This window comes from Hirundo rustica, chromosome 4 (genome assembly GCF_015227805.2).
Source record: "Hirundo rustica isolate bHirRus1 chromosome 4, bHirRus1.pri.v3, whole genome shotgun sequence".
Taxonomy (NCBI): Eukaryota; Metazoa; Chordata; class Aves; order Passeriformes; family Hirundinidae; genus Hirundo; species Hirundo rustica.
In genome coordinates, this window is record NC_053453.1 from 68,074,658 (window position 1) to 68,363,015 (window position 288,358).

Genomic DNA, 288,358 nt, shown 5'->3' on the forward strand with positions numbered 1-288,358 from the left:
AGTGAAGTGACTGAGCACGTAAGGAAATGGAAGGACTGGGATATGTTACTTGTCCAGCGAGGTGATAAGTGGGTTTTGTCAATACCAAAAATGTTTAAAGTAATTAATAATAAAGAAGTCCGTCTCAGAGCAGCATACCATAGATACTTGGAAGTAGCCAAATAACCTCTATGTTAACTGCAGAGGGCCAGCAACTAAAGTTAAACTTGAAAATGCAGTCAGGACAGATATTAACCTTACGCAAAGGGCTTTGTTTTCTACAGGAATACAGCAATCGTAGCAGTGAATCCAGAAAATCGATCGCGCACTTTTTTAAATGAATACACCTCTGGTTTTCCTTAATGCATTGAACAAATGAGAGCGTTTAGAGCTCTTTCCCTGCTTCTGGAATTTCAGTTATTTCTGTTGGGTGGATTTTAAAGTCCGTTTTTTAATCCCGGTTTGGTTTTCTTATCTTTTCTTCATCCTTTCTTTCTGCCCGTGTCACTTAAATTCACGATATTCCTGTTTAAAGTACTGCTAGAACTGGGCTGCTGTAAATGCCGGGTTTTCTCCTAATTAGCCTCGTCATGCAGTGATTACCATGCTATACATTACCCTCCTCAGTTTGCCAGCGTGGCAGGACTCTGTTTTGTACCAGGTCAGTACGATTCTCACATCATTGACAAGGGTAAGATGCATATACCTGAATGATTTTTAGTCCCTTTAAAAAAGAAAATCTTATTTTGACCTAATGCCCACAAAATGTCAAATATTTTTATACCACGTATAATATAGACAGCATATTTATAAACTATAAATTTAACCACGGATTGTTAGTTTTACTGTAAATGAATAATATATCCTTGCAGTACTTTCAGTGTATATTGATATCACGGTATACAAATCATATATATAAATATATATATTAGTTTTTCCTAGTAAGGAAGCATTTAACTTTCAGTGGAACAACTGTCCATAAGAAAAATAGATGTTTTGATCGTTGGAAGGGGTTCCCCTGCTGTATTAACTGCTCGTGTTTTCTTTGTGTTAGGTAAAGCCAGTTTTTCACAGTATGATTTTGACATACCTCCTCTTTTGCGTGGTGTGAGTTTAATACTTAAGTATTAACCACTGTGAATGTCAAACTTTGAGATATTCTTAACCAAACCATTTTGTAATCACTTCTCTATTTTTATATATTGTCATATTTAGCCCCTTCTCCAGTCAGCCTCACCGTGGTGATTTTGACAGGAAGATTATTTAATCAAGTGAAAACAATATTTGTGTAGTTTAAGGGGCAGCCTAGGATATTGTTAACTCCTCTTGGACTCCAGTGCAGCATTTTGAATTTGTTTTGTGGCAGCAGGGCTCACAGTATGCCTGGTCTGGGATGGCACTGTGCATTTGCACCCTCTTTGGACATCACATCCACTGAAGGTGCTCAGTGCCTGCGCAGACTGGCCCTCTGAGTCTTCTCCCTCAAAACAGTGGTCCTGGGGAGCTCCTGCCTCCTCACCTTTAGGTATGGAATGGGGATAGCAACTTTCCAGAGGCACCTTTTGGGTTTTTTTGTTCTCTGTTGCTTCTTTCCCAGCCAGTTTCAACTTAAAAAGAAGTTACCTGAAAATACAGCATGGGCTTGCAATTGACACTGTTGACAAAATCGGTGACAAGTTATTCTTGCTAGCTGCCACTCATCTGGAGTGCTGGATCCTCATTTGGTTTCAGCTCCAAGGAAAACGGTGTCATTGGGATTCCATCTGTAATAAAGGGTTTGTCCCACTAGTCCAGAATACCTGAGGAAACTTTAAAAAGCCTTGGTGATCTCCAGGCTGTTGCTGTTGATCTCTGAAGATGGCGTGCTAAGGGGGTTTTTGCCCAGCTTCGTTCTAGGTTTCTAGGAATTGTGGTAGCTGTTCTTCTGGCTCTTTCCTTGCTGGTGAAGATCTTCCTTGTGCTGTCCAGCAGGATGGATGTTGAGGAGGGTGTTGTGAACTATAAGGGAACTCAAAACCATATATATGAAGGGGGGGAGGGCGGGTGTGCTGGGGTGGGGGGTGAGGCTGGCACACCGAGGAGAATTAGAATTTCTCTGTTGTTTACATTTTTTCATGTGCAGCATTCCATGTGGGGTTCACATGTGGAAACTTGCACTAATGAACTCAGAAGAATATTGTATTGTTGTATCTCAGTCCAAGTGCTTGTACTGCAATGGCAACGGTCTCTTGGTCTTCTTGCAAAATGCTTTTCTCAGTGTGCAAATTTCTTTTTGAAAAACTCCGGGATGGTTGAGCTTGAGGAGTGGTATCCTCTTTCTGGTGCAGCTGGACTGCCTCACCGAGGCGTCCCCTTGGAGGGAGCTTCCCGCAGGTAAATTTGTGTGTGAATTATAACAAGGATTTATTTAGAAGAAAGACATTCCCTGCATATGGATCGTGCTGCCTCCTGTCCTGGTTCACATCCACATAACCCAGCTGAAGTCAGTGGGGTGGACATAGAATTCCATGTAGGATTTGATCAAGTCTTTCTGATAGAGATGTTTCAATTTGTGCATCAAATATTTTGGGTGCTGTGCCTCCTCGGAGGTTCATGAGGGGACAGGCTTTTTCCACTGAAAATGCCCTGCATAGAAATCAGGCTGTTCCATGTCTGAGCAAGAAGCTATGACCTGATTTTGCAAATGCATCTATTTTCTCAGTAAATGTGGAGTAAATTTTTGGAAGAGGTGCTGATCTCTGAAGTTCCTCTCAGGCAGATCTCCAAATTACAAAAGCATTGATGTAACCAGTACCCACACTGACACATTCCCAATGGATAAATGCTGAGACTGAACATTTTCCTTGTTCTCCTTTGCCACTGAGCCTGTTGTGATTCATATTTTCCCCTTCCCTCAGTGAGGATCATCTTTTCTCCTGCTCCTCCAGCTGACTGAGGTGTTGGGACAGTAGATAACACAGACATGCCCGTTCAGGAGATCGCTGAGGTGGGTTTGTAGCATTAGCATGGAAGGGATCTCACTGATGGCAGCGAAAATTGGCCCTTGTCCTTCAAGCATAAAGCAGCATCAGGTACGGGAGGGCATTACCACAGGGACCCTTGTGTACTTTTTCCTCCCTTAGACACCTGGGCAGTGTTCTTAGCTGGCTGGCTGGCGATGGGAATAGCTGGCATGCCCAGTCTGGGGAGAAACAGCTAAAAAACCAAGACATGACAGCTGAATTTGTTGAAAACTGACTTTGCATATTTAAATGGCAGCATTAATGAGACCTAAGTCTGCCTTTTAAAGTTACACCTGGCATGTCGTGCTGCACGCAGCTCATAGGAGACGCTCCTCATTTCCCCACTGCTTTTGGATACCAAGACATTTATTAGCAAATAACTCGGATGCGATAAATGGGACACACACGTGGCATTTGCATTTGAAATAAAGAATGGTTTCTCTGAATATAAACTCATGCAACCTGTGCACATACATTAAATGAAACATTTTCAGCAGTGCAAAATACATAAGTGAGCCATTTGATATCAAAGGATGCATTTTGCTGTGAGTTGAAGCTTTCTGCATTGTAAATTGCAGATTTCTGCCACGGCGTTTCCCTCCCCACGTGCATGTACTAATGTGTGTGCAGATACCCAGATCTTTGGTAATGGGCGCTTACCCCAAGCTGATCATTTTCTCTTGTGCATAGATTCAGCTTCCCTGACTCCAAGAGTGCCAGTGCTGAGTGTTGTCCTGCTGTGTCTCACCTAGCCTGGGCTCCTTTTGGCCAGGCTGCACGACAGACAGCAGAACACCTGAATATTTAATGCTCTGTCAGGACAGGAAGCACATTTTTTTATACCGTTCCACTACTTTTGCAGTCCATTTTGCAGATGAGTTAAGCTCCTCTGTGTTTTGTAGGGACGTGTAAAGCAGTCTGCTGCAGCCCTAATGTAATTGTGAAGAAAATTGCACCCAAACTGCTTCACGTGGCAGGTGCTGCAGTCAGCTGCAAGGGAAGGTGCATGTGGAAAATCCCTGTAATTTCTGCATATTACACTAATGGGCCTTGATGGTGCTGTGGTCTCCAGCTCTGCATTGCTTCTCTATTCATCACAGCCCGTTCTCCAGAGATGGCTTCATTGGCAAGTCCTAAAAACAGTTTAATCTTTAAAGTAGTTAAACTTGTGCCAAGATCAAGAAAAGGCCACTGTTTTGAATATTATTTCCATTCCTGATTGCTTGGCAAATCTCAGATTAATTAATTAGCACCATTCTGGAGGGATCTGCTTGAACTACAGAACTCCCTGGTCACACATGCTGTTGGATCAGATGACTTCTTCAAAATATCTCTTAAGAAGAAATCAATTACTTTCTTTTCCTGACCTTTTTGCCTCGAGCATGTTTGTCACACAGTTGTTAGTGACAGAATCTGAACCTGTACTGTGCAGATTACTTATTAGTTCTGCAACAGAAAAATAACTGGCTCATTGAGTGCAAAAAAGAATTTGAGCATTGCTATTCAGAAATTGCTTTTTTAGCAACGAGATTTTTTTTTTTTAATTGCATTTTGGTGTTGATATAGCTTGAAAATTAACCTTTAACGTAATGGCAAGTGACAGATAAACTTTGCCAATAAGTTAGGAGTGAACTAATAGCTTGGAAAGGGCTACAAAGCAGTCAGTTTCTTTCTTTTACATCTTTAAAAAGAGAAGGGATTTGTAGCATTTATAGAGCCTGGGTGATTGACACCTGAACTGTGCAGGGCAGGGTTAAGTAAAGTGTCTCTGTTTTATTCAGGGTTGTCCTAGTAAGAGGGCAGGGTGGTTGTTACAAACTCTCTAGAAATGAACCAGGAGCAGCTTTAAAGTCCCGATTAAAATGGCTGTAGCCTTAAGCCATGCAGGGAAGGGTCAGCGGGAAAGGGAAGAGGGTTTTTTGTAAAGAGGATACCACCAGGCTTAAGCTGAACCAGTCTTGTTTGCAAGTGAAGGATCTGGTGCTGCTTTCAGATTTTTTAAGTCTTTCTCTTTGTTTTGTTTGTTCCTTTTTTGTAAGCTTTAATCACTGTTTGTTTGTCATTGTCTTAAAGCCGGCTGGTGTCTCCTGTTCATCAATTTCGGTACGATGGTGCTTTGCAAGGATGTATTTATATTATAATGGCCAACATTTGGCCAGCCCTATCCACTCATCCACTAACCTTTTTTTTTTTTTCTTTTTTTTTCTTTTTTTTTGTAAAATAAAGTGCTTTACTTGTACGGTGTATATAAACCTTGTACAAAAATCCTTTCCAATTATTACTATAAACCGAGTTGTAACAAATGAAATGTTGATTTTTATAATAAAACTAAGAGTGAAAAAGGAGAGGTATGTTCCACTTTGTTTCAGCATCTGGAGGACAGGTAATTAAAGCTAAATGTGCATCTTTGCTCTCTGTAGAAGTCAGAATGGGCTGAGTTTTCTAAAGCTGTAGAAGGCTGTGCAGCCACATGGATTTGCAGTGCAACTGATGGTATTTTAAAGCTTAAAGTCCCAATTATTGGTCTCACAGATCAATGTACAGGATCCAACCAGATTATTTTACCAAATGGATCTTTATCAGGTGCCAGATGACTGTTTGAACACTGCTGATTCTTGAAATCTCTATTGAAATGTTCGCCAAGAGAGAAGCATTTAACTTCAAAATGTAAAAGAAATTCCCCCAACCCCTCATCCTGTTGCTGTAACAAGTAATTGGGACAAGAACCAGTTCTGAATTTATAAGCTCAGCACAGGAATCCCCACTCCACTTGCATCCACTGGTCTTGGAAAAAATACATGGCTTTGTATTAATGTGTATCTGGCTGTACTGAGGCTCTTTTGCAGCTCCAGTTTTTCTGCATGGAGGCATGGACAAGCCACATACCACTTCCCGTGTCAGTAGGTCAGGGTCTCCATTTAGAGCTTTGTAAAAATACCTCCAGTTCACTCAGCCAGGGTGCTGTGCTTACTTCGTTTCAAGTTGTTACATTTATTTTACCTTGGAAAACAAGCCATTCGTTTGGAGCTGCCGGGTGCTGAGTTTTTCTCTAAAAAATGCCAGCTGGGAATTGCTGCTGGGCTGCAAAAGGCTCAGCAGCCCTTTTTTTTTATTTATTTAAGTGTGGCTACATTTAGTGCAGTTGTAGTATGTCAGAAGTTTGTGTACAGCATTCATGTTCTTTTGGATTACCTGAATCTTGGACTTTTCCAGGTACAGCTGTTTAGCAGAGAGTTCCTCAAAGTGCATATTGGAGAGGGGGATGGACAGACACACAAAAAGCAGGATCAGCCCTCTCCATGAACAATTTGAGTTAAACCTTGGGGAGAAAAACCAAAGCTCTTTAGAAGAAGAGTGTAGCTGAGGAAGCAGAACTTACTTCTTGTCAGTTGTTGTACCTGTGCCAGGCGAGTCCCCAGCAGAGCCCCTGGAATAGTGTTTGCCAGGCAGCAAGGGGCAGCAGGCACAGTAAGGAGCACTGGAGTACTTCCCATCGTTTGGAAACGTATTCCTTGCCCGTCCAAGGAAAGAGCACTTGGGAATCTGAAGAATTTGAGATTGGGAGCTGCTGGCCCTTCCTCCTTTTACGCCTCTGAGGCATAAAGAAATTGCCCGGTGGGGAAGGTCTGACGCTGGGGTTCTGTGGCTTGGTGTGGCACAGCAGTGACCTCACCCCAGCTCTGCTTCCACAGCAAGAGCCCTTTTTACAGGAGTGCAAGTGAGAGCCCTGCAGTCACCACCGAGCTGGCTTCCCCGAGGACATGTGAGGAACATCCTTTGGGTCTGAGGAGATGGGATTTCACCTGGTAAGTGTCTTCTACTTGTTAGTACTGCCAAGATCCTTAGCCCTGTCTCCTTCCCAAGAAACCAACAACCTCACCTTGCAGACCAGTGGGCTGGAGAGGGAACAGCTGAGGGACCCTCCACCAAGCTCTCTCAGCACTGCCCTGAGGAATGTTTCAACCACTGATGATCCCTGCTGGTGACTGAGTGAAGGGCTACAGGCTGGCTCCTCTGGAGCTGGGAGCATCCAGGGGACAAGCCTCCACCTGCAGCTCAGGTGCTCTGAGAGCTGCTCTGGTTTCCTGGGTCAGGTGTCCATGCAGATGGAGAGTAGTAGGGAAATGCTGCACATCAGAGATGTGCAGAGAGGTTGTGGTGCTGTGGGCTCCTTATCTTCAGGATGTGCATGGAGGAGAATCAGAAAAGTAATGTGTAAAGAAAGATTAATAAAATATGCAGCCCCTACCTGCAGCAGGTAGGAATGATCCTGGAAGCAAGTGGCAATAAAAAGAAAGGATAATGTTACAGGTGCCTCTTGGAAGTCACTCAGGAACGTAGCAGCTGCTCCTCAGAACATGCCTGGTTTGCAAGACAGGGATCCTAGGGGGATAACCTGACTAGGGTGGAGGAAAGGAACATGTGGGGCAGTTCAGGGTGAAGAGCCAGAGGACTCTGCTAGAGAAGCAGGGAGTGCTGTGTTCTCTGCACCCTCTGTGGTAGGAATGAAAGAATCCTCATGGGGCTTGGCTTCTGTGGGGCCAGGTAACATCAATTCAGGAGGGACCAGAGGAGATGATTTAAGAGGCCTCTCCTGCCATCCCACCTACACCTCCAGCAGGGAGACAAGCTGCTTTCTGCCCAGGTCTTCCTTGACTTGGCTCCCAAGGAGGCATCCAGGCCACTTTTGCCTGGAAGAGAAGAGCACAGGACAGAAACCAGCACTGTAGCTTGATGGGGCAGGAAATGTGTCTGCACAGAGCGCTTCCAGAGGCTTTGAGGGCTCTCCAGTGGGGACAGCCCCTCTCAAGCACAGCCCTGACTGGTTTTCAGTAGGGAGGGGCTGTTGTGCCAGCAAGAGTGACCAGCTGCCAGTGCTTGGGGCCAGCCAGAGGGGAGCAGGAAAGCTGGAAGAGGAGATGGCATCAGGAATTATCTGAGACACCTCAGCCAGCCCTTCCATCTCCCAAAATTCCCCTGTGAGCTGCACCTGTGTAGAGCCTCTTTCCTGCCTTGCACCTCCCCTTCCTCTCTAATGGACACCAGACCTTGGCCTCTGAGGGCATTCCATGAGCTTTTGTGGCTCCTTCCTTAGCAGAGACCATTGTCCTCGCTGTGGGAATGCTGCTGACACACTGATTCTGCTTCAGGTGCAGAGTGAGCAGCAGGAGAGTCCTACTGATGCTGACCCAGATTTTAGGCAAACAGGTCCTGTGCTGAAAAGTCAAGGAATAAATTACCGGAACATGACACCCACTGTGGACAGGAGGAGAGTTTGGAAATTAATTTTTTTATTTAAACAGCTCATGAGGCAATAGATGCTTTAAAAATATAAATCTGTTGGTGTATTTTTCCCAACTCTGTGGGTTTTTTGGGAATGCTCTCTTTGCTGTAGACAGAGAGATTCCTCCCTAAATGCCACTGTATTCTGTCCAACCTGCAAATGTGTTGAGAAACCCTGGGGCTGCAGCATTGCTGTGCAGGTGGCCTAATGTGGGCTGATGCTCTGAAGCACAGCTGTGAGGGATTCATTATTTGAATGGAAGAAAACCCAATTTCAGGTGCTTCTAGTAAGAAACTGTTCCACCAGCAGCACTAATAAGGGAGGTTGAAGAAATTCACTTCTCTCTCTTACCTCCCGGTGTGATGGCCACAGGTCCATTCCACTCCCTCTTGCAGCTTGAGTAGTGGAGTAGGAAAGACACATTCCCTCAAATTTTGAAAAAGGAAGGGAAGGGTTACCAATTATCTCTTTCACTGGCATCCCTCTGACTCCCAAAAAGATCCAAAAAATGCTTGGAAGTAAAAAGTGAGACAGAAGCATGGGCTTGTCATAAAGCTGGAATTGGAAGGACAGATTTTGGCAAACGGCAGCAGGTATGGAAGAGTTGCAGATCCTTCTGTCAGCACAGGGCATGTGGGAACAGGTGGGAAAGGGAGAGATGGGAGTTCTGTTCTTTAGGATACTTGGCTCCTTTGACCACATGGGTATTTTTTTCTATTCTCATTTAATGTTTGTATTGTCCTTCAGCTTTGGATGGCTCCGAAACGAGGACCAAAAAGACAAGAGATGTAACCATCATGTCCCAATTGTTAATTTCTTCAAGTTAATTTTATGTTGGCAATAAAACTTCTGCTTTTCCATGAGTGTAAAAGACAAAGGGCAGAGCACCTGTAGAGCTGGGAAGGCTTGGAAACTCAGACCCATCATTTACTGTGGGATTTCTCCAACATCTTTTCCCAATGGAGCTGGCACTTGTCATTGTGCACCATTAACTGCAGTTGCTGTCAGCAGGTACTTGGGGATTTCTTGGTGGATTTCTTGGTGGATTTTGTCTCCAGCATGCGCTGGAAGCCAGCTGTAAGTCACTAAAAAGATTGTTTCAGAGAAAAGGATTTAGGGTGAGCTTTTTTTGGTTTTGTTTTTGGCAGAGGATCTTCACTATTGCACAGTTATGTGAGACCACTTCATATTTGAAATTATCCCCGGCCAATCCTGTTCCTGTGTTATTCTGTGACACGGAAGAGCTGGTGAAAAGCAAAAAGCACTGCAAGCAAAGATTATATTAACTGTGAAGATCTCTCCCTCATGTCCAAACGTACTTCACTACTTGTAAGTCTAAAAGTCCTTAGAAGGAATTGAATTTCCCATGCAGCATCAAGAGAAGAATGTTCCTCTGAATGTTCCTTCTGCATTGCTACTGTGAGAGTTTTTATAGTTAATGATTTCTGCTTTGGTTCCTTCCAGACAGCGTAATGCAGGTAGATTTTCATTTCAGAATGTGCACAAGAAGCTGACATCCCACCCTTCTGGGAAACAGCTAGAGCAAAATACTCAGCTCTGTGATAGCTGTGAGAGCACCAATCTTCACCCATCCTTGGGCTGCTAGAAAGAGGGGCCCTGAGGCCAGAAGGTAATTAGCTGACTTACTTTAAGGCTGAGATGCTTGATAATGTCCCTACTGAATCCTCATGAATAAACTGCAAACTCACATGCATACTATTAACACCACATTTCTTCCCAGAGTTGTTTCCAGTCTCATCCTTGCTTTGCTTGAGCCACTACCTGTAGGTAAAATGATATCATCCCTTCCAACCCTTTTTTTGAAAACCCCTAGGATTTAATGCTGGCAGATAGGACGTTCTGCAGGTTTCCTGCTCCTTTTCCTTGTGTGTGAGGCCCTGGTGAGTGATTCCATGCAGGTGTGCATTTTTCTGGGCTTTGTTTTGTGCCCTATCCAAGCAGGAGAGGAGGTGGCAGCCTCAACCCACTTCTTTTCCCTAGAGTTGAGGAATAAAAGTTGCTGGGGTGCTGAGAGGAAAGGAAAGTTACCCCAAGCCCCCACATTTAGAGCAAAACATACTTTCTGAATCTTAAAACCTTTTCCAAAGGCAGAAAGTAAAAAGAAAATGTAGCCTTCAAAGTGACTGTGAGTCACACCCCTTTCAAAGCATTTCCATGGATTTCTTGAAGTTTCTTTCCAGTGTGTATTCCAAACATTTTTGTGGGGGTGATAAATCTTTCCTGTCTCACATTTTATTTTGGTCCATCAAACTGGCCCTCATTTTGGTTTTTCTTCTGGCACTAAGGGCTAATTTGTGTTCTTTAATTGAATGCAGACACTGTGTCTAACATGACAGGCCCTACCACTCAAAAATGGGATATTGTCTTTCCTGCTTGCCTTAATTGAGAGCAGAGGGGTGACCTCAGCCCTGAACTCTGCCCTTGCTAGGTCTTTGACGCTTCGCTTCACGCTAAGGCACAACAGACCACCTGAAAGTGCTGGGGGGACAGAAATCCATCATCAGGCAGAACTTAGGATCTGGAATATAATCTGTGGTATGTTAGATAGCCAGTCTGGGTTTCAGGCTCGGAGCTGGGTGTTTAAACCTTCAGGGTTTGGGGTTTTCATCTTGTGTCCTTTCATGACTAAATTTAGGACTTTGTGTACTCAGGTCCCCATCACTTAAACCAGCACAGGACCTCTGGTGTTCAGTCAGTAGTGTTCCAAATGATAATGCTTCAGAAAACACCCGAGATAGAAAAGCTGCTTGGATTTGCTGTTTTATCTGATGGCCAGCAGCAGTTATTTCAATGTAAACAGTAAAAATGAGAGAGAAAGTTCATACCCCTACCTCTGATTGGTCCTAGAACCTTCATCGACTAAACCAATTTAAATTTCACTACAGGCACCTACACTGAATACTTAGGCACTGCTGGCAGCACCAAGAACTTCCTTCAGGCCTTGCCTGACAAAGAGAGTCCACACTTGTCTGCATTTCTGCCACAGGCACAGAGCTCAGTCTGAGCAGTGATCTGCTCCATGGGGCAGACTCTCCTCTTGCCTGAGGAGCAAACAGGATCAGCCCAGCTGATGCTTCCCTGCACAGATCATTTCAGCTTGGGGGAGCAGGGAGGATAATACTGGTGGAATTCTCCAAGAGGTGGCATTACATCAGCAAGGCTAAGAACTAGCTAGCTGGCATTCTAGAAAATCCAGGTCCAGATCTCTAGGGAAGATACCACAAGCATAATCCAAAGTTTCCATTGCAGCACTGTGTGTAATTAATATATAAGGCAGGACCATTGCAGCGGCAGACAGAAAGTTCCACTTTGGGTTTTAGACTTCTAAAAATTATCTCCTCCAGCAACCAGGGATGAGTGTGGCTGGTTTCTCTTCCAGCATGCCAGCTTTGGCTGGGAAGCACCTGAGCTTCCCCTCAGAGAAAAGAGCCGTGTTTGGCATGGATCTTCCAAAAGGACTCTGAGCTGGAAAGATGAGGGACAGACTAGCTTAAAAGTCAGCATAGAGATAACATCAGTCAGTAAAGCTGCTTACTCCAGCAAGAAATTTTTGGAACCCATCACTTCCACTTCCCCAGGCAGGAAAATGCATCATCTCTGCATTTTGTACAGTGAAAAATTTTCTGCTTTGGCTGGAGCAGGTGCCCGGTGGAGCAAGACATGGGACACAGGAGAAACCTTCACTGAGGGCAGACTAGGCAGGATGGCAGTAGCTCCAAGCCCAGAATGTCTCCTAACCCCACCCCACACCCTGCTGTGTGGGATATCACGCAACAGCACCAGAATTTCCGACTCGCTGCCGGAGTTTGCACCACCCCTGGTTCAGATAACAAACAAGCACAGCATCAGCTCTAATGGTTTGTGCCTGCTTCTCACCCTTCGCTCACACTGCAACGCCCCAGCTGTGAACTTTTAACCCCGAACCTGTTCCAGATTTGGAGCCCGTGCAGCAGACAAGTCGCAGGCGGTAAATCCACTTTGAGACAAGCGCCTGAGCACGGGGGAATGGAGCTGTTCCCCTGTGCCTCACTGCAGCTCACCCCCTGCCTGCCTGCCGCCTCTCTGCCCACTCCCCCGTGTGCTGGGAGCAGCATTCTGCTCTCCCGTGGGCAGCCTGCGAAGGGGAGCGCCCTGTGATGCTATGAGAAGAGCCAAGGAGCCTTCTGTGACTCGTCAGCCTGGTTTTGGAGAAACGCTGGATTTACCGTCACTTCCTGAGAGCTGAAGCAAAGGTAAGCAAGTCAAATGTTTGGGTTTGACTGAAGGCTGTTTTCTGCTCTTTCTGCCTCCTGCTTGCTCGCTGGAGCAGGGAACGCTGTGGCCATGAGCTGGGACAGAGCTCCTTTGTGCAGCATGTGTGCAGGTGGACACTGGGAGCTTCCCAGCTCATTTCTGCTCTAGCTGCTCCAGGGAAAGGCAGGGGCACAGGTCCCACTCTGCTGGGAGCACAGGCTGCCCCAGTGGGCTGGATCCCTTGAACACAGCAGAAATCAGCTGCAGGACACAGCCAGCACCCTTTTAAAATAAAGCCCTCCGTCACCTGCACAGGGCTAAACGCTGTTGTTGCAACCCCAACACACTGAAAATCAGCAGGTTTTAAACCTAAACTTGCTGATATAACAAGTACTGATGCTGATCTGGGTGGATACACAAGAAAAATCCCAAGTGGCACTTCTTGTATTAGCAATAAACCTCTCTACCTTTTGCAGGAACACCCCAGTTAGGCACCAGAGGGTCCTACAACAGAACACAAAGATGTTTTTGAAAGATCAATGTAAAATAAAGGCATGGCAAGCCACTCTGAAATATTACTGGCACTTGTTAAATTTCACATGGCTGGTGATTGCCCATCTCTGTTTCGTCAAGATCTCTCTGTGGGATCTCTCTGTCCTCAAGGGAGTCAATAGCTCCTCCCAATTCTGTATCATCTGCAAACTTATGCGGTCTCCCTTCCAATCCTGCATCCAGGTCATTAATGAGGATGTTGAAGAGCACAGGGCTGAGGATGGAGCCCTGCAGAACCCTGCCAGTGACTGGGGCCAGCCTGGTGTCACCCCAGTCACTGTCACCCTTTGTGCCTGACCCACGAGCCAGTTCCTCACCCATCCCATGATGTGTTTATCCAGCTGGAAGCTGGACAGATTGTCCAGAAGCATCCTGGGAGAGGCAGCATCAAAAGCTTTGCTGAAGTCCAAAATCATCACATTTCCTTGGTCAAACCAAGTCTGTTACCTTGTCGTAAAAGGAAATTGAGCTTTGGCTGCGTGAATTTTCTCCCTGAAGTGACAAGCAGCATCTCTGTGTTCCTCTTACATCACCTGACCTTGCTTCCACTGGGCACACACCTTCCTTCCTTTGCCTTGTCTCCAAAGGAAGATCCCTGCTTAGCCAAGCTGGCCTGCTCTCCTGCCTGCCTGACTTGTGACATTTGGGAATTGCCTCTCCCTGTGCCCACAGGAGGTGATGTTTAACAAGTGACCAGCACTGATGGACCCCATCACCTGCACCAACACTTACCAGGGGTCTTTACTCACTGGTTCTCAGCACAGCCTGAAGTCTGCTCTCCTTACATCCAGGGCTGAGGTTTTGCTGGCACCTTTCCTCCCATCAGGAGAGATTTTAAACTCGATGGTTCCATGGTCACTGTGGCCAAGACAGCTCCAGGGCTCACTTTGCTCATGAGACCCTCTCTGGACATCTTTCCAAGTTGGGTCCCTGTTCCATAAAGTTGCCATCCAGGTTTTTTTAGGAATCTCCTGGACCTGTTTGTGCCAGCTGTACAATGCTCCCAGTTAATTTCTGGCAAGTCGAAGTCCCCCACAGGGACAAGGGCAGTTGATACAGAAGTGTCCCTTGGTTCCTCAGAGAATAATTCCTTGGCATCAAGAGTCAGAACCATACCTGAGACAGGGCACACGAGTAAGGCTGGGGCTGAAAAGAGATCTCTGTGCCCTCCTTCACCAGCTCCTGGGCCTATTTACTAATTCTGTGGTCTGCTCCAAGATGCTGGAAGAGGAGCACTTCCTTCTCACCCTGACCATGCAAACTGACCCATGCCAGGTGCGGGTCTTTCCCCTCAGCTCTGCTCTCATGGACAGAGGAGCAGATTGGGGTACATGGTGGTGGAGAATCTTCCTGTGCCAGGGGAAGAAGAGGCCAGGTTTCCTCTCCCAGCTCTTCCAACTGGATCCTTTCCTCCTGGATGACCCTGACTCACTGACAGTTCTCACGGAGAAAAGCAGAACCACCACAGCTCACTGGGGTGCATTAAGAAGCACAGCCAGTCCTTCCCATAAAACCTGACCAGATAGGTGCTGTCTGTGCAAGAGGACTGAACTGTTTTAACCTGCATAGATGGTGTGGGAAGCTGGTTTTGCTCACAAACTCACCCAGCAGGACCCCTCTGCATGGTACAGTGGATGCATTGCGATACAGTTGCAAAAAGGGAACACCAGATCTGCCTGCTGACAGTTTTAGGGCAGCCTGTCCCCTGCTGGATCACACCCACCATTCACTTGGTTGGAATAGAGCTCTAAAATCCCAGGGCAGTTCCTTCCTTTTTTGATACCACAAAATATTTGATGCCTGAAAGGACATTGTTTGCTATCTAAATTAATAATGATAAATACAGCCACTTAATCCATACACAACTAAGATCCAGAGAACCTTTTGCTGGTTCACAGACAAACATTATGCAAAAGAAACTGAGTTCAGACAAGAAAAGGTTTTTTTATTACCTTCTATGGCTGTTGCACTGGGGTTCCTGCTGATTCCATTCTTTCTTCTCCTCTTCCAGTGGCTACACTCGTCCTGCCAGAGCCAGCCTGGAAGCACAGCACTTCCCCTTAAGAACCCAGAAGTTCACTTTTATTTCATATTTTCAGTCTTTCATCAAAAAGTGTTCATAAGCTTTCACTAAGAAGAATTGCACTTGCAATAAAATTCAATGCCTGTTGTGCTGCCTTCTGAGAAGAACATTCAAACAAGTCAGTCTGCTTATAGCTGTGGTTTGGGAATGGTACCTCCCAAGGCAGTGCTCACGCTGAGACTCTTCTGTTATAAACAGCCATAAACTAATCTCTATTTTTTCATGTGGCATTGCATCATTCTCCCCAACTCATGTTAAGCATTAATTGGGTAAGATCAATATAATGACATGGTGACGCTCTTGTAACTCGTGGATCAAAATTATGATTTGGTTACCTGTATAACTAACCCCAAGCACAACTCCATTTTAAGATGGATTTTCACCACTCTGGTAATCCATTTCCAAAATAAGCTTGTACATGAAATTGCTAGGAGGGGCCTGGTGCATATGGAACAGCTGAATGGGGGAACACTTACAGAGAAATCGTTTTAGGAGATGCAGAGGGATTTCTGACTGGGAGGAGGACAAAAGCACTTGAGGCTGCACCTTCATCTTAGGCTGTTGCATGGATAAGCTCATTCTGGTGCCTTTCTTTCCCAAAGAGGAATTTACTTGTAGGAACAGAAATCTGGGCAGGGTGAACTTTGGATTCTCCAGGGAATAGCAGCTTGGAGTTCACATCTACATTGCAGGCTTATAGAAGGCTTTTTGTCCGTGTTCACTGAAGCTTCCTATTTCCTTCCTGCTTTCCTTGGGCCAGCTGACCTCAGAGCAAGAATAGCAGATGGAAAGCTTGCATATTAAGAATTATTAATGATCTGTCAAGCCTTGGACTGCAAAAACTTCAATTTTCGTTTTCTTTTCAAACATACCCCATATCCTGATGCAGAATATATTTGCTCCAACATTAAAAGAAGGGCACGGGGTGGGGAGAAAGGGAAATGGGATTTGAGGCCCAGTAAAGGGAAAGGCAGCCTGAAGGGAACAGGAAAAAAAGAACTAAAGAACCGTAGCTTTAAAGGTGAACTTTTGTATTTTATAGAAACAGTCAGAAAGAAGGCAGGCTGAGCAAAACCAAACTAATGTCAACTCTGCCCTATTGTATCTACCCTGTTCCCGCAGAAATGGTTTGTTTGTTGTGTGTCATATCACGACAAAAAAGGGAAAAATTGGCCATTTTCCTCTTGGCATTTATGGTGACCTTATAACCAGAGCTGGATTTATAGCCCTGCATAACTCTTGAAATATACTGGCAAAGAAAAACTTCCATTTGGTTTGATTTGATTTGCTTTGATTTAATTTGATTGAGGCAGCATCATGGAGCAATATCCTCCTCCTACATACAGCCACCGACCCAGCCCACGACTTCCATGATCTTTTACCACCTTCCACCTCAAAATACACCCTTGAGAAAGCCAAGCTGGCCATCATTTTAAACTGAAAATCAAAACAAAACACCTCAGTTCTTTTAAGTCCCTGGTGGTATTTAGGGAATAGCAAATTTCCAGCCCTGGCTGTGCACAGGAAAAGCCGTAGCCAGCTTTCTTCCTTGGCTGGAGCTCTGGGTCCCTAAAACCTCTGGGTGGAGGGACCTGAATTTGTCCATTATGGAACAGTATAAGAACAATGCAAGAACAGAGATATTTTGAAACGTGTTACAGCCAGCCTGGGTGGATGTGGGTGTAAGGGAAGGTGTGATCTGACTCCTTCCTTCATTTTGGCAGCAGCTTTTTCAAACAAACAGGACTGGAAACTGTCCCAGAGTAGGCAAGATGGATGTAAAGGGGAAACTCTGATAGAGACAATATAATGACAATATAATACAATTTTTAATGTGCTCTAATTATTTTTGCTTCATTGTGCTTATCTATTTTAGTCCCACTGCTTTGTCTCAGGAAAATTTATTTCAATACCTTTCCTGAAAGAGGACAGAAGATCAAACATTCTGAATAATGGCAGTATAATTCCCAGTTTCCAGGATGTTCACATTTGGTTTCTCGTTGGCTTCTCAGTCTCTTCATAAAGTTTCTCACGCTAAGACTAAAACTCGGTTCTCTATGTTGATTATTATTATGTGTATTGAGCCAAAAGTCTAAGATTCCCTTTAAAAATGGGAAGAGATTGTGAGCTCTGCTGAGAGGAAATATTTGTTTCCAAGAGGGAAACATAAATCAAAGAGGGAAAGAACTTCTTTTGAGAGATGGAAAGGCTTGGGTTCGGGTTTTTCCTCACCAGCAACAGCAGCGCCAGGGGCTTCCAAGGGCTTTCCTAAGCCGGGCACAGGCAGGTCAGCGCTGCCTCCGCGCATCATCTGCCAACAAATGCCAGCATCTCCCGCTCTGCAGAGCAGCTCCCCACGGGCCTTCGGGCTGCTCAGCGAGAGCAGGGGGGCACGGGGGTTCGGAGCAGCGAATTCGGCTGCCCCCGCCCGCAGCGCTGCCCGGGGAGCGCCGGCCGGGGCTGCGGGTCTGTGGGCCTGCCCCGACCCGGCCTCGGCCCCGACCCCAACCCGGCCTCGGCCCCGACCCGGCCTCGGCCTCAGACCCGACCCCAGCCCGGCCTCAGCACCGGCCGAGCCCCGACCCCAACCCGGCCTCGGCCCCGACCCGGCCTCGGCCTCAGACCCGACCCCAGCCCGGCCTCAGCACCGGCCGAGCCCCGACCCCAACCCCAAACCGGCCTCAGCCTGGCCCCGGCCAAGCCCCGGCCTCGGCTCCAACACTGCCGCGGCCGCGGCCCCGACCCGGCCCCGGCCCCGGCCCCGGCCCCAGCCCGGCCCCGCCCGGGGAAAAGGCGTCGGGCAGCGACACCCGGTGGGAGAAGCGGCTGCAGGGCCCGGGAGAGCCGCCCTCCCTCAGCAGTGAACCGGGCACACGCACCCCAGGACGAGCTGATGGCTCCGCTGGAGAACCACGGGACCCACCCGGCTTTGGGCCTTCTGCCCGGCCAGGGGCCGCCTGCCCGAGCTTGTGTTTGAGTGCGTGAAACACAGACTGAGCTCCAGAGAAGACTGAGGCACCGAAAAGCGCCCGAGCGTCCCCGAGTGTCGTTCGTGGCGCTTGTCGCTGCGCCAAAGCAGAAATGCACGAGGGGAGATCACGCAAAGGTACACTGCGCATTAAAATGAGTGGTGCTGTTACCCTTGCTTCCTTGGTTTAGATGGAAAATTTTAGATGGAAACTTTTTTTATTATTATTTTTTTATTTTTATTTTTCCTAAGTTACCAAATGATGGAGCTTTTCCAGAGTGTTCTGTCTCATCTTCTGCGTATTGCAATGGAGCGAGTGGTGTGGCACAGTGAGTTTGGGGGCGAAGGAGGCGCTGCTGTCCTTCTCCTCCTCTTTAAACACTCCTGCGTTCCCCATTCCTCCCCAGGGTTTGGCACTGATGCTCCAGGCCACCGGACGTGCTGTGACTGGGTGGCACCACATGGGATGCCAGGGAAAGCCACAGCAGGAGCCTTTACTGGGCAGGAGGCTTTCCCCTGCTGTTACATCTCACTCCTGTTCACTGCTGACTTGGGATGCTGTGAACACATCCGTGTGTAAATGTGCTTGGGGTTTGGGGGTTTTTCTCCGTTGTAGAACGGAAAGCTTTCAGGAACTTCAAGCAGAAAATATATACAGTGTTCTTACACAACCTGACACGGTGCAGCTGATGGCTGTGAATGCAAAAATGGTTTTGAGTGGGAAGCATGGGACTGGAAATCACGGGCTGAATGAAACCATCTGAATCAAGAGGCTCAAAGGCTGACACAGCTTCAGTCTGTGTTGGTTAGTTTTCCTCACAGGTCAGATGGAATAAATTCTTTAATCAGGTTTTCTCCAAAAAAAAAAAAGGCAGTATTTTAGCAAGATTTCCAGTCAGAGAAAAACACTATCAGAATAAAAGGCACCCTAAAGTGAGCTAAACTGCCATGATTTGCACAGCTACTAACAAGTGGAATTAGCCTTGATGGATAACACTGATGGCAGATCTATAAGCCTCAATAATTAAAATATTATGAATTTGTTATTTTGTGTGAAAGTAAGATAATAGTTCCCAAAGGAACATGTGGGATACAATCTTTGACTTCTTCAGAAAGAGACATGGTTTCTGAGTTTTGGGATATCCAGTTTAAGCAGTCCTTTGGGGACTTTCTACCTCTTTTTTAAGTTCAAAAATAAAAGCTTCTTTTTCCATCTGAGTTAAAACCAATCATCCCTGTGCATAAGGGTCTGTTCCTCTGAGACAGAGATACTGAGTTTCCAATCTTCCTACTTCTCTGGCATTTGTTACTCCATTAATCATAAGACTTAGCACTGCTGTGGTGCTGTAAATCTCCAAAACTTCCTGCTACCACGAGGGACTTCATTCTGGAAATAAATTTAAGGGGGTGGATCAGTGGGCTTGGTGGATCCCCGTGGAAAACAGCATTCCTGAGAATGTCAGTGGATGGCAAAGAAGCGTTTGGAACTTCTGGTCACTGAAGAGGGAGAAGAAATCTTTAGCAAGCATTATGACTTGCTTAATTGTCCTTTGAAACTGGATCTGAGGCTCTCTGTGAGGGTTATTTAATGATACAATTTACTTACAGAGCACTTGCAGCACCTTGCTCACCAGGAAAGCTGGCAAGGGGTTTCTCGTTGATACTATTCCAGCTTTGGTGAATACTGAAAAAATCCTTCTTCAAGGAAATATGAAATTGAAATTAAATGTCTTTCCCCCCCACGACCAAACTGTGGTATTTTATCTCTTTGGTCTAAAGTATGTTCAGACATGTGTTTTCAATAACACTGAAATCAAATTACATTACAATTGCCTTGTCTGGTGTTGCTTTGCTTCCCGGGAGTTGTAGTTTAAGCTCCATTTTGTGCCCTTGGTTTGGTTCCCTAAGGAACAACCTCTCCCTTCTGGCTGTGCTGGTTACATATAGGGAACAACGTCCAGAAGTGCAGAAATGGAGTTAGGTAAAACATTTGGTTTGTCCCAAAATATTTTATTCAAAGAAAATTGTCTACAGCAATCCATCCAAAACTGGGATCAAACAAGACACTGACATAACAGAAATTCCCACACCTTTGAAACTCAGTTTTTCAATTGTCCCCATTCCCATTCTGTGCCCAAAAGTGCTGTGCCTCATTGCTGCTTCTCTTTTGGTACAACATAAATGAAATGTTATCTTCAGGGAGCAGAGGGATACGTGCTCTGGAGATCAAGGCTGGTTTTGGGGGTTTTGAGAAATGATATTTGGTATTTACGTTCATAAGGATCCAAGGCATAAAGTCTCACTTTCAGAAGCAGCTTGCAGTCAGGAGTGCCCAAAAAACCAAAAACAGAAACTGGGGTCCTAATTAGTTATTAGGAAAAGACTATTTGATTTAATTAGTAGAATATCAGGTGTAAGTCAACTTCCGTGCCGAAGTATCTTGACAGATGTGGTGAGAACTATCTGAATTTCAAAGTGACTTTCAAGTTATTTTAACAGAAATCTGTGCACCTATATGTAAGAAGATTTTGTTGTTGTTGTTATTCTGTATCTGTATATGAGCTCCTAGGATTTTCATGTGTCACTGTTTCTGGTAGGGTTGTACAGATTTGGAGGGCTATTGTTTTCTTTTCTTAAGACATGGTAAAAAAAGAGATATGCAATAAGTTTCTATTCACTGAATTGACATAGTGAAAATGTTGAAGAGATTTTCTGAAAGCTGCCTGAGATTAGCTTTGTAATGGACTCTTATATATATATATATATAAATCTATATTTTAAATAAGCATTGCTTTTCTCTGTCTAGAATGTGCTAGTAAGAACAACAATATTAACCAAGTCAGGCTATTACCAGTTTTCATACCAATCATTTATATTCAGGCTATGTTTATCATGTGCTGAATGTCATCCACACATGGGAGGATGCTTGTCCTTTCCTGAGAATCTTACAGTCACTGGCAAAGAAAAGAACATTTTATTTGCTGAAGGCTAAACAGGCCCTTCAAACATCTGCATGCTCCTAAACAATCCAGAAAATAAAAATGGCTTTAAAAAGAAAGTAATGACCTGTAGCTTCCTCTATGCCTGGCTTTAAAGATACAGAGCCCCTTCCCCACAGTCACTGAGCATTTTGTTTTTAAAGATCAGCCTCCCCATTCTGGAGCTGGGAACTGTTTAATTTTTGCACTTGTATCACAGCAGGAAGAAAAGGGCAGTTTGTTAATAGTTCTTGGTCACTGCAGCCTGAGTAAGATCATTTACTGCATTTCTTCATCTCAGGAGGAGGAACACCTCATTTCCGTCATCCAGCCTCACTACCAGTGCTGCTTCCCTCTGTCAACAGACATTTCCATGCCAGGAAGATTGACAATGATGGTTTTCTAATGACAGCATTTGCCCTCGTGCCCTGGAGGTTCTGCCTTGTAAACTTGTTTTCAGTAATAAGATAGATTCAGCCCATTTGTGACAGAAGGAAGGATGGTATGAAGGACCTTGAGGAGTCCCTGACAGCCCCAATCACAGCTCAAGGGCTGTGTGACAAATAGCATCTTTTACCACTTTAGGAGATAAAGTGGCCAGCAATTTGACAAGTAAAAATTGATTTTCCCCTCACAAACTCCATATAAGCACCCTGAACATTCATGAACCATTCCATTTCTCATCCTTTTCTCCTCGCAAAATTCGTTGGGAATTTCCTCTTCTTCCCCTTCTGAAAAACCAGCTCTAGCACTACCAAAGATCTCTGTACCACTGCCAAGGAGGGGCAGGCAGTAAAATTCTAAATGGGACCTCACTTACTTCTTTATTTTGTCCTAGAGCCAGTGCTGTAATCTCCTGAGGGCCGTAAGGGAATGTGTTGTGATGACTCAAGGCAGGACCGGTCTCAGCTGCCTGTTGTGCCCTCTGCTCAGGAACTGGAGGAAGTCTGGGGAGGTGAGCAGCACTTTGGATGCTTGTGAGTGTCGAGTGGGTTTTTCCTCCCTCAGGGAATCTCAGGGCAGGACCTTGGGAGTCAGCCATGAAGCAGAAAGATGCTCAGGAGATCTGGCTGATTTTACAGAGTTCTGGAGAACTCAGGGACACATCATCCCATTGTCAAGGAGGACAGGGAATTTTGCAAGATGCATTTCATGCTCTGACAAAGAAGTTACTTACAAAAGCATTGCTTGGGGTCTTGGTCCCAAAAGAGCCAAAGCTTGATTTGAGATAAAGCCAGCAATGGGCATTAAGGAAATGGCTGGTTGAGGAGTGGGGCAGGAGATACCCTGATTTCAGTGAAGCTTCCCTATAGCATCTCTTACAGCACTGTCACTTGGAGAGGAGGAAGAAACAAAAGGACTGCTGGGAAAACTGGTTTAATTGCCAGAAGGACATGGAGAACCAGAAGAGCGTCCAGCAGAAAGTTCTCCAGCAGATGGTGAGGAGCCTAGAGCTCGTGTCTTACAAAGGGAGGCTGACAGAGACAGGTGAGTTTAGTCTAGAGGAGGCTGAGCAGTTGTCAGCTCCCCACAAAGTACTGGAAAGACAGAGCCCAGCTTCTGTCAGGAGTGACTGAGTGGAATGCTGAGGGCTGTAGCTGTCCCTGTCTGCCACCCTGTCTCCTGGAAAGACCTAGAGCCTGTGCTATAACCTTGCCTCTGGCCCTGTCTCCTCTCCAAGCTTTCTGGATGGACCCTGCAGCTGGTCCATTGTACCACCTGGCTGAGGCCTGTTCAGGTCCGGTGGGACTGTGCCAGAGGGCTGGGGGCATGAGGACACTGCTTGTGCAGTGCTTGGCCCTCAGCTTCTGGCTTGTCCTTCCCTGGGGAGCACTTTCTTCCCATTCCCCATGTTGATCCTTGGTGTTTCATGGACCTCTGCTTTCAAGGCCAAAATTGACCAATTATATGATATACTTAGACTTTTCTTAAGCACAAGGAATAAAACTTTATCTGGTTGAACCTTTGTCCCTCACAGCCTTTCACTGACTGACTGTATCTAAATGCTTCTGGGGATATTTTTTTTTTTTTTTTTTTAATTGCTTCAGGTATTTCCCTTGGTTAAATACAAGGTGACACTCAAATCTTATTGATTTCTACTTGGAACTTTGAAGACTTTCAGTTAGCCAATAACTATATTACAGATTACTTTGTATTTTAAATTATGTTTATTACAGGATGATGTCTGCTTGTTTTAAATATTGATAATTCATGCTATAATTTTAATTTATCTTATGGTTAAAAAGCCACACACAGTCTTGCTCAATAGCTGTTGCAGAAATTGATTTGGGTGTTGTGAACAGTCCTTATTCCTTGAAGAGAGCAAATCTGGATGCTCAGCAATTGCTTAAACGTAACATTAACCATTTCACTGCAGATCAAAGATGTTTGAAAGCAGAGGAAATCTGTAAATTTTCTAAGTAGAATCAATCTGCACTGAGCAAATTAACATTTTGGTGTCATGAAGCACTGATGCCTGAGGGAACTCCATCACTTCTCTTTCCCTTCCTATGCATCTCAGAAAGCCAGAAGAGAGCAGTGCAGAGACAACCGAAAAAACAATTGCTTCTCCAGAAAATGGTAAAAAAATACTTGTCCTGCAAGTATCTCTTACCTTATATATATACACATTATATATATATAAACACACATTATACACACACACACACACACACACATATTTTATAGATATAGATATAGATATATAGATATAGATTTTTTTTTTTTAAATTCACAGATGGAGCCCAGGACAGAAACCCAATGTTTCTCTCTCTTCATAAATTCTTGCTTTATAAGCTCTAATCTCTCTGGTTTTCCATAGAAGCTGGCAGCACAGCGTGCCAGTGTGCCAGCCTTGTGCAGATCACACGGTGATAGATCAATCCATTAATTGCTTACATGGGACTTGCAAGTGTCCTTGTCACCCTCGGATCTGGGGTGTTTATTTAGGTGTCACCATTGGCAGAAATTCACGCAGTGTTTCCTCCACTGAAGTCTTACCTGCAGCCTAGAATTCAGCTTAGGAAGCTCTGTGTGTACTGATGGTTCCAAAGACGTGCTTTGGGCACCACGGCTTTAAAATCATGTTTTAGGAGAAGGAAATTCTTAGCTGAATAATAATGTGGACAACACTTCACTGTTGAGAACACAGCTGAACAGGTAGCGCTGGATGGGTGTTCCTGAGGAAGGGATGATCTGACACAGAAGGAAACAGTGCAGTTTCCACTGTAGGGAATTAGGGATGGGAGGTAAGCCCCTTCCTTTGGGGCTTTCCTCTGTGAATTCGGGGTGTTACCCACCCTTATGTGACAGCGATGTGTTTCTTAATACGTCATGCAATTAGGAAAAGTCCTAGAAAGACTAGGATCACTTTTAAGTGCTTTAATCCTCCACTTACCCAGGTGACACGGCTGCTTTGACAGCTGGCTGATTGTCAGGAGGAGTCAGCAAAAGCCGGGACTCCGGCCAAGGATTTGTTTCGCTTTTATTATTTTTTAATGTCAAAAATCTTGTTTTAATTTTGTTTTAATTAATTTTAAAATTTTAATTGACTCCGGAGGGGAGAGAGCTCCGGCGGGGCCTCCCCTTCCCGCGGCGGCGCCAGATGGCGCCCTGGAAGCGTGATCGGGACAGCGCCGGCACATCCCGGGATACACCCGGGAGAGCCCCGGCATCCGGGCTGGATACACCCGGGACAACCCCGGCATCCGGCCTGGATACACCCGGGAGAGCCCCGGCATCCGGCCTGGATACACCCGGGACACAGCCGGCGCGGTGCCTGTGAGGGACACCCGGTGCCACGGCGCGGTTTTGGGGGTGTTGATCACCCCTGAGCGTGGGCCGGTGCTCCTCAGCTCCACACAGGCACGACTGCCCCGGGCCTCACAGGTCCTGTGCACCCCTCCTCAGTACCCCTCAAACACCCTCTTTTCTCCAGCACGATCCTGTCCTCTGTCTGGAGAACACAGACCCGTGGCATTTTCCGCTGACACTGGGTTGCATCAGATCAAAACTGGTGGAGAACCTGTGGGAGAAAATGCACGGTGGGTCTGCTTTAGGGAGACAGACTTAGATCCCATTGGTTTTTGTGAGGGGCGGGGAGAAAGGGGACAACAGGTGTTTTTATTTTTCTGCATTGGAAAGAAAACCTTGCCATGTTTCATGTGTGTGCCGACCCACAGGCAGCTTTTGCAGCCTCCCTGCTCCTGCCTCGCACACCAGAATTGTGGCTGCCATTGCCTGCTGTCTGTTCATCTGTTCAGGCCTTGTGCTTTGCTGTTTCCTTACCAATTTTTAGCTTAAAGCCTCACTCCACAGATACCCTAGGATCAAAGTCTGCCTTCCTCACACCTGTCACTCCCCAGGGGGCAGTTTCTACCCAGCTGGAGCAGCTGATCCATCACTAAAATACTGAGGACCTTCGTTGTGGGGTGGTGCAGCAGAGGAGCCTTGGAGCAGAGCAGGCCCGGAGGGGTTTGCACAGTCCCTTCACAGCCCACAGCTGTGCGTGCTCTTCCCTCCTCTCTGTCAGAGGCTCGTGGGGTGCTGCCCTGTGAGGTGTCCTCTGTCAGCCCGTTTTAAATCAGTTTGGTCTCGCTCTAAGGTGTTTATGTGATAGTTTCCTCTGCCCTACAGAACCTGATGGGTGTCCGCCTGGAGCCGGAGGTCCCTCAGCACAAGTGAACAATGAGTGATGGGTTTTCTCCTGCTCTTGAGCAGTGGTTTGTGTGTGCCTCTAGTGTCACTGTCAGTCCAGCTGCTGCCGCTGCCACCAAGAGGAGCAACCCCTTCCTTGCTTCCCACCTACTACTTGCTGTCACCACCCTTTGTGTGATTGCACAGTGATCTGATCCAGCTGAGAGCCGGGGAAAACAAAAAGTGCAGGAGGGCAGGGAGGGGGGAAGTTAGTTCTCAGTGGGATCAATTCCATGCTCCAAACACTTGCATAAGCAAAACAGAGGACTTGGCCTGGGCACAGGAACAAACAGCGTGGGCACAGAGGGAACACAGTGTCCACATCAGCTAAAACTGGTACTGATAACTTGTGTGTCAAAAGATACCCTGAGGGCTCTTGACATTAAAGTAGTTGAGACATAATCTTCCACACCTAGACATTCCTGATCCTACCCAGTAAGCTGGAAGTAGAGGAGCTGGCAGTGGTGGTATCAACACATCTTCACAAGGTGGTATTTTTTCTCAGGAAGGAAGGAAGGAAGCAAGCAAGGAAGGAAGGAGGGAAGGAAGGTCACAAACCAAAATCATCTGTTTTTAAAATATGGTTATTCTATTCCTGGATTGTTTTTTTGGTGCTGCACCATTAAATGGAGAAGCCTTTTCCACTTCCCTTTCCCCTCTCCTCTTCCTGTGGCAAAATACAGATGGACGTTAAAGAGAGGGGCGGGGGGAAAGGTGCCCTGTTGATTCTTGTGAAGATGTTGCTTTTGTTCTCTCTTTGTTACTGCATTGTGGGATGAAAACAGATGTTTCTTCTCTTCACAAGACACTGTATGGCCTGTCTAAACACAAGGAAAACAGCACTTCTGCAGACACACTAAGATCCAAGGCTGAAATCATCTTTATCGTGAGGCAGTTGCACTGTGGTGAATACTTTGATGAAATCTGCATCCAGATTCATGCCTGCATGCAAAACAAATGAATTATCATTTTTTTCAGAAAAATAATTTGCTGGAGATCTGTCTACCGGACAGTGGTTCACATTTAGGGAATACCTTTTGCAGAAGATTAAGTGCTTTGTCTCATGACTAAAAATATAAAGAGTTTTTAAAGACTGAAAGCAGACAACAGACTTTGCTTTTTATGGTGATGTTTGCTGCTGATTTTGTTACAATTGTTGGTAAGTTGGAATGCTCTGTTTGCAAGGGAAAAGCTCTCATTGGGCAGGTAAGAGTCCCAGAGTGGACAGTGGTTTTATGAATAGGAATGCTGAGGTCACCTAGATATTGGCACTTTGGAAGCACTGAGTCTTGCTTGGCCACAGTCATCAGTCACTGAGAAGGAATAATTCAAGTCTAAATTAATACGCTCATGTAAACAGTTATGCAGAAGTTAAACCTTTGAAAGCATCCACGCTACACAGTCAATCTTGTTTCTCATTCAGCAGTTGGGTTTCTCCACAGGAAGTTCCTGACAGTTTGCAGGGAAGTAGCTTTGGCTTTTTTTTTGGCGCTAATTTCTGCTAACAAAAATAACCTTTGTGCTTTTACATGTTCATACATAAGCCTGGAATATCTTGACTCCTGAGCACCTAATGTGGGTTAATGCAATAACATTTCCTACCCGAATAGGTGACAGTGGCCAGGTGCTCCTCTGAGGGTGCTTGGTGCCCGTGACCCTGTTCCCCTCACCTCAGCATTTTTGGATGGAGTCACTTGGCCTCAGAGGCCACGCCAGAGAGGCTGATTCACTGCCCAAGGCATCCACTCCTTGGCAGGCTCCCTGGACATCTGCATGGGTCGCTCTCCTTGCTGTCACATATACCTGGGGACACAGTGGGGGACCCGCTTCGCTGGGCTTTTTAATCCCTTTTGGTTTCCCGAAGCTTCCTGAGCAAACTGAGAGGCGTTTTCTTTATAAGGAATTTTCTGTACATCCCACGTGTCCCTCTATTGTTCAGGCTGAGGGAAACTACACTGCAACAGGATCTTTGTTTCCGGCACCCCCGTCCCTCTCCCTGTACACAGGCTGAAGTCATAACCCTCTCCAGGAGTCCTTAACGTTGGTTACTCTAGAATTGTAGACAGCTGTTTATAATTTCAGGTCTGTGAGGGAATGAGTGATGAATTTAGGGAAGTAAAGCTACTTGAGTGACTTTACCCTATTTGCTGGAAAGAAGTAAGGAAAGTTTGGGGAAAATAAAACAGCTGGAAGGCAGGGAGACATTGCAAGAAGTGGGTAGTTGCAAAATGAACCTTATAAGGGAATAAATGCTTGGCCTTACCAAGTTTAGACCACTAGACCTAGAAAGGCATCCCAGATAATTGCATTTTACAGCAGCTTGAGTCAGGGAGCAGGATGAAACAGTTTTTCAGCTCTTGTAATAAGCTATGAGCTATTGTTGTTTTTAGGAACAGAGAACAGAAGTTGTCCCCTGTTGTCATTCACCTTTCTTTCTCCTTCCCCAAGCTGATCTTCTGCCAGAGGTTTCTCCTCACCGATCCCAAGGTTCAACTGCCCGAGTTTTCATCACAGGTTACACAGAGTTCCTCCCAGTCTTTTCAGTGAGGGGACAGTGGCACACAGCGCTGGAGTTGAGTGCTTAATGGCTTTTATCTGCTGCTCTTTGCTTCCTAAGAAGTGTTCCTCTGGCCTTCCCAGGGTTGCTGCCCTGGGGTGGGATCTCTGCTGGAGGCAATCACTCAGGGGTATCTCTGACTCAGTGAAAATTGCCTTCTTGGAGAGTGGGTCTCCAGCCATGCCCTCAACATTTTCACTCTCCATGTCCTCCTATTGCTCTTCTACACAAGTCTTCTCTGTGTTCTTCCTGCATCTCCTCACCTGAATCCAAAAATATCTCCTCAGTTTCTCTCCAAACAGTTGCCACTCGTGCTTAAATACATTTGAGTGGGGGTGCCATGTTCTGCTTTGGTTGGACATTTGCTCACTGTGGGCCGGTCCCGTCTGTTTCAAAGCCCCAGGAGGTGGCTGTGCCTGGCTCAAGGCGTTTCATGGGCTCCACAGGTCACCCCCACAGCCCCTGACAGTGAAACCCTCCCAGTTTTGCTCAGTTTACTTCTTATTTGTGTCTGCACATCTCTTGCAGTGGACTGCTGGCTTCTGTCTCTAGATGATCTCAGGATTTACTTGCAAGCAACACTACTTTTGAGGTACTGGTGGTTATCTCATGTTAGCTACATACTGGAAAAGTACAGGGATTTGTCCACATTAAGCTGTTGTTCCTGTAATCACCCAATTAAACTATCACTTTATTTTTAATGTAAACTCATAACTCTTGTGCTTAAAGAGGAAATCTTCAAAATGTAAATTGTAGCAAGTGAATTAGAGAAAACATTGTGGGAATCATTTTTGTGTTTTAGCTTTTGGAGACAGTTCTTTTTATGTAAGCCCTAAGGGTTTGCACTATCAGGAGAGGATCTGCTTCTCTGTTGTGTCCATATCTGCAAAATTATAATAGCTTCTGTAACTCTCTTGTGTTATACAGAATCCCAGGATGGGTCACTTTGGAAGGTACCACAGTGGCTCATCTGGTCCCATCTCCCTGGTCCAGCAGGGCCATCCCAGAGCACAGGATTGTGTCCAGGGGTGTCCGGAATCTCCAGTGAGGAGACTCCGCACCCTCTCTGGTCTCTGTTCAGTCCTTGGTCACTGCCCAGGGAAGAAGTTCTGCCTCCTGTCCAGGTGGAACCTCCTGGGCTCAGCTCCTGCCCGTTCCTCTGGTGCCATTGCTGGGCCCCCCGGAGCAGAGCCTGGGCCCTGCTCTGAGCCCTCCCTGCTCACAGGGACACCCAGGGATGAGGGCCCCTCTCAGCTGGGGCTCCTCTCCAGGCTGGACAGCCCCAGCTCAGCCTATTCTCATAAGAGAGATGCTTACATCCCTACCAGATTTGATCATTTAGATTTCAGGATATTTTTGTCTGCTTAGGTCACAGCCTACAGTGCTCTACAAACATGCAGAGTGATAAGAACGGGCATGCTGCAAAGCATGATCTGCAGCAATAAAGAAGAAACTAGATTTGAAAGAAAAAATGACACTAATGTTGCCCTTTATAGAGAGTATCACAGAAAATTTAATTTCTCTGAATCTCTGAAAGTATCACCTCTTAATTTCGAGTCTCTTCTGCAAAACATTTTTCTTAAAAAAAAAAAAGAAAAAAAAAAACTTTGTGTTTTTCCCCATAATGCTATCTTCATCTCCCTTTGGCAAATTAAAAACTGTCAAGCATAACTCAGCTGCTCACTCATTTCAGCCTCTTAGTTTAATAACCTCAAGACAGCCAAACCTGTCATCTTCTAATGCTAAATCTCTATACATCAGAAACTGTTGACCAGGAAATTAATTTATATTCCAGGGGTGACCATGGCTACACTTTAGGATTCCTGGAAGTCTAGACCATGGAAATGGGTCTTTTACATCCATGTTATGCCCTCAAGGTTTTTGTCACATGTTGAAGCCTTGACCATCCAAACAGTAAAAACCAAAATTTTACACACAGTGCATAAGGTAGAAGGCAGACACCAGACTGCTTTCTATTGCTACTTTTTGCTGGATAAAAAACCACCACAGCTCACCTTGGGGCCTTGGAGGAGGACATCAACACAAGTCTTCATGAATAAACATAATGTCGGGTTTTCCCTACTTCTGCTGTGGGGATTGTTATGACTATACCTGTGGAAACAACCTCTGGACAAGGCAGGTCTGTGTTCCTTTATTCCCTGCTTAAAGCCAGCTCGAAGTGTTGTTTGCTTGTGATAGCCCCAGGGGTGTGGCAGCCTCACCTTGTGTTTCTCTTGGGTTCTTGGCCTCAGCTTTAGGATGGCAACACCACTCCTTCCTGCAGCTGTCAGGGGATATTTGGAAAGACAGATGTGAAGGCATGGAGAAGTGTGGCTGGGCCAGAATTCAGCCAAGCTGCTGCAATACAGCATACACTTGGGACAGAAGCTGAATATTCACCACTGAGATAGATCTGTGTAGTTCATTTGGATGAGCAGAGGGGGAAGCCAGGCTTGAAGCTGAAGCCTGGAGCTGTGTACTGTGTGGAAAGACCACCTTGAAAGGTTGTGTATGAAGATGTAGGTGTCGAGGGTTAAATTTGCCACTCCTGGTTCTTAAAATTGAGACATTTGATTTGATGTGGTTTAATGAATATGTGTGTCCTCAGTCTGCCATGAACTGACTCAAAATCAGTACAGTTCTGGGGTATAACCAGACCAAAAATAAAAAGAAAATAAATTTTTCACGAGATTATGTCTCTTCATAGTCTTCAGTCAGAAATTATTTCCTCTGTGCAGTAGGTGTGGTCCATTACAGAACTACAGAGAAGCAGAAAAAGCTTTTCAAATATGAAGCACGAAGGGGTGGCTGTACTGTCCTGTGTGTTACATGCTGACAAACAGATCATTAGTTCCAGCTTCTGGAGTCAATTAAATATGGAAAATAATCTGTGTAGTCATATAAAAAAAAGAAACAGTAAGCAAGGGCATGCTTTGGAAATGTTGGGAAGTTGAAGTCAGACTTGCAGTTTCTGCAGCCCTGATTCACAGTTCCTGAATGTGTGGGATTGCTGATGTGGTCAGAGATTTGACCCTTGGAGCATGACAGGCAAGTCATCTCCTGGCTCCCTGATGAGGCTTGTCTTGCTTGTGCTGCATACTGGAAGCCCAGAAACTCCATGTTCTCAATGTATGGGGAGAGGAGAGGCATCCCCATTTTGTGAATTCTTTTTTTAACACCTCACAAGCCATGCAAGCCCTGGTTTCTACCTTACTTCTTCATCACCACCCATCTTCCACAGAGACCTTGCAGCAACAGGCCAGTCTGTGCCTTGGCTGCAGATGTCACCAGCCTTTCCATGTCCTTGACAACGTCCAGGCTGTTCCCAAGCAGTAGTCATCAAAGGAAGTCTTTATTTCCAGGGGCAGTTAAGTGACTAAGCCAGGATCAAACAGTGGGTCAGTAGCAGAGGCAGGAACTGAAATCAGGTCTTCTGACTCAAGTTTCTCTTGGCTACAGCCTCTGGGTTACACAGCAGAATTCATTTGTGCTGTAAGTTTCAGCAGTTGCCGAGACAAAACTACATTTTCTCTCCCTGAGATACCGTATCTGTGTCATCCTGTTCTCTGCCCACTAGGAAGCAGCTTCTTAGCACTGGACTTTAAAAAGGGAAGGCAAGCAGGAGATGTTTCTAAGCAGTTGCGCTCTTTTGATCGATGAGAGAGGTGAGCCAGAGTGTGTTCCAGTGACCTCCTGCTATATAAAAGCTTGGCCTGCCTGACAAGACTTCTGGCTGCCGAGCTGCTGTGAGTCACAGCCTTTACTGCTTGGGTTTGATGCGGATTTTTACAGCAGGCACTGCAGAATTGAGGTGGCCTCTGGAATATTTGCATTGCTTGGCAAGCAAGGGTATAACCGGGGGTGGATTCAGGAAGTTCTGGCAAGGGCAAGCACAGCTGGTGTTAAGGTCTTTGCAGGGCTCCTTTGTGTGTGTGTCTGTGTGTGTGTGTGTGTGTATAGGAAAATAGCAAGGCCCCTGGATTTTTTTCCAGCCATGGTTCCTGGGAAAGGATGAGTAATCTGGAGATTTCCTGTTACTTTTGGAGTGAGGAATAAAAACACTTCGTCTTTTGGGGGAATCTTCTTGGATCTTCCACTATCCCGGTTTTTCCCTGAGTGGCACAGGAGCCACCTCCCTGGACTCAGCTTTGTTTGTGGCAGCAACATGAGCTGTGCTGTGCAAACACTGTGCTCTGCCCTTGTTTGCCTGGACAGTCCAGGATCCTATTGGTACAATTCCTATTGCCTCTTTGGAGTCTGCTTCAGGAACTAAGCTCCACGTAGGGCACGGGTACCTGTGGTCAAGCTGGGCCTGGCCTGGGATGCTGGGAGTGTTTCCCTTTCATGTCTGAGAGCATCAGCCCTGCCAGGGAGGCATTGTGTGGCCACAGAGTGTTTGCACAGCACCTACCATGGCTGGGGTCAGGTTCACGACTGAGTCAGCGGGGTGCTGCTGCTGTGCAAATGAGTAAATAGGAATGACAGAAGAGATGTGGGGGTTTCCTGTTGGCAGAGGTAGAAAGGAGTGAGGTACCTCAACTCCGAAGTTATTACTATTTATTATTTCAATTGCAATACTCCCTGCAGGCTGCCTTGGGGGCAAGGGCTGTGTCGTACAAGGTACGTGCACACAGCAAAGGCAGAGCCATTCCCCACCCTGAAGAAAGGTGTTCTCCAACTGAGGCAAGTTGTTGGAGCCCTTTGAGAGCAGGGATTCAGGGGCTGGAGTGTAAAGCAAGGGGTGCTGCTGCAGCCAGGAGCCATACACAGGCAGTTTGGACATCAGGTGTATGTCCAAACACCTGCTGCTATTATTTCTATAGTCTTGTCCACCACTATTTGGCCACGACTTTCTCTAACTGGTATTTCTTGATGTGTGCTTAGCCATTTCATGTTCTAAGTGCTTTACAAATATTATGTAATTAGGAAAATAACCCTCTGTTTGCACAGGCAATTGCACAACCACATGTTCAAAATTCAGCCTTCAGAAATGCAGCCTCAACTGAAATTTCTTTATCTGTTCCTAACTCTCCCAGCTGCTCTTCCCAAAATGATTTTCCTCCATGCAACCCCAAAACTGACTGTGATGATGTAATAAAATGAATACAGCTGGGGCAGATAAACTGCTCTCCCCTGCAATGTAAAATGTAAGGCTGGTAAAAGAAAGTGAGGGCTGGCAGGGAGTACATGTTTTAGATTCCAGTGTCGGTCTGTTTGCTAAATATGACGGCTTTTAGTGGAGGAAAATCAGTGCAAAACAAACAGCCGCATCCCCCACTGCCTGATCTCCAGCTGCTGCAATTGAACCAGGGGCTCAGTTGCTTCCCTTTCTCACAAGCTTTGGTGTTGGGGCTGGGGAAGAATTTATCCCTATGACTCCCTGTATGAAGTGTGAGCCATTGACACCAAGCTCAAGAATTTTCTCCCCACCAAAATCCAGGGTATTTTTGTTTTGTTTTCCCATTATGGTTTTTCTCTTCTCCTCTCTCTCAAAGGTTAAATGGTTCCCACAGGGTGCAAGAAAGGGTTATTGAAAGCAGCAGGTCCACTTTTGAATATTGCACTTCTGGTAAATCTCTGATCCAGCATCTAGTGGTTAACCACTGATACAGGAAATGACATTTAACGTTTTATCACTCAGCCAGAAATGGAAGAACAAGGCACGTCTGTATGTAGTGAAGATGGATCATTGCCTACTACCTACCCCTTAAAGGCATATCATGCCATTTAAAAGGAAATTTTTTTCAAGCAGGGACTTTTTCCCTCTCTTTATGTACCCTTCTGCTTAAGGCAGACCAAAAACCTGGAAAACAAATCCCCTTCTTCCTCCTCCCGCCCTCCCCTCTCCCCCCACCCCCCGGTTTTGCCTGCTAAAATAGGGGTTATGGCCTTATAAACAACTTAAATCCTCTTTCCTGCTCTTTTGTGTCTTTTGGAAGTGTATCCCAGGCCCTGGAGGAAGCTAGGGGGGGAAAGCGGGGTGGGCAGTAACCAGTGATGGAAAATCCGTGTTTCAGTAGGTGGCACTCGCTGCCCTGAGTCACGGCTCAGCTCTGCCGGGCACGATGTGCTGCTGCCTTTACTCCAGGCAGTCCTGAGCAAACGTGCTAAAGCGGCAAAGGAAGAAAACAGTTAAAAAAAAAAAATAAAAAATCAAAAGACGTGGCCGGAACTTCAGCAATGATAAATTGTTGTGGGTTATTGATTTCCGTGTCGCTGCATTGGTTTCTGGTTTACAGCAGCGAGCACCTGCCTGTTGTCACCACGGCAGCCGTGCTTTCTGTGGGAGCCTCTAAAACTTGGTCTGATTGCCGAGTGCGTATTCAGGAAGCAAGCAAGCAAGCCCAGAAATTCAATGGTTGTGTACAGTTCAACTAAAATTCAAAAGGCTGTCAGATCTGCCTGTATAAATTCTAACAGTTTCAGATGCCTTCCTCATAGATGCTGGAGTGAAAAAACAAACAAACAAACAAACAAAAACAAAAAACCCAACAACAACAACAACAACAAAACACCCCAACATGGCACTTTCCTCCTGCAAATAGGATATGTGGGCAAGCACTTTGATTTTTCAGCTGTTCCAGAGGCCATTTTCACCTAATGACATAGTGTGAGATGTTTTCCAAAGAATGAACTTCACAGATTGCCAAGAGTTTCCTGGAAGTGAGCACAAAAATGTGTTAGAAAGCAGCATATTAAAGGTAGACCGGCTCTCCTGATCTGTGGGGCTGCATAACATGATTTTCATGAGCCCAAGAGCCACAAGAATCGAATTCTTCAGAGACCCAGTGAGTGGCGGCAGCAGCAGAGTTCAAAGGCTATGGATGAGGGCAGCTCTCCAGAAGTCCTGCTGTTCTCTGGCTTGGCTGGAAGTGAAGCTGGATGATGGGATGAGCACTTGGATGCTGGAAATCTGGCTTGCTCAGTCCTGCAGCAAGGATCTTGGATTCCATCAGCCAGAATCTACCAGCAGAGCTCTCCCGTAGCTGAAACACTGGCTCACTCAAAGTGTTTGAAAGCCATTCTTGCAGCACCACACTGGTAGCTCAGGCAGAGAAAATCAAAATGTGTAGGACATAGAGACAAGCTCACATTTGTGTTCAGGTGGGTTTGATGTGTACTGGAAGTGGGGAGTAAGGATCTGCAGTTAGACCATCAGTCGGCATCAAAAATGAGGGAAGCATAGCTGTAGTTCTCAGCACACTCACTGTTCACTTAGAGTGTCCATTCTTCAGCATCCTGCTTATTTTTTCAGTTGTGGAAACCTCCTTAATACAGAATGCAAAGTGAGAAAGCTGTGGAAACTGCTTGAAGCATGTGGATAAGGGCTCTGCAGAAGCACACATGCACAGTCCACAGAGTGAAGACGCACATGCATGAAACCAGGTTCTCAGCCCTTAAGGCTGCGTATTTTTGAAACTGTTATGATGCATTTTGTGCCGCCGAAATCCCACCATGCTCAGGTATCCTGTAGAATACTCTCCTCTCCAGCCTTGCAAAGCACTGGGACACTGGTCCTGCCAGAAAGTCTGCGGAGACTTGAGCAGGTCTTTGACCCTTCTGAATGTTTGCCAGCAAACAGTGACTGTCAGGATCAGAGCCTTGAGCTACACCTTGGGAAGTGCTAGTGTTTATCTCTGCACTTGATTGCACCCAATTACTTGCTAGGAACATGTTCTTTGAAGAAAGATCTGGAGCTGGATCCTTCTCGCATTGTGACTCTGCCAGCTGCCGTCCCCAAAGCTATTTTTAATCAGACAAGCTTCTCCGTCCCTGCCAAAAAACCCTCGTAACAATTAATAACAATAAAATGAAGGCAGCCTGGATAAATGAATTGTGCTGGCTCGGTAAATCAGTGGCAACGGCAGCTCAGGAAGATCAGTGCTGCATTGTTAATGTGCTGTCTTCCATTTTGGCGCAGCCTTGGTCTCCTGGTTCACACTTGGTTGTGCTGCTGGTCTCCACGCTGCCTGTGGCTGGTAGGCTGGCAGATGGGCACCAGCACCTCCGCACAGCAGGCTGCTTTGATTTGCCTTTGCCTTGCTGTGGATGTGAGGAGGGCGTGAACGATCCCCTTTACGTGCCAGCCGTCTCGCATGACAGTTCATTAGTTCTGATGACACGGAGCTGCACCCAAGGCAGGCCCGGCGCTTGGGTTAACTCCCGGCCCTGTCATGTCGCAGCCTCTGGTGTGATAATTTGCCTGCAGGCACGTGTGTCCCTGTGCTGTGATCCTGTCAGAAGCTGGGCCGTGTTGGGCTGGATCAGAGTGTGGACAGGAGGCCTCCAAGGACAGGCTGCCACCAAAGCCACTGCAGGATGCCATTAAGCAGGAGGTGGTACTGTGTGCTCTGCCCCGTGCCATGCTGCACTGCTGCTGGAGGCCTGCTGGCCTGGGTACAAGATGTTGTTTCTTTAACCACGTGTTAACAAAACATTTCCTGGCAGTTTTCTTTAGGGGAAAAAGAAAACAAAACCAAAAACCAAATAACAACAAAACCCAAGACAACAACAAAAAAACCCCCACCAAAATTGAAACAAAACAAACCACACCAAACAGAGGGGCACAATTCCAAAGGTACGGTCCCACCCAAGTCCCAGGCTGGGTGTCTGTACTTAGTTTGCTTCTTCCTGCTGGACAACCTACTTCTTCTCAACCCTGGCTCCAAACTGTTGATAATATTGCTCTTCAGGTGTTATTTCCTCCTCCATAGTTGGAGGCCTTTTCTGGTGAGGAGCTGCACTGTTTTAAGGGTTATGCAAGGAAAGAAAAATAGGAAATGGAAGAAGAAGAGGAAAAGATAGAGAAAAAGTAAATAAGCAAACAACCCCCACCACCTGCAGCATAAAAGCTGTGCCCCTGAAGAGCGTGACTGCTTCACAAACAGCAAGGATAGCTTTCCCAGGCCCTGCGGGATGGCACATTCATCTCCTCGGCAGAAAACACTGAAGCTGCTCCATCGACTCCTCAGCCAGCAAGGGCATTGCAGAGATCACTGAGAAGAAAAGAATGTGAAAGCAGGGACAACAGGACAGGACAGCAGCCTGAGGAGGGCCCTGTTAGCCGTGGGGGAAGAGGAGGAGAAAGTTGTATCCTGTTTCTCTTGCCTCTTAATCTCACATCCTTAGGATCCATTTCTAACATGTGCCTCTGGAACTGAACTGAAAGTGGAGTCATTTCTAAAACTGCTGCTGGCAGTAGTCATCTCCCTTTACAAACCTGTTGGGCTCACGTGGAGAGAGCCTCCTGCAAGCCCAGCCTCCCCAGCTCTGAGACTTGCACAACAGAAGGGAATACACATTTCTCACAGATACTTTCTTTTCCACAAAAAACCCTCAACCAAACAAAATCCCCAAAACCCCTCAGCAAAATTTTGTGCTTCTTTCTGAAGAATGATTGCCAAGGTGATGTTCACAGGATCCTGGGAGATGATAAAGGTGAGGTGAGTGGCCAGCTGCAAGTAACAGTACTCATCAAATAGGCTACTGCAAGGCAAAGCAACAAAAATTCCTCTGTGTCTGCCAGCCACGGAAGCAGCCAACTCTGAAACTGCATATTCAGAAAACTCTTACTTTTCTCACCCACCCAGGGTTTCTTATTGTCACCTATGACACAAGTACAGATCTATTTCAGGCTGTGGTTTTATTGTAAGGGGTGAATATCTAGATATTTCCTATTGGAAGTGTATTGCTGTGAACAGTAAAATTGAGCTGCTTCTCCTGAAGCACTGGGCCACTCTGAAACTATCCATGGACCTTTCCCACCCTCTGCCAGACAGCAGCCACTGAGGTTTTATGGCCAGAGATCTAGTGTCTAGAGAATTATCCTGAAGCATGGTCTCTACAGGTTAAGGTGCTGAGCATAGACATGCCAAACCAGCTGGGGTGTCAGTTTACAGGTGCCAAATGGGTTTGTACTGGTAAGCTGGTGCTCCAGAAAGGCAGAAATGGATATGCAATTTCCTTCCCTGATATGCAGCTCCTTCCCTGGATATGCCGTCTCCTTCACTGAACACTTTGATAATTGGTGTCATCCCTCGGCAGAGGTGCTGGGAAGACCTCAAGATACTGATCCCAAAAGGAAGGTGACATGGCTAAGGTTGTCTATAGGTTTTAAGAGATGGAAACAGGGGGTTATTTTGTGAGAGTGGTGGAAGGCAAGCTGCTCTCATTTGGCCTCAAGTGCTTTGTACAAGTGGTGCTGCAGCGAGTTCTGCACACACACAGATTCTGTTGAAGTCACTGTGCAGGCTCTGTGCAGCCACACGTCACCTCTCCTTTGGAAAGGCTCAGCTCTGGCCATCAGGTGAAGAATTCACACCATCTCCATTCAAATTAGCCCCAGATGGTCATCTCAGCCCTGAAGTCAAGGCCAGCCTGCAACACCAGGCCTGGGAGTGTGGTGGTGGTGTGGCAACAGGCCGGTGTGGAACGAGTGTATGAGCACAGAGGTGTGTAAGCACAGGGTTCAGGGCCAAAGTCAGGCTGACTTGCCATGTTCTGCAGGGAACACCCAAGCTTTATTCCTAAACTCAGTACTGTAAAGTTTTGGGAGTGAGCTCTACCAATATGAGTGTCCTTATGCTGTTGGAACTAGCGATGGTGGTGGCTTTCCACTGTGAAACAGAGTAAGCAGCACTCCAGTGGAATCCACGGGTGATCTTGTGGTCGTAGTGTATTCACTTAAACACTGCATGAGCCCTTTCGTGGTGGATTGAATTTTAGAAAACAAGTAGAGCAGTAGGGGAAGACTAGAGGTAGATCTTAGAGCTGGGCATTGTGTGTTGTGCAGATGTAGTCTTCCACTGCAGAAATCTAAGTGTTCTGATTGTTTGTGTAATTACACTTTTAATTTTTTTTAAAATTTATTTATTTTAAGCAGTGAAAAACACATCAATGCTGCTCTGGGAAAGACTGTGAACACCCTTATAAACAGGAAAGTGATATGAAGCAATTTAAGAGAGATTAAAGAATGTCTGGAAAACAACAATACAAGTTCCAACTTGGAAAAATGCAAACTGGAGAAAAACAACTTGAAACTCAAATATGCAGTAGGAATAAATTGTGTTGAGGAGATCTAGGAATGATAGCAGTTAGCTGATTGGAAGTGGTATTTTTTAAGCTGCAGAAGTGGGCAATGCGTGGGAAGGCACCCTCTTACATGTGGGAAGGCAGAGCATGTGGGATATTGCCCTGAGTCCTGTGTATTGCACTTCTAGACAGACAGAGGCATGCTGGAGGGGATTCAAGAACAACAACTGAAAAACAGGGGGGAGGTTGTCTGTGAATATGCCATCCCTAAATTTTTCTCTGTGCAGTAGTCAGAAGATGACAAAGAGGCAATGTGGTAACTGTCGCCAGTGTTAGAGAAAAGTAAATGCTAAACAGATTTACTGAAGGATGTATGCAGGGGGATAATCAGGGGTAACGGGAATGCTTCTATAAAAGGAACATTGAACTGAATCTCAGGAATCTCTTCGGTGGGGAGATGTGCAATGCCTTGCAAGGAAGTGGTGGAAACTTCATTCCTTGGGGACATCTAACACTTGACCACACAAAGCGCTAGGAAGTTTATTAGGGGAAATGACTGCATTGGATAGGCGGGGGAAGTATGATACAAAAGATCACTTTCAATTTATCTGAATGTATGATATGAATGGGAAAATATGTACCAGGATGTTTGTGATTTCCACATTCAACTGTCTTAAGCTGCCTTTCATTCACAGCAATGAGAGACCAATTTATTCCCAAAAGGTTCCTCTTTTTCCTACTCTACCAACTGTACCTTTCCTAAGTTGTGCTGTGAAGAAAGAACCTTAGAGCACAGAGGACTGGGAGGCTTTTTCTCAGAATAAACAATTGTTTTGTGAGAAAATCTCATTTTCTTGGTGGATAATGCTTAAACATAGGGTAGAAGGTTGAATTTGTGGGTGTCACCTCATTATGATGTTCCTTTACTGGGAAGCAGCTTGGTGTTCTTCGTGAAGGCACCTGGCTTTTCTAAGTTCCCTCGTGGGTTGTAGGAGCCACTTGCATTTGCCATTAAAATTGGCCACCAGAATGAATTGCCCTGGTTGTTTGATTGGAATGCTTAAAAGCCGTGCCATCCCTACAAAAAGACAAACAGAAAGTTATACACGCAACGAAAAAGTTTACGGCAATAACATTTTGCAAAGCGCACCCCTCCCACCTGTGGCAGCGCTTCCCCATCCCATCGGGCACAGTAAGCACGGCGCTCCTCTGGGCTCCGAAGGCTTTCAGTGGTGCCCAGGTATTCAGAGATCAGGTGCTCAAGCCGCAGCTTCAGAGGAATAGGAGCTAAAAGAAAAGGATAGCAGTGTGCATCTGGCTGTGCTGCAAACCCAGCCTCAGGCAGCCGCTCCAGAAGTGTCCCTTTGCTGCAGCACTGGGTTAACCCTGTGCTCATTAGCCTTGACAGTCTCTCTTGACAGCGTGCCCTCTCTATAATCTAAAGCTGTGCTTGGGAGATAAGGGCTTTGTGTACTGGTTATAAACAGCGAGGCTGGAGTGGAAATTCACAGGGATGGAAGTCAGAGAGCAGCTTTGCAGCTACATTGAGAAAGCCTCAGAAAGGGTGAGAGTTCCTTTTCTCTGCACATTCAAAGTAGCTTCTCTTCTAGTCTCTCACAGGGCATTTGTTTGTGCTTTGTGTTCTGTCCCCACCTACACAAGTCCTTGTGCTGAAAGGTTTTTCTTGTTTTATTCCAGAGTCACTGGATGCATTGTCCTCTCCCAAGTGCTTTGTACTTTTGACAAAGCAAGGTGCTTGTATAACATTGCTGAGGGGGAGCGAAAATAGAGGGATTGGAGGAAAAACACTTACCTTGGGAAACTTCAGAATCTAGTTTTATTTTGTGTCTCAGATCAAAGGCTAATTTTCTCTTGAAATGTCCATAGTTCCATGGTATTTGTCTTCTTGAACCTCTTTGGCTCTTAACTGGTTTGGAAAATTCCCATGTTTATTCACTATGAGAGTACTGAGAGCCATCCCACCACCATTCCTGCCCGGCATATTATCAGATTTCAGGGAAAAGCTGGACTTGGCAAGTTCTTCTTCATTAAAAGAAAAAGGAAAATCTCACACTTCTATGTGGGTGAAATGAATAGAGCTGCAAGTGTTTGTCAATAAAGGATAGATAGGGGTTTGTTAAGAAAATATTGTCTAATAGCCTTGGAAGTCATCTAAAGATATAGCAGTAAGAATAAAGACATCAGCTGTGAAAGGGTGCACAGCCTTTGAGCTTCCTACCCTCCTGTCCTCCAGCTTTGGTGTTGTCCCAGACTAATATTCCTTTTCACTCACCTACCTGCTTGGTGGTTTTCAGGGGGCTTATTAAAGCAAACAATGTGAAAAAAAAAAAAAATGGGAAGCTAAAGAAAATGTTTCTAACTGTTATCCTGTTTAGAGCAATATTTTATAACTCTGAAGCGGATGGAGGATCTTACTCCGTCCTCAGTGAGCACATACAAAGTGTTACAAGAGCAGCTGTAACCCAAGACCTGGTGGGGACATGGGAAATGAAGCAGAGGAAATATCAGAGGTGTACCCAGGTCTACAGATGGTCTGTGGAGGTCCCCAGTGTGAGGAATTGAAACAGCAAGGTCTTAATTTTTGATTCAGTGTTCTTGCTGGACTCCAGCGTCCAAACTATTTTCCATTCCTGAGGTTACTGTGCATCATCTCTCAAATCCAGCCTCTCCTGTCAGTCTGCCAACACAATAAAAACCTAGACCTTGGGCCCTTGGTATGGCCACCCTTCCTTCCTTTTACTGAAGCATCCTGGGTGCCAGCAGCGTCGATCCTCTCAAGTCTTCTAAATAACAACCTCTCTTTTGGCTCCTTGCTCTGACCACTACATTGCTCATCTCTTCGCTTCCTTTTGCTGGATGACTCCTCCCCACTTTTGCTGGCCCCACCTTTCTTGTCAAACAAATCTATCTCCCAGGGCCTTTTGCAAAGGTGACCTGGCTGTCACACCCCAAAACCCCATTCTGGCTGGGACACATTCCTCCCAGATGTCTGCAAAAACATTTTCCTTTCCTTTGGATCTCTGAAAAGCTGCCACTCCCTACACTCCATCGGCACCTACCAGGTATGTCAGGAGCTGAGGCTGCCTGGTCAGTGCCAAATATTGTCCCTGTGTTATTGATATCTTGTCCTTCCCTCTGTCCTTCACATAAACCTAAACAAAAGTGAGATTGTGCAGAGGATATTAATATGACTTCATTAATTTCAGGCCACTAAATCAGGTGGAGTCAGTTTGGTCCCCTATAGAGTCAATAAAGGAGGACAATACCTAATAAACCTCCCAAGTTGTCCTACCCTTCACCGATTGCATAAGGAGATTATTTATCTAACTTAGGTAACAAATATATCCCCCTGAGGATAATAATAAAAATATCACCCTTCCTCTCTATGCTCAGCTTCTTCTCTGAGAAAGAAAGTGTCGGGGAATTACGTGTGTAGAAAAGAAAGGCAGGCACAGGGAGCAAGGAGGGGAGATGAGATGAGAGACTGGAGTAATGTGAAAGGAAGAACAGGAGATGAGATGAGGTAGTTGAAAGGATCCTCAGGAACAACCAAAGGTGGAAGTGGAGGAAAGATAACTGCAGAAGAGACACTGAAGGACAAGAGAAGAGAGCAGCAGGAGGCAATATGATGTTTATCAGAGAAGTGTTTGTGAGTGGGCAGGCAGGAAGCAGCCACCAGGAAGGAAAGACACATTTAGAGTTATACCAAATGTGAGTCAAGGGTAGAAGGGGCAGTTGTGATGCTAAAAAGCTTGAGAAGGGAAGGAAAGGGGAAGAGGAAAGGGAAGAGGGGAAGGGGAATAGGAAGGGGAAAGGCAATGAAAGATAATGAGTTCAGGAAACAAATTCTTACAAACTTTTAAGGAATGACACTGTGCCAGAGGAAGGTTTTGGTTGGACCCAATGACAGAAATGTTCAGACAGGGGGAAAAAAAACAAAACACAAAACCCAAAAAACCAGCTGTAAGTGGAGGACAAATGAACAGAGGAAAGGCACTAAAAGGAGAGTAGGCACAGAAACCAAAGATCTTGGCTTGCTGTCTTGGACTCTCTCCAGGGGCTTTAGTGGGAGCAGATTTGGGCCTGAAGCATTTGAAATGACTGTTACATGGCCTTTAGCCAGAACTCATTCTCATAACTCCTATGTAAAAATTATGTATCTTCGAAACTTTTGTGGATCTGTATGTATGCAACCCCAACCCTGCCAATCCCCATACTGTAAAATCCCAGATGATTGCTTCGTCCTCTGGGGACTGAATAGGATTTGACCTCTCCAAAGTATGCAAACACTCGCTGTTTGGGTTGCACCTTGCCACTGCAAATAGAACCACTGACCTACAAAGTACAGCAGCTTAACTCTCTGTAAAATAGATACAGATCCAAGGTGTCACCGAGGTGAACCCAAGACTGCTCGGTGTCCATGCAAAGCAGCGGTTTCCAGCTGGAATGGTCCCTGTACTTTCTTACGGAATTTCTCATCTGTGATTTTGGAAGGCTGTTCTCTGCCAGACTGTTTTTGCCCTTTTTTCCTTCATCCCCTTTCCTCGTAAGGAATGACCACAGTGCCTCTGAAAGTAAACAAAGCACAGGACAGGTTTGGCAGGACCTTTCAAAAGGAAAATATTCCCTCTCCATCTGAGTGGTTATGAATAATGATCTCCATAGCGCATTTAGTTCAGACTTCAAAGCCGTTGTCACTGAGGTTGTGTCAAAGTTGATTTGAAACACAGACTGACAAAATGAAAGCACTCACAGGAAATACAATTCTTGCCCAGAACAGATTGTCAGAGTACCTGTGACCACCTGGGTTAAGATGGTTTTATAAATTATTAGATTTTTCTGCTCAACACCCCCTACTGGCTTTCCGTCCATCATTGCTCTTCCACAGGGAAGTGTGGTTTTTAATGCTGCCTGCCAGAAAGACAAAGGGTGCAAATCTGCCGAGCATCTTCAGAAATGGTCCCTCTGCAGCACCATCAGCACCTGGCACTGCTGCCCCAGGCACTGCGGTCTCAGTGTGATGATTTTTCCCTGGGCTGCAGTAATTTGCCTGCTATCAAGCTGTGTTTGATGAAGATCAGAGCTGAAAACAAGGCTAGATGAAATCTGCTTGGCAAATTTGCGTACCTCACCCTCTCTAAGCAGCGCTCACCCTCTCGCCCTTTGCCCTCCTTCTAAGAGAGCCCTTGCTGAACCGAGATGCATCACCCTGCTCTGATGCCAGGGTGGTGAACATGAAACAAAAAGCACGTGAATGCAGGCACCCAGCAGCCCTGTCACAGCTGGATGGAACCCAGCCACTGTTAGGCTGTTAGCATGTTGTGCTCCCTGGGCATGACATTGCCCTTTCCAGCCTCTGGCAATGCGTGCTCCTTCCCCAAGCCAAATAGAGATGGCTTCATCCACTTGAAACAACCCCTCCAAAAGGCAAAACTCCACAGGTAGACACTGCAGACAGTTCATGTGGAACGTTCTGGAGTCCATCTTGCTGTCAGAAAAGCAGAAAATGCTTTTTTCCCCCCACTTCTTTTGGCCACTGATTGATGGTACATTGTCTGCGTTTACCTCCTTTTGCTGCAGCTTTCTGGCAGTGATAACCCCAGGGCTGCAAAGCATGGATGGTCAGTACCCACCCATGGACAGAAGGGTTCCTGTTCAACTTCTGTGTGTGCCTGCTCTTTGGTGAGACCTCCAGGTATCTCCTATATACTGACTGCTTTTGTGTTTGGATATGTGTATGCACATGTAAGTGGCCTGTAATGGGTGTGGAGCAATTTTAGTAGCTCTAGGCTCGAGAAGAAATGGCCCAAATCAGGATGATTAAAAAAAAAAAAGAGCCCAAAACAAAGAGAGAGGACAGCAGATTTTTTTTTTGATTTTTTTTTTTTTTTTTTTTCCTCTACAATTCTAAGAGGGGTTTTGTAGGATTTTTGTAGAGGTAGAAATCGGGTTGAATTCTGCCAGGAGCTGCTGAGGCTGAAATCTGCTTTTGGCTCAGTGGCCACCTCAGATGAGAGGTGCAGACCCAGATTTTGGAAAAATGCACGTGCCTCTGCTTTTGGATGCCAGCAACCTGTTTTTGCAGAGGCACTGAGTTGTTTTTTTGATCTCAGTAGGAGTTCTGGGTGCGTTAATGCTCATGCAAATCAGGCTGCAGGTATCTAAAGTCGAGCAGCCAAAAGCACAGGCGCCCCAAATTTTCAGGCTGCTTATTACATAATCACAGCTCAAAAACCTCTCTGCATTTAATTTTCCCATGTTAATTTTCCCATGATAATACTGTGACTCTAAAATGTTCCTCAGATGGATCCTGTGATGAGAGTTAAGCCTTTATTTAGCTGGAGAAAAAGGATCCCTGCCAGTGACAGCCATACTTACTGTATTACAGGAAAATGTGCATCAAAAGATTTAAAGTGTTCTTATTCTCCTTGCCCACCCTATGTCTCTGGATATATTGAGTAAATTCTCTGTGGTCCTGGTTGTGCACACCAAAAATAGTAGTCTTGAAAAAGTGCTATGAGCTGCTCTTAGCATTTGCAACACCCAGTAGGGAGCGGTCACAGTTTTGCTCAGTGGATAAGGTGAATGTTTTTGGGAGAAGTGCTGGTTCAAGGCAAAAAAAATCAAAGGATTTTTTTCCCCTTGAAAAATAAGAAAGCTATGCATTTCTTATTATCTTGAAATGCTATACATGATCCAGAGTGACACAGGCTCCTTCTTATTCTTGTTAATTAATATCTTCCTTACAGAAATTTAGGTCAATCTTTAAATGAAAATTTCCATCCTGAAGTGAAAAAGCAAAAAGTTTCCATTTGACATTTCTGGAACAAATAATTTTCAGACTAAACTTTTTCAATGCTACAATTTCTTTTTCCTGCTTGTTTTCACCTGGAACTCTTTGCTTCACTTGACCTGAACTTGCAATTCTTGACAGTCCATGTGAAATGGCTTTTTCCCAGAAAATACACTCTTCACAAAAATAGCTCATCCAGCTGAACCCAGGCAGAGGATTTTAGTCTCATCTGGTTGGTTACTGATTTGTAAACTGGCCAGCAGCCTGTAGCCTGGTAGCCAAGTTGTCAATTTGCTCTTTATTTCTGCTGAATGAACTTCTAGGAACTCCAGTGAGTAAGCAGGGCCCTGTTTCATTAGGCAGTACGCATCCATGTAAAGCCAAGCTCACCCGAGCTGCAAAGAGCATGTTTCTACCAGGTAATGAGATCAGCTGGAACAAAAAGGTATTTGAGGGCTGCAAATAAACTAGAAGCTTCTGCCGAAAAGAATTGGGAGAGCATGTGCCTTGTCCAAAGGCTTTGAAAGCAACAAGAGCCTAAGGGTGAGAGACTGGGAGGTAACATGAGATATGTTTGGATGCTGGCTTGGGGTTTTGTTCAAGGATAACATGCAGTAAGTGCTGGGGAGGTCCTGTGCAGCAGGAATCTCCCACCTGACTTCAAGCCGGTGTTATCATTCTCCTCAACTTCCTCACCGGACACTCGGTGTCGGTGATAGAAAAGATTTGATGTCAAAATGCAGCCAATTAGATGACTTAAACTTTTAGTTTCTTTTCTGTTGTGTGCCTGAGGCAGAAAATAAAAGTGGGTGCTGGTGGTAATGACGAGGAATTTCCAAGCAGATTTTTTTTTTTTTTTTTTTTTACGGGTTCAAGGAGTTAGGGTTGGAAAGTTTGTGCGCTGGACAGCCCAGCTGCTCCCTCAGGCCAGCCACACTGCACTTGCAGGTAGCACAAGCAGCAGGGACCCAGACAGCTCACCTGGGCGGCCCAAGGGGCTGGGGAAAACCCACCTCTCACCCTCCGAGATGCCACCAAGCCGAGGCACTGCTGCAGAGCAGTCGTGTTGTGACAAAAACTCAGTTTTTTCCTGATGGAATAGAGATGCACGAGAAGCCTTCCGTGGGGGTGCCGTTGGCCCCCAGGCAGGTTGGTGGGGAGAGCCCGGCTCTGAATGCACACGGGCAAGGAGGGAGCAGGCGGGCCTGTTCCGGCAGGCTGCGAGGGGAGAGCGCTGCAAGCGCCTCAGCTGCGCCGCTCTCCTCGCCCGCCCGCCCGCCGTGGATCCCTGCCCGGCCTCCTGCAGCCACAGCTCCGCAGCAGGGAGAGGAGCATGGCAGGGCACGGCTCCCTGAAAGCACCACGTCCTGGGGGGAACCAGGCACAGCCGGGCCAGGGAGGGGCTGTCCCGCCCTGCTCTGGGCTGGGGTGGCCTCACCTGGAATATTGTGGGAAGTTTTGTTTGCCACAATAGTAGAGAGACGTGAATCTATTAGAGAGTGTCCAAAGGAGGGCACGAGGATGGTGAGGGGCCTTGAGGAGAAGCCGTGTGAGGAGCAGCTGAGGACACTTGGTGTGTTCAGCTGGAGGAGACTGAGGGGAGACACGGCAGCCACGGCTTCTCCTGAGGGGAAGAGGAGGGGCAGGCACCGAGCTCTGCCCTCTGGGACCAGGGACAGACCCTGGACAGAGGGAACGGCTGGAGCTGTGGCACAGGAAGGTCAGGCTGGATATCAGGGAAAGGTTCTTCCCCCAGAGGGTGTCGGGCTCTGAACAGGCTCCCCAGGGAATGGGCACGGCCCCAAGGCTGCCAGAGCTGCGAGAGAGTTTGGACAACGCTGTCAGGGATGCAGGGGGTGGGATTGAGGGGTGTCTGTGCAGGGCCAAGGGTTGCACTCAATGATCCTTGTGGGTCCCTCCCAACTCAGGATATTCCATGATTCTATGATTCTGCTAGCCACGAGAACGGGGCTGTTCCCCTTCCTCAGCCCTGCTCAGCTCCTGCTCTGCCCCATCTCCACGCTGGCTGCTAAAGGTGGGCGCTGGAGAGGCAGCCCTGGGCACTGCAGTCCCTCACGGGCACATGGATTGTCCTCCAAAGACAGGGAGCCCCCTGTACAGCGAGGACAAGGCTCCTGGGACAAGGCCTACCACAAAGGGTGGTGTCAGAGGTTGCAACACGGATCTGGGCTTTGAGGAAGCCGAGATTACCACGGCATGTCCTCCTCTGCCCTGCTGTGCTGTCGGTTTCCCCCCAGGCACTGTGTGAGAAAGTGAGCATGGATTTAATTGCCATGGTGGCAACAACATCCAGATGTTTTGAATACTTCTGTAGATTCCTCCTTGTTTGTGATGTGGTTAAGGCTGCTGGCAGCAAGGTGGGGAGCGTTTAATTTTTGTGTCAGAGGAGAGAAAGTGATAACCCACTGTGATAGATTGGTGCCTGCTTCTTGCTGGGGCCATCACTGCTGCCAGCAGTGCTGGGTGGGAGGGTGGGGGCTGGAGATGCAGGGGACCCCAGAGAAGCCTTGGTGAGGGGAACACAGCCTGGGAGGCAGAGCAGCTTGGTGGTGAAGGCTGCTGGACTCAGCCCTTGGCAGGGGGCTGAAGGTGCACATGAACAGCCAGCAAGGGCTTCTGCCCTGTTCTGCTCCACTTCATCACAGTCGTAGCTCTGGAATACAGATCTCAGACATATTTGATCCTGAACAAAACCTCACCTGGGGGATCCTGGGTAAAGTGCTGGGAGTAAGTGTTGCCTCTCTGGCCTCACCCCCAGCTGGACACAGCCAGTGCAGCCCTTTCACTTGTGGTCCCTGGCAGCCCACACCCAGCCCACAGCCCCATGCACTGGGGTTATTTACTCCAGTTGGGCCTTTCAGGAATTAAATTCAGTCCTGCAGTTCACCTGCTGGTAACTGGAACTTCTGTGATGTCGTGCTGTGTTGTGGACATGGAGATAGTCAGATCAGGAGTGCAGGACAGGTTTGAGCACTAACCAGCATTAAAAAGTGACTGCATGAAACAAAATGAAGCTGCTGTTTGAAATATTTGCTGCAACTGCTTGCGGAAGATTCTGTGTTGTGCATTTCTTTGTCTGGACTGGACATCCCAAGACTCAGATGAGGCTGAAGCACCTCTTCTAGATGAGGATGTTGCTTTGGACAGGCACTGCCTGCACCTGCCTAATTGTCTAAATATGAACCATCACTTACTGCTCTCAGTGTGTCTGGTAAGTGCCAAGCACTGATCCTAGCTGGGCTCTCATGCTGCTGATGGCTGCTGAGTTGGGGCTTCTACCTGCACTGCTGGTAATGATGTTCCAATTCCCATCTGGGGTCAGGTGTTTAATGTCCATCTGGTGTCAGTCATGCTGTGCCAGTTTATCACACTGAGTTACAGACCCCTGCTTCCTGGGAAGGTCCTTTGGGGAGCAACACACCATCGCTGGCAGCAGCAGAAGCAGTTGCAGATCTAAGCTGTATTTTCTGCCATCCTTCCGCAGCGAGTGTGTGCAGCTGTAACTTTCAGAAAGCTCTTTCTCCTTTTATCTTTGTCTCCTTGATGGGATGAACAGCCCCTGAGCATCCTTTTCTTCCTTCCTAAAGTTGGGAGATCAGCTCTGCCTCTGTGGCTGTAGCTAATCCCATTGAGTTCCTCACTTTATCAGCTGAACTGGCTCCCTGAACGTGAGTCCATATAGGAGGTGGGATTTTCTTTTGCTTGGTTTTAAAGAAGAAAAATGTTTATGCATTTTATATATGGGCTGAGGGCCCACACAAGGAAAAAGTTTCTAATTGTTCCTGATGCAATGTGTTTGGCAGTGAGAAAAAAATGTGGGAGGGGAATACAACGCCTACTGCAATTATCCTTCTTACCTCCTTGCAGGGGGAGGCAAGAGAACGAAAGCAATTTGTCTTTGGCAGGCATTTGTGCTTTTCTTTAGGGCTCTGAAGTTGTTGACTATCAATGCAAGCAAAGGTCTGCACACCTAGTGTCATACTTGTGTAAAGAGGTAAAAAAAAAATCAAAGCAGCTTTCAGAGTTAAATTAAATTAATTAATGACTCCTCAGATGATGCTGAATGACAAAACAGAGCCCTCAAAATCCCCTCGGTGTCTTTTTTTGGAGTTTACCAGGCAGGAAAGGACCAGAAGGGTTCAAGGTGAGGGGAAGTGTCTCAGGGGCAATCAGGGACATTAGGAAAGTACCTCTGCCTCTGTGAATAGAGCAACACCCACCCATCTTGCAACACCCATCGTCTTTCCCCAGCTCATCTTCACTGACTCTGCGAAGATCAAAATACTGGTGGGAGCTGGCAAGTGAATATCCCGGGGATTTCAGAGCCTGGGAATCTCAGCAATCTTGTGTGGAGGTGGTTACTCCTATGGCCAGCTCCTCATGGAAGATGAGAGGGTGCTGGAAGTGTGTGTCACATTGCCAAGGAAGCAGCCAGGAGACTATGCAGCGTTTTGGATAATCAGATATAGTGTGTACTGAAGTGAACTTTGTCTCCAGTGGATTTTTATCTTGGAAAGGAAGGAGCTTCTCTCTAAAGCCTACGAACAGGGTGGTCTTGACATGGGAGGCCACCAGTGGCAGGCAGCAGTATTGTTTGAAGATACATGGGTGAAAAGGGGCAGCACCAGTGAAAGACAGCAGGGTCTGGCTCTGGGAACTCCGGCGTCCCGTATGGACCGTGGAAGTGCTCCTTGTCTTCCATGTTCCTCTACCCTACTCTCATTCCTCTGCCCAGCCATGAAGCCCCCAACAAAGGAGCTACAGACTCTTGAAACAAAACTGTTGGGTTATTCTCAGGTGGCTGCACAGAGCAGTTGGGGAGGTCATAATTGAAAGGTAGAAAGTAAGTGGTGGGGGCTGCACCTGAAAGCCTCAGAGAGCTGTGCACAAATGAGCTCTTCAGAAGCACAGATAGCAGAACAGCCATGCTGTCTGACAGTGTGCAAAGACTGTGCCGTGCCCCAGGAATTCAGTTTTCCAGCCTGGTTTGCTCGAAAGTGAAAATACTTGTGTGTGTGTTGGGTTGGGTTAGATGTCAGAAAGCAAAAAGGGAATGGCAGCGTGGAGCACCATGGGATGCAGATGGCCATGGAGAGATGGCCCAAGGGGGATCCAGCTGGGCTGTGGTTTCCCACTCCTCTCCCCACTTTGGGATGCTTTTTCCCACTATCCATCTTACAGCCGCACTGCTGCTTGTGTGGTTGGGCGGTGAGTCAGACCGAGGAGCTGAAAAGCAGCCGCTTCCCTCTGTGCAGGTTATTTTCACCAGGTCAGTGTGTGTGGCCGCTGCCAAAGGGATGGAGCTGGCACCAGGAGGGGTGTGGGAGTACGTGGGAGGACCTGGGTGTACCAGACTAACATCTGAGGCTGCAGGGAGAGACTCCCTGTTGTCAGTTAGGGTGAGCCAGGTTGTGTTGGCTGCTCTGGAGGACGTGTTACAGGTACAGAAAGAGCTGGGGAGCTGGTTCTTTACTACATTTTAATCCTTTTTTTCCCCTTGATAGTGTCAGGTGGTGCTGTGTGTTCCTCTGCTTTCTGCAGGTGTTCTTGAGAGCAGTGTATTGTCTCCTGCTGTTTTGTAACAACTACTTACAATTGCCCTGGGCTGACACCTCTTCTTTCCCATACATCCATTCCTGTAATTGGATGGATTTACCAATATGTTCTCAATTTGGTTACACATTAAGATACTGTCGATTTTCACAGAGGCAAAAGGCAGCCAACACACTGAGAGATAGTTCCTGTGGCCATGGCCTGTGATTTTTATTCAATTTCGTTTTGTTTCAGCATCCATAAGATTTAAATTACAAGCAATTTGTTTGCTTGATTGGCCACATTATTACCACAGCTCTTAGTTTGGTGGAGGACAGGAGCAGATGTTACCTCTGAGATGTCCCCACTCCTGGCAAAGCTGGGCTTAGGGAGAGACTCAGTTATAGCACAAAGCCTGTGAATTTTCCATGTGGCTTCCTAGGGATGCTGGCAACACTGCAGTGAAACAGGAGATCAAAAAAGCAAAAGACAACAGGGCATTTTTTTTGTGGATTGAAATTGCTCATTCATTGCGTACAGACCACATGTGGCTGCGACACACAGGAGGCATCTGTCTTACATAAAAAGAATCAAGGTGGAAGAAGTAGAAGTGAACTAGATGCTTGTTTTCTGATTAGGACTGCCTAAATGGCTCTTGGAGAGGTGAATGAATTGATTTTCCCCTTTGCTTTTCTGGCACTAAGCCTTGGGCTCTAATGAGCTCATTACAAATAGCCTTGTGCCCATAGCTAACAGGTGAAGAAGAGCAGAATTTCTTGTCCTTCCCCTTCCCCTTCCCCTTCCCCTTCCCCTTCCCCTTCCCCTTCCCCTTCCCCTTCCCCTTCCCCTTCCCCTTCCCCTTCCCCTTCCCCTTCCCCTTCCCCTCTGCAGCAGCAGCTACAACTGTTCAGCAAAGCCTCACAACACTTCTTTTTTTTTTTTTCTTTTTTTTTTCCAAAAAAATTACTTCCCAACCCAAGACACAAGGCTTGGTTGACATTTTGTGGAGGAAGGATGAAAAAGGACAGAGCTGAAACACTTCCCTCTTTTGTAAACAAAAGCTGGGAGAAAAACAGTTGTTTTGGATTTAAAGAAAATGTTTCCATTTGGAAAATGAATAATTTCCTGAAAGACTTCTGGCTGAATGAAAAATGTTTCCTTCTTTGTGAAATTCCCTTGGACAACCATTTACCCTTTCGCAATCGCCTCTCACACCCGTAGTCGTGTTCTGTTGCTGGTTTTTCAGCAGGGACTGAGCTGCCCTCAGTCTTTCTCTCTCCCTCTGCCCTTTTCCATGCAAAATCCATGGGTTTTGTTACTTCAGTGAAAACTGTAGGTTAATCAGTCTTTTAGGAAGTTGGACCACAGGTTCCTAAGTCTTGAGATGGACTTGGCTTGTTTTTTCGAAGTGGGTCATTTGTTTTGTACAACAGCCTTTTGCTGTGAAATGATTGCTATTGAAACTCTTACAGTTGGGAAATACATGACTTGACACCCCTGGATGCTTCAGTCCTTGAGAGGCCTTAGGTCTGAGGCTGATTTTTAATGTCAATTCACCTGTGTTGGGATTTGATAGATGTCAGCACTGAATACAGGTCTCTGCAAAGTACCATCAAAACAAATAGTTGTGTTTTTCACTCCAGGGTAGGGATTGACTTGGTTGAGAAGGTTGCTGTGAGGGTTAAGTTTTACTTCTGTAGTGACCCCCAATTTTTCCTTGGTAGGACATTTTTTGTGGGTACTGCTCAGATCTCCATGTTGCACAGATTTTATACGGCTCTAATTTCCATTGGCTTTAGCAGAGCAAAGGTGTCACTTTGTGCATGAAACTGTTATTGTGGGATGGAAGATCTTTCTGGCCTATTTTCCTCCTGCTGTGTAAGATTGAGGAAATTTCAGTGGTGGGTCAGATTATGTGAATTAACTATTTTGTGAAGTCCTGGCCATGTGAAATTTGTCTGCCCATTAATTATTCTTGCTTGCTGATTCCATGGAAATTTTAGGAGTGATCTAGGATATGATTAAAGCCTGTTGTCCTTAAACACCACTCCAAGCAAGTGTTCAAATACAAAACTTGCTGCTTTTATTGAAAGTATGTATAGTTTTCCCCACGAGATAAGACGGCCGCTGATGGCAAAAGTAAGAGTCTGCTCTCTGGCACGGGGTTGGATATTACAGCTTTTATTCTCAAGTCCTGCTCTGCTGGCTGGAGACTTTTCCAAATGACTCGCCGATGCCAGAGAGACCTGGCCCCTCCCCGCCGTGGCTTTTTCCCCAGGGGCAGGGCCCAGAGGCAGGGCCCAGAGGCAGGGCCCAGAGGCGCCACCCAGTCGGGGAGAAGCAGGAGGGGAACGGAGTTAGGTTACATTTCAGTGTGGGGGATGGGCACTGCTGGGCAAGGACGGATAGAAAAGAACACTACAAATCCAATGAAATACAAACCCAATTGATGCATTACTATGTCCGGTTGTGTCCCCGCTCCGGGTGGGAGCTGACCCCCAGCTAGCTCGGGTCAACACAGACACAAAGTTTCCAGTTCGTTTTGGCTTCTCGGCTTGGCAGCTGGACCCAAAGGTGACAGTCAACAGCAGCAGAAGAGAAAAGGCTGGCTCTCAGCTTAGCAGGTTAAAGGATGTTTATTAGCAGAGATCTCCAAGCTCCGAGGCGAGCGGCTCGGAGCTTCCAGGCTGAGAACCCCGCGGCTGAGAGATTCTAGGTGGAGAACCCAGCGGCTGAGAGAGTTTGCTCCTCCCTCCCACCCCCTATAAGCGGGGGAGGGTCCCAGGGAGGATACAAAAAAGACCACAAATCAGGGGTTTCAGGGGGTAACAAGGTGTGCCCACCCCCAAGCTTCAGACCACTAAAATCCAGAGCTAAAGGAATTTCCCCCAGGCTACCTATCACCTGAAGCCCTCTGCCGGAGATTTCACAATCTGGGAGGGACCCCGGGAGTGATAGGCAAGCTGCCCCAGAGAGGGGGGTTGGGGCAGAAGGGATGTTACATGTCATGTGAGGTATGGGATGATTGACACAAAACACCTTATTATACAGACAACACAAAAGGGATACAGAATTGGGGATACAGTGAAACGAACCATAACATAAACTTCTTACAAAAATCTAATAAAACAGTTCTGCACCACCACACATTACAACATTTCTCCTTTTCTTATTAAATTAAGAAGGAGGAAGGCTCAGTTCGTGGGAGATGCTCAGAGTTCGGACCTTGAAAAATGAAAAATGAAAATGAAAAATGAAAAATTCCAGTGTTCCTTTCCTTTCTTTCCCAATCATTCTTTTTGCCTGAGACTGACCCTTTTTGGTGCAAAAAGAGCTTCCAGTCTCAGTTCCCAGGGTCGTATTTCCACGAGCATGTGGTCAATTTCCTTGGAACAGCTTGCCAGTCATGGGGCTTCTTTTCAGCACTCCAATGGGATTTTTGAGTCCAAGGGAGAAAACTGCAGCCCTGGCCTGTAGAGTCCTGTGTTTCGGAGACTCCACAGCGAACGCCAAGCCTGATGGGTCTGTGTCTCTGCGTGGGTGGGCTACGTTTCGTGACTCACGTACCTGCGTGAGATTCCTTGGCCACGTGCTCCCCGAGTGGTTCTTCCAGCTTTTTGGGAACCTTTTGTGGCTTTGAGCCCCACGTTGGGCACCAGTTGTAGTTTTCCCCATGAGATAAGACAGCCGTTGATGGCAAAAGTAAGAGTCTGCTCTCTGGCACGGGGTTGGATATTACAGCTTTTATTCTCAAGTCCTGCTCTGCTGGCTGGAGACCTTTCCCAATGACTCGCCGATGCCAGAGAGACCTGGCCCCTCCCCTGCCAGGCTTTTTCCCCAGGGGGCAGGGCCCAGAGGCAGGGCCCAGAGGCACCACCCAGTCGGGGAGAAGCAGGAGGGGAATGGAGTTAGGTTACATTTCAGTGTGGGGGACGGGCACTGCTGGGCAAGGACAGATAGAAAAGAGCATTACAAGTCTGATGAAATACAAACCCAATTAATGTATTACAACAAGTATGGAAGGCATTATGCTTTCCCCTTAAGCTCAGTTAGTTGGTTCATTCATTCGGCTTAGACACTTCAATTGGTAAAGAAATTAAACTGCTTTCTATAGCCTCATGAATCGCCTTGGGTTTTTTTACCTCTGCTCTCTGTCTTCTTGGTAAAACTGAATGGCCAGCAGGTTAGACTTGCACCTAAGAGGAGCGTCATTCACTTTTCTTGCTAAAGATACCAAAGGCCTCTGAGCAGCAGGCACATCTCAGGACCCAGAGGTAAGAGGGAATGCATCCAGTCCTTCCAAACCCATCATCTTCTGCCAGGTAACACAAAGAGATTGCAATCTATCCCGCCATCCCTGCACTTATATTCGTCCAGCTGCTCAAAGGTGACCAAGGGTAAGTCTCTGGACAAATGCCCTCAATGGCATTAGATATCATAACCTAAAAATGTGTGTTCTGTTTCATCTGTGGAAAGCAGTTTATTGGGACGTTTTATCCTTCTCTTACCCTTCCAGGGGAGAGAGAGTCTAATGCCTTCTGGTAATGGCCCAGCCATTAAAACCCGGTGAGGCAGTCAATCCTCCAGGGGGGCATTTTAAGGATGGCCTAGAGCTGTTGGATCTGCCCTGGACAGCAGGCAAGCATGGACTCTCTGCTGCTGCTGGGCTCTGGACCCCCACCTAGAACCGCGGTTCCAGATTGATCTAGAACCGCGGTTCCAGACTGATCTAGAACCGCGGTTCTAGACCTACCTAGAACCGCGGTTCCAGAGCGACCTAGAACCGCGGTTCTAGACTGACCCAGAACCGCGGTTCTAGACCTCCCCCCACCCTGAACCCCCCAAGGACCGGCATTCCTGTTAAGGCTAGGTTGCCAATGGTGAGGCAGGAGGTAGTTGTTGGTAACATTTTTTTGGTAATCTTCCTATTTTTCGGATGTCTTGTTCTCCATTAAGGTTGTGGATGATGGAGCCTGAGCACAGGAATAGTATGGCTTTGAAGAATGTGTGAGTTGAAATATGGAGGAAGGCTGGCTGTGGGAGGTTGAGTCCGATGGTGACTATTATGAGGCCTAGTTGGCTTGAGGTGGAAAAGGCAATTTTTTTGATGTCGTTTTGGGTGAGGGCGCATGTAGCAGCAAATACTGTGGAAAGAACTCCTAGGCACAGGCATAGAGTGAGGGCGATTTGGTTAGTGTTAAATATAGGGTGGGTTTGGATAAGGAGGAAGATTCTGGCCACTGCTATCGTGCTGGAGTGGAGTAGAGCGGAGATGGGGGTTGGGCCTTCTATGGCGGCTGGGAGTCATGGGTGGGGGCCAAATTGGGCGGATTTGCCTGTTGCTGGGAGAAGGAGTCCCAGGAGGGGGAGCATGGGTGTTTGGGAAGGGGAGGAGAGTTGTTGGATTTCTCAGGGGTTTGAGGTGTAGGCTAGTCATGCTATGCAGAGAATAAGTCCAATGTCGCCAACTCGGTTGTAGAGGACGGCTTGGAGGGCGGTGGCATTAGCTTCTGCTTGGCCATGTCATCAGCTGATCAGAAGGAAGGGTATAATGCTCATTCCTTCTCAGCCGATGAATAGCACGAAGAGGTTGTTGGCAACAATTGGGATTAGTATAGCGCTAAGGAATAGGATGAGGTAGGAGAATTTTGTGATGTATGGATCTGAGGCTATGTATGTCCACTAATTGCCCATCCCAATTTCTGCAGTCTGTGGGTCCTTCAAGCTGAGATACTTGCTCTCAAAGCCTCTGAGATTTTTTAGTATTTCAGTCAGAATATTTTGTGTATCTCCTCATCTCTGCTTTAAATTCCTATAAAGTAAGTGGCTTTTGACTATAAACCCATTCTTAGCCCTCACTAACACTTAGAATATTTTGAAAATAAATAAAGACACAGTTAAGTCTCTTGCTGAGGTGTTTGCTACTGTATTTGCAGGCAATCTCCCCAGGGTCATTCCCAAGAGGAGAGAGAACCTCCCACCCTCGCTGTAGGGTTGGAAGAAGCATGATTGTTGGGTTACCTGGGCTCTCATGGGACCAGAAAGACACCTCATTGTGTGTTCCTCCCTTTCCCCATTCTGTTTCACATCAGCCAGTTCCCAAGGGACTGATGTGCTCTCTGGAGCCTTTCCTGCAGGAAAGCAATCAGCACCCCAAGAAATAAGTGTGGATGTGTCCTGCAGCTCTCTGGGCCAGGAGCAGTCCCTCCAGGAAGCCACTAAGGAGCTTCAGTTCCTCCCTTGCTTACTTAGCTGGAAAAAAGAGTAAGAGTTGCACTGATTGCAGTCAGTAAGGATCTCCATGTACAAGTGGGAATACAGTCGTTCACAGAAATTAAAGAGAAGCATAATGAAAGCTAATGGTTGGAAGCAGAATTAAGAGGGAGTTAAATGGAAAGAAAGGGACACATTTTAATGCAGGAGATTTGTACTAACCTTTGGTACAGAGGGGATGGAGTCCTCATTCTGCAGGGCTTTGGGTAGACACTTGCTCAGATCCTGCAAGCTCAGAGTGGCCAAGTAAAAGTTACTGACCTTGGCCCTTCCCTTGGTGAACACTCCCAGCTTTCCTTGTCGAGATCATCCAAACTGACTCTTTGCTTGCCTCAGCTTTCATGCCACCCCTGCTTCTTTTCCTCACTTTTCTTCTGACGGGTCATGCACTCAGATCTTTCTGGAGCCTACTGGAAACAATACCTGCTTTGTTTGAGCTGTCTTCAGTTCCTTCCCTTCACCTTGTCAAACACCAGGAAGGGTTGACTTGGAAACTTTGTCCATTTAGCAGAACTTGGCTTCAAGTCAACAACCCCAGGCTAACAAGTGTTTATCAGGCAGTAGGAGATCAATTCTAATTCCTGAACAGTTATCATTCTTCCTGTTGTGGCTGTTCTCCAGAACTTTGAGATGCTGGGAAACTTTATGCAGAGGTGTTTGCAGGAGGCAAAGAGATTGATGTGTCCCTGAGGGTTTTACAACTGTTCATTTCAGCCATAACGACCTCTGCTGTCTTATGGGAGGGTGCTGTGTTTTCCCTTTTCCCCCCTAAATGTCAGTTGTCGTTTGTGACAGCCAACTTGGAGCAGTCACACAAAGAGGGTCTGCCTGATTTTAAATTGGTATCTCAGCCTGGTTCCTCTGCTGGCACTGAGGATGGCAGAGATGCACACACTTGCTTTTGTTAACAAATGGACAGCACTGAAGTAAACAGGTGTACTGCTCCAATTCTCTGTAGCAACTGCCAGATTATTTCTTTCCCATTTGTACGTTTAGCCTGCTCCAGTCTGCCAGTGTTCACAAGAAATGGGTGTCCTGCAAAGTGACAACCTAAGCCTTACCAAACTTTTCTTTAAGGTGATTAATGAAGAATGATTGGGTTTGGGCTTCATGCTGTGCCAGCACATCCTTTCTCTCCTCACATCTTTCCTAAGTGTCTCTTTCTGCATTGCTTGGAAGCTGCTTGGGTTTCAAAAACTGAGGTCAGCATGTTCTTGTTGGCTTGTGCCTCAGAGGTGGCGTCACATCTGGTAGAACTGAAAACCTTTCTTCCTACATAATTAAAAAAATGCTGCTGTCTGCAGCCTCTGTAAGTCCTCGGGGTGTGTGGACAGTCCCTGAGGTCTTTTTTGACACCCTTGCAAAATCTCTCCTGGTCAGTGCTGGGGAGCCAGATGGAGGAACTGTGCACCACCATGCTTGTGGCAGCTGTGGTCTGCAAACCTCTGCATTGTCCATGCTCCCTGTGCTGGTGTTGGCCTAGGAGTTTTCCTTTGCAGCTCAGTCAGTTTTGAAAATGGGAAGGAAGATACACTGGACATGCACTGCTGTGCCTCTCTGTCCCAGAGCCTCCAAAGGATGTTCTCTGGACTCAAGACTAATTCTTAAGATGAGACTAATCCTCACTGAAGTGATAGCCAAAACCACTGAGAACTTCCTCCACGATGCCTTCAACCTACAGCATTTGCTATTGTTCAGAGTGCAAAAGAAAGCTGTGCCAAGGTGTAGGATACGTTTCCTCTCCTAAAATTAAAGGAAAATGGCCTTAAGGGACTGAATTATGGAGGAGCACACCTTGTTTCCTTCTTGCTTGATATCTTGGCTCAGAAAAGGGTTTGCTTATTGCTTACTCTTTGTGTTTTAAAAACACCAGTGAAAGGATACAGAAAATAAATATTGAGCAAGGAGCAGCTGAGTGCTCCTAGCTCACATATCAGCCAGATTGTCGTGGGATATCCTGACCTGTAGATGGGATCCAAACATTTAACCTGCCCTGAAGACATGGATCTGTTGAACAAGACCAGAGGAGGGCCACGAAGATGATCAGAGTGCTGGAGAATCTCTCTTAAGACGATAGGATGAGAGAGTGGGGCTGTTCAGCCTGGAGGAGGCTTCAGGAAGACCTTAAAAATACTTAATGTATCTGAAGGAAGCCTACATGAAAGTCAAAGAGGGGCTTTTTACAAGGGCATGGAGGTGATAGGACAAGATAGAATTACAAGACAGAATTACTTTAGGCAGAAGGAGCATAGGTTTTTATGAGATGTTAGGAAGAAATTCACTCCTGTGAGGATGGTGAGACCCTGGCACATTATGCCCAGAGAAGCTGTGGCTGTCGCGTCCCTGGAAGTGTCCAAGGCCGGGGTGGACAGAGCTTGGAGCAACCTGGGATAGTGGAAGATGTTCCTGTCAATGGCAGGGGTGGAATGAAATGAGCTTTAAGGTCCCTTCCAACCCAAACCATTCTGTGATTCTTAGACCTCCTACCAGAGAGCACTGGCTGTGGGCTGTGTGCTGCTGACAGGATGTGTTTGTTTGCTGTGGCATTTGGTGGCACCTCTCTGGAGCAGGGATGTGTTTGTTTGTTTGCTGTGGCATTGGTGGCACCTCTCTGGAGCCGGGATGTTCAGAAATCCTCCAGAGGCCTCACGTGGTCAAAAACAGCAGGAACTCCCCATGCAGGCGACAGAAACAGCAGGGAGCAGTTTGTGCCACCTCATCTTGCTCTCTCCTCACCTCCTGGTTGGGGATGACCACTTGAAAATACAATCCTGCTGTGCTGGAAGAGAGGGGCTGGGTTTCTAGACTGGTTTGCAAAGATGAATATTCTTCAAAACCTCTTGCTCGCAAAGTCTTTGATCTGGCCTGTTTAGCAGGCTAAAAAAGATGCATCAGTCATCACAGCAACTCATTTTTGGTTTTTCTTTTTTCTTCTATGTCCACTCCAAGAGAAGGAAGGAGAACCAGGTACACGCATCCAGTCATTAGAGGAGTCCTTGGCTCATCTCTCAGAACAGACAGCAAAGTAAATATTTCAAGGGACAGCCTTAACTTTTCTGAACCGCACTTCCCAGGGAAGATCAAGGCAGTGCTCATATGTATTTGGTCAGGGGGAGCTCGCAGGTTTCATTTCCTGACTGAAAACAGCTGCTATGTGCTATACTCTTAGGTACCATGGCTCTTAAAAAGAAATAACCTTGCAGCAATGATTGCACCAACAAATTTGGCATTCCTGCTTTTATATTAAATTTTTTTATTGAGATGATGTAATTACAAGCATTTTAAAAATTATTTGCAACTCACTGGCCCTGAGAATAGGCTTGTTTGTTTTTGTTTTGTTACATTCATTTGATTCAGTCCCTTAGCCCCACACCTTAAAAAAACAAAAGCCATCATCAATAAAAACACTAGAATTTTATTAAAAAAAAAGACCTCAAACTCTGGATTCGCGTACAGTTGCAGTCTGACAAAAAAAATCTGGAGAATGCATGTGTGGAGTTTGAAATCTGGGAGGATGGCAGCAACTTAGTGTTCACAGAAAGGGCCCCAGTAGTGTTCTGTGGATGGAGAGGCAGTCAACAGGTTTCAAACTTTAATCAAGGAAATCTTCTGCTGTGGAACTGCAGCATATCCTACCTGCCTGGCCTGTGGCTTGTCGAGGCTTGTGGCAAGCTGATGACAATGAAGGTCCCACTTAACCTTTGCTTAACCACTCAGAACCTTGCTGGGTGCTGAGGTTGGCCAGGATCTCTGGAGGTCATCTGCTCAAACCCACTCTGGGCAAGCAGGGCCAGCCAGGCCCAGCTGCCCAGGACCGTGTCCAGGTGACTTTTGTGTGTCTCCAAGGATGGAAACACTTTCTCCCTTTCCCCACTTGCTCTGGTGGCAAAGGCAGAAAGTTTAGCTGTTTTGCTGCTGGCAAATTCTACACTGGGAAATTAGAAACTGGGGGAGGGGGGAAGGCAGGTGTCAGTGGTGGTGGAAAGACAGTGTTACCTTTGCTAGCCCTGGCAGGCAGCGACGCATTCCTACAGCTCAGGATGTTAATGCTGTCTTTGCACTCCCATGGATCTGCCAGTGGATGTGAGGTCAATGGGAATCTCCCTCCTGCAGCTGCCCTAGCCCACCACTACGTTTTTATTTTACTCATACCTGATAAACTCACTTCAAGGCCCCTAGAACAGTTCAAATCCTGCAGTTCCCACAAGAGGCCCCAAGGCCCTGCAGTTCTGGCAGCTCCTGTGTCACCCACACCATTCCCTCTGGAGACCTGGCTGGAGACCAGGAAGGGCCTCTATGGGACTGTTCCAAGGTCAAAGGCTACTTTCATTCCAACGAGCATCAGCCTTGAGAGAACTCCTCTGTGGTTCTGATGATGTTGTCTTAAGATGTCCTTTATGTGTGAACTGGGAAGAGTTTCCAACAGCCACAAACGTTTTTTTTTCCCCTTTGACTTAAGATTCTGCAAGTGAAGTGATTGCATTTCTTTGTAAAAGTGAACAATTCCACTATAAACCTTCCCTACAGGACAACATGCATGATTTTCCTGTCTTACCCAGTGCTGAGGATGGACTTAAGTTTGGTAGATAATGGTGAGGAAATGGGTGGATTGTCTCTGGTTTTCTGTATTTTGCATTGTGCACCTTGGCCATAACAAAAAGCTGTTACTCATCAGAGCACATTATACAGAAAGTCCCTATAGTCATTTTTTTTGTCCCTCATCATCTTTTAACAGCAGGCAAAAGAAAAAATGCAGTTATGCAGTTGTCTAGACCACAGCAATAAAGAGGATTAATCATCCTCTGCAAAAACTTGGTTTCTTTCTACCACTGGACACTCAAGGATCCAGCTAGAGCCTTTCTTTACATTGGCACTTCTGATAACACTCCATCTGCCAAATTCACCACTCCTGCTCCCGAGACCTGGCTGCAACTTGGGGGCCCTTGAGCAACATGACAGAGCCCTTGATCTCAAGAGACCCTTGGTTTCAGATCTGTGAATGCTGAAGTCCCACAGTGTCTCCCAATCTCACACCTCATGAGCTTCAAGGACTTAAGAGTCACAACAGAGACAGGTGACACATTGCTGTGACACTCCCCTGTCCATTATTTTGAGACAGAACAGATCAAGTACAAGGTATGCTGGGACTTGTAACTTACTGACTGATTTTATAGAAGAATGTGGCTGGGAAAAGCTCAGGGAGAAATGTACACCCTGTCATTCCTCATCAGATACTGGCTCAGAAAAATCTCTCCTTGTTGTATGATGCTTATCTACACCCTTAACAAAGCTGTTCCTTCTATGACCTGTGACTCAATATTTAAGTCTTTGGTGAGATTGGCCTATCTGTGTTTAAACACAGGGGACACTGTTCATTGCCCAGTGCCATTTTTTCCTGCATAGATTAACCCTCGTGTTAAATACGTAGAAAGATCAAATGTTGTGTTGTTTTAATAGCTGATAAAAGCTCTATCATGGGAATGTACCTTGTTTTTTGGTTGAAATGGATTAGATTAGCCTCTTGATTTTTTTTTCCAGATCTAGTTTCTTTTATGTTTCCATTAAAGAGGCTTTCTGCTTTTAATGCACTGCTGTGGACGTGCTTTCTTTCAGGCACCATGTGATTCCTGCAGTTTCCCTATACACCTCCTCCCTCTGCAAGCATCATTTCTGCTGCTAGATCTTCCTTCCATGCAAAGGACCACCGCTGATGGATTGCTGGACACCACAGACATTCCTGTCCTGGTGGTCCAAGCTGTGACATGAAACAGGCCAGCAGTTTCTCTTGTTTGGGCATCACGGACTGCTGAGCTTTCTGTGACCAAACTAGGCATATAGCTCTTTGCCTCATGCCAAGCACCCTCAGTGCAGCACACCGAACGGAGGCACCTTGCAACCAGAACAAAACCCCAAACCAAGAAAGCAACACAGCTGTAGGGTTTGTTTTCCTCTTGTCTTAAATCATGTTAAAAACAGGCAAGCTGGGACAAGCTTCCTTGATGGCAGTGCTGTAGGATGGGGGAGGGGAGTGGGAGGCATTAAAAAAAAAAAAAAAACCAAAAAAACAAATCCCAAAACAAAGCCAAAATCAATTATAAGATATAAGTATAGCTATTTGGTCTCTAGTTCTCTAACATCAGCTTTTAGAGTGGTGAATCATCTACCTCTCCAGCAGCACAAAATGATCCTGGAGAGGCTTCTGAGTAATACAAACCATGTGATGAGTCCCTTTGCTTTCTCCCTATGATGTAAGAAAGAGTCCTTCACCTTTCACCCCAAAATTGCTTGTAGGTATGAGAAACACCCTTTTCTTCTGTAATTACAGATGCTTCAGTCTTCCCTTTTTATAGAAAACTCTGAACTGAAATTCACAACTGTGAATATACTGGGGGGATTACATATATATTTATATATATATATATGTGGAACTTTTAGATATATATACACACATATATATGTATTTGTCCCCACCCTCCCTTCCCCCTGCTCCATTCTATCACTTCTTCGCTAGAAGGAGGGAAAATGTTAACTGATAGTCACTTGCAGAGGTTTGTCACGTTTATTTTTCTCCTCTCTGGAGCACTTAGGTGATTGGTTTTGGTCCATATTCCAGCAGTTAACAGCCACTCGGAGTACTCTGTGAGCCCAAGCTATGCTGGGATGACAGCCCAGCCTACATGTGAAGGGTGTCTCCTCTTCATTTGACAGGTATGTGTGAGAAATTCTTGTGGTAGCTTCAACACTTTTCCCAGTGGCAGCACATATAAATTGATCCAAGCAAACTGGAAGCCTTGAGCAAATCCCTTCTGTGTTGCTATTGTTTATGCGGTGTTGTGTTGTCATGAGACTTGCACAGAAAATAAGAGCACTCTATTTCCATGGGAAAGCCTTCCAAAAACAAACAAACAAACAAACAAAAAAAAAAAACCCCAAAAGAAGAAGCATAATTTGATGTCTTGTCCTATGTGAGATAAGAAAAGTCAAACTGCATGTTTATTAGGGAAAAAAAAATGACAAAAAACCCCCAAAACTGAAACAAACCAAAAAGAAAGAAAAAACTCAAGGGAGACTTTGTAGGAACAGTGAAGTAGTGCATAAGTCCAGGCTTTCTCCCCTTTGCTTTCCTGCCAGCACCACTTCTGCCTGTTAGTTTGTTTTGTTAAGGTGCTTCAGGTCCTGCATGTTCTTCAAGCTAAGCGGCGACCTCAAGTACAGCTCCTGTGTTGTTGCTTCCCCTCCCAAACCGTGCCGACCGTCGGGCAGATGTTTCTCCCCTGGACCCACAGAGGTGGTGCACCTGTTTCCTTCAGCACTCATCTTCTTGGTATATTTGTTCATCCAGTTCCTGGGATTCAAGGTGCTCGAGGCGGTCTGTCCGGCCACTCATGATCTCGTCTGGGGTCTTCATGAACCTGCAAAACAGAGAAGCGAGCGCATTTCTCAGGGGTCTCAGCTTTTATCTTCATCAAGTTGTTGAGACCCCTGAGCTCTGCAGTTCCCAAGATAACCTTTGCTGTACCCTCCCAAAGCTTTAGTATTTCCCAGCTTCTCCCCAGGTGTCTTCCCTCCTCCAGACCTTGAAAGGAAACAAAAAAATTCACTGGCATTTACCCCAGCTTTTTGAAAGCCCAAATCTGAACCAAACCCCACAGTTTTTTCCGAAGACTGATGTTTATTTCTTCTCCCTCATATTGTTTGGGGTTGTCATGTCAGCTGACAGCTTGGCCCAGGTACACTCATATGTGGTGTCTGGTGACAGAGACATGAAAGGTTTTTATGATCAGCACATTTCAAAGCACAAGCCCTTGCAAGGTGTGGGGAGGCTACTGCTTTGTGGAGGCCTGCGTGTAGGTGAGTGAGAAGAACATGAAACACCAAAGGAACAGAAGGGGAAAAAGCCAAGGTCCAAGTCAGAACAAGTTCCAGGAAATTGAAAAAGACCTGAAGGAAAAACATTCTGGGCTAGGGAACTTATGTAAGCAAAGATGTTCTCTTCCTGTGTGATTGTAGCAAGTGTGACTGCAGTGAGGCAGCATCCTCTGCAAGGAATGCCATGGCTCCCAGCACCAGTGTCTCCAGGCAGTAAGTCTGCAGGGTGCTGGAGACAGAAACTGCCTCTGGGGAGGCATGGCAGCAGCAGGAAATGAGAAGGGACATCCACCAGCCTGCAGTTTAATTCTGCAGTCTTGGTTTTTGCCAGGATGATTTTGTGTATTACTGTACAGAGGTAGCACAGAAAGGCTCTGCTTTTTCCTTTTCAATTTAATGGTGTAGGAAGAGAGAGGGGCATAGGAAGGATGAAATCCTGCTTTCAACACAAATCAGTTTCCCAGATCCCAAGCACTTCTGGAGAAATTAGGATGAAAGATGTTTATGCTGGAAGTGGTACAAAATTTCAGTCTTTCATTAACAACGTACTGGTTAACATGCAGCTTTAAGAAATGTGTTAATTGTAAGAGCTGATTTTATTTCAGGTTGATGATATGCTCCGTGTCCTTGCCCCAGTGAAAACAAAAACCACCAACAGGAGCCTCATTAGTATCCCTGACTCAGAATGCTCACTGCTGGAGCCTCTCGGCAAACACACAGCATAGCCTGGAACTAACCTTTTGCCATCCCTTCTAATTTTGGAAATCATGTGCATATATGCATTTAGGGGAAAAAAAAAAAAAAAAGGCCTATGACTCACTGCTGTGTCACTGCTGGAAAAACGCTGCTGCTACAAACGGCGTTACAGTGGTGAAAAACTCGAATGCAGGAGCAGTGAATCAGTGCCTGGTTACACACTGAAAATGCACCAAAGCCCACGGCCAGACTGCCCTGATTTAAACCCTGTGTCTTGTTGATCTTGCATGAGACTGAAATCAAACCACAGAGTGGTCCCAATGCCCTCCTCCTCTCCATGTAGGGCATGGGCTGATGTGAGCTGCACTGCAGGATTTTGGGTATTCCTTCTGTGCTTTAAGTCACATCAAGGAAACCACAGCATGGGTATTTCTAATAGCATTTGATTACATTAAAAAAAACAAAAAAAAAACCCCAAAACACAACCAACCCAAAAAACAACCCAACCCACAACTGCATGAAAATTAGGAAATACTATCTGTGCCCTATTTTGTTGCAGAAGACACCCAGCCAACCTATTAGAAATCCTTTTCCAGACTCCATCTTGCTTAAAGCTCCATACAGATATCTGCAGATGACAACTGCCTGCACGTTAAGTCACATTTCCTATTATTTCTGTGCTTGTGAGGAATAGCCAAGAAAGGCACATTATTGACTTGATTTTTTGCAGCTGTTCTTTTTCTCTCCAGATATAAATAGGTCTAAGAAAACAACATCAAAAAGTTTTTATTGGGAATTGTGCAAAGAAATGTTTTGCTGGGGTTTGTTTCCCAGTTTCCAAAGGAAATGAAGTTTATATAGCTCAAGTTTTGTGCTCTCTGGCGACCTTTTAATCTGTTGGTCAATTTGGCCAAGTCTTACAGAGGAACTGAGGTCTCCAAGGGCATTAAGTTACAATGGTCTTGAGAAAATAAGGAGCCTGGTTGAGAAGAGATGGACTCCTGTTTAGTGTATGTCCCCACTGAAGGGAAGGCTCCAAGAGAGGCACATTGAGTGGTCAGCATCAGGAATTCCCCCAGGGCAATGCAGTCTTGTGTACCACAAGAGATACAGGTACTTTGATACTGATGGAGCAGCCTTGTTTTAACTTTCCACCAGGAAAAAAAGTTATTATCGAGCACTTGACTTTGCCCATGACTGCTTCTTTCCTCCACTCTCCTTCCGCCATCTAAGTTCCCTTCTAAGAGCTGACATAAACAAGCCATCCCACAGAACCCTTTTCAGCTGAAGGCAGTTGGAGTGCTAATGCAGTTCTGTTAGTTATTTAAGAAAACAAATTCCAAGATTGCCTTCCTATTGCTATCATTTCCAAGCACACTGCTAGATCCAGGCCACTGACAGCAAAGCAGTCCTTGTTGGTCTGAGTTCAGTGCTCCGAGGGTCAGACGTGCACTCAGATTTGCTGGTGTTGTCTGAAGAGAACTGGAGTGCTCTCACTCTGTGCCATCTGCAGTCAAATTTGTACAAGCTTTAATGCTGTTTCAGGCTCTAGTTCCTAAATTCTTGGTTGTGTCACTCAGTCCAATGTGTGGGTTTATGAACAGCTCTTGCAGCTCGCTCTCTCCCTTGAAGGCAGCACCAAAGACATGGTCATCCAGTGCTTCTCTTCTGTGATGCCCTTGAGGAAATGCCTCATCCCTGCTCAGCTTTCACTGGCAGCTGTGTTTGAGAAGTCCATTTGGAGCAGGTTTTCCAGCAGTTTGGCTGAATCATTTATCTAAGGTCTTAAACAATGGCACAGCCTGCACGAAGCAGTGAAAAGACTTCTGTTGTCTCCACTGATCATTGAGACAGGCCTGTGCTTTAGTAAATTGGTGCAGCTGCCTTGAAAGCTGGGAAGCACTGCTCCAGACAGCTCTTACAAATGTATGGCCATCTTCACTTGTGTTATAACTGTGGCAATGAGGTATCCCACACAAAATTCCATCCTCCATCCTCAAAAACTAATTGTCCATAGAAAGAAATGGCAAAGAAAGAAAATTACCTGAACAAAAGCCTTTGTCCTGGCTCCTTCCGGATAATATTTAGTTTGTAGTAGTGGCGTAGGGCTCTGGACATTTTCTCATAGGTCATATTTGTTCTGTTCTGGTTTTTTTCAAAAGAAAAAAAGGAAAACAAGTGGTGAGATGATTCATTAACACCTTCCTAAGCCCCAAAATGAGCTGTGGAACTATCACAGCTACCTGAAGTAACCAAGACAGTTCAAGATATCATATGAACCATTTTTTCCTGTTTGCAGGCTTGTTCTGCCCCCACAGCTCTCATCACCAAAGTTTTGTGGGTCTCTTTCCACTCAGGGCAATTTAAGCAAGGAGTCAAGCAAAAAATCCAAGCAAGGTTTTTCTACAGTTTCTTGGAACACAGATAACAAAAGACTTAATTAACTACAAGAGGAGACATTAGGTGGAGGGAGTGGCCTCTCCTTAACGCAAACACCTTTTGTATAAGCCTGGGAGTAGTGGCTAACAAGCTGAATCTGTCAGCAATCCCTGCTTGGAGCACTGTTCCTCCGGGAGTCCCCTGCATTAACCAGTTAATGCTCACAGAGCACTGTGGGGACTGACAGCCTGTTTCTCCTCTTGTTACACAGGTGTAAATCAAGAAGCCAGTTGGGTTGTACATCTTCTGTGACAGATCCTCCCTTTCATTCTGGGAGCTGTTGGCCCCAAAGGCCATGGCCAGAGCACTGAGGTATATTGAAGTGTGAGATGATTCATTAAAACCTTCCTAAGGCCCCAAAGGAGATGGCCCTGCTGAAACTGAGTGTCACAAGGCAGAAGTGATGGGCACTGGAAGGGCTGTAAGTGGGCAGCCCCCAAATTAGTGCCTTGGAAGAGCAGGATCAGCCCCTTAGGTTATGTCTACACCAAGAGTATTTTTCTGCTCCGAGGAGCAGTGCTTTCTGCCTGGCAGAGACTCCCAACAGGAGACAACTCTGCTGGCAAAGCTGCGTGTGCACAAGTAAACAGCCACGTGCCATGGGCAAAATACGCCGAACCAGTAGAAGCATGTTTTTGTTCTGGGAGCCTCCATGTCAGGAGTTTGGCTTCATCAAAGGACACTGATCCACCTGTCTAAAACAGCCAGTAAGAGCAGACCCCCTCTGCTTCCCCTGACTGCAATAACTCTGCTAAGGGAGGCCACATCAAGAGCTCCAGTGGCAATGAAACACTAACAGGGACAAAGCTTTCCCTGCAAAATCTAGACTCCTCATTGGGAACCTCCCTGAAATACCATGTGCGCTTCTTCCATTTCTTAGATGCTGAAAGGCCACTGTGTTTCCCAAGTGGCCAATGGTCTGAAGGAGCTTCAGTTTTAGACACCCAGCATGAGACATCATGGCATGGCCCAATTATTAACGTGCAGGTTGGGTAAGTTGGTAAGTTTCATAAAATTCCCATTAGCCCATATCTCCAGCAGGTTCAGAACCTAACAGATGACAGCACAACCCTCTGGTGTGTCAGCTACTTCTCCCGGTTTGGTGTTGTCTGAGAATCTGCCCCATCATCCAGGTCATTAACAGGCATACAGTACTGCCCCCAGAATCAATCCCTGGGGTAAAATGACTAGTGACTGGATTTTGGGCCATTGATCATCATCTTTTCAGCCCAGCAAATCAGCCAGTTTTCAATCTACCTTGCTGTATTCTTGTCTAGCTCATACTTTATTAGTCTGTCTTTGAAGCTGTTACGAGACAGTCTCAAAAGCCTTTCTAAAATCAAGATAAGCTACATCCACCTTTCTCCCTGAATCCAGAGCCAATCATTTTGTTGTAGATGGATATCAGAGTGCTCATGATTTCCCTTTTGTAAATCCATGCTATTCATACATTCATATGAACATACTCATATACATATATGGAAATATCTATAAAATAATTCAGCCCCAAACTGCAAAAATCAGTAATGGCTTTGCAGAGAATAAAGCAGGAACTGCCCTCTTAGAAGTACATAATCCTGCAGCATTTGTTGTCTGTCACAGGGCAGCGTGTGGAATCTGGGAGCAGCTGCAGACAGGAACACAGAAAGCTCCTGCTCTGTAGTACAGAGTAACTTGTAAACTGCATCTCATCAGAATATCCTCAGCATCAGGTTTTGAGAAGAAATAAGATGCCTTGAGAGAGAAGGACTGTTAATTCTTGCACTCCTTGTAATTTTATAATTACATGCATTCATAACTAAAGGCCTTTAAACCAAACCAAGAAGTTCTCTGTTTGAAGAATACGCTTTAGTGCCTCAGGATGGATGCTTTGTATTTTTAGTGCACATAGAATAAAAGATTACAGTTTTCCAGCAGTAATTTATAAGCCATCCTTTCTTCTTTCCCTGAATCCTGTGATGCTACAGAAGGTGAAGCGCTGCAGGAGGAAAATTGCATTGCTTCCTTACCTTGTGGTTTCCCCACAGACGGGCCAGCCCGTTGGGATCCACTATCCGAAATATTTTGGATTCCTTATCTTCCCATCGGATGAAATTTTCGTACCGGCTGTCAGAAAGCAGCTGATAAACATAATCCCAAAGCAACCTACAGTCTGTGAAGAGAGAAGCAAGAAAAAAATTACTTTTCCTTGTTTTTCTTGGGATTAATTCTGGAAACTTTTTGGGTGAATGTGTAGTGAAAGGACAGCTGGGATCAGGGCTGAAACAGCTGCTGTGACCTGAAATGAAAATGGCTTGGCTGGTATCGAGTAATGTTTGCCAAATGGACTGGAATATACAGCCTCTCCTGATGCATCCCAGTTCTCCTGACACTGACAGAGCATCTCCATCTCATCAAAAGCTGTGTGAGGTGACCTGCTGCTCTTAATTGTGTGTTTATGGTTGCACTGAAGCACATAAAGCTCACACTGTTGGCCCTGATGCTGTTGCTAGCTGTTTTAGTGGAGAAATCAAGAATCCTGCAACCTGCTCTCCCTGCTTGAGGCTGCCCCTTTCTGTGCTAACGTGAGTCTAAAGCATGGGCAATATTACAGCTTTCCTTTGTAGACTCCATGTGATATAAAACTGACAGCTTCTCCCATTTTCAATTTGATTTTCTGTTTTACGTTTTAAGGTTCCTGAAAAGAAACAACACCTAAGTATTATAATTACTTGAGTGCTATTGAGAGGTTAAATACTTTCTATTTGGATAATTGAATTCAAATTTCCTCTTGGCAAACACTCCTTAGGTCGCTAATTAAAGGTCTAACAGACACTTAAGTTTTAGTTTAGTGTTTTTCAGTTTCATGGCAGTCTCTTGAGACTGAGGAAGCCAAGAGCTGAGCTGCTCCTGCTTCCTGTTTGCAATGTGTGTGTGCAGCACAGAATAACTGGGAATATGGAATATGGAATGTGAATTGTACAGAGCTGGGGGTACTGCTGCTGTCAGAAACAACAGGGTTTTTTCACAGCTCAGCTATCCAGGCTGTGGGGTTGCATTTTACTTTGAAAGCAATGCCAGCCTCTGAGAAATGACTTGTTAGAGTTGTTGAAAGGCTGGCAACCAAAGAAATCCAGCTTCTAAGTGCTAAAATGGATTCTTGTCAGCCTGTCTTTCTATTTCTGTCTGTCTGTCTGGGGCTGGCACGTGTTACAATGGGGTTGATGACATGAGAATATAAAATACTTTTTGGGAAAGGATATGAATAACATATTTAGTGAGCACACCTGAAATGGACAGAGATTTTGAAGTTATTTTCCCACTTTCAAACTGCAAAGAGCATCTCTGATATCAGTACTGTCTCTAAAACCAGAGCTTAGTTTGCCAGTGCCCTTGCTTTAGTCTCTCCCTGTCAGTCCTACAAAGAATGAGGCAGTTTGTTTTGAAGAGATGACATCTGGCAAAAATTGCAGGTTCCCAGCTGAAACCTAACCCTGATGGTCACCTCATCCATGCCATCTCCAAGAGGAGGAATGTGAAAGGCAAGAGACAAGACTTTTTGGTGGGAAAAACCTTTTTTCATTAACATTTTTCACAGAAAAACATTTTCCGCAGAAAAATGTCCATCCCCATTTGAGACTTTTCTAGGTTTTAATTAAAAAAAAAAATGAAACCTGGGCACAAATTTCCCTGGGTCAAGTGAGAGGTCTGAAGACTAAGGTTGAAGGCTGCCACTTGAATTACTATCTTCCCCCCTCTCACAAATTCACAAAACACAATTCTTATATTGCCCTTCTGTCAATGTTTTTGCATACACACACACACACACACACACATATTAGTAAAAAGTTTCTTTTCCAGACTTCATTTATGATTCAAGGAAGATTATATTGCTCTTCGGGTTTGTCCTTTTTAATATTGTGCGAGGTATTCAGATAAAAGGGTAGTTAGCCCCCTCTTAAATGGTTCGTTGACACACATGCAATTCATTCTAGAACTCTTTCAATGCAAGAAATGTATAGAAAATGTCTTTTTTAGTGCAAGAACCCTTGGGGTCAGCTGGAGGGATGATGCTCCTGCGGAGGCCAGTCAATGTCAGGCTTTGTCACGTTCTTGAATGTTCAACCCAGGGCAGACAACCTCCAATTACAGCACCTTACAGCTCATATTTTACAGTTCTGCAGAGATACGATTTACACCCCCCTTAACTTTCACCTCCTTATTTGCAATAGGCAAAGTTATTTTTAATCTCTCTCACATTCAGACACACACCCTGGGACCCCCTTCTGCACAAAACCAAAGAAGCACACAAAAAAAAAAATCAATCTGAGATGTCTAGGTCTAAACAAAGAGAGCTTCAGATACTAAGAAGGGGTAGGATTCAAGCACAGATTTGTTTTTTTATGTTCACTTAGTTTTTAGGATGGATTCAGGCTAAGCTTGAATATAAATACACCTCAAATGAGAAGAACTCAGATCTGCATCTTGAGATCTTCACAAGGAGAATCATAAGTGATGAAGGGCCCCATCCCATATTCTCAACTGACTGAGCTGCTCAGACTTGCAGAGGTATTAAGTAGGCTGGTGGAATTTGCAAAAAACCCCAACCACCCAAGTATCTGAGACTGTTGTTTGCTTCAACAAAACAAAAAATCCTTGAAAACTCTGCTTGGTTCCTACAACCACTTAAAAACTTGATTTCAAACCATATGGCTGTCTATCAGCAAATTTAAATATATGACTCAGTTGCGGTAATTTACTGAGCATCAGGGCAACTGTGTCTCAAGCCACTGCTAATAGGAAATAAAAAAGCATTAAGCACCAGTAGAAAAGATTCAGGCTCACTGCATTTCTTCTCCCCAGAGTTGAGAGCTCTGAGCACACAGTTAGTTATCCTGGAGCAGCTGATGCTTTGCAGCACACTTTGGTTATGTATGAGCTCTTCTTACACAGGACCGAAAGCAGCTTGCCTTCATTCTAGTTTCACTTGGGATCCTTTTAGGAATTTGAGCACAGGAACTCAAGGGTTTTTTTGTTTGTTTTTAACCAGAAATGGTTGCCCTACATATCTTTTTCAACAGATTGCACAGTAAAAAAAAATATGAGGTCCTGGAGCATTCTCCCTGACTGAGAGAGGATCAGCAATTGAATAATCTACCAGTAGAGACCATCTTTAACAGGACATCAGAGACAATGAGTCCAGGCTACCTGGTAACTCTTAGAGACTGTCATGAACTCGGACTATAGTAGAGCCCATTCGCAGGCCTGTGAAACTGGTCAAAACCCAAGAAGAAGCAATGCTAGAAAACACTTTTAAAAGGAGCTTCTCTGCTAAAAAGAGGCACCTCCACAAAAGGCTGCTGGAGATGATGGACAACGTGCTCAGGCACAGGGTGGCATCCTTGGGGTTGCCTTGTGCTGGGCTGGCAGCTGGACTTTGGTGATCCTTGATGATGTGGGTGCCTTCGATCTCACGATGCTCTATGATTCTACGATACAGAAAGCGGCATTCTCCAGGAAGGTCAAAAGTGTGATGTGTATTTTTAGGAAGGACAGAGGAAATGGAGAGAAGGACTTGTACGTGGATGGTTGTTTTGTAAATGTCAATCACTTGTATCAGGAAAGTCTGGATGGTGGGAATTACTCCGTGGAGACTCAATCTCTTCCTTGGCTGTCAGAAGGCCTCCAAAGGAGCTGTTGCGTGAGGGGACTCTCCACAGGGTGTGTGTTGGCTAGTGAATAATAGCAAGAAAGCACATGGATGTTGCTGAGGCCAAGCAAGTTTAAAAGTGTGGGAGATTCAATTGGAGAGTTGAGTCAGGGCTGGTACCTAAATTGTTTGGGCATGCTGCGATTTCCTGCCTTTTGGCTAAAATAAGCTTACTTAGAAAGCAACTATGCCTCCCTAGCACAGGGAAACATCATTTCCCCTTAGCACACACAAAGGGGTTTTTTTTTAAGTGAACTTAGATGGTTGAACTTTGTATAGTCTGCAGCTACAGAGATTCAGTTGCGGCTAGAGCTGGGACTGAGAGGCTTTAAGGTGATGTAGCCGGAGTGGGAAGGTGGTGAATGCAACGTGGAAAGCCTTCTAAACACTGGCACTTCCATGCCCTACTATTTTCTCAGCTGTAATAGTAAGCAAGTCTGAACTATGCAATTAGCTGGGAATTAGGGCAAACTGCAGCTTCAAATGGAGAGGTATGGCTACAACTTTCCTCCTGCAGCTAATGCTTCTAGAGGGACTTTTATCATTACGCACAAGGTAGTGATAAGGTGTAGAGTACTTAGCTGGTTCTCAAATTGTCTGCCATAAGCACTGCCCTACATGTGCAAGAGGCAGCAGTTTCCCACTCCTGCTAAAAAAACCATGTTATTATTAACTGATTAGGCACAGTCTTCTGAATACAAACCTAAAGAATACTGGCATATAAATACTTCCTAATCATAGTAATAAATATCCCTTAGACTTGAAATACCATCTCAGAATGATCTGTAAATGAAACATTATGGATCTTAGGTTCCTAGTATTTTGATATTTGTCCAGCCATTACAAATGACTTCTCCAGTATCATTTGGCCAAGGTCATCTTCATGTTGCAGAAGTGAGAGTTCTCACATCTGTACTCCCTAGGACTAAATAACGCTGTTAACAGTATAGGCATATGCATGCTTAAAGACCTCTTTTGTTCAGGATATAACATTCCCCTGCACTGAAATATTACTTAAAGCACAAGCTGCATCTGAGCTCTCTATTGTTTAAATGGGGCCCATGGTGCAGAGCTGGCCCTCTTCATGTAGCAACTACCAAAACCCTCCCGTAACCACAGAAATGTTTTGCGAGACCCACCCACATCTTGCACTGAAGAACATTATATAAAAAGTGTTTGATCTGACTGATGACTGCCTTGGAACCCAACATGGCTCCACACAGGGAGAGATGCCAAAGGAACATTGTCATACTCCCTCTGACTTCAGCTGAGGCCTTACCCCTTGCTGTGTAGGTTAGCCTAAAATCTCTCCAGCATGATATCATTTGACTTAAATGGTTCTGTGATTTCTACCAGCTGAAGAGTTCTCCCAAGCTTGGCCCCCTTTATTTTACAAGGTGATTTGTGCTTCAGCTACATTTGTTCAGAGTGAAGCAAACAATGATGCTCACAACTGAAACTAATGAAAAGAAGCCTGGAAGTTCCTTGGCACTCTGGTTTCTCTAAGTACACCTGAAGCGTGGGTGAAGACAACATGGTGATGCTCACGGTGTCAAAATGATGAACTGATATAATTTGCAGTCACTGGAGCTGGGGAAGGCCCTTCGGTCCCAAAAAGTCTCTGACCTTGGGAATGCCACTTTCAGAGTCCTGGGAATGGTCTGACTGGGAAGTTTCCTTAACAGACATGCTGCAGGAGCACTATGTTGTGTTGAGATAAAATCCAGCCTCAGGATCTATCTATGACATATTCATTTTAGCTGACAAAACCAAAAGAAAAAAGTAACCAAGTCTCATGGTTAAGGGTTCAAATGGCTCTGAGGCCTGGAGGAGCACTGACCAGTCCTGAGATGGAGCATCCTGGTCATCAGTGTTTGTTAATCCATGTCCAGGTCACTGAGGGAAAATAGTTTTCTTTCTGTGAACGTTGCTGCTGAAAGCAGGATGGTAAGCTGCTATGGTAAAGCCAATGTTTTTTTGTGGAGAAACCTCTTGACAGACAACTGTTTGTTCAGCTCAGTAAATGCAAGCTGGGGCTGAGTAAAGAGGTTGCCAGATCACACAATACAACAGTTGCATGTTGTTTCTGTCTTGTACCCAAACGCTGAGTGGGAGATGATGCAGAAGGAGAGCAGAAACCTGAGACTGTCATGCTGCTAACAGTTGTGCTGTGAGGTTGTAAAAATAACACAGCAAGATGAGGCCAAACTCTGTCTTTGGCAATAAAAAATTGTACAGGGAAGGAGGATCCAAAATATACCTCCTGTGGTTGTAGAAAAGAGCACTGAAATCACAACGAATACGTAATGGATCAGTCACAGACCATTTGATAGACAAAGACTTTGAAAGCTAAAGACTGTTGTATTAAAAATGGTCTTTTTTCTTCCTGCCCTCTTCTTCTGCTCCATCCCCTCATCCCCACCAAAGAGATGGGCATTTTCAGTATTATCTTCAAGTGTTGTTCTTTTCCTGCTCCACCACATGGGTAGAAAAGTGTCCTGCTAAAGAAACCTGTCTCTGATTCTTCTCTGGCTTTTCCTCAGCTTTACTGCTCATGAAAGACTGAAAAAGAAATTCAGCTTCTGCCTGTTCACATGCACTTCTTACAAACACGTCACAACCTCTCTGACATCAGCTTCCCTTCCCTTCCCTTCCCTTCCCTTCCCTTCCCTTCCCTTCCCTTCCCTTCCCTTCCCTTCCCTTCCCTTCCCTTCCCTTCCCTTCCCTTCCCTTCCCTTCCCTTCCCTTCCCTTCCCTTCCCTTCCCTTCCCTTCCCGAAGACAGCCCTACCAGTTTAATGGTTTGCATTTGAATTAACGTAAACTGATGTGTGCTGTTTGTAAGTGATTGGTATTAAAGCCAGACTTAAATAGGCCTGTCTCTGGAGACAGTGTAGTGTCAACACTGTAAACAAACTGTGCTCTCCTGGTTTAACTAAGAGAATTCAAAGTGATCCAAATTTGCATTGTAGAAGAAAATCTGAATTAATGAAAACAACTCTAGCCTGAAGGAAGCGTGCAGTATCCAGGGAAAATAAGGCACTTTTTCACATTAAAATGCGTGTTTCCTAAAAGAGAGTGTAACATCCTGCTAACCCCAGTGCATGCTTAGGGAACTCTGAACTCATGTGTCTAGCCATGGGATGTAAATGGGTGCTGCAGTACAATAATGAGAAGAATGAAATTTCAGTGACTGAGCTTTCCTCTGGCTTGGTCAGTCCTGGCTTCTGAGTAGACCTGAACAAGCCCTGCCTGCAATTTCTGCTCCTGTAACTGCGCAGTAAGGATGGAGACAGCTGTGAAGCAAGACACTACACACAAAATCTACAACCACCTATCAAAGCTATTGCTATTCAGCCCCTGTTTGAGCTTGAGTGTCATTAGTTAAATTGGCAGGGAAGGCCCACTTTCATGCTGAATTTAATTGTTAATGCCATGTTAAGAAGACTCTCAAGGTTATAATGAAAACTCCTATGAATACGAGCTCTATGAGCTTGAATCTCATCCACACTGCAGTCTCTCCAGCAATCTGGCTTTCCATAGGGGCTCCAAGAGACGTGGCGTGGAGTGGAAATGTGAAAGTGTACGTGACTGCAAGAGCAAGTGATGAAACACAGCCAGTGACATTATCACTGTCACATCCAAATGGGAGTGACAGGCCAGCATTACACCAGGATTTTCATGTTCTTGCAAGGCTCCTTTTTGCATGAGCTACTGCCCTACGGGAAGGAAGGTCAGTTCCCTGGAAAACAGTTACTGAACCCCTACCACTTACAACTTAGAATTGCCAAAGTGAACCACAGTTTTGGCTTTCTCTAGGTTGCCAGTCTGTAACTTGAAATTGCCCAGCTGCTGCGACCATCCTGTCAAAGCTTCCCCCCAAAGTCCGTGTGAGCCCTGTGGAACAGCCCTGTGGAACGCTGCCAGTAGATGTGGCCCCATGCCCTACAACCCTCTGAGCCCTGCCCTTAGACAGCTCCTTACCCAGTGCACTGGGAACCTGCTCATCCCACAGCCATGCAACTTGACCCTGCTGTGAGGGGCAGTACGAAAAGCCACCCTAAAATGTGGGACAACTATACCCACCACCTTCCCTCAATCCACTAGGTGGGTGATCTTATCATACCAAGACAGCAAATCAGTTAAATGGGATTTACCTTTGTGGCTGACTGTGCCTGATGTCTGCATTTTTCTTTAAATGCCTTTCAATAGTACCCTGTATTAACTTTTTCATCATTTTTTCCAGCCCTTCTGTGAGGGCTAACAGTATCAGTTACAAAAGCTGTAACTTCTAAGTTGTGCTTCGATGCTGGTTTTTACCCTCTGCACAATAGAGGCATAATTGTTCTTTGCCTCCTTTCCCACCCTCCCTCCCTGCCATCCAGCATATGCCACTGCATAGTAACTGTGCCTTTACAGCTGCTTTATACAGAAAGAAAAAGAAACTAATGTGTTGTAACACATTATAAATAATAAACTAATGAGGTGCTTTTGGCACAAAGGATTTTGCTGGTATATGAGTTAAAAAAACCCCAAAAGATCATCCTACAATGTGACACAGTTGTAAAGGTCCCATGGATACATCTGGGGCAGATGTGGGCACTGGGGCTCTGGTCCTAGTAGCTAAGTAGTGAGGAAGTGTAGTGGTTTGAAGTTTGGTGTCTTTTGATGTTTAAACTCTAAATGTCTATTGTTACAAATCTGACAGCTCAATCAGCGGAGTTTTTCTTATCCTAATTTAAAAGCTTTCCAGAGTATAAACAGAAAGAAGTACCAGTTGATTTGCACTTTTTTAAAGCACTGTGCTTGTGAAGGGGATATTCCACTGTCCCCTTCTGTCTTTTCCTCTCCCACACAAGTAATTTTTTCAAACAAAGGAGGAGAATCCATGATTCTGTTCCCCCTCCAAACTCTTGTCCCCACACAAAACAGTCTAACCCCTTTGGAAGACCTCCCCGTGCTCAGAGCCTACGCCCATCCCAAGTGCTGTTCTGTAGATTTTAGGAGAATGTGAGTCATTCATAGCTGATGTGCTCTTACCATGGGACTGCAGCTTTGGTTTCGGCCATCAGACTGTTTTTACTGAGATTTTATTATCACATACACATACCTTGCCACTGATCCATGGGGTTCAGGCTATGCCTCTCTACTCTCAGGATGTGTGGAACACTGAGAGGCTGAGGGAAAACCAGGAGCAAGTCAGGAGGCAGTTCCCTGTCACGACTTTGGCAGGGTAAGAATCTTGTCTATCCTCATTCCAACAGCAATGGCTTTATGGGCCTAACCAATACAGTGGTAGACAATGTGCCTCCCAACAGTTTAAACATTGTCTGGCTTTTCCTCAGACTCCTGAAGGGGAAGAAACAAATCCAGCAGCTCATAAAGTCAGATACAGCCCAGTTGCTAAGGTAACCCAGGTGATAAGAGCAGCACGCTGATAGATAACACCAGGCACAGCACTCACCTGCCTTTAGATTTCAGCATGCTGTGGATTAGTGAACAAGCCTTTCAGTCCCAGAGCTGCTACAGAAAAAGCTGTATACAGCTGGGAGCTGGAAATCTCAGGGACCTGCTCAGCATTGTATTTCCCCTCACAAAAAATATCCAGAATTGTATTAGTGAGTTTTAAGTGACCAAATCAAAGTAACCCACATAATAGAATGCCTGCTTGCTGGAGTCCAAGTTAGGACCTGGCTACCAGAAGTATTGCTGCTTGGAATTAGCAGTTCCAGTAGGGAAAACTCTCCATTACACTGCTCTGCTGAACTCCCCTTTTGAGGTATTTTTAATATTTTTACATGCTGTTAACTAGATGACTACTGATTCCTGAGATACTCAGTTTATTCCTTGCCTGGTGTCTTTACAGGGGATGCAAACCTGCTTCTTGGTCATCTCAACACGATGACCTCCAGTTCTGACAAAGTTACGCAAAAGACTTGTGCGTACTGTGTTGAAAAGATAGCTAACCATAATTTCCAAAATCAACTCCAGCCAATGATGAATAATATGTCACCTTAATGAGTAATATAAAGATCCTGTATGCCTCTGGCTTTGCTAGAAAAGTGTTAAATGGCCTTAGATGAAAAGATAATAAGACCTTCAACCTGAAATCCTTTGCTGTAAGACGGAAAGTGCTTTACCAGTAAAATTAATATTTTGAAAAATGGTATTACATAAAAAGATAGGAAAGATTAGTCAGCCAGTGAGTAGAGGTCATTATTTTGTTTGACAGGAAGTCCAGAGCTGTATTGATCGACCTCCTGAAAAGAGAGCATTTGTGTACAGCAGCAAGCAAAAACATTGTTTTCTTTCTCAGCACCAACTAATTGCATGCTGCATTTAAAAACACACTCAATCTACAAGTCAACAGATTAATGAGGCTGTGAGGTGTCTTAAGTCCAGGGAAAATTCTTTCTACACTATAAAACATCTGAGCTGGGAACAGAAGATGTTCTGGAGCACAGCCTAAGGTTTTATTCAGCAGCCCATCAGGCTTCCCCAGTAGCTCCTCATCACTGTCTCCCCTGAAAATCACCTGCATGCAAGGGGTTAAGCCTTAGGAAGTCAAGGCTCATTCCAACAGTGTGAACAGTTGAGCACTCAGCTCTGGCACTGGACTGCTGGTCAATCTTTTCACTGCCCAACCCATCAGTCATCCTCATCAAGAAAAAGGAAGTAATATCAGTGATTTTAAAAAGCCCCTTTAAAGAATATATCTGTGTTGATGTACATTTGCAGTTTAAGAGCCACATCTCATTCCTTTCATGGTCTCTCTCACACTGAAGGGGCAAGCATGGTTGGTCAAGCACCTCCATGCTAACTATGGCAGTAAAGGTAAGGACACTGAGGTGAAAAATACATTTATGATGACGTGAAATCACTTATTGGCAAGAGCTGTGAGATGGGTGGGAAGCAGGTAGAAAGGTGCTTCCTTTTAGGGGGCCTAAGTATGCTGCCATTGAATTCCACAGCTCCAGTGAAGCTGACTTCAGGCATGAAGCATGGGCTATCTAAATGCTTGGTAGTAATCCACTTTTTATCATCTTTAAATTAGCTGTGAGCTCTTTAGAGGCGTCTCTACAGTTCAGGGGCCATTACAGTCCAACCAGAGGAGCAGTAGCTTGTGCCTGTACAGCAAATGAGGCATGTGAGCTTTTACAATTAAAGCACTTGGGCACTGATGGAAGTACACTGGCCAATTTATCAGCAGAAATCTAATCAATCTAACCATGAGCTCTGTAATTCCCCAACCCTGGGCCATAAAACACTGCCCTCACCTGAACCAAATGCTTGAACACACTCCAGGTTTTTCTGGCATGAAATAATTCACCAGCTATTTCAGGTATGCCAGCCCTGCTTATGGGTCTCAGCGAAGCCATGGGCCTGCAAGTCTTCAGGTATAGCCTTTGGATAACATTTTTAATGGCTACATGTACTTGCCAAGCAACAGATTTCCAAGAGATTGGGCTCTGTTGACATGCAAACAACACAGGGATAGAAAGGACATGGGCATTAGTGGGGCTGGTGTCACCGGACACACCGAACAACGTGCAGAAACCAAAGATTCCCCAACTATGTAAGAAAACTCCTAAGTTGAAAGAAAAAAAAAATTACACCATCACATACTCTCTGTATTTTTTTCTTATATTTATGTCAGACTGGGGTTTATTCTTAAAGAATGTTTTCTTCTGGAAAATAAAGAGTAACTGCCTTGATCTCCCAACAAAACTTTGTGGGAAGGAAATCTCCAGTGATGTGACCAGTAGGGTATTTTCTCTGCCATAACTTTAAGTATATTTATTAACTTGCTGAGAATTTTGTGGGTAATAAAAATCAAAAGCAGAGAGACAAATGTCAGCCAGGCAAAAATGTCAAAGGATTAACTTCATCTTTCTGTTAGTTAGATCATGGTCCTTGCTGCGCTTGATCTTGGCTAGGTGGTAAGATATGTATCTTTGGAATTTAAAGTGGCAAATCTTAAGAAAATAGAAAATCTTCCTCATTAAAGGTGAGGGAGCACCACATCTGTAACAAATTTAAGGCATGTAAGGACAAAAATGAACAAGGTGTTTGTAGCTCTGTGGACATGTGTAATACCCCACAGGAGCTGGGGATCACATTAGGTCACTGCTGACACAACTGCATGGAATCTTTCTGGGTGTGGTGTGTATTTACATCTCCCAAAAGAAATTGGTTACTGGGGCATCCAGAGTATTTCTGAAGTGGTTGGATTCCCCTTCCCCCTCTCCCTATTTACAGTTCCCTTTGGAGTACAAGAAACATTTTCTGTAACCTCAGCTTCCTGATTCAGCTGTTGTGATGGCAGTTACTTACGATAACAAAAGTGAGACATTGCCTGTGGTTTGTGGGGGATAAAGCCAACCTCGTTTCTGTAAAAAGGGACAATCCTGATGCGAGAAGCCCAGGAAAGGCTAGGAAGTAGGTGGTATTTCATTGGTCCTGCCAGCTTCATAATGGGCTTGATACTGCATTATTTCAAGGGCTACTGACAGAGGGTTTCTTCCTTTCCATAGGATTGGACACTAATGTGAAAGGTACTCTTGGAAAACTCTCTCTTTGCAGAACAAAGCTTCAGAGATAGGTATCTTGGGAAATGAATGGATTGCTAGTGGGTGGAGAGGCAGAGAGTGTCAGGATGCAAATGTTTCAATACCAATTACACGTTCTGTGGTCATAGGCAAGTCATTCTGCACCTCTGCTTACCTATCACGAAACTCGTTTATTAATATTGCACTGTCTAAGCCACAGACATAGTGAAACTTGCAGAATGCCAGTAAACTCTTGATGTCACAGAGCAGCAAAAAGAAAGATGAAACTCTTAAAGCGTGGTTAGTTATGAATGAAGAGCATCAGCTTTGATGTAGCCTAGGGAATGCCCCTTACCTGCTATCCTGCCGATCGGCATCGCGTGGTCCTCGGGAGGGGAGACAGACACCATGATGTGGTTCATATAGGCTAACTCTTCTCGGTGGGACAGGTTGATGGGCTTCACCTCCCTGTGCAGCCCATCCTCGGACAACCTCGGTGGTTTGAAATCGGAGTGCCTGGGGTTCAGTATCAAAGGATGCATGATAGGGCTGGGCATCAGCTGGATGACCCTGGTGTTCTCCTGGCGAGGGCTGGAGGGCTTCTGCAGCACCTCGGAAGGAGGCGGGCAGTGGTTGTTTTCTATCGGGGACACTGAGAGAGGATAGGGCTCCTGCTGGTTGTTCTCGTGCTGGTGCCTCGTCCCTGGCACCCTGTCGGCCGGGGACAGGCGGCGGAGGGTGCTGTCCATGGGGGACTTCAGTGGCCGCTGGTCGGGGTCTGGCGACGGACGGTGGTTGTTGGTGATGGGTGACCGCGAGCGATGCAACAGTTCAATGGTTGGGGGGTTGTGGTGGACTGCTTCTGCGGAGGGCCTCGAAGGTCTCTGCACAAAGCTATCTGTGGAGAAAAAAAAGGCCCCAAAATACAGACTTTCTGTATTGTGATCCAGGTATAGGAGCTACTGCTGACAGCTTGCAAATGTTTTTTATTTGTGTGACCTACAGATGCCCAGAAAAGTACTGCATAAATGCAGATAGTTATTATTTCTACACAGAATGAAAACAGTGAAAACAATCTCCCTCCACCACCACGTAACAACAATTCCTTGGGAAACACACTAAGAGAAATCCCATTTGGAGGAGCTGACTGAACACTTGTGAAGAAAGTAAGATCTGATTTAGCTGTACTCTGTTTCTGCACAATTTTTTTGAAACTTATATCCGGCCATTCCTCTTACTACCATGATGAGCACTGTAAGGTAGAAGGGAAAGAAAAAAAGGGAAAATGTCTCCAGGAGAATACTGGTTATTAAGTTTTAGATGGCAGAGGCTTAGGTCAAGGTAGAGAGTTACTCTGTGTGAAATTATCAACTGGGTTGTTTAAAAAAACCCCTACTGGTAGGAAGCTCTTTATGAAACCCTACGTTTTATCCCTATCCCTGATTTTAAGAGCAGGTTACATCTTCATAAGGATATTTTCATCTTCTTTTATTTAGTCTGTGGTGTCTACTGATGGATTGTCCCATATAAGCGCTTACATCTCTTCAGCAGTCCGACTTCTAGCATCACTTTTGCATTAACACACTTTCCCAGCTGTGATGCTTAACAGCACTAGGGAGATAAATTACTAACAATCCTCTCACAAAATTAAAATTTTTGCCAATGCAAACTTTCAGGTTAGCTAAGGCCATCAATTTTGACTTGGGAAACGACTGACAAAGAGGAAAGCACCACCAGAGCTACAGTGACTAACAGGTTTTTATCAGAAAAACAAAGATCAAATTTCAGTGCTGTTTGTTGAAAGCCTTGGGTGATAACAGAAGGAAACTTCTGGGTATGTGTCAACAACTGGAACAAGTAGCTGCCTATTTGAGGCTGCCTGTTTGTTCACTCCAATTTTCTCTGAATATTAAATGAGTCTCTTGCTCTCTTGCCAAGGCAGTGATACCTGTTTGAAAACCCTGTTGAGGTATAGACTAAAGGGCTCCTGCTGCTCCAGAACTCAGGCAGGCATCAGGAGATGGATCAGCACATAGCCAGGGAAAGGCCTGAACAGGAAAAGCTCAAGTCCCAAGAAAATGTAGTGCCAGGCAGTGACGTAGTGTCTGCACAAGAACACTGAAGTCTACAGGAAAAACTGGAATTTTAGGCAGAACCGACATTGCTCTAGAATACTTACTAAACACACCTGTGGTCCCAGACAAGAAAAATGCATTTGTAGGGCTCTTCAAGATACTCCCAATGGAACAGCTGGAGGATATGAAACTCCAGAGCTATATATTGTTCTTGCTTAAACACAGTTTTAAATACAATCTGGCCAGTGAATTGGGCTAGCCCAAATGAAGATCAAAGAGGAAAAATTCACAACTGTACCTACCTCTGTGGCTGTATTTCCTCCTTTCTTTGTCACGACAGAAAGAAAATCAACTCCCAAATTTTACTCAGTGTCCTATCTTCTACAGACCATCCACCCCCATCACTGTACATTCAAATGCACTGTGCTCATTCTTGGCCTGTAAATACAGACCAGAAAACTGTGTTGTTTGTCCTAATTATTTAGTGCCTTGGCTGAAGGGACCAGCTATCTTTAAAGCAGAAAGGAATGCTCTGCTGTGCTTTTCACCAAGCTCTCTGCAAACATTAGCTGGCTCTGACAAACTCCAAACAGAGGTGTTCCTGCCTGTCTGCTTCCAAACCGTGGTGATACTGGTCCTGGACAGAGGAAAGTAGAGACCAAGGAACTCTTGAAAAAGCTGGAGGAGGAAACACCACAAACGGATACACACTAGTGGTTCACTTTCCTTCAAGATCTTTTCCTTAAAGTACTTAACGAAAGAATCCCCTCATGGCCAAAGATGCCGTTTGCCATAAAACCATTCCAACTCAGCTCCAAGGACTGCCAAAAATGACCCTGAACAGAAAAAAATCCTCATCACATTCATTCCTTGGCACATCTGGTGATTGTAAGTTGAGCACATATGGCAGATCATTTCAGGCAGCACTAGATTCACTCCGGCTCTTCATTCCAAATGAGCAACACTCTTTTCCTGAAGACAAAGCTGTGAAAGGAAATTCACCTCCCAGGAAATTTGCTGACCTATCCATATAGGGATGGGTGGGGCTGCACTTACTCTGGGAGTGAGCAATTGCTGGTCTGACAGTCCCAAAGATCAGCACTCTCTGTTTACCAATGAAAGAAGTGAGGGAATGGCAGCGTGAGCTTCCTGCGTGGCATCCCATCAAATGACTCAGAGCTCCAGCAGAAGGACCACGAGATGAAGGCAATTCACTTTCCATTGCTCATCCCTCTGCAGGGACAGAGTCCATCCCAAGCCAATATCCTGAACTGTGGTCAATTGATTTCAAACAACCAAACCCCCTCTGTTTAAGCCTAGTAAGAAACCACTAGATGGAAAGCATTTAAAAGCAGGATCATAAGTATAATCCATTAGGAAATGGGCAGAAGAGCCAGAAAATGGAAAAGATCACTGGAGTAAGGAGAGACTGTAATAAAGATCTATCACCTGTGAAGTTTAACCACTCAAAATAGTGCCAGGGTAAAACCTGTCCCCTCTGTCCCTGTTTGTGAGTTAGCCAGGGTTAAGTTCTGCTCCTCACAGTCATTCACCTTTTCTAAGTAAGTTGTATTTTGCTGAGGGAAAATAAAAAGTCAGTTGTGCTAGTTTCTCCCAAGCGACTTTGTGAAACAGGAGGAAGAAGTAATGTCAAACAAATTCACCTGCCTGTAAATTTTTGGCATAGAGATTTTTTTGATTGCTCAGTCTTGTGGCAGGTAAGCTGTGGTTTCTTTTGCTTATTTGAATGAAGTTCCTCTAACAGCAAACCAAGAACTAATTTTTGTCACTATAAAGAGAAGTTTTAAGTAATAGCACAGAGTTCTCTAAGCAAAAACAGTGTTACTATCAGCAGCCAGAGTATTGTAAGGAAGAAATCTAAGTCGTTTCTTAATCACTAGATTGTAAAAGATGCATTTTTTAAATGACACACACGAAAGGCTAACTGATCATCCCTGTGAAATCCTCTCTAGTCAAATTGCTCCATATGTTAAATGTAGGAGTGTCTGAGAGAGCAGCTAGTATTTCTGTTTGAAATTTAGAACAGGAACACTCGTCAGTGAAGGCTAAGCTTGAGGAAAAGACTGAGATTTTACTGATGCTACTGAGTAGAGTGGGCAACAGTCTCTTGCACAACTCTGCCAGCTGAAACTCATGCTGACCTGCAGCACCCTCATCTAACCTGGAATATTTACACAGCTGTGTGGAAACACTTTGGAGTGTCCTTATTCCACTGCTGCTGTCCTGCTGTTGGCTTAGGTTCAGGGTTTTGCTGGTGCCATTTGACTCTGGCTATCTCAGACTCAGCACAGGCAACTTGGAGAGCTCTGACAGCACCCCTGCATCTTCTCTTGCAATCCCATGTTGAATCTCAGAATAGATTAATTTCTCCAGTTAGCAGAGACCAGGGTGACATCCTAACTTGCTTAGATTCTCTTCTCCTGTTTGCTCAAAAAAGGAGTAGCACTACTTTTTCCTAGATTTTTGAATTGAAAATTAAATTAATTTTAATTGAAAAAAATTAATTCTGCCTTATGCTTTAATGGAAAGGACCTCTGAAAAAGCTTAAGTTTAATGTTTTCTCTTATATACCAAAGAAATCCAAGAAGTACTTCAGTTATGTGTATTTTTAAAGAAATTAAAACCTCAGTTTTCCTGTGAAAAGAAGCACGCTTCCATTTTGAAGTAGAAGCAGCCCAAATATGCAATTCCACAAACTTAACTATTCTTTTTTCATCACCTCTGAGTCACGGTATGTGTGCACACTAGCAGACCTAAGCAAGTAATTCCTATAGTAAAAAATGAGAGAAAACCTGCAGAAGCCCACTTGTCTCACCAGGAATTGCTCAACCAGCCCAACAGCTGAGCAATGTGATGGGCTCAGTGCCAGGAGCTCTGGCACGATGTTCTGACAGACTGTCAGCTGAAGTGACTGCGAGCTGGATATTCCCCTCTGAGGCTGCCCTCCCTTGCTCTGCCAACAACTGCATTCAGCTGCATCTCCAGGATACCAAAAATCCATGAAACAACTCTGTCTATCTAACTGGGTGTAAGGAAAAATGAATCAATAGGGTCAATAAAACGTTCTGCTTTATAATCTGTATCTGACATAGCTTTTAAAGATGCTTTGGAAACAGAACAAAATAATAGAAGATAAATGGAGAAGGGTTTGTTGACTCACTAGACCATTTGATTGTTCCAAAGCTATGGAGATGGAGGGAGGAGAGCAGCTTTATTTAAGTAACTTTGGAGCGAGAAAGTGTCACAATTCCTACTCTCCTCTGTAATGGCAGCTCCTGTAAGAATGAAACAGAGTTACCTTCATCATGATTCTGGTGCAATATGACCTCTGGCTGAGCATGGATAGAGTTCCCAGGGTGGAAGAAAGGTGTGAAGAGCATACGAGCTTTCCTTTGCTTCAGGATATGCTGAAGGAGTTCATACAAAACATCACCTGAAAGACAAACAGCAGGAAAAAGGAAATGAAAATGTACATAACTGATAAGAAGGCTCATTTAGCCATCTGATGCACGAATTCATGGCTCCTGGGTGCTATTTTCAGACCCAAAAATGCTAGCAGTAAAATCCTGCATCCCACTGCAATGCAAAGTTCTCCTCTGAAAGGGAAAAAAGGCACATCACACCTCTGAGAGTGACTGTGGCAAAACAGAACGGCATTCCCTGGCACCATAATTGTTATATCTTTCCTTAATGGAACATAACACTGCAATATCCAGGAGATGAGTGGACTAACTGCTTATTCTGTGCCTGTTACAAATTACATCTTGTATGGATGACCTTATTCCAACATCTACATGAAACATGTAAGGTACTAATGCATTTGGTCTGGTGTGACTGGTTGCACATTTCAGAGTGAAATTGTACCATCACAGGATAAGAAGTCTCTTGACTTTTCGTTCTGCCTGCTCTTTTGTCACTGCTCACATGACAGAGGAACGGGTGGCAACGATTACATATTATCTGAAAACGAAATTAGTGACGTTTCGCTTAGGAAACCTTAGATTTTCTGGGAGAGTTTTCTCAAACGTGGGGTTTTTTTAATGGTTGTTTTTATGAGATTGTAAGCTGTGCACTGTTTGTCCCTTGTCTCTGTAAACTGCCAATATTCTAATTTGTGAGCAACTTGAGTTTCTTGGTGTGAAACAGTTAAAGCCATACTGCTTTCCACAGTTCGGCTTCCTTTATTTTTAACATCTAGACTCTGCTTTTACTGTCTCAGCAGTGACTTTAGGGCATTTTAAAAAGGTGATTGCGATACCTGAAAACCTAATTAAAAACAAAGCCTTGAGCACCCAGTTACATGAAAGTCTAAGAAGCGATTTTACCACGTAGTTTCCATCACTGAATGCAACAGTGGCATAATCATAAATAACGAGTGCTGTAACACTCCAAGCAATAAGGCAGCAAATTTGTACCTCTTTTGATTGGCCACACAGACTAGTGAAAACACCCATAAAGCTGTCTGCTTTTTTTTTTTTTTTTTTTTTACCTAATGAAATAGCTGAGACTTCTGCATCACCCAGATGCAGCGATGTTAAGAGGGTGAAAAACATTTTGTACTCCCTCCCTTCCCTGGGCAGCCCTGAACAGAACAGCTGTGGGGCTGTGAGCCCTTTTCTTGGCAAGGCTGTGGGAGTGGATGCCCTTCTCCTGCTTTAACCATGAGGGGAAATGATACAGCTTTCGTGTGGCTTCAGTCTGGAAAAACTTAATGCCTCTGTGGCAAACATTATTTCACAGTTCTTAAATTTCGCGTACAGTTAATTCTGGGAAATGCTGAGGTAATGGCCCTTTACCTACAGTTATCTAAACTTTTTAGGGACTGACTCAGATATCCTCCACAAGGTTTACTGTCAGTGGGGAATACCTGGAGGGAAGGAAGTAACAAAATGCAAGGGAGGAGGCCTTTAGCTGGGTTATTTCATTCCAAATTCAGCTTAACCTTCTGAATAAAGTGAGATTTTGCAAGGCAGAGGCTTTTCTCTGGGAACATTCCATTTCCGGCCTAGAAACATTTTTAATCCTGCTTATTTCAAGTGCCCTCACAGCACACAAGGGGAAGAATAGGAACATAACTTGCAGGCAGGAAGGGGAGTTGCAGCCAACATACATAAAGGTGCCCCTTGCAGTCCTTGCCCACATCCTTGCTTTCAATACTCCTTTTGCTTCAAGCAGGGCTAATTTTTAAAAGTGGTGTACCAGAATTAAAAAAAAAAAAAAAAAAAAAAAAAAAAAAAAAAAAAGACATTTCTAGGCATTAATTCTCATTAATATACTACAGTGACAACAGACATTAATGTTTGGGCTCTTCTTCCATACAAAATTAGTCCTGGGTTTGAAGCACATGCTTAAAGAACTTTATATACACTAAACATAAGCAACAGTTTGTGAGGCAGAATCTGCAGGAGGATGGTTATGGAGAGTGGCCAAGCAGGTTGGAGCAGAATTAGACACACAGCTTGATTATCAGCTGGATCCCAGCAGCACCAGCTGTACTCCTGCACCTTGTGAGCCTTGCACTGGAAGCCTCCTCAGAGCAATTCTGTCACCGCTTGGTCCAAGCTCTTTGATCACCTATCGTGATTGAAGTGCAAGCCTTTATATTTAACAGGAGTACCTCGTGTGGTCACAAAAAACAAAGCTCCCAACTCATATTTAGTTAAACACCCCCGACAAAGGAGGGCAGAGGCTTTTACCCTGCCTGTAAAACTGGAGCAGACAGACCACAGGGGATACAAATACAGGCAGGCAACACAGACATTTCTAAATCTCCTTTGTGAATAAATGAAGACATCATTTGAGCAATAGGCAGACTGGTTCTCACACCTGTCTGTGCTGTGCTGAGGGCTGGACTCCAGCACATGTGAGAATACGGTAAAGCAAAGCAGAACCCACAGGGGCTGTTAAATAGAGGTAAAGTCCCCAAGGAAGGAGTTTTGCAGTCACTTTTAGCAGCACCTCAGCCAAGACAACTGGGAGGCAAAATGCTAATATGGGCTGCTTAAAGAGGCTGGAGCACTTGATTAACTTGCTGCTGTAGTTGGGTCTGTGAACAGATAAGCCTTTACAGGGAAGAGCTGGAAGTCACAAAATGCTGCCAGAGCAGCTTGCTTTCTGGGAGCTCTGCAGGGAGCGTTAACTATAAACAGGTCGGATGTTTGGGTTTGAATTTGCATTCAAATATGCCTACAACTCAGGTGTATCAGGATTTCCTTCCCTCTTTGTCCTTTCCTCATGCAAGCGTCTCTGTCCTCCCTTTATCCTCCCTTTCCCAGTCCACCCCAACAAAGGTGACCATTTCCTCCTCTGACCCTCTTCAGCTTTTGCTGCAGCTCCCTCTCTCTTTCCAGTCACCGTTTCTGTAAATAATCCTCACCTGAATGAGGGGACCTGTATCGAAAGTCCTCTTTGGTCAGGAGCAGCAGAGCTTTGCCATTCATCTCAAAGGTGTTGCTCTCAATGGGCCTCAAGGAAAACTCCTTCTCCGCCCACCGGAGCCACTGTGCCACATCTTCCCTGCTCCAGTAAACCGGCTGCAAACCTGTGCCAGAAAGAGACCACAGTTCTGTTACTGAATTGACACAAGGCACAGGAACACAGACAGGCATCACTGAATGCCCCCTTTCTCCACACTGCATAACATACAAAGTCCCAGGGGAAAGTGTGGGAGAGGAATGTCATGTTGGTGCAGGATTACTCTGAGCGCTGGACTGTGAAATACTTTGGCACTTTCGTTTATCTGTGACATATTGAGAAATGAGAACTGCTTCAGCATCCTAAAGAAAGCTCACAGGACATTATTTCATTCCGGGTTTCCACTGTGCAAAAGGATTTTCCTCCACGTGCTCCTTCTGATGTGCAGAGCAGGCAGCAGGCAAAGCCCTTGGTGCCATCCATCCTTGGTGTGTATCCTTTCATGGAAGAGAGGCGTGCTCTCTCTCTCTCTCTCTCCACACCCCTTGTACATTCATGGATCAAGAATAATGAAAAGCTGTCAAATGCAAGAGAGCCATGGCTTCTCTCCAGGTGGCTGGGGTGGGGTCTGCTTAAACACAGCCCCTGTAACTGTGATTATCAGCACATGTCTTGTTGAGAGAGGTGCATTCAGACAGGCCCACCCCTCCTCCAGGTGCCATTACATGAGCAGGTGCCATTCCCACACTGCAGAGGAGAGCCAGGGCCAAGATTGTGCCACCTTTGGCACTGCCTTAGCCTGTGTTTCCTGCACAGCAATCAAACATTACCAATGTAACTAGGTCCATGGAAGAGGGTATAGCATTTTTTAGTAAAGTAGTAGGGATGTTTGGTTTGGGGGGGTTTTCCAACGTGCCAAGGAGCATCTGGCACTTCCTTTCTGCCAGCCAGCTCGTGCAGCTTATACAGCCTAGGCTATTGTGTTTACTCACAGAGGCCCAACCACATTACTTACCATCAAAGGCATTTTGCCTGCTACCTTTATTGGGCCCAAGCAGAGAAGCTTGGGAGGTATGACAATTCAATATCTGTTCTACACACAAATTTAAAACAGCTTCCTTCCCCTGGAGAGAAGGCAGCACGGTGAAGAGCTGTTTATACCCAAGTAGAGAGATTATCTCCAATCCAATGGGCGATAAAAGCTTTATTTTCCTTTCCCCCTCATGAGATGACTCATTGTTTGACTTGCTACAAAGCTTACCCACTGTGCATAGGAACATAAAATTTGCCATATCTGATCAGATCTCTGGTACAGAGCCTCTGGCAGGAGCCAATACCTTACGCTTCAGAGGAAGACAAACCTCCCTTCCTTGTATTGCACCTGGCTGATTGTACGCTGCACATGGGAAGAAATTTCCTTCCTGGCACACCATTCTCTGAGATCTGATTACCCTCCTCCTAGCAAGCACTAAAAGAAGCCTGGGAGAGTTGTACCGCTCTTGTTTTGGTTTGGTTTTTACTTCTTTAACAGATAGGCAACCCTTTTATTTCTGTTTTAGCAAGAGGTAACATGAAGTGAATTGCATTCTGCTGCTTTGCCAGATTCCCAGACAACGGCTTTGGAAAGTCCCAGAGCCACAGCTGCATATAGAACTGAATCTCTGTCAGAAGAGGAATTGAGATTGTGCCTGAGAAAGGGTCAGAGCTGACCTAAGGAAGGAATGTCTGCATGGCTGTATCAAGAATTTCCATTGGCTTTCAGCTGTAGCATACTGTTGTACTACAGAAACAAGCAGCAGCCTTTAATTATCTATGAAGTAAATTCTCTTCCCCCTATGAATTAGGGTCTGCTTATTGAGGTCAGAGCTTTCTGTAGGACCTTTCTTTTTGAAGGGACTGGGGTGAGGTCAGAGACAAGGACACTGTCATCTAAAATGCCAGAGTGAGGTTCATCTTCTGCTGAATAAAGGGCTATTCCTGCAGAAACCACACTCCAGACCCCAGGCTGTTGCTGCAGCTAAAAGAGAAAGGTGAGACAAGATGCAGGCAGACCACAGCATATGAAAGGGTTTTACAACACCATCTGAGGAGTACTTGAAACACTCATGTGTGATTTTTTTTTTTGCCTCTCTTTGCCATGCCGTGCAAGTAACAAATTGCCCAAAGGAGAACTGTCGTGTAGAAATCTAACCGGCCTTCTGATGTGTACTCCACCTGATGAGGCATGAAACAAAAAAAAAATCACTGTGAAAATCAGGCTGACAAGGACAGAGCTGTAGGATAAAGTCCCATGAGGTATCTGCTCCCTTATAGGTAACAATGTAATAAATAAATCACTCCCTGTACAAACAGGGATCGACGCTTCCCACCTGCAGGTGACAGTACATTTTTGCCTTCTGTTCAACTAGTACAAAAGTACTGTGTCCAAAGAGAGCTTTAGATTGGTCAGTGCTAGACCCAGAACAGCCAAAGGAGTTCCACAGACTGGGACAAGCCCCGTGAGCTGTGCTGGCAGCTCTGACACAGACCCGACACTTCACACTGCAAATGAGGTCTCTGCTGGGTTTCAGCAGCGCCTCTGAAACTTGTGAGAAAAGCCCCAGAGTAACATGACCTAGGACCTCTTGGCTTGAAGTTACTGAGAATCAGCAAGCAGCCAGTCCGATTCAGCTTGGCTGTGGCTAAACTGAGTGGGTGGATGTGCCACATCACTCCACCCCTGGGGCGATCCCATAATTAAAATACTTACATTGTGTTTGGAAAACATAAGGTGCCATAAAATAAGTAAACTGCTTTTCCCTAGATGGATTGCTTATTCTCTCACTTCCCTCCCTTCCTGCCCTGCTGCTTTCCCGGGAAGTTAGTTTCTCAAAAAAAAAAAAAAAAAACCATGCCCCCACCACACGCCCATTTGTTTTGTGAGGCTGAACCAGTTCAGTCACAGGAGGCTTTTCTAGGGGTGCACAGCAGTGTTGCTGAAAGTGCTTCAGAAACTGTCATTCAAAAAATAATTCTTTCATGAGCAGTACAGCATCTACTAAACTTGAATGCCACCTTCTTTGACCCTTCTAAAGAAGAAGTAGTTGGTTTTGTGAAAACAAGGTCATGAGATGGTTGGCTTTGCAGCTGAAGGGATTTTACAGCACAGTGTATGTTGCTATCAGTAGGTCCTGAAAATGCTTTCCTGTACTGTCCATGAAAGAAAACCTAATCCCACTTATACTATTTTCCTTCTTTGGATGCTGTTTCTTATTTTCCTCTCTCCATCTTCTTTTATTATCATGCCCACGGTGGAGGAAAATGGGCTCTTTTTATCTCTCTGGTTTTATCCTCTGCAGAAGCTAACAGCACTGTCTTCACCTAACAAAGATATTTACCAAGCAGAATAAAGTGAGGAAAACAAGAGCTGTGTTGCAAAACGAGGGCAGAGTTTTGCCTGCTGAACCGACTGCTGAAATCAGTGTGAAGGTTTTGCTGCTTTCACTAAGTGCAGGTCAGACATGGGGGATGCTGCCTTTCTCCCAGCTGCCCTCTTGGTGCCGTGGATTTCCCAGGGTGAGTTTTGACCTAAGAGTCAGACCTTGCTCAGCTCCCATCTCTGCCTTTGCTCCTCTGGTTGAAATCTGGCAAGCATTCCCCATCATGGTCTCCCTATCTGTGTAGTGCAAAAATAAACAACAACAAAAACTTCTTGAACTCAATAGCTGAAAGCAGGTTAGACCAAGCCGTGCAAACCATCAAAATCTGGCTCTGTGAGATCCAGCGTATTCTCTGTCTTCTGTCAGTTTCAAAGCACCACCTCCAGCAGAGTAAAATACAATAAGTTATTGACATGTTTATAAACTGACAGCTTTATGTGCATTAAACAGGGAGCAAAATCCCTGTTCACCTTTCTAACGCTACAGGCTGATGCACTGGTGTCTTAATAGATTATCTACTTCTGCAGCACACTCCTCACCTGAAGTCCTGTTTCTAACACCTGCTACTCTGGCTACCTTCTAAATGATGAGGATGATCAATTCTCCTGCTGCAGGGCACAAGCTGGTAACCATCCCGAGTGCAGAAGAAATCCACTCTGTTCCCTTCTATTCTCAAGCAGCAAAGCAAAGTACATTGGAGAGAGACTGATGGGGTAATTTATACTCTGAAGTAGCCAGTAAACCTGTTAAACACCAACAGGCATGGGCACAAACAGGAATGGATGTCTGTTGAACAGTTTAGGCTGATGGTCTCTGAAGAGTTCACTTCTGACAGAGTGCCTCTCAGGAAACTGAAGCACGGTCAGTGTGAGGTTGGAAAACCAGAGTGCTCTGCTCAGGCAGTATAACCTCTGCACTTAGAATTACACAGCCAGCAATATTTTCACCTGACCACAGACTTCTGCTGGGCTGACAAGTTTGTTTTTTGAACAGGTGTAGCCAAGCTTGAATCTGGCAAAGCACTTGCACTCAGCAACCCCTTCTTTGGTTTGGAAGACAGAGTAAGCATTTTACAGTATGAGTTGCTACGTTCAGTGTACGCAACAGATACACCTAAAATGTGAAGTGTCACGTACCACAGGCTGTTTTCACCTTGACTCATTTTGGAACAATCTGAGGACACAAATCCAATGCAAAATGTGATGCACGGTACCACCGAGAGCTGCTGTTCTGCTTTAGTTTCGAGATGAGGGCACAGCCACAGGACACCACGCACATGGAAAACAGCATTCAGAGTAAGTTTCGTCTGACTTTTTGTTCCACTTCAGCTCCGCTCTCCATCCTCCCGCCTGGCTGCCAGGCAGGCAGGACGATGATGTGAGAAGGGGGTAAAGACAGACCTCTCATTTATCCCTGCTTTCTGCAGGGCAGACAGAATCGTTCACACTCCCACGCCAAAAACTACTTAGCATGGTTGGGCAAACAGCAAAGGGGCCAGTGCATGCAAATCAGCAGCTGGTTCCCAAACACTCAGGGACAGATGCATCATCACTGGCAGCACCAGGGAAGCCAGCTCATGTCTGTAGCTACTGGGAGCCTTTAGTGGGAAAATGATGCTGGAGAAGTTCAGAACACTTGAATGCCTCCTACCAAGTAACTCTTTAGGGACTGATGCTCTCTTTCTTTGTAACTGATTAACAAAATTTTTCCTTGTTAGCTGTAAAGCATAATATGTGTCTGCATATGATGGTGTATGTCAAGCAGGAGAGGGGCATGGGGTTGTGTTTTGGTCTAAATTTCTGCATAAAGGCAACGCAGTCTGGAAGAAAAGGATATGATTACATTTAAATTCTTCTCTCAGGCTGCCAGAGCAGCTTTTTAAAGTCCCTTCCTGTCTCACATCTTTCTTTGGAATGCTGGACTACCAAAGTGCAAAGCGGTGTCATAGGGCTTGGCCAGTCAAATGCTCTGAGGTGCAAAATGCTGCACAGCTGCTTTAAACGATGCTGGCTGAACACTGCCACGGTGCTGTGTGTGCTGCTCTCTGGTTCCCTGTTCAGTCACTGGTTGCTGCAGCACACCAGGGACCCTGTCCTGGTATCGTGCTTGGACGTGACAGAACCACCACCCCCATGCTGCTCCCCGGCAGGGCAGTGCTGAGCTCTGGGGATCACGCTGAAGGGCTGTCCAAACTGAGGCACCGAGCTTCTCCTGAGGCAGCAGTTCTGTGCTTTCTCTGCTGGGGCTGCTGCATCCATCTCTTAACCCAAGTGACTTCCCCAGAGCACCCACAGGGTGCTCGGCAGTTCTTCAGAGCTATCGCTGCTGTGGAAGGTAAAGGCAGGAAGGGTAAAGATCTTGCTTTCACAGGAAGTCTTTCCAGTTCCTCAGAGGTGACAGAAACCTGTGGCATGCCTAGATATTCCCATGCAGATGGAGAGTGTAAAGAAGTGCCCTCAGGGACTGTTCTGGGCTTGGCACACATGTGGAAGATGTAGCCCTGCCACAGGGTAAGTCCTGTAGTGCTGTTAGAGCAGGGGACAGAATTCTGTGTGCAGTGATGTCCCTGACCACTTGCTCTTCCCCGCAGGTGCCCCTTGACCCAGGCACTGGAGGAGCAGTGGTTATTCATTGCTGTTGGGTTGCAGGGACTGCCTCATCCTATAGTAGAGAGCTGGCTCTGCACTTTCCAGGCCCAGAGATAAGCAAAGGTAGAAAATGAAGAAAAGGTTAATCCTGGCTAATCCTCAGAGAGAATTATTTGGGAGGTGAGTACGAACTGGCACAAAAGGAAATGCAGGGCAGCAGATAAAAATTCCCCTTTACAGGTTTTGTTGAGGAAAAAACAACTGGATAGGGAACAGAGGAGTTGTGGCAGGAGAAGGGACCACAAGTGAGGCTTGCACATTCTCTAAGAAGGTTTGAAAGTGCCTGTAATCAGAATGACAAGGCTTTGGGGAATCTCCTACACTGCTGGGAACAGAGGGCAAAACAGCTTTTTCAGTAGTAATCTGAAATAAAAGGCACAGGCTTGTTTCTCCTGGTGTCCTGTTGAACAAGGTCTTAGAGGTAGAGCAAAAGTGCAGGTAATGCTCCGTGCACTGTGCCTGCTCTGGAGCCTCCATGTGTGCAGACATCTGCAGAAAGCAACCCAGCGAAGCTCTGCCATGGGTTTCTGCCATGCTGACTTTGCTGGTGCCCTGTGACCCAGCCCTTCTCCTTTCACTGTCTGTACAGAGACCCTGGGAAGCTGACACATCCAAGTCCCTCAGGGCTTCAGGGTCATAAAATAAATAAAATTGCTTTCCTAATGCAGCCTTTGGAAAGTCTGTAAGAAACATATTGATTGGAAAATGCTCGATTAGAACGCACTCTCATACAGGGAAATAAATCTTTTCAATTGCCCACACCCCGTGCCAAGCTCAGCTTCCTGGAAGCAACTATGGCCCTTTCTGGAACTGAGGTGAAAATCCCATGTTCCATCACCTCGCTTGACCTGCTGACATTACACATGGTTTGCATTTGCTGATCAAGTGCACAAGCAGGACTCTAAATTAGCTTGCTGGGCTGAGACAGCTCACTGATTAATGATGGCAGATGAAGTCACCGGTACAAAAACCCCACAAAATTTGAAGTCACACTACAGAATTCAAAATGAAGAATATATTCTTTCTCACTATATGCCCAACCCCTTTTCTATGCAGACACAAGTTAGTAACTTCCTCAAATAAAATTACTCAGCCATGTCTAAGACCCCCCGGCCCCAGCAAGTCAAAAAATGACTGCTGACCAATTCCTGGAGTCCTTGGAGTTGTACCTAATGTCAGACCAAAGCTTCTAGTGCAACCCCAATGGTTAAATGTGGCCACTTGTGTTGTGTTTCTTATGAGATCCATATTTGACCCACAGGAGCCACTTGTCTCCCTTCCATTTCCACTGCATCATCCAGAGTGAACCTATAGAATAAATGGATATTAGGATGTCCTCTGTGAGCTGCCCCACTCTGGGATTCATCAGAAACAGAAAATATTACAGTGCTGGAGCAGCCTACCAGCTGCTGACAGGCAGTTTGTGGCCTGAAACAGAATTCACCCAGACCGGGACAAACCAGTCTAGAAAATGGTGCTGGTGTGCGTTGAAGTCGGATTTGAGGTTCTGAAAGGGAAAAGCTACCAAAGAAGCGAGCAGGCACAGAGGTGATGAAAAGACCAGCGGGTTTTCCAGGCACTCATTCCATGAGCCATGTCCAAGAGCTTTCAAGAACTCCGCAGACAGCTCCAACTTCCTTTCATGTTGTTTGCAAAACCTTCCTAGAAGCCTGACAAGAGCCCTCTTTCCAGGGCAGGGTGAAGGCTGGCTTTTTGCAGCTGGGCAGCACGTTCAGAGAAGGCCAGAGCGTAGCGGGGGTCAGTGAGCCATGGACAGCAGGACGCTGCCTGGCCGCCAGCAGCCGCTCCCCCGGCTGCCACACCACGGCATTCCTGCCACAGCAGCCAGTACAACACCAGCAGTGGCACTGGGATGGGGAGGGGGGAAACGCTGGCTTGGATCTGCTCCCAGTTACAGTCTTAATCTACTCCTGACTTCTTCTCAACCAATTTTTGGCTGTTGTCCATGGAGCAGACATTGCTTTCCTCCTGCTCCCTCCAAAAGGAGCTGAAAGAAATGTCTTCTGTTGGTTTTTTTCCTTGTATGTGCAAAAACTATATCCTAAACAAGAGCAGCTGAGCCCTGACAATGTCACAGGGTAGCTAGCTCAAGTGACGGTGCTGCCAGAAGCAGTTTTGCCAGTAGAAGTCAAGGGATTATAAAAACTTTCCTTTTCTTCTCAGCAGCTCTTTATTGTTTCAACCCAATTTAATCTTAATCCAGGTCAAAACTGCAGGTCTAAAAAGCATTCTTTACATTTTTTCTGCACCGGCTATGGCCACTGCTGATACTTGGTAACGCTTGCACATTGACACTGCACAGTGCCTCTCCACTGCAGACAAATTAGATTGTTCTATCTGTTTTATAGATGTGAGGCACAAAGGCACTGGATGTCTGCCCATACACTGAGGGATCAAATCCAGGAATTCTATTCTGCTCCTCTTTACAACTGGACACATGCAGAGCTTCTTTACATCCTTTACACCTACTTTACCTTCCCACTTCTTGTATCAATTATTCGATGCATCCTGGCAACAATAATTTTAAGGTACACAACCCAACCCCATCTTAGAATGAACTGTCAACACTTGCTGATTCTTTCTTTTGACACAATATGGCCTTGATCTCTGGCTGAGGGTTTGAAGATTTGTAAGTAATCAGAAATAAATTGATCTTGGTACTCTTGACCTAAATATAGTTTTACTTAAGTCTTTTGCCTGCTACCTAATTGCTGTACAGTAGAGCAGAGTGCTCAGATTATTACCATGCTTAGAGTACGTAGCACTAATGCTGGTAACCAAACTGGAAGCTCCAGGTTTAGGTCCTTATCAACACTGCTGAAAGATAGGAAAAACTGAAGAAATAGTTGCTAGCTGCAATAGATACAGGTGCCTAAAATTAAGATGGTTCCTTTCAGTAATTTATCACTTTAACCTACCATCAGCTACGCCACCTTGATCTTCTGGTGGATGTAAATTTAGAGAGATCCTACAGTGTTGTAAGGGAGGGGTCAGGAAGTCCTTTTTGTACAGCTGAACCAAGTGGAAAGTTTTGAAATCTCGGTTTCACATATCAACAAAACACCACCACCAACATTATAATCCTTCATATTAAGAAACTGCCTTTTTCTCACAGGGAGATTTTGTTCTCAGAGGGTCACATCCTGAAGAAGTTGGGTCCCTTTCCCTTGAGGAATTTTGGCTGGGACTTAGTTTCCTAACTCAACTGTGACTGTGAGAGCTGGGGAGGGGGGAGTGTGTACACAAAGAGCGTGTTTTCCAGTCTGTTTCCAGGGAACATGAGGCCAGCTCCACTACAGCACAGTCCATGCCGTAACAGCAAGATGTCATCTGTTGGCTTCCTCTGCACTGGGGCTCCAAGGCTCCTGAGCTGCAGCTGCACTTGTGCTGCTACTGTAAAAGCAGATTTTGGCAGCACAGCCCAGAACCATGGCTTATTTTGCCTGTAACCATTAAGCAAATCACCGTAGGAAAAAAAAAAAAATACCACCAACATGTGGTAAAAATATGTCATACTTTTACTGTAACTGATTTTGCTTTTGGATGTCTTGCTCGTGCAGGCATTCTCTGCAGAGTCCTCATGCAGGAGGGCTATGAGAACCTGCTTCAATACCCCAGTACACGACTTCTTCTGTGCTTTATGCAAAGACCTGCCTTCAGGTGACATTAAATATTAAATTACTGGTGGATACTGTACAAATTACAACTTTGGACACTGCACAGCGTACTTCGTTGTGAACCACATCTTTGGAGGTAAAAGCCCACTCTTAGCATGCTGCAGACATCTCTCGTTCCCAAGGTGCTGCAAACTGGAGTTCTGGCATGATTAAAAACTCCAGATTTAGCTTCGTTTCTTGATGGTTCCTTAATGAACCAAATCCCTACAGCTCTTGCAAACTGTCAGTCATTTCTCCAAGAAGACACTGCTGTCCTAGAGAAAGGGGAAGTGCTTCAAAGAGCAGCTCTAGATGCCAGGGGTGCTTTCCCACATTCAGGGGACAAGGAGGCCGCTGAGACGGACTCCAAACTGCACTACAACACATCACCCATTCAGGAGAAGAAGCTGCATTACACTTCCATGGGGCCCTTTAACCTTCCAGTGCAACTTGTGCTCAGAAAGGCCTCTTGTACTGAGGTACTTGTGCTTGAAATACATTGATAATGAGAACGAATTAAGTGTGTGCTCTTTGATTATCAGATGATAAATTATCATGATTATCTTTGCTGCAGCTTGAGAATTGCTTCCTCTCCAGCATTTAACTCCTTCTTGCTCTGAAGCTAGTCAGCATGCCCACTAACTTCTCATATATTAAGGTCCCCAAAAAACTGGCTTGCATTTATTATTCCTATGGAAGTCATAAAAAGTTGAGGCATCAGTACTTCTGCTCAGGACCACTTGAAAATACTGTTACAAGGAATAAGAAATGAACTTTATCAATTGGTACAGCATGGAAGATCCTGTTTGGGATAATTTCTATCTCAGTGCTGGGGTGTCTGCAGTAATTACAGTGTCCTTCAAAGAAGCTCATCCTAGGTGACAGCTTGGACAATGTGTAGTGTTGAGTGACTCTGTTGACTTAGTCATGTTTTCTGGCCACCCCATTGATATGCCAGTGCATTTGGTGGAGAAGCTATGGTGTGTTCTTGATGAGGGAGATAATCTGTATTCATGCCTATATGTACATTGGTTTCTGCCAGCTCAGCTTTCTGAACAGATTAAGAGCACAATTGCACTAACAGTTAGGTCAACACAACAGGCAGGGAGATGGCAAATTGCAAAAAGAATAACAGCTGGAGGTGGTAACAGAAAACAGAGAAAATGTTTCAGCCAGTATTGTTACAGAACATGTCATGCCACTGGAAAATAATGCATGGGCTTGCTGTATCACTTCAGTTTAATCTGGATGATGTCACTGAGAAAGGCTTACTTCCAAGAGTGGAAAAATGATTGCAATGTCAATAGAGGCAAATGATTTACCTATGCAGTTCCAGTAAAGGCTCAAGCTTTGAATGAGAAGGAAAACAAATGGATGAGCTAAATCATAAGAAGGTTGTGTCTCATCCAGTTTTTTGGGTTTCTTGCCACTGTAAAGGTGCAGTGAGAGTGGCTGCAGACCCCTAGCAATGAAGGGTAACTGGTATCATCCCAGACTCACAGTTCCTAGAGCCACATAATCCCATTGTGCTGGTACAGACAACTTAGTGACCTTGACATCAGTGAACCTATCTCCAGGACTTCTATCCTTCCCACCCTTCCTTTCCCACAGGAAGGATGACCATCCCTGTGCTTGCTATGGTCACTGAACTACTGCAGATGTGCCAGGGGAAAGGGAACCCCTGTGCTTGGAGAGGGGCACTGTGTGCTGTGAGCCCCCAGAGCTGGGATGGGCTGTGGAGCTGTGACAGCAGGGAAGAGTGAGGAACTCACCCCTCAGTCCCACTAACAGTGCCACCTCTTTTGAAGGGTTAAATAAGTTTAAGTATTTGGAAAGAGAATCAAACCATATCACCTGTCAGAAATATTTAACATCATCTAATGTCTTCTTTACATGGCTAACAGTTGTGCCAGGTAGCATAAAACACTAAAGGAGGAGAACCACTGGCCTGGAGGACATCACAATATGGGCAGACAGGAGAGGGAAGCAAGAGTGTACAAGCAAGGCATGACGGTGTGCATACCATGCTCATGTGCCCAGGAACCAACTGAAACTATTGGAGTCCTCATACACTTCATTATGTGGATATTGAGAAAATGAAGGTGAAATGCTTTTTCACCAACCTGTCTCTAATTAAAATTGTCTTAGCTGTGCTCCCCCATATATTGGCAAATTTCAGTCAGCTCTGTGAAGGACATTTGTCTAATTATTTTATCTGTTGCAGAAATCCAGATTTGTAGGTCTGTCTGTTCACACCACTTGTACTCACAAAAACTCAGACAATCACAATGACAATGAAGTCAGGAGAGGTGTCTCCATGAAGTAATTTCTCTTCTATTTTTCCGATGCTTCAGGACTTGCTTAGTTTACAAAGTCCAAACCAGTTTTGCTTCATTGTTTTGTATCATAACCTCCAAATCATCTCAAGTTTTTGCTCTCCTGGGAAGACTGACTCACAATCAACTCGCAAAGCTTAGAACATTATTTTCAAAAAAGCCAGACTGGAGAATTAAGAAGGCAGGAATCAAACATGAACATTAGGAAAGGATGGTGAACTACATTTTGAAGAAAGAACACCTTCTAACCTAACTTTGCAAGTTGCCTTAGCTTTTCCCTTCATGCCTGCTTTTATAATTCCTACTTTACAGAAACTGCTAAGTTCATTGATAGCCCCAAGTGCAAAGCAAGTTGACATTCCCAGGTCTTTTCTCTCTTCTTAACAAGTTTCAAGTGGAAAACTACTTTTCTAAAATACTTTGCTTACTAATGTGATTCTCTCCTCCCCCATGACTGGAGTCAATCAGTTTGGCACTGACAGCATGGGGCAGAAATGCAGAGACGAGCACATTGTCAATTTGAGGAGTGGGAGAAGCCTTCTTCAGCAATTTCACACAAAATGACATTAGGGAATGCAAAGTGTCAAAAATTTCCTGTGAAGCCCTGAGAAAATCTGCAAACTAGATGTCTCACACCTCTCTGGCAGATAATAAACACAGAGCATATGGACCCAAGTACTCAATGTTCATGAAAACGGAGTCCTCCGTGTTTGAGACCATGCAGAGTTTCTGAGGACATGAATGCAGTTTCAGAAGAGATTTACACCCTTGTTATTCAGGTGTTTGGATAACCAACAAGGGAAATTCAGAAAAGGTTTATTTGTGAGCTGGCTTATTCCTTAATAAATTACAATATTTCTTTCTTGCACTTTCTTCTGGAGCTGCTGGAATGGCCATTGGTCCTGTTCAGTATTGTGTCTTCCCTGCTATGACTAAATTTGTTCATTTAGGTCCTGAAACACTACATCCCTCAAAGATTAATCCTCAAAAGAAAGCACCGTGCTTGATTTTTAACAATATGTTTTGTGATGCTTCATTTTGGGATTTTTCTGGACTTCCTCTTGCCCCCACTACCCCTGAGATGTGCACACCGTGTGAAGAGGAGATTTCTCTTGTCAATCCAATCTCAGCCTTATTCATTTAGCACTGTCACAGTCATGCTTTTGCAACTCTGCTGACGGAATCAGGTGGGAGGAGGAGGAGGCTGACTCGGCAAGAGGAACCTTTTGTTTGCACATAAATACCTTGGTGTTATCAGAAGGAAAACAAGGAGTGAGCAGCATGCATCGTACGAAAAAAATCATGGCACTGTTACTGTTTTCCTCCCTGGGTTTTTTTCAGTCTTTACCCTCTTGCTTACATAATGCTACACACATGGTTTATCTTTTAAGCCTGGGAAGCAGCAACTTGAATAAAGCAGCACTGACGCTCTGGATGCATCCTCAGTGTGTGCATCCAGCCCAGTTAACACTTCAGCCAACCCCTTCATCTGACTGTACCCTCTGGTTGAGCCCTAGCTATGAAAAACCCTCACCAACATGTCACATTGACCACAAATTCAATCCACCCAGTTGAATATTAAATGACAGATCAGTTAGTGCCAGCTTAAGGTTTTGAGAACACTGGCTTTCAAACTTGAAAAGCATGTCTGTACCTCCTGTGAAAATCAGTGGTAATGCTTCTTCTTGCCTTCTCCCTTCAAACTGGAAGTCAGGATGGATGGACATCAGTGCCTCAAGAGAAATCTGGGACTAATTCTGTACCCCTGTCAAAGCCTAGTGGTTTCTTTGCTCCTTTCACTTGCCAGAACCCATATGAAATTGAAAAAATGGTACTGGGATATCATCAGGGTGCTTGCCTTCACCAGGATTCATTTAACATCTCTGCCAACTTCTTAAAAAGACACAAAAGAGGAGGCAATTTTTAATCTCTTTTCATGGTGTGGTTGCCAACATCACAGGCTAAAGCTGCATCTCCTCGGGAAGAGGGAGCTGAGTGTGTCCATAGCTGCTATTTCCGAATTGGCAGGCATGGTGGAGAGGCCTTTTGCTTGCCCTGATAAGGTCATTTGCATAACTCTACCCAACTGGCTTTGCATACATTTTTTTTCTCTTCTTTTTCTTTCTCTCTCCACTCTGTAAGCTCTCCATGTGCCAGAGAAGCACTAGGAAAACCTTATATTAGCTAATCCCAATATTCATTCTATTAAACATTTACTGATTAATTTTCATTTCTTTTAAAAAGCTGGTGTACATTTTGGTAACTTTATTCTTACACAATGTGAAACAAAAAATTGTGCTGTTAGTGCAAAAAGAATTCTGCTTTCTCTGTACAGCTTCCTTTCACATTCAGTCAAAATGGCTTTGTTTTCTTTCTGTTTTTAAATGAAAGCCTACTAATTACTTTTGTTTTAAAATAAGCAATGACATTTGTTCAAACTAAAAGTAATTCTAAACAAAGGTGTGATATTCATACTTGCATTGTAAAAACTGAGCTAAATGCATAATTGCAAAGCAACACTCATAAATAGTGGAAAGGAAGATTAATACCAAATTGCATCAATTAAAGTCTTGTTTAAGTAACAAACACGAGCTGCATGGTTTAACTCATATTCCTGTGAGCAGTTCCAGTGATTTTAGTGGGATGTCTCACTTAGATAACTGCCATCCATAAAAAGAAAGGGCTGAAAAACCTATCCTTCTTTTAGTCAAATTCTTTTTTAAAAATACACATTTTTATCCTGGCATTTGTGTGTGTGTGTCACCTTAATTCCAAATTTTTTACTCTGGAAAGGACCATGCTGAAATTTGAACACATTTTGAAGTTCTTCCTAACAAAACAACCCCTTGCCTTATTTTCCATGGCAGCTTAAAAACATCAAGTATCTTTAAACCAGTGGGCCTTGTGCCCTGTTTGTAGAGAAAGACAGAACACAGTTATTTTCCCTATCTAGAGCAGAGCTCATACTCACATAAGGCCTTGGTCCGTGTGAAGGGCCAGGAGATGCTAATCCTAATTTAAATCAAATTACCTTCATCATTTAATTCAACAAGCCTGCATTACTACTCTATGTAATTGTAGTGTCTCAGTTGCAATCATAAACCAGGACCCTGGTGTGCCTGGCAATGCACTAACAGGGGAGAAATACTACTTTTGTCCAGAGAGTTTCCCTGGACTGTAATTTCCATGCAGAGCTATTAAAAGGATGTTATTTATTGGTATTTTTCCCAAATCCCCAGTTCACGAAAGCTGAACAAAACAGAAAGGATGGGATAACACCATAGATTTTGCTACAGAAGGCAGCATTTTGATGTCCACGGCCAGTAATTGAGGGAAAAAGGAAAACCAAGAGTTTACAATACTCAGGAGAACGGTGAGACCTCAACAAAAGTTTGTTTGAATATACCAAATCAGACCCATTGAAAAAATAAAATGGAAGAAGTTTACAATATTTCAAGGTTGGCATTAATCCAACCCTTTGCATTCCAATTGCAGTCAAGATGTAAGCTCTCTTTTGTGTTTTGATTTCGTAACACTTACTGTAAGGTCTACTTTGACTTTTGGAGTAAGAAAGATTTTGGGGTAAGCAAAAATTTCCGTAATTGTTACAAGAACCAGCTTGATAGCCAGTTCTAAAAGATCTTTATTTCAATTTAGAATATTTAGAAAAACAGCAGAAATGTTACATTGCTTACCTCTTCTAGGAAGAATTTGTTTTAAAGACACTACTTTTATAGTACTAAAAATTAATGTCAAGGAAGTTTATTGACAGATAAGATCAATTAATGACTTCACTTCTGAACTTTACTATTTATATTTACAAATTAAGGGTGTGAATTCTCAGTTTAATAATCTACCAGTTGGATCATTTGTTTCCAGCCTTGAGCTGTTTCACTTTACTTCACTGAAAATATTTAATAGCCAATCTGTAGTGAACTTGAATTTTCCCAATACTTTATTATGTTTACACACCATACCACAGATTTCCTAGTGAATTATTAGCATTACGAATTATTAAAACAAAATGACCTTTTTTTTTTTTTTTTTTTATGAACAATACAGTGCTTTCTCCTGCCATTATCCCCTCTACTGACTAAGGTTCACCACCTTTTCCTCTTTATCAGTGTTTAGTGAAGTTATCCACGCAGCCCCAGGGCCCACACTTTGCAAGATCATGTGTTGATGCATACGCAAGGCTCGTGTAATTGGAGGATCAAGGTACTCACAAGCAGTGTTAATTCTGACATTTCTTCACCTTTAAAACCTTAGGAGCTATAATGCTGAATAAATACAATAAGTGTAATTTTTTCCCTTGTTTTTAAAGTATGAGTAGCGGCGAAAATTTAAAAAAAAAAAAACCCTCAGAAATTCCATTGTGGCATCATAATGAAACCTGCACGGGTCAGCAGCAGGAGGGTTGGCCCTTTTACAGCCAACCTACAGACCTTTGCCACTTTTTGCTAAAGGGACAACCAATAGCAGCAGGAACATACTGGCATTTCTTACAGGAACCAACACTCCAGGGGGGCATCAGACATCCTGCCATAACTCTGGCTCATTTTTCCAGCAAGTTGTGCAGCAGCAGGTGTACATGACAGCAGAAGAAAGGCAGGATTAAGAAATCCATCCTCCTAGCTCGACTTCAAATCCCTCTCTCTCGAATTCTAGCTGTGCCAGTGGGCAGTGCTGATCTCCCTGACCAGCCTCCTTGCTGCAGGCTTGCCCCAAGTTTGAGCTCTTCTCACTGTTGCCTGTGCACGGGCAGACTTTTCTCCCGTCCATGTGGCCCAGCAGAGGGGTATTGAGGGTACAGGAGAGACTTCCTCTCTTTCTTCAAGCCTGTTCCAGGTCTTGGGGCACTTTTGAGAGTTCAACATCAATGTATTGTCTCAGTCCTGGCAAAGAAATACCAGCCATGACAGGTAAAAAGTAGAAAACTTATCAAACCCAAGTTCTTATACTGGCAACTGTCTGGAAACCTGAAGAACAAGGGGATCAACCACTCACCCCAGAAAATGAGCCTGAGATTTTTCCCAGGTACCTTTGGTCCTTGGCAGGTTACAAAGCATAGGGACTGATGACTACATATAACTCTGAAGCTGTCTCTTTGCTTCTTTCCCAGGAGAGCTGAGATCCAGCAGTGCCTCATTCCTGTCTGCCCCATAGCTGAGAAGCAGCACTTGCAATCTGGGGTCCCCTTTCAGCCAAGAAATGACAGCCAGCTGGCCAATGTCACCAAGCCAAGGGCTGGACCAGCTGGCCAGGCTGCACACACTTGTGAGTCAAGTCTGTTAATCAAACCACAGCAGTCACTGGTGGCTGAAAGAAGGCTGTACTGAAATTATACTATATCGAAAACTAAAAGCTTAAAACACCTGCTTTTCCTAGTCTAGGGGGAGTAGACCTAAAGAAGTTCCTTCAGGACTTCACAGTCCCATTCAATTTGCTCTTAACCTCAGTATTTAAAATAGAACACAGAGAAAAGCAAAGAAGCAAATGACGTGCCTTCACCAGATTCAAGAGGCTGAGCTCTGAAGAAAAACAGGAACATAAAGGTAAAAATGTCTGAACAATTTGGCATCTTTTGGCAAAATATTGTCATACGTGCCTGGGATAAATCAACCTACAGAAGAATTACATGCAGACAACAAACCCCGTTGTGTAGGCAATATTTAGGCAACAGATCACAAATGGAGATGAGGACTACCAACACGGAGGCTTAAAGGATGTTACCAGGATCGAGTAACTGTGTGAGGAATTGTAAAAATCATTGTATGGTACAGATGAATTCAGGAGACAGCATGGAATGCTGAGGTATGGTAGAGACAGGGGGAAAACTGGAAGAGTTGAAAGGGACACTGCAGAGAGCAGAGGGTAGACTGGTGAGAGGGAAGCTCATAGTATGGTTTATGGGGCTGGCACATCTCTGGGCTGACAGACTGACAACTCTGAAGTCCTACATTGAGCTTGACAGAGGAGACATCATCAGGAGCAGAAAGAAGCACTACCATCCCAACATTACATAGGAGCAATCTGAGGCATAGCAGGGCTGAAAGGCCAAGAACTGTGGAAGGATGAAGGTAGTTTTCAGGTACTTTTATTTGCCTTAGTGTTACTTAGTTAGTTACTTAGTGTTACTTAGTTAGTCCCACCCAACTGCAGAGGAAACAAAATGACCACCGAGACTACGTGCCTATGGAGAGCCCTCTGGCATCAGGGTGCTTTCCTCAAATTAATTTTGCACTGTCAGCCTTGGACTGATTAAACCCTGTGGCAATCACAGGGTTCCTAAGAGCTCACCAAGCTCCAGGGCTGCCCAGTGCAAAATGAGAAGAAGTCTCTGATGGAACCTGAAGTGCCAATCACAGTAAGTTGTTTGACAGCCAGACCACCCTTTCTGCACCAATGTAAGACAAAATCCCAGTAAGTGATACAAAATGGTTCTCTAGAGAGTGCTAGGGGTCAGCCATGAGCTCAAAACTGTAATGGTACCTTAAAAAGGGACCCTCCCTCTTTAGGAAAACAACTGATAGGATATAGGCAACATTATCAAAATGTGCTTTTCTCCCATCAGGCAATGACTTTTTTTTCTCAACTGGTTGCGATCCTCAGAGCCACGTCTGGTGGCCAGGCTCACAGTGGGACACTTAACTACAGGCTTTCTTCAGAGCCCCAGAAGTGCTGACCTAACTGACCCATGGGGATCCCCCCATCATAAAAGTCCATCCATAGCTTCCAGAGATCTGGGTTCAACACCACCAAGTGACAGCGCCCAGCCTCAGCGAAGGCTCCAGCAGTCAATGGCAGCTGTGGGTGTTCCAGTGAGTAGTTCCCGTGTCCCATCGGCCCAGATCGCTCAAGACAGTGGTTGGCTCTTCCTGCTGCCCAACCTCCCTCGGCACAAAGCGCCAGGTGACGGCGCTTCCCCAGCTGCTGCGGTTTGTGGCCTCCAGCGTCCCCGTTATCTGCCCCCTGCAGCCTCTCCTCTGACAGGAAGCTTCCCCAGAGTTTTCCGTCACAGGAAATTTCCTGTGGGGAAGCACTCGGTGAGCAAACAAAGAGTTCCTTGGTACTAAAAAAGAAGAGTGAACATGCCTGCAGCTGTGAGGAAAAAAACCAAACGCTGGAGCAGTAGAGGCAAGGGCACCAGGTCACAGTCCAAACTCTGTGAGGAGAATCGAGCTACCTGAGAGGTTCAGAAAATCCCAGGTGAGACCACTGTGGCCAAGTTTGGCTCACGAGGCTGAAGTTTCAATGTCATAGTCAGGTTCTATTTGACTTCTCTGAAGAGAGTCAACAGCCTTAATGCCACACCAAACACGGACCACAACGTGGGCACCGTTTCAGGGGCGTTCTCTGTGGCACCTTCACAGCGAGGTCAAGGACTGGTAGAGACAGAGGGCACACAACTGTCCCTGCAGAGGAAGTTGTGACTGCAGTCTAGGATGAAGAGCCAAGTGTCCATATCAAGCTCACTCTGCCATCACCTAATAATGGGTTTGACACCTCCTGCATCACAAATTCCCTCCTGTGTAGGTTCTAATCATGCTCTGTACACACTCTTACAAAAAATACATTTGTCTTCAGACTGGCCAGTTTCCCTTTTTATAAAATCTGTGCTCCTGGTGTCTTTTTCTTTCTGTCCCCTACTCTGCCCTTTGAACTACACTCATTTCCCTCCTATTAAGTTGTCTCTTCCCTTCTTTTTCACTACAGCATTTTATGTTAAAATCCTGTGCCTTCCCTTTTTTGTCTCCTCACTCCTCTTTCCAGAAACAGATCCCCTGCTCCCTCCAAGTGTTGTTTCAGAGGGCTGGGGAAAGAGATGCACATCTGCTACAAGCGAAAAAAAAGAGATCACTCACAAAGAAAGGTCTTCCATGCTGAAATTCAGGCAATCAGCACAAGTTTCTGGCATCACACAGATTCAATACAACACGTGGGACATGGCTTGTTTGGCCATTTGAACTCACCTGGAAGTAGCCACTGGGAAGCCTCATGCAGGGGCGTGGGACAACCCTGCTGGAGAGTACAGGCTGACTAGCAATGCCTCATAAATCCTGCAAGGTACAGTGGGGTACCACGGACATGTTCCATTGGGACAGTACCATGCACACCGAGTTAGTCTGTAAGGTGGGCAGGAAGCACGGGAGCATGAGCAGAGGTGACCTGAAATTCTGCACCATTCTTATTTTCTTTGCTTTTGGTGTTGAGAGTAACAATCCACTCTGATTTACCGTTTGCTTATGCTGTAGATTTTTAAGTGTCTAGTTCAGGCTCTCCTGAGCTATGTGACTGCAAAAGGCAGTGCCAAGTATTTTCCACCCTCTTCTGGTTAATTGCAGCTGTGGTAAAGGGACTTCTGCCAACAGACCCACAATGCTCTGTTCCTCAGGAAGTCCTAAGATCTCTTCCTGCACAGGAAATTTCCTGTGGTCCAACAGACATTCCTCTTGGCTTTTATCACTCACATACATTTGTTTTGGCAAATATCTGTTCTTAGGAACAACAAGAAACGGACACAGAAGAAGCAAACACTGCCACAAAGAAGAGAAAAAAAAGGCAGCTATGGTTAGAGTAGCAAGTATGATCAAATTGACCTCTGCCACACATGAAAAAATATGCTACTGAAGCTGACTTGGGAGGTTTGCTACCTTACACATTATTCAGAAATAAAGTCTGTTTCATATACGGAGACACAATGTTTTTGAGATTCCACACGCAAGTTTTCTTTGCCTTTTAGAACATTTTACTGATGCATTTCACTAGAAATGCGCTAGGCAGTGTGAAAGGAATTCTGAAGCTTTCCTCTCTTTGTAAGCTTCATGTAATTATGGCCCTAGCTCTGATCTCTACCACATCATTATCAGCAAAGTTAACAGAAGGAAATGCTTAAAAAGAAATGCTTTGGTTACATTTCACCAGACACACCCTCCTGCAAATCAAGGACTTTCCCAGTCCTAAATCATCCCTCATAAGCCGAAGAATGATATTATTTTAGAAAGGGAAGAGAATTCAGTTTCAATCTTGCAAATTCTTAAAGCTATGAACCCCAGGAGATATCGGGTAAGATTTTCAGACGCCTTTCCATGGTTCAAAATAAAGGTAAGGGCATAGGGGAAGTCCTAGAAGTGCTCACGAGAGTAAGATCTAGACTGCATATGCACCCCCAAAAAGCCCAAAAGGCACCTCTTGGTGACCTTCATTCACCGAAGGAAAGAAGTCTAAGAGCACAAGGTTCAGACTGGAAAATCTCTTTCACTATGAGGACAGCCAGGTGCTGGGACAGGTTCCCTGGAGATGTGAAATCTCCATCTTTGGTGGCTTCAAAGACCCAACCTGACAAAGCATCCAGGGACTTTGGCCGCAGAGCTGACCCTGCTTTTAGCAGGAGGTTGGAGTAGAGACCTCCTAAGGCCCCTTCTGACATGAATTATTCTGTGATCCTAAATCTCTCTGTAAATGCAACTCACTACCATTTAAATTCTAATTTGACACTACTTGAGAGCAGAGTTAGAGTTTACTATCCCAAATAAAAGACAGAATTTGTGAATGAACTTCACTAAAAATGAAGTTTTCAAATAGTTTAGTGAACGCTTATGATTCCAAACTCTTCTGAAACTCGTTTAGCAACTGCAGTCCCTTCAGTCCTCTTCTCCTACATCAGCTCCTTTTGCTAGGCTTATTCTACCCTGACAGCAGACTAAGGAGAACAGCCAACAGTAGCCTGACATTCCTTCCTCTAGGCTTTTCCCGGGGTTTGTCAGCCTGCACACAGCACAGAATCACAGAAAATGAGGTTGGAAGGCATCTTAAGGAATCCCCCAAGTCCAACTCCTGATCAGAGCAGGATCAACCAGAGTAGGCTGCTCTGGGCCACATCCACTTGGGTTTTGAGTATCTCCCAAGAAAGAGACTCCAGAACCATTCCAGGTAGCCTGCTGCAGTGTTTGATCATGCTTCCACTACAGAAGTTTTTCTTCAATGTAAATGGAATATTTTGTATTTCAGTTTGTGCCCATTTTCTCTGTCTTCTTCACTTTTTTCCATCACATATTTCTACATACTGACAAGACATACCCAAGGATTTTCTTCTTGAGGGTAAATAGCTGCAGCTCTCACAGCCTCTCCTTTCATGTTAGATGATCCAATCCCTAAATTTCATGGCTCTTCACTGGACTTCCTCCAGTATGTCCATTTCTTACCTGTCCTGGGGAGACCGGGACTGGACAAAGCACTGCAAATACAGACTCGCAGGGCTGAGCAGAGGGAAAGAATCCCCTCTCTCTATCTGCTGGCAAGGCTCTCCCTAATGCACTGCAGGATTGGCCTATCTGGGAGATTAAGGCAGAAAAAATGATACATTTCCATGCCACCATCAGAAGCATTATATCCTACTATCAAACATTAGATTAGGTCAACCAAGAATTCAAACATGCAGGTTCAGAGGCAAAGCTTTTTCTTTAGTTTTTAAGGAAAACAGATCACTAAGGATTCAACTCTTTTTTTGTAGAAGTGATTTGCTTTAGAGGAGTTGTTTGCAAAAAGAAAAACAAAAAAATCCCCAAGGCAATGAAAAGATGTCAGAGCTAAGCTTGGTGTGAGACAAAGCTTTGTTAGGAAGTCACCGGGGATGGAGTGATGGACTGTGCAGGTATGAGCACAGCACCCAGACTTCAGCAACCTTCCCACATCAGGGGGATGGCTGAAGCTCGCTCCTCAGACACTCAGCCAATCCAAGGCAGTAAGGAGAAGTGCCAGAGTTAATCCAGCAGGTACCACAACAGATGTTTCCCACTTCCAAGGAAGGCAGTGTGACAGAGAAGTGTCCCACAGTATAGATTAGGCCATGACACCAAGGACTGCCAGCTGGACACTTGCAGTGAGTTTAGTACTCACTTTTCTTCCGAACATCTAATAATGCCACAAAAGCTTTAGCGATCTATTTATTATACTTTGAGTATACAATTGCACCATTTCCTGGAATGTTTTGCTCTCTGGACCAGATAATTTGTTATGTTGAAAGTGCCAATGTTACACCCTGTCCAGTAAAAGTCATTACCCTCAAGCAGTTTGAAAAATCTGCTGTGGGTATTGTACAATCCATAGAGAATTTGGAAACTTATACACAGATCGTTGTACATATGGAAGTACCCAGGGATGGTTTCCATTCAGGATTCCAAGACTTTTAGGGATGTTTAGATTTGTATTGAGATTTTATTTTCCCCATTATGCCTCCCTAAAAATGTGCCTGACTTCTCACTATTTCCATTCTTTTAGCTTTCAGACACTATTTCCTCATTGGCAGTTCCCCATCTTCCTCTCCCATTCTCAGACAGTGAGACATAAAAGCACTGAAATTTAAATACATGCTTAAACACACCCATCTGCAAGTAAATACAAAGAAAGAGCAATCTAGTGCAAAGTAGCACAGGATAACTGTAATTTTTGAAGCAGGCATAGCATATAGTATAAAGAAAAAATACATCAGGTAGCCAGGACGATAAGTGGCTATTTGATTAAGATCGACTTTTTAGAACAGCAATAAATTTCTGCAAATCACCAGCAGCTGACAAAGCAGATGTAGACACACAGACACTGAATGACCTCATGAATTCCAACAGCACACACAGGTGTGAACTAAGAACATGGATGCATTAGGTGCCTGTCTGATCTCACAGACTAAAATTGGCTGACTCTGAGACCTGCCGTGATCTACATCACAGCAAAACCCTTCTCACTTATGTATCAGCTGTTGATAAATGCACGTGCCAGATAATCAATAAGCAAGAAGAATTATTGATGTGGTGACCTCGTTCAGCACCTCGCTCCTGTTTCACAAAAACAAACCTCCTCATGCTTAGAACGAAGTCCTAATGGTCAAAGCCTAAGATTAACAAACCCTAAGTATTTCTCAGCACAGCCCCTGAATTCAAAGACAGAACAGAAACTGAGACATAATTCAGTGTGCTTAGAGCTCTGAGCAGCGGTCATGTTGCAAGAAGCTCTCTGAGAGGGGAGCACAGTAAATCCTACGAGATTACAGCCTGCAACCACCAAAATGTGCCTCCTAAGGAAACCACCAGGAAGCAGAGGTGCTAGGAGGAAAATATTACAGCTTTTTCTTCTCTGTTCCCAAAAGCATTTTGCCAAGTTAAAACCATAGTGCCCATCATTTATGTGGCACAAGCCTGGATGAGGTTGACTTCCAAGAGATGAGCAGCACCAGGGATATGAACTCCTGAATTTTGGGTGAGCTTCCTTCGAGAAGCTGCAGGGGACATCCTCAGTGTTCTCCAGCTGTGGGCTATCTGCCTCTGCACTCACCTCAGAGGGATGTGACATGATTCACATGGTGCCATCAGCAGAAGTCAAAACACTGTGTCTCAATGTTCAAAGTTAATCATGTGCCCTTGCACATGCAAAGACCACTCACACATGCACCAACAGATATTTTTATAATGCAATGAAACAAGGACCTTGCCTGAATAAAGCAATGTAGCAGTGGTTTTCCTGCAGTACACTTAAAAAAAAATTAAAAGCAGATGCTGCACTATTAAATCATAAAGCAAATCACTGACACAGAGTTTATTACCACTTGACTTCTTTTGATCCCTATCAGGCTTCTTAAAAAGTGAAGTCTCATTCTTCTGAGCAATACCCTTCAGGTGCAGAGATAAGGTGGAAGGCTTTTGCAGGAGCACAGCAGCAGGTGATTGAAACACTCCTTAAGGGACCTTGTCCAGTAGTGTTTTTTCTAATTTTCTGTAGGATGATGAGAGCTTTCATGATTTTCAGATTAAAAGTATTTCAGAAACCAGAAAGGGGAAATAATGAAGACTGGGTGTTTTTGTAAGAGAGACAACACAGCCTCACTTGTTTTTCCTTTGTCCTGTGAGTATGTGGAATTTACAATTTAATACCAAGTTCCTATGAGAGGACAATGAACCACAGTCAGTGTGTTCTGGGAGACATTCAAACAAAAGCTGAAGGACCCTTGGCACACGTGAACATGTTTACAGGACTTCTCTCTGCCTCATACATCCTTTTAAAGCTGAAAACTGTGCCTTGCCAGGAAATAAACTTCAGGAAAAATTGCTTCCTTGTCCTTTTTTTTCCCCTGGCTGCTCTTACATTTGAGGAGCAGAGGCTTCACACCCAGAAATCAGCCATTATAAAAACAAAAGGGAAAAAAAAGCCACCATAACCAATTAAGTACTACTATAAGGCTGTGGGGAATATCTTTTCACTTCTTTGGAGAACAGAGATGAAGATTACTGGATTCTGCATCTTGCACTACTGGTGCCACCTCTGCACTTTCTACTCACCTGTGGCCTGGGCAGGCTGGCTGAAATTCAGATGCAGCCCCACAAGGTTATGTTTGACTGGAACCCTGTGCATGTTGGCTTAACCAGAGCAAAGCTGACTTGGGGAAGCCCTCAGGAGTGATGTGAACAAGCACTTTAAAAGGCTATTTACCTGTACCTCAGGCCAGAGTTTTATATGCACTTGGTTTATATGCAGTTGGTTTAAAGTGGCATTGTCACAATAAATTAGTCCTACCTATTCCCATCTCGTGTTCCAGTTTTCACACAGCTCCCCTGAAACTTGTTAGTGTTCAAGGTGCTGTACAAATACTCTGATCAAGGAAATTAGCCAGTTAAAAGAAGCAAAACCAAACTGTTTTCTCCCAACATTAGTTTTAACCCAGAGGAATTTCTCAGTCTGAGTATTTGAGCAACAGAAAAGGAAATTTTGCCAGCAGCCAGCATGCAGGTGAGAGTTACAGCCAGAGGAGCAGAAGGGCAGGATTGGCATTTTCAGCAGGGACATTACATGACCCTGGTTTACTGTATTTGGTGAAACCAGAACCTCCATCTTCCCTTCTCCAAAACGGATAAAAACATTAATAGCCCCTTACTCTGGGGGAACTCTAAAAGCTTTGAAAGTCCCTCAGCAAAAATGGTATTTCAGGATCTTGGTGTGAAAGCATCATCATAATATCCACTCCAATTATCAGCAGCCAAAGCAAGGGCTACATCAGCAAACGCTCCCCAGTGAATGCCACTTTGGTCAAAGGCACAGAATACAATCAAGGCTTTCATATTGCTTCTGTGGCAGGTATGGACAATCAGCATCTTGTCAAGGTCTTCCCCTCTTCAAGCCTGTGAAAATATGCCCAATACATTGCCTTCAGCATACCAAACAATTTATCCATAAAAGAGACTTAATCTCTTAATGGTTATTTGCTGAAGAGCGTCTTGCTGTGTTGAAGAGAATTATAACAGCTGATGGTTGGAATCCTTGTACGTGTTTTGTTATTATTGTTTTGCTGATGATTAAAGTCCTAACTGTGAAGGAAATGCCGGGGGGTGAAGTGACTGACAAAATGCTGAGTTTTCTCATTTTTTAATTTGTTCACTTGACAAGTGGATTTTTCTTGGCTTCCCTCCCCCTTTTGATGCTGTACCATCCAGTTAAGCTTTCTCTATCGCTTTCCATGACACTTCTGTACCAGTAGGGAAGTCAGTGTTTGGGAAAGCAGGAAGCACCAGCCACCAGCAAAGTCTCTACCGTGTAGACTAGAGAAGAGCCACTTTTCATGACTTTGCCTCAGCCCTGGGATAACCCTGAGACAACAAAGGTCATTTTGTGCTTTGAGAACATGTGTTGCTCTCTGGTTCCTCCAGGCCTGGCAGATACACCTGAGCTCACAGATACACCCACAGCTTGTTTAATGATAGGGGATGGATGTGCATTGACAGTTCTTCAATGAACAGGACAGACATCATCCATTCACTCAGCAGAAACCACTGAATCACCACCAAGTGTTTATTTATGGTCACTGCTGGCGTGATTTGGACTCAAATCTCTTCATGTTCCCTTGATCCAGCCTGTCCTCCCTTTTCACTGGCCAGTTCCTCCCATTTTTCCCCTTAGTCTATTCTGTGACTGAAATAAAAATTGAGGTTTAGTGGCTCTTTCACGTATGCTACATGGTTTTCATACTGGTGGGTTCTGGAGAAGTGAAGGTGGTGCTGTGTGAAGAAAGACAATACCAATAAGGACAAAATAAAACGTTTTAAAAACCTGTCCTAGGGTAACTTTATGATGCCTGTATCCCCAATCGTCTGTTCTGTTTGTGCTGTATATTGAGTCCTGTGCCTTTAAGACTGGTTCTAAGAGCAAGGAGAAGCGCGGAGTTTGTTTTGAGAAAACTGCCTGACTCCTCCACATTCTTCTGCGGACAGCGTGTTCGGCGGAGGCTTGGAGAGACTGCAGGACAGAGATCTTTTTTTTGCTTTTAGTTAGTTTCAGCTAGCTAGGGCAGAGAAGTTCCCTGGACTGTTTTTTTTCCTTTTTCTTGGAACTGTTTAAACCTGCTCTGGACTGAAAACCCAGGGGAGCACTGGGGGCTGCACCTGCGGCCCACCGGGGCCTGGACCTCGGCATTTTCCAGCAGCGCCGGAGGGACTGGGACTGAGGAGAGGCACTGAGAGAGAGACGAGCTACACCCACGGCAAGGACTTTCTCAATTTGCCATCTCACTCCAGAAGGAGAGGTTTTATTGTTCCATACTATTCATTCTTTATACTTGTATGCACTTCATTTGTTTAGTAAAATAGTTTTTTCCACTTTTCTCCAAAGAGGGTTTTGGGTTTTTTTTCCGGACCGGTTGGAGGGAGGGGCCACGTGGGTTTGCTTCCTTGGAGGGATCCTATACAGGGGTTTTCTCCCAAATTTGTCCCAAACCAGGACAAAACCCAAAACACAACAGACAGGAGAGACAAGACATAATGAGCCCCATCTTCAAAACATTTGAATTCTGGTGTGTTTGAGGATATGGGAAGAGAGGGAAGAGAGTTGTTGGAGCAGATTCACATATCACAACCAGACCTTACCTAGCTGAAGTTGTTCAATGTCTCTGTCTGCGGCTGCACTAGAGGCTGAGAGTCAGAGGACATGGATCACCTTGCTGGAACAATTTCTCTAGTGCAGCCTGAGATTCCCTCATCTGTCTTCTTTATTATCTCTGCAAAGATTCCTGTTCCAGTACCTTGTTTCCTCAGGACAAACATGGAATGTGATAAAGCAGAACCTGGTCCAGAACAATCACAGCCACACAAGAAGCAGACTGAGACTGAACTTCCTAATTTCCTTTAACGTTAAGAACACCAGAGAGCCTCGTGTGAAAGAACTGACTGGAAATGCTGGCTCTGAACCAACCCCAGCAGCGCTGTTCCTTTGTTTCCTAAAGCTCTCAACGATACCTGGACTATGAGGAGCTTATGTCCTCCACTTAAAATTGCTTATTTAAGATGGAAATTTTAATGCATTACTGCGCTAATTTTGTTGAGTCTCACTTGAAATAATCAGACAGCTCTCAACTAGAGACATAACAACTTTAAGTCTCTCCTAACTCACCCATCTATAGTTGCTGACACCTCTGTGGCACTGCCAAGGAGCATGTTTTTTCAAAGACAGCTACTGTCTTTTAATAGCCACCTCTTCATATTTACACATAGTTAGTAGTCATCTTTATATTTACCTGGAAAGTAAATAGTTGGAAATCTATGACTGACAGAAACCACCCAGGTCAGTAAAACACCACTAATGTGAAGTACTTCCCTTTTGTTACATAAGTTTAACATGTGCCAAGGCTTTTAAAATAAGACAAAGGTAAATATCAGAACTGGTCTCAAATAGGGAAGCTTAATTCTCTTTTCCTTTTACACGGGTTTTGCAGTTTTGCACCGCTGCAGATCTTTTTCACTGATATTCTTCTGAAATTACATCAGGAAGACTGAAACCCCCTTTAAGTCAAACAGTCAAATCAGTGCCTCTTAAAATGAATTAGGATTACACTGCCTTTCATACCACAGGAAACACCGTAGAAAATCTGCAGTTGTTTCTATGTGCTTGAAGAGGAACGTGCAGCAAAATCCCACAGAGGAAACAATGTCAGAGCAACTCTTTCTGAAGCTCCCAGCATGTGCATTCAACCACTGGAAGTGAAAAACCACGTCAACTAGTTTTTCTTAGACTAGTAGCAACAGAAACCTTTCCCTAAATGTCTGTTGGTGTTTGCAGACTCTTGGGACCATTTGGGGGATGGACTATGGAGCAGAATTAAGGTGTCAACAACACAAAGTCCTGATAACTAAAAATGAGGAAACATCTCCCAGCTCATGTTTTGCTCACTCTCTGTGCTCTTCCGAGTTGCTGCTGTGTGCTACAGACTTTCCACCCATCCAGCGCTGACTTTGGGAGTGCAGATGTGCTGGGATATGACATTGTGGGGCTCCAGCTTCTCTCAGCATTGCTCAGGGCAAAGGCACGATGCTGCATTCAGTCACCCTTCCTCAAATGGTCTTTGAAGGCAAGCCTGTTAGATAAACTTCCATCTGTCAATGCCTTTTGACCCACATTCCCTATTCTTCCATCCTCTTCAGACAGAATTATCGCTAAACCCCTGGAATAATGGAAATAAGCACCTTTCACTGGAGGATTTAAACATATTTTCTAGAAATTAATGTGTTTATCCTTGCAAAGGACCTTCTTCTAGGTAGGAAAAGTAAGGAGCATCATGCAATAAATTGTCACAGCCAGTAAAAGATTGCAGAAGGCTTGATAACCTGTAGATCATTAAATACAGCAAATGGGACAGTTTTTACCAATAATGCAAGCCTTGGGCAAACTCATGTAAGTGAAGAATGACACGTAAACTCTCTGTTTGACAGTGAGATAAAGAAACCACATCCATCATTCTGCTGAGGAGTCTCAACCAGTTGATAATCACCCAATAAAATGTAAGATTATATTGATTCATTTATATTCATTGACTAAGCCTTCAGAAAAATCAACTACTTCTGCTGGAATAATGTGTTTTGCACACATTTGCAAGTCACGTGATGCCAAATATGCCCGTTTTCTATCCCAGCGCAGGCAGCCTGTGCCTGGATCCCTTTTTTTCTTTTTTCACAGAGCAAATCAAAGGTCTCTTGTGTACCCTCCTCTCCTGGCTTCACAGAAAGCACCTCTGTAACTCCCTAACTCATCACATAATCCTTTTGCTCGTATCAACTCTTTCTCCCTCTCATCATCTCAGTCTGAACTCTAATCCCTTCCACAAATACATACACCCTCAGTCTGCACGGGACATGGGGTTTTGTGGCAAGTTATAACCATAGGATAGTCAATAAACCTCAGGTTTTGCACACATCTCAGGCACTCTCACGACCTGGAAAACTGCACTGAGAACTCCAGATTGGCATGAGCAGCACACAGGGCTTTAAGGCCACTAGGTTTAGAAGAGACCCCAAAGTGGATCTGGAGGATCTCTTGACTGGCTCAAGACTGGGTAAGTTAAAGTTCACTGAGCTGAAGTTTACAGAGTGCCTTACTCTGTCTGGATGTTTTAAAATTTACTAAGTACCTTACTCTACTTGAATGTTTTAAAGTTTGCAGTCAAAACCTGTTGCTGAGCCTCCTGAGAATCTGGCTGTCCCGTGCACTGCCCAGGATAAATCCAAGTATCTTCCCCTAACACCATCGAGCAGGCTGGGGCACTAGAGGATCACTCTTCAGAAAGCATCCCCAAATTGAATCCTCTCTACACTAATCCTATTTAAAATGGTTAAAACAGCTCCATCAGCTCCTCACACTGCTCCAGCCATTAATCCTGCTGGATGATGCTTCTAGAATCTCACTCCTCCAACAGCTACACACCTGAAATATCCCAGATCAACGTGCTCGTGGCCATTACTGGTTTTGGTTTTCACTCAGGCAAAAGCAGACGCTGGTACTGGATTTTTACTTACATTAATCACTTAATTATCTTAATTTCCGTAAGACTCATCCCTACAATAGCCAAGCACCCTTGTAATAATGGAAGCTATAGCACTGAAAGACGAAAAAGGTATTCTGCCCTTACAGGCACAACAAGGCCTGAGGTGAATTTACAGAGTGGAAACACCAGTAAAGCAGTAAGTAGTTCACTTATGGGAGACTACCTAGGATGCACTCTGGTGGGCTTAAGGTTTCTAGGTAAGAATATAAAGTTATTTAAGTACAGCACGCTGCTGAAAGCTGAAATGGTCATGGTTGCTGGGTTGGTGCCTGCAATGCACCTTTCACAAAAATATTTGTGGTGGAGTTGGAAATTCTTACTGTATCTCAGAGCAGCTGCTGTCACAGGCCATACAGGATCCTATGGAAGTACAAAGGAAAATCTTTAAAGCACTAGGAAACCCTTTAGACTTTCACTGCACGGCTTTAACACCTATAGCAGAGTTGTGAGTATCTTCCCTTAGTGCTGCTTTGCCTGAATGGTAAATCTCAGGCAGCAGCCCTCCAAACAACCCCTGTGGTTTGGCACTGCACACACACTTAACCAGGTACTATTCATACCCTCCTGTGTGTTAAGTCAATGAACAGGGAAGAAGAAAGGTGTATTTATTCTCTCCGTTCCAACAGCTACAGAGAATGCACAGACCTTCAATGCTAATGCATCAGCGCTCATGTTTATTTAATAATTCAGATTGTTTCTTGAAATTGTGCAACTCAGCCCATGGAAATTTCCTTGTTTGCATAATTCTGTCATGTTAATGTTGCTGGGGTTAAACTCAAAACAAAATGTAGCAGGATGACAATTTTAAACCTAAAAGATCTCTTATGGTATTAGTAGGAGGGGGCATGTTTTTATGCTTTTCTGGTTTTTGGTGGGGGGAGTGTTTAAGCTGACTTCCAGTAAGGCTGGGAGGTCATTTTGAGTTGAACAAATTGCAGTCACAAGTCATGCTCTTCTGAGCATAAGCAACACAATTTCCAGAGTCTTAGACATAACAGCTAAAATGGTATTTAGAAGTTCTGGCTCATCTGCTCCCAGATTTCCTGGACACTAGCTTAACACACCCTAGAAAAACCTGAATTAGTAGCAATGAAATACAGAAGTTCTATCCTACCGCTTTTCCCTTTTCTGACCAGAATTTCTCACACGTGCACAGAACTCCACCCTTAACCCCTGGACAGAGCTCTTTGCAGGCTGCTGCTCACCAGCAGATAAAGCATTATCCTGATTTTTATGGCAAAACCAGCTCATCTACTGTCATGCTTGTTGCGCCTCCTTTGTGCTTCTGTTTTTCCTGTCTTAATTTTAGGTTGTGGCATTAAGCTGCATACCCTCATTAATGGCAAATAACAGCAATCAGACTTTGGTTTTACTTATTTTGTTATATCAGAGTAGCTTAATGTTTTCCAACCAGGGCCATGAATCTGTAGCTGCTAATGATGTAAACAGGCCCGGTGATGGGTTAAAAAAGAAGGAACAAGGAAATGTCAATTACATGTGCTTTTAAAACACTCTCCTTTTCAAATAGTTAATAGAAAAGAGCTGCCTCTAACTGGCGATTTTCATTAGTCAGTGGTACGTCACCAACGGCCTTTTCCAGGAAATGTGTAATCAGGGCACTCCCTCAAGTCATACTGGATTTAAAAACAATAATAGTTATTTTATATGACTAACTTCCTTAGAAAGGAAATTTCCCTAAAAAAAATACCGTTTTGCCTCTCTTAATTCTTCACAGGTATAAGCAATCTTAGTGTCAGTGTGAAGAGAGAGAGAGCACATCCCTTCACCTGCTTCAAAAATGCTGACTGCCCACCCTCAAGAACATTTAAACCAGACAGTTATGGTCACATTAGACTAACCAGGCAGAGCTGAATCTCTGACGTGTAAAAGAGTCAAGGGAAATGCAAGTGATTATGGTTTTGAGAGTGCTGAACTGAAAATACATTCCATAAAAAGCTCAAATATTTTTATTTTCAAATTCTAGTTTGGGTATTTCTGAGAGTTTTTCAAACTATTTCCAAGGAGGCTTTGAAAGATAAATGAAAGATTAAACCTACTGTCAATACTCCTTGTTTAGTTAGATATTGCTAGCAACCTGTCCTGGAAAAAAATTCAAAGAGAAGCACTGGGGAAAAAAGATTCAAATTACTACAGACTATGAGGAGTTTGACTTTGCCTGTCCTGTCTGTGCCTTATGCTGAATTTAATTCAGGTCTCTGCTACCATGTTATCCATCCTTTAGTAAAGTAAGTTACATGGGGAGCCACATCTTTTTTCACCCTTTCCCTTCAAGTGACATTTGTTCAAATACTGAGACAAATTTCCTGGAGAAAATTACTACATCCTTCAGCAGTTAAGAAGTTAAACTCTTTCATATACAGTCAGACACAGCAATTGAAAATGCCTAAATAGGGATTGTGCAAGAGAGGAAACTCATGTCCCTAATTTTCTCTTTCAACCTCAGTGTTCTCCATGCCAATCCACTTTCTCATGGGAAGCACACGCAGCTGGTGTCAGACAGCCTCTGTCACCATGTTGAAATTCCATCACTGACTGCTTGAGCAACACACCAGCCAGCATTGCTGCACACCTCATTCTCCCGCCCTCCAGATCCTCAGGAGATGAACCTATCTCAGCTCCCAGGGCTGCCTGGAAAGCTTTATTTTATTCTTAATTTCGTAACTCTCCCAACACAAACATATAGATATTTAGAGGAAGTTGGAGTGTTTACATTTCTTTCCTGTTAACATTTCTTGCTGCAATAGATTCGTGATTGTAAATTACACTGAGGTGGAAAAGGAAGCATTTGAAATGATCAGGACAAAATCCAGCTGGATAAAACACCAGTTACTGCCCTGACAACCCACGGCTCAGAACAGGAGAAGAATCCGAATAATAACTACCTGGAAATGATCTTTGACTTTCCTATTCCTTCCCCAACTTTTCCAACACCAAACCTGCCGAGCTTTCACAAACATTGCACATATTTCATGCTGCACTGTGGGACAAGCGAACAGTTTAGCAAGAGAAATGCCAAAAAATATTTGGTAGCAGACAAACATGTAACAAAATGAACTGTTCTGGAGCAGGGACATGTACCATAGCCCAGCCTTCTAATTTCAAGCAGAAATACAAGCTACATGGAGGGACACAGCTCAAGATAAAGCCCTAAAACATCATCTGCTTACTACTGTAAATTGTGTCCTACCTTCACCCTCTCCAGTCTTTCATTTGTCCTCAAAGACCCTGCACTGGTCTTCCATAGCTATTCCTATCACAGGAGTAATTGCCTACAATTTATTTAAACTTCATCACGGCTAGTTTTTAGCTCACCAGAAGAATCCCTACAGACCCACTGTTTCCAGAAGTGAAATGTAAGATCTCCCCCTTCTGCCATCCCAGCAAGAATGTCTACCAGGAATCTGTGAGCTTTCCACGTGGAAGCAGGAACAATACCCTTGGAGATCAGTCGTGCGGTCGTGATTTTCATGTCCCCTTTCTACCTCATTTCCTTCCAGCACTCTTTTGATATCACGCCAAGAACAAGCAGTGTGTGCTTTTAAAGCAATAAAAAACCGGCACAAATTAAGTGTCCTCCCACCCACATTTTACTGGAACTCACTATTCATGAAGCTCAACAGCGATTGGAGTGGCACCTGATTAACAATGCAAACCTCCATTAAAAAAACCTCCACGAAACCTTGGTGAAACTCTTCTGCTTTATAAGCAGTTCATCACTGTGCTCTCACTCAGATTTCTTCCTGGCATGGCTGTAGCTGCCACCATCACAGGATGCCACCTGGATTTTATTTCTGAGTAGATTTGAAGTAATTCTGTGCAGTTTTTGCTCAGAGCAGGAGGGTGACAGAAACGAGTCCCAGGTTTTCGGGGGGGAAGAGGAGATAATGGGAGCTCACAGTTCGGAAAGGAGGGATGACAAACCTCACAGCTGTTTGAGGCTGTGTCAAGCACGCTAAGAGGGAAGTGCACATTACCCTAGCCTAAGGAGGAGGCAGGCAATATAGAAAGTGCAATGACATTTCTTTATGAGGAGATTAGCCGATACGTTAGCAAGGACAAAAAGAGGAGCAACTTAGGCAAACAGTATGAAGTACATTGATTTTAATCATTAATTTAATGCTATCAAGAGGTGGTGACAGCATAAAAGTTATGAGCCCAGTGTTTATCTGCTTTGGGGTGCTTTGTGTCTGACTTCTGAGCCACGTGAACCACTTTTTCTAGTTTTTCTTTACACAGGCCAAAAACTTGCTTTAAAAAACACAAATAGAACCTCAAATACTTTCACTGTCATGGAACTAACTCCATATGCATCATATGCATTTTTAAGAATAATTTCCCAAAAACTACAGCACTTATTATAAAATCATGCAGTGTTCTGCCCGTGATTTTAGTGCCTCAAAACTCCAAAGAAACTCACTAAGCAAAGGAGAAGGATAAGACCTCCTTGGAACAACAAGGCACAAAATGCACACCGATTCTGGGGAGTCCTGCAAAGATTTAGAACAGCTCTAACAGCCAGCCAAATAGGAGGCAGGGAATAAAGGCTTTCTCTCCAGGAAGAAAAGAAAATGGCGATGCCACACTTGTATCAGTGCCTGGCAGATCACTTTGTGGAACTAGGCGTTGCGGGCAGAATCGCCCATCAAGTGTAGAGACAACAGAGTTGAGACAAAGAAAGGTAACGTGGTTCTCTCACTTGTTTGTTCCCCCTACCCCCGTGCCATCTGAGATTATTCCCTCCATCTGCAGGTATGCTGTATTTGGCAGCCCCAGCAGTCTGATCAAAGCTCACCCAGCCCAGCTGAGCTCACAGCTACGGGCATCCCTTGGGGCACAGACATGCACAAGCACTCGCCTTCCCTCTTCCACAGATCCTGATGGGGCAGAGCAGGGAAATGGTTTGAGCTGGTTGGTGCCTATTGAAAACAGCTTGAGCTCTCTGGCGATGCCCTCCCTCCATTGTGTCTTGACTGGGATAGAGCAAAGGTCCTTTTTTTCCTCTTATTTAACAGGAAACAGTTATCTGCAACACTTCCTCCCAGATATTTTCATAACCGCACCAAGACATTCCTTACAGGCGCTGCCTTCGACTTTGAGGATATCCCGAATTTCTCCTTGCCACAACCACATCAGCAGCAATGGCACCCAGTTTTGAGGACAGCCCTGTGCCATTTCTGACTTCCACCCAGGGCCAGCACAGCAGGGCTTTAACCAGGACTTGCTCCGTGGAGGAAGGAACACGTTTAGCAAACATTCCCCGACCTCGTGCCCCTGTGCCTTTTGGTTAGAGGGGGCTGCAAAAGACAGATGACAGTGAAGCAAATAGCAGGGGAGGGGGAAAGGAGGAGGAAAGGGAGACCTAAGGGGAGGAAGGCTGGGGGGAAGGATATGGTCTACTATGGAGAATCCTGTCAGGATGCAATTTATTTTCATTCTGTGCAGGAGTATAATGGTGCACCGCCTGAGCTCTCTCAATAGCTGTTTTGAAGCGAAGCAGGGCTGGTATGTCTTTAATTTATCATTTCATTATGAAACGGTTTCCCTTCCAAGAAGCCTTCAAGTCAGGAAGCTCTGTCTGCCCACACAGGAAATTCCTTTGCAGCAACTTCCCCAAAAAGGAAATTTCCCTCAGAAGTGAGCCCAGCTCATGCCTTTGAGCAGAGCTGTTTGAAGAGGCTCTGGCATGCGAGCCCTGCAAACAGCCCTGCCTGCTCACAGCAGCCAGCGCTGGGATCTGCAGCTCTGCCCTTGCAGAGAGGAGCCTGCTGCACCCAGCTCCCCTCTCCCCAGGGACAGCCAGGAGTGCTCTGAGGGCACGAGGCACTGATCTTTTTACCAGAAAAAAATATCTTGAGAGAAGCACAGGACACGCAGAGCTGCGAAAGAGCAGAGGAAGAGGAGGGGGAGCTGTAGAAAAGCTTTGCAAACTATTCTAATCTCCCACTTGGAAATCAGGGGGAAAATTCTACACCCTATCTTAGATCTCTTCCGATGGTATGTTGGAGACTGCACTCTGCCCCTTACGTGTACCGAGCTCGAAAACAAAGGAGAAGGGAGGGGAGGATATACAGCGGGAAGGGGGAGAATCACATTTACAAAAATGAATCTCACAGACATCTTGTGAATCACTAAGTGGGAGAGAGCCAAGAACATCCAGGCCAGAGCGAATAACAACATACGGTACTTTACGAAGCACCTTAGGAAAGGGGATACAGATCAGAAACACTACCAGTCTTCCAGCTAGTTTTTAATTTACCTTTTTAAAACACAAATAATACTGAATAATTTTGTAATGACTACACCCAGAAACTCAAACTGTTGTTTGGGGCGAGAGAGGAAGCAGAACTGAAATTCGTGTTACACATTTACATGGATGTGTAAATATGCCAGGGCCATAAAAGGAGCATGGGTCAAACGGGATCTCGGACTGAACAACAGCAGAAAAATGAAAGCAATCCTTTGAGGGCGTATGGGAGAAAAAAATGCCAGGGATAACAGAATTGCATATGGGGATGACTACAATCCACTGGAGGCTTACATGCTATGAAGAGAGGCTCTCCACGTTTTTCCCAGCTTCAACTTCAAAATTTGTTTTTCAAGCACTTGGAGCAAACCTGGTCCCTAAAGCCGAAGCTCCAGGAGGTGGCTGCCTGCCCTTCTCTCCCATTCCCCCCCCTTAGCAGATAGCTTTGCCCTGTTCCCTTGCCAGCTAATTTACATGACTTTTTTTTTCCTCTCTTGCTGCCCTTGGCATTACATTCAGCCATCCAGTCAGCTGTTGTGTAAAGAGACTTTTGTCAGAATTGCTTAAAGGCAAATCCCCTCACTTAACTTTTTTTCTGTGGCCTCTAGCTGATGAGTTAGTTATCACCTAAAAGAGCCCTCTGGCGTAGCATATGCGTACTGAATATATATCTGCTTGGACGGCATCCACACTACTGTCACATCACTGGAGATGGTTATGACATGGGGAAAAATATAAAAACTGCCGTACTAGAAAAGATCTCCAAACATCTACAGCAGTTGATGTATAAGCAAAAAGTTTAAGGAATAAAGAAACATGAAGCAATCTCTACTGTAATATATACTACATATCTCAGCCTCTGGTGACGTGCGGTTTAAGGACATCATGAGCCGTGGTTGCACTCAGGCCACTGTTTCCATACTGACCACACAGCCTATCCCTCTCTCCACAGGTTTATCTGGCTCCTTTTAGAGGTTTACTCACACTTTCAGCCCTGCAAACATCTTCCTGCAATGATTTCTTTCGCGTGGTGATGCATCCTCATTCTTGTTTCTTTTAGACAAGTTGCCCAATGACTTATCTTGGATCTCTGGATCGCTGTTCTGTTAGGAACTGTGAATAATCATTTCCTGGTCACCTTCTCCATACCAAGTATGATTTCATAGCCACATTACAACTTTCTCCCTGCAAACCTACTCACTCACAAAACTGCCTTTTCTTTCAACTGCAGGGTCCTATTTCCCCCTCTCGTTTCCTAGGAATGGGAGGACTGGGGAAGTAGTCTGCTCTAACTAGGTTCCCTAGCACACTAAAAATAACCACATGGATGAGACCACCACACCCTGAGGGGGACAGAGGTTGAATAAATTAAAAAGCATTAAGACACTTCCCTAGGAATTCAAGAGCTTTAACAAGCCTGTGTCAGAACTTCCATTACCTAACAATTTCGGTGCAAAACTGTGGAATCTATGCACAGTTGCTATACAAATTTGAGTCTGGTCACTGATTTTTGGCAAATATCTTTGTTTAACTCTACAATTAAAGGACATTCACAGGTCTTACTGCAAAACCACATTAAAAAGTCATGAGCGACTCACATCAATAATTGTTTTCTGCTGAACAACCACAAAATCCTTCCGAATGAGACTTCCTTGTAGTGTGGTCCCATATGAAAAATCGAGAAAATTATCAAAATAAGAATAATTTACTTTCATCCCAATTGTGAACTGGGAACAGTTAATTTAGTAGACCATAATTTCAAGTTGTAATGACATGCAGGGCATTTTACTCATACTGATAACGTCCCTGCTCTTCCAGTTGTCAGGATCTATTGAAATGCGACTGTTGTGATGCTGAAATTATTTAAAGCATATGTTTAATTTACAGCTGACCAAGAGACGTGTTTTGTAAAACAAATGATAATTTTACAGCCTTTCTGCTGTTGATGTTATACAGACTTATAAAACTGTGCAGTGAAAATGCTTCAGAGTGGGGCCAAGTCATTTCAGGATAAGATTATCAGTGTGAGCTACCTTATTCACAATAGGTTAGAATACTCTGATTATTTCAGCTTCCAAATTGGTGCCGAGACTGTTTGTGGATTAGATTTCATATTAGTACTCTTCAGGAAGTGGCTTATGGAGTGCACACAGTAAGAAAGCATTAAAAACAGCTTGACTGAGCCCCATCTGCAACTTTAAGCCAACTCGGAGATTTCACACATACACTGCTGACTCTGTACACTGGAACCAGTAAAAACGAACTGAAAGACCCTTTCAAACCCAGGCCTCTGGACTCAAGCACAGCCCAACCCTCTTGTGTCTGCTTGCTGCTGCTGACTTGTGGGGAGGACAGCAATTCTGAGCCTGCTTAGCAACTCCTGTGACATAAAAGGCACCTTCCACCGTCTTCTGCACCCATTTTTTGTTTCATCATAGCCAGTAATTTTACAACTCTGCCTAAAAGAAATGGTTGTAACGCATTCTAAGTGCTAATTGGCTTCAAAAGAAAAAGGAAAAGTTACAGTCTCTCTGCATAAAACCTAAGTACTCGAGCAAGCCTTCTTTCCACAGGATCTAAATATATACATGCACATGGAGATACATGTGTCAGATTTAAAAAAAAAAAAATCAAAACTTCTCAGCTTTAAAATAAATTTTGATTGTTAACTCTTGTTAACTCCAGCGGAGTTTTTGTGCGCACATGTTCTCACTGCAAATGACGGAGCACCAGAAAGGCCACGCGTGAGAAGCTGTGTTCTGAGGGTTAATTCAGGACTAGATAGGTTCACCCAGAACTCTCACAAGAAAATCATAATTATGGAGAACTCACCCTAACACTACAGATCCAACCAATTTAAAAGACATCTGGATTTACTTCTGGGTGTTCTGTTGAACTGAATCAGCGCCAAACCTTCTGAGATTCAGCCACTGCTATTGCACACACTGATAACGGTGTGGCAGGAGGCCAGCAGCAAATACTGACTCCTTTAGCAGCCCAGCTGCTTCAGGTGTGCCCACCACAAACACAGCTCAGCTCGCTACCACTGTCACCTCCGCTGTCACTCCCAGCTCCTCTGCTTGGTTTTAAAACTGAGAGGGGGTGTAAAAATTGAAGATCTATAAATGCTCCAGCTCTTACAGACATTAAGTGCTATCCCTTGTTTCTACCTTGCTGAGCTCCAAGGCTTCAAATCCTGCACTAAACCTTCTCCTGCATGTGACCAGTTCACCACTACTCCTCAGCACACACTGCAGAGCCCTGAGAACACAAAGTGGAAGTAGAGAATGACTCCTGTAAGTTGGTTATGCTCACTTTCAACAAGCGAAAAACCACCAAGCGAGCTGTGGAGCAGTGATGAGGCAAGCCCCGTGTATTTAATAACAATATTTGTCACCACTGCCTATTAGTATTTAAAGAGCAGTAAAAAAAAACAAACCTCTAATAAAAAGATCAAGGTGCTTTGAACAATTACACAGCTGGCAACACAGTAATGACTACCCAGAGTAATGAAGCTAAAAGCCCAGAGGTAGTAAGACTACTAAGGAAGTTTCCAGGGAAGCAAGATACAAAGAAGTTTAACACAGAAAAACAACCAAAAAAAAGGAACAAAGAAGTATTTTGTACAGAGGGTTTTTCTGACAAAACGCCTTCACTGAATCGTGGAGAGGAAGCGAAAGCTAGCAAAGAAGTTAAAAATTGAAGGAGACAGATTGCTTGGAAGAAATCAGAACAAAAGAGAGAGTAGGAAGGAGGAACTTATACACATAAAGGGAGATTTCCCCTACTAGGAAATACACAAGGACCCACTCAAGTGGCAGAACTGAAATGAGTAACTGGTTTGTGGACCAGCAGGGACTGGGGCTACTTCCTTCTGCACTACCGAGAAGGAGGAAGTAGAAAGGGAGAAATTCTCAGTATTGCACAAACCAAACAGGCACAGTCATTCTTTCATCTCTCTTCCCCCAAACACCGGCCAAGTAAGTAGAAGCACAGCGCAAGCCTACAAATTTATTCACACTCACACACGTTCTGGAAAAAACTGTGGGAATTGCTGGAGACAGTGAGACAACAACTGCTCATTTCAGCAAGTCCCGTAGGTCACTTTTCACACCTCTTGAGCTGGCTCAACAAACCACTGGCTCAGCCCCAACATTTTCGCCCAGGACTTGTGCAATTTTGTTCCTGAGGGTCAAGCCCTGGTTATGGCCTCCTGAACCCTTCTCCTTTGCCACCACCACTTCTGTTGCTGGTGCCCAGGGTGGCCAAACCCCGCGCTCTGGAGCCTGTACGGAGGGAGGGTATAAATATCGCAGAATCTCTCTGCTGGCTTGAATTGATGGAAACGTTCTTTAAAGCTCAGCATCAAAGGATTCACTTTATAAGCTGCAAGCCTTGGTTCTTGTGCCAGCAGCGAGTTCTCCCCATAATGAATTAATGCCGTATTAATTGTGCACGTTCCACGGGCCTGCTGAGGAGGCGTGGCAAGGCCTGCACACGCAGATCAACCTCTCTGGGGCGGCCAAGCGAGGAGCACAGGGGACGGGAAGTAAAAAAAACCCCTCCAGGTGCCTACAAAGCAACGCCGCGTAAAGCAACGCGCTCAGGGGCTACGGAGAGGCACGTGCTGAGCCCTGCCGTGTCGTTCCAGAAACGAGGAGTGAGAGGGCCAGGGGGGATCTGCCACCAGCTGCACCCTTGTGCAACGCGCTCGGCTCCGGGCCAGCCGTGAGCGCCGTCAGCAGCCAAGAAGCCCGTGGCAGCTGAGTGCCCTCACGGGCAGGATTTGGCCACAAGTCACAAGATGCTGTGAAATGGCTGGAAAGAGAAAGGGGGAGGAGGAAAAGGGGGATTATTCCACCCCCTCTCTGCTGGCTGCCGGCACTGAGGAAGGGGCACGGTCGCCTTGCAGGGGCTTTGGCTCAACCAGCGCCGAACATCCAGCCCAGAGCGCCCACCTCACCCACCCCAGAAAACCAGGGAGAGCTCAGGACGGGAACCAGCAGGAAAAGAGCACGACCCAGCCGCCAACACCTCCAGGCATGATGCCTGTCCCCTGCTGTGCCTCAGGATCTTGCTGGAAACCCTCATCCATCACAGCTATGCAGGACATGCCAGCCTGCACAGACCCTTCCCTGCTGCAGCACAGAATCCAGGGACTAACTAAGGTCCAAGTGCTGCACAAGATGATTTACAAAGCACTCATCCTCTAGAAAACTCTCAAGGCAGTGGACACGTACGCATTTTCAACTGCAATCTGAACGACTGCTACAGCCAGCTTGGAATCTAACCTGCAAAGACATTTTCACATTAGCTCTTGCAGCAAATTCATTCAACTCTGTAAATTTTTATCGGGGTAAACAATTATTTGTTTCTCTGACGGTGCCGTGTGTTTGGTGTTCACTTTTTAGAGAATAAAAAAAAGCAGGACTGGCAAGGGAAAATGTTAACAGAAGTCCAAAGTGAAAGACATGAAATTAAAAATACATGAAACAGAACGGTAAAAAGGGGGAAGATAATGCAGAAAATTCAGAAGGTTTATAAACTAACTGCTCAGAATTGACTCAGCAAGTTACTTTTAGAAAAAATGAATTTATGTCTAACCATGCATTCACTACAGCATATCCACAGCAAATATGAAAAAAACCGCAGTTGAAGATCACGCAACTCATTCTGAGATGACAAAGCACCTTAGCAAACTACACATAGAGAAGCAATGAAATACAGCCACAAAGCAAAAGCATTAAGAATTCTGTGTAAAGCAGGTAAACTTTCCCTTCATGAGGGAGGCAAAATGCAATTTATGTTTGCCATATAAAAAGGTGTTTTGTTTTGGTTTTTTTTAACAGTGTTGTGAGAAGGACGAGCAGAAATAAAGAGACATTTAAACTTTACAAAATTAAATGTATAAATGCAGATTAAAAACTTAACGTATCTGGAAAGCAAATGGGTGCCAAACCTAAGACTTTTATTGTACACTGTCCCTTTCTTTCAGTAGTTTGAAATAAAAGCTAAACAGATCTCCCCACATTTTTTTTTAAATAAAAAGGTAGCTATTTACAGCTGCATTTAATGGAGCTGTTTCCTTTTCAGGAAGTATGTAGCTGGGAATTACTATCTGCCTGCATCGGAAATTCTTTCAGGGATACAAAAACCCAAAAAGGAAATTTCCCTTCAAAAATATTCTGTGTTTTTTTTTTTTTTTTTGCTGCTGGTGGGCATTTTAAAATAAAATGTCAGTGCTCTGACCAGCTCACAGCCCCGTTGGGATGTTTATTCTGTAAACAAGAAGCTTTAAGACACCTGAGGGAAATATTAAAAAAAAAAAAGCTCCTAGAGATCTTGAAGAGGGAGAAGGCTGAGAACATAGTAAGAAAATAACTCCCTATCAGGATATTGAGACAGTGCAAGTTCATTACCAGTGCTACAGTATCTACCTCTGAACTGAGCGTGTTTCTGCAGCTCACAGCCCCTCCCCGCTCAATTCACATGTTCTCCCTGCACCCTCAGGGCAGGAGTGGTGCACAGTCCAAAAGACAGTGAAACTCCACTCTTCCTGAGACAGGAGATGGAAGAAGCTCACAGGGGGTACCACACCCTCCTGCACCTCAGGACAGGGCAGAGGCCATGCAGGCACGGGTAGAGTAACGCTTCCCTGCAGGAGAAGTCCAAGTTCTCATAGTCCGTGGGATCCAGGTCTACGAGCAACTCTGGACTTGAGACAGTGAATCCCCAGCTAAAGAGAGCCCCTCAGTAAACTCTCAGATTGGAAAACATCCACTGTCTCCAAAGCAACCCCCATAACTGAGAATTTTGCCTTTATCCATCCTCTCCATTGACTGCAGAACACCCCATACTGTGCCTGTGGACTCTAAAGGCAGGAAGAACATGCTGGTTAATCACTGGAGACGTTAATTTCATTTTTAATTTTCATGGTATCATTTAACATTTTCATTTTCTGGTCTGTATAATTGCCATGGAGCTACCTGACCACGCTGCCAGTGCAGAGCAGACACTTTTTTTTTTTCAGTGGGATACAAAAGCATAGGGAGATCAAAACCAGACAGGCAGATGGAGTAAATAAAGCAGGGTGCTTCAGGCTATTCCTGGGGTATGACTTCCATGCATAAAAACTCATGAGGAAAGATTTGGAGTTAAGCAAGTTTCCTAATGCTTTGACTCTCAAAAGCCAATCAGTGGCGATTGTTTATTAACTCACAACATCACCAACCATATGCCTATTAAATATATAACCAACTTGTAACTTCTTGAACAAGGATCGCTGCTACATTAATAGCACCATGCTAGTGCTGCACAAAACATTTTACATGAGAGTGAGCACATTCCAATTTATTCATCCCATAAGTGAAGTGCACAAGCATTCCACAAGGCTGGATGCATTAAATGCTCCACCCTCATAAGAACCTCTGGAGAGTGATACTGAGAAGAGGCTCTTGGCTGAGGTGTTGGACTGGGCCTCCAAATCTGGATGGAATCATTTCACTAAAAATGTCTTCAAGAATCATTTAGTCCTTCTGCTCCAGCAGTAAAATGGGGAGTTCTAAAAGTGGCATAAAACCCCATTGAATGGATATGTTACCAGGCTGCATTTGTAAAGCACCAGAAGTGCCAGCACAGGAGAGGAAAGACATAGAAGTACAGCAGAAGGAGATCCAGCTTCTCCTAAAGGGCATCAAATAATTGTTTTCTTTCTGTGTGTGTATACACATGACCTACCACGTTAATTCCTGGGACCTCAAAGCTACAGCAGCTTTCTCCTTAGACACTATGTGCCCCTCTCAGTGCTGGACAGAGCTGCTCTTTTCTAACAGGCAGCAGCTCATCTCTGTCAAAAGATCATGATGCTGTGCTGCTTCTGCAGGGTTTTTTACCACACTTGTGTTTTGTTGCAAGGCTCTCACCACACAATGGTTTCTTACTGTGGAGTTGTTAGTCATGGCTTACACACAGTTTCTCTTCTGTGTTTTCTTTAGTTGTATGGCTGTTTATGAATGCCGCATTCTTTGCATTCATTTTATTTCTTATGAAAAATAGTTAAAAAAGGAGAGCATGGGAGCATTTATAATGTAATACAAGTGAAAAATTAAAGAGACATTTGGGATGGAAAGAGAAAAGCAAGCTAATTTTAGGTTCACTGATCTTGACAGCGTCCCTTTAAGACAAAGCTAAAAATGCTTCAAACCCAGCAATACCATAAATGTCCCGCTGCTTTTGCTTCTTATTCCTCTCCACACTTTCCAGGGGAATTCCACAAGGGATCAAGCTTGAATCCCATATTAAAGTGACACGGCTTCCTTTCCCCTCTGAACAGAGGTGAACGTGTATTTTGGAGCTTTAAAACCCTACAGCGAAGCTTTCCGAAAGGGTAAAACCTGCCTCAGCACCACCGGGACTCGCACACCGCCAGCTCTCCGGATCCTGAAGCACAGCTCTCTCTGACCTCCCACGCCAGGACTGCTTTGCAAGTTCCCACCGAGGCAGGAAGGATCTTCCCCCTCCACACGCTTCCACTGGGAACTGCCAGGGCAGGAAACTGCTGTTAACTCTGGGCAACAACCAGGCACGTTGGGAAAAAGAAAAACCGCTTGATTCTGTAATCTCTCAAGGAGGAGAAAGCAGCTCACAGCAAGGGAGCTCCCTTCACAGGTTTTTGCACACTTAACCTGGATGCTCCTGCCATAGCTACCAGGCAGCAGTAAGGAGTTAATAGGGTTAAACTCACCAGCTGTTTGCAAAAGTGACAATGGAAGGGGCCCTGTGGCACTGCAGTGCAAACCCAGTGACAAGGGGTTCGTTTCCTACAGGTGATGAACAAACACCAGACCAGAAACAAGCAAAGCAGGATCTTCATGATCCAAAGGCCACAGTTTTCCCGGTGGGATCAGTAAAGGGGTTTCACTCTTCCCAGCGCAACAGTCCATATAAAACGTTGGCACCTCTATTGTGCCCAGCCACGGCACAAGAATGACCCAGACTGGGCTTCCCACCCATCCAAGCTCCTTGTTTGGATGATCTCTTGGAGGCTGGCCTGAGATTCACCGTAAGGAACCCCTGGGATGCAGGGTGGAGCAGATGAGTTCAATTCAGGTGAGCACCAGAGGGTGCCTGTGGAATAGCCCACCTTGGGGTAGAGGCAGGCATGGAAAGTGCCACCCCAGCTCATGATTTCCATCCTGTTTGCCCAACAGATGGACACAGCCCAGAGTCCTGAAGGAGCTTTGCTGGGGTTAACCAAAGTAATGGGCACTGAGGCTGACAGGAAGGCTGGCTGGGATTTCCACACTCCAGTCAGCCTGTCAGTAGATTATTAACAGCTATAAACTGAAAGACCAGGAGGCACTGCTGGATGGACCCTCTCTGCAGAGCTCACAGTAAAAATGTGCAGGAATAGCCTATGATAGAAGACAAAGATGTAACATCAAGATTAAATACTGCAATAAGGTGTTAGCAAGCAGCGCCTTGGCCAGGCTTAATATTTTTTATTTTTATCTATTGGGTTGGTATTGGTTACACGTAAGGTAAAAAGCAGATTAGAGGAAAAGGTGAGGGCAGTAAGAAGGAAGAACAAGGCTTAAAGTGGCCATAATGTCAGAGAAGAGCAAAAAGAGGTCTAGGAGAAGCCAATCATTTGAGAAAGAGGCCAACTCAGGTCCCACGAAAATCAGTGGGAATTTAATCACTCATTTCAGCAGGACCAGGATTAGTCTTAGCCACTAATTTGACATTCTGGCCACCTCTCCCAGTCCCTTTGTCATATGAAGCTTTTATTTTATTTTCCCTGTATGTGCGTCAGTCAGTTTTGTTCCACACAGATCCTTCCAAAGCAAATATTTTTATTGCTTGCTGCTCTAAATGTGGCTTAGGGTAAAGGGCTTTTTTTCCCATCTCACTGCATACTTTCAGTTCAGTGCATTGAATATTCTAGTAACTAAACAACAATATGCTTAATGCTTCAAAGTGGCTTTCCAGCTGCTAGCCAAAATTGTAGAATAATTAACAGGTGCCAAAGGATTAATAAAAGGAGTAGCATAATTAATAGACACTATACAGAAAAAAATGAGTCCTTGGCAATCCCGAGTGTTGTTGTTTCCTCCTCCTTCTCTTAATTGTTTCCTGCATTCCTTTAATAAGGAAAAAAAAAAAAGAAAACTAGTGCCCTTAAAACACAAATGATACATAGAAACAACAATGCCTGGATCAGAAGAAAAAAACTGGCAACAAACTGCCTTCAGGTCTAATAAATGACTTAGTTTAAAGAAACTGCCCAACAACCTGTCCTACCTCACTACTCATGTCCACACAGAACTTTATTGCAGCTTGTGGTACAGCTAAGGTCACAAAGATGCCAAAGCAATTCAGAACCACTGGACTAATTCCCACCAAATCAGAGTAGAAAATAGTGATACAAACAGCCATGCAGAAAGATTCCTATGAAACACTCACCAAAAACTTAAGGGCCTTTAGTATAATCATTGCAGAAAACTAAACAAATTTCCTTTCTGTCCTTAATGAGGGAAGTAGAATAAGGAGTAACAACAGGGGACACAGAGATACTGAAAATAAAAAATGTCATCTCACTTGCTGGATGTGACCAGGTTTGCATTCTGTGAAGTTTATCCATATTAGCTGTGACACTGGGAAACCAAAAACCAGAACCCAAGCCTACACTGGAAACAAAAAGCACTCAATTTTACAAATAGGTCTTTAGCTTTCCCTGCCACCACAATGCCCCAAAAGTGAGTGGAGTCAAGACAACACTGCAGTCCCAAAGTTCTGCCCTATGAGGTGACGCATGTACTGTGACACTTCGAGTGTGTCACTGCACTCTGAACATCAGTGCAAACTGTTGGGGGTTCAGGAAAAAAAGGCAACAGCAAGGAAAATCAGCTGTTGCCAAGAAGAATTGCTTTGTGTGTACAGAAGAGTATATGCAGCGTGTCTTACTATGACAACGGGCTGCAGACGTGTGAAGGATGCCAACACTAAGGAGAGAAGAGCAATTAGTTCAGAGGAACAAATGAGCTCGTTTTCATGTTTGTATCAATAGAAAACTCTGAAATCTTTGCCCATGAGATCCCTCTCCCTGAACAAACACACACACGTTCCCAAGAGAAGATGCCCTTCAGAGATAAAAATCAAACTGTACAAATCAACATAAGCGTGCAAAGGGGAATGATGTTGCACTGGATCAAAGCATGCAACAAGTCCTTTCTCAGCACTGGGATTTCTTCTGTCTCTCTTGCTGAAGTAGTTTTATATTGAAGGAGACAAAAGAAAACCATGAAGCCTGTAGCACATATTTACAGTTGCTGTTTTAGCAGGCAAACCATCCTATTTTAATCTTGTGTATTACATAAAAGGAAAAAGCTGTTTTCTCCCTAATTCAGAGAATATTAATAGACACAGGGAAGGGTTCTCATATCCATCTCTTCGTGCTGTATCCTTTATCCAATTCCAAGAACTTTTTACTACAAGGCATTGGCCACAGCATAAAATAAGTAGCTAATGACATTTTACAGATGAGACAAAGAGAGAGGCTTTAATAAAACTGAAATTAAAAAAATACAGAACCCCATCACAAACCCCCACCACTAAAATGGAGTATTTCCCCAGAGATAAGGATTATGTAAATAGTTCCAGAGGATTTCCACCTACCTCTACATTTTTCATTATCACAATACCTGGGCAGTTTTTGTATTATTTTTCAAAACATTAAGAGTCTTCGCACTCATGGGTTTTTTTCATTTTACAGTGGAGGAGCTAAAACAAGGTGTCCAAGGTCCCAGAAGGCACCAAGGGCAGCACCTTATGTGTGAGCTGAACTTGCTTCTCTCCAATCCTCAGTAAAAAATGTCCATTTTCCAAACTTTCCCTCTATCTGACATTAGTGTAGTCTAGTGGAGATCATACATGCTGCAAAGCTGCCATGGCAGACACGCCAGGGACAGAGAGCAACTGTGTTCTGACTACATTCTTGAAAAGTAGGAAAGGATATTCCCCAGCTCCCCACCGATATTTTGCTGACAATGCCCCCAATACTCTGTTCCCACTGGATGTCGGGCAGACAAGTATGCTTAAAACTATGGGTCAAAAGTTCCTTACAGAGGAGTGCAGCACCAGAGAAAGGTATGTTTTATCCAGAAATGATTCTTACTAAATCCCAGAGATTTAAAGTCTGATTACACTGCATTTCTATACAACAGGCTGGCTGGGGAGAAAGCAGCTACTTAAAACATGAAAGGCTGTGTGAGAAGGGGAAAGTGCCTTCACATCAACCCCAGAAAAAGCTGTTTGTCTATATAATTTTAGCTCTGTTGTCCAAAGAGAAGGAAGCTTGTAGCAAAGACAGGTCCACATTCCACCCTTCCAAACTGCACTTCCTTTTCCAGTGTCTGGATAAAATCAGCTTAGCCTACCTGAGGCTCATTTGCTCACTAAGCAGTAAGAAATGATTTATCACACCAAAGGAAAATGCTCTATCTGATACTGTTGCTGTTGGTGCTCTCAGAGCGCTCCGAGAACAGAGAAATTTCCTATCAGGAGATATAAAACTGCCTGAATCCCGAGTGCTTCACATGTTCCATGTGAAACATTTGTCTCCAGGTCTCTCTTTGGGTCAGCTGCTCTTTTCAGCTGCACCTGCAGCACAGGTACGTGAAGATGAGTGGGTTGGGACTGAACCCTGCCTTGGTTTTGTTGAACGCCATCAGAATGTCATGGAAACAGGAGTGGAAGCCTGAACCTATCAGCTGTGTGTGTGTGAGTGGAGGAATTTACCACATCTCCCTGTTCCACTGGAATGAGTGAGGGCTGCAAGAAGTTATTATGTTCCACATAAACAGCAAAAACTACCGTCGGGATGGAACCAAACAAAATCTCAGACCTAGAAAATCCTCGGACTTTGCAGATTTGAACCCAGCCTTCACACACAGCCTGAACTACAAATTTGTTACTTTGCCTGACTTCTGAGGCAGTTTGGATTTAAGATCGAAGTCGTACCTCAGACACATCTCTAAAAATAAACAAAAAATAAATGAGAGGAGTCCATGCAGGAACTGAAAAACCCTGTATTAATACCTCTTAAAAACTCATGACACAAAATCCAAGAGGCACTGAGTTATTTCTATGCATGGTGTTAACAAGACTATTGGAACATCATCTTCATTTCTGTTGTCTTCACTTTAAGAAGGATGTCTGAAGTGGGAGACAGTTCACAGAGGTGATAAAAACAGGATTTGAAATCTGAAAGCTTACACAGGAAGACTGACAGCCTTAAGAACCTCTCTTCCTATCCAGTTTAGCCAAGAAAAGGTTAAGAAGTGACTATCTAAAAGCACCTATATCAGGAGGAGTCTTTTGACAATATTTAGCAGGAAAGGCGATAATGAGATCTAATAGTTGGAAACTGAAGCTTGACTAATTCAAACTATAAATAGGGCACTTCAGAAAAAAAGCAAATAAGGAGATAATTAAGTATTAAAAGAACATCTAGAGACCTTATATCCTCCTCATCACTTAAGTTTTTTACATGAAGAGCAGAAATCTTTCTGCACATGTTGTAGCTCAGTTACTGGACCTAAACACAGCAGTTACTGCATGAAGTTTTGTAACAAAAGTTATATCAGAGGTTGTTTTAGAAATTCAGAATGGCTGCTCCTATGTAGCTATGTACTTTGAGTGGTTTTAACAGTGTTTGGGTGGTCTCTTGGCTGCCAGCAGTGTTTTGTGTCAATACTGACTGCACACTGAGCTACAAAATACTCCACTGCCATTGACTCCAATTAGTAAGGCTATGTAAATGTGTTCCATGTTGTTTATGACCTCAGACACTAACTTTATGGAAGGCTATTTCACAGATATTTCATGATTAATCACCTGTGCTTTTACACTGCAACAAGTCAGACTGGTGTAGAAATACTAAAGGGAAAGAAGCCTTGCAAGTTTAAAAATGTGCCAGCCAAAAGAACAGAAAAACCAAAACAAGAGTCAAGGTGAAAGGTTGGATCACATTCTAAAAATACTGTGAAAAGAAGTCTTCACTGGGAGGAAGCTTTATAAATCCTGCATGCTGGCCAGCTGATGGGAAGGAAGCAGGTACAACATGTACCACCACTTTCAGTATCAAGAGTCTCTGCTTCCCTGCCTTATGCATCTGCCAGACACAGAGGGGAGGGCAATAAGTAACTGGAATCCCAGCTGTGGAGTGGACACACAGGCTCCCACAGCAGAATTAACAGTACTAACTACTGCAATGAGGAAAAACCACAAAGATCTGGGGTTATACAGCAGCAGCAGGGAGAAGGTACCTTCTGGAGAAAAACTGCTTGTGTTGGGTATTTTTGTGCCTACTTTGGGCTAAGCATAGAAATGCCCTGTAAATGAGGCAGGCAATTCCTCCCCAGGCCAGGGGAACAGCTGAGCAGCCACAGACATGTGCAAGCCAGGCCTGGGAGCTCAGGCAGGGACCAGACACGGTCAGAAACACTACAGCAGCAGCTCCCACTGCCACCAGGAAGCACAGAAAACTGGGCCAGGCAGGACATGAGACACAGCACGGGGCAGAGTAACTCAGTGGCCAGCAAGGGAGTGAGCACAGGATTACAGAAATGCTTTAAACACAGTTTGCATCCAGAAAAGGAGTGTGTGTGGAAGACAGCTGAGGACAGGAATAAGTGTCTTGTGATAAACATGGACCTCCTCCTCTTCCCCCTGCAAAATCCCAAACCTGTTTGTCAGAGGGCAAAGCACAAAGTTTTGTTTGCTCCTGGCTCTCTTGTTCATTGTTGTTTAAGTACCCCAGGAATGTAACACCTGACAAAAGTTTACTTAAAACATCTTTATTTCCATCAGAACTGCTTCCCCTCCAAAAAGGAAAATTCCACTCTTCTGGTCCCCCTCCTAACTCACCTCTCACTGGCCAACAGTCCTTGGCCTTTCCTATTTGTCAAACACTAAATCACCTCAGCAAGGAAGTACCTGGCTCCTACCTTGCCCTCAGCTCCAGTTTCCGTTCCAGCGTCAGTGATTATGTCCTTCCTCCTTTGCAGCATCCTTCTGTGCTCAGCTAAGCTCACTCCTCCTCCTTTCCCTGGCAGCACTCACGCTCTACACTGGAGAGCCTGGGCATCACAAGTATTTGAGACCCCTGAGAACCTGGAAATAGCCACAGCACAAATGCATTCCACTTGCCACAGCTGGTGAAACTCTGACCTTGCGCTGCAGAACGTAACCGAGCAATTCCAATAAAGCGGAAGGAAGCCCAGCACTTCCCGGCAAAACAAACCCTCCATATTTGTGCCTGTCACGAGAAACAGGCCAAATGCTCGACAAGGGGCGCAGGAGATGGGAGGGGAGATTCAGTGTACTGTGTTTAAGAGTCATTTTCTTCAGTTAAAAACAACAGCTAGGAAAACCAAACCAGCTAGAGCTTATTTAAAAAAAAAAAAAAAAAAAAAAAAGAAGTATAAAGCCAGGGACTTCCCTGCTCTCTTTCATAAAACCAGAAATAACTCCCCACCCTGCCCCTCCCCTCCTCAGTCCAAGAACTTCAGCAGCCTCGTGCTGACACTCACGCAGGTGTGCTGGCAGTCTGATGGTGTCTTCCTCCATCCTGATCGCTTGAGGCACTGGGACATGTAGTGGTGACGAAGCGTAATTCGGTACCGGGCTCGCTGGAGGTGTGTACGAAATTCTTTCCTGCTGTTAAAAGAAAGTGGGGGGGGGAGGGAGAGAAAGAGAGAGGACAACGTGAACTTTGGAACAGAGGTATGAAAACATGGCAGAGGAGGTGGATGTGGGTGGAAGGAAGGAAGTGTGTGCCTGGTGATGTGAGCAGCACTAGTGATGCACCAGCTGCCCAGGGAGCCCCAGAGCACACACAGAACGCTGGTGGCCAGCGCTGCCCAGTGCTGCAGGGGGGCCAGGCACCTTTCAGGGTGGCAGGATTAATTTTCAAAAGGGTCTTTTCAGAATTTGGCCAAAGGTTTTATGTCAGTGAAATTCTGACAGCAGCTCCGTGATACACACATGATGAGTACCACTGAAGTGCCAAAACCACTTAACCTTATGCTAACAAATCAGTCATGATCTGAATAAGCTAAGTGTTTAGCACTATACTCCTTCCTACCATTTTAAAGACATTAATCAATAACTTTTGTCATTGCTGCAGAAAAACATCACTAAAGACTACTTCCATTTACCATCAAGTAATTTAGTACTCTTGTTTTTGCTAAATGAGTTACTATAATCTTCTTTGAAGTAGTTTAACTTGAACCCAAATACAGTCAAATAGAGTTAAAGGGCAACTTGAGAATGTTGTGTTAGTTTCATCATTGTCACAGTTAGGTTTTTACTTATGAAAATGCCTGACGAGAAATCTAAGACTGAAAGTTCACGTTATCTGACGGGAAAATTCTTCCATGTTCTAAGCCTCCAATCACGTACTCCAAGCATAGCACAAAATATACCCTTTGTAAATAAACACAGCCACAAGTTTACAGGAACATAAAAAAAACCATTATCATATGCTTCCTGGAAGGTAAGACATATTACTCTCCAGAACCATGCTACTGCCATGTAATGGTGCCAGTGCAAAGAGTACGGATTTACATCCCTGCACACATGGAAGCAGAAGGAGCTACAGTAATTTCTGAGCATTTCCAGGACAGTACGAGTGCAGCTTCTCATCCCAACCTTGATCTCCGGCAAACGGAAAAGACAAATTTGGTGCTGGACCAAGAGAAGGTAATTGCTTCCATGACAAACCACAGCATTATCACAGCCATGAGACAGGAAAATAGACTGAGGCTGACAGAGGCACCTGCAGAATGTAATGCAAGCACCCTTGCCAACAAAAGGGAAGGGGAGGTTTGCAAAAAACTCCGCGGGCAGATTAGGTGACATCCAAAAATAAAGGGAACACCTAGAAAGCCTTGCAGCCACTGCTTCAAAGCAAGCCCAGTTCATTCTTTTGCAAGGTGCTGTTTGCTGCTCAGGAGCTCAGGCAGGACCAGAAGTTCAGCCTCAACATCAGGAGTCCCACCACAACACCCTGTAACCACATGGCAGAGAAGACTGACAGCATGTGGAGAACAAACTGTGATAGGTTTAGACAGAGTGAGAAGACAAGCCTGTTTCACTCCACCATCACTTTGTAATTTCTGCAAGTATGGCCCCTGTGGCTGTCAGCTCAGTAGTTTTTAAAAAGAAATTATTCCATCTTATGTTCCTGTCTCCCACAAACTCAGTTTCTTTCTAATCGCTGTCCAGGCAACAGCAACCCATCAGCTTGCACAAATACAGTTTTTTGCAGTTCCCAAACGGGGATATTCATTGTGATGCCATGCAAGATGCACTGTGGAGCTACAAGGCATTATTTGGTTTTCAGCTTCCCCAACTCAGACTGGCTGCCTCTGTGCTTCCCATTCCAGAGGTGTGGCTCTCCATGCCCATCTGCACCTCTCCCCCTGGGGCACAGCATCCCTGGAGGGGAGGGAGAGCAGGCACTTCCCAGCATTTCCTGCTGCGGTGCACAGCGCAGATAATTGAACCACACCGCAGCTGCTCGCTCTGTCATGGATATCTGTAAAGGAGGAACACTTCTGAAACATGGCCACACAGATGCCTGCCTCTGCTGACGGGCACTAGAGGATAGGTGGGACACACGAAGTCCTGTCCTCCCTCCTGAAGAATGCAGGATACAGTCCATGCTCAGGTCACATTTCGTGCTCACTGAAACACCACCGCAAAGACAAAGTGGCTTCAAAGGGTCTCCTCACTGCCCAAGAGCAGGTGGAAAATGAAATTTAATCCAGAACACGTCCACTTCCCTCAAGACCCAGGAGGTGCTGTGTCAAAGCAAGGCATTATGCTTCCAGTATTTGCTGCCTTTACTGATCAATCTCTTAAAGGCATACCATAACTTGATTTATACCGTGACAGTTTCATTGAGGTTTACTGTTTTAAACAAATGCATTTGATTAATTGTTTCCTAGTATTCATAAGGACAGGACAGCCAAAACCAAACAAGATATGGAACTGCAGTTACTCTTCCCACACATCTTGGATGTCCACAGTACTGTGTGAACTACTATTTGCAGAAGGCATTTTACTGGGCACCAAGGGGAGTTAACTATCCAATTCCTATTAGTGCCTTTCAAATGCCCTCCCTTGCTAATCCTGCATTTTTCTGTCAGCACCTTTAGCCTAAATACCAAAGCAATTTACAGACATTAGGTAAGTCTTTTTCTTTTTATTAGACACACAGACAACCTGAGTTACAGCAAGAGCGCAGCTCAAATGAGCTAAGCAATTTCAGAGTTAAACTGTCTTGAGAAAGGACAGCATGTGTCTCTCAAGGGCAATACATTTAACAATTGCACGCTGAAAGAGCCGCCCTTTAACTGTCCTGTTAAGATTTCCAAAAGGTGTGGAATGGTAATGGCACAGGGAGGTCAAGACACCGGGCTGGTGGAAAAAATTAGCTTCATCCCTGTTTGCAGCATGGGGCAGTGAGGTGGCTGGCAGCAGCACTGCAAACCCCGGTCCAGTTCTACAACCTGCCCCTGCTCTGTGCTCAGGCACACGCAGAGCCCAGCCTGCACAGGCAGTGCACAAAGTCACATGTGCTCCTCCAGGCTTGCTGAGGCTTTTTAGAGTCACGTTTCCAGGAGGTACCTGCTGTGCTCACACCACTGAGAACGGACTGCATTAATCTTCACAACTCCAGAACTGCCCAGCGCTTCTCTCCTGGAACCCACCAAACAAAAACATGGCTGGTGTCTCATTCTAAGGTTATGCAACCTGATACTCTGCTGCTAGGAATTTTTCTGAAAGCCTTTCCTAACCAGTCAAGTTTAATATTTCCCTTTGTATTAAGGCCAAGAATAGTAGGCTCCTTCAAGCCACAGCTTGGGAGGAAAGATAGGTAAGTGCTGGTAGAACCTGCATGAACCTTGAGTGTTCTTGAGCAAACAGCCTTGCTGCAGCTAAATCTACTGGTAAAAAAAAAAAAAAAAAAAACAAAAAACTAAATCAATACATATTTGATGTGGTCCTGTGAGAGTTTTGGTGATGAGTGCTAAGAAAAAGCTTGGTACTACCACATTCCATATTCACCACCTGCCAGGGGACTCTATAAACATCTAAACCTACAAGTGACCAAATGCTCAGCCCCAAACAATTACCAGCTAAGAAATTTCAAAATAGCAACTCCTGAGCATTTTGCCAGTAGCCACAAAGAGGTGACTAAAACAGAGGGCATATTGCTTGCTGTCATCATTTTTGATCGGTTTCTTCAGCTCACAGGGAGTCAAGAAAGTTTCACCATGAAATTTCATGTTGCTTACAGTAATTGAAGAGCTACACGAGGTCAATTTTTATGCAAGGCCCTCCCTGGGGTTTACTCTGGTGGCTGGTGCTCCAAGAGTGCCACCTGGACAATCAGCCAGGTCTGCTGAGAGCAGGACGTGCTTTCACCTGCCCAACTGAGCAGAGACAGGCTGAAACACAGGGCTAAAAATCAAGGGAACCTATGGGTTCTTTCTCTTTACTAAATATTCAGCTGCTGAGAATGCCACAGAGCAAACCATCCTGTCTAAATCCAAAGCTACACTGACAATGTCTGTGTAGTAGGTGTGTATCTAACAGCTGACTAGACTCCCAAAGGCATCAAAGCACACGCTGATTCCAGTCTGAAGAACTGGAGTACATCCTTTACTGACAAAATCTATCTGAACAGAATTTTCTCTGTCAGGAACACAGATTATTAATATTTTTATTTTAGCAACGTGAATTAAAAAATCAAAGTATCAAAATTAAATTTAAAAGAAATCTAACAGTTGAGGATGAGGGAGGCTGCAAATAAAAATAGCTTCAGGCTTTTGATATCATTTCACCCTTCTAAACTCCAAAGCAACAGCCTTGCAATCTGATAGTCTTTTTGTCCCCTTACTACGTTCACTCAGATGGCAGGCACAAAGAATATACACGTTTTTGTAGAAATGAAATAAAATATGTAAGAAAGTCTGCTAAGCAAGCTCTGATGTTGTCCCAATGACATGATTACTTCAGTAGCTGGATAGGTGGTATAGCAAAACTACCTTTTTTAATAGATAAAGCAAAAAATGCAATACCTGTGCAGCAGTTTCCAGGAAACCAAAACAGCCAGTGTGGTCTGCAAATACCTTGTGCTGGACAGAAAAAGCAGCTGACCCTAATCACTGCATAAAAATTTTCTCCTATAGTGCACATAATGATACCACATAGGGAGAAAGGAACTGAGAGGGAAAGCTGGCACACATTTGCCTCCCAGGATGCTGGTGTACCTATGCCATGAAATGAAAAAACAGGCTAAGGGACCAGGGGAGCCTGTGAGGGTCAGGTCTTCCTTCTCTGGATCCTCATAGGAGTAGGTGGCTCGAGTATAGCAGAGGGGGAAAAAGTGCCTTAGAGACAAGGGGGGGCTGGGGGGAAATGATTTGTTTGCAGGAAAAATTCAGAGTGCCCTGAACATCTGAGCACCCAGCAGGGCAATGACAGCAAAACAGCCACAGAGCAGCATAGGGGAAAACAGCAGGAGATTCAAGTAAGTCAATCCTTAGGGAAGGAAGCGAGGAGAAGAGGAAAGGGAAGGAAGACAGATGCACCATTTACCATTGTTTTACCACAGTGGATCTGAAAGTCCAGAAGACCACTATGAGATGAGCTACATGGTCTAACATAGGGAGCAGGAAGGAAATCAGAGCCCCTAATGGAGTGCATAGCACATCTGGGGACTTTGGTCACTGGTACAGTTTGCATGTTCCAACTTCTGCTAGGGACAAAGGCTCAGGCTCCAGAAAAAGCCAACAAGAGCACTGCAGTAACAGGGTATGAAATCAACTCTCCACTTTCCTCCCTTCCCCCAGCTGCTGTCGTCTTCTTAATTTCCACAGCAGACATCTCCTAATTTTTGATCCCATTAATATAGCAATTCACGTCAAATCTACAGCAGCATAATCAGCACGCTATCAGTAATTACAGAAATTAAAACAAACACAGTTCTCTGGAATGGACCTTATGCAAAGCAGCACTGGGAAAAGATTAACATCTCGTTTCCTGGGCAGAGAGCAGAGATTTTTGTCAGTAACCTTAGCAATTTTGTCAAGTTCAGTTCCACCCTGACTCCTCCCTCCAGCCTGTCCTCCCTGCTCAGGGGCAGGTGATGGCTCTCCTCTCATGTCTCAATCCCCTCTCAAGCAAATAAAAAACAAACACAGCGGTGCAATGGGAAGGGGAAAGGAGACTGTGGGGAAGTTCATGCTTCTCCCATAGTGATTACAGCCACTGTCCTAATTAAATTAAAATTGTACAGACAGCAATACCAATGCACTCAAGTGCTATGAAAAAGCAGCTTGAGGAGGTCAATGCTGTCATTGGAAATGCCATGATAGAGCTGCATTATTGTGTAAGTACACCAAAATATTTCAAACTGGCAAGTATCAAAGAAGCACAAATCTAGCTGAACCACACGCTCAAAAAGTATTTCTTTGGTGCTAATATGGGGGAATAGAGAATAGAACAGGCTATGTGAAGATAGTAGCAGGTAAAACTAAAAGATAAAACTAAGGCAAAAAGCTCAGTACAGCTCATTAAAGGATCAGTCATTTATATGTATAATAAAGAATTTTATCTGTAGATATCCCAGCTAGGCAGCAGACAATACACAAGAGGCAGATTCTGGTTCAGAATGTGGTAGTGGAATCATCACAGTCCAAACAGGAGTAAAGCCTTATCTATCCACCCACCCTGCTGCAGCGAGGCTCCAAGAAGAGGCAGTAAAGCTGGGACTTGGCCCCCCTGACCTACTGCTTCAAGGAAAAAGTCAACCACGGATTCAACTGCCTGACATTAAGAAACCATCTTCCCCCAGCCCTTTTCAACATGCAGCTCCAAAACTTGCATCCTGGGGTTGTCACTGCCATGCTCCTCTGAAGAACTTGCTACCGACCTTTGTTTAAGCAGGACGTGGAAAAAGCTGGGCCACTACTGTGACCCACAGGGTCCCTTTGGCATCTCTACCATGATTTGTTGGTACACTCACTCCACACAAAGCACCACAGATGGCTCAAGGGAGACAGTTAATAGTACAGCTAGGGAAAAAAAAAAACCCACACCAGGCTTTGAAGTACTGTGGCCAGTGAGTAAGCAGCACAGAAGCAAGGAAGACAACAGCAAAGAAATTCCCCGGCTTAGCTGCACGTCAGAGATATTTCACTGCTCTCTTTTCTAAAACAGGCAGGGCTGGGGAGCCTCATCTCTGGAACATATGGTGGTTGTACAACTCTGCCTGCGTGCGTGGGAATGAATATCCTGAACGCCCTTAGTGCAGTCACGTGCTCATTTCAGGGCAAGATTCCTGGAGGCCATGAAACTGAGATGGGAAGACTATGGAGAAACATGGTGTACAGGGAACTGCCCTCTCATGTGCTATGGGAAAGTTCCTCTCCTGCATCCCTGGGCTGGCATGGCACAAGTGCTTGTACTTGGTTGCATTACTGAGCTGTCCAAGTAGCAATGTTACATACCCAAGGACAATCATCATTTCTGATCTTCCTACCATGGACGTGCACTGCTTTCTTATCAGTGCTACTGAAGCTACAGTTACAGTGAACAGGGTCCTTCACAAAAGAGGGTATCAAATATTTACACAGCACAAATCACAGGTCAGAACTGTCACACAGACGAGGTCAACTCATACACTGTTCTGGGATATCTAATTGCCCATCAAAGTAGTGGAAAAATCATGGGAGAGTAATTCACATAAAAGTCATAGCTTCTTTTAACCCCTGGTCACTGATGGAAACAGAATTCCTGTGGAGCTGCAACATCCTGAAACACACATTTCAAAAATACCACTTACAAATATAAAAAATTACCCTTCTTGGTCCCATTGCACAGCCTGGATTCTGCTCCCATCTGTACCTCCAAAATTCTACAGTGAATTTTATTTATTTATTTTTAAACAGCGTTTCTGGTCCAAATTTACACTGCTGGAAGTAAAATCTACATATGGGCCTCAATCTTTCTCTTCTCCAGTAACTTTGGTTTACTTCTCTCCTTATCTACTATCTCCTTACTATTGGCATTTCCACCACAGCATTTCTGCACACTTCAGGCTTCTGGTAGACTTTCCATGAAAAAGGAAATGCTAAATGCCCAAAGAAACCTGGGAATGCCACGCTGAGGTCTAAGGCTGCACCTTACAGTTTGTTGTTCCTGAAGATTCAAGTGGTGCCACAGTAACCCAGCAAGGCAGGGAAGTGTGCCACATCCCCTTGCTCCAAAACACCTCTAAGTAGGTAAAAACAATTTTCCAGAGAGAATTCAGGCCAGTCTGGGAGTAGGACAGCTATAATAATGGCTGCTGGCAAAAAAATCGGCAGATCTACTTGAGTACAACTAAACAGAATCCTCAATGAGAGAAGACAGTCAAATAAAATACTCATTCTCAAAGACTGTCTTAATAAGTTAGCCCAGAAACAAGAGATCATGGATGTTTGCCACTATATAATATCACAAAAATTCAGATTATTCAACTCCCGACACATTAAATGCAGAGGGAGTTCCTAGAAAGGGCCATACTTGCACTGACCTTGACTACTGTACAGAAACTGGATATGGAAGAAACATCCAATTACAATCTTCCTCTCCCCCTATTCTTTCACCTACTCCAGCTATTTACTTCAATGTGAACAACATTAAGATCAGTGTGACTAGAAAAGGAAACTCTAGCTGACAAAGGAGAGTATATATAAAACAGCTGGTAGGATTTCACCTAGAATATTGCATCCTGCACATCTTCAGGCTCTTCATTCTGTATCATACACACACACACACCCTACGTATACAAGACAGGCAAGTTGCACAAGAGTCAAATGATGTCGCTTGTAAGGAAGGAAAAAAGAACTACTGAGGTGGACAGAAGAAAGGACAGATACAGCCCAACATCCAAAGGGAAATAAGAGAGGGAAGAGAAAGTAATCTGGAAGACATTGCAGAATGATATGCTAGTAAGAAGCTGTGATTAAAACAAAGATGCATTGGGAGACCACTGAAAGAATCTGAGTTACATAAAAAGAAACAAAATCTGCAGCAGGTTGGCCTGTACAAAAATTGGAATTTTAATTTTTTTTTTAGACAAGCTATTTGGCAGCTTTTTAAGGTGTCTTAGTTGGCAGTCTAATGGTATGAGAAGGCAAAGTAGAAGAAACTGAACTTTTTGCTGATCATCAGACACCAAAATACTACTTAGAAAAAGAAAACAAACCACCTGGAAGATAGCTAGAGGCACAGTAAAATCTTTTACTTCTTCTAAAACGTGGTCCTTCCAGCACAGAACCATCAGGACTGGCAGAATTTTGAGTTTTTAAATATATTTGTCCAGAAACAGCTGGTCATGGCACTGATCCAAAAGAAGAATAGATGTGCTTTCATATGTGCTCGAGGACAGGCTGAAGCTCCTGAGCAATACTTTCAAGAGGTGGTAGATGACAGGAAAAGAGCAGAGCCTGAATTCAACAATATTGTCTGTATTCCACGGACAATGACAGGGTCAAGTGACGGCTCTTTATTAAATGCTTTCTCCTCCATTAATGCTGAACACTCTAATGATTTGACCATTGCTATTAACAAATCTGCCATGTCCCTGCCTGGAGCTAATAAGTAATGAACTAAGCGGGTGAATATTCTGTTGCGTAAGGAGAGCTATTAGCAATCCTTTCCCAACTGCTCTGAAAACAAGAGATGCCTTCCAGGTATGACCTGTCCATGTGACAGGGATACATCCCACACAGACCTTATTCCTTCACTCTGGAAATTCCAGGGACACTCCCAGTACTCAGAAGAGGAATAAGAAGTGGATCACCTCCTGTTTAGGGGTGCTGTACAGGGTTGGGCGGCAGATGCCAGACAGCAAAGCACGGCATAAAACAAACTCCACAGAAGAGATTTGAAGAGAAATGGTGAGGACAACAAGTCTGCCTGTTCCCACACCTGCTGCGACCCTCCAAAACAACTTGTGGCACTACCACAGCCCTCACTGCCTTGGCTGTGCCAAGAGTTCAATGGGATAAATGCTGAGGCCCACAGGTGTGTCAAGCCTTGTGACAAATCTCAGTTTAGCTGCTTTCCTTCTGCCATAGCTTTTCCTGTTCGTTAAGTTCCCCAATTGTTTTAATTGTTCCTTTCAACCTCTGCATTGCTTTTTGTTCTTCCTCAAATTATTATTTTGTTTTAGCTCATAATCCTGAAGCATTGGTTATGATGTTGTTCCTGGCAGAACAGAAGTTTCACTCTGGTTATCTTTGGCTTGTTTTCACAACTGAACGTTGCTGGTTCACATCTGAATGGACGCTCCAGCGAGAGCCACTCCACCCTCACCATAAGACTGCCTCTGACCTGCAAATATTGCCTCACTACAGAAGTGAGAAGCTTGGGAACTGAGCCAGCTGAAATAGAGTAAACTTCAGACATACTTAAAAATGAGAGTAAAGTGCTAGGCTTAAACCCATCTTAACTCAGTCTGCAGGCTTCTTCATGGTCCTTATTACTACACTACTTAAATATGTCCTATGCCACCTTTAGCGCTTTCTTGCAATGAAGGGAGGTGTTATTACACTCACCTCTACAAGTGGAGGGACCAAAACACAAGCAGATTAAGTACTCATTTAGGGTATAGAGGCTGAGGAAAAACCTACATTGACACCTTAGAAAACAATATACTCTCCCAAGAACTCTGTTTGGCTGTGAACCCCGTTGTTAGGACTTGTTTATACAGTGATAGCACTCAGAAGCAAACAAACACCATGCCATTGCCCAAAGCGTTCCAGAAAGAGTGAGCAGAGGACAGCCCTGATGAGCTCAAAGCCAAAACAGTCAAGAGAGTGAAGCCAGAGGAAGGGCCTGTTTGAATCCTAGTTTACAGTTAGGAACAGAGCTGCAGGAAGAAGCAGCGACTTACCCAAATCCCATTTCAGCCCTCTACCCACACAACCATGTTTCGGGGTTATGCTGCCACTCCAGAAACAGAAGGATGAACTACCAGGAAAGCAAAATGACATGGACAACTTGCAAAAACTCTCAGAACGCATCATCTCATTTTGCATTTTAGCATTGATTTTAAACATCCTCCTCATGGGAACTTCTGATTTCTAACGCTCCTCCTTGTCAACACGTTGACTGAAATCTCTCAGCTCACAAGCAGCAGCAGACATGGCCTAAATCAGAGGAGAGCTTCAAACCCGTCCCAGAAACACATCCCTTCTTTGCCACAAGAACCGGGACAGAGGCACTCCAACCCTTCCCACGCTTATGCAACGGCACAGATCCATTTGGGAAGGCAGGTTTCCTCACCCATCCCAACTCACAGCTCCACAATCTTAAATACCAGCACAGCTCTCTCCTGCTAGGAGCGAAGCAAAACAGGGGGACATCAATCACCCCCAGTTAATCACGCAAGGGTGTGCTCAACACCAGAGCTGAGCTGTGAGACTGTCACAGGAGATGGGGGAAGGAAAAAAAAACAAATCTGCTTACAAGAACCATGCTAAAATGCTTCTTCTGTTCCTACGAGCCAAGAAGGTGACTGAGACAATATTCCCAGCATTTGAGGGAATGTTCCTTCCAGCGAGCACCCCAAAATCTTTCCACGACGTGCCCATCCTCACAGTCCACCTCACACACAGCGACAGCTGCAGTTTTCATTAGGAGAAAATTAACCCCTTTTTTTTAAGCTGGCAACAAAGACACAGGACTTTTCCTGGCGTTTCTCCTGTTTATACAGGACCTGCCAAACCGGTTGTGTGATTTTTATACTGCTTTCTTTTCCACAAAGTCCTTCGAAAGGCAGAATAACAGACAGCAACTACGGAAAAAGTTTGGTTATATAGGTCCAAAGATCAACGTTTGGTAGTACAGTTGAAAAATCAAAAATTAACCAGAATCTTCCTAAATTTATTTTCACTATCCAAAGACCATAGTTGTTCGCATTTATTATTAAGACTGTGTTAAGTAGAACGGCTGTTTTGAATAGTGGAAGGCAGTCCCATTTAAAACTGTTCAACAGCTACAGAGATAAGTTACATGGCAGATAAGATGGGAAACTGAGGCACAGAGTAGTCAAATGAACCGCTCAAGGTAAGCTGAGGCAGAGATCAGGTCTTCTGAGGAACCAGCTGGTTTCCTGCGTATTCGGTCCTGTCACTTCTACCTTACAAACGTCTAATTCCCAGCCAGTGCTGGGATATGGATGCCTGGACTCCAACAGCAAACAATTCTGAATCCCAGAAACTGATGCCACTTTATCCATATCCCATAAGGCACTAGGCAGAAAATTATTCATCATTGCCTGGCTCTAAGTCTGCTGCCAAGGGTCTGAAGACCAGAAGTGGTAACAAATGTTAGTAAATATTTCCCTCAATACATGCAATCTGACTAAAATCAAAATGTTACACCAAAAATAGCCTTTTCAATTGCTACACAGGGGTTTTTTTTTATGTTGAGGATTGTTGTTTTGGTTTGGTTTTTTTCAGAATAACAATCTTGAGCACAGCAGCACACTGTGCTGCTACTCTTTCCACTCGGCCTTTGAGTCAGAAGAAATTTCCGTTTCGATATTAATTTTGCTGTCCACTTGCACAATCCCGAAGCAAAATTAAGAGTAAAATGCAAGTTTAGCTTTCTGTTTGGAGTGCTCTCGCCTTGCTCTAATGTCAAAATAAGAACAACAAAAAAAGCTATAGACATAAAAAAATTTTAAAAAATAATACTAATTAAAAAAATATCATTGGAGCGTACCAAAGCAGTCACCCTGCCCCAGAGCCCGGGGTGCCCCAGTGTTTGCTCAGGTGTCCCTATCTCCTCGGATGGCACAGGAAGCATGGCCTTCCCCCGACACCGGCGATGGCTCCGCTCCGTCACCCGCGAGGCCACCGAGCACACACGGAGCGGCCACTCCACGGCAAATACTCATTTTCACTGGCCTGTATAATAAAGGATGAGATAAAACCTTGAGCAAATAAACGGGCAAAGTTCAAGCCTACAGCTGCTCCTCACGGGTAACTTTGAGCTGACACACCTGCCGCTTTGGCAGCCGGTTTAGCTCCCTAAGGCTTGGGCTTACACAGGATCTGCCTGTCAGCCAGAAAAATCCCAAAGTGATTTACAAACAATTTGTGAGGGATTTACAATCTCACTGCACAGCAAGTGAATGGGCAGCACTCCTTACACACCCACAACCCAAAAAAACCCCAAACCATTCACCAAATTCCAGTTACACCAGAAAGCTGTTGAGAGTCCCTAAAATCACCTTAAATGAGAATAGCCAGCCCTCCTAACCCTGGCAAGCCCCACAGAAACACCATCCCCAATGTCTGTAAACCGCCTGAGCATCCGGCTCCCTCAGTGGCCACCGTGGCAGAATTCAACAGCAATATCTGCACTCATAACCACAGAGCAGAGCAAGAAAGGATCCCTCAAAACAGACTGGATGCTTTATAACTCCTGTGCATCAGCCTTCATAGGCACGGTGAAGCCATCCCACAGACTCCTGCTCTACAGCCTGCATCCTTGAGCTGCTTTCAGGCTCAGACAGATGGACATCCCACTGATGGCAAGTGTGATTCTTCACACCAGGAGAATCCAATCAGAATTAGACACTGGGCGCGTGACGGGATGATATCCACGCAACAAACTGCAGTTGTCACGCCGTCAGCTACAGACCACTCTATTTGCCTCCTGCCTTCAATCCAGTGCTAAAATTACGTAACTTTGAGAGCCGCAACAAAAAATAAAATGTACTTTTAAATTTATTTAGCTTCTCCTCTTCCTAGCCCCATCCAGACTGGAATCGTACAATGATCCAAAGCCCCAGAGTGGAAATATTAAAGGTACTATTAAAGCAGAGTAAGCCTGGATTGGATGGAAACCTAAAATTTTTATTGGCTTAAATGATGTAGGTGAAAGAGTGGACAGGCTCCCAAGCAGAGCTCCGTTACCTTTCAACACATGCGTGCATGTATGCACAGACAATTATGCTATAGATGCATATTACTACATATCTCCACTTCAACTTAATCCTAACGCCAAAAAAACAAAACAAAATTATAGTGTTAATCAGAAGCCTGTGCTGAAACTCACCTCTACCTGCAAGTATGAGAAAATAAATACGAGATCTTAATATTTGACGTTGCATGAACTAAGCTCAAAAAACCCCTGTGAGCAAGCATGTACACCCCTGCTGACAAGAAACAGAGGTTTTGCTGAACACTGACAATTGCAAACATGGAAATAGAGATACTGGTATCTTCAGGGAGCAGAACTACCTGCTCCTATGACTTGCAGTACCTGGCTGGTGACATAGTCCATGATACCTTGCAGCATGATAATATGCCTGGGCATAGCTAAGCCTGTAATTACAGAATAGATGAAAAAAGAACAACAAACCAAAATATCAGTCCTGTTGGGAGATGCATATACCATCCTTGGCGCAACAGAAGTTATTATCAGATGTACACAGAGCTCCGAGTTTGGAGACAGAATGAGGAATCCTGTTACTAAGAGACAGGTGAAAATTTAGGGGCATAAATTCTCTAGAGCACGGGAGAAAAGAAAAATGGGGAACACTGCTATCTCACAAACATAACAGAGAACATGAAAAAGAATCAGATCTCACTGTTGAGGATGGAAAGGAAACACAAGATACCCATGAGAACAAGTGAGAGGAAACACTACAAGACTCATGGTCTGTAGAAGCAGCAAAGACTCTTACTTTCAAGAGCTGTGAATGTCAGAAGCATAAACATCTTTTTTTTTTTTGGTGAGGGTGGTGGGGCTTCTTCCACCCTCACCATGGAAATACAAATTCTAAGGGCACTAGCTGTGCAGACTTCAGAAAAAACTGCAAATCCAAATATTTCAGCAACCCCTAGAGAACAGTCTTAGAGATAGAGGGAGAAATGGAGTTTTCACTATTCAGAAAACAGGTGCTATTATTAATACAATGAAGGCAGACGTTTTTTCCTAAAAGAAAATCATTTTATTCCACCCTCACACCGTAGCAACATTAGTCCTTTCAATTAAACCAAAATTGGAAGATTTCTTTTGGTCAGCCAACACCAGCTGCATCTGAAACATTACTTAGATTAAGCCACCTCCATTCTTTTTAGAGACACAATTCAACACTAATCTTGTTACACAACTCATTGCTATGCAAGGGGTCATCTAGAAGCTCCTTTGTCCTGTATTAATTTGAACTAATTTATCTCAATCATGAGAACAGGCACTGCACCAAACATACAGCACGGCATCGATCTCAGAAGTGGTGTATCAGCCCAGGACAACCACCCAAAAAGGTCATCCTGAAGTCAGTGTTGGCTAGTAAATATTACACCTGTGTTAGCAAATGGGAGTCAGCTGTAATCGCTTCCTTTGCATTTAAACTGGACAACAAATTCCCATGTAGCCAAAGCCCTGGGTTTAATGAACAATTGCAGGTATTTAACTCTGTTCCTTACTGCTGGGTCACCAGGAGTCACAATCCCAAAGCATTTTAGGCAAAAGGGAATGCACGAGCGCTCTTTACACACCCCAGGGCAAAATCCAGGAGCCACCTGAAGCCACTGGGGGCCAAACTTAGGCGAAAGTGACCCTCAGGTTGAGCAGAGGCATTTGATTAGCTACACACAGCTGCTGAGTTAATGGAACTGGGATGCCTTACACTCTATTATTTTCCTCACTGGAGCTTTGGCAACAAGGAGTTTCAACCACTTCAGCTCGAGAAGAAAGCAGCATTCTAGTGGAAGTAAGGATGGGTAAGCAAACAGGAAAGGGAGTAGTGGGGAAACTGGAGTTACCAGGTTTATTGACAGAGCAGGGAGGACAAATCTCCAGTGGTCAGGCTCTCAAGGTGTTTGGTTTTTTCCCTACTAAATGATGCTATTCAAGGCATGCAATCTAGACCACCATTCAAAAACAACCAAAAAAAAACCTCACACCACATTTCCCTACTCCAAAAAATCTAGCACAAGTGATACAATCTGTGTTTTCATATATTATGTACACATTTGACATTATATGTATATATATTTTCCCCATATCCACAAATCATTCAACTTCTGCCAGCCAATTTGTACAACAATGAGGGTTATCCCAGGTGCAAGTGCTTTGTTCCTTGACACAGATTTACAGGGCAAATTATACCATTAAAGAACATTATTATCCACACGACAATCTTTTTCTTTGTATTTTTTTTTTTTTAACCTATACATTTCGGCCATTTGTTTCAGAGAACAAGGGAAGAGCAAACAAAAAAAGCTTTGCTCACTTGCACACACTAAATCTAGGCCAAGAGTAAATCCTCAGCATTCAGAAAGACAGGATTAATTTCTAAACATAAGGCAGAAGCTGCCCATGCTAACTATCATTGAGCCATCCCAGTATAGATAGCAAAAGCCTAAATAAGCTTTGGTGGCTGAGGAGCAGGACCTGACTGAGCCTTGAGGGCAGACAAGGAAAGGCCACAGGGATCCCCCCTGCACTGGAGGTTATGATTCTCTGATGCATTTATACAATCTTTGGCCAAAATGCCAACTCTGTCTTCAGAAAACTTCAGGTCTATATTTAAAAAAAATTAAAAATCCATATCTGATTATTTCATGTGATATATGAGCACATTAAGTATGATTATACAAACTGTAGATGTCACATGCTGTTTCATTGCTTTTGTTCAGCCAGACTGCAGCAATATAATTCTTTATTCAAAGACCTTTGAAGCCAAGAGGGGAAATCTTACAGGGAAAAAAAACCAACCAAACAAACCAGAAGTTATTTCTTCAGTTAAATTTTAATTGCACTGAGGCAAGATTTCCTTCACCACTGTAAATCCCCGAAGTCTACCTGAACCTTGACCTCATTTTCTTCAAGTTTCATGCAAAAAACAGGCTTTCAGACAACTTGGACTTTTCTTAATATCCTTACCACAGGAATGGCTGTTCACACTTTTCTTCATGGCTGCTGAAATGTGTCTCATGTCACAAGTTAAGATTTCAGGTGGGGAATTAGCAGCAAGGACAGACAGATTCTCAAGAAGTGAAAGATGCTGCTCTCATGATGACATTATAATGAAAAGCCACAGGAGAAATTTCCTGCCTCTCTCAACTATGTCAAAACAGAATTTTATCAAGTACAAATCCTGTCCAAAGTTTCTCCTCCACGGCTCTCTGAAGGTAATATTGCAACGTATTTCCTTTTAAACCAGAGTCAGCTGCTTCTGTCAAACCGCAAACACTTGATCATGGAGTCCTTAATAAATGTTCAGCATCAGGCAATTTGGGAGGTAACTAAACCATGGCACAAGAGCATGATTCCAGCACTGAAGGAAAAGCCTGTTGTTACATGACAGGTCACAGCTACCTCCCTTTGGACAGAGCTGAGAGAGAAGCAGCGTGTCTCTCCCTAGGGTCACGCCACTAACGCCCGTGCTCCTTGCTTAATCCTGCCTCACGTCCTGCACCACATCCTTCCTAGCAAAATATGAAATCAGCAGGAAACAGAGATGGTTTAGGGACTACACAGCACTGCTGCCGAGCACAAGCCTGCTCACGGCCACAACAAGCTAAATTTAGTACAAAAGAGAGGGGCTGGAAGAAGGGATGCTCTGCACCAGCCCATTAGCTCTTCTCCTCCCTCCCTTCCCCTGCCCTTTCAGGAAGCAGAGTCACTTCCATGCCAGGCAGCGAGGGGCTGAACACTGAGCTGAGCAGATGCTGCAAGCTCCTGACAGAGGGTAATGAACATTAACACACAGAGAACGTGCCGGAGCAGCAGAGGAGCCGTGGTTTGAAAGGAGCCGCGCGGTGACTCTGCCCAACCTAGCTGCCATCACAAAATGTGCCATAGCCATGAACTTCCTGATGATTAATGCTGCTGGGGGCTAATTTCAATTACCTGAACCTGAACCCAGTCTGGAGGCAGACAGAAATGGCCCCTCAGCCCTAGAGCACCCAGCCCAAGGCACGTGCCAGGGGTGTGTAAGTTCACAGCACAGTTTAGGCTATGAAAGGGATGAATCTCTTTGTCCCCACTTACTTACAGAACTAAGGGGCCCTCCAAAACAAGCCCTTTTCTACTAACAAATAAAGTAAGTCCCACTGTCAAAAATTCCTACCATCTGCTTTCCATTTTTTCCCTATAATGGAAAACTACATTCTCTGCTATTTTTAAATAGAATTTGTTTGCAGTGCTAACTTCTTTGCTTTCTAATGAACATTTTTACCTCAATATGTAGATGCCACTAAGAAAGTGGGCTTCAGATACAGGGATAATCTGGCTCAGGAAACCACAACAGACCCTAAGTTCACCAAGAGCTAAATCTCACTGAGATGGGAATCTAAACTTTCCAGTTTCACCATTTAAAGAAAATGACAACGTTCTAACTCAAAATAAATCTGCGATCCAGAATATATTAAGGGAAAAAAGTCCTTACTGATAATAACTGATAATTTTGATTGAACTGGATTAGGAAGCAACTACACAGGCAAAGCTGAACAAATAAGCCTTTTGTAGGCAGGTGGGGTGGAGGTGGAAGGAACAAATAATATGGTGATACATACTTGAGGCAGCACCTCTTCAGTTTGGATTAACTGCAGGCAGAAAATCATGTCTGACCAGGTTTCCAACCAGATTTCTCCAAGTCCAATTATGCTAAGCTTCTTTATCTGCTTTAATTGATATGAGCTTTTAGGACAGACTAATAGCAGAGATCTGAACACAGGAAGTAATACAGAGAAGTGGTGGATTTTCTGTTTGTGGGTAACAAAATATGTCCTTACTTTTATGGAAACAAAAGTGTTTCTCCTGAAATCGGATATTAAAATTTCTCTCTTCTATTATGAAGGAAAGACTATTAATTTTTCTTTCTTTTTTTTTTTAACGTTTTTCATGGGAAATGCCATGTTCTATTTCTATGTAGCAAACATGCAACAGAGAGGTAACAGCACATGTGGTTATTAAAAAAATGGCAGGGAAACACATTAACTCATCCTGTTATTTCCGTATTTGTACATGAATGTATGTATTGCAAAGAAAGGGACTGACTAAGTCTCATTTTAACCTTTTAATTTTTTTTTCTTAACTCCTTTATTGCTGAAGTACATGCTTTAAAGTTAACACATCTCCATGTGGGTGAGTGTCTAAAAACTGTCTTGTGAAATGTCTGAAATTAATATTGTATCTGTGTAGTGAATTCGACAGTACTCACATTAATAGAAAAGTTAGGATGTTAAAGGAGCAAGAGTAATATGGCAGTTTGGAAAATGAGCTTAAAATACTTAGATCTGCAGGTCTTGTTAGATCCATAAAAAAACCCAGAAACTGTAAAATCTCAGCCTTAGAGTCTGCTCCAAGTCCGTTCACAGGATCTATGCATACATATTATAAAAAGAGTTAATTCAGTGAGTGTTTTGATTCATCTGTAGTAGTAGGAAAAGGCAATGACACATGGCTTTTCCTCCAGATTACTCCAGCATCTCCATATAGGGCTCCCATTAAAATGTGAAAGTGGATAGGATTGATCCCTAAATGAAGAGCAACACTTGTCCTCCCCTACTCCTGCAGGGCCACAATCCTGTCAGCAGATGTGCACATGCAGTGTCCCACTGAAGGCACAGGCACTGAACTGCACCTACATAGACCTAAATGTGAGCTCAGGAGTGTGACCAGAGCCACAGCAAGGATTCTGCACCCCTGGGTCTGGGGAGGATGGATGTTTTAGTGCCATTTCGTAAATCAGAATAACTACAGTTCAGGAAAGATTCAAAGAAGTGAGGCTGTGCTGATGTAAAAAGGGATTCTCACCTTGCTGCCCTTCAGGTGTTTAAAACACGTTGCCTACAGAAAGCAAGCAAGGAGCACAGCTATTGCAGATGAAGGAAGCCATTGCCTGATTTTAATTCCAGAGCAGCTCCCCCCCACACAGAGACAATTCTGGAACTGAAGTATTTTTGATCCAGAATAATTATGTTGCTAATAACGTGGGCAATCTATTCCATGGTAACTGGAGTACAGCAGGCCAGCCCTTCTAGAAGAACTAAGATGGTTACAGACCCCCACAGACACTCACAGCAGCCTAGGCCACAAGGAACATGAAACAGATCTGAATGCCAGCTAAAAACCAGTGGGAGTCTTCTTAGTGACTTCAGTGGGCTTTGGCTGAGGCACCATGTAAAGGAAATTGCTTAATTCCTGTGTATTTTTAAAAAGGATTCTAAAAAAAACCCCAAATCATGTAAAACTGAGCCGCAAGCCCGCAGGCGTTCAGACACAAGGAGTCATCCCCCAACGCCAGCAGGGCCCGGCGCGTTTGTACAACTGCTCCCGGTGTGCGAGCACCACATCTCTGCACCAGGAGCTGACACAACCAGCCACTGACCCCTGCCTTTCCCACTGCCAGGCAACTCCAAAGGCATCAAAGCCTCTTGAACCACGAGCTGTGCTTTGCTTTAAGCTACCATCCTCTTTTTTAACTCGGGCAATATGAATTAACAGCGTGAATGAGAACATCAAGGTGAGAAGCACAGCAACCAATTCCTTAAAAAACAACAACAAAACAACGAAAAAAAAAACCTCCATACCACGTTTTGTATTTCCTGAGGGGTTTATTTTGTAATTGTTTAAGTTTCAGCATCAGTGATCTATTATTTTTTTTTCTTACGGATAAAATCTTTCCATCTAAAAACTCTAACCAGATGTGAATTTTAGACTTCCAAATTTGGGAATGTTCAGATCAAGAGCTGTTGTTCTAGTCTTTTAGCCACAATCATCACTGTAAACACTGAAGTTTTCAATTATTTCATCCTCAAGTCATTAAAATGCTCAACCTATATTTGGCCAAAATTAAATGCAGGTCCAGAAAATGTAGACACTTACACGACCCAGGCCTAAATCACAGAACCTTAGATCACAGAAGTTTTGTACAATTCCGGTTATGAAATTTTAACAAAAATTTTGATGCAAATCTCACGCATGGCAATTACCTGGGTGAGCTAAGAGTACGTTTCAAAACTGGTAGATTGCCTCCCTTTGATTTGCATCACAAATTGTAGGCTTCTAAGGGGAAGAGGTATCTTCCTTTCCTCACTTAGCTGGGCTCTATTACTCTGCCTTCTGACATGTTGCAGAGATGAGCAATCCCTTTCTGAACCGCCAGTTCTGTCTGCCCCGTGCATCTCCCAAAACAAAAGAGAAAAATGAGAAAATATTCCTTGTGTTGTGGCTCTAGCTTTCTACTAACCGTTTAACAAATTTAATTCAACCTTTTATTAAATCATTTAGCCATTTAAAAAATCATTATGCAGGTGTTATTTAAGTAAATCTTAAACCTTCTGGCTAAGGGATTAGATGTTAACCCAATGCCTACTAATTTGGTAGCACCTTCGTGGCAGTGACCAATTTTTGTTCTCATTCTGTACAGTTGCCCCTTTTACCCATCTTCAGACATCAGTTCACCCCCTCCAATCCTTTACAGAATTTGATTCTCTGTGCAAACAAAGTTATCTGCATGTTCCAAACATCAAAGACAGTATCAGCCTGTTGTTGCTACTGGCTTGTGCCTGGGATCTGTGGAACGAGATGTCTGTGGATTGCTGAATGCTGCACAAGACAACAGAGGAGTATTTTTTAAATTTGATTTTTTTTTCTTAAATGCAGGGATTACTGAGGCACAGGCAAGGAGCATGCAAAGAGCTAAAGGAGTCACCCATAAAAAAATCCAGCTGTCTCCAGGATTAGACAAAAAAAAATCTACTTCAGACTAACTATTCAGTCTACAGTAGTCTCTAATTTTAGAAAGTAACATTACTTAAAAGTAAATGTAGCAAGCAACAATGTATATTGCACATAAAATTATGAGATATATATATAAAATCTATATTGTGTTTAATGTAGCATATAATAATAACAATACATTTTGATCTCTAATTTATGAGCTAGAATTTACGTCACTGGCAATTAGTAATGGAAACTCCCATTGGTTCTAATCAGAGTAGATTAAGTCCTGATGCTAAGATTGCAACACTCACCAAAATCCTGGATCTATAGATGGAAAGAAACAAAAGTATATAAAATCCTGGGATGTGATCCTGAATTTTTTTCTCTCATAAACAATCTCACTGAGAAAATCCAACCCAGATGAAAGTTCTGCATCATATCCTTCCAAAGTCAGTGGCAAAGGCCCCAGAATGATCAATATGACCAGAGGGATGTAATGAACTGAGGTTGGTCTTCAGAGGAGAAAAATGAATTGTGTTTCATGTGATATATGGAGAGAACGCAGCAGCAAATGGAGTTGTAATGCTTTCTAGGCACTGTAATCCCACAACCCTGCAAACAGCTCCTGAGCTGAGATCCTGAAAAAGGTCATTTTCTTGTGATCGACAAATTGCTGATCTTCAAAGAGCGACGCTGGCTGTCAGACCTCAGGGTTCATTAAAGCAGCTTCCAGGGCTGACACAAGTCTGCCTGTTAGCACAACCATGAAACATTTTATGCCAGGATAATTGCAAAGACTGACAGACTGCCTTCTCTTTGAAGACAGACAAGCAGATGTATTGGAACAGTCATTGCTCGTTTGGTTTGGGGTTTGGTGCTGGTTTAGGTTGGTGCTCGTTTTTAAACAGAGGCACTACACTGCTCAATGCATGACTAACAGGGGTCATTACACCGCTGTATGAAAGCGTTTGCTTGGTGACCCTGTGCTGTCTCTGTGTGATTGTTCTGAGCTCATCTGGAGGTTCAGGAGTTTCTCCTCAAGTCAACTGCATCCAAGAGCCACCTGCCAAACAAGCTTGTTTCCATCTCCTGCAACCCAACTACTACCACTTCCTTACTGTTCAGATGACTCTTTGCTCCACCTTCTGCATCCCTAATGATAAGACAGGTTCTACAGGCCAGATGTTGACACCAGCTGTGTCCTGGCTGACAGCTTGGGTGATCCCAGTGGGTTGGCATGATGGGCACAGCCCTGCAGTCGGGGTTCAGCGAGAAGTGCTGTTTACGATGCTCTGAAAAGAGGAAACAGTAAGACAGCTCTTGCAGTGCGTATCATTAAGCATACACTTAAATGTCTTGTTGAACAGGTGCCCAAAGCACCAGGCTAAAGCAAAACAGGCTGCTATTTCCATTTTAGGATTGTAGGTGCAACATGAGCCGCTTCCTTCTCAACCCCTGCTCCTCTCTGCCTCAGTTTTCCCATTAGAAAAACAGGAAATTGCACTGATTTGCTTTGTAAAGCCTTTGGAAACAGTAGCTAAAACACGGAACAAAATGTTTCCTTGCTCCACCAAGGACCCAAGGCCTGGTTACCATTCAATACAATCTTTCAGGTAAAGAGATAATTGTTTTCAGGGAGGACACTGTACAAGCTGGAGGAAGGATACAAGCACCACTGCACCCGTAATGAACCACACACGTTACAGACCTGGAACAGAGCACCCAGCCATCTCCTCCCAGGGCCAGAGCATGTCACAAGACACGATCGGAGCTGCTCCTCACACCTCCTCCATAATTTTTATAAGGGTTGCACGTACACTACAGACACGTGCAGACTTATCAGCGTTCACCAGGTCTGACCAGCATTAACACAGCTGTGTGAGGGGAATGCGTGCTGAGACCCAACCATACCAGCAGAACTGCACTCACACGGGGAGAATTTGTTTCTCTAGTGGACAGCAGCGATTTTTACAGCAGTAACACTTTGCTATGCAGCAACACTTATCCTCAGACCACTCTGTCAATATGCTCTGCTTGCTATTCTTGTTCGTGTAAAGCACTGATATAGCTTCAAAAAGATTTCTCTTCCTTTCTCTGGCCTGCACTCCCACACTTTCAGGAAGCTCTTTGAGCCTACCAACCTCTCATTTTCTAATCTGCTATTCCTACACACACACAGAATCCTCAGCAACTCTGCTTCAAACCACAGGAGGCAAAAATTCCACAACCACTGCAGGACCACAAGAATCGGGAGTACACAAAAACACACAGCACCACTACTAGAGATATAAGTGGTGAGCAAGACCCAGTTCCAAGAAACGCAGAGCAAGGTGCATTTGTTCTCACCGCTAAGTGGCTACAAGTACAAGCAAAATTTCTCCAGGGTCCACCAGGGAAAGAAAACTCTTCCAGGAACTGATCCCCTTGCCCTTTCTCAATGCATTTAAGAACCCACAGCTCTTCATAGGGATACCCCGAAGGCAGGCAAAATGCTCAAAGGGAGCTCTCTCAGAGCACTTCAACAACCTTTTTGTAAAGCTTCTAAGTGAAGCTCAAATTGGCACCTAACTTCCAAAGGAAACCTTGTATCACCAGTAAAACACGCAAGAACGCTCCTTGGGAGTAAATGGGATGGGAAAGAAGTGACCAGTGAAGAGCTGGAGATTATTATTATTATTATTATTATTTACAGGACCGAAAACAACCTCCCACACACATACACACACACCTTTCTTGACTGCTGTACTGGTCCTGAGCAAAAATTGCACAATAACGTTGTTTGAGCAGATCTAATTCAAGGATGGATACAGCAAAAACAACTCTCAGAATCTTACATAAGCCCAGCAGGGGCAGCTCCAAAATGCTCTGTGCATCAGCTCAAATAACCTAAGAGGAATATTCAAACAGCTGCTGCAACTTGGAAAACTGCCTGGTCTCAGACAAGATGGCAAACATGGATAGTTTCAGGCTAGGAAACAAAAAGGAAGGGAATAATGCCTGGGAGCTGCCTGTCAGGTTAGAGCTGCTGTCCCTTAACAGAGCCGAGAGCCCACATTAGGGTGACACAGGAACACTGGCAGGACTTAGAGAAGCAGGGAGGGCAAGGTACCCACATTCAGCAGGGCGACTGTGGAAGATACATTTCTAAACCAAGGATTTCTAATCTTACATAACTTGTTTTCACCACTGCCCCTTCCTTACCCCCCACAAAAAATTAAAATCTCGCTTTCATAAATTTAGCAGTTCTATCTACCAATTACAATGTCCCAAGAACTAATGGCTATCTATTTACTGGGAAGGGTTAAGCTATGGGCGCTTTCCTTTATGAAATTAAACTCAACAAAAACATTCAGGATCCGACCTCTTCACTGTCTGATATCCACTGAGTCCACGCTGAACAAGTCTGGAGCACTTCTTGTCTGCAATCCTACCTCAGTACCTCTTTGTACTGTGTGAAGTGTTCAGCAAGGAGCAGTAGAATAAAGAGGGAATCACACCTCTAAGATGGGACAAGACACAAAACCAAGAGAGACAACCACTTTAAACAAAACTGAAAGGCATTTAACAACTGGAGATTTCTTCCAACCACAGTACCCACAAGGAGATGATAATGAAATAATAGCCAGATGAAAAGAAGACAGATGTCTTCTACAGCAGTCAACCAAACTAATGAGGTAGATCCTACACCAATTTCTTATTTGTCAGAGATATTCCAAATGTATTTTACTGGAAGGGAGGGATACGAACCTTCCCTCAGTACGTGAGATTATTTAAGTTTTCCAACTTTGCAGGCAGTGCAGACGCTCAGGAGGGGAAAAAAAAAAAAGTACCACCATTTCCTATTTCTGCTGCTGCTGCTCCAATCATCTGCTATTCAGTAATTATCATTATTAGATGACATACTGTCTGTCTATATTTGGAGGGAAAGGTGCTCTTTCAGTCAGTTTCTTCAAGCTGAGTCAGGAAAAAAAACAAACGAATTATTGGAGTTCTGAAATGCTGAATCGTTCTGCTTTGTATGAGAATACCTCAAAATAAAAGCAATAGTAATTAAACAGACAAATGGACTTTGCTGTTAATAAATCCCTAGGAATCTAAGGGTTTGTTTTCTTGAAACCAAAGGCATTCTTTTTCTCTCATGCTTGAGCTTTCAGAAAATGAATTAAAACTACTGATGTTACCTGTGTGACAACATCTGTTCCTTGTCTTTGCTCTCTTTTCAACCAGCGCCACTAATAAGGAGTTTTTCTTCATCAGTCATCCCTTGCTCAGTTATCACTCCAGCCAAACCCTCTTGAATTCAGTGAAGGCTAGAGATCAGGTCCAATAAACCATGATCATCTTACAATCTCTGTCTCATGAAGGATGACATCATTTCTCCTTTAGCTGCAGAATTTTCTTTAGCTTTTCAAGTAACTTTGGAGGGACAAGAATTTCTCAAGTCTTCACACATCATCATCTAAACTGCTATCAGCTGGAAGAAAGTATTTCATTAAAATCTACACAAATCAAAAACCTTGGGGTAATATCGAATTGGTAACTTAGTTCCACACTGAGCAGATTTCAACACAGATTTTCATTAAATTTTAAGTTCATTTTCCTAGCCATGATTCAGGCCTTCTTTTTTGCATCAACCAACACAGCAGCACAGTGGTATCTGCAGATTTTCAGGTAAGAGTTCACAACAAAAGTTTTATTAGAGGAGAAAAAAAAAAAAAAGGGGTGAACTATCCAAAATCATACCCCAGCGCTATTAAACCCTGAGTCCTACTACCAGTAACTCTGCAGCATTAATCATCCAGTAAGGGATTAAGGCAAGATCTTACTAATTACCTGTATAACAGAAGCACAAGCAGTTTCCACCACTCATCTGACTTCATTTTGCTAGGTGTTAACACTTTGTGAAGTGTCAATCACATTAAACGGCTTCAAGGTCACAGACAACAGAGTGACAGAGCAGGGGCTAGACTGAAACTTCCTGTACCTCCACAGAGGAACCTTACCCTGAGCCTATCCTCCCTGTCCTGGATCATGAGTAGACGCACCAGGCTGGTGTATTTTATAACCATGCTGCAAGGCCAGCACAGAAGATCCAAGAAATGTAAAACAAGATCTGTGAGCTGGCCTAGTTTTCTACAGAAAGGATGTCGCAGATACCTTGCACACCACACTGGGTATATACACCAAGATCCCAGGAAAGCTGTGGTAAGCACGGCTCAAGGATTGAACATATCACTTCCATGTTTGTTATGTGTTGAGGACAATTTACTTAAGAGGTAATTGAAACTCTGAAATGCCCTCTAGGTTAGGCACATGGGACAGGCTTCCTTCCCTGACCCAGAGAGACTTCACGCTTTGCTGCATGGCTGAACAGGTCCAGACTGTCAGCACCAGTGGTACGGAAATGACAAATTTACGGTGAAAGTGGAGAGGTTCGGCTTTCAGTGTTCTCAATCTACCTCAGAAAACTCAATACGTGTGAGAGCCTCTTTTTATTAAAGCAATTAAACCTAAACAGCTCAGCCACGGTGTGCTCAAACGCAGAGCAAGCCACAGTATGATTGGGAGGCTGCAGGTGACAGTGGCAGGGCCTCACACTGATACCACAAGGCTCATTCAGACCTCCAGGCAACAGCTCGACCCTTCACACTACAACAGCAAACCATGCTGCTTCGGATGCCCGGTGTATTTTTTTAAAAAAACAGCTGCGATAGTGTCTCAGCAAAAGAATCATCAAGTTTTCCTGAAGCCCTGACCACTTTTCCTGTGATCTAACTAGCCTGAAGGGACAGTTCTTGTAAAGAAAGTAGGCGTGAATCCTTAAAAGCTTCGGTTCTGATGTCACTTAACTTTGGCAGATCAGGCCAAAGGTTTATTCTGAGTTTCATCAATGCCTTAATCAGAGATATGTTGGCACCACCACCAAAAAAACCACACCCTGCCCTCCCCATGTTCCCAGCTGCTCGTTCCCACCAGGCTGTGCCTTGCGCTAACACAAGCCATCCATTTTCACCCAGACCTGCTGCCCTGCCATGCACACATCCACCCCAACACTTGTGCCAGCCCACGGGAGAAGAAAAGTGAAGGATGGAACGAGATCTTTCGGGGTGCTACCACCTTACCTTAAGAGCTTCATCAGACTTTTTCCTCAGTGAAATAACAATGGTGCACTTTTGTAGTGCCTTTAAAGAATGGTTAAAAACTTGTGGAGAAGTAACCAACTCAAAGTTGGATATAAGCAAATACTCCTTCAAAGACACTGCTGGGACAGGGAAGGATGGTGTGACACTGCCATACAGCCACACTGTATAATTCAGGGACTGGCAGAGTCAGCCTAGAACAAAGACCCAGAACCCCTGCTAAAGTCACAATTTTCACATGCCTCAACCATATTTTGAGCATGACTCTTCTTTACATCATAGTCAAAGATCCTCATCTCTTATGAGTAAGAGGCAAAACAAGAGGTGGCCTGTCACTAGTTAAACAAACACCCCAGCACAAATGACTTGTGCCTGCAAAAATACTTGGGTTTCAAGGTTTCTTAACAAGCTCACAGCCAGAATAATTAACAATGAACACCAGTGAGACCTGAGAGATGGAGGGAAGGCAGGCAATGGACCTGGCCACATGAGCCTGCTACATTTGCACACCGGTGTCTGCATACTGCCTTTTCATTTTAGACAGACACTGTGCAACCCAGCAGCAATGGGAAATCACACAGGCCAAGATCATCCTTTCATCTGAGACACAGTTAAAAAATCAAACTTAAAGTACTTTCCATTAGCAGTCTAAATCACTCCAAGTTTACAATTGTATTGCCATATAAATTATCAAATCCTCATTCCCACCCCCCCTCCCCCCCACTGGAAGGACAAGATCAGATAGAATACTTCTGCTTTCTAAAACAAGGCTTATCATTTAGCTCCCATTTCAAGTGACTTGAAGAACCAACACTTCAGTCTCCTAGGGTGGTGTTTTCCCAGTACCCTCACCACCACCACTTTTAAGGACTGTGGCTTCAAACGTTAAGGGTGAGGTAAAACGAGGTACAAACCTGAAGGAAAACTCAGCATGACTATGCAGGGCTATCCACTTGGAATGCTGAGGAAGGGGTGGGCTGAGCACTAGAAAAGGCAGGTATGGTAAAATGTAGCCCTGCTTCACCAGCCTACAGTGAGTGCTGCATTAAAGAGTGCACCATTAACTGCTCATCTGTCCACCGATGGCATTCCAGCCCCCACTCCCTCAGCACCATGAACCACACCAATGCCCAAAGCCTGAGTGGGAAATTCAGGAGTTCAGTAGTTGGGTGCAAACAGCTAGGACATCCGTGAGTTAGAAATGAAAGATTTATCTATGAAACTTGGCAAGTAATGCAGCCTTTGGGCACAAGGATCATGTTAGTGTTGAGCTTGCACAGCGGGTGGGCAAAGTGCATGTCAAGACTTTGCTTGTGATACACAGACGTACTTCCATTCACTTTTGTATGGAAGGATAAAATTAACTTCCTTCTGTTTAACACTGGGAAAACAATTTCTTCAGCTATCAGCATCCTTTGGGACTTTCTGCTTTTAATGTGTTGGTAGCAGGCGTAATGTCTTTAGACATTGAGGCTCCATAGCCAGCACCTGGGAGCAGCAAAGGAAGGTCCCCAGAGATGCCCTCCAGGCTGCTGCAGTGGGACAGGACCTCAGGAGAATTAGAGGTGACCAAGTTATGCTTCAGAGGCATCACAACTCAGTCCTACCTAAAGCCAGGCAATGATGTACCACGAGAGTAGGCTGTTACAGTGGGTATGTCTGCCTGGTGTAGGACACCATCGGGAGGGGCTTTTGTTAAGGACACACAAGCATCTGCAGGTTGAGCTTTTTCCTTTTTAACCAGCTCCCTTCTCTAGTTCTAACTGGCCACTAACTGCACTAGCACAGGACAAGCATTGTTTGAGAAATAGCTCAACTTGCACTGAAGGAAAGCATTTGGTTCATACACGGTCCCAGGAGAAGGTCCTGCCTGCTGGCTTGTTCATTTCTTAACAGGTATGTGTAGAAAAATGAAGTCCAGGCACTCAGTAAACAACACTTCATTCTCGATTTTCCCAGCTATTAGGAACTTGAAAAGAAGAGTCAGGGATTGAAAGGCAAAAAGATTGAACTATGAAATCAAGATAGTCACTCCATGCAGGTTTCAGGCATGCCAATGAAATAAATTAAAGGAAGTGCTGGAATTGTCCCTGTATTGTATAACACCTGTGCATCAACCACAGTCATGTGGTTACATGTTTGTGCCATCTAAAGAAAGTTCCTTGCAAGGAACTCCGTTCATTTATCAGATATGAGAAAAGGTGTGCCTGACACAGCGCACAGCATTTGAATTATCTAAGAATCTAATTATTTTTTCCACCCTCTGTCAGCCAAATCTTGGGAAAAACCTCGAGAAATAAAATAGGTCGAAGCACTTTATGCCAGTAAATAGCATCACAGCCCAAGAGTAGAGTCAAGGATAGTCAAAATTTGTTGGGACAAATTTTCCCAAACAAAATTCATTTCATAGTCTGAAGAACATTCCTCTCATGAATTTCAGATGGTCAGGTTACCTCTGCTAAGGAAATATCACAACAAGATCAAGAAACAGAGCAGAAGGTCTGATTCACATGAGAGGTTTTCCTGTTATTTTTCTACTTGTCAGAGGCATCTGTACAGAGTCAAGCATCAAATATGAAAGTCCTAAATTAAAATAGAAAAACACAGTAGTCCTGGTCAGCTCAAAGGTCTGTCTAAGCTAATACCACATTTCCAGCAACACCCAACAGGAAATGCTCAGGGTAAGAGCACAAGGAATAAACGATCCCTTGCACACACCCACAGAAATCCACAGGTTAGGGGACTCCTGAGCCAAGGACCACAGCTGTTCTCTTTGCACTGAATGGTCCTGGATATATCTGTGTAGTATGAACTGTCTTCTGAAAACAACTGTCTGCTCGGCCCAACTTGCTGGCAGCAAGTTTGGGAACCTCACTGCATGTTGTATGAAAACAGACTTCCTACTCTGCAAAACTGCCAGGTGCTTCCATCTGATCCTCCCATACTATGAGAAATAACCCTTTCCAATTCAGCTTCTCCCTCCCTTTGCCTCTCACAACTAAAGCAAATTTTTATGATTTCCACAGGAGTCTGCAATGAGCCTTGCTGCTCATCATAGTAAACTCTTCATCCTCATTTCCTAATTTCTCCACTTTCAAGCCCACCCTACTTCTCCGGTTCTTGTTTTCCTTCCTACAACCACCTCCAATCCCACAGCTTAGAGTAGGTGTACAGGAATACAGAGATCAGATCTTTGGTGCAAACAGCTCCCTATCTACACGTGTGGGGAACCTCCCCATGTTCTATATTGCAGCAGTGCCAAAGAACATCTTTAAATTTCTGTGTGTCTGACTGTAAGGGTGGGTGGGCTGAAAGCAGCATAGCTTGGGAACTTTGCTGGAAATCAAGACAGAAGCTCCAACCCTGAAGGGCAGGACTGCCCACCTGGGCTCTTATCACCACCAATATGTGGCTACAAAAATGTGCAGGTGAGCAGTGTGTTGGAACTTGGAAGACTATGGTAAGTTTTCTCAGAAAATCCACAGGGATAAATTCTGAACAAAAAACATCTGTTTTTCAAGTATATGTATTTATTTCCAGAAGCACAGATACCAACTAAACCACTATTTTTTTTTTTGAGCAAGTAATTTGATAAAAAGTATTTTGAGGACCAGTCAGTCAAAAGTGGCTCTGTTTCTCAGGTGTTATATAGAAAGCAACCCAAAAATAGAACTTTCTCCATTCCCAATAGCTATCATTCTAGCCAACTCTACTAATTAAATCCCTTAATTTATTTTGGGGTTTGCTGGTTTTCTCCGCTTTAGAAGATGGAAATTTAAATATGCATGGGCTCACTGTAATGCTTAAATTTAAATATGCTCTAAACCTCACTCCAGGCCAGCGTTCAGTGTCCTTTGTAGGCAAATCATGGAAGGGGCTACCTCCGTGCTTGCAATCCAAGGCTTCCACACCTTCCTCACTGCCAACAACCTGGGTCTACCTATGGTCATCTTTTAATTGAGGCTAAGAAAGTGACAGAATCTCAGTTGTTACTTGGGGAAAGGGTTTTTCCTCTTCTTCAACAAAAAGGAGGCTGAGGCCTACAGAACCGAACAAGAATTTTTCATAGGACAGGGTGCTCTGTGGATCAGTGACGGGAAACAGACAGGGAATTATGAAACCCCAGTCTAGACTGAAGGAAAACAGACATCTCTTTCATCAGTACTTATGTTCACCTTATAACTCGACTCGCTGAAGCGATGGTGACATCAGCCTTCACCTCCTAGGGACATGCAGTGGGGCCATGAGGTTCTCACCCCAAGCAGGGAGAGCCAGCAGGAGCCATGGGATGAGCACAGCATCACCTGCCAAGCCAGCAGCGACCCTGGCAGGCTGCAGGCAAAGGGCCCGAGGACACCACTTTGGGGAAGCACAGCGTTATTGTGCTGCAGCCCACGGGTACTGAGTCTCCATGAAGCCACGCTGCTCCCTATCTGTGAAGCAGGACAATCCTGGTTCCCTGCCTCACAGGGAGCTGGTAGTGACACACACACAAAAACATGGAGCTAGCAGAGACTTTTATCTTAGAAAGCACACACACCTCTACTACAGGGCATGAGCTAAAATCTGTTTCTTCTGAGCCCGTTCTTTCCAAGAACACTACTGCCATACAGGGTTTGGGTTCATTTGGAACCAACAGCCTGTTCTGCAGCTACGATGGCTCCCCTTCTTGCTTGAAAAGCCAAAACCCTGGTGCTAGACTGGAGGAATCTCTCTCACATCAGCTGATTTTCCATTGCTGAAGCACTCTGTGGCTGAAGATGGGTCTTACCACTAAAGACTCTAAAAAAACCCCACAGTATAGGGGGTAATATGCAGAAGAAAGAGATTCTGACTAGCACTGCATTCAAGGCATTATGTCTCAACATGTACAATTTCTCTAGGCCACTTCCTTTAAAAACTGAAATTTTAAGGGATTTGGTTTTTTTTTTCCCTCATTTAATACAAACTAAGAAACATGAAACTAGAGTGTATTGATATCCAGATGTAACTACAATAGCAGAAAATAATTTTAAAGATAACTCCCAAGCACAGTACTTAGTGCCAAAGCACATTCAGATGAGTGGGACCCACTATTCTACCACTAGAGCCTGAGCCTGTCAAAGAGCCAAGCCAGCTTCTGGTAACAGATACGAAGAGAAGAATTTCTTCTTTCAGTTCAGTCAATTAATTCATTACAATGACTACGTCACCCAAAGCTGGGAAATGCTTTAGGGCTGCAGAAACAGAAAGCTTGTTTCCTTCCTCCAGTCAACAAAAATTCAAGGTGAGGGTACAAAATCTAATACTAAATCAACATGGCAGAAAACAATCAGTATGATTAAAATAAAATTAAAATTCATGTGCTTAAGAAAAAAGCTGGTTATTTATTAAGTAATATTACCTCAAAAGGTACCAAATACTTCCATTTCATGTACAATTTTAAACCTTTCTTTCCTCTTTAGAACTGCTTTTAATGCTCAGGTTTTGATGCTGTACACTGCACTTGCAATTACATTTCACTGCAAAGCAAATTATCACGACATGTAAAACTATTACCAAAAAAAATCAATCATCCAGCAAATAAGATAATTTGTTATTTGCCAAAATAAAAACCTAACTAAATCTTTATGAGACTATCCAATTACTTAAATAGATATTTGTGGACATTGTATAGATTAGCAGAGAAGAAAACTAAATTTAGGTTAAAAGCCATTTTTAGCTGCACATCAATACATTTTAATGGCCATCCAACACTGTGAATCACTCTCTCTTTAGGAAAATACCTAAAAAGTACACATGCAAAATAATACCAGAATTGATTTTGTATCGCCATTCTTCCATTTGCTGGCTAAAATAAATAAATAAAAAAATCACAGTCAAAGCATGATGCAAGGTCTGTACAAATGACAGCATTTCTTAGCAAGTGACACAGCTGAGTGACTGTTTGCAACATTTGGCCAGGCAGTGAAAGCAGCAACTCTGATGCCCATTGCTACAAGCTCCAGTTGGGACCCCATTTGTCACACATGTGAAAAGGAGCTAATGCTTCAGGAACACATTTCATATGGGTGATAATGGAAACTGGGAGACCTTTGGAAAAGCATGGGTAACCCACATTTGGCTCTTAGAAGCAATCAATCATCTCTTCCCCAAAACCAGAAAACTTCTTTTTCAAATCCTGACCTGTAATTCCAATTTTGTGTATTCCCTGAAAGTTTTTCCTTCTGTCATTTGAATCTGGGTAAATACAGAAGCAAAGCCAATCCCTTGCTAGTCCAAGCAACTTTGACTTCACAAGTCTCTGAGTCACAGACTCCAACTCTTCCTTACCTCTCCTCTCACTAACAATTAACTACTCTTCTTGAAATCAAGACTGCTGGGGCTAAGACTCGGAAAATAATCCGAAGGGGAAGAGCACTTAAGACCATCCTTCCATGGTACAGAATTTTATATGGAAGCAGCTGAATCTCTACACATCATCAGAGCAAGCCTGTGATGTTATCCCCAAAAGAAGTCTCTGTTTTGGGAAAGGCTTCGCACACAGAAAAACAAACTTTCCCCAGGGTAAATATAGGGAGGTTCCCCCCGACACAGACTGTTAGTCTTAATATTTTCCTCATATTCATCTACCCTCTTTTTTTTAATTCATTTGCACTTTCAGCCTGCACACTACCCTGCAGCAGTGAGCTCCATAACTCCCAGAGATGGAAGAAGTACTTGTTTTAATCATCCTGACTAGTAATGTCATTGCCTGCTCTAGCTTTTAGCTATCAGGAGTTGCTCTCCTTACTACACTGCTGCGCAATTTTATGGTTTTCTATTATATCTCCCTCAGCAGTCTCCTTCCCAAGCCAAAATGTCCTAGGCACTGCAGCCTGTCCTCCTATAGAAACTTCGCCAGGCAACTCCACTGCACATTCCTGTATCTTTTTCAGTAGTCAGAAAGGCATACTGTAATCAGAACTTATAAACAGCACAGATTTAAACTGCAATATACAGATAATATTCTACTTTTCAACTCCCTGTTGCTTTCCCACTATGGTTTTATTTGCCTATTTCACCCCAAACTGAAAACTGAGCTCAGCTTTCTCTTTCACTCACTAACCAAGCCATTTCCTAAAATAAGATCCCAGGTGCCAGACCAGTTCTGGGAGGTCTGTCAGCAGACAGTACTGAACATCTCAAAGAGACCTCACTGTTGCTGTTAAGCAGAAAAGTTTTGAAAGTGCCCCACTCAAAACTATCAAGTAAAAAAAAAACACCCTACCCCTGCACTTTCTGCCCATTTCTCCAAGCCTGCAGCCACTGCCTGACAACACGGTTCACTTGGCTGTGCTAATTGGCTCTGCATACACTATTAATTCACTCTCTTCTTACTTTGAGGTTGTAATTTGTCCCCATTGGGAGGTAATAGAAGCCAGCACACGGTCAGTCATGGATGGCTCTGATGACTCAGCTGCTGTGAGGTAGTTTGCTAGGACACGAGCTCCAGTGTATTTGAGGCCAGTGTTTACTGTGCAATGCGTGATACGTATCTCAAGCCACGAAACGTTTTACATCCCATAACCTTCTCCTGGAAGCTGCTCCCACAATCTTCCCCGACTCCTCTTCCAGAGAACGCATTTGCTCAAGCCATAAGACAGTGACACAATCACTCAGTCTGCCAACTGAGAAGCAAATTTATACCCATCAACACTCCTGTTCCTGCAACTTGGTGCCCTTCCTGGAACCCCTGGCAGCACTGAGTGCATCCTCATCCTTCAGTGAAAGCAGTCCAGCCCTTCGTTTCCTCCCCTCCAGATGGGCATCCATGCCAGCCGGACATCCAACACCTACCCGTATCTCCACTGGGCTGCCCAACCCAGCAGTGGTGCTCTGAACTGCAGGGAGCTGTTTCCAAGGAGCTGGAGTGACAATGCTGGGACCAGAGCCTCTGCAGGAGAAGGGCAATGGCACAGGTGACAACAGCCCATCAGCACTTTGCTCTGCAGGCTTTAAGTTGCAGCCTTTTATAGTGGTACCCACTGGACACATCCAAGCAGCTTCTCACAGAAGTGGCAGGGAGGATCCATCTACTGAGGAATGTTTTTTTCCAGTAGTCTCCAGTGACAAGCAGAACCAAAAGCCTCAGCCCAGAGCCTGAAGTTCCTCACACCCTACCAGCTCAAAGCTCAGCTTCAGCCAGGTCAGAAAATGCTTGGCTTTGCCTGTGTTTTTTTAAAGCAGGTAAGAAGATGAGAACAAGCCATTCAAGAGGGAATGTGGTAAAACAACCATCTCCAGTCCTAATCCACCAGGAGAAAAAAAAAAGGATTAGTTCTGTCATGGAGAAGGGAAATCACAATATAGACCTTACAGAAAGTTAGGAAAGGGCTCCCCAGTGTTGCTGGAAATGCTGGGACCACTGCATTTGACCTCCAAGAGCATCAGCAAAGTTTCAAGGGGCTCCATCAATGATGGAAACTACCCTTATGTGAAAGCCTTTGTAAGAAAAAAAAGGAGGAAGATAAATGAGATATGTGGTTTGCAGCTACAGAATGCCTTGTTGCGGCCCTATCATCTGGATAAATCCACCTCTGAATTTTAGTACTGCTCTCTCTGGCACTGTTATTAGACATTTCATTTACCTAGTAGAGCTCCAAGCCGATAGATTTCCACAGAATCCCAGACTATGTAGAACTGTTCCTAGTTTCTGTTAATAGATGTTTTAGAGGATCCCACTGAAGACATAATGAAAAAAACACTTCTGCTATATTCAGTTGAAATTCAAACCATATAAAGAATCTCACTCTCTGCTTCATTCTATCAGTTTTAAGGATAGTCCTTAGTGGTTGCCAGTTGGCTTCCTCCAAAATAAACTCCCAAAAGAAATAATTTACAATTTCTTCATCGGACCCTACTTGAGCTGGCTGGAAAAAGCCCAAAACAAAACCTGCAATAAAAGGAAACACACAAACAAAAAACCCAATAAATCATTCATTGTTCCTGTTCATAATCATATTTAATTTTACTTTAGAATTAAACATCTCAACTCTGGATTTAATATTGGGCAGCTGTTAATAGTTAAATACGTGAAATCCAGCTGTCACATCCAAAGTGCTTTTGTGGAGTTGTATTAACGTAGCTCTTGCAGTCATACCCAATGCTATTCTTGGCAATATACACATCTGTAAAGTTATTTACAATACTATATATTTCTATGTGCATACATTCCATATAACACCAACATACACTGCAGTGAGAATCTCCTTCATACCTTTTTTCCTCTCCAGACTGTCTTAACCAAGACAGTCTTTGCAAACTGTACAAGAACAACACACCAGCAAAGACACTGCATGTGGCTTAACAAGAAATAACCTTTGGAAATTCATTTAGATGAAGAATCATTTATAGCTTTCCTTAATTGCTACACCCAGTTCACTTTGAAGTTCCATAGCATTACAGCAGATGATACCATCTATCAGTGAAAAGCTTAACCCTTTTCAAAATCCTTTATTTACCAGCGCTCCAGGACATTCCATAAACAAGTTTAACTTTGGCTGGAGTTTTGTGCATTTATTTTCCTGCCAGCAGTGGCATTTTTGAAAAGAAAAAAAAAATAAAGAGAAGAAAACAAAAGCAGTCACTATAATCTAGGCTTGAGTCCCACATGTTACTAAAGTAGATGAAGAATGTAGTTCTCCTCTGTACTTCAACAAAACGCTGCCTGAAGACAACTCAGCAACATCAGAACCAGCATGGTCTAAGTTTGGCATGGGTTGTAGACCTAAAACAACCCACATGAGCAGGAATCAATAGCCACAAGTCCACTGTTAAAAGCAGAGAAGCCTTGGTGACCTGTCTGGTCTCTGCTCAGGCTGAACCTGAGCACATACCTGGGTTTGGTTTGGCTGCTTCACGACTGCCTAGAGGAACATCCCACCCATGGGCTGCTCCAGACAGCCTCCTTCCCTTGGGAGGCACAGGGACACACTGCAACTTAAAAATTAATTCCTGTGGCAATGCTGGCAGCTCATCATCATCCACTGTCCTCACCAGGGAAAGAGTAACACCTGGAACAACTGTGCGTGCAGCCTGCTCCGCATCCAGCTTCAGGGAGCCCTGGGAAGGATGGTGCTCAGGGGAAGGCGGTGGGGAGAGCTCTGGCAGCCACATCTGGCTGCCATCCCTCCCAGGTGCTCCTGCCGTGGGCCAGGAACAGGATTGTGGCAGCAACACGTGCCAGCCTCTCCCAAAGCCGCCTTCCATGTAGGCTGTGGGCACAGAAACACCACCCTGCCCACGTGTGGCTGATCCAGACACCAGGACACACTGAAGCTGCGAGATCTTGCTCTGACTGCTTAGCAGAGGTAGGTGGCCCACACCAAAAAAGCCAACAGCCGAACAACCACCACCCACGCCCCTGCCCCCAAAACACTGTGTGAACTGAAAAGCCAGGTACAAATCAGATCCTTGTCTCCGATTTCCATAATAAACACAGCTTGTTTCCATGCTGCATTACAAGGGCTTAGCCCTGCATAGGTACATTTATTATTATTTTACGCTTGTCTCACAGGGAAAGCAAAGGCGAAGGCAATCATTTTCAAAAGCACTGGGTTTTGACTTGTTGGTACTCTGGGGATGCCCAGCTGAAGGCAATGTACTACAAAGTACTCCAAAATAAATATACACCAAAAAAAAACCCAAAAAACCCCACAAAGACAAAAATAAAACAAACAAATGAAAACAAAAAACAACAACAACAAAAAATAAAAACCACCAAAACCAAAATTTGCTGATTTTTGGACAGTAGGTCAAAACTATGTTACTGGCCAAAACCACCAAATTACCTTAGCTCTCTCCCTTTCCTGCAGTAAGCAGATTATTAGAAGAGCTTTTGCCAGAAGAATTCAGAACACAAGCACTCAAGGACCCAGGTAACTTTTCTAAAAGGCAGAAAGATTGCTTCTGTGTCACTGTACAAGACTTCATCTCCCTCTTATCATCATTTCTATCTGCAGAGCACCGTTTAGTCGCCTCCCTCCAAAAGTCACTTTGGGATGCATGCTGCAATATGCATATAAATTATCATTAAAGTATACTCTGTTTCACTGGGGCATTTCAGATTCGAGATGCTGTCTTAATGGGTTGCCTCCCAGGAAACTGACTTCACCTGTAATGACACAGTGAATGCTAATGACCAGTGTTTAATTGGGGCAGTGCTAGTAAAATTTTGCTTCAGAGGGATTCAATTTACTTGGTGCCAAGGAGTTAAGTGATTAATCAGGTGTTAAATAGTATGTACTTCCAAACACTGGTCTTCCACCATTCAATCCTACAGCACTGAATTTAATGACAGCTTTGTCATTGACACTAACAGAAGGAGGATCCTCCTCCTAGTACATAAGTAAACATTAGGGAGCATGTGTGGTGGTGTGAGAATTGTTTTATTAAGTTATGAAGTTATTTTTGTAAGATTTTTAAGTTATTTTATAATGGTTTAGTTCGCTGTATACCCCTGTGTTCTGCATTGGTTTTCCCTTCTGCATCTGTTGTTTTGTCTATTGTAAAACCCGACGTTTTCTGTCATTCATCCCTTCCCTGCACCTGTCGCTGTCAATCCCCGCCCCCCCCTCCTCGTGGTCGCCTGCCTGCCACTCAGAGACCCTTCCCTGGCTTCTAGAATCCTCCAGGAGGGGTGCTGAGTGATAGGCTGGGGCCCGGGAGACCCCCTCCCCTCATTTTGTGATTGGTCCCCAGCCCCATGGTTCACACCCCCGGTTAACCCCCCCGATCCCTGTGACTGGCTGACCGGTTGTCACCACCCCTGTTTCCACCCCACTTTAAAAGCTCGTGCACGCCTGCCCCCAGGGTCTCCTCTGGGCGGTGGGTCAGAGAGTGCTGAGCCCCGTGCTGCCTCTCCCCCTGAATAAAATCCTGTTTAACTGAGCCCAGAGGAGTCCGCCTTTTGATTAGCTGCCGTGGGTTGCATACGCCATCTGCTGGCCGTCGCTGAGAGGGGATCCAAGACCCACAGGGAGGAGGTGGCTCACCCGGTTTGCCACCCCGACCTCACCCGTTGCCGCGGTGCAGGAGACTGAGCTAGCCCGTGGCCGCGCTCATCAGCGCGAGGAACAGCACCGCGACAGCGGTTGGCGCCCAACGTGGGGCCCCCACCCTCAGGACACGAGGCGGACCCCGCGGCACGGACTGAGGCTGCAAGAGCCTGAAGAAAAGTCCTTGGACGCCCCGCTACCCTTGGTCGAGCGGCTTCGTAAGATCACGCTCCCAAGGGACGAAGAGGACAGCCTGAAGCGCCCAGCAGGTCCTCTTCAGGCAGCTAATCTCGAGACCCCAGGCTTTATCGCATCCCAGGAGGGGGTAAGCCTTCTTCGTGAGGGGGCTTACTTTCGGAGGGTGCTCCCGGTGTGGAGACCCTAATTTCGGGAGGGATCCTCCAGGAGTGGGGGGGATCCCAGGCTGCGCAGCTCGGGGGGGTGGTGGTTAGCCTCATCCCCCTGCGGATTACTCTCCTCGGGGTGCTCTTTTGTTCTTTTTCGTTTTGTAAACTTTAAGTTTCGGGCAGTTGTCTTTTGGGTGGAAGTGTCCACAGGGGTTTTAGACACTGCGATTTTATTTTTCGGTGCGGACCCCCCGGGTTTGGGTTTCAGGTTTTGCCCGGTTTTAGGGGAGTGACCTCCGCGTTCGTTTTCTGTTAAGTTTGCTTTTGTCTGGGTGTCATCGAGTGGGCAGCAGGCAAGGGGGATTTGTTCGGGTTGAGGTGTCCCCGAGCCCCTGATTTTGGTTTTTCGGTTTCGGAGAGATGGGCGCAAAACTCTCCGCTGCCCAAAAAGGTGTGTATTATAGTTTTAAGTTGGTTGTGGAGCTCGCCCAGTTAAAGGTTTCGAGGGGCGAGCTCAAGGGGTTTGTGAGGTGGCTTTTCCTGCACTTTCCTCATGTGTCCCCGGAGCAGGTGTACAGCCCCAAGTTTTGGACGGTTGTACAAACCAAAATCCATAATTTGGCACTCTCAGGGGACAAACAAGTCTCCAAATTCCTCAGTTTGGCTTTGCAGCTTACAGCTGCTGTTACACAAATGAATAGGAAAGTGCAGAAACAGCCACGTCCAAGACAACCTGCCCTTTGTTCTCCCTGTCCCTCCGTCCCTTCTCCTTGTCCCCAGAAGGGAATTCTGAAGGGAGCAGCAGGACCCCAACCTGCTGGCTCAGGCTCCCCCAGGAATTCTCAACCCCCCCGCCCGGGCAGTCCTAGCCAGACTGCTCGGGGTTTCTTGGGCATCCCTGGCTGGGATGCTCAAGAATTCCACCCTTCCCCATCTTACCCAGTTAATAAACCTCGTGTTAGATTTAGTCTAGCTGAGACTCCCCAACCACAAAATGGCTCCCCTACCCCTTATCCCCAAGATGGAGGAGACCGCATGGCACGGTTCTCCCCATCCCCCTCTTCCTCTTCTCTAAATCATTTTCTTCCCGCCCCAAACTCTTCCAACCCCTTCCTCTCCTCAGCCCCTCCTATCCCCCAAAAGACTCCACCCATGCTTCCTCCCTCTTCCAAGACCACTCCCACAGCTCCTCCCAGCTACTCCTCCCACGGGAACGCCCACATGACATCATCGGGTTCCCAAACCACGCCCCCTGCCGGAAGACCTGCCTCCTGGGCTTCCGGTTCCCACGCTCCCCCTGCTGGTTCCCACGCTCCCCCTTCCGGTTCCCACGGTCTGGGCCCGGAGGGGGTGGGGCCAGGGCCTGAGCCTGCAGGGATGCATCAGCCTTCCCCTGTTCCTTCGGTATCCCCAGTCGTTTATAAGGGCTCCCGAGGAGGGCAGCGGGTCCGAGCGATCCATCACCCGTTCCCCCAGGCCACCATCCGGGATCTGTGCAAGGCCCATCGAGATTATGGGCGGGACAGCCCCTATTTCAGGGGTTTGCTCCGTTCAGATCTCGATGCTGCTGTCGTTATTCCTGCGGACCTGAAGCAGCTGTTCTCCTGCCTGCTTGACTCAACAGAGTTCAAACTGTGGGTGGCAGCATGGAGGCAGCAACTCAGGGAGGCCTTGCCCAGTCTCCTCCGAGACCCGGAGACTGCGGTGGACGACAACGGGAACCCCCTCACTTTAGAACACCTTATGGGTGAGGGGAGATGGGCCAACCCATCGGACCAAACCTCAGATATCCCCATCAAAGCCCTCCAGATTGCCAGGGAGCATGCGGTCTCCGCATTTTTTGGAATGGTGCCAGACGGCCCGGTCGTACCCTATTACAAGATCATGCAGGGGGCCAAGGAAAGTTTCACTAAGTTCGTCGAGCGGCTCACCCGAGCAATCGAGGTGCAAGTAACGGAAGTGGCGGTAAGGGATGGGATCTTGAGGGAGATGGTGTTTGCAAATGCAAATAATATGTGCCGGAGTGCAATTTTGAGTCTCCCTCTGGACCCCCCTCCGACCCTTCCAGATATGCTCAGGGTGTGTCAGCTAAAGGTCCCCTACATGCAGGGAAACGACCGGGAAGGGAAATCAATAACACCAAGAGTTTCAGCAGTGTCTGGCACCCAAGGACCGACATGCGGACCGTATGTGCCCCAGAAGAACCGGTGTCTAATCTGCCGGGAGCCCGGGCACTGGGCGAACACCTGCCCACTGCGGGATGCCGTGGAAGCTTTGAAAAAGAAAAGGGGGGAAGGCGGGGGGAGTGGGAACAGGGGAGGGTCGGGAGATAGCTCCCGACAGTTAAACTAAGGGGGGAGCGCAGGTCCGCCCGGCGCGAAGATAGAAATAGGGCGGACCAAGCAGCGGGGGAGGGGGAAGAAACATCTAGCGCCAATGATACGCTGCCTTTCACTGAGACAGGCAATAATACCGGACGTGACACACCGAATTTGACATACAGTACTGACCATGACCTTTCAAAGCCAATTTTAGTAACATCATCAAGGCATGAACCTTATCGGCTGCGGCTCACCGAAGGGCTCTATCTGAGGACGGCGGATTGGACCTTTCTTTCCATAAACACCAAAGAACAAGGAGCCTGGCCAGTCCAAGGAAAGGAGCTTGTCATCATCGGGGACTGTAAGTACACCCCGCAAGAGGTCGAGATTCTTCCAGGGGTTCTCATCAACAACCCCGGAGATCTCGTCCTCTGGCTGCGCTGCACCCATCCACCCACATTTATTCCTAAGGGACAGGTGATCGCACAAATCATCCCTACCCGGGGACCGAACAACACCCCGGTGGCTTGCCCTGTGCAAGCCATCACTGAAGAAAGGCCCCGGGTGGACTGCGAGTTCAGGGTGGGCGGGGAAACTATTAACATCACTGGTCTTTTAGACACCGGGGCAGATGTGACTGTTGTGCCAGCCCAGGATTGGCCGTCACAGTGGGCTCTGCAGGACGTGGCTGGACACGTTCAAGGTGTCGGAGGGTTGCAATTGGCGAGACAATCCAGGAGCATAGTGCAAATTAAGGGGCCAAAAGGACAATTGGCTAACATCCGTCCTTTTGTTTTAGATTATAAGGAGCCTCTGCTTGGCAGAGATCTCATGTCACAATGGGGGGTCAAAATTGACATACCCGACCCCTCAGTGGAAATTTCCGCAGCGTCCATTGACGAGCGTCCCACCAAGAAACTTAATTGGCTGACGAACGAACCAGTTTGGGTGGAGCAATGGCCGCTTTCAAAAACGAAATTAAAAGCGCTCGAGGAGCTCGTGAAGGAGCAATTGGCCAAGGGCCACATTGTAGAAACCGACAGCCCTTGGAATTCCCCAGTTTTTGTGATTCAAAAGCCGGGGAAGGACAAGTGGCGGCTCCTTCAGGACCTCCGCCAAATTAATAATGTTATCGAAGACATGGGGTCTCTCCAACCTGGGATGCCTTCCCCGACTATGCTCCCCCAAAATTGGCAATTGGCTGTAATAGATATAAAAGATTGCTTTTTTCAAATTCCTCTGCACCCTGACGATGCCCCACGTTTTGCTTTCTCGGTTCCCACCATCAACCGGGAAGCCCCGAGGAGACGCTATCACTGGCGAGTTCTCCCGCAAGGGATGAAGAACTCACCTGTTATCTGCCAGTGGTATGTGGCCTCCTTGCTGTCCCCTGTCCGCGCAGCCGCGGGACAGGCCATCATCTACCACTACATGGATGATGTCCTGGTGTGCGCCCCGAATGATGACATGCTTTCCCATGTGCTTGGTCTGACAGTTGATGCACTGGTTGCTGCAGGGTTTGAGCTACAGGAAGAAAAGGTTCAGCGGATGCCGCCCTGGAAGTACCTCGGGCTCGAAATCGGAAGGCGGACCATTGTTCCCCAAAAATTGGCAATTCGAACAAAAGTAAGTTCCCTTGCAGATGTCCACCAGCTGTGTGGGAGTTTGAATTGGGTAAGGCCCTGGCTAGGTCTCACCACCAACGACCTAGCCCCCCTTTTTAATTTATTGAAAGGGGGAGAGGAGCTGAGTTCTCCTAGGGCGCTTACCCCTGAGGCAGAAAAGGCTTTGGAAAAGGTGCAGGACGCTATGTCCAAAAGGCAAGCTCACAGAATTGACCCAGAGCTTCCTTTCAAATTCATAATAATGGGAAAGTTGCCACACCTCCATGGGATGATCTTCCAATGGAAGAGCATCCCGAAGAAGGACCGTGAAGGGAATGATCCACTCTTGATCATAGAGTGGGTCTTCCTGAGTCATCATCGGTCCAAGAGGATGACCCGGCCACAGGAGTTGGTTGCTGAGCTGATCCGGAAGGCAAGGTTCCGGATCAGAGAATTGGCCGGTTGTGACTTCGAATGTATTCACATCCCAATTGGCTTGAGATCGGGCCAAATTTCAAAAGCTATGTTGGAGCATTTGCTTCAGGAGAATGAAGCACTGCAATTCGCTCTGGACTCCTTCACTGGGCAAATTTCTATTCATCGGCCTGCCCACAAAATTTTTAATTCAGAAACTAAATTTATACTATCACTCAAAGAGGTTCGCAGTAGGAGGCCCCTCAAGGCTCTAACCGTTTTTACAGACGCGTCTGGAAGGTCCCACAAGTCAGTTCTGACTTGGAAGGACCCTCAAACTCAGCAGTGGGAGGCTGATATTGCCGAGGTGGAAGGATCACCTCAAGTCGCTGAGTTGGCCGCTGTTGTTAGGGCATTTGAGCGGTTTCCCGAACCCTTTAATCTGGTCACAGACTCCGCCTATGTGGCGGGGGTGGTATCCAGAGCAGATCAGGCGATTTTACAGGAGGTGTCCAACATAGCACTTTATGACTTGCTCTCGAAATTAGTTAGATTGGTTTCCCACCGAGAGCAACCCTATTTTGTGATGCATACGAGATCACACACCGATTTGCCAGGGTTCATCGCAGAGGGGAACAGGAAGGCTGATGCCCTTGCTGCCCCCGCTGAGATGGCCCCCCCTGCCAAACATCTTTATGCAGGCGAAACTCAGCCACCAGCTCTTCCACCAAAACGCGCCTGGCCTTGTTCGCCGTTTCCACCTTACGCGGGAACAGGCCAGAGCGATCGTGGCCGCGTGTCCATCATGCTCCCAGCAGGCTGTTCCAACTTTACATGCAGGGGTTAATCCCCGAGGGCTGAGGAGCTGTGAGGTGTGGCAAACGGATGTCACACACTTCCCACAATTTGGACGACAAAAGTATGTTCATGTATCCGTGGATACCTTTTCTGGAGCCGTGTTCGCCTCTGCCCACACAGGGGAGAAGGCCGGGGATGCCATAAAACACCTCATCCACGCCTTCTCCTTCATGGGCATTCCGAGGGAACTGAAAACCGATAACGGCCCAGCGTATAAATCCAGGGAGCTTCGTAGCTTCCTGCAGCAATGGGGGGTGGAGCACAAGACCGGCATCCCCCACTCCCCCACAGGCCAAGCCATGGTTGAGAGGACCCATGGGACCATCAAGCGTGTACTACATCAGCAGCAGAGGGTCCTCAAGACAGAGTCACCATCAGTCAGGCTGGCCAGAGCTTTGTTTACCATTAATTTCCTGAATTGTTCTTACGAAGGTCTCAATCCGCCCATTGTCCGACACTTCGGCGCGAGCTCGCTGTTTGGGGTCAAAGAACGACCGCAGGTCGTGGTCAGAGATCCTGGGTCTGGAGGGACAGAAGGGCCACACGATCTGGTCACGTGGGGACGTGGGTACGCCTGCGTGTCCACCCCCACGGGACCAAAATGGATTCCAGCTAAGTGGGTGAGGCCCTATGTTCCCAAAAGCCCAGGGTCTGGCAAAATCAACAGTCCGCAAGTCACCGTAGCAGCGTGGAGGCGAAAAAGGAAAACATCGAACGAGGAGAGCTGAACATCAGCTCCGGGCGGAGCCATCCCTTTCCCTGCTGTTGTCAAATTTAAGTAATGTATTTGTTTAGTGTCTTTCAGTTTTCCACATGGCAGCAACCCGAGCCGGATTCCCTGCTCCGAGGAAGTTCCATCTAACCCTCGGAGCCCTGATAATGCTCAGCCTGTGTCTCCCAGTTGTCGGATGGCTGGTCCCGCAACCAAAAGCAAATGTGTGGGCGACCCTGGCGCGGGCAATGGGGCAGGACCACATTTGCCTCGCGGCCACTTCAGCAGACAACCCACTTATGACCTGCCTTGTGGGGATCCCAAATGGGCCCAAGGAGTTACCCGCCAAGCTCTTAGAGATCATGGAGCAGACCAATAGAGAGGGTGCTTCTAAGGGTCAATCCATCTCCCAGCTATCCCCACCTGATTCCTTTTTAGATGTTGAAATTACGTTCCCAATTAGAAATCCGTTTTTGTTGTGGAAAAAATATATATCCACCCTTTCCACCTTAAGTTTTCCCCTCAATGAATTAGAAATTTTAGGTTCATCAAATGCATCTTTTTGTGTTCATTTTATGTTTACCCCCCCTCAGGGTCAGGAGAGATCCTATCACTTTATTTACCAAACCAAGAATGTTTACACAGCCAAGATATGGTGCGGCCGGATCGCCCATGTAGAGATGGCCTCAACAACTGATAGGAAACCCCTGGCCCTTCCCAAAGGTGTGTTTTTAATTTGTGGGGATAGAGCATGGGCAGGCATCCCCCCTTACCTTGTAGGAGGACCATGCACTTTTGGCCGGTTGGGCTTGTTTTCCCCCAACAAGACCACTCTCATGAATTGGCAGAGAAAAAATTCCACTAGCAAAAAAGTCCAAAAAAGAGATTTGGCCTCGCTCGATGCCAACTGTGACTCGGAAATTATCCATTGGTCAAAAGTAAAGGGAGTGGCAGTCACAGTTTTTCTACCCTGAGTATCGACCGCAAAAGCTCTAGGTGAGCTGGCTCACCTAGAGTGTTGGGTAGCAAAACAAGCAAATTTAACTTCCAATGCGCTGGCCGGCCTCCTATCAGATGAGGAAGTAACAAGGCAGGCAACGCTGCAGAACAGAGCAGCTATTGACTACCTCCTCCTCCTCCATGGACACCGGTGTGAGGAGTTTGAGGGGTTGTGTTGCTTCAACCTGTCATCAAAAGCCGAGGATGTCCACACTGCCATCCGACAGATGCGGGAGATGGTGAACAACATAAAAAGAGAAACAGACGACTGGCTGAGCGGACTCTTTACCAACTGGGGAATCTCCGGCTGGGTTTCCTCCATCATAAAGACTGGGTTGCTGTGTTTGTTTGTTTTATTACTTGTTATCCTTGCTTTCGGACTTTTAAAAAAGATGTTGTATAATTTGGTTTCCGCCACCTCACACTCCCCCACAGTTAACCATGTCACCATGCCATCAGAAGAGGACCATGAGGAGGAAGGACTGGAGTTGGAAGAGGTGCTGGAGGGGACCCCAGAAGACGAAGAAAGAAATCCGGATGAAGAAGAGCATGAACTGGGGTACCCAACACAGCATCACTGACCTCCCTCCTCCGTTCCAGTCCCACTCCTCTTGAAAAAACAAAAAAGGGGGAGATGTGGTGGTGTGAGAATTGTTTTATTAAGTTATGAAGTTATTTTTGTAAGATTTTTAAGTTATTTTATAATGGTTTAGTTCGCTGTATACCCCTGTGTTCTGCATTGGTTTTCCCTTCTGCATCTGTTGTTTTGTCTATTGTAAAACCCGACGTTTTCTGTCATTCATCCCTTCCCTGCACCTGTCGCTGTCAATCCCCGCCCCCCCCCTCCTCGTGGTCGCCTGCCTGCCACTCAGAGACCCTTCCCTGGCTTCTAGAATCCTCCAGGAGGGGTGCTGAGTGATAGGCTGGGGCCCGGGAGACCCCCTCCCCTCATTTTGTGATTGGTCCCCAGCCCCATGGTTCACACCCCCGGTTAACCCCCCCCGATCCCTGTGACTGGCTGACCGGTTGTCACCACCCCTGTTTCCACCCCACTTTAAAAGCTCGTGCACGCCTGCCCCCAGGGTCTCCTCTGGGCGGTGGGTCAGAGAGTGCTGAGCCCCGTGCTGCCTCTCCCCCTGAATAAAATCCTGTTTAACTGAGCCCAGAGGAGTCCGCCTTTTGATTAGCTGCCGTGGGTTGCATACGCCATCTGCTGGCCGTCGCTGAGAGGGGATCCAAGACCCACAGGGAGGAGGTGGCTCACCCGGTTTGCCACCCCGACCTCACCCGTTGCCGCGGTGCAGGAGACTGAGCTAGCCCGTGGCCGCGCTCATCAGCGCGAGGAACAGCACCGCGACAAGCATGCTCTGCACTAACAGATACTCAGCCCTGGCTGAGGGCAGCAGGATTTTGGCCATGTGGTGCTGAACAGTCCCTCAGCATGGGAAGCCTCCAGTGAGAAGGGACTCTTTGCAGAAACAGCATGAGTGAGGTACCGGGAGACATAACCCACCATCCAAAAATTAAGTCACTCGGGGAAAGCCAGTTAAGATCGAAAACTCAAATACTACACCGCTTGCCTGTCCTTCAGCTTTTTCTTTCCTCTGCCCTTTTTTCAAACTATTACAAAGTACATCCTCCAATCCAAAATCCACTCTGTGAAATCCTTCAGCTACAGGATCCTGCAGCCGCCCCACTGAGCTCAACATAAGGCAGAGCACCTACATCCACCAGCGTGCATCTACATAAAATCTGCACTGAAACCAGTTGTGAAACCTGACTTGCAGTGAGGCTCTGTGCCTTCAGTGCTGCCCACAGAAAGCACTCTCGGCTCAAGCATCAGGCAGGTGCACACAAGAGACCCTGGGCTCAGAGAAGTCCTGGTCTGCAAGACCTGAAGCAGCTGATCTGTCCCCACAGCCCCAAGTTTTAGTTCCCACACAACTCCACGTTTGTGCCAGCACAATTGTGTGGTCGCATCGTACGTCAGACTAAGCAACTGAAAGTGTCATATTTATAAAAAATAAGCAAATTAAACTGCGCCCTTCAGGAGCCTTCCACTTGCCTGCTGTGTTTTGAATCTTGGTATAATGCCACAGCGATATTCTTGAGGTATATTCATTTCAGGCAAAAACATAAGGAGATCCTGATAATCAGAAAGCTTCAGCCGAGGTTTTAAACAGAACTTATCACCACATAGACCTTAATCAATCACAAAAATCATCATCTGTGTCTAAAGTGCTAGTCCTGTCTCCCTTTGCGCTTTTGCTCCCCTATGTCTTTGCCAAGGTGTTTACACTCCCCTGGTGCCTCAATTCTCCCATCTGTGGGAGGAGAGGTGAGGCCTTAAGGATCACTTGCCAATTCTGTAATGGGTGCCAATGTTGTGGCAGTATTTACAATAATATAATCAGCTAACTACTGTGGCTCAGGATCAGAGGAACAGGTTTACACCAACACAGATATTCCATCTATGAAAAAAAGAGTCTTACTACGACAACCACACCAGATGCCCCTTCCCAGCTGACCTCGGAGTCAAAGCCCTCTCAGACCGGAGTTCACCACAACCCCAAAGCCTCCCAGTCCAAGCAGAGTATGCTGATGCCCTAAGCTGTAGCAAACACTGAGGGCCCAACCTTCACGCTCATCTCTCACCCCCAAGGTTTTATTTTTTTAACCCCCAGGATGCAGCTTTAGACCCTATGCACACACTTAACCCCCCTGCCACAGCTGCACAGTGGGTCTGCTTGCCCTGAGCCAGGCAAGCACACACCCAAGTGCTGCCAAGCTCTGGCTATCAGCAGGGTATTTTTCATCTCTCAGAGGAGTCAGCCAGCACATATCAATACACAATCACACACACACACTGATAACTACTTAACACAAACCAAGATATTACTTCAAGCTTATACTGATTACCAGTAATAAAATATAGACCAAAACTTCACCTCCTCAAAGTTTTCCCAAATCTGATTAGAGCACTTCTCTAACACGATGAGATAGGAAGACCGTGGGCTAAGCAGCTCAGGCATAAACAAAGCACCAGCCTTCACCCTCTCTGCTGAAACTTTCCACGTTCATCACCCCAGGTGCTGCGGCATTTACTGCCTGCACCCTTGTCCCAAATTGGAGGAGGAAAGGGAAGAAAGAACACCACCAACAAACCACCAAGAGAACAAGAAAACACACCCACCAGCACCACTGCTTCCCCTTCACAGGCTCCTAGCGAAAACTTTGTGACACCCATGCAGTACCACACTTGCCTACTTTTCAGAACAAGGCAGAGAAGTTGGGGTGCTCTGTGTAGCTTTTTCCTCTGCCTCGGTATCACATTCCATATCACGAGAAAGCCTGGAATACCGAAGAAACTATCAGTTGCACTCACATAATCAACTACCATTTAAACAGCTCCCCTTCAACCCGGCTGCTGAATGCAATCACCTTTATCACCTGGTTAAAAAAAGTGTCCAAAAACCAATGACAGTTAGAAAAGCTGTAGAGAAAGCTACCCAGAGCAGTTAGACTGGTGAAGAAATGCGTTCGTTTGAAGTTCACATTTCTGTCTGAAAAGTTTTACTTTTAAAATTTGAAACTAATAAAATAGCCAGTAACAGAGAAGCCAGTAACAGAAGTTTCTACACATAAACAAACAGTGCATTAAGAAATAAGTTCAGATCACGATGTTTAGAATCGGTCACTTCTTAAAAAAAAAAAAAAAAAAAAATCAGTTTTCCAGTAACTGTTGAAATTTAATGAAAATGTCGCATTTATTCATTTCGATGCTGAAGGAAAAGTTTGTGTCTCTCCAGCTTGGGAGCTGAGTACTTACAGCACAATTTTATAACATACCTTAGCGACGCTGGGTAAGGACCAGTTTTACAGTTCCTGAAATTAACAGGATGGTTGTTGCTTTCAGTAAGAGCAGAAGCAAACCTCCTGTTTTCAAAATGACACATGTCGAAAACGAGGAAATACAGCTCATGACACCACTTTTTCATGACATTCATCTGCTCTCTTTGGTCCAGAGAGCACAACCTACCTTTCCACATGGTTTACCAGAAAAAAACAGCAGCTATATCTCACTTCATACATCTTTAGGGACCCAATGAGTTAATAGAACACATTTTGCCTGCATTAGCATTTCACCATACAGTAACACGCATACAATACCCCGTTATCCAGTTTGCCTGTCTTTGTTATGAAAAGTCAAACTAGACTCTAAGCCACGAGACTTCACGGGACACAGGCCTGATTGCACCTAACTCAGCAAGAGAAAATACACCCAGAAGTTTTCAAATTGTGTTCCCACCATACAGAACGCAAGACTCCCCCGTACACACACGGGACAAGCAAACAAAAGAGCATCGCGCTGAAGAAGTGTTTATTCCAGGCTCTTTCCCCTAGAGAGGAGCCTGGAAGTCACCTCTTTCTTCCAAGCAGGGAGGGACAGCCACTAAGAATCTCTTACTCGGGCACAGTAAGTCACGAGCAGAAGGGAGATTCCTGGCTTGCAACAAGACAAAGCGACTCCTAAATAAAACGCGAAACCGGGGAGGGAGGGAAGGAGAGAGGAAAGCAGTGGGCTGCTAGATAGGAAGGGTCTGGACAAAAAAGGAAACTCAATTTTGTTTCCATTGTCTCAGCTTCATGCCGCCTCCACTTAAAACGATAAACTTCCCGGGGTAAGCCCATCTTCAGCAGGCCATGGCACGGGAAAACGCATCCCGGAGCCCCTGCCGGAGCGGGGCCGGGCTGGCAGCCCCGGCTCCCCGACCTGCCACCGGCAAGCGATGCCAGGAATTGCAACCACTAAAATAAACAGTAGTAATACGAATAATAAGGGGGGGGAAAATAAAAATTTAAAAGAAAAAAAAAGAAATAAAAAAAAGAAAGAAAGAAAGAAAGCCCCACAATCCACTGTTGGTGCAAGCAGCAGCGGCTGCATCTCCTCGACGGCAGGAAACTTTCTACGAAGTTGCCGGCGGGGACGGCGGGCAGCCAACCCCGCGGGAGGCCGGGCCGGGCTCCGGGGCCCCCTTCAAGCTGGGCTCTTGGAGAGCCACGCCGGCAGAGCCGGGCCCGCCGCCGTGTCCCCGGGCAGCGCAGGGCGCTGACAGCCCGCAGCACCGCGGCCCGAGGAGCCCCCGCAACCAGGGGGGCACCGACCCCGCGGCCGCTCTTCGCCCGCCCGGGCCAAAAAACAGCAGAGGGAAAACCGGATATTTCCACCGAAACGACCCAGTGCAAAACACGGCGAAGCCCGGCGCCCCGAGGAGCCGGCGGGCGCGACCCGCGCTGACAGGGGCCGGACGGACCGAGGGACGGGGCTTTACCTTGATGCAACACTGAGCGGGAGCCTCGGACATCTCTCTGGAGGGACTCGGCGGAGCCCGGCGGGGCAGGCGCGGGCGGGCAGACGGGAAGTTCTCGGGCTTTCCCCACTTTCCGCTCCTCTCCCGGCGCGGCGCGGCGGCGCGGCCCGGCCCGGCCCGTCCCCTCAAGGGGAAGTGGCGGCCGGGGGCGGGCGCGGCGCGGCCGGGGTGGCGCGGGGGGGTCCGGCCGCGGGGCCGCGGGGCCGGGGCCGCTCCTCGCTGCTGCTGCCGCCGCCGCCGCCGCTCCCCGCGGGCGCGCGCGGCCGCCCGCGCCCCCCCGCCACTCTCCGCGCGCGTGCCCGGCGCGCGCTCGCGGCTCCGCGTGAGAGGCGACGCGCGCGCGCGCGCGGGAAGAAGGGAGGGGGCGCGGGCGCGGGAGTGCGCGGGAAGGGAAGTGGGGGGGTGGGGGGGCGCGGCCCCGGTCCCCGCCGGTGTTTTCCTTCCTGGAAAAGAGAGAAACCGAAAGGCGGCAGCGGGGGCCGGGCCGGGCCGGGCGCTGCGCCCCGCCCCGCGCCGCCGCTCATTGATCCGGAGTTTCGGGGCCGAAACTGACGTGGGTTCCCGGCACCCGCACCGCCCCTTAAAGGGACCGCGCCGGCAGCGAGGCCACCGCCGGCCCGGCGCCTCTGCCCCGCGGGCGGAGCGGGAGCGCGGCTCGCTCCGGCCGGCGCCCTGGGTGCCGCTGAGGGCCGCGCACGGCTGTGGGGAGGCTGGAAGGGCGCGGCCGGGCCGCGGCGATGTAGCCGAGCCGGTGCCGTTTGACGCCTGGCGGGCCCTTTAAGCGCCGAGCCGCGGTGCCGGGGCGGGCAGCGGGACGGGCGGGCCCCGGCACACAGCGAGCTTTGTTCCGCCGCCGCTCGGGCAGCCCCGGCTGCGGAGCGCGGCGCGGCCACCGCGGGCACCGAGAGTCCGCGGAGGCGCCGCCGGCCTGGCCCGGTCCCCGCGTTCAGAGCCCGGCCTGGCCCTGCGTTCGGAGCTCGGCGCCGGGTTTAGGGGTGTGTTCGTGTTACCCGCAGCGGGTGATACAAACACAAACCCCTGCCTTGTGTGCGATTTCCGACCGCGGTGCTCTCAGCGCCGCTTTCTGTCTGGCTCCTGGACGGTACAGCCCCAGCCCTCGTGATGGGAGTGAAAAGAGCAGGGGGAAAGTGCAAAACACCTCGGCCATCCCTTCGTCCCAATGTCTCTGTTACTTTACGGGCGGGTTTTGGTGTCCTGACTGGTTTTGAGATGCACCCGCTTTATTGCAAGGCCTGAAGGTGCCTGGGAGCAGAGCACTGCTTTGTGCCCGTGGGACTGCGAGGCTGAGCTGCCTCTGGAGTCTGCTGGAAGAATGCTGTGCACTGGGATAGGGCAGGCTCCTGTAAGTGATTTGTTGCTACCAAAAATGGCAAACGAGGGGGATTCCAAGCGCGGTGCTTTCAAAGCAAGGCTTAGCTCATATTTCGTGGTGCCTGCCTGGAGCGTGGTGTGCTGGCATCAAATGCAGAGCTGGTTCACCTGCGTGGCCAAGAGGCCAGACTGCTGTAGGCACCCTTTGGTCCATTTTGCAAACCAGGACCCACTCTTTGCACCCTCCTACCACTTCATTTTGGCCTTAAACTAAATGAGGGGAGGGAAGCCCTCCCTCGCAGCCTAGCAACCAATAACCCTTTTTAAATATAGGGCCAACTCAACAAAGAAGGATTCATATTTACTGTCTTCCCTCAGCATAGCTGAATTGCTGAAGTAGAGTTGTTGCTCTTCAGTCATGGAATCATCAAGGTTGGAAGAGTCTTTTGAGATCATCCGGTCCCACTGTCAACCCAGCACTACTGCATACCCGAAATCACTCAACTATGTCACTTGGTGTCAGGTCCATATGCCTTTTGAGCACATCCAGGGATGGTGACTCCACCACCTCCCTGGGCAGCCCCTTCCCATGCCTTGCGCCCCCATAGAGTGATTTTTATTTTTTTTTCCTCATATCCAATTTAAAAATCCTGTGTCTCAGCTTAAGGCCATTTCCTCTCATTTTCTCACTGCAGGCATGGCAGAAGAGACCGGCCCCCTCCTCCCTCCACCCTCCTGCCAGGGAATTGCAAGAGAGCGATGAGATCTCCCCAGAGCCTCCTCGAAACTAAACAACCCCAGTTCCCTCAGGCATTCCCCATCAGACGTTTTCTAGACCCTTCACAAGCCTTGTTGCCATTCTCTGGACATGCTGCACCTCAATGTCCTTTTTAAAGTAAGGAGTCCAAAGCTGAATGCCAAATACAGGGCACTGCCTCTTTCTCCCCTCTTATCCTCTCTGTTCCATCACCAGGACATTTTGCCTTGTTACCTACATGATTGCCACTGGCTTTCCCCAAGAGCTGGGCTATTATTCTTCTTCTCATGGCAGGTTGGAGGTTTTTGAGATTCTTCATATCAAATATAGAAATCTGAGGTGAAAAATATTTTCTAGGTCATCTACTCTGCCCCCCTGATGGTAGAGGATTTACAGCACTTGTATGATTTTCCTTTAAACGCCTCAGGTAATGGGGTTCACACCTCTTTCTTTTCAAGTCTGTTTCACAGTCCAGAAAGTCCCATGGTCAGGAAGATATTTGGCCCATATTTTCATTTGTTCATTTTCATCCTATTACTTCTGGTTACACCCATGTTGTGTACTCCCCTATACAGTTTTTCTCCTCGATGGCTGTTTGTGTTTTATGCACAGGTATCACTTATTTTCCTAGATATTACCATCCTTTCTTTTTATCTCCTTTCATTAATCAGTCCCTGCATCCACTTTATCACTTATGTCATTGGTCTTCTCAGATACCCATTCAACTGGTCATCATTTTCTCAGCCCATGGATACCCACATGGTGTCCCATCAGAGTTTCATTTGTCTCCAAGCTGCCTCAAAGGCTTGTACAGAATCTGCCACCTGACGTGGCTGTGGATCAGATCTGGTCTCATGTGTCCTCAGTGTCTTGCAGTGCTGTTCCAATCTGTTTTTCTCCACAGACATTCTGGTGAAGATGGGTGTCTCTCAAGTTTCATTTTTCTGCCTGGAGTTTCAACATCTCTTCCTTCAGGGATCACAGATAGCTGCTTTTCCTCGCACTTTGATTAATGGCCCTCACAAATACAGGCCTTGATCCATCCCCTCAAACCTCTCAAGGTGGTTTGAGGATGGTTGCAAGGATCTGCCCAAGACAACAACCTGTTTTAGAGCTATCCTCTTCCAGCTCATTCTGTTTTTTTCCAATACTCCACTAAACGCGAGTGCAATGGATGGAAACTAGAAAAGGTAAGGATAGAAATGGTGAATGTGTAGAGAAGGCCACAGGCATGATTGCATGGCCTCTTCAGCCACAAGTCAATCCCACTGAAGCTGCTGTAAGAAAGCTGGAAGGAAATGTGGCTGGACAAAACACACCCCACCCCACCCTGTGGTGTGCCCTTGCCAACAGAAGCAAGTATGCCTCAACCCTGCTGGCTCGGTGCTACACACCGTGACTGGAGAACACCTTTGAACCTTTTGAACGAGGAGGGCCAAACCCTGTGCCATGTGTTAGCTTTTCTGCTTGGTTCTGCCCTTGTTCTGCTCTGATTTCTTGCAGTTCCTTTCATTAGCTCCGTCTCTTGTGACCTCAGGCTTCAAGGTCCTGCCTGCTGCTCTGGGGAGAAGAAAAATGCTACCAAATCTCCTGGTGTGCAGGGTGGTCCATGGTTGCAGGACGGTTGTTCTGGAAAAGTAAGGAGGAAGCTGCTCCAGCTGTCAGCTCCCCTTTAGATCTGTGCCACATGGAGATTGCACAGAGAGGGAAGGAAGTCCATTAGCTCGTTTTTAACCTTCAACAGGCTCCCAGAGAGTTGCTTTCCCTCTCACCTAGAGGCTACTGCTTAGCTTATCTCTAGGGAGGACCCATTAGTTAAAAGCAGGATTTATGATCTGGTAGAGCCACTTGTCATCAATACTCTAGCCAGAATTCCCCTAAGTTTTTGTTCAGATAGATGTCAGCAACACTAATACAGGGAAAAGGTACTATGGCCTATGAAGTTAGGCCAAGCTCCTACCTTGCTTAGGCGCTTTATCCTAGAAAGGGAAGGTGGGTGGTGTGTTGGGGGAGAGCAGGAGGATGAGAAAACCAACAGACTGAAGTATGTTTTTCTCATAGTGGTCTGAAAAATCTGGCTCTAGATTGTATTTGTATTGTATTTTCTGGCCTAAAGTTTGTCCCTGAAAACAGAGCAAACCTGAAGTAAAGGAGACAAATCACCCTCTCATTGGGACTTAGAATTTTCTGTCCACAGCTGTGCATCTGCCCAGCAGCTTCCACTGATTCTCTGCCACCTGGGCCTCTTTCACAGCCACAGGACTCCCAGTGTCTTCCTACCAGCCCTTGTTCAGCACCTAAGCTAGGGGCTTTTTCATATGTCCCAAAAGCATGTTGAAGCCTTTTTCCCAAAGGAGTTAGAAACTTGGCTACCTCCATCCAGGTGAAAGCCAAGGTTTTCATTCCTTCTTTTGTGTACTGTTTTTCTGGTTTCAGCAGTGTACAGCAACGCCTCAGATGTTTGCAATAATCATTGACTTTTATTAAGGAGACTTTGTTCATTGTAGTATTTTTCCTTTCCTCTTTTTATTTTCAAACCAGTCATTACTTCCCAGTGCCCAGTTATCATTAACTCATTCTACTGCTTCTTCTCTGATATCTTTTCCTTCCCTTTATCTTTCCCCAGCATAACTTAACTGACTCATTTAGTGCTCACTTGTTTGTCTCACTTGTATTGCCAGTTTTATTTTTGTCTTCCAGTGTTCGAGCAGATTCAAATGTGACTTGAAGGGTCTGCTGACACTACTGGGCCTCAACAGAGATGGCTCTTCCAAACTGAGGCACAGAATCAAGCTCTTAAGCAACAAGGCACAGTAGGAGACAGTAAATTCACAGAACATGCAAGGACAAGTTCATGTTACAGTGCAACTGATTTTTTCAGTCTTGAGGGCTAAATGGAAATCCATGAGGGCTGGTACACAGAGGTGCTGTGGAAGTGATTCCCATCGCACATTTAACGCTGTGATTCCTTTCTCTCTTACCAGATCGGTTTCTGAAATCAAATTGTGTTTTAGAGCCCTAGTGTGCATCAGTCATGCTGCTTCTCATCATTAGCAGTAAGACTAGCTTTCACTTCATGTTATCAGGCAAGTCCTTTTTCCAAGGTTCAGACAGGTTTCTTGTGGTAGAAGTCCCAAATCCCTGACATTTTAGGAATAGTTACGAAATCCAGTCAGTGTTAGAGTGAAAAATGCTATATCTGTTTTATTTGTGTTCTTGCAAATTGGTTCATCTAAGATTTTAGTAATGAGATTCCATAATCTGGCTCTATGAATAGGATTTGCACTAGTATAATTATTTTTGGAAAAAGTTTTTGTTTTGTTTTGATTTGATTTGGTTTTAAGTCAAAATAGCCATATTTGTGCATTCCCCAAAGCTGCAGGCATTTTGAATAGTTTCTTAGGCATTCACATATCTTGTCCATTTCAGAAACCCACAACAGCCAAACTAGAAATGCAAACATCCTAGTATGACATCTATTCATCCAGCACCAAATATATGTAAAAGAAAATAATGCTGAACGTCATTCTTGATGGTCTAAGCCATGTCATCCTCACACATTGTCACATACTGTATTATTTTGAATCATCTAGTGTATTGATTCTGTAAATAGGAGGAAAAGTTTTCTATTGCTCCCAGTGTGACTGTTGTGCTCAAGAAAGGGAAAGGGAAATTGAGAATCTGTTGTTCAAAGCAGCACAGCATCTTCTGAGAGACAAGTTTATAGTTACGTTTGAGAAGTGGCCTCCATTGCACAAGTCACTGCCTAGACACGTGCTGACAATGCTACTCCTGGCACATTTGCTCAAGGTGTAGCACATAAAAACGAGGCAGTGAGTGGCCCTGACAGAACTCCTGAGAGCATTGACTGCAGTGACACTACCCTGGCAAAAGCTAAACCTGACTATCAGGTTAGTCCAAACTGTTTGGGACTGCAGGCCTCTCTCATGCCACTGTGGCACGGTCCCGTGGCAACATGAGGCAGTTACAGCCAAGTCCTTTTCTGCCTCTCCTAGTGTTTTGGTTGCAGTGTGGTGCCACGAAGCAAAACTTCCAGGGCTAAGAGTGTAAAAGATGTAAAAGTACCCCGTCCCACACTGCTGTGTTGTGCAGGTCACTGCACACCCTCCTTTGACTGTGCCAGCAGCTGCCTTTAGGACCAAGGAGTAAAATCACGCTACCTCTGCACTACCTTTGGCCAGAGATGGACAAGGCTGGGCAGGCTGTATCAGAGGCTCCTGGGAGGAGGCAGAGCAGCCCCTGAGCCCAGGATGAACAGGGAGGGGAAGGTGAGCAGGAGGAGGGAGCTGTAGAGAAGCTGGGTTAAGAGGCTGGACTGCCACCGGGCAAAATGTCCCCACTCAACCTACTTTAGCAGGGCTGGTCGTTTAGATGGAATTTAAATCTCTGCAGATATGTGTGGAACTTCCTGGCATCACCCGAAGACGTGCGGTGACAGGGGCAGGGCTGTGCTAGCCAGGGTCAGGCACGGGCACAGCCAGAGCAGGGAGCAAGGTCCTTGATGCCACAGAGAAATTGCTGTGGATGTGGGCTCGTCATTTCTGCAAAGCACTAGGAAGTAAGGGAAAGCAGAAGAGGTTACCAGACCAGAAATAGGATTTTTGGAGGACAATTCTGCAAAGCACTAGATGCCCAGCTCCCAATTTCAGGCATAAGCTATTACTTTTGTGTTTGTTTTTTTTTCACTGTTCACAGAACAGTGAAGTGTATGTCGGTATTTACCACCTCTTGAATTCAAAATAATGAGTCAGTTGCGTCTCACCTCAAAATCAGAAGATTTTGAGGAGAAAAATTACTTCGGAAAATTCCTTAAATTGTATATGTGGTGTATTTTGTTATCTGCCTCCAGATTTTGTCTTGTAAAGTACATGTTTTCAAATTTCTCCCACAAATTCTGAATGCTGAAAAATTTCTTTCTTCTCTTCCCTTCCTTCTTCTTTCTTCTCTGGTATTTTTCTCTATTCCTTTCTGCCTTTCCACCTGCCTTTTTATTTCATTTGTAATTAAAATTATGTGGATTAGGAAAATTAAGAAGCATTCAGTTGTATGATGTAACTCAAAGTAAAAGTAGAGAAATCATCAAACTATACTGCAAAACATTTTCAACAAAAATAAAGAAAAAATTGAAACTGAAGGGACAGAGTTCCAATTCTGTGTCAGGTAAGTCCAAATTGATTTACATTTTGCAGGTACTGTGGTTGATTTTCACTTCTCCATCACCTCAGCTGCAGAGGTGAAGCAAACTTTTCTAAAAACCCAATCCTCTCTATTAGTAATATTTTCCCAGTCTCACCACTCCAGCCCTCCTTTTTCAGCATCATTTTCTCCACAGGGTGACAGGATTACAGCTGTGGTGCCAGTTCTAAGTTGTGGTGTGCACTCTGTCATCTCTGTCATTGTAACTCTGTACCTTGCTGGCAGTGGAAGAGTGACACAAATTGTTTTCCAGCCAGATAAAAATTGTCTAGTAGATTTAATGCTCATAACCTAATGTTATGAGGAATAATATTTTATGAGCAACAGCAGTCAATGTGTTCATAATGGTATTGTGTCCCCTGGTATTGAGGGGAAAAATTGAGCCTGTGGAAGCTCAGCACCTTTCTGAGCAGTTCTGCAGACTCTGGGGTCAGGGCTTACAGCAGTGTGACCACACAGCTGCAAAGCCAGTGGGCTGATGTGAAAACTCAAGCTTGGAAATAGAGAAGGAAATGGAAACTCAAGGCTGAGAGTTGTGTATCCTCAGCAAATGGTACAATGAAACCCTGGTAGACGAAAAAAATAGCAACGTGAGTACAGCTTGTTGCACAGAGCTGTGATTTATCTGCTTTTATTTTCAATAGTTCCAGTGGCATCATGATGTAGGATTTTATAGCCTATTAAATCATGTCTGACATTTATGGATGTAGTTTAGAGTGCATGCATTATGGAGAGTTAGTAGCCTCTCCCTGGCTGAGCAGCAGTTTCCACTTACAGGTCTTACTCCATCCTCACGTCCTTTTATACCTTGAGCTCAGATACAGCCAAATGCACTCCAAAGAAAAAAAAAATAATTTTGTTAAGAATACAAAAGATAAACAATTTTTCTGTTCCTCTTGGTTTTGGTCTGTCCTGATCTGAAGTGGCCAAAGTGACCCGAAGGTCGGTCTGCACCCAGAAGGGTTGACTGCAGCTTCTGCAGGCACTGCACGTTCTGCCACCTCCACCCCAGCAAACAGATTCCCCTCTCCCAGGAAAGAGGTATCAATCAGCTCAGATTGCTGATGGTTTTCTTTGGTGTGCCTGTAGGGAGTGGCGTAATTAACGCCGGAAATTTGAGCTGACCCCAATATTAGCTTGGGAAGAGGTGGCTGAGGTGGGTGGACCCGCGTGCCAAGGCCTGACCTGGGTTGTTACTTAGGCAGTGGTGGGATCACCACCGCTGCCTGCCCAGCATGGGGATCACTGCCCCTTCCCAGCTCCAGGGTGGACACCAGCTCACCAGAGCTGTCCCTGCACACGCTGCCCAGCAAGGCAAAGGCTCCATCTTGGGTTGTACCCCTCAAGGCAGGCTGAGAGGGCACCCAGGCAGGAGGAGCAGGGAGGGAGCTGGAACGAGTCCTGTCAGATGTAGAGAAAGGGAAGAGCAAAGCAACCGGTGAGGTTGGAAAAGGCAGTTGCGATGAGGACCAGGATTCTTGTTCAGAAGAGGCCTCAGCAGCAACTTCAGAGAGAGGGAGAGAGTGATTAGATAGTGGCTGGATAGGCTGGACCTTGATAGGAGGGAAATTCAGCCTCCTTGCCTGTTATCCTAGCAGCCAGGGAGACTCCTCTGTGTCAGAGGACTATGGCACAGGGACCTTTGTGACCAGGAGAAAGGAAGGCTCCAGCTGCCTGTGGAAGACACTTCCATATGCCTGGGCCTGAACTAAGTGCAGCTTGCAGTGGTCACAACTACTGCAGCAAGAGATAAAGACACGTTTCACTCTTAGATACCATCTTACAAGTGGTAATTAAGCTTTTACAACCTCCATGTGAGGTAAGCACACGAGTACTGCTCCTATTTTAAAGCTAGGAGGGGAGAGAGGGTGAGTGCGGTGCCGAAGGCCGGGTGGTGACTCAGTGGCACTGCCACCATCACCAGCCAGGAGCTCCTGGCTCCCAGCCTGGCCCAGGAACCACCGCAGCCTCCCTGCCAAAAGAAAGTGAGCTGATTTTTTTCAAGTGCTTTGATGAGAGAAGGAAGGTTGGAAATAGCCTGAGGCTGTTTCTAGAGAAAGTGTCTGGGCTGAAGGAGAATTTTGGAAGAGAGGAGAACGAAAGGGGATGGTGGTGAAGGAACTGTTGATACAAACGGTTGTGAAAGAAAAGGCGGTGACAAATCAGAACCCAACAATAGGAGGAAAATGGGTCAATAGACAAAGTAGATTTTCTTGAGAGAGGCCTATGGGACAGAGGAGAGGCAGCAGCAAGAGGGGAAGAAGAGAAAAACACAGTGAGAATGTGCATGGAAGCATTTGAAAGTGTCAGGAGGCAGACAAAAAAAAAAAAAAAAAGCCACCAAACATGGGGTCTTACAGTGCCTGGGCAATTATAATCACACAATTGTCTCTTGCACAGCAGCTGGAGATCTGAGAGCCCTCCACAGAGCATCACTACCTTTGTTTCACCAATGGGAGAACTGAGGCTCAGAGCAGTGAAGCCACCTGCCTACAGTCACACAGTGAGACCAACACATTATTCTGGTTTAAACTATTACAGCAAATGCAACTGGAAATGGGAGTAAACAGACAGGGCCACACAGTTCTCAGTGGCATAGGAGAGAAAAAGAAGAGATGACTGATGTCAGCAGCCCAAATTTATTTTTTATAGCTCTAAAATACATAATGTCCCACAAAATGACATTTGGAAGCTGTGAGCTTTGGACCCTCTATGCTTTAAACTACAAACTAAGTAATACTAACAGACACACCAGTATGTGCACACTTAGCATTGGTGTGGTTTGTGCCCTTCAACAATTGATTTTCTCAGTTTTCCAACTTTCAGAAAAATTAAGGTAACCTACAACTACAACAATGGAGAGAGACATGTATACCAGAAGACTTCCACAACACCAAATATTGTTACATTCCCAAAGTCCTTAGAGCTAGAAGAGGGTAGAATGGAATAGAATATCTCAGCTGGAAAGAACCTGCAATTGCCTGGAAGTTGCATATGACCACTGTCGTGGTGGGGTCATTGGTAATGGTAGTTAAGTGCCACAGCAGAGGAACTATAAGCCTGACAGCCTGTGGCTGTTGTATCAAAAAGAACATTCTCTGAAAAAGTAGAAGCTCAGAAAATTGCCACCAGCACTAGTCTGAGCTAGCATCATGTTTTTAGGGCCTAGGAAAATGACATGTGTTTGTCAAAGTCCCTCTTCATTTAAAAATCCCCACCTTTTCTCACCTTTCTTCTTTTCCTCACAAGAAATAAAGAAATGCTATTTTTTTACCGTAGTTTGAGGAGGATAGAGTAGTAGGAGCTGTGCAGTGCTACCACCCTCTGGCCACTGTCAACAGCACCATCCTCCATGTGCAGGAGTGCTCTGAGCCCCATCATCTGCCTCGCACACCTATGGGAGATAAATGCTGCTTTGCAGTGCACCCAGTCAAGAGAGACCGTGATTTACACCTTCTGAAGCAGCTCTACACAATGGGCTGCTTGCTTTTGTAAAGAGCTCTCATCTGGGTGAAGGATGCAAAGGTCAAACACTTCCAGAGGTGTTGGTCCCCCTTGGGTCCAGCTCATGTGGCCAGTGGATCCATCTCCTACCTGGTCATTTGCAGATTCCAGGCAATTGTAGATCCCTTCCAACGAAAATATTCTAATTCTATTCTATTCTATTCTATTCTATTCTATTCTATTCTATTCTATTCTATTCTATTCTATTCATCTCAAAGAATTTTGGGAACATAAGTTCCCAGAGCTACCCTCTGGAAAAAAAAAAAAAGTCTAGTGGCATTTCTAAAATTTCTCAGAAACAAGCTGCCCCTTCTTTTCCTCTCATCTACCCTCCTGCCCAACACCAAGTGCTCATTTATTAAAAAAACAAACAAACAAACAAACAACAACAAAAAAAAAAACACCAAAAAATTAACAGGAAAAAACACATCTACTATGCCCACCATTTTGCTATTAAAAATATGCTTCCCAAAATGAAAACCAGCAGCTCTTGACAAATAAAAACTCGTTTTTCCTTTTTTTTACTTCCATCTACAAGAGAGATCCTGGCTATGTGCCCAGATGAAAGAGGAAGCCACAGCAAACTGTGGCATCTTGCATCACACTCTCCAATGGCCAAAACTGGCATGTCCCAGGCTGTGAAAGGGAACGAATTTCAATGTCAAAGGAACTTTGTACCAAGGCTGCACTTTACCTTTGCTTCCTCTCTGGACAGTAAATGTATGTCTTCAGGTGATAAAATTTGTGCAAGTAAATCTACTGCCTCTCGATGCCAAGGTTGGACTTTGGGGGTACTGCTGCTTGAGCCATTTTCTGATGCTGATGACATGATGCATTCAATAATAATGATAATTAATAATAATTAACAAAAAACCCCAACCCAAACCAAACATAACAAAAAACCCCACACGATCCCCCTGTGCCCAACTTGATTATCCAGTACTGAAAATGAAGTTCATCAGTAAAAGATTTCCCATGCTCAGCTTATTTTCTCGGATGATATGTGTTCCTTTCGGGAGATGGATGCTCTATTCCATTTATTATATTTGAAGAAAACTCTACCACCTCTTTGTAATCAAGATAAGGGATTGGATTCTCTTACTTTGTGATTCCAAATCTCTCACTAGCAGAGTGAGAGAGGCTGAATCCTTGTGCTTCACAGGTAGATGTGTCTGCCATCAAAACCTGCAGAGAGAGCAGAGGTGAAGATGTTCTAGATGTCCCTCCTTGACACATCTTCCCAAAGATGAATCTCCCAAGACACAGAGAGTCCTTTCTCAAACCTTCTTACAAGTTGAAAAACCTCAAAATATCTTTGCATCAGAAAGAGCATTAGTTGTGGGGTTTTTCTTCCCCTGGTCTAGTCTCTACAATACTTCTGTCTCCAGAGATCCCAATTGAACGCTCTGGCCTCTATATTTATTAATCCCCAAACCCTTCTAGCTGACCAGCAAATCCAACCAACACAAGATAGAGGAAAGGATGGAGGAAAAAAAAAAAATCAAGAAGTGTTATGGCTTAAAGATACCAAATCTGTAATGAGGGAAAGTGAGGAAAATCACAAGTTCAGGCTTTCTCCCTGAAAACACTTGCCACCAGCTGTCTCTATTTAAAATGCCTTGCTTGATGCCAAATGCCACATTATTTTACAAAGAAAAAAGAGAAGCTGATTGAAAAGTTGCTTCCTAGTTTGTGTAAGAGAACTCAAATCACTTAAAACTCTAGAGGTCAGTGCCGTGAATGCTTGATGAGTGACAAGACTTTCTTCAGTTTGCTTAAGAAAATGTATTTTTCTGGATATGAACGTGTGCTATGCAAGAAAGAAAAGCTTCACTCCAAATAAAAATCAGAAACTGTTTTTGATGAGATTTTTCACCTCTTTTCCCAATCAGAATCAATCCCAGAATGACAGAAGTGTGCTGATGTGGCGTGATGAAGGCAGACGGATCCATGTGTCTGACAAGTCTATAAAAATACCACAATCACTTGGATGCAGTGAGCCACCATGGGTGAAGTGCCCAGCTGGGCAATTGTCCCTCAAGCGGCAACGGGCAGCTGATAAAAGAGACAGGAACAGCTCCTCAGTCCTTTTAAACAGGCTCATGATTTTAACTGAAAGCTGCCACTTTGCCCACTGCTGATCATAAATTTGCCCAGTGTGCCCGGAGGCATTGGCCAACCCCAGAGTGCCAGACCTACAACTGTCACAGTGGCATCAGCAGTGCCATCCCTACCTCCAGAGACCAGAGAACACAAAAACCTGGGGTTTAGTGCCTTCATGGGGGAATTTGGACCAGAGTTCCCTTCTCTGTTACAGCTTTCTCAGCAAAAAAAATCAGAGTAGTGGTAAAGCAGCTGAGCAAGGGCAGATGAAAAATACAGCATGGGAAGTAGATATTATCATAAAGAGGGAGAAAAGGTTTTTATTGTCACTCAATTTACCACCCCAGAGACACAAATTCAGAATGCACATAAGCCATAATAAAACCAGGCCCCATGATTTGAAAGGTCAACAACTTTGTATGGATCTGACAGGTGTTAATGGTGATTTTCAACTGAAAAAGGAATCCTGGAAGACAAATTGCTTGTTAAACAAGTCTAACAGCATTAATGTTTCCTAGCAGCATTACTTTCTGGAGCCAAGTGTTGCAATATATAAAGTGTTGTGCTACCCTTATTTAGGAGAAGATCCTTGTGATTGTGATAATCTTTTAAGGTCCAATTTTATTGTGAAATGTGCTGCAAACCATGTTTCCTATGTATGGTTCATAATGAGATTAGTACAGTATAAATCTTTGTGCAATTTAAATAAATAGTCTCTCAAGTGTCTCCCATCAGAAACTGTTCTGTATTTGCCTACGGGCACTGATGTTGCATCCCATAATTGTTAAGTATTTATCTGTGTCATATTACAAGGCATTTGATTTAATTTTAAATGGGCGAGTTTAATCTCTTCTTTGTTTTGACCATGATATAATTTGGTGAGTTACCATTTGTTGGATTCTTTTTCCATTTGCCACAAAGCCTTTCAGTTAGTATTTCAAAAGTAGCCCCCAGAGTTGCCCTTGGCACAGTATACAGAGCAGTCACTGACTCAGTACAGAGATCACTGCTGTAATGTCAAATTTATCCACTTAATCTTGTCTTTCCAGAGTTCAATTTATAGCATTTTCCACTCACACTATCTGAATGATTAATTTCCATATTAATATTCTTACTTTTTGTTCTGATTCCTGGATACTTCCTAAGTTTCCTAACTCTGTGGATTCATGCAATAGTGGCCCGTACTTAATACGGCCAAGGAGAATTGCAGGTAGAAAAAAACTACCAAATTCAGAGACACTTTCCTTCCTCAAACAGGGTTTAATTTTGCTCTCACCTTTACTGATGGGCACCAAGAAAAAATCATTCATTGCAATCAATAGAGCTGGGACTCCAAATCAGTTGTTCCCCTGTCACTCTGCGGCACTGAAAGGGAAAGACCTCTCTTTAGTGACTGAAGTTCACCTCATCCTGTTTCGGGTGTCTGCAATGGGTCGGAGGAAGGGGTGGATTATCACCACTGACTGCAGCAGGAGTTTAGGCAATTAGCCATTGTCATGCAAACACGTATTCCAGGCTGTCCCATTGGTGCTTGCAGTGTATTTGTCTCTGCTTCACGTTGCTGTGGCAGGTCCATCAGAGCTCCAAGGCAGTGGTGCTGTCTGGCTCTCATTGGTGCAGTTACAGGATCATAGCATCTATTATAATAAGGCCAGTAGCTCAGCACTGAAGAATTTATATCAGCATAAAGCCAAAGTAAGCTCCAATAACTTCATCAAACCCTGTCTTTGTGGTGAATAACTTATCCACCTCAACATATTTCACAGGACCTATAGATTTCCCTTGGTAACTCCTGCACCAAGCTCCAACATAGCAAGGTCAGAAAACTGATATCCTGCTTGTTTCAGAGCCCCTCCCGTGTGAGTTAACTCTTTCACATCCCAGGTAAGAGTCTCCTATCCTCACCACTCTAATAGTATCCTCTTGATTCCCAGCAATATTCCGCTGGTAAAAGAAAGAGGCATAAAGTTTTTTTTTTTTTTTAATAGATGTCATTGCTAATACTGAATTTACTAGAAATAAGTAAGAGCTGCAAAGGCATTGTCTCACATTACAGAACATACTTTTGCTGAGCACTGTGATGGGTTTAACAGTGTTACAAGTCCACCAAACATGATAACAGTTGATCACTGATGAAAGGTTCGCTCCCCATGTAGACACTTACTTAAAACCAACAAGCTCTAAAACATCCGCAGCAAAATTTCATTTGTGATGTTGCTTTGCCAAAGGAGAGGCCTGTGATTAAGCTGCCCTTCTCTGCCCTTCTCTGCCCTTCTCTGCCTCCAGCTGCCTGCTCTTAGTGCTCGTAACTCTCCAGCTCAAACCCCAGCATCACCACTCAGCCTGCGTTGGAGCCAGACGAGGTGACACAGCCAAGGGAGAGGAAGAGGAAGAAGAGACCTTCCTCTTTGCATGACTGGGTCTGCTGACCTTTGGTGCAAGGCTTGGCAGAAGGGATGATGTTTCTTTTGCTCCTTGTATGACTGGGTCTGCAGGGGCCCTTGTCACATGGATTGATGCTGAGGTTGCTCCTCATCAGCTGACCTGGTGTGGGGACATGCCAGCGGGGACACGGCCCAGCCAGCTGTCATCCTTCCTCGCTGCACATCCACACACCTGCCTCTGCTGGGCTTTTTCGCCCTTTCATGTTTGGCCTGCTAGAATCAGTAATTCCGTGCCTTTGTCTGCTGCTGTTATTATAATTTACATTAAAGCAAGAACCAAGTTTCTCATGCCATTATTGGGCTGTAGAACCTGAGGCTTGAAGAAAAGTAAATAACCATGGCAACTGATTGACAGAACCATGAGCCAGCAGTGCCCTGGGGGACAAGAGGGCCAGTGGAACCCTGGGGTGCATCAGGAAGAGCAGTGCCAGCAGCTCAGGGAGATGCTCCAGGCCCAGAGGAAAGGCTGAGGGAGCTGGGGCTGTCCAGCCTGGAGAGGAGCCCCAGCTGAGAGGGGCCCTCATCCCTGGGTGTCCCTGTGAGCAGGGAGGGCTCAGAGCAGGGCCCAGGCTCTGCTCCGGGGGGCCCAGAAATGGCACCAGAGGAACGGGCAGGAGCTGAGCCCAGGAGGTTCCACGTGGACAGGAGGCAGAACTTCTTCCCTGGGCAGTGACCAAGGACTGAACAGATTGTCCAGAGAGGGTGTGGAGTCTCCTCACTGGAGATTCCAGTCCCCTCTGGACACAATCCTGTGCCCTGTGCTCTGGGATGGCCCTGCTGAAACAGGGAGATGGGACCAGATGAGCCACTGTGGTACCTTCCAAAGGGACCCATCCTGGGATTCTGTGAAGACCTTAGAGGTTTGGTTTTTTGGTTTTTTTTTATTTTCTGACTTCTCATCTGCACCTATTGCAAATCCTCTGAAGCAACACTTCTTGAGTACAGCCAGTTCATTTTCCCTAGAGAGAAAAGGCAGGGCCAGCTGGGGCCACCACAGTGGCAAAGGAGTGGGACAGTTTAGGCAGTGAACTCAGAGGGATCTGTGCCCAAATAAGATCAGATAGGCAGGGCTGAGGAGCTCCTCTGCATGTAACTCCTCCTCAGCTGGAAAAGGCAGATGCTAAAGAGACTTTGCTAATTTCCCCTGCCTGGAAACCTGTAATGAACTCAGAGCAGAACATCTGTTAGTTTCTCCTAAGCTGGAAAGGGCTGAAAGCCAAGAGACATGTCTCGGGGCCAATTTGCTGGCCTGTCTACAGTGTAGAGGAAAGTCTAAGCCCTGGAGGAAGCCTGGTGCACTCTGTCTGTGAGCAGACAAAGCTGGCAAGTGTCACCAGGGGTGACACCACCTACGGGACAGGAGAAAGGTTTCCTTCATTCATGCAAATATTCATGAAGAACAGTCGATCCTATCACACACACACATTCAGTACTGTAAAAGTCCACGTTTGTCCATGGATGAGATGCTAAAAAATACGTTATCTTGGCACGTGGCACAAGTCATGAGGGAGACTGCTGGATGCAAAGCCTTCCTGCCCACTGACAGGCAGAAACAACCTGCATCTGGACAGTGCATATCATGATGGGACATTTGGAGACGCCCAGGGCACTGCAGGTAACGGAGGGGCTGCAACCTTGTTACTGTAGTAATTTAACTGGGATTAAATCTTCCCTTTCTCAGCAAGGTTAATCATCCCATGCTGTAGAATCACAGAAGGTAAGGGGCTAATGTGTGTATCTCAAACACCGATAGCCAGATGGCTGTGGAGCCAACCAGGGATTGTTGGAAACAGCAAACAATGACATGCTGTGGGAAAGAACAAAGTGCTGGAAAAGGGGGCAATGTGGAGGCAGGGCAGTACTTCTCTGGGACAAACACCCTTGTTCTAGTTCCTGGAGGTAAGCACAACACAGCACAGAGCAAGCACAGGGATGAGGCTGAGAAGTGAGCATGGAGTCTAGGGGGGAATCAACACCACCCAAGACCTCCTTAGTCCTCCCACCCATTTCAGGAAAGGTCTGAAAGAAGGGACTGTGCCTATGAACTAATCTGCACAGAAAATAAGAACCCTCTCTTCAGGGTAGGGAAAACATATCTATAAAAAGATACCCCCACCAAGCCCAGGCAGCCTGACCCAGGACCCAGTACATCCCATAGGCTGGATCAATGCCAGAACAAGGACTGGTGTTCTCTTTTTCTCTCCTTCCTCCTTTCTTCCTTTTCATCTTACCCCTTTATCCAACCCCTGCTGACATGTGCTCACATTGTGGGTCAGGGACTAACCTACCAATTTCCATGCCAAGGGTGTCATTTACTAACGTGGGTTTTTGCAGACCCTCTGACTTCTGTTGCTCCTTTTGACCACGAGCATCTTCGAACCTTGGGTGCTCCCTTCCCCTTAAGGGTGTGACATCACAGGTGCATGCAAACTGCATCTCTTACTCCCAAATAACATCAGTAAAATCAGGCAAATGTAGAGACTGCTGGCATGGGACAGCCAACCAATAACATCCTTGTTAAGGTCACCCCTCCAAGCCAGCCTGATGGCACCCAAACCTCCTCTGAGGTTTAATGTCCCACATCAGCTCCCAAACCATGCTCAGACTTTGCTCAGGCGCATGCTGGTTGGTACAAAGGAAAAGGTGCTGCCAAGGACCACTGCAGCCAGTGGCTGAACAGGGCAGGCAGCATTCCTACAGCTGGAGATGTTCCCTGACACTTTAAATCGGTGTCACGCATGGTGCCTGGCCCTTGGCGTGCTAAGAGGTGCTGGACTGACTTTACTGCTGAACTACTCTGCACTACACATGACAAACAACAGGCAAGGACGTCTTTCCACTTAGTCATGGGATGTTCACAGCATCAGGAAAGTGCCAAAAAATCTACAAGCTCTTGAGATATTTAGATACATAAATATACATAAAAACCTTCCCAAGCGATGATAAAATCTAAAGGAAAATTGTCAGAAAAGTAAAAACTTCAAATGTTGATTCCGATTTTGTGCTGCAGGCTTAACCTGGCCTGATGATTGCCCACACGCCTGAAAAACTTCACTGCCTAGTCCAGAGTTAAATGCTGGCAGCGTGTTCCCTATCACTTCAGCTTTCCAAGAAGAGAACTCTGCTAACATTTTTCAGGTAAAATGCTGATTACTGCTACATCATCCTCAGATTGAGTTTCTGCATCTTGGAACAGTCAAGCTGTTTCCAGGAAAGGCTTGCAAACAATTATCACACGCTTGTTCTCCATCAGTCACCACAGCACAGCAATGCTTGTGGGCCACCTTTTATTTTTTGTGATATCCAATTCAGACCGAAGCTTCCGATTTTACCTTTGTTAGCCAGCAGTACTTCATATTTCATATTTGCCGTTTCCTGGAGGCAGAATTATTCCAGAATAGAAGAAACAGGATTAAAATAATGTTGAACCTCTATCACTTCTGAATGTTGCACAGCAGTAACTTGTGCCCTTCAATAAACAAATGCCTGCATATCACAGAAGATAATCAAGCCCAAAGTCTAGGAAAACCGTCTCCAGCCAAGTCCACAGGGATTTTATTATAAAGCACAAATTGTGAATGCATGTCAGTAGTATCAATCTGGAAGACATTATTTCTGCATGGTCAGTGCAAATAGTTTTATGGAAGTAAAGAAACAGAGGAATGGGCATTTATTATTTACTCCTAGGAGGATCAGCAATGAGTTGCTAAGTGTTAGTTACTGTTTTGCTACTTTATATCATATTAATAAACTTTTTCATTACAAGCACAGTCTCTTATACGCCAAGAGTGCTACAACTCTGCTACCCCCTTTCTACAAGTCAGTTGCTTCTTCATTTCATTTCTGTCCTTATTTCCAAGAACATTGCAAAGTCTTTGAGGCAAACTGCTTCTTTCCAAGAGCAGGAGGATGGATTTGTTCAGTTGTTAGCATTTGTGAAACAGAAGTGCACTGAGCAAAGCCAGGAAATTCAGAATTCACGTGCAAGGCAAGACTCTAGTTAAAGAACTCCTCATCTGCCTATTCTCAATCCAAATACCTCATTTGACTGACCTTCCTCTGTTGAGGAAAGGATTGTATCTTGCTGGACTAACACCACACAGACAGGAAGAAATGCCAAAAGTGGGAACTGCAACCTTCTTAGCTTGGGTCTGTGAATCAGGATGAGCTTTCCATATGGATAGTGCTCATCTTTTCTCTTCTGTACCTTTTTTTGTGTGACTCCACCTGGTAATGATTTCTCTGGAGCTTTACCCTTCCAGTTAAACCCCTCCAAAGGAAACTTCACTGGCCTCAGATCAAGTTCTGTAAACTGTTAAACCTCCAAGCTGAATTGGGAAGACTAAAAGCCTAAACACTGCACAAACATTTAAGCTACAGATTTGGATTGTTCTGCTATCAATTAATGTATTTCATATAATCTATCAATTAATTGATAAATTAGATTAGGAACTCACTTCCCTACCACTTCCTTGCATGCTTTGGACAATTGGCAAAATGTACTTGTAAGAAATCTGTCTTTTCTTTCTCTGAAGATCTGTATATCCGAAAGGCCATTAATCTCCTACTACCAGAGCAGGTTTTCCTGCTCCATTTTCAATATTCTGATGACTTTCACTAATTTCTTGGTGTTTATACATACAATTTAACAAAGAGTCTTTTTCTCAGAATAGTCACCATTATTACCGGGTTTTAAATTTTACTCGAATGGTAAAATAACCATTGAGAAATATTTTGGAGCCTCCCATGTGTCTTGAAAGATCAAATATGTCTGCATTGCTCTGAAGTATATTGCTACTATTAATATACTCACAGTGTCACCTCAATGCAGGTAAGGAAAAATAATCTCTATTGACTTTGAAGGTGGCTAATGCATTTGGAACAATATATTCAATTAACACACAACCTACTTATCTGATAACAGCTAAAGGTACTGTGTTTGATGAGAAAAGACAACACTTAATCATTAAGCATCAGTTAGAATATGAACTATTTTTAAAATTTGTTTGATAATAGCAAAAATTCTACTCTCCTTCCAGCTAGTAGTCCTTTAAAACAATTAATTGCAATTTTTCAGTCTCTTCTGTTTCAGATCTGAACTAGTCTTTCTCCACATTACTCTAAAATCCCAGCTGGGTTCCTACAAGCTGCGTGCAGTGATGTTTGAGCTGAGTCCTTGAGCAGCACAATCTGAGACAAGCAAGCCACCCTTCCAGGGGCTGGCCAGCGGGAAAGCAAGTGCAGGAAAACAAAACCTTGTGATCAGGATTCAGAAGATCTGGTTCAGCTCTAGGTTAGACTTTGAATCTGACATTAAGAAAGACACTTCCCCTACCTGAGGTGCATCCTCAGCCGGTATAAACTGCTGTAAACTCACAGCATCAGTGGTGCTATGCCAGCTTTACACCAGCTCCTGAGCTACTCTTTTACCTCTGAATTCCCCCATGTCAAGTGATGGCTTTTTTGCATTTACCAGGGCACTGCTAGCTTTCTTTGTCCCCAGGTACATTTTTTCCTGTGAAGACTTTAGCCTGCTTAAGGGAAGGAGTTCCTTTTCCTCTGTTTGTACAAGACACAGCACAACACAGAGCTGATCTTGCATGGGGCCTCTAGGCTTTATAATACTGGTTATTCTTTCATTAAATTAAATATTCTAAGCCTTTAAGGAATGAACAGCAGCTGTGCTTTAGTTTGTTTTACTTAATGGGCTGTAACAAAACAAGTTTGGAGTCTCAGAAACCAGAGGACAGCAGAGTGTAGGATTTGTGTTGTAGGTGACTGCATTTTTGTCTGCCACTGCAAGATGTACCCCACCAAAGAGTATTAAAAAGCTTCAAGAATAACAAACTGGATGCCCAAAAACACTTTAAGGCAGACTCACTTCAGCAAAGCGGGAGACAAGCCACAGCCATATTAAATTACTTACCCAAAACCATGTGCTGGTGGTCTGTCTGATGAAGGATGTATCCCAGTGCTCTCCATCAAATTATCAGAGGTTTTGTGCCACTCAGTAGGAACCAATAATATTACCATGGTTTGGACATAAAATACTGAGTATCCCTGCTCACTGGAATGAATGAATTATACACCCATATTTTAGGTGCTCTTGCTTTACTTCCATAAAAGCCCTTTGCTGCTGAGGGCAGGTGTTGACATTCAGCTACCAGACTCACAGCCTTACCTAAAATCAGGATGAACTCTGTGCTAAAATCGGGATGAACTCATTAATTCAAAATGTTTGAGTTCCATCTAGTGGTTACAAACTCACCAGCAGATTTGGTCAGTCTGGAGGAGACTGAGGGGAGACCTCATCACAGTCTTCAACACCCTCCTGAGGAGCAGCAGGGGCACAGGTACTGAACTCTTCACTCCTGTGACAAGACTCAAGGGAATAGCTGAAGGTCAGGGGAAGGTCAGGCTGGATATCAAGGAAAGGTTCTTCCCCCAGAAGGTGTCAGGCTCTGAACAGGCTCCCCAGGCAGTGGGCACGGCCCCAAGGCTGCCAGAGCTGCGAGAGAGTTTGGACAATGCTGTCAGGGATGCAGGGGGTGGGATTGAGGGGTGTCTGTGCAGGACCAGGAGTTAGAATCGATGATCCTGATAAGTCCCTTCCAACTCTGCATGTTCTGTGTCTCAAATGGGCAGTTCCTATCCCATGCTCCTCTCCCAGGGGCCCAGAAGCAGCTGGGCAGCCAGGACATAGTATGGTTTTTACTATGCCATTATCACCTGTTGAGTCCTTTGATTTCTGACCAGTCTTTTAGCCTTTGCCTTTCTGTGGAATTGACACCCACCAGCTCTCTTTAGCTTTGTTCCTGCTTTTGGGGCTCCTGGGCTCAGAAGCATCACAAGAGGAGAAGAGCTCCAGCCTGGTACCACAGCTCTGTGAGACACTTGGCCCTGAGGGTGGAAGAGGAGAACAGGAAGATCCAAGTGCTTTGCATTGACAGCATGACATGTGGTGGGTCTGATTTTAAGCAGAGAACAACCCAGCCTTCCATATTGCTCCTGACACTTTATTCTTCATTCAGCTCCCATCCTTCGTGACTGGAAATTTTGTGGGTTTCTAAAAAAATAATCTAAACACTTACGTTGTGTTGGAGTTTTGCTTCATTTTCATTACCTTCATTTATCCTTCTCTTTAAACTCTTACCATTTTCCTCTATTTTTAGCTTTCTCCACAAGCTTTAAATCACAGCAATCTTTCCCAAAGAGCTGCAAGCAACTCCTGCTGATTTTTAGCATCCCACTACCTCACAGCAAGGAGGATTACTGGAAAGACCAAGGGGATGAAGAGACTCACCGTGCTGTCTTCACTGTACTATTAACTCTTGGGAATTCAGGCTTATGCTAACAACTGACAAATTTTAGATAATACTTGTAAAGAGTGCCTGGGAGAATGAGCCACTGGTAAAAATGGCTGCTGGATCTCCATCCTCAGTGGGAAGAATTTTTACCCCATATCTAATTGGAAGATCTTTTGTTTGTGTCTGTTGCCTCTTGTCTTTTCCTTGTGCATCTTGAGAGTCTGGATCCTTTTTCCGTGTGTCCATTTTCTTCCGCCATGCTTTTCATAGCAGAATACACAGCAAGGTCTCGCCTTCCCCTTGTCTGTTCCAGGCTGGTCACACCGAGCTCTCTCACACACCTTCCCCAGGAATTTTCAGGTGTTTTTCGTCTGTACCCACCGAGCTCTCTCACACACCTTCCCCAGGAATTTCCAGGTATTTTTGGGCTGTACCCACCTGGGCCACCACAGTGCCGTAAAGCGCTCTACAACCTTACAGTGCCACACTGCCGTAAAAGCACCGCCACCGCCCCGCCGTGTCCGCCACGCTGCCGTAAAGCACGGCCGCTGTGTCGCCGCTCCCGTCCCGACCCCGGCGCTCTCCCTCTCCCCCGTTATTCCAAAGCCTCTGGAGAGGACTCTGCGCCTGGACAGAGTCCTCAGGAAAAGCTTCAAAACGAGGAACCCCTTCAAAATGACGCGCATCAGCTCCAAAAATATGGGAGAGGCCCCCCCCAGCATAACGGAGACCCCACCGAAATGTTAGGAACGCTCCCCAAAATTACGAGGGACCCCCCAAAATGTTGGGGAATTCCTCCAAAGTTACGGGAACCCTCCCCCCAAATGACTGCGGCGCCCCAAAAAACTATTTAAAGCCCGCCAAAAGTTATGAGGGAGCCTCCGAAATTAATGGAAACCACGTCCCGAAGTGCCGGGCGGGGCACCCCCAAACCCCAGCTCACTGAGCGGCCACTTGAGGTTTCCCCTCCATCGTCCGCATGTTCTGGATCCTGTCCGGGGGATTTCAGGGGTGAAATAGGGGAGGTTTTGGGGTGCCCCCCTCAATGTGTAATAATTAAGGGGTGTGGGATCCCTAAATGGATCCGTCAGCAGGTGGCAGCAGGGACACAGAGCCCGTCCATGTCCCAGACTTCGTCCGCAAGAGCGGGTGGAGAGAAAAATCGGGATTGACGGATGGAGGAATTCGTGACCGCTCACAGAGGCACCGGGAACAGAGAGGGACGGCGATGGCAGGGGATGGGGGTGGGTGCAGGAGTGTTACCGTCCGGTTTAAACCCAGAAGAGCAAAGAAAACTAAGTCTCTGTGTATAAACTGGAAAGAACTTTGAAGGTTCGACATATGCCCAAAAGCGAGATGAAAACTGTGATATATGTCCTAAAGTTAATTCGTGTTAAGCAATAAAATATATAATTCGTTCGCGGCAGAATATAATAATGTATCATATGGCATTAATCTACTTTAAACTAAAAGGTGTGTACAGGGTTAACTGAGACGAAAGCTGCACGGAGGGGGACGGGGGAATTTCTGCCGGGAATCGTTGCAAAGACAGCACAAAGGAACGGAAAAGAGAGATGGGTGTCCTGATGACCTCCTGATTGTATCAGATCGCTATCTTATCTGTTCCGGCCCGATGTTATCATTTCCAAAGCTTCTCCGGACGCAGCAATCAGGACATTGTTCTGCTTTTGAGGAACTATTCAGCGGACCCCGGACACGAACATGAATATCTAATGAAGCTACCGCGAGGCACGGGTCTCACGGTCTCAGTCGGTCCCCAGCGAGAGACTGTATAAAAATCCGCTGTATGAGACCCAGTTTGTGAACTGAGGGGGTAACAGGCTGGCAGAGTCACTTACCGTGTTCACCCAGGGCCGAAATCCCGGGATTCGACGCTGTGCCTTTTAATCGTGGCTACCGGAGACTGTGTTTGAATCTCATAATAAAATTCTAAATTCTGATCCACTGAATTTGGCTTATCGAGTTTATTACAAAAACCAAGCGAGGTTAGATGTTGGTGCCAAAAACTGGATGTGTTCCATTTAATAGTGAAAGAGGCACAAAGAAAGAGAATTGAAGGAAAGAAAGAAACGGAGAAAGAAGTGTGCTTGGGGAGCAGGGAGACAGAGAGTGGCAGGGTTTAGGTGGAAGCGTATCACCCACCCAAGGGTCCCAATGACGCCTCGCTTCTCCCCTCCATCTGGTTTTCTTGGTGGTGAGGCTCCCCTGCTGCCACTGCCACACACCAAAGAGTACAGATTTCTGTGACTCAATATAGGCTTTGGGTAAGTGGGGACGCCCGGGCGTTTCTCTTGCAGGGGGCCAGTTCGTGCCTTGCAGCACTGAGGGTCTGCTGCATCATGCTGCAGCGCTCGGTGCAGTGCTCGGTGCAGGGTCTGGGGACCCCTTTGGAGGGGAGGGTGGCTTTGATGGGCCGTGTCACTTTTTCGGATAATCTTTTCCCCGGGTAAAGGGCCCCTCAGCTGGGCTCTGTGCAGCGGAGGATGGGCGGTCACTGCACCTCTGACCAGAGCTTTTCCAACACGCCCAAAGCCTTTTTCCCCCCAGCCTTTGGTGCAAGGGCCTGTTGGAGCCTGGCAGCTGATAGCCCTGGGGCTGTGCTCTCCACCCTGAAGGTGTTAGGCTGGTGCTTTGTGAATGTGCCCAGCCCTCAGCTGTTACTTTATCTCACCTTCATCAGCGAAGGGACCCATTCGGGGTGTGGTGGTCTTCTCTGCAGCTTCTGTAACACAGTTTTGCTATAATAGGCAAAAGCCTTTCATGAAAATGTTTAAGTCATAAACTATAATATTGCAGTCCCTGGCAATGAGGAAGAGGGCAGAATGAGCCAATAGGGATAGGCAGCTGGACAAACAGATGGAAAAGGCTGAAAAAATAGCAGCAGGGTACAGAGCGGAGAGGAAGGAATAAAAAGTGGGCACAGCAAGATGGATGGAGAGAGATGAAAAAAGGAAAAAGCAACAGACTATGCAGCAGGAAAATACAGGGGTGGGAAGCAATAAGATGGAGGGGGTACGTGAGACTCAAAGCAAGGGACAGGGAAATGGAAAAGGAGAGGCAGAGGAGGAAACAGAATCACACAATTCACGGGGCTGAGAAGGAAGAAACTGAATCACAGGGAGCAGGACAAAGAGAGTCAGAGAAATTAAAAATACTGATGGGCTACAAGATAGAGAGGAAGGAATGAAAAAACAGGGAGTTGGAGCCAGGCAGAGAGAGATGGAGAAATTAAAAACAGCCAGGGGCAACAGGGCACAGAGAGAGGAGAAGGAAAAAATAGGGGTATGGAGCCAACCAGAGAGATGGCAAAATAATATGATAGCAGTGGCCTAACAGAGGGAGTAAGGAATGAAAAGATGGGGATAAAGACCTGACACAGCACCACCTGCTCGGGAAGAACAGCACCAGCTAGGGAATGAGGAATTAAAACAGGGATAGGGAGCTCGAGGTGGGCAGGAGAAAGAAAGATGGGCCTCAGGGAAGGAAAGGAGGAATTAAAGATTGTGATCCAGCACCAGACTGAGAGATGAAGAAAGAAGTAACTGAAAAATAGGGAGCAGGAGCTGGAAAAAGGAGAGACAGAGAAAGAACACATCCCAGTAAAGGACAGAGCAAGGATTTCAAAATGAGAGGCAGGGAGCACAGCAAATAGAGATGGAGAAAAAAAACAGACTCACTCCATGCTACAGATCTAAGCAGGAAAACCTTGAACACGGACAGGCCACCGAACAGAGAAACAGAGATGGGAAAAACACTGACAAGCTCCAGGACAGAGAGGGAAGAACTCCAAAATACTGCCTGGGGGCCAGAGACAGACAGCAAAGGAAGAAGAAACCAGGGACTGTAGGAAAAATAAGGGGACAGAGAACTGCTCAGAGCAAGATGGAAAAAGGAGATACAAGGGTGATAAGGGAAACATATATGCATATGAAAGAATTTTAGAAACATACAATGTACTTAAGCAGGTGAAGGGGAACCAGAAATATACAGCTTATTTAGCAAGCTTGTAAAATTAGAAAAACGGCTTGTAATAGAAACGTAACTTGTTAGGTAGAAACAATTTGTAACAGAACACATAGGAACTTAATTTCTAGCTAAAGGCCATAACGATAAGATGTATATTGTGAAAACTCAGTAAAGCAGGACTTAGGTATTGTGAAGACCCGATAAAGCAGAACTGGTTGATTAAGAAACCAGCAAGAACCAGGCTCCCGGTTTTGGCCAGGACAACCTAACCTGGGAGTTAGCCAACCCCCCACTGTGCCTGCCCAGAAGCGGAGGTCAGGCAGCGAACGCTGAGGAAGATGTCTTTTACTTCATCAGAGACCCCTGCCCGCCACCACCACAGAACACTAATTATAATATGAAGCAAAGGAAGCGGAGGGTGGGCGCGGAATGGGCGGGCAGGGAGGTGTGAGTTTGTGGGATCTGTGTGTATTTAAACCTGAAACCTTGTCTCGACCAGGGAGGCATGATTGGTGGAAATACCCCCTATGCATCCCAGCTGGAATAAAAACATACCGCTTTACAATTTTAATCGTAAAGTCCTTATTCCGCAACAAAAGGGAGCCAAAAAAAAAAAAAAAAAAAAAAAAAAAAAAAAGAAGAAAATTGCAGTGCTGTGGGAAAGAGGGAGGAGGGGGACAGTGGAGGGTCCTGGGACACACAAGAGGGGAGAGCCCGGAGGACTCACCACATCTCTCCCTTGGCACTGCTGGGAGAATTTGCCATTCCAGGTGCATCTTTCTCCTTCTCTCCTTCCCTCCTCTCCTGTAATTCCAGCTGCTGGTCTGTCTTCCACCTAAAAGAACAGGTGAGTGTCTCAGATCTCTTCTAAGACCAGACTTCCCAAGCACACGGCCCCACTCTCACACTGCAGCCATCCCACGCTGCTGTCACAGAGGGGGACCCACGAGGCACAGCCATGCTCCAGTTGCCAGGACAGACTGTCACACAGAGCTCACCAGGACATTCCAGGTCCCATAGCTGACCTCGCCGTGGGTTTGGCCCTAGAGACAAACAGGTCCCCTCAAATCCTGAGCTGGCCCCTGGAGATGCACTTGCCCCCAGCTCGCAGGGCTCCACCTTCACACCAGCTGATCCATCACACACACATCTGCACTCACTCCAGTCACTGACTATCCCCTTATTTTCCCACACTTGTTCCTCCCCTAAAGTTCTCGTGATAATTTCATCCTTTCTTGAATGATCCAAATTGGCTTTTTCCCATTTTGGCTCGTGCTCCTTTTCCTCCTCTCTGGACAGGTGCCTGGGAGGCATGTTCCTGCCCAGCCAGCCCCACAGCCCAACCCACTCCAGCAAGGGGCCTGAGCAGAGTCACAGTCACAATTTACAAATGAAGACTGTGTCTTCTTCCAGTGCCTGCGCTGGGGATGAGACAGTCTGAACTGACTGCAGTTATTGGGTGTGTGCGGGGGCAGGCATGGCAGGTGAGAAGAGAGCCCCCACCTCCCACCAGATGAATTTTTATCACATAGTTCAACAGCTTCCACAGAACAAAGAAACCTCGAAATGATCTGGAAGGCTTCAGGCAAGTTGTAAACGCAGCCAATTAGCCAAATAAGCAAACAGTACTGAACTGGCGGAGGGTTGTGTAAAAGTGGAGGGGGGGGGAACAAGGAAACGGCGGTGCCAGGACGTTCTGCAAAATGCTATTTGGAACACTCCGGGGAGTCCAAGGCAAGAAAAAGTGTTGAACGTGGGGCAGAGAATAACTTGTAAGGTGAGCCAAAGCTGAGACCTGAGAGGCATCTCAAGAAGTAGAATGGGGGTGACGATAAGAGAAACTGAACAGGTCACATGCCAGAAAAAAAAGAGGGGAAGCCGGTTTGACAGAATCATTCCCAGGGTGTTTCTGCACACTTTAGCCATCCCTGCAGGGAAGAGCTGCTGATGTGGTCAGAGCCACCAGGGAGGCTGGGCTGTACCAACTATTTAAAAGCAGGAATAGCCTATTTCACACGGAGCAGGGCGGCTCCACAGCATCAAGTGTAACCACATCCTGCTCTTTGACTGCAGATACAACAGACGACGCACATTTTTTTTTCCAAGTCCATCTGCACCCAGTCAAGCTGCAGAAGTTGCATTTAGATATGCATTCATTTCACTCAGTTCCCAGCTTTCATTCACATTCATTCAATTTATCCAACTCTGTTCACACTGACAAAACCCCCCGCAGCCCCTGAGGGGTGCTGGTTTTGCCAGGATCCATGTTGCCTGTAACAAAAGGGAAGATGGGCACCAACCATCACAGCCTTTTGGTACCTGTTATAAATGAGAAGACCAAATTCGATAAATCAAAATTTGGAATTTTATTGAGAGACAAAATAACAGTCTCGGACAGCCACAATTAAAAGGACAGCGTCGAGCCCGGGGTCGGCGCCGGGTGAACAACGATAACACACTCTGGCAGTCTGTTATCCCCCAAGTTCACATCTGTGGTTTGCAGCAATCTCTTTTTATACACTGGATCGCGGAGAGAGGCTCGAGATGTCCAAAGTCCTTCCTCCGAGGCAGCTTCATTAAACATGCAGGTTTCAGTTCTAAGAGTCTGAATGGATCAGCAGAGGAGGACAATGCTGTTGATGGTCGGCTCCAGGTGTGGCGTAGACATGTTAATTTTGGCCAGAGACCATCTAGATACGGATCTGAAACTATCATCGGGTTCTCCGGGCTATCATCTCTGTTTTCCGTTGCCTTTTGTTTCCTTTCAGCGATTCCTGGCAGTGACAGTCTTCTGTCCTCCTTTCTGGTAATTCCAATCAAGCTCTCTCCGTGTCCCTCCCATGCCTTTTCAGGCTAGGGACATTTTTGGATTCTATTAAACCCCCTTCTTCCCGAGTTAACCCACAAAATGCTAAAACAAAACTTAACTTCAAACATGCTAGTTTATACAGGACTTATAGTTATACATTCGGTATTACATTTTATATTCTATTAACATGAAGTAACTTCAGAGCAGATGTTACATTCTTTTTTAACGATTTGTAGCCAAAGCATGTTTGTGTCTCTCTCCTGGTAATTCTTAATCATGTTATGTCTCGTGCCTCCCCCCCGCCTTGTCTTTTCAAGCGAGAGGAATTCTTGCACTTTTACTGAGCTGCTTTCTTCTGAGTTAACTCATAGTTTATTGGATTAAAACAAAACTTACATTTATAGGGATAATATTACACTTTTATCTTTTAACACGAATTAACTTTAGGACATATATCACAGTACCTCTTGTATTATTTTCCACTGGCAGTGGAAAACTGCCTTGGAAAGCTTGTGGAACCCAGCACTGACTGTGGTGGCATCCTTGTGCTTCACAGTCCGGCTACTGCTGCCTCCACGCACTTCGTGGAACTTCTTTGCTCGTTTTCTGTGTTTCCACAGTCTATGGTCTGCTCCCAGTAGAACCAACAGGAAGTAAATGTCACCTGTGACATGATATATCTTCCTGCCACATCCAGCACGTCAGATGGTAGGATTTTCAGCTGACAAGTTGTCTATGCTACAGAATGCAGAACTTCCGGTTCGAGAAAAAAACATTTCTCGATTTTGCTGCCTTAAGCTGTGGTTTCGGTTATATTGCACAGGCCATTCCTTTAACCTTTGCTCTGCTTTGTTTATTCTGATGCTTGCACACAGCTACTTGCTTTCATACTTTGCTCATACTAATCAATATTTCAGTTTCCTATCTCTGAATGCTAATTTTGCTTACTACAGAGTCAGCTGAACATCAGAGTCAGGGTAAACAAGGAAATACTACAGCTGCCAGTGGAGGACACCAGAAGGATTTACAGGGTAGCAAGAGGTTACAGCAATCCAGCCACACTGGTTTCTAACTTTAAGCAAAGGGCTTGATACTTAAGGCTGGAATCACTATGAAAATAACACCATTCTGGGACTCTTTCATACGGAGATCCCTTTTGCCTCACCCAGTTGTGTTGTTTCACATGAATTGGTTCTGTTTAAAGTTACTAAGGAAGTCAAGTATTTTGCCATTTGCAAAACATAGTAACAAACAGGATAAATCCAGCAATATTTCTTTGTTTGCTTTTACTCAGGCCTGATCCAAAACCATTCTTGACTGTACTGGAGAATAGAACATGCTTGCCAAGACTGCATTTGTTGCTTCTTTCTGCTTGCACTGCTTCAATTTACTGCTCCGTTCTGTTAATACTGTTCCAACAAAGTATGCAGCAAAGCTCCTCAGGACAGTAAAGATTTCTGAGTGGATTAATGCATGAAATGTAGCAGAAATTTATGTCTTCACTGTAGCAGAAATGTATGTTTTCATGGGAGCTGTCTGAAAAAACGAAAGACAAATAACTATAAGCAAATTACTGTACAACTTGCCTGATGCATTATCTACTGTTTAAAGCCAGCAATATATTGCTGACTCAATGTCTGAATCATTTTCTACCTTATCAGTCACTCCTGAAACTACCTCGAGTATGGATCTGAGTTTTATTATCCTTGATGATCTGCTAACAACCTGAGAATGCCAACATCCACACCTACCGAATAAACCAACCCAGAACTTCAATTTACTTCCCTAAAGCTATGACGTGGTAAACTCCTCCTTCTACCTCGACTTTTCTACTGCTTTTTAAAAATCATTTAGTTGGTTCAATTATCATAGGAAGGGGACAAGTATGGGGAAATATGCCCAAAGAAAAAATCCTTACATAGCCTTCAACAACAAAGAAAGAGCATACCACAGGCAGTACCACCTTGGCCTTATTCCTGGAGGTGGTTCTTTCCAGTGACCGTGACTTCGTAGTTTCACATGCCGTTCAGATCAGGCATCAGCAACAGGCAACAAAGGCTGCTCACTTTATTTTCAAGGTTAACTTCCTGATCCAGAGGGAGCAGTTGAGCCCCGAGACTTGTGCTGCCAAAGGGTTTCAGTATAAAAGTTCATCTCAAATGGATTTAATCCTCAACCCTCTTTCGATTTGGTATTTGCTGTGCTTCTTCCCCATGCCACAGACCCTCCCCAGCCCTACTTCCAACACTCAGAGGAACCTGGCACCGCTGCTTCTGTAGTGGTTTAACCACAGCCAGCAGCATGGCCCAGGCAGCCACTCACTCACTCCCCACCAGTGGGACTGAGGAGAGAATCAGAAGGGTAAAAGCCGGGAAACTCCTGGATTGAGATAAACACCGTGTAATAGGGAAAGCAAAGGCTGCACACACAAGCAAAGCAAATCAAGGCATTAATTCCCTGCTTCTCAAGGGCAGGCAGGTGTTCAGCCATCTCCATGATGTAATAGACTATGAACACAAAGAAAAGTTCTAATAGGAATTTATTACATTACAGCAGGCAAAGCAAAGGCAAATACAGCGCTGGACGGCAGGGGAGTCTCGCTCCACCAACTGCCGTGAATTGGTAGATTTTTCAGTCTTGCTTTTATCTTGCTTCTTTCCTCCGATGATGTATGTGTGACGTGTTGCTGGGAGGGTCTCTTTCTGTCTCTCGGTGGTCACAGAGATGAAGGCTGTAGTTGTAAGCTGGAATTCCTGAAACTTAAAGCTGATTAAGCAAGTAGAGAAGGAATGAGCAAGGGTCTGTTTGCCTATCAGCTTAGATAGTGACATAGTAACTTCTTGTTATCTTGAGTTATTTGATCTTCAGTGAACAAAAAATAGTTAATGTTTATCACAATTCCCCCATTTCTCTTGTTCTTACTTATTTTTGTTCACTGTATCTTTGCAGTTCTTGTCTAGCTAACTCTAAAGTTTTTAAATTTTCTTCTTCAGGTATCTGATCATACTTAGTCCTAAGAAGCATAAGATGTGCCGCTTCTAGCCGGCTTTTCACTATAGTAATCAGTTTATTAAATATACATGGTCTAAAGTCTGCTTGCAAATATTTATCATGCCCTCCCCTGGGTGTCTAGTCAGAGGCGATTGTTTCACAGCTCTAATATCTACAAAAATATTCCTCAGGATAATTACAATATCCTTTACTGTGATTTGAGCTTGGGCACATGTAAAATTCCGTTAGGTTCAGTACTTTTTACAATGATTTATGTTGGTCAGATCACACAATCTTACTCTGAAACTGGGTGCTCTTACAGTAGTTACAGTTTGCAAAATCTCATTGTCATCCCATCGCCATAGTGACCATTTAAAGGGTTGGTGTGGTAGATTGTCTAAGGCATTAATCCCTCTCAAGTATATCAGCAAAAGAAAAGTAATCGGCTGGGTCACGTGGTGAGCATCATTGGGGGCATAGGAATGGGAGTATATCTGAGGATTGTTCTATTTTATAGACTGCAACCTGTCTCTCTGCCCAGGGTCCTTGCTCTTATTCCTATTCTTGAGGCAATTCCTCAAATATTGTTTTGTTGTCCCACCCCTGGGGTTTCTTTCCTCCACAGCTTTTTACCCCTCTGCCTTTCCTGTCGACTCGGTTGCTTCGAGCCACAGGGGGTACCATCTTCTCGGCAGCAGGGATATTCTTCAGGAGGTCCCCGGGGGCGACTCTGTTGCCTCTTGACATAGGAATCCCAGTTCCGCTACTTAACCGGGAATGTATCACACCGGATTCCCTTTAGGCGTGTGCGGCAGGTGCAGTCAACAATTTCAGCTATGAACGGGATGGGTTCATTAGGGTGATAACAATAATATTTTGGTTTAATCCCTAATGCAAAATTTTCCACCACTCTTCTGATTCTTCTACTAATCCCTCATATTTAACTTTATATTCTAGAATCCAATCAGTTATGTTCCGCTGCAGTACCCAACAGGGGCTGCAAATTCCTCTAGGAGGGGTTCCTCGCCTACAATGACTCTACCACCTGTCCCCGCAGATTTTACAAATATAACAAACAAAAGGATAACAATTGCACTCTGGGTCTCTACACTTTATCTTAACATCAGAGTTACAAATTAATTTTTCCTCCGTGTAGTGTGGTTCTGGTGCATATTTTACACGGTGTCTATTCATTGATGATCTCTCCTCTGGATCCGTAACTTCAGGTCTCCAGGATTGCTTGTTACCTGCTACTCAGGAGTCAGTTTGCTCACTGGCCCTTTAATTCTGCTAGCATGGGTCCTTTCCTTTTCTGCTGTTCTGACTGCAGTATCTGTAGTAAGCAATACAAGGTAAGGGCCCTCCCATTGTGGGGCCAAGGTTGCTTCTTTCCAGGACTTTATCATTACTTAATCTCCTGGTTGCACCTGGTGCAGTTTCAAATCTAGTGGGGGTCTCTGAGCTAACCTTCCCTTATTCTATAGATTTTCCTTATATTTTATTAGGCTGGTAATGTATACATTCATATTTTGATCCCTCAACTTTGGATGATCTTGCGGTTCCTCTATATTGTAGGGCATTCCATACAAAATTTTAAATGTAGATATTCCCATATCCGATCTAGGTTGTGTCTGGATATTAGCAATGCTAATGGTAGGCATTTTACCCATGACAGTTTGGTCTCAATCACAAGTTTGGTCAATTGTTTTTTAATTTCTCCATTCATTCTTTTTACTCTTCTTGAACTTTGGGGGTGCCAGGGGGTGTGATAATCCTATTGTATTCCCATTATTGCCATGGTTTCTTTAATTATTTTGGATGTAAAGTGGGGGCCTCTGTCCGAGTCAATGGTTTCTGTGACCCCATATCTGGGAATAATCTGCTCTAATAGGGTCTTGATCACTGTTTATGCCGTTGCCCTTGCCGTAGGGAATGCCTCTACATAATGGGTTAGGTGATCTACTATTACCAATAGATATTTATACCTCCCAGTCTTTGGTAACTCAGTAAAGTCTAGTTGGATGTTAGCAAATGGCCGGTATGCTGTAGGTCGTCCCCCCCATTAAGGTTTTTCTTAAATTGGCCCTATTTACCTTTAGGCAGGTAACGCACCCCCTCACTACCTGCTTTGCCAAGTTATCTGCCCCAATACACATATGTTTGGTGGCAAATTGATCTACCAATGCTTGTGCCCCCCAATGTGTTTTGCTATGTATTCTCCTCATAATATCCATAGCTATGGATTTAGGCAGTACAGTTCTATTATCTTCTGGAAGTCGCCATTCTCCTTCTGGGTCTTCTCTCAACCCCATTTTTTTTTTTTTTTTTTTTTTTTTTTTTTTTTTCATCTTTTCTTTTCTCTGCATAGTAAAACTATATATCTTTTTCAAATTCCCTCTGCTAGTCTCACGCTCTTTTTTTTTTTTAGCTTTCGGATCTTTCTGGGGAGTAGATTGTGACGTCTGCAAAGCAGCCCTTTTTGCTTCTTGATTTGCTGCATTATTTCCCCTGCTTTTAAAATCTAATCCCTTTTGATGCTCTTTCAGGTGAACAACAGCAATTTTCTTAGGTCCCCTCAAGGCCTTTCTTGATTAGATCTTGGTGAACTAGGTTTTTTCCCTGGGAGTTTATCAACCCCCGTTCTTCCCATATTTTCCCAAAAGTGTGTATAATCCCATAGGCATATTTTGAGTCAGTATAGATGGTACCTGATTTATCTTTTAACAACTGCAATGCCCGCAGTACAGTATAAAGTTCACAGGCCTGTGCTGACTAAGATCCACTTAGAGGGCCTGATTCGATAACTGCAAGTCCTTCTCCCCCAACTATTGCATAGCCAGAGACCTTTTTTTCATTAATTACTCGCGATGAGCCATCTACAAACAACCTATCCCCCTCTGGGGAGATGGGGTACTGTTTAACCCTTATCGGTGTCTCTGGATCTTTAATGATTACTGAGAAGGGGGGTATATTCAACCTTCCTACACTATCAGGAGTGTATCATACTTCTGAGTTAATTTTTTCCTCATCCTCTACCCTCAAGGGACAGAGTTTTATTTTGATTTCCTCATTTACTACTTTTATATTAATACCCATTTCTATAATTAAGTCTCTCCCTAACAAATTATAATCTGCTTCTGGTACTAGCAGAAGGTTCCTATTCCTATTTTGGACCTCGATTCCACCAGTACATTCTTAATAACAGGGACTTCAAAGGGCTCCCCCTTCGCCCCTACCACTTGAGCAGTTTCTTTTGATATCTTACATCCCTTCGGTAGTACCTGGACTGTCGATCGCTCAGCTCCAGTATCTACTAAAAACTCAAATTCCTGCTGCTGAGGACCTATTTTTAATTTTATCAAGGGCTCCTGATGTTTCCGTGTCCCCAGCAAATGAAGCCCCTGACTCCTTCAGTCCTCTTTGAAGACTCTCTCATCCCTCAGCCGCTTCCTGCAGTTTCTCCGAAAGTGTCCTTCATTCCCACAGTAGAAACATACGCCTCCATCCTTTTTCTCTACCCGGAGAACCCCTCCCCCATTTCTCTGGGCCACTTGACTTGTTTTGGGAGGGGCATCAATTCTCCTAGTCTCCCTTACTGCTGCCACTATCATTCTTACTTGTCTCTTGTGACTCTCTTCATCTCTTCTCACATATACCTTCTGTGCTTCCTTCAATAGCTCATTTAGGTCTCTATCTTGCTAATTATCTAATTTTTCTAACTTCTTTCTGATATCTTCCCACGATTTAGCTACAAATTGTGTTTTTAGTAGTGCTTGCCCTAACGGTGTCTCAGGATCTAAGCCCGAGTACATCTGCAGGTTTTTTTTCTCAAGCGTTCTAGCTAATCCGTAGGTGTCTCCTCCTTTTTCTGTCTCTCATTAAATGTTTTGTTGATGTTCTGCCCCCTAGGCACCGCTTCCCGGATCCCCTGTACTATTATCCCCCTCAGATCCTGCATATTGATTCTGTGATCCTGCTGCTGATGATTCCAATTGGGATCCTGCAAAGGCCACTTGGTGTCTGCTAAGGGTCCTTGTGCATGTTGCGAATCCCATAGCCGCATCCCCGCTCGTCTAATCATATTTCTTTCCTCGGCCGTGAAGAGAATATTCAATATGGCTTGCAACTCACCCCAAGTATAAATACTGGGTCCCAAAAATTGGTCTAGTCTCTCGGCCACCCCCAAAGGATCTTCCAGGAGGCTCCCCATCTCCCTCTTAAATTCCCGAACATCCCCAGAACTCAAAGGTACTGAAACAAACCCTATCGCTGGGTGAGGTCCCTGGCCCCCCCCCACAGGCATTTCTCTTAGGGGATATAGGTTATGCTGTCTAGCCCGACCTCGGGTTATGGGTCCCTGCACTTCCTCGGGGGGCTCGGGATTACTCCCTGCTTCATGAGGCTCCATTGGAGGTGCATCCGGAATCTGGGGGTTCTGAGGGGGTATGTAAGGAGGTGGGATTAGTAAGGCTTCTTCCTCTTTACTCCTGTCTTTCTTTCGTCCTCCCTCTTTGAGGGGAAACAGGAGCACTTCACCCCCAGGTCTTGTAACCTATACATTAGCATATTCACTTTCTTCCTGACTAAAAGGAATTTTAGTGTTTACCCACAAGTTGAGTTTTTGCCTCACCCAATCTTCCGATGATCCAAAAATAGGCAAAAAAATATTCCAGGAAATCTCCTTTCCACTCCATACTACCACACAATAATGGATCATTTTAGCTTTATCTTTACCCCCTGTGTTAGGGTAATGTTTCCAATTGTCTAATATGAACCCCAGTGGGCTATCTGTTTTATGGGAGTAGAGGGCCTGCTCTTCCCCTGTCCCATCTTCTGGAGTGCCCTCACACAAGCGTGGTGCGGAAATCACTCGCTTCCCCTTGTTCGTGGCTCACGCCCTCTCGGGCAATGAGAACCGCACTACTGAGGGTCCACAATCACTTGGAAAATCCGAGCTGCCGGTTCTCCTCTCACTCACACACACACTCGCAGCACTCCAGGATACCCGACCCAGACCGAACGGAATCTTCCACACAGATACTCACGCGTCTTGCGTCTTCGTCCGGACCTTTGTGCACAAAGTTTATAGGGTCTGCCGGCTTCCTTTGCCTAATGCTTTGAATTTAGGTTCGTCGGTCCAACCGAGACAGGAATCGGGTCTACCAGGGCCGCCGACAGATCGGCGGGGCGCCCCCCAGGCAGAACCAAAAGTCCTATCTTGCAGGTGGATCCGAGTCACGGCACCAAATTGTAATAGACTATGAACACAAAGAAAAGTTCTAATAGGAATTTATTACATTACAGCAGGCAAAGCAAAGGCAAATACAGCGCTGGACGGCAGGGGAGTCTCGCTCCACCAACTGCCGTGAATTGGTAGATTTTTCAGTCTTGCTTTTATCTTGCTTCTTTCCTCCGATGATGTATGTGTGACGTGTTGCTGGGAGGGTCTCTTTCTGTCTCTCGGTGGTCACAGAGATGAAGGCTGTAGTTGTAAGCTGGAATTCCTGAAACTTAAAGCTGATTAAGCAAGTAGAGAAGGAATGAGCAAGGGTCTGTTTGCCTATCAGCTTAGATAGTGACATAGTAACTTCTTGTTATCTTGAGTTATTTGATCTTCAGTGAACAAAAAATAGTTAATGTTTATCACAATGAGAACAGGGCCGCATCCTCCATCAATGTGTCTTGGGAAGACAAACTCCAAATGTCTCAACCTTCCTCCTCCTGCCCCCTGCCCCCTCCCTCAGCTTCCCACACATCCCAGCCCCCTCCCCAGCGCGGCAGTACAAGGAGGAGAAAAGACCTTGGCTCTGTGCAAGCCCTGCTCAGCAATAACAAAAACATCTCTATTATCATTCCTGTGTTCAGGACAAATCCAAAACACGGCCCCACCGCAGCCACTTGAAGAAAATGAACCCTACCCCAGCCAAAACCAGCACGGCTTCAGAGCCCTGCCAGGACACTCTGCTGCAACCAGCGCCGATCAGCAGCTCTCGGCCAGTCGGGAAGAAAGAAAAGTAATGGCATTGCTACATAAATACTAGGGTTATTTGTGTATGTTATGTGTTTCATCCTGCATTATATGCTCAATGCTCCTGCTAGTGTGGAGAGAGCAAAAGTTAGCAAGGTGAGGAAAGGTTAGGCGAGGCTGCCTCATCTCGGAAGTGCTCCAGGCCAGGCTGGATGCGCGTGGAGCAACCTGGTCTAGTGCAAAGTGACTCTGCCCAGCGGAGACGGCCTTTAAGACCTTTCCAACCCAAACCACCCCGCGAGAACAACGAGGAAACCTCACAGTCCCTTCAGTCACTTCTTGCATTATTTATTTCCCGCGTGATGCCCAGCCAAGGCGGCCTCCGGGCCGGGCAGACCCCTGCGCCCAGCGCGGCCCGAGCCGCCGGCCCCGCCCGCGCCTTCGGTTTCGATTCCCGTCGCGGGGCCGAGAGGCGGTGACGAGTCCCCGCCCGCTCCTGCTGCAGTTCCCGCTCCCGCCCCGCTCCTGCCACAGTCCCGCTGGCGGTGCCGTCCCGGCCGGAGGGGCAGCATGTGCGATCCGGCCGTGTGCAGCTTCCTCACCCAGACGCTGTGCGCCCATGGCGGGCGCCTCGGGCTGCAGGAGCTGGAGGAGACCATCGGGCTGTCGGCGCCGCAGCTGCACGACACGCTGCGGGCGGCGGGCCCCCGGCGGTTCCTGGTGGTGGAGGGAGGCCCGGTGGTCGTGGCCGTGACCGACGTGCGGGTCTGCGTCCTCAAGGAGTGCGACGGCTGCGAGCGGCTGCACCTCTGCAAGCAGCACCTCATGGGCAGGTGCCACCTGGGGCCCAGGTGAGTGCGGGGAGCCCGTGGGGACGGCCGGGGGGAACCCCCAAACCCCCTCATCCTCCTCACAACCCCCCAAACCCCTCACACCCCCTAAACTCCCTCACCACCCCGTTCATGCCCCCCAAACTCCCCCACAACCCCTCCCATCCCAAGCACCGCCGGAGGTGCTGCTCCCGCCCTGGTGCCCGGGCGGGCAGAAATCCCCTCGGACCAGCCGCAGGGGATCCTTGCTCCGGAAGGACTCGTGTCCTGCCCCCGCTGTGTCTGTAAAAGCCGACGATTACGGGTTTTGTTTGTTTGTTTGTTTCTTTACTTTTTTGTTTGTTTGTTTGTTTAAATACGTTCATCTCCGCACCCGTCGCTCAGCCCCCACATCTAGCATCTGTTTCCTTCTAAGAAACAGCTTACACCGATTTCTCGGAAGGAAAAAAGCAAAGTGCTGACATGCCCTCTGGTTTCGGTCTAGAGAGTTAAAAAAGTTGAGTTTTGCTGTAAGTCACTGCTTGGCTTATGGCCCTTTCTTTGAGAGGCACTGTTTGACCAGCCGGGTACATCAGTCCCAGTTTCTGGAACATGGAGGACGCGTGGGATGGGCAGGCCTGGCAGCCGCTCTAGCCACAGGTGGCCAAAGGTGGTGCCTAGTTAAAAAAAAAAAAAGTAAAGGAAACCAAAGGCAAATGCAGAAGAGCAACCCAACTTTGCCACTACAGTTTCTGATGGAAGAACTTTGTGGTTTAAACCCCCAAGCCCCAGGTCTGGTGCTGATGCAGCGTTAGGAACATGCATGATCCCACTGGATCATTCCTCTTCTGCCCCGACAAAATGGATCACTGGGCACTAAGATCTGGATAGCATGAAGGGGGAAAGCCATGTCTCTCTCTCATCATTAGGATGATAAGATTTTCTTATTTTTTGTTACAGTACAGACAATCCAGTGAGCTCCCGTGGGGTTCACTGTTGGAAATGCCTTGACGTGTGCGCAGACACACATGATGGATGACTTTGTGTGAATTAAAGTTTGCAGTGAGGCAATTCCCTCATAATGATAAACCATTCTGTCCTCTCAAGCCAAGTATTTTTTTAAAAAATCACTTCGGTATGCCTTAAAAATTAATAAAGCAAAAAGTATACCTTTCATGGGGTGGAGCTTGATTAAAATGAGAGGGCAGAAATTCTGCTAGGTGGACCACATAGATCAAGACAGAGACTGTTTTTTAACTGATAAGGTAAAATCTAGCCTGCCTTCCAGGTCTTGCATCCTTTTTGTTTTAAAACCCCTGGAAAGCAAAATGTCTGGGCAAGTTAGCAGGGTCTTCTGTTTAGTGGAATCATTATTTTAGTCCAGTTAATCCTGTTTTTAACTAATGTCTGGCAAGTGGCTTTTCACTGTTATTTTCTTTTTTCCTAAACATCTTACTAAACTCGAGTGTGTAGTTACCATTGTATTTGTAGAGTGTTTCCACCTTGGACTTGGAAACACAGACCCAAGTGACGTAGATCACTGTGTGATTGTTGGTGGAGTCTCAAGCTGACTGTGGAGGAACGCTGGTGATGGCTCCCACCTCAGGTGCTCTGTAGCTTACCTACCTTCATAGCCATTAACTGAGTGCCTGCAGCATCTAACACTCTTGGAAGGTTGTTTCTCAGGACCAAAACCAGCACTTCTGCCCTTTCTGTTTACTTGCTTACAGAGAATGTGTCCAGCAGGTAGGAAGGGTCAGGGGAGAAATGCCTACACAAGAGTCTGTACAGAAGGATTGGATCAGACACACCTCAGCTGAGGTAAAACTGTCACGAGGAGAGCTTCAGGAGTTAACTAGAGGCTGAAAGAGTAAAGGGATAGACTTGGATCCGGTAAATTAACAGGTATTTTTACTGGTTGAGTATGTCTAATCTTGAGGCTGTATCAGATCATGTGCTGAACATCAGGAAATGAGGAAGACGTATTTTACTGCGTTGAATTAATGCACAAGTTGACTATTGTGTCTCCTCTTTGTTACTGATTTTCAATACCATTTCAGATAGATGTAAAAAATCTGCAGTCTCTCTCTTTAATTCATACTCATCAGACTTTTGGCTTTGTAAGTGGCAGCACTGACTTCATCACTGTAGCTTAATTGCTTCCTTAATCAAAACCCATAAGTTAGACTTTCTTACCTGTTTTTTGATAAAGCTTCACAGGCACTGAAGATAACAAAATGTGCTATTTTCAGCTTCAGTCACTTTTGTTTCATGCAGACTCTTGCATATTTATTTACTTGCCATCCCTAGGACAACAACCTTTTATGTTCACAAATTGAAGGCTGTTGCAACTTCCGGCACTGTTGGTGCACAGCTTTAAAATTAACTTTCCCTGCAGCTGTTTAGCTCATGTTACTTGACTTGGATCTTCCTGGAGGCAGAGAATGCGTGGGGTCTGGCTGCATTGAAGTTTGAAATGAGGAAGACAGGGTCACTGCATTGACAGAGGAGTTCTGCTGTTTGGTCCATTCTCTGGCTAATTACAGACACCATCTAAATTACAGACTCCCACCAAGCCACCTTTCTCTCATGGCTTCTCCCAAATTGCACATTATCTGAGGTTCTTCTTGAAATCAACTTGACTAAAGGAGTAAACATGGACATTTCTGTGTATTTTCTTGCAGCTCTTGTAAGTACTCGCATGACATACTGAATGCGGAGAACAGAAAAGTTCTAAAGAAGTATGATTTGTCTGGCCTCAGTGAGAATGAGCTGCAAGTCCTGCTTCTCCAAAATGATCCGTTCTTCCTCCCTGATGTAAGTTGTACTGATGTCTTAAGAGAAAGTTTTTGTTCATTAGGAATGGGAGAGGGCAAGAGAGGATGTGGAGTTTGATACGAAACAGGATTAGTCAGAAGGAAGGAGGAATGGGAATGGCAGTGTGAAACAACATAAAGCCAGATCTGTGAAAGGGCTGTGTACTTAAAATAATAAAAAACCCACCTCCACAGCAGCAGAACTGTTTAATAAGTACCCAGAGACCTGCATCTGGAGAAGGCCCTGTCATCTGTGATGTGTCAGGAGCAGACCTGCCCTCTGATAGCAGGACGTGGGAAGCAAGGCTACAGCCTGTCTTGTGTGCCATTTCTGTTATCCCAACAGGATGGCCACAAAGCTGCTCAAAACAAGCAAACAAAAATGTCAGCAGCTTCACCAGAGGTTTACAAAGGGTGAGATAAGAGAGAGTGGAAAGATCACAATGACTGTACCTGCTTACAGAGTAAAAGGTATCACCAAGACCCATTTTGTTGCTTCTTCTCTATGAGATGATGAAGGCTAAGAAGTGAGTGCCTCTTTCCCTACCCAGTCCGTGTAGGCCTGCACACATTTTGGTGCTTGAGGGTATAAGAGATAAGAAGGATCTGTGAGAAAATGACCAAATGACTGCAGTCAGTTTTGTGTCAAATCTGTCTCTTCCAAAGTGCATGGAGTTTTTGTACGCTGACTTTCTAACAAAGGAACCTTTGCCCAGATTGTGTGCCCCTCATTGATTTTGTTAAATTTGGCTGAACATTCCATTCTGGTTCAGCATGTGTGTATAAGGGCAACACTGTCTTCAGGGTAAGGCTGTTTCAAAGTCAGTCATACCCTCTTCTGGTTATAGCTGCTCCTGGTTTAAGAAATTACCAAAGTACCGCCCTTGTCTTTTTCAGGTTATAATCTCCACAGGTTTGTTGATGCAACTGTTCTGTTGTTTCTTGGTTCCCTGCTGTGAAAGTGCTAGACTTTGACAAAATAGGTTTTTTAAAATTGTGTAGTGTTTTAAAGTATGTTTTACTGTCAGACTGAAGGATGGCGGTGATAAGCAAGGAAAATTACTAATTGTTCCCAGTAATGAGCAAATAGTAGCAATTATTCTTCGTTGGTATTACCCTTAAGGGCTTACTAGAAATCTGTTCAGCCTTCACCCCTTGCAGGCATCATTAATTACCTGTAATTGAGCACTTTAACTCCTATCATGCAGTAAAATAGCAACACCAAGAGAAAACTGTGATCAGGGCAGTCCATTCATAAATCTGAGGGCTTGGAGGTGGGCTGTAAAAGTCATCTTGGCTGTTTCCTGCTTAGAAATGCTGACTGGTTGTGTGTGAAGACACGGCATGTAGGGAGCTCTCAAGCAAGAGGACAGTTTGGTATTCTGTCACCTGAACTGGGGCTCAGAGTAAGAAAAACACAGCACCACAATATCAGGGCTTTTCTCTTTTCCCCCACCTTCTCTCTGGCTCTCCTGTTTTGTTTGTTTGTTGGGGCTGGGTGCTGGTGTGCTTGTTTGTTTTGGGTTGGTTTTTGGTTTTGGTCCTTGGAGGATGCAAGGGTGTTGCCATCACATTCATCTTATTCAATAAACTGTATTAAGTTAGTAGCAAATGTTAAGAATTGACAGTAGTTGACAGTAGTTGACATTAGTAGTAGTAGTCATGCTAAGGCTTGGTAGGCCGCATGTAACCTGCAGATGAACTTTATAGCAGATTTTGTAATGTAAGCAGTGTAGCTAATTATGATAAGGAGTGTATCCATTTATCTAGGGAATGTACCTTTGGCAGAAACCTAAATGTCAGAAAGATAATTGTACCAGGTGGTAAAAGTGAAGTAAGAATTTGTAATGATGAAGAAATCATGTAAAGAAACATATAAAAACCCTGTGATTTTTCAGTAAAGATGGGGTCTTGTCTTTGGACGCTAGTCCACAGACTCCCGGGCCCTCAATAAAGCACCGCATAAACGACTTCGGTTGTTTGTGTTTTCTTCGGATCGGGCAACAAGGGGACAGTGAGCTTTCTTGATGTAGCTAAATATTCCTGGTTTAAGCCCAGATAAGTACCATGCTCTCTCCCACCCTGGTGGGATGGGGAGGTGAATTGGAAAAGAGGGTAAAACTTGTAGGTTGAGATAAGGACACTAAAATAATTGAAATAGAATAAAATATAATAACTGTACTGAGAAGGAGAGAGAGATATTAATAAAACCCAAGAGAAACAAGTAATTCCCAGCAGAGTTGCTCCCCACCCACTGACTGATGCCCAACCCCTCATCCCTGAGCAGTGGTTGGTGGCTCCTGGGAAGAGGGAATTGGAGGGGACCTGTGAGAGTCCCAGTGTGATACTGGGGCTCTGTGCCAGACAGGTGTGTGTCCTCCTCAAAGAAGCTTTCTTGTTACAGGCTGCTCCTGGAGCAAAACTATTACTGTGGTGCTTAGTGGTCAATACGAAGGAGCTTTTGGTCTGTGATTTGTTCTCTGGTCTGATTCTCTGTGTACCTCTTTTTTAGTGAATAGAGGAATAAGGAAGTGTGTTGCTTTTTCCCTATGTACTCTAATCTCAAAACTCTGTCCTTACCATTTTATAAGCTCAAATCTTCAATGCAGGAAAAGCTTTACAAATAGGAAGTGCAAGTTCAGTTTCAGCTCCATGAAATGATAGCTCATTTGACACATGTTTTTATGGAGATATTTGTTCTCTGTTGCTCATTATGCTGTAGGGTTTTTGTTTTGTTTTAATAGAATAACTGTAAACCACTCTGATTTTATGCAACTGTCTTGCATCCATTTTTGGCACCCCTAAGTTTGTTGGATTGGATTCCCTTGGATACAAAACATGCTGAACTTGAAAACTGAAAATGCACGAGTCACCTTAAAATACCTGCTCCTCTATGCGAGAAATCTGTCTAGATTAAAGAAGTCACAGTAAAACCATGCCTTTTAATCACCATTTTTCTGCTGTTAAAGCTGCATGCCTGTAGGACAAAGAAAAATTCTAACCTTCTTTTCCATTTCCTGTTGTATCCTCCCCACTTTTAGCCTTGCCACTTTTACAACAAAAAAGGTCATCACTGTATGCAGCAAAACAACTGCAGCAAGCTTCATGTCTGTCGACACTTTCTCCTGGGGAAATGTAAATTTCCTCGATGCATAATGTCCCATAACCTCTTGGATGTCCATGCATTGAGATTGCTGGAAACTGGAGGCATTGATGGGAAGATAGCTTCGAACTTCCAGGCTATATGTGATTACAAGCATTTTGAATTCAACAGGGAACCGAAGAAGGGGTATGGTAAGTTGCAAGAAACTGTGGTCTTAAACATGCTTTTGAGTTTGATAGAGGTAGAAACTGTTCTTGCCTTACCTCCCAGCTAAACCCCATCGTGCTTTTGGTGTTTTCAGTACACAACTATAGACCGAGAAACGATTATGGGAAAAAAGCAGCAGTTACAAGAGTTAAAGAACTGAAGGCAGCTTCGGAAACAGGGAAATCCACGCCGCTTGTGGCACCTTCAGAGGGTAAATACCTAGACATCAGTACCAACAGTTTCCTTGTGGAATCAGCTTTTGTATTTCTCCTCTTGCAGTATATACACATTTTTTTCCCTCTCTGTGATTACGCGCTTGCAAGAGTGGAGTAAGTCACGGCACAGTCATGTGGGAGAAAGAACTGCATTTTTATTGCCTAAAGTACTGCATTCGAAACAGCAGTTGAGTGGCTGGCAATAACTGTATCCACCTAGGGTTTGTAACTGCAGTTGCACCTCTGTTGTATCAGCAGCGCCAGTGGAATTTTCTACGGGCACTCTACTGGAGTGCCAGTAGAAAATTACTCGTGTGGTGGACATAATTCTCCAGAGATTGGGATATTGCCAGCCAGATGAGCTTCTGGCCCAGCAGTGCTGTTCATTCACTCTTCTCATGCAGGTCCCAGTAGCACCACACCTGCTCAGAGCCAAGACCAGTTGCCAGCAGGAGCGGGAAATAAAGATAAAGGTATGGATTGTTACCCTCCAGTCTTGAGACTGATGGTTTTCATTGGGACTGGATTTCACACAGCCTGACAGCTTCCAGTGGTAGTTGAGAGCAGCTGATGTGCTTGCCTTACTGTGTGTTGAAATCCATGGTTACCAGCAGAGCAGTGTTGGAAAGCTTGTCAGAGTCCAGTACTCTCTGAACAGCTTCTTTTAGATGTTCCACACATGGACAGGGTAATGTTTTCTTATCAAATTACATGTGAGGTGGACATAATTCTCCACAGAGTTTGGGGATATTGCCAGCCAGCAGTGCTGTTCATTCGCTCCTCTCGTGCAGGTCCCAGTAGCACCACACCTGCTCAGATCCAAGACCAGTTGCCAGCAGGAGCAGGAAATAAAGGTATGGATTGTTTCCTACTCTGTTTTGTGACCAGTGGTTTTCACTGGGACTGGATTTCACACAGCCTGTCAGCTTCCAGTGGTAGTTGAAAGCAGCTGATGTGCTTGCCTTACTGTGTGCTGAAATCCATGGTTGCCAGCAGAGCAGCGTTGGAATTTCTGCCCAAGCATTTTGTGCAGCACTCTGTACTGTCCTGGACACATTTATCCCTTCCTAGGAAGGTGACAGAATTGTTCCTGTGCATGCAGCATCCTTCCTTGCCTTCTGTCTACAGGCAGTTAGTATAGCTTTGTCAGTAGAGGTGTTGTCTTGATAGACCTTCCAGTGAGTGAATAGCAGCTTGTAAATCTCTTGTTCTCCTGGGCAGAAGGACCTTGGCTTTAAAGCTTGTCAGAGTCCAGTACTCTCTGAACAGGTTCTTTAGATGTTCCACACATGGACAGTGTAATGTTTGCATATCAAATTACATGTGAGGTGGACATACTTCTCCACAGAGTTTGGGGATATTGCCAGCCAGCAGTGCTGTTCATTCGCTCCTCTCATGCAGGTCCCAGTAGCACCACACCTGCTCAGATCCAGGACCAGTTGCCAGCAGGAGCAGGAAATAAAGATAAAGGTATGGATTGTTTCTTACTCCCAGTCTTGAGACTGATGGTTTTCATTGGGACTGGATTTCAGACAGCTTGACAGCTTCCAGTGGTAGTTGAGAGTAGCTGATGTGCTTGCCTTACTGTGTGCTGAAATCCATGGTTACCAGCAGAGCAGTGTTGGAATTTCTGCCCAAGCATTGTGCAGCACTCTGCACTGTCCTGGACACATTTATCCCTTCCTAGGAAGGTGACAGAATTGTTCCTCTGCCTGCAGCATCCTTCCTTGCCTTCTGTCTACAGGCAGTTAGTATAGCTTTGTCAGTAGAGGTGTTGTCTTGATAGACCTTCCAGTGAGTGAATAGCAGCTTGTAAATCTCTTGTTCTCCTGGGCAGAAGGACCTTGGCTTTAAAGCTTGTCAGAGTCCAGTACTCTCTGAACAGGTTCTTTAGATGTTCCACACATGGACAATGTAATGTTTTCTTATCAAATTACTCGTGTGGTAGACATAGTTCTCCACAGAGTTTGGGGGTACTGCCAGTCAGCAGTGCTGTTCATTCACTCTTCTCATGCAGGTCCCAGTAGCACCACACCTGCTCAGATCCAGGACCAGTTGCCAGCAGGAGCAGGAAATAAAGATAAAGGTATGGATTGTTACCCTCCAGTCTTGAGACTGATGGTTTTCATTGGGACCAGATTTCACACAGCCTGACAGCTTCCAGTGGTAGTTGAGAGCAGCTGATGTGCTTGCCTTACTGTGTGCTGAAATCCATGGTTACCAGCAGAGCAGTGTTGGAATTTCTGCCCAAGCATTGTGCAGCACTCTGCACTGTCCTGGACACATTTATCCCTTCCTAGGAAGGTGACAGAATTGTTCCTGTGCCTGCAGCATCTTTCCTTGCCTTCTGTCTCTAGGCAGTGAACATGGCTTTGCCAGTAGAGCTGTTATCTCGATATACCTTCCCAGTAGCACCACACCTGCTCAGAGCCAAGACCAGTTGCCAACAGGAGTGAGAAATAAAGGTGAAGGTAGGGATTGTTTCCAACCCTCTAGCCTTGAGATGAGCTTATCTAAAGAGAGTTGATGTCACACAGATGTTGTGGCTCAGTGAGCACCACACAGCCACTTGCTCGCTGCCCCCTGATCCCCAGGGGGTAAAGAAGGAATAAAGGCAAAAGAACTTGAGGGTCAAGATGAGGGTCAAAATACCCCAAATAATGAGTGGAAGAGGAAAACCAAGCAAAAGAAGTGATATGAAGGCAGTCACTCACCGCCTCCCACAAGCAGGCTGACGCCTAGCCAGTTTCCTAGCAAAAGGTAGCTAACCCTCCTAAAACTCCCTCTTCTCCCTTTTATTACTGAGCTTTACGTTACATGGTGTGGAATATTTGGTGAGTTTGGGTCCTTTGCCTACTTGTGTCCCCTCCCAAGCTGTTGTGCACCCCGGATTCTATTCACTCTGGGGGCAGGGTGAAAAACTGGGGCCTTGATGTGTATCGCTGCTCAGCAGAAGCTGGGGCTTGAGAGTGTTAACAACATGCTTTTGGTCAAAAATCTGAAACAGCATCATATGGGTTGCTATGAAGAAAATTACATCTTATTCTAGCCATGTGCAGTACAGTGACATCTCTGATGTAGCAAAGTTATGCAAAGTCCCCTGGAAACAACATACAAACATTACCTTACAAAACATAGCAATGACAGTGCCCAGTTCAATCACAATAAGAATGGGGTTCCCATTGCAGATCTGTGTAATATACTCACTGTCTCGATATATACTCACTGGGTGCCCCCAGTCCCTGGGGAAGTTGGAACCAGCTGAAGCCTGTTGCTGTTTTCAAAATTCTTTTGTTGGTTGTTTGGGTTTAATACCTCTGCGTGGGGCTGAGCCCTGTGTTCACCCCCCCCCACGCTGGTCTGGCTGACTCAGAGATAAACATTTCTACCCTCAGTCAGCCTGCTCAGCTGACATTGCCATTTATGCACCCTCTGGTCCCCTTGGTGTGGAGGCAAAGTCAGCTTCTTTGCAAGAACCATGGGCAGTCACACCCTGTTGTGGTCTGGGCTTCCTGACACTGCCGTTGCCCTTCCTCACTGAGACTTCTTCCAGTGTCAGGGTTTATTGTTCAGTCTCAAGCCCCAACTTCTTCATTGGGCTGTATGGGAGATAGATCCTGAAACTGCTTGACTTTGCTACTGCAGTCAAATCCTTGTTATTTCTGGTACCAAAGTACCAGAAGTACCAGAAGTAGCAAATGCAGGATCTTTCTCTTGGAGCAAATATGGATTGCTGTGTTCTTTGCTGTAGGTAAAAAGGACGGTTCCTCTGATGAAGATTCAAAGGACAACAAAAAAGATAACTGTGATGAGATCTGTCTGTTCTACGTCTGGAAGTACTGCAAAAACAAGGGTAAGCTTTATGAAAAGTAATGTTGTTGTTGAAGAGCTGCCTGCAGAGGCACTCCTGCTCAGTGGCTTGGGCTAGTGGTGACAATTGTGCCTCCTTAATAGTTTCTTTTCTTTCCAAGTCATTAATAAACACTGTCAGAACTACAAACATGATTAGAGAAAAGCCAAGTGGTGTACTTAAACCCTTTCTCCTCTTGATAATCCAGCCTATTTCAGCCCTTTTGACGGGGGCAGGCTTTGGGTACGTTTCTGTGGCAAAGTGTGAAGTGTTACCCTTTCTGTAGCTAGAAGATCAGGTTATGAGTTGACTTTATGCTGTCATCATTGACAGCTCATAAATGATAAATGTATGCCACCCTTTATTCCTGCTATATCTATCCTATGTACATCAGATAATAGCCATACACTCCCTCATTAAGTCCTTTAAAAAGTGATCTGAGGTGTTCAAACATCTTAAAAAAGACAGTAGTTGTACCAGCCAAGCTAAAGATAAATCTAGTCCATTGTCTTTTTGGTAGTGGCCAGAACGGAGGTCTGAGGGAGGAATATAAGTGTTTGGGAGCTGTCCCTAAACAGCAATTTAACCCCCAGGTTTGGCTCTTCCTTTACTGTGAAGAGATACCATGACATTTTCTTTTCCTGATCTTGTCCAGTCAGTTTCTAAAGGACTGCAACCCCTCTGACCACCTGGTCTTGACAGAAGAGCCTGTATAATGTGAATGGTGTACCTGGGGGAAACTGAAGGTCAGGCTCAAAGCAGCCATATTGTGACCACCAGATAACTAAACTCAAGTAACTGCTATATAACTATATATATCTCTATATATCTTTTCTTGGTAAGACTGCAGAAACACACTCCCCTTCTGTTTTCAGCACTGTCTTCATTGTTTATAGCAAAGTCCAGGAGAGAAAGCCTCAAGGTATAAAAGATGCTGGTTCTACTTTTTTTTTTCTCTTGTCTTGCTCTCTGTATTAATGAGTGCAGAGTTCTTGACTATGTCTGATTTCTTTACAGATAAATGCAGATCTGTTCATTACCATTTGCCATATAAATGGGAGAAACATGATGGGCTGAAGTGGCATGAGCTTCCCATGATGGAGGAAATTGAAAAGGCCTATTGTGACCCAAAGAACAGCAGGTGTAGTAATGCTGGGCTTCTTGCTTGGAGTATTGTGATGGAGCTTGTGTAGGAAAACTTGTGTTTTCTTCCTAAAGATGTCTGACTTCTCAGCTTCTGGTTACCGAGCCTCTCAGAAGCTATGAGGAAGTAAAAATGAGAATTTTTCATTTAAAAAAAGCAAAATAAGAGTGATTGCATGAAAATCTCGCTCCAGTTTTGTCTCCTAAAAACAACAAAACTGTACCTTGCATTTAAACCTCTGTCCAAGGTAAAAAGCGAGTGGAACACAGTGTTTAAAATACTAGTATTTCAGATCATTAATCAGTTTATTTACAATAATGAAATTGGGCCTTTTCACATTTCAGAGCTGGTTCTTCTCTAGGGCTATTTCTTTCCTACTACAGCTAGTATCTGTAACAACAATAATAGTAGTCTATTACATGCCTAGAGACATCCTATGAAATGTACTTTGTGCAAGCAGCCCATCTGTTTTTCCTTCTTTTTTATTTCAGTTTTAAGAGTGTGTTTTCCTTTTAACTCCTTTCTGAAAAAAGGAATTAACAGAAAAAGCTCAAAGCCCACCTGGATTCATAGGGCACCCCAAGTTTGGCTTCACAAAATGGTATTATAGTTTTGGCCCATGCCTCTTAAAGGCACCAGATGATTTTGATTTGCAGTTTTCTGGAGATCACAAGCAATATTCCCAAGAATGCCATCAAAGTCTTCTTGCCTGAGAGTAAACTTTTCAAGCCTTGCAGGAGTAAGAGCCCAGGTGGCTCCAGTGATGAGTGCAGCTTGCATAACTCACAGGTGTGGTTGCTGTGATTGCATCCTTCCTAACCACAGAAAGAGAACAAAGTTCATAGGCTGCAGGTGTTTGCTGGCAGATTCAGTCACATGTGCACATTCTGCTTTTGTGCTGAGAAAGGCTGTAACCACGCTTACTTATCACAGAAATTCCTTTTGCCACGCTGTACTTGGAGCCTGACGTTGTCTGTAAAGCTGGCACTGCCACAGGTGATTGAGGTGGCATTTGGTGTCTCACAGGCCAGAGTTCACTTCTGAAGCTTGGAAATGGTTTTCAGAGCTGCTATGTGCTGTGGGAAATAAATGCTCCAACTTCACATCTAATCCACTTTGGTCACGTTATATTAAAGAAAATGGAACCAGCTTAAACTGGGGATTAGAGGATAAAATATGCACTGCTAACTGTAATAAACCTGAATTTGTCCTTACAGCTTGCCAAGTAGGAACATTGATTTCCAGACAATGACCTGCTGTTCTTCTTCGGTTCGACGCCTCTGTACACCATCATCAGTCACAAAACCCACACTCCTACTGACCACACAGTGGATTTGGTACTGGAAGAATAACGAAGGCAAGTGGATTGAATATGGAGAACAGGTGAGTTCACATCCTGTGCTTTGAGTCACTTCTGCAGGAATATGTGGAGCCACTCTGCATCATTTCCGCTTTTCTCAGCAGGATTAATTAAGTGAATCCTCGTGCTTGAGTTCTACAGCATTGGCTAAGGCAGTGAAGGTACATCTGTTCATAACAGACATGATAAAATGCTGACAGGCTGGAGGGAAGAGAGCTCCCTTTTGGAGTTGTCCGTGGCTCCTACAGAGATTTAACATATAGACACTGTCCTTAAGATACATGGGAAGTAGCTGCCTCTTTTCTAAGCACTGCGCTGCTTCCTTGGACATGCAAGAGTTCCTCTGCTCTCTCAGATCAAATGCAGTCTTTTTCCATGTATGTCCAAGTCCTCTGAAGAGAAACTAATCTATCTGAAAAATGCAGGAAAAGAAATATATATAGAATCTCATCTTCCTCCAAGGCAGATGAGTTTGCCCCATACAGTTTACAGTATAGCAGCACAAATGGTAGAACCCAAAGGTAGTCCAGGGACTTGGAAAAGTACGCAGGGAAAGGTGTTGAACAGAGCGGAGTTTAAAAGACACAGAGTAACCTTAGAGTACTCGACTTCAAGCAATCACCCTGAGAGGTGTTCCAGGTCCGGGAGAGATCACGGCTGTGTAGCTACTCCTTAGCAGGGAGAGCTTGCAAGGAGCTCACTCAGGCTTTCCTTATCTGTGGAATGAAGTGGTTGGCTCACAGCTAAATCACAAGCAAAGTAAGAGGTAAGAGTGAGACTCCTTACACCTGCAGCTTTCTTTTTTTCCTTGGCAAATTAGCCTTGGAAGAACCACCTGCTATTATGCATTAATCACATCATTAGTGTTTGTTTCCAAGCTCATGTGCATCAGTGATCACCGTGTCACCCTGTTCCTTTGTGGGTTTTCAGCTAGCAGGTTGCACCTAAAAAAGTTCTTGGCTTAGACCTTTGCTTCCTTTGGAGCCTGAATCAAGCTAACTCTGATTTGGTAAGGAGTCAGGTGTACCCCACCCCCTGCCATGGGACTGGGCAGGGAGTGAGAAAACTCATGGGATGAGATAAAGACTAAAACAGAAAGCAAAAGTGTGTGCATAAGCAAAGCAAAACCAGGGATTTTTTCCCCACTTCCCTTGGACAGGCAGGTGCTCAGCCATCCCAGGAAAGCTGGGCTCCATCACAGGTCACAGTGACTTGGGAAAACAAACTCCATCACTCCAAATGTCTCCTCCTTCCTTCTCCCACCTGCTGTGTGTACTGGAGTGACACCATCAGGATGTCTCTGTGGCCAGCTGAGGTCAGCTGTCCTGGATGTGTATTCACCCCCCAGGTGGGGTGGGAGAGGAGCAGAAGAGGCCTTGGCTCTGTGCATGCCTAAACTAAAAAATAACTAAAACATCCCTGTGTTATCAGCACTGTTCCAGCACAAATCCAAAACACAGCCACTACCAGCTACTGGGAAGAAATTTAACTCCACCCCAGCCAAATCCAGCACAACTTGTTACAGGAATTTAAATGGAATATATGTGTGTCCATCATTACCAATTACATATTTGTGTTTGTTACAAATATTCAGCCTCAAGCCACCATAGTTCTGAGTAGATTCCTTGTCATCCTACTCTTAGCCTCCTCTTTCCCTCTACCCCAGCTAGTTATCCAGGGGTTAGTCCTGTCTGTGATACTTCTCATTCTCTTTCTTTTCTTCTCTCCTCCCCACAAAGGAAGAAGGAAGCAGCATGACCTCACCATCTTCTGCTATTATCGAGAATTTGTATCAAGCAGATCCGTGTGCCATTGTACCTTTCCAGACTGACCAACATCAGTATGAACTCAATTTTAAAGGTAGTCATTTTAAAGGTTCTCATTTACAACCGTGCAGTGCTTTATAGAGTCTTGAAAAGTCTCCCAGCTTTTTTTTTTGACTTCCTTTCCTGACACTACCAGTTTCACTTGCTGGAAGTGATGGCCCAGAAGAAATTCCTTACAAAAGTAACCTTCCCTCCTTATTCCTTGACACTCTCCCGACTCACATCTGACCAGAAATATAAAAGTTCATAGTCTTCACATAAGGTCATAGTAAACCTTAAATAAAGTAAGTTAACTCTGGGAATGATAAAAAATAGAAGTTAGGCATCTTCGTGCTGCTGTAGCAATGTGTAAAGAGTATGAGTGGCTTGAGGGAGCAAGCAAGATAGGCACAGGCTCAATCACAAAGTTACAGGAAAGACAGGGAGCTTACACAGCCTTTGTGCAACTGTTCCTCAGCAGGTAGAATTGAGAGTGAATACGCAGTTTGCATTAAAGAATGACTGATGATGACAAAATGACCCCATCTTGTCGACTTACTGATGACTTTTTTTCTTCCTGTTCTTTTTTCTCCGCAAGAAATGACTCAGACAAACATTACTTTTAAAACTCGAAGACGGATTTGCAGGCGCCCAAAATTTGTGTCTTACAAAGATGTGCAGAAGATAAAGACAAGGCAAGTGCTCTTAAGGTTGTTTTTTTATCTTTTAGAAGTAATTTTAAGGCAGAATGGCTCCCAGTACCGGCAGTAGTTTTACAAAGAACACAAGTGCTGCTGGAGAAAGCCTGTCCATGGACTGAGCAACAGAAGCTGTATCACAAACTGCAGTCTTGGTGCATCACCTGCTGCCTGGGGTACACGTTACTCCAGGTCCTTCTGCCACAGCTGTTACTTCAAAAAGCAAGTGCAGGAGGCCTGTGATGGTTGAGTGGCAGCATGCAGACTGAAGCTTTTTCTCAGTTTCTTTGTGGTTTATTTTGTTAACTTTTAAATAGAGGAGTTGGCCAAAGGGGATGCTCCAATTCGGAGTGTTTGGAGCAGTACTAGAATTACTAACACTTCATTTCTGTCTGTTTGCAAGCAGCCAGAGGGATTCTTCTATTCCAAACCAGACCTGTCCTAGTCACTGGGATGCATCTGCGCTGCCTGACTTTGGATACAAGGTATCTTTTTGTTCCCTCCCTTCATCTAATTCTCATGGAAAGGCACAGTTCGGAGCTTAACTGAATCAACTAACTGCATAGATGCTAAAAAGGGACAGGAGTCATTTCTTGGGTGGGTGTGCTAAAGATCTAGGTGATCTCCCAAGGGCTCATGAAACAGGTGCCAAATTGCCTTGAACTTCAACTGCATTTTAGGCTTTTATCTACATACCAAAAACTAACTAAACCATAAACTCAAAACTCCAAACAACGCCAAACACAAAACTCACCAAATTCAAGACAGGAGGAGTAAGTCTGGATTGGAGAACCAGGAAGGGAAATCTCTACATTCCTCCAGTACTGTCACATACATCACAGATCCGAGCACAGACTTTGGCCTCAAGAAATGGCAGAAATAAAGATCTACAACCATAAAATAAAAGTAACATTGCAGTGATGCCTTCCACAAGACAAACCCAACCCGTCAGCCCAACGTCTATGTTCTTACTTGATCTACCAAGACCAAAATGTATGGGTGCTTTTTAGATTGCTAGGTTCTGCAGTTCTTCTGGAAGAGCAGCACAGTTTGTGGAAGTACTACAGGATAGGAAAAAAGGCTTTTTCAAGGCTTGCCCTTTGTGTAGTGGTTTTGACCCTGCTTGAGGAACAGAAGTGTAAGATGTTTTCCTTGTCGACTGTCACAGAATCTTGTGTGATGCTGACCAGGTTGTGTTGGCACAAATACCCTGGGGGCTGAGGAACACCAGTGTGTGGCTGTGCCAGTGTCACGGCTGGAGGAAAGCACTTCACTCACTAGAGAGAAGGAGTGCTACATTGATATTAAATCACCATTTAACAAAATTTGATAGTGAAGGTGACAGTGGTTTAACCAGCTCTGATGGCCAAGAACACTTGATTATTTACTGCACAGAGGACAGGGTCAGACAAAACTGTTAGAGAGACCCTCCTGTTGAGTCATGACTTCCATAGAGATTAAATAATGAGAGTGTGTGGGAATCTGGCAGGCAGCCCATTTGAGGATTTGCCTGTGATATTTGAAGCTCTGTGGAAGTAACAAAGGAAAATGCTCTTCCCTTGGCTTAGAAGCATCTTAACTGACAAGCGACAGTTTTTCCAAAGAATGCCAGAAAGACAGGTAGCTCTGTTCTTTTTAGGTCTGTTGAGCTGTATGCACTTAATTGTTTCCCATACTTGCTCTGCAAACTGGTCTGAATTTTAGTTGAGTACATTTGTTGGGGTGTTTCTGGAGTCACTGGGGTGAGTGTGGGAGGCTTTTGGAATGCATTGCACATATCCATAGTATCTTTTGGATGTACATGTGGGGATGTGTGAGTGGAAGGATCTTGTTCCCCAGAGCTCAGTTTGCTTGCTGAGTTGGCACCTAAGAAAACATCTCTTAACTTGTGAGTGCCTTTCACAGGAAGGAAAAGTGACAATGCCCATGATACCTGGTGGCACTAAAAGTGAAAGCCTGGGCTAGATTAAATCTTTCTGTGGGACCCTAAGCTTGTTTTTTTGCAGTAGGTAATATTGGGAGTGGCTGGGATTCTGCATGCTTGTGGTGACCATTGTAAGAGCTGACAGCTACAACTCGATGAACTGCCTTCTCTTCAGACATTCACAAATATTCCTGGCAAAATCTGCTGCGCTGGAAGCGATCCATTTTAAAAAGGAACCTGTGAGATAGGCAGAAAGTCACCTTGACTTAAGATGAGAAGCTGTGTTTTGGTAACATTGCTTATTTTTTGAGTATCGCCATGTCTTAATCTGTAAGTCATTGAGAATAGTTCTGTTGAAGTGTATAAAATGCACGATGGAAATTGGTGACATTGTTTGGAAAGTTGGTGTGAATTTCTCCTGTCTTTGTTTTAACAAAGTGGAAATAGTAGTTGTTAAATGTTTTAAAGGAAAAAAATAATATATCCTGAAACTTCATGCTTAAAACTGTCTTTTTAATGTACAGCTGAGAAAAGTGTGCAGTGGATGTGTGGTTTCTTGTCAGTCTCTGATGTGCTGCTGAATCCTGGCCACGTGCGGGCCAAGGATTGCTGCCCTGTAGCAGGCCTGGGATGCAATGTGAAGAGTGTCTGTGCATTTTATAGATGTCAGTTCTGGTGGGGTCACTGCCACCAGAACCAACCCTGCTCCTTCTGAAACCCCAGTGAAACAGAGCTCAGGGTGTGAGTGACACTGTACTGCTCTTGGTGGGAATTGCTGCCAGAGCAGTGATTCCTTCTCTGCCTTGGGAACTCTGCTCCTTCATAACAGGGCAGCAAATGCTCACACTCAGTGGGATTTTCCTCTTCAGGCCAGAAGGTGAAGAATGCTAAAGAAGTTGTGTAGTTACGCCGTATCAGCCTTCAACAGCAATATGGTGCTGTGACCTTTTACTAGCACTAGAAGCATCCTTGGGGAAATGAGGACAAACCCACAAAGTTTTCATGGAGAGGAGAAGAGCTTTGTTGTCTGGAGGCTGTCATATGATAAAATAATGGAAGTACCTTTCTTACAGGACCAGGTCTTGTGTAACGTGGCTGACTCTCTGTTTGACCTGGAGAGGTTACAGTTCCTCAGTGTCCTGGTTTGGGGACAAATTTGGGAGAAAATCCCTGTATAGGATCCCTCTGGGAAGCAAACCCAAGTGGTCCCTCCCTCCAACCGGTCCGGTAAAAAAAACACCTCTTTGGAGAAAAGTGGAAAAAACTATTTTACTTCACAAATGAAGTGCATACAAGTATAAAGAATGAATAATATGAAACAATAAAGCCTCTCCTTCTGGAGTGAGATGGCAAATTGAGAAAGTCCTTGCCGTGGGTGTAGCTCGGCTCTCTCTCAGTCTCTCCTCAGTCCCAGTCCCTCCGCCGCTGCTGGAAAATGCCGAGGTCCAGGCCCCGGTGGGCTGCAGGTGCAGCCCCCAGTGCTCCCCTGGGTTTTCAGTCCAGAGCAGGTTTAAACAGTTCCAAGAAAAAAGGAAAAAAACAGTCCAGGGAAATTCTCTGCCCTAGCTAGCTGAAACTAACTAAAAGCAAAAAAAATCTCTGTCCTGCAGTCTCTCCAAGCCTCCGCTGAACACGCTGTCCGGAGAAGAATGTGGAGGAGTCAGGCAGTTTTCTCAAAACAAACTCCGCGCTTCTCCTTGCTCTTAGAACCAGTCTTAAAGGCACAGGACTCAACACACAGCACAAACAGAACAGACGACTGGGGATACAAGCATCATAAAGTTACCCTAGGACACGCAGGAAGAGATCTTAGAATCACAGAATGTGCTGAGTTGGAAGGGACCCGTTGGGATCATCGAGTCCAACACCGGGCCCTGCACAGGACACCCCAAGAATCACACCACGAGCCTGAAAGATACAGCAAGAGCAAAAGCACATTTGTAGTTTAAGTGGGAATTGTTCATGTATAAATAAATTCGCAGATGACACCAAGCCAGACACTGCAGGTGACACACCTGAAGGGCAGGGCCATCCAAAGGGACGTGGAGAAACTCAGGAAGGGGCCCATAGGAATCCCATGAGGTTCAACAAGTACTGGTGCTGCACCTGGGCCAGGACAACTCCTGGGCTCAGTCCAGGCTGGGGATAAGCAGATGGAGCTGATGCCTTGGGAAGGCTGGCCTGGAGCAGAGACTAGACAGAGCTAAGAGAATAAAGTGGGTTTTTATTAAAAGGCCTTTAAGGATACACCTTGGTCCGTACAAGAGCCTGGCCAGGGCTACACCCAAGATGGACCACAAATGGTCATGAAATGGACTGGTCATGAGGTCTCACATTTTACAAGTTTTGGACTATTTGCATATTGGTTTTAAATGTCCAATTACAGCTTCAGATTATGAAGTCCCATCCTTGTTTTCTCTCTTCAGTCCACCACTGTTTGAGCTTTTGGGCCTGAAAACTTGTAACCGTTGTCCTTGGTCTCCAGCAGGAAAGGATTTGTTTTGTCTACCCACTCTGAAGAGAGCTGATTAACACTTAATTATGAGGCTCAGAACTACACACCAAGGCAGCACAGAATTGGAAAAACAGGAAAGCTAAAACTTAAGGCATCAGAGCAATACCAGGAGAAGGACGTGGGGCTGCTGATGGTGAGAGCTGGACATGCCCTGCCTCTGAACCCCTTGTGCTGAGCTGATTATTTACAAGGGCCTGGAGTGACAGGACAAGGGGGAGTGGCTTCAAACTGACAGAGAGCAGGACTGGATTGGCTATAAGGAAGAAATTCTTCCCTCTCAGGGTGGTGAGTCCCTGGCACAGGTTGCCCAAAGCAGCTGTGGCTGCCCCATCCCTGGAAGTGCCCAAGGCCAGGTTGGATGGGGCTTGGAGCAACCTGGGATAGTGGAAGGTGTCCCTGTCCATGGCAGGGCGTGGCACTGGATGGACTTTAAGGTCCCTTCCAACCCAAAGCATTGTGTGATTCTAAATAAAAGATGCAGTACTGAAATACAGTGACATGGTTTTCATCACCTGATGGTGAGCAGCTTGGGCTGAGGTGCCACAGACCGTGCAGACAATCAGTACCTGCAATCCTGATTGTTTTATGTGTTGTGCTGTAAAGCTTTGGAAAATGCTTCTGTATTGAGACATTGGAAATTTCACTCACCTTTTTAAAGGCTTTTAAATAAATTCGAAGAAATAGTTCTTTCTTGTGCAGCTGACTTTATTCTTAATCTTTAGAATACTTCCCTTTAAGTGATCGCCTCATTAGTAAGTACTTAAATGTATCTGCGAAACACAAGTTTTACCCTATTTTATTTTCTCTCTGAGCTCAGCATTCTAAAACAGGCAGTTTTTGCCTGGTGAGGTAAGATGTTAGTTTCCTTGTTACCTTTTAGGATGGCCACAGCTTTCCTGCTTAAAACACTTCTGAATGTGGGATGTTGAGATCTCACTTTGTCGTCTTGAGTCTCCTCTTGGCTTAAGTTGTGTTAAAGTGGAAAGTATTACCAGGTGCCATTAGCCTGCCAACATCACACTTCTGCAGTTTATGGAGATAAATGTTGATTCTAGAAGATTAAAGACAAGAGTTACTTTGGAGAAAAGATGGAAAATGTATGCATCACATAGCAAGCAGAAAAACCCCAATATTTTAGCTATGTTTTGCATTAAATTCTCTTGGGGAAAAATGAGCATTTCATAAGGGATTTTTAAGCACAAAATGTATGGATGAATAAATAAAAGGACAATGGCTAAATAGACTTTGTTTCTGTTGGGAAAGGAGATGTATTTGTTTAAGCAGGTATTCGGTGTCAGATTTGTTTAGAGATGTAGAGGTTTTTTCTCAAGTTCATATTTAAGTGAGGCTTTCTAAGTTCTGACTTTGAAAAGGTAAGGCACTACAATGCCAGGAGGGTATTTGTGTTTTGTTCGTTTCATCTTTAATAGCTGAATCTCCTGTAAATGTCTAGTTACAGGTGATGCTGTTATCTAACATCTTTTGTACTTAATCAGCTTTAGGTTAAAAAACTGACACTGTCTGGAATAATCTGTCACATTTTATTTTTGCAATTTCTGTTCCACTGAGGTTTAAAGTTGCAAGTGTCAACTCTTGGAGATGATAAACCTTTCAGCATCCTTCCTGAAAAGAGGTGAGGTGTCCTTGCAAAGCAGGAGTGACACGCTGATTTACTTGGTGTTTGTTTTTTCACGTAGTCGTGATCTAAAGCATTTAATTACCCTTCATAAGCGTAGTTTGGGGACCCTTCTGAAAGTGTATCTGCTGGAATTATGTTTCTGTGTTCCCAGCACTCTGCAGCCTCATGCCTTCTTTTGCTTTGGTTTGTATTTTATAGGCAGTGGTGATCAGCAGCGCCACCTCTGAATACAATGGGATAAAGCAGCTGTTTCATCAGACTATGAAAAATTACAGCATCCTTAACATACAGAGGATTCAGAATCCATCCCTCTGGAAGGTGTTTCAGTGGTTAGTACTTGTTTCCTTGTCTTTATGAGGAGACAGTCTCCCAGAACAGGTTGTCCTGTATGTGCTTTCTAGGAAAGACAGGGGGTTGCCACCTGTGCCTTAGCATGACTGCTATTTCGTTATTGGCAGTTTCAGGAGTGAGGTTGGTGTCTGAGGTCTTCCACAGAATGCCAGGCTCTGTGGGGAGGTTCCCTTTGCATGGCTCCTTGGAAGAGGGGGAGAGGAGCATGGAGAAAAAGATACGCATGATGCAAAACTGGGATGAAGGGACAGTGATTGTCTCGGGGAATGGAGCAATAACTGCCTGCTGCACACGTGCTCTGTCTGTTACAAATCTTTAGCCATTAGATTATATGAAATGCTAAAAAGAGTAAAGGCTGCTTGGGCCTTTTTTTGTTCCAGTCAGATTTATTTGAGGTGCTTTTGCCGAACAAAGTCAGTATTCACTGAGAAAGAATCCTTGTGTTTTAACTTGATGATCTCTCGAGTTCCAGAGCTCCTCTCTGGTTTTCAACATCTGCATCAGTGATAATGAACTCCAGGTAATTAGGCCAAGCTGGATACCAGCAGATTAGAGTTGGGACTCAACCATGTTCAAGTTAGTTTGATGTAAGATGAAGCTGTTGCTTAAAACAGTTGTCTAGTTTAAAACAAGAGTAAGTATTCAAGGACTGTATGGAATGGTAATGGAGTAGAAAAATACTGCTCAAATAAGTGCTTTCGCCTGCAAAATGATTGAATCCAGAAAGTTGTCAGCTACAGATTTCATAAAACCTTTTAATGTAGCAAAACGTAAGAGACTTCAAAACCTGTAATAGTGTATAATTTTTATCCTCCTCCAATGAGGTAATTAAGCTAAACAGGCAGAGTTTAACATTGCCAAGTCCAGAGAATAATGGAGTAATTTGGGTTGGAAGAGACCTTAAAGCTCATCCAATCTGCCATGGACAGGGACATCTTCCACTATCCCAGGTTGCTCCTAGTCCCATACATGGCCTGGAATACTTTAAGGGATGGGACAGCCACAGCTTCTCTGGACACCCTGTGCCAGGGCCTGACCACCCTCACAGGAAGTTCCCAATGAACAAGTTACAGTCTGTTGCTCTTAACTTTTCGTTACTAATTTACAAGTTGAAAGGATTCTCCCTCCCCCTGGCTCTGCTTAATTTGTAGCTGATGACTTTCTGAAGAATATCACTGTCTTGTCCACTTCAACATCTTCTGAAAACCTGAGAGGTGTGTGGATGCTGTGGAATAATGATGGGAAATACGAGTTGAGCTTTTTGTTGTGATTTCTCTTTTGAATTCTCTTTTTGTTCATAGCTCAGTCAGACTCTGGCCTTAACCAGTGAGGTGAGGAGTGGGCAAAGCAGGCTGGGTTTGAGTCCTGGCCCCATCTCCTCAGCAGCACTGACCTCTCTCAGGGGCAGGAGCTGGGGCTGTGGTATGGAGCACAAGCTGCCCCCAGCTTTGAGCCACTGTGGAAACACAGAGCCTCTGGTTAATGCTGCCTCCACTCCATTGAGAGCTTGGGTGGGAAGGGACAAGAGACCTTAAAGCACAACTAGTAGGGCCCTACAGAGGAACAAAAGGTTGGCACAGTGGCAGCTGGAATAGTGTCAAATGTCTAAGTTCCCGGAATAAAGCCAGAGTTATCTAGAATTGCTGAGCAGTGGTGTCAGTAAAGTGCTCATCTCATACTTGCTCATCGTGCTGCTGGTGTGTCTGGTGTTCCAAGAGGAGAGAGCAGGCTGGAAACCTCATCCAGCTGATACATGGATGTCACATAGTTGTTTGAATTGTTTAAAAAACCTCTTTCTCCCTTTTCTTTCATGGCTCACAGTCTCTTCCCCTTCATTTTTTGTCAGGCAAAAAGAGAAGATGAAAAGGGAAAATGGAGGAAAGGAAGTCCGGGAAAAACACCTGTTCCACGGAACTGACAACACCTCCATGAAAACGATCTGCACTCAGAACTTTGACTGGAGAATTTGTGGAAGCAATGGAACTAACTATGGGAAGGGTATGTAGAGAGTGAGATGTCTGCTGAGATTCCCCTGATAGAGGAGCAATCAAAGTTCTGAACTCTTTAACTATAGAAGGTGAAAAACAAAGATAAGAATTGGTATTATCCTTCTGAAGAGGGCCAGGACTTGCTTTGGGTTGGGGGTAAGTCTTCTCACAAGGAGTCAAGAGCATTAGAGCAGGGCTTTGTTGTAAGTGGCATTTTCTGATGTCTGAGGTCATCATTTGAACTTAGAAGAGAAATTAGTTTGCATGGCAGGGAGCAAAGGGCTGTGCATGCCCTCAGTGTGATCGTGGAAGATCCTCGTGTTTTCTTGTCTGTCCCTCTCACCATAACACACAGACTGTAGTGTGCTTATTATTGGTATAGCTTTTAAAAAATGACTCCTAAAATAGCATTACATAATGCAATCCCCAAAATTTCAGTGGTATTCTGTAAACTGAGTAAGAGAAGTCCTGAAAGTTGAGTCAGATACCTCCTGAAAACGCAGGGGATGCTCAGATTTTGCTGTCACTGTACAGATTCTCCTCACAACCGCGTTTTCATCTCATTTTCTAGGAAGCTACTTTGCTAGAGATGCTTGCTACGCCCACGCCTACTGTCAGGCTACGGCGCAGGGACACTTGATGTTTGTGGCTCGTGTTCTGGTTGGAGACTACGTTAAAGGCAACGCCGCCTTCGTCCGCCCCCCGGAGAAGAACGCAGACAAGCTGTGGTTTTATGACAGCTGTGTGGATAATGAGTTAAATCCTTCTGTCTTTGTTGTCTTTGAAAAACACCAGGTTTACCCAGAGTACATAATAGAGTATGAAAAGGAGAGAATAAGAGAGTGGAACCAGGCAGGAATAAGAGAGTGGAACCAGGCAGGAATAAGAGAGCAGAAAGAGGCAGGAATAAGAGAGTCTGGAGGGGAGGGAATAAAACAGCAGAAAGAGGCAGGAATAAGAGAGTCTGGAGGGGAGGGAATAAAACAGCAGAAAGAGGCAGGAATAAGAGCAGAGGAAGGAATAAAAGTGTATAAAGAGGAGAAAAGAAAATGTGTTATATCCTAGAGGAACATGGCGGTTTGCGTCCCTCTGTTTTTCAGGTTGCAGTTGTTCTCCTACTTGGTGACTTCCTTATTTCTACTACAGTTTTTGGAATGTTAGTCCAAACGATTTTTGCATTGAGGAGGGCTGGCAAAGCAGATGTTACTTTTGTTGTGACTGCCTTTTCTTCTTCTCTTCCTCTCTTAAATGAAGCATAGATATTTTGATAACCATAGCAGGAAAATCAGAATTGTGGGATGGGAAAATTGAATGTTATGACTGTTCTGGGCAAACAATTGTAAATGCATCATCTAAAAAAACTAGGGAGGATTTCTCTTCGCAAACAGTTGAAAGAAAAATTACCAGTACAGTAGTTTTTAAGGAAGCTTTCAGGTTTTTAGTAGCCAGAGATTCCTTTTAGAGCAGAATTCGTCTGTTCTTGATCCTCTCATCTATCATTACTATAAACAATTCAGCGTAGGTAATAATGACTTGAGTCTGTTTTCAAAGCACTGGTTGTTAATGCTGGTACACGTTTTGAGTTAGAATGGTAAACGAAATGAAAAAGCGTATTTTATATCCATGTTGTTAGCGTCTCGAGAATTTTCATCTGTACAATGGCAGATAGATCAGAAAGCTGCTGGATCAGATTCTTTGTGGAAATTTGCAGTAACTTGCTGTAACGTATACAAAAGCAGAGCTCAACTGAAACTGTGAAAGCCACCACATGCGAGTAAGCAGGCACCAAAATTCGGTGGTTTGGCTGCAACTAATGGCCATAAGGACACAAAGGCTGTGTCCCAACGAGCCAGGCTTTCCGGTGGATGTGGCCACGTAGCGCAAAAGGACAGGAGGAGCCTCTTAAGCATCACAGAGATGGTCTGTCCTCTTTGTGCGTTAATTTTCGTTTTCCAGACGTAGAACGGGACGGAAAGAGACCAGTTAGGTTCTCCGGAGGCCGGCGGTAGAACTGCTGTCCTAAGGCACCGCCCGCACGTTCTGCTGCCCAATTGCGTGGGGCAGGGTGCTGACAAGTGAGGATCCTCTTCGTGTTTTGTGGGTGATCCTGGGTCAGAAACTTGCGCACTTTCTGCTGGATGTTGTTAGCGGGGAGTCTCTACGTGGATCAAGCTGAAGCCCCTCTGTACAAAATGCCATACTCAGGCACTTTAGCTGTTCAGAGGGAAACTGGGAGTGAGGACAGAGGAGCAGTAATTTTTTCCTTCAGATAAGGTTTACGGAAGTACCAAAAAGCCTCTAAGATTTTTGCATCTGTGATACAAATCTGTTAACCGCTCAAAGATAGCAAGTTCTTCCCAAGAAGAATGAAAAAGATAAATCCAGAAAAATCTTACTAAAATGACTTAGAACTAAATGAAAACATGCGGGGAAGATTTTAACACTTTTTAAGATCTCTCTTTCTCTTGTTTGCCTGTAGAGTTCCTGAATTGCTGAGCTTGCTGTATTTGCAAATAAAACCTGTTTTCAGGCACTTGCAGTGTGCAGTTTGTCTTTACATAAACATGGCAAGACTAAACCAGCCCCTACATGCATTCCATGTCTTCCTTCAAAGTTCTAAACCAGGGAATTGCACATGTGAACTGCCATTGTAGAGTAGGAGCTTAGTTAGTTGTTAAGGAGAGATTAGCCTGATTCAGGGAGAATATTTCTGTAAATTACTTCCTATGTTTAATATTAAAGTGGTGGGGTAGTTTGCAATTAAACAGCTGCTCTGAGTAGTTCATGACATCCTAAAAAAAGGTGAAAGTGAGGTAGCGGCACAACTGGTTTTAAATCTCCAAGTAGTGAGATACTGAGATGTTCTAAGGATGTATTTCTTTAATATACAGATGAGTAACGTTTAAAAATCTGAATCAGAAACCCCCATGCCCGTGAGGCACAAGGCAGGCCTGGATAGGGAGGGTGCCAGTGAGGTGCTGACAGCTTAGGATCAGTCCAGATCACCACACACACACAGTAAGGACACAGCAATACAGGAACTGCAGAGCTGTTCCATGCTCCAGCCCACCCTGGGGCAGGGATGCAGCTCTGGTGCACAAGGCTTTTCCATCAGAGTGGACCAGGGCTGAGAGCTGCAGCCTGGAAAACTCAGCTGAAGGGGGAGGAGAGCTGGAAAATGCATTCAGTGAATGCTGGAGGATGGGAAAGAAACAACAGTTCTCCTACCTCATGGAACCTCAGCCTCTTCCTAAGGGGCACCAAGGAAAGCCCCTGGGAGGCTGTGCCACGCTTGGGCTGTGCCTGTGAGCACAGACACTGCTGCTCTCCACTGCTGGATGCTTCTGGCCACTGTGATGGAAACAAAGTGGGTGCACACTGTTACACGTCTATGAAATTAGGCTGAGTAACGCATTTAAAAGCTTCACACGTGGAAAGAAGTCAAGTACTTGCTCAACAAAGATCATCTTTGAATTTATTAAGGCAAAGCAGACAAAATTCTCAGTCATGTTCTATCAAAAGTAGAGCTGTCACTGATTACATTGATTACACCCTGCATAGCCAGCCAGAGCTTTCTCAGGCTTTTGTTCCCTTATACAATTTCTTACATTCCTTGAATAAAAGTTACCTGTCTAAAGTCACTGCTTGAAGTGCATGTACTAAAAATAACAGTAAAAAAGCAGTTTAACTTGTCCCAAGTCAGTCACCCCCCCCACCATGGCTGAAGAGACAAGCAGTGATAAAGCTAAATAACAGCAGACTCATCAATCAGAAGACCTGAAGGCAAGGAATGAAATCCCTTACATGGTTGCATGATTATTGCTTTAAAAATAAGCTATTTCTGCCTCAGGGGAGGACTGGGTAAAGTAAAATGTCAGCAAAGCACTTCCACCTCTTGTTCCACAATGCAGGAACCCCAGGGCCAGTGCAGGGCCTGCTATGGAAGTGCTTTCTTAGGTCAAAAGGAAACCAGGACAAAGCTGCTGTGGGTCATGGGGAAGAGCAGGGGCAGGCCTGTGGGGCCAGGAGAGTTTGCAGATGTGGAAGCAAAACCAGAGCTTGGGCAGTTGCAGAGTGGGATTTCTATAACAGAACAGGAGGCATGAGTTCAGTTTTGGTCTGAAATATGATTTCCCCCATCATTAGGGATTTCTGGGATACTACTGCAAGACAATGTGTTAGCTCTGGGATGCTGCAAGAATCCAGAGGCACCAGAGCTCCCTCGAGGCCTGTGGCTCACATTGTGCCTGACTTGCAGCACTGAAGTTTATCCCATCACCTGTGCTGGGACAGAGCTGTGTCCATCCCCTGAGCTCTCTGTCCATGGCAGAAAGATCTCCTGGTCTTCGCCTCTGCAAAGGGTGTGCTTTAACCCTGGTTTCAACCACACTTTGCCAACATGCAGGGACTCCCTGGAGATAGTAAGGCCTGACTGTCCAAAAGCTCAGGGAGGCACAAACCCCCAGTCCAACATACCCTTCAGAGATGGTACTGTTCAGCTGAAATCCAGGCATTTCCCTTTTTTCTGAAAGATTTAAAAGTGCTCAGGAAGCACCCATGTCAGAATAGTCATTATTCTTGCCTGGTTCTTGTCTGGTTTCATTCACCCAGTAATGGCAGAAAGCTCTGCTGTGCTATATTGAAAGGGAAAATTTAACATTTTATGAGAAGGAGTTTAAAAATGTATACCTGGAAAGAGATCCTGAGTGCAGACAGATCTATGACTCCTGTCTGAATGGGCTAAAAGCTTGATATGAATTCAGTTCATGCCTGCCTGTATTGACTCTGGCCCAACACTTTCCTCTTAGCTTTATTTAAAAACTCCCTTTGAATTACTTGAGCAGTTTAGTTCACATGAAATCCAGGCACTGTTACTGCACTGTGTATAGCCAGGGTCAGAGTGAGCATTCAGGAAAACACACCAGAGCAGCAGTGCCTTTGGGATGCTCCAGAAAGCTGTGCATTATCAGCAAGTTTTCTTCTTTCCTTGTGGAATCCTCTAAGATACAACCTCCAGAAATGCAACAGCTGTCTTTTTTTACAGGAAATTACTCTCACATCTTTTAAACCCCAAGCACCCCCCCCAAGTTGCTTCATAGCACCCTGTACTCCCTGCACCCAGACTTAGTGGAAAGCTCCTGGCTCTTCCAGCTGAGGCTGGAGGAAAGCCCTATGCCATGGAATGCACCGCTGCTGCCTTCCTGATCAGTCTCTCAGTCATTGGTGACTTTGGTCTCATCATATCACGTTCATGCAGGAGACACCTGTGAAAGGACAAGGAGGAGGCTGATAAACATGGACTGTTCTGCCAAACATGCTGTGCTGAGGCAAGCCCCCGTGGCAGAGCACACCTCTGACTTTCCAGCAAAGCAGATGTCAGCAGTGGCACCTACTGGAGCAGCAGCAGTCCCTAACACACATGGCCAACAGGCCAGATTTGAAGACAGAACCATTTGAAAATCAACTACCCTTGAACATCCACAGACCATCCATCCAGGCTGCAAGAGTGCACTTTGGGAATTGGAAGTCATTGTAATTTTTATCCTGGTTAAATGTTGCTACATTTAACACAAATGCATGTAATTTTAGTCTTAAATTTACTGGTTTGGATGTATTAATTACTTCTTACTTTTAGCAACATTGTTACTTCCACAAGTATTTCTCAGGGGAAATACTCACCTTGCAAGGTTTTGTTTGGCCTTTGATTTAGAGTTTAAAGCAGCATGAATCAATAACAGGCTGAAAACATCTCTCTGAAAAAAAAAAAGACAGCAAAATACAAACCAATAAGTAATTTATAATGGGTTACAATGTATTGATTACCAAACTATTAAATGCACAGGAGGGAAACATATAAACATTAAAAACAAATAGCTAACCCTGCTACTAAGTGTTTGCAAACAGGGTTCAGTCACAAGCACAGTTTGCTTTTCACTAAGACTGAAGTGCTGTTGATGAGGTAAACACTTAATGGTGGCTACTCTGAAAGGGGATTAAGTCACATCAAAAAGTCTTTTCTGCATCTCCTTTACCTGAGCATCACTGCCTCCCACTTGGACTAGTTCGTAACGGATTGGGTACAGCAGGTCTACAGCTTTGTCACAATTCCCATTTTCAAACTCTACAAAAGCCTGGCACAGTGGCAGCCCCAAAGCAGGAGCCAGGGAAAGCTGGTGGTCTTCATGAGGTGCTCTGCAGAATGAAAAAGGGGTTAACTTCCACAAGCCAAAGCATAAATTGCCATATTGCAATACCAGTCTGCCACTGCCTGCAGACAGCTTTGTTGGTTTTTTTTTTTTTTTTTTTTTTTAACTGTACAATGCCTGGTATTTCAGGCACTTGACTTTGGTCGTATCTTTTGGTGTGGTTATGCTACTTTCACCTTTTCGTTATTCATCCAGCAATCAGTTTTTATTCTCCTGAATACACCCACAAAAGGCACAAGCCCCACCCTCTCCTACCTCTGCAATAAACAGTTTGGGCTAGGAGAGTAAGAGATCTGCAGTTTCCCTTCTGCTGACCCCACCAGAACAGAACACCCTACTGCTAGTCCTTTGTCTGGCCACAGCAGTCCTCGCACAGCCCCCAGCCATGACCTTGCAAGCCAGCTCCTTCTCAAGTCAGCGTTACAAAACCTCCTGTTTCTTTCACTGGGCCAGCCTTCATTTTCCAGTAGGCAACACTGCCCTACGTGTTTATCACTCCTGAAACAAACTGTGGCACCCTAGAAAGATAAAAGCGCACAACAGATGCTCATTTGAAGCAGCTGGAGGCAGCCAGTGATGAAAACGATGGAACAATTCCTCATTTGCACGTTTTGTCCAGCATTTCCGTGGAAAGGAGCCTGTGACACCAACCGCCAGAGAGCGCCGTGGGGCACCCGACAGACTCCCAGCGATTTTCCATGGCGAAGGCCAGGGAAAAACACCGGTGTAATCCAGGATGGGCTTGGGGTTCGTGCCCAGGTTGTATCACTGCTTTCTTAGCACATCCAAAACGCCTCTGGGGTATCATTTATATATTACATATTTGTGACAGACATAAATTAATCCAGTCATTAATATAGCCCCTTCAGCTCACAGCCTGCTTTTTCAAATAATGAAATTAGGCTTTACAATGTTTCAAACTACAGCTAAAAATGTACATGTATTTTACTAAGGCTGAAAGTAGGTGAAAGGAAGCACTGGGTGAAAGAATAAGTAGCATATACGAACACATGTTCATGAAAGCCTCTGTGATGAGCAGTTCTCCATACTTTATATATACTGACATACTTGGATAAATAATAGAATAAACAACAAAAGATATTTGACGTTTTCTGCTTTAGTAAAATGAGACATACTTAGGCTTGCTTTGAAATTTTTGATAAGTACTCTTAAAAATTACAGTATTCCTCAAAAATACATATAGTCAGGAACAAATAGTGACAATTTCAGGTTCACCTTCCTTCTTTTTAAAGGCAAAGGAAGCAACAGATGCTCAAACAGAAGGAAAAAGAGGGTGTAGTGGGGGGAAGAAATCGAATTTAAAGCATCTATAATCAACTCCTTCAAAAAAAACCCCAAGGTAATTAACGGTCATTTAATACCTAAGGAAACACAAAACCCTTATTGTCTGGATGTAGTACTTAAAGATTCAACTTTTTCAAATAACTTAATTTGAAAGCGAAATATTCTAGATTATCACTTTAGTACCATTTGAAACCTAATTTCCTGCAGATGGACTTAACAACACATCAAAGAGTAGCCATCAGAATATCACTACCAACTAATGTTCTGTTATTAACCTTTTAAACCAGAGCAGAAAAGATCCACCACAGACAGCTGACATATCTTGTACAATGTTCTTATTAATGTACTTTACTCCTTTTCTGTAACACAGCTTAGTGTGAGCCCACTAAAAGGGGATAGCAACTTCTCAGGTGGTGTCCATGACCTCCAAGAGAGAAGATTTCTGCTCAACAAGATGAGAAACCACTCTAGACATTAACTCAAAAAATAAATATTGATATGGATCTCCTAAGTGGATGTTGTCCTGCTTAACCCAATGTGTCCCAGTGACATGCTAAGGCCAGGAAGAGCATGAAGCTCTGAAGTTCACTGGGCTGTTCACTGAACCCAGTGCAGGAATTCCTTTGCTTACCTGGCAAGTTCCTGCAGAGTTGTTAAAAGCTCCTCAGTAGTTTTGTGGTCTTTGGCTCCAAGGAAAGACATCAAGAAGTGCACATCATTGAAGAGAAGAATGTGATCCTTGGCGTGCTTCTTCGTAACCCCAAGCAGATCGTTCCACCTGTCCCCAAGCTGTACACCTAAGAGTAAAAACTACTTCTGTCAATAACACTGCCACATGCAGAAGTATGATTTTGCAATGTACTTTCAGTCACTCAGCATAAAAAGCATTCCCACTGAACTCAAGAGAACATTTCCTGATGTGGCAAAATTTATGCAGCAATGATGCTCAGCTGCAGCCTGCCTTATCTGGGCCAAGAGTTTGACAGGCAGGAGTTTAAAGGCATTATTTTAGTCTGCACTGTGTGAGCTTCTGGCTTTACTGTGAGATTGCCCATAATGTCTTGGAGGTGCTGCTCACCACGAGCCATCTGGAGGAATCACAAGACAGAGTGAGAAGATGGATTTAATAAAAACCCCAATGTATCATTAGTGTTTTAGCAGAACCGTGTGAAACACTGTCTGCCCACCATGCCCCCTGCCATGAACCCCAGCGTATAAACACTGACATAAAACGGGGAAATGCCACTGAGTCAGGAGAGTACAAAAACCCAGAAGCTCTTATGCCCATACTAACTATTAAATCAGGATCAAAACAGAAAAAAAGAAAAACAAAAGGATCTAACTGGAAATTTATGCTCAGAAAGTGCTATGGGTTTTTAGAGGTTTATGCACTTGATTGCTCAGCCTCAGACCTCCATGGACAATAGAAGTGAATTTGTAAAGAAGTATGTGACCTGTGCTAGCTGGAGGTGACTGCTATGCCACACTGGCATGGAAAATTGGAGCTCTTGGGAAGGATAAAACTTATGGACATTATTAGGAACTTTATATTTAGATGCCTTTCTCAAGTTTCTTCTCAAACAGTGATCGAGCTTGCTGTGTAATTTCACTGAAATACTTCCCCAACATGAACAGCAGGGGAAGGGAAAAAGAAAATTACATTTATAAAAGAGAATGGCCAGAGGATATCCTACCTTCCAGATGAAGCCTGTACAGCATCGAACTGTTATCAACTACATCCAGGATGCTTCCACTTGCCAGGCACGTGGGAGCAATCTGCAATCACAAGTACATCCAGGCTGGCCAAGTGATGTGATAGTGGAAACTTCCTCAGATCATCAAACTTATTTTCACAGTACTAAATTAATTTTATCCTCCTATTAGTTCATAATTACTTGTTTTGTAGCAGTCCTAATTGCATCTTTCTTGAGGACAGGAATTTGCAATGACAGAAACTTCTATGGCTTTACATGTGTTTTTTTTCGCAGTAAACATGGAGAGTCACCACGGTATTTTATTATTTCCAAAACTGTGCCATAAATATTACTTCATTTGATCAATCTTAATAGATAGAAATTTGCCCAGCAGCTTCCTTAATGCTTGCAGGATTTTTACAATCCTTACAAAGATGTGCTAAGTTATCTAAATTGATACTTTGCTCATTTACAAGGGTTGTTTTGAAATCCAAACAGTTGACTTTGTACCTAACATGCAAAACCAGTTCTTTGTAAAGGTGTCTTGACTTTATAGGAAAACTAATTCATATCCTTTAAAGGGTATGAATAAGAAACATGGACAGAATGGAAATCAGTCCCACTGTAGCTCTTTCAAGCACTCAAACCATGTAACTCTCAAGTCCTCGGGGTGTTTTCCCCAGAACTGCAGAGAAGCTGTTTCCCTAAAAGACGGTAGTAACAGATGTAAGCAATATTTATACACAGATCACACTCCGTGATAGGTTTCAATCTCACACAGAAGGAAGAAAGCATACAACGTGACCTTGCATGGTCTCAGTAAAGAAAAAGGGCTCCTACTCACATGCTTGTCATAAATTGTCAAAGCAGCTTCATATTCCCCCTGGAAAAGCAAAGGAGGACTGCATGGTTAACCTGCAGACACGGCAACCAGCAGTGACTGGCAGGCACCAGAGACAAACACATTAACAGATCTCATAACAGCTCTTCAGGACTGCCTGACCAAAACAAACCCAGCCAAAGAAGCCTCGAGGTATTCAAAGCAGAAAAACCTGGATTTAACGGGCAAAATGATCAGTATGTTGAGGTTTCATCTGAGAATAAGTATCAATACTGGAACAAGTTAAGCAAGAAGGACAAACGTGAAGGATTGCCTCTCATTCGAATGTTCCTTTCAGGGATTTTTGCAAAAATCAATGCATCCCATGGTGTATGCAGAAAGGGGAAACCACCAGTTTTTTAAGTAGTTTCAAAAAAGTTACATAGATAGGAAATGGCAAAATAAATAAACTATTGGAGCCCTGTTGAGAATTAAGTTCCTTCTATGTTACTCTGCTTTCTGGCCAAAGGATGCTGCCTTCTCATGGATGCCACAATTGTCTCCCTATTAAGCTGAACCCCATGAGTGTTAAGTATTAAATCCAAGGAAATTCTGACAGGCTGGGTAAAATTTCAACCATTTTTAAAGGCTTTCAATAGTAAGAAATGACAATTAGTGACAATAATTAATAGCATTGGCAGCCCAATTTAAAGTTCATAGCCCCTTTTTTTACAGTCAGCAAAATTTTGGGCCAGAAAATGAGTACTGAATTTGGTAAGAATTTTGTTAATTTTTGTCTCAAAATTAGAGATCTAAGTTCATCTTGCTATCAAATAACTGTGCTAAATGTAATTAGTGAAACTACTGGGTCTTCAAAAATGCAAATATGACAGCAGTATTTCAACATTTCTTATAAAGATACTGAAACTTTTGACCAATGCAATTAAAATTCTCAAAATAACAGGAATAAAGTCTTTGTAAATGTAGCATTGTGCTATTTTATAAAAGCATCCCTTTAAATAGCTGATTTCCACTTCCCTCCCACTAAATTTAGTTCTGCCTTTTAAAGAGCTTTAGATAACCTATCTGCACTTGTATGAAAATATCTCATACCTTTTCAATGTAGTATAAAGCCCAGTGCCAGTAATTATGGCAAGCAAGCATATCACTGCTCTGGAAAGAAAAAAAAAAAAAAATTATTTACAAAATAACTTCCCTTTTCAAGTTATCTAATCAGATTTCTGTTTCTTCCTTTGGCAAAACTGACTACTTCAGGAGACACAAAAGAGACAAAAAATTTACATCAGCTGCCAGGACACCTTCTCATTTGGTGCATTTGTCACTGCAGCTATTAGGGTAACACCTCAAACCTAAGTTTTCCCCCATGTCATTTTCCAGCTAAGAGTTTTACCTGGATGCCTCAGAATTCACCTTTCTTCAGCATCCCTTTTTTAAAAAAAGTAATCCACATCTATAAGAAGAGTAAGATTTGTTTCACCTAAAATTTAGGTATCTTGTCTGAAGTAACCTGGCCAGATAATGGAGAGAGGAGGATAAGGGAGGCCTTATGAGGGCCATTCACCCCAGCCATCTAGAACCTACCTCAGACAAAGAGGAATCACTTTTAAACAGGATTTACTACAGGCTACAGAAGCTGCAAGAGATGCCAAACAGACAGGCAGCTCATCAGGTGAGATGAATTTTTGCTGGACTGCACCAATTTCGCACTGTCCTCTCCAGCTGGCACCAGAATTTCAAATCCTCTTCCCTAGCCTGCAGCTCAAGGCAATTGCAGCTCATTTTTGTGAATGCATTAAAACCAGACAAATGTAGTTCCATAATCTTTGGTGAAATCTACAATACCAGAAAGGTTCACCCCTCTACTCTCCCAGTTCTGTAGTTAAACTTAATGGTCTCACAAGTGGAAAAATCATCTTTATTGTCATACTGACAACTGTAACAACCACTTCCAGGAAGCACAAAAGTAAAGGTTCCAAATAAAAGTCAGGGCCTTACAGTGCAAAGATTCTGGTAATCTTTGCTTGTTTAATATTAAATCACAAACCAAACCTGACCAACAGAAGCAGTTGTGTGCTTGGCATAAACACTGATGATAATATCGAGTTAGCTAGGTCCTTCAACTGACTGTGAGTGCTTACCTCAGCCTAAGTAAAAAGCTTGTGAAACAATCAGTGGTCACTTTACTTTCAGAACCACACAAGAGATCACAAATAGGGACAGTCATGTCCCTCATAACATGCCACTTCTTCCTGCCTCTCTCTTAAAAAGCTGCATGGAGAGTAGCAGAACCTCGAGGGAGGATTTCCTCTAATAGGCAAACTCTGCATGGATTGTAACAGGTCTGCAGATAGGAAGGAATTGCAGGCAGAGGGCTCAAGAACTTGGCTGCAAGAATTAAAGAAAACCTAAAAGGAGCTTTTTCAGAGATGCCACAAAAATGTTTACCTTCCAGTTCTTTTCGGTTTCCTTCATGAATTTTAAGCCTTTCTCCACCTCTGCTTTCATTTCATTTACATGAGCTATAGTATGGACAGACCATGCATCTGTCTGATTTATAGCCAAAGCCTGAGTGAAAAACAGGAAAACACGATGAGCCTTACAAACTTGCAGACACAGACATTTATCACTGCTTATCTAGAAACAAGAGACTATTTTTTACTTGCTGCATGTTAAGTACATCCTTGTGCCACTCCAACTAACCACAGCCCAGAAGTCTGATTTAGACAGAAAAGGAAGAGAATGTTCCCTGGATGACTTCACTCCCCAGCTTCTGCTGCAGGGAGATGCAGCAGAAAAAACCACAAAGTATTTTAAAATGCAGGCTTTGATGATGACTGTGAAATGACATCTCTTTCACAGACATCAATTAAAGAACTGCAGGCACAGGCACAATGTATGCCATGATACAGTGCCTTGCAGACAACTATTTCTTTTCCAAAAATTGGCCAGCTCTGAGTACTCAGTCAATTCCTCTTCGTTGGCCCAACAACTCTCACTAGACTGTTGGCATTTTGCAAAGTTAATCATAAACCTAGTAAAGGTTTTAAGTTTTAGGGTTTAGTCTCTATTGTTACTTTCAGCAATTTGATGTAACAGAAGTTTTGTCAAGAACACCTATTAGAGATTGTGTCTGAGACTCCTGGAGCACAGGGATAATCCTGAGGACTGGAGAATGTCAACTGTCCTCATAGAAAGGAAACAGCCTGGCTAATTAATCCCCAGGAACATTGTTACAGTTAATTGCTCAATAATCCAGGAAGGAGTGTCTAGGAAAAAAAGGGAGCAGGAAGCCAAACACAACTGTCAAGAGCAGACTATGTCAAAACAATCCAACATTCTTTAACAGGAGGAAACAGCCAATCATACATGTGGGAAGCAGGAGATGGGCTGATAGATGATTTTATAGGGGTGTTCTGATCCCATCGCATGCTCATAAGCAAGCGAGGGGAACACAGTCCAGTGAAACTTGCCTTGGTGGGGCGGAGATGTGAAAATAGTCATCAACAAATCTCACAAAGCTCTCTGAGCGTTTCCATGTTGAGCTTTATCTCTTTGCTACATTGACTAATAACTGGCAGAAACCACAATCCTGTCTGAGAATTCTCAAGCCTTTTAGCACCAACAGCAGGCATTTTACCTCATGGGCAACCTTCTCAGCATGGTCCCAAAGGTTTGTTTCCACAAGTCCAAAAGAGTAGTAGCCCTTCACGTAGCTAACAAAAAGGGAAAAAATAGCACATCATCCATTTACAGCTAAGTTTAATCCAGGGCTGGAAAAACATACTAGAAAGAGCATTTAACTCAAAGGAGTCCTTGCAGTGCAATTTACAACCAGGGTTCACGCTCGCAGGGTACAGAACTACTAAGCCCATTCTCAGAGGAAGTGAGTGACCCTGAGACACCAGCATGGCAAACAATGACAAGATGCACATCAGAATGGACATTTCCAGCTCTGGATGAGATGGAATCACCAGCCACACAGAATCAGCTGCTGATCTCCAGAACAGCTGCAAGATGCAGAATTAAAGGCTGGAAATGAGACACTGCTGCCAACAAAGCTGTCTGAGCATCTCAAAGGCAATCTTCTACATTTTCCCCAGTGCCCACAAAAGCACAGGACTTTTACATGAAGTGGCCCTTCAAAACTGGTTGTAAATCATCCCCATTAGACCATAAAGGCCCAAGATAAAGGAAAATTAGGGATGTTATGTGCACCTGATTTCCTTAATGGATCAATACAAATAATATTTTTTTGGGAAGAAATGAAGAAATTTTGCCACTGCCCTGTGTGTTACACACCATGTGTTTTACCCTGTGTCTTAAACAACATGTGCTATATTTGACACAGCTCACTTAAGAAAAATCCCTCAACAAAAGTGCCAAGAGGGATACTGGAGACACGTTCTGTCTGTGGTCAAGTTTGATTAACTTCTAGACTCTTGATTTTTGTCTGCAGGTCTGTTTCCAAAAGATCCTGAAGTTAAAAATCATGCAGTCCATGCACACCAGGTAAAGAGAAATTTCCAACCCATGTAAAGAGCAATTCCCAGCTGAAGCATGACCCACCTGCTCAGTGGAACATCACGTGTCCAGAAAGGATAAACACGGGCAACAGAATCTCGCATCTGACGTTGATATCCCAGGTAGAAATAAGTGTCATGGGAAAATTTGAGGGCCAGCAGGTCAGTTGGGTGGTTCTGCAGAATCTGCTCCCACAGATCACAAGCTTTTGGAAGCTGGCTAGAAATACAAAGTTATTTCCATCACTGAAAGAAGGCACACACGCCTGCCTCTCCTGTTAGTCCTGAACTCGAACTGTGCTGAAAAATAGAAAATTCAGCACCAATTTACTTATTCTTTTCCTTGAAGGAATTTTTTAGTCTTTTCTAAGCTAATAATGGGATTATCTTCATTTGGCACCTTCCGAGAAATCTTATGAAAGAAATTGTGCTGGGTTACATCAAATCACTGTAACACACAAAGAAAATGAAACAAGATGAAACCATAAATCTAAAAATTTTCCTAAAGGGCTGAATAGTTCCTACAGGGACCCACCAGAATTAATGGAACTTTTTATGTAGAAAGACACCTTCCCTCTCCTTTTGTGGGGATCAAACCCAGTGGCAGGGTTTCATTTCAGCAGCTTCCTCATTTCCTTTGCTGAGATGTGAGGCAAATCCATGCTTACCCATTTGTTTGGCAAACAAATAATGTAAGTGAATCATTAGTCCATATGTTCTGCAGTTCATATAGATTTATCATATGGAGTGAAGCAGTGAGCCTCTACAGCACATGTGACATGCTTATCTTTACAGGGGAAATAGGTTTTGACATAGGGAGACAAGAGAGAGGAGTCTGTAACTTTTCTTCTGTGCATCTGTGTCGGGGCCCTACTGTAGCCAAATACTTCATTTCCTAGTTCTAAACCACACAGATGGATCTGCGGTTGATTTAAAACGTGGAGTGTTAAATGCTGGAAGTGGTGGCAATAGAGCACTTTACCTCCTACAGCGCTGCTCACCAGCTGGACATTGCACTTAAGGTGGAGACAGAAATTCAGGGACAATCTGTGACATCTCACCCCGATCCTTTGCTAATGTCAGCCAAGATCACACACCACTACTGCCAACCTTCGCTTCTGCCTGCAGTAGCCAGAGGAACTCTTCACAGTCCCTTGAGCAGGTGCCAGAGGACTCACCCCCTGGCAAACACATCCAACGCTGACACATGAAGCCTCTCCCGCTCTGTCAGTGGCTGTGACTTGGAAAGTGCCACCATGGCTCTCACGGCGCTGTCCAGCTCCTTGTCGAGTCTCACGGTTCTCCCAGTGCCAATCAGCTCCAAGCCGTTGGCAATGACATGTCCCATTGCTGCAGGACACAGCACAGCACCAGCTGAGCTCCCAGCAGAGCCTTCAGCTCCACAAAACACCAGAGGAGCTGAGCATTTTCAATAAAACTGACTTGTGGACACAGGCGTCCAGGAAGTCTCCCAAGCTGAAAGTTCTCAGAAGGTTTTTATGACAGCTACTCAAATGTTATGTCAAATGAAATTAAAAAAACACCACACAAAAGCATTCTGCATGCTCTAGATTTTGAGGAAGTTTTACAGATTTCTATAAATCATCACTTTGCCCTTGCATAAAGAAAGCCAGTTAAATACCAAGACAACAGGCATCAACCCAGCACTCTCCATGCTCAGAATCAAAGGCTATACTCACTAAAGTTTGGATCTGCTGCTTTTAGCTTGGAGAGACATCCCTCAATACCTCCAAGGCTCTCGTTATTGGTCCAAGTTGCATACTGTGAGAGAGACAGAGCAAGAGAGGGTCGAGAAATCCTCTGTGATACTGGACTTCTTTTTGTTCTCACAGACACTTGAAATTCAAAAGCAAGGCAAATGACTAAAAGACCAATGTTGCATTCAGGTAGGTTTAGTGTAGCAGAAAAAGAAAAAACTGGGGTTTAGTTAAGTCACCAGAACCAATTACCCTGGGTTTCTACGGGGTTTTTGTCAGCTGGCTGATTTGCCAGTATCGAGTGGGATGAGAAGAGTGGCTGAGGTTTTCACCACAGCTGCAGCATCTGCCACAGCCTTCTGTTGAAAGGGTTTCCTGCTGCCAGCTAAAGGCTGAATTCCTGTGGTGGCCTGATTTTGAGGCTCTCCCAACTGATAAGAAATTTAAATATCAGCTACAGTAAAGCGTGTTTCATGCATGAGTCCCTTCAAATCACATTTTCTTGTACTTTTTGGTCATACCTGCGTCAGCACGGCATCGAAGAGCTTACAGGCTTCATTGCTGGTCGTGGACAGGACAAGTCCAGCATCCTGCCAGGCCTGCACAACAAACAAACAAACACGTGCTCCTTTTACACCCTCATCCTCCATGCTACACTGACAGATGTTCAAACTGATGCTGTTCTGATCTCGTCATCTGCCGTGCACTTTTAAAAAGAAAAGATGGAAGGACAGTGTGAGGCAGAAACGAACTTTTTGTTCAGTTGTAGTTACATCTGAGACTCAATTAGCTGAAGCTAGTAGTGAGACTAAAGAAGCCAGCAGATACCAAGTGTAACAGAAGATCTCATGATGACAGCACCATTCTGAATTTGTTACAGCTGATGGTGAGTTCCTCTGCTACAGGCACACCTCGTGTGAAGTAGAGACATGGTAAAATAAAACCCTGTTCTCCTATCATCTATAAATCTGTAATCTTCTACAAACAATAATGTTCTTCTGAGTCAATTGCAGACCAAACAGCCTGGCAGAGCAAATCCACTAAGTCTCTGGAGTTAACCAACTGAAAATTTGGATCACAGGTTTATACACAAGCCTGAAAACAACAAGAAAATGGAAAATGGAAAAAGGTAAAGAGCAAAACAGAATTGGGCTGCCACAGTTTCTAGTAATATAACATGACTGAGGCACATCTCCTGGCTGGCTGCTGGCAAATGAGCAGAGTTCCTTTGAGAAGCTGCCCCAATCACTCCAGCATTACTGCAATGCAGTACACAGAACACAGAGGATATTCATATATTATAAAAACAGACCTGGGGCAAGCTAATTCAGACTTCTCCTAACAGGGGCTTAGTCGTTCCTGATGCTGCAAGAATTCAGCTCTTCTCATTTTACATTTTAAAGCATTTCCTAGCTATAATAATCTGCCCAAATTTTTAAGTAACCAGGCAAAGAAAACTGTTGTTAATGCAGCCTTAAAGCTCTCCCACTGTGATTGGATTAAAGGCTCACATTCCAACAGCTAAAGCAGTTGAGTCTTCAAATGACATGCCTGAAAGACTAGACCTGAATCTAAAATGACACATTTTCTTTACAATTCATACTATATCCATGATGCTGAACCTTCCTAACATAATTTGAAGCACTAGAAAGCAGGCACAGGACACACTCTCCTTCTGTGGGTGTGGTGAGACTTTGCAACAAGGTCTGTATCTGTCATAATCATACATATCCATTGAGACCTGCTTCTTATCTAATACACAGAACTAATTCCTAGAATGAATTTGCATGCATCTGTCTTCTACTGGAAGTTCTTTTATGGCCCTGGAGAGTCATAAAAAGTAGTCTCTGGTGGTCATATTCCCTGAATGCTTTGATATTAAAGGCAACCTTTCCTCAAACTTTTTTCCTTTGGGCATGTGCTGTTGTTTCTGTGTTCCCTAACTTGCCAAAAAAACCGCTGTAGTCCTTCTTATCTGTTCCTCCACTGGTTCCAGTCATGTTTATAATCCTGGGTGCATGCCTTTAAGCCCCTTTATCTTTTTTTGCCAGTTAGTTTTTAAGCTCTGTTCAGCAACCTCAGGGGAGCTGAAAATTTTTATTCTCTATGTCATTCATCATTCAGAAAAAGAATAAAAAGTCAAGCAGGTAGCAAGGTTAGGCTTGCTACTTACCAGCTGTCTTCCACGGTACCCTGCAAAGTAGGCCAGGAGCCACCCTCAGCATCAGTCATCAAAAAACAAGCTTAATTTGGAGCAGGTCTCTGCCTGTGTTACTGCTTTACACAACAGCTTGAGGTGCTTGCCAAGCAAAAAACTCTGTCCCATTCTGAGGGGGCTTGATGCTGATTCACGAGAATGGAAAAGTCTGTGTGTGAGCACCAGAACTAACCAGGGTTAGTGGAAAATGGGCCTGCATCCATCATTAAGGACACTTCTGATACAAGCGAGGTATGTGCTATTTCCAGCCACTCTGGAAAGCCTCTGTCCTGCTATGGCTACAGCCCACCTGACTCGCTCCTCGCTGGAAAACTCACTCTGGCAACAGGAGAATGGCAGCAAGACTGTGTCACATCAGGGACAGCACTGCTCTGGTACTCTGTGCCACTACTAGCACATCAGGACAAGAGCCACAGGGAAGAACAACCCCACAGCAGCTGCTGGCTCCTAAGAGATGTAAAATATGTGCTCTAAACCTAACCTGTCATTGCTAACTGAGAACTAAAGAACTACTGGGACCGCAGAAAAGGCAGCACCCCTTGTCCTCTAGGACATACAAAAGGGGTCCTGCCCAGATTAGTTGGGACACTCAGCTCCTGGGGCTTCTCTCTAGTGAGGTATCAGACGGTGGCTGAAGAATTCCAGGAGGGAGTGTGAGTGGGCAAAAATCAGCCTCGAGAGTCTGTAAGGCAATTATCAGTTCCCCTTTCCACAGAGGCTGCCTTTGGGCTCTCTTACACTGATTTCCCACAGCCCCCTCTCTAACTCCAGGAGAGTCTTCACTGTGATGCCTCTTGTATTAGAGAGTCATGGCCTTTGCTCTTCTTGCTGTTTCTTGGTGAGACCAAAGCCTTGCCCTTTCCCCTGCTCTAAGATTAGAGTTCAGTCATGAGATCTGGTGACTGTATTTTTTTCCTCTGCTAGAAACTTAGCTGGCTCTGAGAACTGTGCTCTCTGTGAGCTGCAGTTGGCACCTCTTGAATTCCTTGCGTGACAGATCCCCAGAGCTCCGTCAATCACGCACCTGTCACACGCAATCTTCAAGACTTTGTTTTAACCTGTCACTGCCCTAATTAACCAAAACACAACCATAAAAGGAGTTCATCAGAAAGAGCATACAAATGACTTAATCAGTAAGCAGCTCCTGTAGGGTGCACCCTTTGACCCGAGGCTGATTTAGAGTTAATCGAAGGCCTGACCCACTTCTGAGGCCCACGGAACGGGCAGGTGGGTGCCGTGGGACTCCTGCACAGGGAACAAGACCCAGAGATACTCAGACAAGGGGCTGCTTCCCCAGTAAAAGGGACGGGTGCAGCGACCCTTCCCCCTTTCCAGATCCCAACAGCAGCTTCCCTCCTCCGAAACCCACCCGAGTGTATGAGCGTGAGCTCCAACCACAGCGAGCCCGCCTCAGCCTAAAGCCGGCGGGCAGCCCCAGGGGACCCTCACGGAGGCCACCCGCAGCCCCTGGGCGCAGGGTACAGGCAGCACCGAGCCAGCGCCTCAGCGGTGCCCTCCCCTCACAGCCCCTCAGCGCTGCCCTCACCTCGCCGCCCCTCATCCTGCCGTCCCCCCGCAGCCGCCAGCGCTGCCCTCACCTTGCAGTCCCTCAGCGCAGCCATGCTTGGTCCCTCCGCGCTCTCTGCGCTCTCCGCGCTCCGCGGCTCCGACGCCAGCGGGGGCGGGGCCGCCGGCGGCGCGAGCGGCGGGCGGTGGGGGCCGGGGAGCGCGCGGGGGCCGGGGAGCGCGCGGGGGCCGCTCGCCGCCGCTCAGGGACGGCCGCGGGAGTTCGGTGCCGATTAGTATTGGCCCCCAAATTTTTGTTCCTTCTTCCGGCCCGACCTCCGGCCCGCGGTGTCCGAGGTTAAATAGTGTTCCCGCCGGCTGCCCTCCGGAGGAGGCTCCGGTGCCCTCGAGCTGCTGTGACACCCGTTGGGACACCCCAACGAGCAGCGCCCGGCAGGCCGCGCGTCCTCCGCCCCGTCCCCTCCGGCCGCGATGGCCGCGCTCCTCCTCCTCCTTCTGCAGCTGCTCGCCTGCTGCCAGAGGGGCTCGGCGGCGAACCCTGTCCGTCTCCAGCCGTCGCCCCTGCGGGTCAGCTGCCCGAGCCCTCACGGCCAAGTCTTCCAGCGGCAGGACAACGAGCACAGGGTGTCGTGCCTGTGGAACAGCACCGTGACCCTGCATTACCAGCCGGCCCCAGGAGTAGGGCCGGAGGTGGAGGGGGAGGAGGGACCATCTCCACCTTGCTGCGTCTGGTACCTGAACTCGGCCTCTGTGAGGAACGTGTCACGCTGGTCAGGCCAGGTGGTGCTGCAGACAGGACAAGCTCCCTCACCCGGGTCCTCCAGCCTTCTTACAGTGCAGTGCTCGTCTGCCTCCTGCGCTGCACCCGAGTGCTTTCACCGCAACGTGAGCGTCGAGATCTTGGGGCAGGACATGCGGCTGTTCGTGCTTTGGCCGCAGACACACGTAATCCACGTGTGGCAGCCGGTGGAGCTGGGCTGGTGTGCACGCCTCAAGAGCACCGGCTGGCTGTACCGCTTCAGCAGCCGAGGAGGTGTGCCCTCGACCCTTCTCCTTCCCAGCAGCGAGCACCAGAACGCACCACCACCTGCTGTCTACCCAACAGTTGAGCTGCAACAGACCTGTGCCGCCTACTACAGCTACCGCCTTACTGTGCGCTACAGGCACCCCGGGATCCGCGTTGCTTTGGTCAGTATTGAGCAGATGCCTCACATAAGGTTCAATATCTCTCTCAAGGTAGAGACTGACTTGGTGCATGTCCTCAGTATCAGCTCCAAGCTCCTTAGTGTTCCTCAGCAGCCCCTCAGATTATCCTGGTGGCTTCAGCCCCTTACCCTGAGTACGCTTGCCTACAGACTGGTGGACACTCAGGCTGTAGGAGGTTGGCTCCGCTCCTACAGTTCATTTACGCTGTCAAGCAACTTCTGTGCCGTTTCTACACCTCAGAGCCCGGACGAGATAGTGGTAGCCAGCATTTCCTTCCATGTTGATGGAAAGAAGTTTGAGGAATTGACGGGGGAACTGCACCTGCTCAATGGTACCCTGAACGTAAGTGCTGGCAAGGAAAGTCCCATCCAAGTCGACCTTTATCCAGGGAAGACCAACAGCAGCACTTACATTTTCAGGTACAACCAGGGAACATTTTACACATCTAAAGACGACAACAGCACTTTTCCCACAGATTACCCTAACACACGCACTGTGTTCTACCAGTACAAGGAGCTCTCCTACTTACTCACCGTAGAGTTTCCGGCCTTACAGTGGTACAAGTTCAAAATGTACCTTTATATGAATCAGAAGAGGGCTTCGATTAGGTCACTGGCAGAAAGAGACCTTGACGTCCACATTTTCAGCAGTGGCCATTCTTCTCTTCTGCAGAACTTTAGTTATTTAGTGTGGTTTATCCCTGCACAACATCTGATGCTGCAGTGCGAGTGGACCTTCCATCTACAGCTTCTTGGCACAAAAAAAGGCCACGTTGTCCAGAGTAGCACATACACATACAAAGACCACGTAAAAAATGCCACACGTTTTGTCCGTCGCTCTGCATTACCCTTTGATGCAGAGAAATACACAGGGTTTGTGGCAAAAGTGAACTGCACCAACAGTGCACCTACACCAGCTCTTTTAAGCATCAGGGTCAACAACTATACTGCAAAAACCATAGAAACACCGGTGGTTTGTGAGAAAAGAGAATGTAAGATAACCAGGTGTTGGATTCAGAGACCTGACTACAAATCCATAATCTTGTACAAGAAAAGGGCATCATCTTTTTACCTCTTTGTCAAGTTGAACGTAGACTGCTACACTGGCATATCTATCATGCCTTTATGGCATGTCTATCCTGCCAAGGACACAAAAACTGAGCCGGACTGGTCAAACCCAGTAAACACTTCTGCAATGTTCGGCATAACAATGATACATTTAACTGTTCCCAGTAATTATTTAGATTACGGGTTGTATCTGTTTTATTTCACTGTTGAGGTAGTGCCAATTAGTACCTCAATAGTCCTCAAGGCCCATGATAGGATTTATGTTCAGATTGAGAGAGCTGATCTATTGGCAAATATTTCAGGAGGCTCGGTCCGCACAGTGGGTTTTTCTGAGAGCTGGACTCTTGATGGCTCTGAGTCCTCTGATCCTGATTCAGAGGAAGGACCACTGACATTTACTTGGTACTGCACTAGAGACTCGGCAGACTATGAAACCATGAAATTCAGACCGAAAAACAGATGCCATCCATTCCAGAAGGATTTGAGATGGCTAACATCCTCAGGTCCCGTTCAAAAAATACCACCAGAATCCCTCCCAGGAAACACCTTATACTACTTTCGCCTGGTGATTCAAAAGGGCAGAAGGAAGGCTTATGCTGATCAAATTGTGGAGGTGGATCCTGGCCCTCCACTCATTCTGGAGGTGAAATGCATTGAAAACTGTGGTAGCAGTTTAATTCCAACAGAGAGATTTGCCCTGTCTGGAAAATGCTCAAACTGTAAACCAAGCAACAGGCCACTATATTACTGGTCCCTTTTTTCAGACACCTCTAAAGAAATTAATTTTGATTGGGATTCCAAAACATCAACAGGGAGATCTGGGGCTTACATGTCTATACACGCTCTGACTTTCACAAAGCCTGCGTATCAATCCTACATACTTCGCTTAAGCGTAACTACCTGGGATGGTAGATCCGCGTATTTCAGAAAGTCCTTTTCAGTAAATACTCCACCTCAGGCTGGCGGGTGTAACATCAGCCCCCGCCACGGCATAGCCTTTCTGACAAAATTTGTCGTTAAGTGTAAAGGGTTTTTTGACAGCCATTTACCTCTGACATATAAAGTGATAGTAGCTTCCAACGTACCCCAAACTACCACGGTAACTTCTGTGGTGGAAAACACATTTGGCACAATTATGTACTTTGGTTCTGAGCCTGAAACTCCTCCGTCTCTTCTGCCACCTGGAGTGCGCTCTCACAAGTACACTTTGATACTTTATGTTCAAGTCCGTGATTCCATCGGGGCATTCACCCAGGCGAGTTTACGTGTCTACGTAAAGAACCCCCGTAAAACTCAATCCCTTCCAGCTGTGTTTCATGAATTGCTGGCTTCAGCAAGCCGTTTAAGCTCATCAACATCTGCTCAGCAGACTGGGGATCGTCTTAGAGCTGGTTATTTGGCTTATCTTGCAGCCTCACTCTTAAACTATGTTAAAGACAAACCAACCATCCAACTCCCTCAGGCTGAGCTTCGGGAAACTGTGGTTAAAACAGCCTTGAATATTTCAGTAAACAGCATCATGGAGGTCAACCAGGTAGCAGCTGTTCTTTCTGAAGTCACAGAGGCAGTTGAGAGAATGAATGTTATGTCACAAGACCTTGCCATTGGGAAACTGACAGAAGTAACAGGAGTTTTGAAGAGACAAAGGAGTCAGATCCATTGGTCTGAGGAAGCAGAAATTCAGACCAGTGGAATACTGCGATGCTTGTCCAACGTCCTGAGAGCTGATCTTCTGAGTCTCAAGAATGCCAGTGAAAATGGAATTCAACATGTTTTCTCCATCATGGAAGGTGTAACAGATATACTTTTCTGGGGAAAAGTCCCTGAAGAAATAGAAACTCTAATAGAAACAGGACACTGGAATATCACTCTGAAGAAAAATGAAGCCTGGAACGTTACAAATTATTTGTCTGACACACACAAATGCCACAATTGCTTTTATCCAATACTGAGGAAAGGAGATAGTTCAGGAGTGACCCCGGATGCTGTGTTTTCCACTGCCACTTTTGAATTTGACGAGAGCCCCTTCCCTTGGTTAGGTTACACATCAGATATCATATCAATGGTCATGGGGTTCAAAATGGCAGAGACTAAGGCTAATGGGGATCTAGTTCCGATCATGCCTGAAAGAGCAGACATCTTTCTTGCCAGGAAAGGTGGACTTGTAACTTTTAATTTAGTAATGGGGCCCGATAAAACAGACACTTACACGACTGGAGGATTTAGTTTTGCGATCAATAAAACTACCACGAGCATATACTTCCAGATCAGGACAAAATTAAAAGTTACTTTCAAGGTGCTGATATTTACAGGTTCCAATCTCACTCACGCTCAGCTCGTAGCCTCCTTTGTTGCTTCTCACAACATGCCAACAGTTGCAAGTGGAAATGAGACAATCACTCCTGACTGTAGCATTTCGGCTCCCTATATAGTCTGTCTCCCAGTGTCCCTGCTGACAACCATTGTGGAGGCAAATGGCGAAGCCGCTCAGAACATCTCCATTGTTTTGGAGACACGCTATATCTTGAGGTACCCTAACCGGAAGGTGGTGGGCATACACATCTTTAGTGACTACTGCCTGTTTCTGGATGGAACGGAAAGTCAGTGGAGCGGAGACACATGCATCATTGGCCCCTTGACCGACTGGCAGAAGGTGCACTGTATCTGTCACTCCGGGCGGCATCGCAGGAGTGTGCCAGCCCTTCCCGCACCCAACATCAAGTTCCTGGCGGCCAAAGTAGTAGTTCTTCCCAACACAGTAGATCTGGGGAGAAACCTGATAGCAGACTTACCTAAAAACCCGCTGACCCTCATAACAGTGCTCACCATTTTTGCCATCTACTTGCTTCTGTGCTGCTGGGCTATAAGAAGAGACAGGGTTGAGAAGGAGATCAAGTACATAATCGTTCTGCCAGACAACGAGGCCTCTGATGAAGGGAGCTTTTTGGTCACTTTGTACACAGGCAGTCGCTGGAATGCTGGGACCAACGTAGAGATCTTTCTGCAGCTCATCGGCCAGTACGGCAGGAGTAAATTCCGTTGTTTATGGCACCAGCCTTCTCCAGCTTTCCAACGGGGAAGCATTGATTGCTTTCTGATAACTACTACGAGAAACTTGGGAGATATTCGTTCCTTCAGGATCAGGCTCAATAACGAGGGCAAACCTCCCACCTGGTTCTTAAGCAGAGCTGAAGTTGAGGACATGTCCACCAGGAAGGCCTGGTTCTTTCTGTGCAGAAAATGGCTTTTCCTTGACAAGAACAATCCCTCACAAAACTGGAAATTTTCTGTCACAGACCCCCAGATACCTCTACCCAAATTCGACTATTTTCTTATTAATTTTAATAGGAGACTGACAGAGTACCATCTATGGCTCTCTATTTTTGCTCCTGTTGTCGTTGGGGCTTTCACCAGGTTCCAAAGGCTGTCTACATTTTTAGCCGTAATATTATTCACCTTGCTTGTTAACATTATGTTCTTTAATGCTGAAAAGGATGACGAAACTCCAATATACCTGAGGTACGCGAGATCAGTAACAGTAGGAATTGAATGTGCTTTGCTTACTCTCCCAGTGGAAGTGTTAATAATTGCCTTATTTAAGTATTCCCAGAAGGATCCTCCTCCTGTTGTGACTAAGATGTACCCAAAGGTAGATTCTAGGTACTGGAATAATTGCATAATATCTGAAAAAGATGCAAATGTAATTGACACAGAGGAAGAGACGGGAACTGAGCATGAAAGGTCCCAGAAGCCAAGTTCCAATTTTGCAGAAGGGGGCATCTTTTCCAAAGTCAGGAGACTAAGCACTACCATCAGGCAGCTTCGCAAGATCCCAGACACTGAGCCCTTGCTGTGCTGGTGGTGTGTCTGTGTGGCCTGGGGACTGGTTCTGACCATAACTGTGCTCTCATCCTTCTTCATTGTGCTCTATGGTTTGTCCTATGGCTACCAGACATCCCGAGAGTGGCTCATAGCATCTGGAACCTCCTTTCTTCAGAACGTGTTTTTCCATTCAATTCTGAAATCCTTACTTTTCTCAGCTATGAGCACAATTCGTCCAAAGTACATTGAAGACATCAGATGGGTAACTCGGGAAAAGCATGTGGAGATTAACTCAGCTGAAGAAACTTGAGAAAGGTACCTGAAACTTGCTGATGTCAGAGGAACCAAGCAATAACAGCCTTTGGAAGCTGACGAAAGCAAACATACAGCTTCTTTGCCTGAGAAGAGCAAAAATTAAAATAAATGCACTTATTTTCATGAAAGGTTTCATCCATCACTTTTATCACTGCTGATTCCACTGAGAATGCCAACAGTTTCCACTAAAGCCGGTCCCTGAGTAGAAGCTGCTTTCAAAAAACTTCTCCCACCCAAGCTTTGTGGCTGAGCATGACCTTGTACCTCACGGCAGTATCAACTCTGCCCAGCTCGCAGAGGCGATGCCCAGGGAGCCCGCTCCGTGCTGAGCACGGCTCTCACCTCTGGCTGAGCACATGCTGATGTGAGAGCAAAAAATACCCTGAGGGTATTTGGGCGCGCCCATCCCGAGAGCTGGGAAGGCCTGGGTGTCCATCCCGAGGGCCGGGGACACGCTGGGGACACGGCGCGTCCGCCAAAGGCCGAGCAGGGAATGAGGGAGGGCAGGACGCGTTCGCGGGCGCACAGCGCCCCCTGCCGGCCCGCCGCACAGCGCCCCCTGCCCCTTGCCGGGAGACCCCGGAGCCGCGGCGTGCGCGCGCCATCCCGGAAGTGGCTCCGGGGGCACCGCGTGAGGGGGAGCGGGAACGGGGAAAGGGAACGGGAACGGGGAAAGGGAACGGGAACAGGGAACGGGAACGGGGAACGGGAACGGGGAATGGGGAAAGGGAACGGGAACGGGGAAAGGGAACAGGGAAAGGGGAAGGGGGAAAGGGAATGGGAACGGGGAAAGGGAACGGGAACGGGGAAAGGGAACGGGAACGGGAACGGGGAAAGGGAACGGGAACAGGGAACGGGAACGGGGAAAGGGAACGGGGAAAGGGGAAGAGGGAAAGGGAATGGGAACGGGGAAAGGGAACGGGAACAGGGAACGGGGAAAGGGGAAAGGGAACGGGGAAAGGGAATGGGAACGGGAACGGGGAAAGGGAGCGGGAACGGGGAGAGGGAGCGGGAACGGGGAGAGGGGAAACAGGAGCGGGGAAAGGGGAACGGCGAGAACAGGGAAACGGGAACAGGGAACGGGGAAGGGAACGGGAACAGGGAACGGGGAAAGAGGAAAGGGGAACTGGAACGAGAAAGGGGAACGGGAACGGGGAAAGAGAACGGGGAAAGGGGAATGGGAAAGGGGAAAGGGAAAGGAGAAAGGGCAGCCCCAGGAACTGGGTGGAAAGTGAGCACCGAAGGGAACTGGAGCCGGCGGGAAACGGGAATTGGGAGGCAAAGAGGAGCTCGGGAAGGAACGGGAAATGGGGAGTTGAGGGCGGAGAGACACACGGGAATCGGGGAGGAAACGGGGAGCTGAGAAAGGACCGAGGAATGGGAGACGAACTGGGAGTTCCGTGTGGGGCTGGAAAGGGAGAGCCTGGGGGAGCTGGGAACCGGGAATTGTAGGGCGGAGGGGGGCCGGGCAGAGAACCGCGATCCGTGCGGGGAACGCGAACCGGGGGAGGGGGAACCGGGAGCGGGGAAGCAGCTGCTGGCCGGGCACTGCCGACCGGGAGACACTCAGGGCTCCCGGGCTGGAGGCCACTGTCTTCCAGCTCCAGGCATCTTGGAGCCAAAGAAGTGGATCTGTGCACTAGTAGTTAGTAAAGATATGTAACTGTATTCTTACAGCTGAAACGGCATGCTTTATATAAACAAAATTTAAGACCTTCATGCTTCTGGATCCCATACCAGAAATATTTTCCTCATGCCTTAACTTCCCATGTAAATTACTGGCAAAGAAGTTGTTACAGTGAAAGCGTTGGCGATACCTTGTCCCTGTGTCTTGCCTGAGTCTGTGATCTCTATAAATATGACATGTTTATGTCAAGAGCCTGATTAAGGCTCCTCTGAAAGTTTATTCTGCCCAGATGCAGTAGTCTGAGGTTGTTCAGACCAAAGGAGGTTTTTGTTTGATGAGAGTTGTAGGAAAATACTTGGATTCTGCTGGTAAAGTGACTTGTCATGGAGGTGTGCTCCCCAGGTGGGTTGAGATATTGCGCTGATCTGTTGACTAAATCAGTGTTTTTTCTAGCACAAAAATCACTACACCAAAAAAAAATGTAAAAAGCCCCAAAATTCATTATAGATATGCAAAACCTGAGATTTGGATTAAGGAAGGAATCAATTGTCTATCTGGTTGCAATGGTTTGGGCTGCTTTGTTCTTTAGTCCAGGCCTGGAGAAAGCAAAAGAGGATTGGCGAGTGTTTTTTGATCCTTTTGTCAGAGCCTGGTGAAAGCATTTTCACCTCCTCTTTCTGTTTTCTTTTTTGCTGCCCATCTAACACCTGAACCGTGTCCTTTGAAGTCTGCTTTTAACTACAAGCCATAATAGCTTTGCACTACACCTTCTCCCCCAGCTGTTAGGTTTTTTTTTGTCATAATTTTCCTAACATGAGCGAAGTTATTACTCATTAACCATGCTTGGAGCCATGTGTATGTGCAGAAAGGAAGC

At 45.2% G+C, this 288,358-nt stretch overlaps 4 protein-coding genes and 1 long non-coding RNA gene across 12 annotated transcripts; 2 read left to right on the forward strand and 3 right to left on the reverse strand.

Moving 5' to 3' along the window:
- Positions 1-64,983: 64,983 nt before the first annotated feature.
- ETV6 (ETS variant transcription factor 6) lies at positions 64,984-196,674 on the reverse strand. 2 transcript variants are annotated; one of them, XM_040063210.1, is made up of 8 exons: positions 196,537-196,674; positions 144,563-144,689; positions 91,737-91,901; positions 88,659-88,793; positions 83,620-84,162; positions 71,037-71,179; positions 68,633-68,733; positions 64,984-65,435 (listed from the first exon to the last, which is right to left on the reverse strand). In XM_040063210.1, exons 1-8 carry the CDS (start codon positions 196,567-196,569, stop codon positions 65,330-65,332), a joined length of 1,353 nt encoding a protein of 450 aa, XP_039919144.1. In that variant the 5' UTR covers positions 196,570-196,674; the 3' UTR covers positions 64,984-65,329. The 2 variants fall into 2 exon arrangements, with proteins under 2 accessions (XP_039919144.1, XP_039919146.1); XM_040063212.2 differs by having other exon boundaries at positions 144,563-144,686; positions 196,537-196,672.
- Positions 196,675-235,530: 38,856 nt separating this feature from the next.
- LOC120752205 (zinc finger CCCH-type antiviral protein 1-like) lies at positions 235,531-261,951 on the forward strand. 6 transcript variants are annotated; one of them, XM_058420413.1, is made up of 17 exons: positions 235,532-235,845; positions 238,488-238,620; positions 241,661-241,913; positions 242,024-242,140; positions 242,549-242,617; positions 242,936-242,998; positions 243,546-243,614; positions 244,162-244,230; positions 245,896-245,997; positions 247,012-247,135; positions 248,356-248,521; positions 250,238-250,358; positions 250,902-251,002; positions 251,412-251,486; positions 257,278-257,408; positions 259,277-259,428; positions 259,990-261,951. In XM_058420413.1, the coding sequence occupies exons 1-17, from the start codon at positions 235,565-235,567 to the stop codon at positions 260,481-260,483; spliced, it is 2,520 nt and encodes an 839-aa protein (XP_058276396.1). In that variant the 5' UTR covers positions 235,532-235,564; the 3' UTR covers positions 260,484-261,951. The 6 variants fall into 6 exon arrangements, with proteins under 6 accessions (XP_039918886.1, XP_058276396.1, XP_039918879.1 ...); XM_040062945.2 differs by having other exon boundaries at positions 250,902-250,998; positions 251,405-251,486; XM_040062952.2 differs by lacking the exon at positions 242,549-242,617 and having other exon boundaries at positions 235,531-235,845; positions 250,902-250,998; positions 251,405-251,486.
- On the reverse strand, positions 254,222-256,562 carry LOC131378544 (uncharacterized). The gene is made up of 3 exons (XR_009207802.1): positions 256,314-256,562; positions 256,089-256,210; positions 254,222-254,833 (listed from the first exon to the last, which is right to left on the reverse strand). It is a non-coding gene; the product is annotated as an uncharacterized LOC131378544 (long non-coding RNA).
- A 913-nt stretch (positions 261,952-262,864) lies between the features above and the next one.
- TTC38 (tetratricopeptide repeat domain 38) lies at positions 262,865-279,621 on the reverse strand. Of its 2 annotated transcripts, none has more exons than XM_040062960.1 (14): positions 279,519-279,621; positions 276,224-276,301; positions 275,685-275,766; positions 275,163-275,334; positions 274,031-274,204; positions 273,102-273,177; positions 271,910-272,029; positions 270,557-270,616; positions 269,468-269,506; positions 268,624-268,705; positions 267,561-267,726; positions 265,451-265,610; positions 265,098-265,171; positions 262,865-264,682 (listed from the first exon to the last, which is right to left on the reverse strand). In XM_040062960.1, exons 1-14 carry the CDS (start codon positions 279,540-279,542, stop codon positions 264,589-264,591), a joined length of 1,401 nt encoding a protein of 466 aa, XP_039918894.1. In that variant the 5' UTR covers positions 279,543-279,621; the 3' UTR covers positions 262,865-264,588. The 2 variants fall into 2 exon arrangements, with proteins under 2 accessions (XP_039918894.1, XP_039918892.1); XM_040062958.2 differs by having other exon boundaries at positions 276,224-276,408; positions 279,519-279,533.
- Positions 279,622-279,918: 297 nt separating this feature from the next.
- On the forward strand, positions 279,919-285,852 carry PKDREJ (polycystin family receptor for egg jelly). Its single transcript, XM_040062854.1, has one exon. The coding sequence runs from the start codon at positions 279,919-279,921 to the stop codon at positions 285,850-285,852; it is 5,934 nt and encodes a 1,977-aa protein (XP_039918788.1).
- Positions 285,853-288,358: the final 2,506 nt, after the last annotated feature.

Excerpts from the sequence above, each read along its gene's own strand:
- ETV6 (XM_040063210.1), bottom strand. The coding sequence starts at position 196,569 with ATGTCCGAGGCTCCCGCTCAGTGTTGCATCAAG. Across the intron at positions 71,180-83,619 it reads GCCGATCGGCAGGATAGCAG|ACTGTAGGTTGCTTTGGGAT; the intron begins GTAAGGGGCATT and ends CTCTCTTCACAG. Across the intron at positions 68,734-71,036 it reads GTCTGTGGGGAAACCACAAG|AACAGAACAAATATGACCTA; the intron begins GTAAGGAAGCAA and ends GAAAAAAACCAG.
- LOC120752205 (XM_040062945.2), top strand. The coding sequence starts at position 235,565 with ATGTGCGATCCGGCCGTGTGCAGCTTCCTCACCCAGACGCTGTGCGCC. Across the intron at positions 242,618-242,935 it reads AGCGGGAAATAAAGATAAAG|GTCCCAGTAGCACCACACCT; the intron begins GTATGGATTGTT and ends CCTCTCGTGCAG. Across the intron at positions 250,359-250,901 it reads GTATGAACTCAATTTTAAAG|AAATGACTCAGACAAACATT; the intron begins GTAGTCATTTTA and ends TTTCTCCGCAAG.
- TTC38 (XM_040062958.2), bottom strand. The coding sequence starts at position 276,352 with ATGGAGGATGAGGGTGTAAAAGGAGCACGTGTTTGTTTGTTTGTTGTG. Across the intron at positions 273,178-274,030 it reads CGTGATGTTCCACTGAGCAG|CTACGTGAAGGGCTACTACT; the intron begins GTGGGTCATGCT and ends CCTTTTTGTTAG. Across the intron at positions 268,706-269,467 it reads TGACAATTTATGACAAGCAT|ATTGCTCCCACGTGCCTGGC; the intron begins GTGAGTAGGAGC and ends TTGTGATTGCAG.
- PKDREJ (XM_040062854.1), top strand. The coding sequence starts at position 279,919 with ATGGCCGCGCTCCTCCTCCTCCTTCTGCAGCTGCTCGCCTGCTGCCAG.